This window comes from Anser cygnoides, chromosome 2 (assembly GCF_040182565.1).
Source record: "Anser cygnoides isolate HZ-2024a breed goose chromosome 2, Taihu_goose_T2T_genome, whole genome shotgun sequence".
In the NCBI taxonomy this organism is placed as follows: Eukaryota; Metazoa; Chordata; class Aves; order Anseriformes; family Anatidae; genus Anser; species Anser cygnoides.
Genome location: NC_089874.1, coordinates 85,232,988 through 85,521,345, shown reverse-complemented (window position 1 = coordinate 85,521,345; position 288,358 = coordinate 85,232,988). Strand labels below are relative to the sequence as shown.

General features: G+C 37.4%; 1 protein-coding gene and 2 long non-coding RNA genes across 11 annotated transcripts in view; all 3 read right to left on the bottom strand.

Moving 5' to 3' along the window:
• Window positions 1-8,933, bottom strand: part of LOC136790137 (uncharacterized) — a 26,644-nt gene extending 17,711 nt beyond the window's left edge. The window contains exon 1 of the long non-coding RNA XR_010829520.1: window positions 8,713-8,933. This is a non-coding gene — a long non-coding RNA (uncharacterized lncRNA). The remainder of the gene's footprint in view (window positions 1-8,712) is intronic.
• Window positions 8,934-33,289: 24,356 nt separating this feature from the next.
• Window positions 33,290-124,701, bottom strand: LOC125180378 (uncharacterized). 3 transcript variants are annotated; one of them, XR_010829518.1, is made up of 6 exons: window positions 121,764-124,701; window positions 107,858-107,934; window positions 97,825-97,879; window positions 49,403-49,500; window positions 34,437-34,501; window positions 33,290-34,001 (listed from the first exon to the last, which is right to left on the bottom strand). It is a non-coding gene; the product is annotated as an uncharacterized lncRNA (long non-coding RNA). The 3 variants fall into 3 exon arrangements; XR_010829519.1 differs by lacking the exon at window positions 107,858-107,934; XR_007158885.2 differs by lacking the exons at window positions 97,825-97,879; window positions 107,858-107,934; window positions 121,764-124,701 and adding an exon at window positions 49,661-49,934.
• A 16,234-nt stretch (window positions 124,702-140,935) lies between these two features.
• On the bottom strand, window positions 140,936-286,817 carry DNAH5 (dynein axonemal heavy chain 5). 7 transcript variants are annotated; one of them, XM_048050198.2, is made up of 79 exons: window positions 286,431-286,817; window positions 264,101-264,235; window positions 262,789-262,873; window positions 259,617-259,780; window positions 259,073-259,294; window positions 258,329-258,466; window positions 255,649-255,825; window positions 255,201-255,314; window positions 253,831-253,938; window positions 253,006-253,128; window positions 250,985-251,200; window positions 248,191-248,298; window positions 247,385-247,470; window positions 246,317-246,638; window positions 242,600-242,806; window positions 241,249-241,420; window positions 239,792-239,937; window positions 237,508-237,670; window positions 236,392-236,634; window positions 235,388-235,578; window positions 235,207-235,306; window positions 233,698-233,843; window positions 231,929-232,130; window positions 230,521-230,756; window positions 228,230-228,448; window positions 227,461-227,523; window positions 226,244-226,482; window positions 225,238-225,478; window positions 224,592-224,791; window positions 223,613-223,766; window positions 222,820-222,983; window positions 222,016-222,172; window positions 220,909-221,121; window positions 219,910-220,134; window positions 218,434-218,606; window positions 217,157-217,335; window positions 216,069-216,256; window positions 215,439-215,633; window positions 215,013-215,147; window positions 214,223-214,330; window positions 210,006-210,159; window positions 209,278-209,424; window positions 207,256-207,497; window positions 201,197-201,373; window positions 200,481-200,685; window positions 199,846-199,988; window positions 198,977-199,111; window positions 197,013-197,135; window positions 194,768-194,981; window positions 193,891-194,114; window positions 192,194-192,389; window positions 189,437-189,609; window positions 183,748-183,878; window positions 182,697-182,850; window positions 181,640-181,907; window positions 180,416-180,647; window positions 178,736-178,850; window positions 178,300-178,476; window positions 173,677-173,880; window positions 171,989-172,168; window positions 170,952-171,089; window positions 170,215-170,350; window positions 168,290-168,606; window positions 166,274-166,429; window positions 165,608-165,790; window positions 161,056-161,299; window positions 159,855-159,969; window positions 159,237-159,427; window positions 157,846-157,967; window positions 156,779-156,928; window positions 154,295-154,540; window positions 152,437-152,656; window positions 151,584-151,789; window positions 150,578-150,781; window positions 149,806-150,021; window positions 147,090-147,302; window positions 144,850-145,002; window positions 142,915-143,146; window positions 140,936-141,380 (listed from the first exon to the last, which is right to left on the bottom strand). In XM_048050198.2, exons 1-79 carry the CDS (start codon window positions 286,581-286,583, stop codon window positions 141,229-141,231), a joined length of 13,998 nt encoding a protein of 4,665 aa, XP_047906155.2. In that variant the 5' UTR covers window positions 286,584-286,817; the 3' UTR covers window positions 140,936-141,228. The 7 variants fall into 7 exon arrangements, 4 of the variants coding, with proteins under 4 accessions (XP_047906155.2, XP_047906156.2, XP_047906157.2 ...); XM_048050199.2 differs by having other exon boundaries at window positions 199,891-199,988; XM_048050200.2 differs by lacking the exon at window positions 215,439-215,633.
• Window positions 286,818-288,358: the final 1,541 nt, after the last annotated feature.

The window sequence follows — 288,358 nt, the reverse complement described above, 5'->3', positions numbered from 1 at the left end:
AATACTATTTAAATGCAGGGAAAGAATAAGTAACAATAAGACAAAGAACAAATTCTAGCATATATTTGTAAGTAACGATTTTTCTGTTTGTATCAATGACAGTCAGTCTTTTCGTATCTTGTACCTTACAGAATTTCCAGTAAAAATTTAAAATCAGAAGAAGAGGATCAGGGCTTAGCAACATTAGAAGGAAGAGAAATACTTTTTGTAATCTGCTTATTTACCAAGATTTTTGTGGTTTCCTTCCTGTGCTGGATTTGATAACGTCCTTCTCCATAATGGCCAGAGCATTTGCAGAAAGAAGAGTAACTAACTCCTCTTCATTAGTTCACCAGGATGTTGAACATCAGCTAGTAAAAGTGGAAGAGCTTTGTATCTTGGTACTCTATAACAGGACTTGAAGTCACGCATCATTTCATCAGTTTTTACTGTAATGGTGCTAGCATTTTCCAGCCAAAATGAGCTGGTTGAAATAAATACTTGAAAGGAGAAGACAGGAAATCTACAAAGTTGACCAAAGGAGGGCCACACAACCCTCACAAATTGCTTAGAAAATAAACAGAATGAAAGAACCTATCAACAACAGTCAAAACAGATATGGATGACTGTTGTGGTTTAACCCGGCTGGCAGCTAAACACCACACAGCCGTTCGCTCACCCTCCCCCCTCCCTCTCTGGGATGGGGGAGAGAAACGGGAAAGTGAAGCCTGTGAGTTGAGATAAAGACAGTTTATTAAGACAGGAATATAATAATATAAGGAATATAAGGAATATAATAATAACAATAATAATAATAGTGATAATGATAATAGTATTAATAATAATAATGTGTAAGAAAACAAGTGATGCACAATGCAATTGCTCACCACCCGCTGACCGATGCCCAGCCTATTCCCGAGCAGCCGGCCCCCCACCCCAGCCAGCCACCCCTATATATTGTTTAGCATGACGTCAGATGGTATGGAATACCCCTTTGGCCAGTTTGGGTCAGCTGTCCTGGGTCTGTCCCCTCCCAGCTCCTGCTGCACCCCTAGCCTGCTCGCTGGCAGGACAGAGCGAGAAGCCGAAAAGTCCTTGGCCTGGTGTAAACACTGCTCTGCAACAATTAAAACATCAGCATGTTATCAGCGCTCTTCTCATCCTAATCCAAAACATAGCACCCTACCAGCTACTATGAGCTACTTAACTCTGTCCTAACTGGAACCAGGACAATGACCCATCCTTTAATCACTGGAATTGAGGTAACATTAATTTTCACTGAAAATTAGGACATTTCTATGTCTCTCAAAGTAAGCATAGCATTCACTATTGTTTGGAGTATATATGAAAACTAGTCCTGCCCCTTCCCAGTGGGCATCAGTACTTTCTCCCTACACCCTGCTACCCCAGACTATCCAGAATTAGCTGAAGACAGAGGCTGAAAAGGTACTTAGTCCAACCTGTTTTAGGTGGCATGTTATTTAGTTTAGCTGATGTGTGCTCAGGGCAATGTCTGTGTTTCAGATATCTGGATATGCACATGAACTAATAAATTTTTATGTATGCCAAGTCTTGATCTACTGTTACAGTACATAATTTACACTGAATGTGAAAGGGAAATCTTATCAAGTGTATCCACCTGTTAAACATATACAGCCTTACTAGAGGTTTATTACCAGCTGCAAGGTATTGGCAATAATCTTGAACATTCATTAGATGTTCATGGATGATCATTAGATGTTCATGATTAAACAGTTTTAAGACATCACTTGATTGCTACCAATTTGCAAGTTTGCAAGGGTTATCATTAAAAAATGTTGAATCACAATATTAAACTACTTTGTGGGATTTATAATTAGTGAGGTAAAGTAAGCCTCCTAACTAAATGGTTTAGCATCGGATTTTATTTTATTAATTTGAACCCTAATAGTAAATTTACCACCACATTGAGAAATAATTAGGTGGAGTGTTCTGCTGTTCTGCAGTGTTGTCCTCATATGTACTAAATTTTATACTGAAGAAGGGGGGTGGTTTTCATGTGGTTTTTTTTTAATGCTTTTTTTGTTGTTGTTGTTTGTTTTTTCCTCTCATCATACTTGGAATGCATGCATGTGTTAAGGGAGCTTTATTTGTCTATTTATTGTTAGCCTTCAGAGTACAGACAAGTAGAATTCATAATCATTTCACACCCTGGGAACAAAGTGAAAAGTATTTTAGGCTACTGTTTGCAGAATGGGCTTCCCTCATGACTGGTTGCCAAGATGAACAATGAAGCTTTGGTTTTTGTTTTTTTTTTTACTTTTAGTTCATCTCATGCTCACTGGCTGTGGATTCAATAACAGTTAGGCTTTCAGTTTCAGCCACTTATGGCTGCATCTTATTCATATAATAAATCTGACCCAAACAGAACCACTACCTTCAGAAGAAGTAGGAATAAATTCGATTCTCCTGGATAGCCCACAGCCCCTTGAATAACATGACTGTGCTTTCTTTCTCTAAAATGCCTTGATTTACATGATATGCACCTGTCAGTTTCAGCAAAGAATGAAAGCAAAAGTCTTGCATATTATGCAGGCTCCTATTATCCTCAAAGCTGATCTAATTTATCCATTATAAATGAAGCAGAAGCCTGACAGAAAAACATGACATCTGATGGTCTAATTAATATAATCACTTCCTAATAACATGGTTTTGCGAGTTCAGAGTTTACTTTCATCATCCCTTGTGCAAATAAATTTGATAGATCAAATGTTGACACAAATGAAAAGCAATGGTGACCTAACCAAAGCATTTTTAGCAAGTCATGGATTTCCTGCTTGAAATCTAATCTTGGAGAAAAATCTGCATTTTTTCTATGTTTCAGGACGTGAGCTGGAAGTTAAATGAAGTGAACTTACATAGAACTATAGTCATCACTTTCAGCTGTCTTTTTTATTATTATTATTTAAGTTATTTGGTGCTCTTCATTAAGGGAAAAAACTACAGAATAGCCTCTCACAAAATAAATGAACCCTACTATAATTTATTTTAAATAGTCTTAAACAGAAAGAGCTGTACTAGAATTGCATTATTAGAATTGCAGTAGTGTAATGCTGCAGACAGCCTTTCAAATTGCATTTGCTTTATGGAGATATACAGATAATAAGGACATCAACTATATATATTAGATACACTTTGGATACCTACTCACTTTCTGAAAGCTAGCTACACTACTATTTTCAGCTCTGTCTAGGTTTAACCAAACAAAGTATTATGTAATATAAATAAATTTCAATAATTCTGATAAGAACACTTACTGTGTTATCCATGAATCCTTTTGGTTGTTCAAGCTCGTCTTTACTCAAGAAGATCTGCAGACTAACTCAAGCAGTAACAGTCCAGAAATTACAGTACAACCACACAAATATTATGTTTTTGATTCCAAGCGAAGAAATGTATTTATTCTATCTGCCCTTGCTGTTACTGATTATGCATTAATAAGATTTGTGGCCATGTGCCTTATAATTTTATAACACTTGCATAACAAGATTTGCATTTAGTGAACACAGCCTCCTCTCTTTGAACTGTTGTTATATTAAGACCCAAACCACCGTGCAATACACACTGCCAAAGAGAAGAAACTGGTCAGAACATATTTTGTGAATTATGCCTCTTATTATGAAAATCGCTGTCTTAATTTTTCACTTTTTTTCCTTCTCCAGCACTACAAATGGGTATAAAAAGGCATGTGTTTACAAATAGCTTGTTAATATATTTGTTATTAAAATTGGGTTAAGACTGAAGGAGTGAAACAAGACTTTCCACAGTACACTTCCTTTCTATGAAACATATCCTGGATCTTACTCTAGGTTACAGCTCTGTGTGCATTCTTGGGACACATTTATTTGGAGTATCCATTTTTCACTGTGCACCTGTGGTAGGCCACTAGTGTTTGTCATATTGACAATCAGATACACCATACTGTAGTCTAAAAATCTGTAAAGATAATTCCTCACCTGCATGAATGCATTTCTTAAATTTTGGTTTTGTGCTCGTTCTTTTTCCCCATTTTAAGTTTTCCATCCACTCTCTTTCCACAAGCAGTTAAATACAGATTCACTGGCCTTTCTCAACTGATTTTTTTTTTTTTGTATTTACAGTCCTTCTCAAATCTTAAGTTTGTATGTTTTATACAAAATATTTATGAAATTATAAATTATAATATATTTTTAGTGTCCAGAATAATGCCAGTTTCTACTAGAAGCTACACATACCGTTTTTGATTCCTCATATAATGCATATCATAGAACAAAGAATGAGTCACTTTGCTGAGACTGATTAAATTCAGATATGTCTTGGACATTGCTCCCCTTTTTAATTATTTTTATATCAAAATGCAGTACTCAGTGCTGACAGTCTTTACATTCATTCACAAGAGCAGATGTTTGCAAACAGTGTATGAATACTTTATTTGCATAAAGAAAGTAGGCTTTGTACAGCAATGCAAATATCTTGTTTCTTTTTACTTAACTTTAGACAGAAATACATGAACCTGTCTCCTGAGCACTAGCCTATGTTATTTTATACTAAGAACCTAGACGGTGTTAAAAAAGTATTCCCCCTAGATGTGTGTTGTTTGTCTGTGAATCTGATTGCCTTAGAGACAGCCCTGGAACCTGAAGGAAAATCAGAACTACCTCATTTCCTTATTGAAACAAAGAGCAGTTCACAACACAAATTTTTAATACAATGATGACATTATCTTCCTTTTTTAATGAAATTCTGATTAACTTCCATTTTTGTTTCTCAAATTGCTCTTATTTTTAACTTCAGCCACATACTGTGGATTTGATTTTGTCAAGCAGGTCTCATCTATACAAACTGCTTTTCTGAAATCACAACATGAAACTCTTCTCTTCATTCTGCTGGGTTTCAAAAGTTCAATTCAGACATTCCGCTGTTTAAAAAACTTTCATCTCTTCACTTCACCTGTTTTTTTTCTCAAGACAAGAGTCAGTAAAAAAAGAAAAAACATCTTTTTGCACCTTTCTATACTGCGATTCTATCCAGTAACATCACATGGCACTAACAATGTTGTTACTATGCGCTCAGTACTGATAGTATGTAAAACAGTGGCATTAATTTCTAGGGAAAAAAAAAAAAAAAAAGAACAGATTTATATTTGTCCAGTGTTTGACAACAAAAAACAGGAAAGAAACACAACAGTCCTAACAAGTAGGCCAGACTCAAAGTAATAGGAGAGAATGATGGTTAAATATATATATATTTTTTTTTTTTGAGGAAAAAAACTGAAGAAATCATAAGATAAAGGAGTAATCATCAAAGGTGCTGATATACAATCTGCCCTTTTCTTCAAACAGCTATTCTTGACTATGACTAGACAAGTATTAGCAGTCTACAATGTTGTCTTGCACAGAAAATATGCTCAGGGAGACAAGAAAGCAATTATTTTAGTTTTCAAGAAAGGCAAATAATTCTGTTATTTATACAACATCTGACATTTCTGCAAGATAGTTTGCTCTGAGAATCCAATAGACTAGTGAACAGAACAACGCCTGGGCACCTACAACTAAACAAGCTTAAAAAAAAAAATTTAAATGCTTTAAATGTTTTATTTCCTGTATTCTTTATTCCTATATATATAGAAAAAAAAAAAAAAAAAAAAAAAAAAACAGCATTATTTGTATTGCTTAAATTCTCTAGGTTTATAAACTAAGAAAAAGCCAACTTCCAGCTTTTCATGACAGAAACATTGATTCTCAAAACATTTCATAGAGTAACTTGGACTTAGACTTTGCTATGCAATGCATAATATTTAAAAGCAATAAAAAAATTACAGAAAAATATTACTTTGTGGATTTTCTGATTTACAGAAGTGATAAGTGAAAAAACTACTATTGTATGTGAGTCACTGGGTTTATGGCTAATATAAACAACACGAAGCAGAACTTTGACTTGCTTCAGAACAACACCACATACTGCATCAGGCACACACTAGATTTGTTAACCTACAATATGTAACCTGTGACCTGGATATATTTTAGAAATTGCGTCAGAAAACCCTACAGTTCTACCTCTCAGTTGCGAGATATAACCTCTCAAAAGGAGAAAGGAATATTTCCAATGTTATCATTTGCAACTGTTTATGATATTTTTCTAGACATAAGCCTAGAATTAGCTGCTACAGTATACGTATAAGGGGTTTGTCAGTAATTATTTTTTAGTCCCTTAGCACAGAAACTGACACCAAAGTGCTTTTAGCTTTTTTGAATGAGATTTTCTGTGGTACAAGTAGAATTGCTTCTCATACCTCTTGCATAAAATCACAAGGTCGTACTGTGAACTCAGGTCTGCATTTACGTGAAAATTTAAAAATATTTACTTTAACTAAGTTTTATCCCACTAGAATAGTTAATGAAAAGGAAATAATGGAGAAAACTCTATTGTAAGCAAGTTAAACAGTTGTTACTGGCAATGACAGTAACTGACAATAGACTGCAAGTAAGCAAGCTTGTTTTGTCAAGCTGGGAGAAAAAGAAATCACTTAATTATGAAGAACTTCTGTGTCTTCCAACCCCTACATAAGTAAAGCTCCTTAACACCCTATCTGGGTCAAGAATCAAGGTACTTTTCCTCTTTTTCCAAATTGAAGCACCACAACTTTCTGTAGCTAAATGATCTATGTTATATTTTTCCCCCCAGGTGTGCCAGTCAATTCATCTAGAAGATGCTTTCTGCCCCCACAGAAAGAAAGCACACTGCTCCAAGACCAAAATCTGCAGCTGCGAAGCTTGAATACATAGTAAGTGTCCAGGAGAAGAGAAGCTGAGTACTTAACTTGAGCATGCTGACTCATGGCATGAGAAACTACCAGTAAATACAGGATGAAGAAAATGCATGTCAACCATCAAACTATATTTTGGAAGTACAAATGAGAAGGTCAGGACTCTCTGAAGACTTGTATCACTAAAAGCAAAAGAAAACATACAAATTACTTGTTTTTAAAAGGAAAAGTATGACAACAAAAGTGACATGAAATGACACTTGATCATCAGGCAGCCTTTGCTTATTAACAGCAAATCTTGTGAATTCCTTGAATGTGCCTACTCTAAGCAACAGGGGGTGATCAGAGACGGAATAAATGTATCACATATTCCAGTCTATTTCTTTTCTCTCTTGTGGATTGTTACTATGCTTTTTTTTTTTTTTATGCCTGTAGTTGTGAGGGCAATCATATTTTAACTCCAGTGATAGTGATAGAGCTACCTGTTGATTGTATTGTAATAGCCTGTTACAACAGCAGTATTAGTAAGCTTGCCTTACATGCAAAGCCATTTGATACCTCCCTGAGTGGTTACCAATGATAATCCATCAACACTGAATTTTAGAACCATTTGTAATTCAGTCTATATTTCTAGGTTTTCCAGGAAGTCGTTTCTGGAAACCAGTAAGATTTCTTCTCTCCTTTGAAGCTGCATGTATGCTAAAGAGAAACTGAAGTTTGAGAAAATGGTAGTGATTGATCACAGACAGAAATGATGTGGAAAAGAGGGCTATGATGCATAGGTGACAATAAAGACTTTCCCCTGAGTAGATGCTCTCTAACATATAAGATTACACTCATTGGAAGTAAAGTCAGAAGGGAATTTGTGTCCTAAGTTACACAAATGGTGACTTTTTCTTTAGATTCATGTATTGTTGCAGTAGCACTTCATTAATCAGAAATGGTCTGACTGAGAATACTCCAGCTTTCATATTTGAGTGTGACTAACATGTTTAATTTATGAGCAGCTAAAGGAGAGCTTTTAGCTACTAACCCTGAAATCTCTGCTTACCGTCCTGTCTGCTTAGCTCCTTCTTTTACTTCCCCAGCTGAGCCCCACTAACTGAAACACGCATGCTACTTTGCTATCTAAAGTTTCCCAGCTATTGATTTCAGTCTCATGCTACTCAGCGCAATACTTCAGCCTCAGCGTGAGAAAAGCTGCTTCAGCATTCAGATCTCCTTCATTCCCAATACGTGCCCAGAGCAGCAAAACTATCCTGTGACTGTCAGGATTTCACCCCTAGGATCCTGCAGCACTCCAAAATGTTACTGTTACAGGTTTATACCTTGCCTCTTTACAGGTAGGATGCATGCAGTCTGAATTCAGCCTGAAGCCATACATATCACTTAACAGCAAAGACAAGGTTTGCACCTAAACAGAGAGCATGAGGTAACACTGAATCCAAATTTTGTCTGATCATTAATCAAAGAGACACTGGTTCTGAATTCGTCAATGCCTTACATGAGAGGGTATCCCTGAATGAGGTGCTGGCAAAATGGTTTAATCTGCAGATGCCTTTAACCCTCTGTGCTTCAGCTGCAATTATGGATCTATATACAACTTCCTTCACAAAGGACAGGGTATAAATTCGTGTTAACTGTCTCCTGGTTATGCCAATTTATTCACAATCAGCTGCATGTTTTGCTACTTCTGTGTCAAGGGCACAGTCATTAGAATGCATGATTACCTTAATGATTTTGTGGAGCTCTATAGTCCATTAGGATAATTGGAAGCACATCCATATTCTAGCATGCTTTCCCTTACTAGCCAATTTTCTTCAAAGTATTTAAGGAAAAAAAAAGAACAGAGTTGTACCCATCACACATCCTGATTCAATGACTGGAAGAGGATCAGACAAGACACTGTATGCTTTGACCTCAAATATCAGGGGATGAAACAGACTTACTTTATAAGTAAATCTTGCCGAGGCGATCGGCTCCGGGGCAGACGCATTCTGCAGCAGAGCGGGGGATCAGTACAGGCAGGGCTTTTTTTCCAACATCGAGGCCGCTCGAGGGAGCCGCCAGGACCCGGCAGGACCCGGCAGCCCCCGCGAGGGAGGCTGACGAGGCGTAGGCGGAGCCAGCAGCGCCCCCTCCCCGGCCGTTCAAAAGCTGCCCCTAGGGAGCGCGACGCATCAGAAGGGCGGGGCACGGCAGTTTGCGCAGCCGTGTGCGCAGGCAGGGTGGGCAGAGAGGGGCAGAGTTTCTCCCCCGCCCATAAGAACAACATCTTTAACGGCTGTCGACCACTAGCTAGGCTGCGATGGTCTTCACCAGGCAGAGCGCTCTCTAGAAAGTCTGTGGCCACCCAGACTGACTGCTTGCTCAACAATGCGGCAGTTCAGGTCTCTGGGTGCAGGGAGTGTCTGAGCCTGTTGCTGCCATCTGAGGGAGGCAGAGGCACTGTGTGTGTGAGGCGCGAGCAGGTGGATGACCTGGTCTGACTGGTGGCAGAACTCAAAGAGGAGGTGGAGAGGTTGAGGGCTATCAGGGAGTGTGAGCGGGAGATAGACTGGTGGAGTGACTCCCTGCAGGGCCTGAAGGAGAGGTACTAGGGTGAGACACCCCTAATGGGGATGGACCCCCTGCCCTGTTGCTGTTGGGCAGAGGGAGGCGACCTAGGAGTTGAGGAGGGATGGAGACAGGTCCCTGCTCGACCTTTCAGGCAACGCCCCCCCCTACCGGCCCCACCTTCCCAGGTGCCCTTACGTAACAGATTTGAGGCCCTGGAGCTTGAGAGACCGGTGGGTGAGGACGAGGTAGAAAGTCTACCCAGGAGGATGCCTAGGGTGAGGAAGCCGACTCCACGCCTCAAGACTGCCTCCACCAAGAAAGACAGAAGGGTGATCGTAGTAGGAGACTCCCTTCTCAGGGGAACAAAGGGCCCTATTTGTCGACCTGACCCTACCCGTAGGGAAGTCTGCTGCCTCCCTGGGGCCAGGGTCAGGGATGTTGCCAGGAAGCTTCCCAACCTGGTCCGTCCCTCTGACTACTACCCTCTTTTGATAGTCCAGGCTGGCAGTGATGATATTGATGAGAGAAGCCTGAAGGCTATCAAACAGGACTTTAGGGGACTGGGACGGTTAGTGGATGGAGCGGGAGTACAGGTGGTGTTTTCATCTATCCCTGCAGTGGCAGGGAGGGGTACCGAGAGGACACGGAAAGCCCACCTGATTAACACGTGGCTCAGAGGCTGGTGCCAACACAGAAATTTGGGTTTTTTTGACCATGGGGCGCTTTACTCGGCACCCGGCCTGGTGACCGCAGATGGGTCCCTATCTCTAAGGGGAAAACGTATCCTAGCCCAGGAGCTAGCAGGGCTTGTTGAGAGGGCTTTAAACTAGGAAAGAAGGGGGATGGGGCTGAAATTAGGCTTGTTGGAGCTGTGCCAGGGGGAACAATGGCAAAGCCGGGGAAGAAGGCAATGGCCCGACTGAAGTGCATCTACACTAATGCACACAGCATGGGTAACAAACAAGAGGAGCTGGAAGCCATCGTGCAGCGGGAAGGCTATGACTTCGTTGCCATCACGGAAACGTGGTGGGATCACTCTCATGACTGGAGTGCTGCAATGTCTTGCTATAGGCTCTTCAGAAGGGACAGGCAGCACAGAAGGGGTGGTGGTGTGGCTCTCTATATTAGAGAGTGTTTAGATGTTGAGGAACTTGAGGCTGGGAATGATAAGGTTGAGTCCCTATGGGTTAGGGGAAGGCCAACAAGGCAAGCATCCTGGTGGGGGTCTGTTATAGACCGCCGAACCAGGATGAGGAGACTGATGAGGAGTTCTACAGGCAGCCGGCAGAAGCCGCGAAATCGTCAGCGCTTGTTCTCGTGGGGGACTTCAACTTCCCAGACATATCCTGGAAGCACAACACAGCCCAGAGAAAGCAATCTAGGAGGTTTCTGGAGAGCGTGGAAGATAGCTTCCTGACGCAGCTGGTTAGTGAGCCTAGCAGGGGAGGTGCCCCGCTAGACCTTCTGTTCACAAACAGTGACGGACTGGTGGGAGATGTGGTGGTCGAGAGCTGTCTTGGGCAGAGTGACCACGAAATGGTTCAGTTCTCTATTCTTGGCGAAGTCAGGAAGTGGACCAGTAAAACCTCTGTCTTGGACTTCCAGAGGGCTGACTTTGAGCTGTTCAGGACACTGGTTGGCAGAGTCCCTTGGGAGGAGGTTCTGAAGGGCAGAGGAGTCCAGGAAGGCTGGGCACTCCTTAAGAAGGAAATCTTAATGGCTCAGGAGCGGTCTGTCCCCACGTGCCCAAAGACGAGCCGACGCGGAACTAGACCGGCCTGGCTGAGCAGAGAGTTGTGGCTCGAGCTTAGGAGAAAAAGGAGGGTATAATCTTTGGAAAAGAGGTCGGGCTAGTCAAGAGGACTATAAGGATGTTGTGAGGCTGTGCAGGGAGAAAATTAGAAAGGCCAAAGCTCACCTGGAGCTCAATCTGGCTACTGCTGTTAAAGATAACAAAAAACATTTTTACAAATACATCAACACAAAAAGGAGGACTAAGGAGAATCTCCATCCTTTACTGGATGCGGGGGGAAACTTAGTTACAAAAGATGAGGAAAAGGCTGAGGTGGTCAATGCTTTCTTTGCCTCAGTCTTTAGCGGCAGGACCGGTTGTTCTCTGGATACCTGGAACCGTGAGCTGCTGGAAGGGGATGGGGAGCAGGATGTGGCCCTCGCTATCCATGAGGAAATGGTTGGCGACCTGCTACAACACTTGGATGTACGCAAGTCGATGGGGCCGGATGGGATCCACCCGAGGGTACTGAGCGAACTGGCAGAGGAGCTGGCCAAGCCGCTTTCCATTATTTATCGGCAGTCCTGGCTATCGGGGGAGGTCCCAGTCGACTGGCGGCAAGCAAACGTGACGCCCATCTACAAGAAGGGCCGGAGGGTAGACCCGGGGAACTATAGTCCTATTAGTTTGACCTCAGTGCCAGGGAAGCTCATGGAGCAGATTATCTTGAGTGTCATCACGCGGCACTTGCAGGGCAAGCAGGCGATCAGGCCCAGTCAGCATGGGTTTATGAAAGGCAGGTCCTGCTTGACGAACCTGATCTCCTTCTATGACCAAGTGACGCGCTTGGTGGATGAGGGGAAGGCTGTGGATGTGATCTACCTTGACTTCAGTAAGGCTTTTGACACCATTTCCCACAACATTCTCCTCAAGAAACTGGCTGCTCTTGGCTTGGACTGGCGTACGCTTTGTTGGGTTAAAAACTGGCTGGATGGCCGGGCCCAGAGAGTTGTGGTGAATGGAGCCAAATCTGGTTGGAGGCCGGTCACTAGTGGAGTCCCCCAGGGCTCAGTGCTGGGGCCGGTCCTCTTTAATATCTTTATCGATGACCTGGATGAGGGCGTCCAGTGCACCCTCAGTAAGTTTGCAGATGACACCAAGTTAGGTGCGTGTGTTGATCTGCTCGAGGGAAGGAAGGCTCTGCAGGAGGATCTGGATAGGCTGGACAGATGGGCTGAGGTCAACTGCATGAAGTTCAACAAGGCCAAGTGCCAGGTCCTGCGTCTGGGGCGTAACAACCCCAAGCAGAGCTAGAGGCTGGGAGATGAGTGGTTGGAAACTGCCTGGCAGAGAAGGACCTGGGAGTACTGGTTGATAGGCAGCTGAATATGAGCCAGCAGTGTGCCCAGGTGGCCAAGAAGGCCAACAGCATCCTGGCCTGCATAAGAAGCAGTGTGGCCAGCAGGGCGAGGGAAGTGATTGTCCCCCTGTACTCGGCTCTGGTGAGGCTGCACCTCGAGTACTGTGTTCAGTTTTGGGCCCCTCGCTACAAGAAGGACATGGAGGTGCTTGAGAGAGTCCAGAGAAGGGCAACGAAGCTGGTGAGGGGTCTGGAGAACAAGTCTTACGAGGAGGGGCTGAGGGAGCTGGGGTTGTTTAGCCTGGAGAAGAGGAGGCTCAGGGGAGACCTCATCGCTCTCTATAGGTACCTTAAAGGAGGCTGTAGAGAGGTGGGGGTTGGTCTATTCTCCCACATGCCTGGTGACAGGACGAGGGGAAATGGGCTAAAGTTGCACCAGGGGAGGTTTAGGTTGGATGTTAGGAAGAACTTCTTTACTGAAAGGGTTGTTAGGCATTGGAATGGGCTGCCCAGGGAGGTGGTTGAGTCACCATCCCTGGAAGTCTTTAAAAGACGTTTAGATGTAGCCCTTAGTGATATGGTTTAGTGGAGGACTTGTTAGTGTTAGGACAGAGGTTGGACTAGATGATCTTGGAGGTCTCTTCCAACCTAGACAATTCTGTGATTCTGTAAATTTATCTTGTAGAACTAGAAAAAAAATGAAGAAAAACTATGCCATAAACTAATTAATTCCTATTCAAACCACCCCAGTACAGCTGCAAATTGAGAATCCTTATGCTGAAACAATGTATGGACAGCTATCAGAGTATTGCCAGGATCACACAGCTCTCTAAGTCCAGGCAGTACAGATGCCATATCGAATATAATCCTGGGATGAAAAAGCCAAAACAGCAGGATATAGAGGAAGGTGCTCCCAGCCCTGACAAGTGTGGTCAAGGATAAGGTAGTGCATTATATCCCCAGTTGTCTCTCTTAATCAAGCTAAAAATACTAATGACAATACTTTAAAAATGATACTATTCATCGTAAGTGTGTTCCTCAAGCACTTCGGGCTCTGTCGTTACTTTATTCCTTTCTGTTAGTGGTCTTCTGTGGTCTTCCCTCAGAACCCCTGGACTAGCTGGTCTTCAGGACGTAGTCTTTTCTAACCATTCCAGTGACTATTTCCCTAACAGAAACAAGAAACATAATAGCTTAGCTGGCTTCAGTTGATCACAAATGCTCTGTCCAGCACTTCAAGACCCCAGAAAGGGATATGGCTAGCTGTGGTTTCTCAATACTTCCTTAGTCCAGCACTATTAATAGTCAACATTAGCATGCACTTAACATAGAAACTAATAATCTTTATTGCAGTACAAGATCACTCCCTAATGCTCCTACATGTCTTGAGATAGCAAGATGACAAAACACTTAATTTCAGAACTGAATACTCTTCTGTCAATGGAGTCAGTATTAATGATGTCCCTTGACTAGGCATTCAGTCAAACTAAGAAGCTCCTCAAGCAGTAGTTTCCACTGACTTTTTATTACCTAAGCAACATAAATGGCCCACAGTGGTCCAGACAATCTGTTCACACATACTGCTTCCAATTCTACAACCTTTTCGTACCTACTACCTTGGCTGTTATGCTTAAAGACTTTTGACTACTTCTTTAGCTTTCACTCCAACATTAAAATTGCTTTTAATGATTTTCATAGCTTCAGAGAAATGCTACTGTATAGCTGAAATAAACCATCAAGGAATTAGTTTAATTCATTCCTTATAGTCTGACTAAACATTATATTTTCCCCATTTTTTTTTTGTTTTGTTTTAATTTGTGCCATAGCAGAAATCTCAATGTCACATAAGTTTTGCGAGCGCTACCCACGACCATTAGGATGCAAGAATTGTCTGTAAATATATCTAGAATTCAAGCTATTCAAAGGACAAAAAAAAACAGCCAAGAATTAATTTAGCACAGAAATTATCATACTGCTATCAGAGCACTCAGTTGCTAGAGCAGACTAGGGAAGCAGCAACAGTAAAATATATCATTGGTTTTAATGAAATTAATTTACACAAAGCATTATATAAAACACAGTGACTACATAATAAAGACTGGACTTGATGGATAGGTTTTACTTTTGAGGCCTACCTGACTAAATAATGAAGTGATATGTTTCTGAATTTTTGATGGTTGTACAGGGAGGCTAGTAATATTAAGAAAATGCTAGGCAGGAGGTAGAAGAATTGTCATCTAAACATTTATTCTGAGTGGCTTATATTGATCCTTGTATGCATTAGAATATATCTAACAGTCTAATTTTTCATTTTCTTTTTTTTTTTTTTAAATGTCTGAGAGATGTAGCTCAATGTGACAGCAACTTTGAATTATCCTTCACTTTAGAAGTATCAAAAAGACACATTACAACTCCACTACTGGGTTTAAAGTAGGACAGCATCTCCAAAAGAATGAAAATTTCAGGCCAGTTTCCTAACCTTTGCAATACATGATAACGTTCCTCCAAATCAACAATTGCTCAAATGAGATAATCAATATTCTTATCTATTTCCATAAATATATACATTTTCCAAAACCTATACAAATATCTCATTTCCATTTTGATAAGTCACCATGAACTAGTTACTTGTATTATCTACACATTTCTGTTCCTCCGCTGAACTTTCTGTTCCTCCTTCCAAAAATGAAGTTCAAAAATAATGCACCTAAGCAATACAGTATTTTTCTCCATAAGAAGCATGCAGGTTCCATGGTAGTTTATTAAGTTTCCAAACTCTTTAGTGTTTGAGTGCAGCTGGCAACAATTTTAAACATCAACAGTTTGTCAAAGTATTTTAGGTAGCTGTGGTGGTTTAACCTTCTGCTCCATGCCTGGAGCACCTCCTGCGCTCCTTCCACACTGACCTGGGTGTCTGCAGGGCTGGTTCTCTCACATTTTCTCACTCTTTTCTCTCTCCCAGTTGTTGCTGTGCAGAAGTTTTTTCCCTTTCTCAAATCTGCTCTCGCAGAGGCCCAACCAGCATTGCTCCCTGGCTCAGCTCTGGCCAGCAGTGGGTCCCTTTTGGAGCTGGCTCTGATCTGACATGGGGGAACTGCTGGGCTTGGCTCACAGAGGCCACCCCTGCAGCTCCTCCACTACCAAAACCGTGACATCTAAGCCCAACACAGTGGCTCTTAATTATAGGAAGTCTTGGAAATAGAGCAGCTATCAAAGAAACAAGAAGCAGTTAATTATTTCACCCAGAAGGCAGTAAAAATTTAGAACTTATAGAACTGAAACAGAAGGAGGTAACAATGTGGGCTGCTTATTGTTAAGGCATTGGATCATGATTTCAGATTTTCAATTTCTGATCTTTTACATCATGAAGTTAAAAACAGAAATATAAAATATGGAGAAGGCCCTTTGCTACACTGGTAATGGAACAGCAAAGCAATCAAAACCTACTTTTTAAAAAATAAAAATGTAACAAAATAAAATAAAATAAGCCAGAGCCTAAGTTCAAGGGGAAAAATAAATAAATAAATAAATAATAGTAATAATAATTGCAGTTTTAGGTTGGGAGGCAAGGGTTCTTGTTCACATTCCAAAAATTCTTGTCAAGCCCTTCTGAAAAAGCCACATATTTTTCAGATAAGTTCACCACTGCTCAACTAACATGAGGCTTATGGGAGCAATAGACTGCTGGAAGTTCATTACGTTGTTCGTGGCTAAATGCTAGCATCAGACAGCCATATGTTGCAATAAAAAGTCAGAGAGCCAACAAGTGCTGAACAAAACAGTGGGGACACAGAGTTATATCACAGCACACCTGTCACCAGATCTGAGACATCTCACACCTGCAATCTTGAAAAAACAGTACAGGACAAAATAATTACATCACTGAGCAAACCACACTACACCAGACAGATATAAAGGAACCCCTGCTCCCCTTCCTAAAATCTCTCCTCCCCCTCCTTTCCCATGAGCAAGTTTAGCATTATCTTTTGCATAAAACTCCAACTGTTTTATGCAATATACAGCAACAAAACAAGTTTATCCTCTCATCAGAATGTATGGGCCTCAGATAGCATCTAGCAAAAAGAAGATGAAAACTCCATTTCTAACAGAAGTATCTGCATTTACTAGAGCAGAACCAGCCACAAGGCAAAGTTTATAACTTACCCACAAAAAGAAAGCTGCTTTTATATCAAGCCCAGCTGCTCTCCGTTAGTGGTATTACCTCTATCCAGACTTAGTTTAATCACGGGGGTTCACAAAGTCATTCTTAAAAGAATCATTAACACTTGACACAAACTGCAAGGCGTATTTTTTTCAGAACATTTCCCAGAAGATATCAGGCAAAGTCTTATTCCTAATCTTCCTTTTAAATTGCAATGCCACTTCAGTCCATTCAGTAAATAATTAAGCCTAACACTTGATCAAAGTAAAAGAAACAATCTTGCTTCCATTAGCTAAACTATTACTGAGAAAGCATTCAAGTAAATAAACATGAATTTTAATTACTTACAAAACAAGGAGAAAGGGACAAAAATCTCTGTCGTGTAATATACTAGGAGTTGATATTTGAGGATTTTTAGGTTTTGTTATTTTTGGAGTAGCACATACCATTTTTGCTTGGTAATGTACAAGGTGTTACTAGGTAACAAGAAACCTAGATCTTTCCCGAATGGGGAAGATAGAATAATTGAAGTGATTGTTCAATAAAACATGAGATGTTGGATATTAATTAAACTTTAGCAAGTCTTTGTAATTAACTAATTAAAAAAAAAAATCATGTGTCTCTACTGAGGTTCTGGAAAGTTCTTGTCTTAAGAGAACGTAGAATTCGTTGATTTCTGACTTAGGATAAAACCTACATGTTTTCACTTAAGTAATCAGCGTAGTCATCAAGGTCTGGACAACTGCCCATGAGGTTTGATATAATGATATTCCCAGAACCTGTAACAACAGAGTTTTGGGAGAGTCCAGTTGAGAGTCCAATTCCATACTAAAAATATTTTTATTTATTTATTTATTTATTTTTGGAGCTCAACTATTAAGCCAGACCTTAACAACATAGTCAAAGCTGTACAAATACAGGAGATAATCACTGTTCTGAGACCAGTGACAAAAATAAGTAAATAAATAAATACAAAATAACATAGATGTTCTATAGAAGGAACGTTGGGACAGCAGCAGACAGAACAATACACTGTGATCTAATGTCAGCAGCATAATAGATGTGAATTTATATTCGTACACATGGCAGAAAAAACCATTACAGCTTCTAAACTTCTGCTTCATCTACTTTATGTTATCTATTGAGATAATGATTCAAGTTTCATCCCACAACAGATTTCAATGGGTGGCCACCAGGTAATTTCATTCTTTGTGAAGTACTGTGTTTGAATCTATTATCCTTTTCTGGAAATAAGATATATATATATATATGCACATATATATATATAACTTTCAGTCTCTAAATATGACTTATTAAAATTCATAATTTCTTTATATTATTACACTGCAGTTTCACTTTTGTTTTCCTCCCAGAATATTAACCTCATCAGTTTGAATTTCCTAGGTTGCAAACACAGATTTTACATGAAAAGTGATGCAGGCAAGATACAGTAACCACTACTGCTACTGTGTTTTTCAATTTAAAAAACAAGGCTCAAGTGATTTTGGCTTAGCAGGGTAAGCAATTCCATCTTTTAGTTTAAATGAAGTGGAATTACTACCACAATTACTACCACTATTCTGCTTAGTACTCAAATTTAGCTGCAGAAGATGTAACTTTTTAAATTTCACTGTTTAGGAAAGTTCTACATGCATCAACCCAGAGCACTGCACTGTTTGATCAATGTTAAATTAGCAACTTCTGAAGGCTGCAATACAAAAACATTAAGAAAAAATTAGCATGTATTTTGTGGATTAATCACAGGTAATTTATGCTATCAGTCATTGTACACAGTAGCTTTCCACCTGCTAGTAGAATCTATTACCTTCTTACGGAAATGCTGAAATAGGTCAACAAAAGCCAAGAGAAAAGCTCTGCACTGAGGTGCTGTTTCACAGTACTACTAAACTAATCTAACAGACATGCTACCCCCTCAATCTTGCATTCTGAAAATGGTCTTTGTAACTATTTGAGAAGATTGTTCCATGTGACCAAAAGCAGATTTCCGGACTGGTAACAAACTGAAGCTGACACTCATTGCTCTTATTAGTACAGAATTTCAAGATCTAGGGCAAAATACCATTAATTTATCTACAATATGAATAGCAGATAAACTACTGTCCTTTAAGGAATAAACAAGCCAAGAATAAATATTTTTATTGCTTTCAGGAAAGAACTGAGGCAATGGCAGAAACCAAGTTTTATACAGCAAGGTGTTTTTATTGGAAAATGATGGAGAAGTTCACTGAAAAAAAAAAAAAAAAGTGGAACTACAGTGAGGAACATTGTAGCCCTTGACCTTTTCTTGACATTCTGTTTGCTCTCAATCACCTGTAAGTTCACTTAATAAAAGAACTGTGTTTTCTTAAATATCATTGTGCATTAGTCTGGAAAAAGAAAATAATAAAATAAAAAGGAAGAAAGAAAAAAAATGTACCTTCTTAAGTGAACTCAAATAGGCACACTGGCATTTGTACAGAATGTCAGATATTTGGAGAAATCAAACACCACATTTCATCTCTACCTGTCAGTTTTGCAAAGTACAGTTGTCACTTCAAAGACATTTCTAGGAAGAATACAATTCAAAAAGAAAGGAAAGAATGAAATGATACTGAAATATGAGAAGACTGTAATAATTAGATATTGGTTGGGATTAATAGTGTTGCCTCTGACTTCATCATAGCATGTAAAAGTCATAGGGCATAAACTGACTGTTAGAGACACAGTTCTGCCTATTCAGGGTGCTAGGCAATACAGAAATCAGGCTTTGCTGAACTCACACCCATGCACAGCAGGAGCCTGGTGGAGATTCTTGTTTATCCTCATGTTTGTTGTACTTGAGCATTAGTTAGATCATTACACCGACTGGCTACATTTAAACTGCAGTGGTAGGGGAGGTTTCTGTTCATCTACTGCGACAGAATTGTAAATGAGCAAAGGAACAGAAACAATGAGCTGGCTTGAACCGATTATCACAGCCCAGGTAGCCTGTCAGACATTGGATAATTTGCCTTATTAAGTATTCATTAAAGCGTGCAGAGAGACCTCGTGGAAGGAAACAGCTTGACAGAAAATCTCTACACAGTACCTGAAAAAAATGCCACCTAATTTCCACATACAGCAGAGAACTTAAAATTGTCACTTATATGCACTTTCTTGTGTTAGTGACCTCCATGCCAGGCAGACCTCAGCCATTTGTACGTTTACAGAATAAAAGGTGATGTAGTATGTACTTCTGCACACTATAAACAATTGTGTACAATATTAAAGCAATAGAAGATAAAGGGGTAATTTAGGGGATAACTCTATTTTTTTTTCTTTCCTTCTTTAATCATGAGAATGATCAAATCAAACATCTCACCTATTTGAAGCTGCTAGTTAAATGTCTCTGCATTTAAGTAGTTAAAGAGTTTCTTCTATTATTCTTTCAGCAATTTTAGTTTTATATTGAACTCCAAAAAAAGGCTGCAAAAGAAAGGTTATAAAGCCAACTTTTATGGATGCATTAAGGCAAGTTAGGAGAATTTCTTAACTGTTACTGACACAAATGGCCAAAGGCAAGGAAGCCAACTTCTTTCTATTCATCCAATATTGTAACTTAAATATTCAGTATTGAATCTTGACTACCTTTCACAAGAAACAACTGTTATTCCTTTAAGCCTCCAGCTTAAAGTAGCTTTGCCTCAGAGCCCTACCAGACACCCCAGCTCTAGCTCCTGACTCCTCAAGGAATGATAATTTAATATAAATGAGTTGAGAAGCTGAAAAGAACACTTGAGAAATGTAGCACCCTTCCTCTTGCAGACCCCTACAGCTATTATTCCATATGGTTGCCTGTTAAGGAGTTTGAAATGCATTTTCTTTTACTATAGTCTGACGTGCATATACAAAAATAGTTATTGAAGCTGATCTTAGTTCCTCACCTAATTTTTTCTTTAAAATTTGCTGTTTAGTTCTGCCAACAGCTACTCTAAAAAAGCTATTTATATATTTATATATATACTTATGAAAACAAAGGAATCTTGAGCTATCTAAACAAAATTAACATTCAGTAACAGTAATTTGACTGTAAGACTTGGAATAGTTGCAGAAAATGATACCGTGCTATAAAGATATTTAATTGTATCTTCAAAACATCTATAATGCCATCTGTCTTATACATAAGGGGTTTCTCTTTTGTTTCTTCTATTTTTCCCAACCTTTATAATAGTGGAGAAGAGGAGCAGGATCTGGAACTGCTTTTTTGATTAATTTTGTATCAGTGTGTTTTAGGGCATCCCCTGACGTACTGAGTTACTTCCTTTTATTATTTTAGCTTTGCTCTTGCAAATCATTCAGACACTTTCCACCAGTAGAAGAATAACCTTTAGCTTTTATGGAGTAATGCTGCACAAAATCGAAGTGCAGGCAGCAGTCAAACACTGCACTGACATTTAGGAAGCAGATGATGCCACTGGGGAATGCAGGGCCTCACAGCAGGAGTCATGCTGCTGTAGTATCTCTGGAAAGTTACCTTCTAGATATTTTTAAATGAATGGCTAATCTTGCCCAGGGGTATGGTTACCTGGACTGTGGTTACAGCAAATCTAAGCTAAATAGTTATCACACTAGCTATCTCTCTACAGCACACTGGTGTTTGATGCACCATCACATCAGATTTACCATTCACTTGATAGAAGGTTCTGTTTTCTTTTCTGAAAATTAGTTTATTTCACAGAAATGAGACTGAGAACAGAAAAATGTGCAAGCCAGGTGGGGGAAAAAATAAAAATAAAAAAATATCATGTGCAGTGTATTGCAGAGAAAGATAGAAGACTGGAAATGAAAGAAACTAGGAACATAGATTATTTGAACCATGTCTGTCCTAGGCAGAATAATCCATTTAAGGAAGTGACCAAATAAGATTCAGTTCTACTCATGTGTGGTGTTTCCTAAACAATGAATATGACAGCTGTGCTAAATGGCAAAGCCACACCTTTTAAATAAAATGCTCTTTGAGATATGTGGCTCCAACACATAATTATCAGCACAAACAGTAAAATCCTACCTTCTCAGAGGTTTGGAGCAATCAAGAGCAAAGGCATTTGCACACAGCGGACTCTTCCAAATAAAGCATGAGGAGTCAAAGGATGTGATATGCTTGTTCCAACTCCCCACAGTGGGAAAAAACAAAAAAAAGAAACCTTGTAAATCTCCCCCATGCAATTTTGTTTACCGTTCCTCACATTTCAGGGAAACTGCAGAGTAATACATAGTACTTTACAATCTTCTAAAAAATTCCTGGCAAATGAAATTTAAATATTTTAACATTATTGACTGTGGATCATCTCTTTAGGTGGTTGAAAAACTAAATCACTATTACAGAACAACAATTTCCTGTGAAAGTACACCCTTCCACTGGAGTGGACATATCTGTCTCCATTCTATCAGCTGTATCTTTACATAACATTGGCTTTTGCAACAGCAAAAAAAAAGGAAATTTTTAGAATTCCAAAACATTAGTTGTCTGCTAAACTAACAGTGTAAATGTTACAATAGCTTTGCACAAGAGTCAAAAAAACACCAGAAAAACCATACTTATCAAAATATGTGAAAATAGCATCTATACAACCTGCTGGTATGAGTGCTTGGGAGCTGTTAGAATAAAATTAATGTGAAGACTAGTGGTCTACTACTTGGTCCTGGGCAGTTAAAGAACTCATATCAAAATTTGTGATCATTCAAAAGCTCAGTAGTTATGAAGTAGTCTGGAAATATTTCTGCATTGTTAGAAAAGTAAAATAAATAAATAAATAAATAAAACAGGTCTGGTAGAATAATAAATCACTTGCCTGTTAGTGAACAAAACCAAAACTTGAGAACGAATAAAGATCTTAAAGAAACATCTTTCCATCTTTCCATTATCTGCAAGTTTATGAGTTTACGTACATCACAGAATGGGCCGGGTTGGAAGGGACCTCTGAAGACCAGCTGGTCCAATGCCCCTGTCAAGCAGGATCACCTAAAGCACTTTACACAGGAGGTCATCCAGTGGGTTTTGAATATCTCTAGGAAAGGAGATTGCTTTCTCTGGGCAACCTGTTCCAGTGCTCTGTTACCCACACAGTAAAGAAGTGCCCCCCTCATATTGAGCTGGAACCTACTGTGCTTCAGTTTGTACCCGTTGCCTCTTGTCCTATCACTGGGCACAACTGAAGAGACTAGCTTCATCCTCTCGACACCCTCCCCTCAGATATTTATATACATTAACGAGGTCTCACCCCAGTCTCCTGTTTCCCAGGCTAAACAGGCCCAATTCGTTCAACCTGTCCTTATACAACAGGTGCTCCAGTCCTCTAATTATCTTAGTAGTGAAGCAAACCTAGGACAATTTGCAATTCTATTTGCAAATCAGTTGTCTAGTCCTTTTTTTTTTTTTTTTTTTTCTTAAGAGACTTTGGTGAAACGTGACAAAAGAGAAGACACAGGATAGTGACTGTTATTTAACAAGCACCAGTATGTTTTACTGCTTTATCTCAGAGTGAAGAATTTCACAGAAACCTCTCCCTGGCAAAAGTTTGTTTGACATCAAGTACTCCTAATGGAACCATCTCTAGTTAGATCCATGTAAAGCTTTTGAGTTTCAAAAATGACTAGAATTGTTAGAAATAAGGCAAATACTATTTCAAGAAAAGGAAAAAAAAAGAGGGGGGCAAAAGATACACTGGATACAGTGTGCAGTATGATTACACAGATATGTTATATTTTTCTGATGCCCCTACGAAATGCTTGGGAATCAAAAATCTCAAACGGGGCAGGTTTACTACTTATGTTTTAGGCAGTCCTGCCACCCACTTTTTGCAGGCTTTCGTCAGAGATTTCACTGTCAACAATAACAGGCCCCTCCCTACACAGACACAAAATCACCTTCCTAGAAGTCACGCACAGGAAGTTACAGACTGTATGCAACTCCAAATACAGAAAGTCTTCACCTATCAAGTAAAAATATCACCCAAATCACATTTAGAATAAAGCTAAAAAATTAGCCTCCACCACCTGGAAAGGAACATCCTAAACAGGTACTAGGTGGATCATTCGTGTGACAGCAAATTGAAGTTTTTATTCATTGCTTCCCAGCAAGACAAATGTTTCAGCTCTCAAGAAAGCTAAAACCATATACATACATGACCTACAAAGGGCATGATTTCTCAAGGACGGTGAGTGCCTAAACATCCACATGAAAGAGATTATTATTCCAAATTGTCTCATTAAAAAATAAATAAATAAATAAAATCATATCTCCTTCCAAGATATTCTGATCCTTTTGGTAGAAGGTAGGCAGAAAAGTTACCATATCACATATGACAGCTATGATTGTGCCTTGTGAAATAGAAAAGTGTCATTCAGCCTTCTCTATCTGTTGAGAGATTAAAAACACAGCATTTTACATCAAAATGGTTAATTTCAGTGACCTTTCTGTACTTAAAATGAAAAGTGAAAAAGCTTACGCATATTGCTCTTGCAAGCATCTGACAATACCAGGGTGCTCATTTTATGAAACTGTAGCGACTCTCTTAACATGTAATCCCATCAGTAGGGGGACAAATCTCAGGACATTTGCTGCAATCTCAAGAATGAAAGGACAGTAACTGTAGAGAGAATACCTGTTTCTATACCTTATTAAATTCCAAATCTGGAACTGACATACCTCAGTAAGCTCTTGACAAGAGACAAAATTACATGGCTGCGCTAGCCAAGGAGCCATACCTGTTTGCTTCATTTTCCTAGGGATAACTGCTGTCATGAGTAGATCACTTTGTTCTCCCATCAAACTGAGTGGCAGCGGGATGCCTTGTTCCATTTGTGGAAGACCTGCAGGCTGGGAATACCAGCAAGTCAAGCTGAGAAAATATTATCTGGTACAAATATGTAACAAGAAGTATTAAAAGGAAAAGCAAACAAACAAACAAAATGTTTTTACAGTGGTATTATAGTGTTAATAGCCACTGCGGTTGTCAGGACCCTGAAATTTAAAAGAGCAAGCTTCCAGCTGTTTAAAGAATTAGTAGGTGAGATCCCCTGGGACACTGTCCTTAGGAACAGAGGAACTGATCAGAGCTGGCAGTTCTTTTAGGACACTTTTCTTAGCGTGCAAGAGCTCTCCATCCCCCTGTGTAACAAATCGAGAAGGCAGGAAACGTAAATGGCTGAGCAATGACCTGTTGGTCAGACTGAGGTGTAGGAAGGAAATGCACAGGCAGTTGAAGAAGGGACATGTGGCCTGGGAAGAGTACAGGGATGCGGTCTGGATGTGCAGGGATGGGATCAGGAAAGCCAAGGGATGGATGGTACTGAGCTTGGCAAAGGAACTGGAGTTCACTCAAAGGAGTGGCCAACAGGTTGAGGGAGGTGATTGTCCTCCTCTGCCATGCCCTTGTGAGGCCCCACTTGGAGTACTGTGTCAAGGTCTGGGACCCCCATCACAAGAAATATGTGGACCTGTTGGAGCAGGTCCAGAAGAGGGTCATGAGGTTGATCATAGGGCTGAAGCATCTCTCCTGTGAAGACAGGTTGAGAGAGCTGGGGATGTTCAGCCTGGAGAAGAAAAGGCTCTGGTAAGACCTTGTTGTGGCCTTTCAGTACTTAAAGGGGGCTTATAAAAAAAAGGATGGAGAGTGACTTTTTACACAGACATATAGTGACAGGACAAGGGGGAATGGTTTTAAACTAAAAGAGGGGAGATTTAAATTAGATGTTAGGAGAAAATCCTTCACTCAGAGGCTAGTGAGGCACTGGAACAGGTTGCTTAGAGAAACTGTGGATGCTTCATCCCTGGAAGTGTTTAAGGCCAGGTTGGATGGGGCCTTGGCCAACCTGATCTAGTGGGTGGCATCCCAAGGTTTTTCAGAGGGTTTGGAACTAGATGATCTTTAAGGTCCTTTCTGACCAAAACCATTCTGTGATTCTGTGATTCTGTGATTAATGGCACAATTCCAAGTTCTTGCTGGACTGCATTATGAAACAAGTTGGGCAGGAGCGTTCATCTGCTGGAGGATAGGAAGGCTCTGCAGAGAGATCTGTATAGGCTAGACTGGTGGGCCATGTCCAATCTCATGCCATTCAACAAGACTAAATGCCAAGTGCTGCACCTGGGTCACAACAACCAGATGCAGTGGTATAGAAAAAGACCTGGGGGTTCTTTTCAACATACAGCTGAACATGAGCCAGCATGAACATGAGGTGGCCGAGAAGGCAAACAGCATCCTGGCCTGCATCAGAAGTGGTGTGGCCAGCAGGACTGGTGAAATGACTGTCCCCCTGTACTCAGCACTAGTTAGACCACACCTCAAGTACTGTGTTCAGTTTTGGGCCTCTCACTGCAAGAAAGACATCAAGGTGCTGGAGCATGTCCAGAGAAGAGCAACAAAGCTGATGAAGGAACCAGAAAACATGACATATGAGGAGCAGCTGAAAGAATTGGAGCTGTTTAGTCTGGAGAAATGGAGGCTGAGGGAAGACCTCATTGCTGTCTACAGCTACCTGGAAGAAGGTTGCAATGAGGAGGTTGTCAGTCTCTTTTCTCAGCTGGCAAGTGACAGGACACAAGGAAGCTGCCTCAAATTGCACCACAGGAGGTTTAGATTAGATGTCAGGAAGAATTTCTTCACAAAAGCAGTGGTTAGGCATTGGAACAAGCTGTCCAGGGAAATGGAGGAGTTGTCATCCCTGGAGGTATTTAAGAGTCTGTATTCAAGAGTCTTTTTCAACCTAAAAGATTCTATGATCCTGAGATGAACTCATTACTTAATTGCACACCTGGAAATAAATGTAATAGAACTTGAACAGATGATGTGGTCTGCTGCTTTATGAAAAAAAAAAAAGGCAGAAAAAAGAAAAAAAAAAACTTGGCATATCTCAGCCATGAGAGCATTTTAACAGTTATTAGGTGTAAAATGAACTACCAACAAAGCAACAAAAAGCCTGTGACTGGAAAATGTTTTAACACATCTGTATATATGATTTCTAATATACATACATAAGCACACTGTGTAACTTTGTTTTGACTCATGGTAAAAACAGTATCATTCATTACAGGACAGGAACTATCGTGAATGAGAGTCTCAGCACCTTAAATCAGATTAACGTTACACACCTTAAATCAGAGAGGGCTAGTTCAGTGCAAATTTCAGCTGTCATTGCTGCTAACCTGTGACAGTCCTCAGTTTCTCTGAGCTCCCAGAGAAAGACAATCATGTCTACAAACAGAACAACCACTATAGTAGAAACTTAGAAGTTATTCAGAAGAGAAAAAGAGATGTTTCCTACTGCCCAAGAGAAAAAAATCTTAATTCCAAGAGAACAAAAAGTGTATAACTCTTTCCATTTCCCCCTAGTAAAAAATATGTCCTTTCTGAACATGCCCTTAGTGAATTTCTATGTGAACATCTCTCTAAACATTTGTTTGCAACAGTAATAAAAAATAAATAAAAAAATCTTTTTTCTATATTGTCCTATGCATTTCCTTAGAAGATCCAAGATGAGCAATGACAAAGTTTAATTTGCATGCCCTGCTTCCCATGCTTCCCACAGACCAAGTATTTCTTTTTTTCTTTTTCTTTTTTCATTGACAGCAAAACAAGCACTGTAAAAGGCTTTTAAAATAAAATATTTAACTGGTGCTTTACTTTACTCCTTTTTCCTCTTGGATTTTTTTTTCCTCTCAGAAAGGAAACTTTCAGACATTGAAAGCTGACCTTTGCTGCTCCCCTCTCAAGTTAAGATGGACCAACTGCCATCTGGCTGCTTATTTTGATAGAACCAAATATTATAAAAAAATGCTGCATGTTTTGACTGTGGAAATATACAGGAAAGGCAAAGCAATACTCTCCCTCCTCAGTTCCATTCTGCTCACAAGGCAAATAATTATTCTACGGGTATTACAGGAACTAAGCAAAAAAAAAAAAAAAAACTATTCCACTAGCCAATCAAGCCGGCTGCTATTACTGACATGTTTTAATTAGATCGTTTTGGTCATAGGTGAAAATGTAATCACTTATCAAGTCTGTACATATCTCAGAAAGATGCTTCTATCCTGCATGTTCTGTATAAATGCTATCTCACTGCAAGAAATGTAGTCAGCATCATCCTTATGTTGCTGAAGTGAGTTATAGTGGGAAACACTTATCCAAAAAGCTAAAAAAAAGAAAGGTAAAAGTGACCTATTTACATCAGTTTTTAAGAAAAAATAAATAAAAAAATAAAGGTCAGAGGTAGGGAGAATCTTCAAAGAGACAATGCACAGATTAATTCTCATGTAAAACACTACTAAAGCTATAATCAATCACTAAACTCAGTTTTAATACAATTCTAATACTTCTATCATATGTACTGAATCTTTCATATGTATTAAATCACCTCTGTGATGTCCCCTTAAATGATGTGAGCTGTAATTAATTGTTCCTGCAGATTTTTAGCTGCTTAGCTTTGTTCTTGCATAGCTTCCATACCCCAATACAATTACTCATACAACTCAGACATTGCAGTTCCACATCTCCCTGACTAACTACACAGAGATAGGAAATATGTGACTTTTCTCATATCATTCAAGTCCTTTAAAAAAGATTGCCACAGCACTCCTGCACTTCCTTTTTGTGCAGCTGGTAGTTTCAGCTCCACATTAAGAGCTGTAGATAACAGAGGACAAGTGATATATACTCCTAAGGAAAAAAAAAAAATCTATCTTGGAGATAATCCAAATTTTCTTATAAATTATATTTCATGGTGTAGGTTTTGCTTTTGATTTAGTTTGGTTTGGGTTGGATTTCGTTGTCGTTGTTTTTAATTGAAAGTAGTTAATAAGAACAAGACAAGTTATATGAGCACATGTGGAAAACATTCTTCCATTCTCTCACTGAGCAAGCATATTAAATGTCAGACACAAAGTTGCCAGGGAAGACACATCCATGTGAGAAAGTTGTTTGAGAATAAGTTTATCCAATTCATTTTATTCAGTTTAGAAATATAATATAAAGAGGTCTACTCATGGCCTTTCCACCTTAGTTTCCTAAGTGGTATGATGAAGCTTTGAACAATTTAAGGATACTGAGGCATTTTAATATATAAACAGTGCATGTTAATATAAAAAACTAACTATTCTGAGGCTTTTTAAAGTAAATATTTTTATTTTGCCAGACAATTAATATAATGTATTATTCTGAAGAGATTAATTTCAAGAAACTGCTATAGCAACTGTAATTCTGGGTCTGTAGGCCCTAGAAGGAGTAGGATGTTTCTTTCACCATTCAGCCAGATCTGCTCACTTTACATAGAATTTGAATTTTACATTCTCCTGCTCACATAAGCAAGTCCACAGAGGATGTATTATTAGAAGTAACATTTTAGTATGCGGCCCAGACTTTGTAAATCAGTTATTCAGCTTCTTCCTTGGAATACCTGCTAGAGTTAATAAGTAATTTAAGGAAATGAAGAAGAGACCTGAAATTAGTTTGCCACTTTAGCCATTGTGATAAGTAAAAACTTCAAAATTGTCAAAGATAAATTAGCACAAAATTGTTCTCATCTTGATCTACCCTTCTAAATTCATGTGTTTTCAGGCTTAGAATCCCTCTGTATCCTGTGGAGGAAGAGGCACTTTGAGAGTGATTCATGCCATCCTAAAACAAGTGAAATGAAACTCTTTCCAGAGGTGTGTTTCTCTCTTTAGCAGGTAGCAGATTCTGAATGACTTTCTGACATTGGACAAAAAAATTTTACACACAAATTGTTTTGCTTCACAAACCCAGTCCTACAAGGTTGTATTAGCTGTTATAAAGACATGAATCTATGTGAAGTCAGGGCATCCTCACTTTTGCAAAGACAGAAAAAAATTCTCACTACTGTCCTCTTCATTTGTATAGTAGATATACACAACTGAAAAGTGGCAAGACACAATTGCAGCAGAAAATGAAAACTATCAAAATGTTTACTTCAGCTGTCTCATCCATTACTCAAATTTAAGAAACAAGACTAAGAAATGTTTCCATCTGCTCTTAGCCTTCTTTTTTCTCTAATGTCTTTTCAATACAGAAATAAAGCTTTAAGCCATTATGGCTGGGTAGCTTTGCTCACAACAGATTTTTAGAACCAAGAATTGTCAGTCTAGAACACCATGCTTAGACAACCAGTTTACTTCTCAGCTGGATAAAATGAAGTGGTAAATCTATATTCCAAACATTAATAAATACAAGCTCATAACATATTCCTCAAGAAACAAAACTGTGAAGGTTTCATAAATATTATTCCTAATTCAATAAACAATAGAATTAAATAAAATGAAACATACATAGATTTTCAAGTGTCCATAAGAAATCACATATTTAGAAACAGGCTGTGCATTATTACATATTTACACAGGCATTTAACATTTTGGTACTTGGAAGCAGTCTGTAGTTGAACTGGGAAAAGAGGGAAATCACTGAATTTTCCATCTAGAGTAAAATTTGAACCTGTAATTTGGTTGCATTCTAGCCTAAACCTGCTATTCTAAAAAATAAATAAATTATTAATAATAATAATAAATCTTATGCAAAAGGAATCACAAAGATTTAATATTGGAAATGCTGACACTCTACATCAGAAAGTTGGACAGAAATTTTTGTTTGTTTCCTAAAAACTTTTCTTCAAACTGGTACAATTTTTTACATTTCACATTCTCCATAATTCCAGTGATTAAATTATCAGTAACATTCAGTTACGAAACCTATGAACAAGACAAGAATATCATAAACTAGAACAGTCCTATAGCCCCCCGTTCTGTGAAATCCAGCCATAAAGCTCTTCTGAAGCTGAAGCCTCCTGGAAGTTTACAGCATATGAGTTTGATTACTGTAGGTAAACCAACCCTAACATAGTAAATGCGTCAGAGACCCATCAACATGGTTGGTCCTTGACCAATGTGTCAAGAAACTTGAGCCCTAGGAATCTTTCCCAGCACTTCTACCACTTTCTTGATTCCATTTTGTGAAGCTGGGTTAACATAATTGTTGCTTCTGTTCTATAATTCATCATCTGTCTTTTCTGACAACTGTGTTTTATCAGCAGATTCCCAACCAGGTCTACTGATGTTTAATACCATTCTTCTGAGGAAGTTACGGTTAGCACTAAAGTTTGTTTGCTATGTTGATACTTACCTTTGATTTATTTGCAGATAAGAAAAGAACTGTTTTGGGCAAAAAGCTATTAAATACAAAATAGCCTAGATGAACTTAGTGGTGACCTCTGCCCAAAAGAAGATAAGAATATTTAAAGTTCCTTAGTTAAGTTAAGATACATCCAAGACTTGCTGCCAGCTACTTGTCCTATGAGAAAACAACCTGCAAAGGCCTTGATATTGGGTAATTTTACTCCATGAAAAAGACATTATTTTTTATCACTTTCAGTGAAAGTGATTTCACTGAAGAACAAAACTATACATAAATAAAAATCATCATAGTTTATAAATGCCTTCCTCACAAAATCGCTGGAAAAACATCCTAAATTTTAGTGTAGAACACTGTAATCTGGCCAGCTTTGCCTGGGTTGGTACTTTCCAAGATATACAAGCTTAGGTTTTACATCTGCTACCAGAAAAGTAAAAACATCTTCCAGTTAGTGAGAGTGAGGAGGAAATTCCTACAGACAATACCTCAGTGGGATTGAAGGCCTGTAAAAATTTAAAGGGGAAAAAAAAAAAAAAAAAAAGGATACTCAGCTGGGCCAGACCATCTGCTGAATCTGAAATGCAGAGTATGGGTTCATTTAAACAGGGAAAAAAAATACTGTGTAGCATTACCCACAACATCTATTTCAAAAAAAAAAAAATCCCCAAATCCAAATGTACTGTTTATAGAGTCCTTCAAATTTTGACAGCTATCACAGAACAAACATTTTGTTTACTTTATTTCAATAAAGTCTGAGGTTTTTATCTTGTATTCATTCATGGTGCTTTTTAGCAGCTTTGTCCATTTCCTTCTGACTAAGAATCCATAAATGGAAAAGAAAATAGCACTATAATCCTATCATTGCAATACAACTCTCCTTCGCAATTCAGGCATAAGGCTGAATATGAGAAGTTAATGTACTTGTGCTTACTGAAGCACAGTCATTGCAACTACATATTTTCCTGATACTGACAACGTGAAGGTCAGCACATGATACTACTTTAATTTAGACTTCAGCAGTCAACATCCTACAGCATTCATAGACTGCAGTCTATGTTCAGGCACAGAAAAGTGCACCATCTTGCACTTGATATTAACAAATTATCAGGAGTAGATATTTGTCTTTTTGTTGTTTTTTTTTCTTTTTAAAGTTCAGTAATATAAAGGGATACTCTTTCCTATTTGCACCTGTAATAAACCTTTTATCCATCAATCCCCTAATCACTATGGTTTAATGTAGTACCAATAACAAGATAAAAGTTAAGTATCAAAACCTAAAACAAATCTAAAACAAAAAAGAAGACATTATCATCTATCAGCACGCTGGTTTTCTCACAGACATGAGAATGTCACTGTTTTTGGTAAGTAAGAAGTTTTTTTGTTGACTTTTTTCTTTTTAATAAGAAATACCATTTCCTTCTCTCCTGTTGTGCATACCCTGACTGACATCTGACTCTGGCCCCTTACCACATTTCAGAAGCTTTTCCAATCTGCAAAACAATGATAGTCCATGAGGAAGTAGCAAATGATGTTGTTGTGTAGATGTTTTATGTAGATGAAGAATTTTTCACTACCTATGATGTGCAAGATGAAAGTGCTTGGCTGCAATATGTATTTCAAAATGTTAACAGTTTTGTCACAGAACTGCTCCAACTGTTCCGTAGAATATATTTGAATCATCACTCCATTCATTTCTATGTTATGCCTTTCTAATATCTATGTCTGTTATTCTCTTAGAGAATAGGGGACTGAGCCCCTGGGATTTCCCCTGTCCCTGTAAGGCTGCAGCAGTTCTGCATCCCCATGCAGTAGTGAAGCCAAGTACATTCTGCCTATAGGTGCAAACACACAACACAAACATCATACCTATGACCAGCCACACAGATTGAGACAGTGCCTCTACCCACACAAATGCATACAGTATTCACGTAAACATGAATGACAGATGACTTAATTTTCCTCTTCCTCTCCACCCGAGGAAGATAGAAGTTCAGTAGATTGAACATGCAAATGTGCACACACGTTTCTCAAGGTAGGTTGTGCTTGACACAGTCAATCCAGCAGTAGGCACCCAGGCCCTGATCTCCTGCAGTTGTTGGTCCTTAGACCCTCAAATCCTTCAGCCTTATGGTCCAGCCCTGGTGGTTGTTACTCAGACCAGTTCAGATGGATATTTGATTGTGTTCACTACTACAATTAAGTACTTATACTAATTATAAATAGTTAAATACTACAATTTCAACCTTGCAGCTGGTGGAAGGTGCGTTTGGTCTAGGCTGCAGAGGCAGCTCCTCCTCCTTCATGTACAGGTGCACAAATTTAACCAATAGATTATTTCTTTCTAGGCTTAAACTTATTGATCAGATATCTGAAAAGAAAACCATGCCATAGGACTCTACTTACATAGGCTTCTTACCTCTGACATGTCTACCTGACTGTCCTGGTTCCAGTTAGGACAGAGTTAAGTAGCTCATATCAAACACTGAAAAGAAAACCATGCCATAGGACTCTACTTACATAGGCTTCTTACCTCTGACATGTCTACCTGACCCACCATAACATTTTAGCTACAAGTTTGGAAGGGGTTTATAATAGCTACCAATGCTGGCAGCAGCAATGCAGAACAGAATCAGAGCATTAAAATTCTGGAGTATTTTGGACTCTAAGTTTCAGAGTTTGACTGGCCATAATTATTTATATAAGATTAGAAATAAAATTTGTCCAACAAAAACTAATCCTAGCACTTCTATTTTTAATTTTGTCTTTTTTTTATTATTATAAAAGCAAGATCAAACAATAAAGTTCCGGTACCAGTTTTCCATTCTAATCAGAATCTTCCTCTTACAGTCTGTCTTTTACTCCTAATTTACTTTATTGATCAGGATAATTATTGCACTGCAGAGGAGTCTGACTCCTTGACAGAACATGTATCACCAAAGCTACACAAGTCTATGGTTTATGATCAACTAAGGGACTTTATTTAACTTATTCCAAGGTTGAAAAAGACATTGTGAGAAGGTCTTTTACATTTATTTTCATGAACACATTCTGGAATAAATTACTGCCATATCTATCTAATGCAGAAAGGGATTTTGGCTTGAAAACAGGTATTCAAAATTAATGTGAAGAAGCAAATTAACTACTTATTTTACATAATCTTTATTTCAGATTGGGTTTTAAAAAATCAGTGTTATAAAATGAGAATAAGCAGTGTTATAAGCTAGGGTTTCAATATTTACTGTCTTCACCTAAAAAAAAACAAACAAACAAAAAAATAAACTAAATAACCACACTTAAAAGAACATGACACTTATGATTCATTCAAGTGAAATACTATGTCTAACTCAGCCTACATGACATTGTGTATATATATATTGATCTTACAGCAAAAAAATCAAGTTGGTGCAAAGACCAGTATAATTACGTTTTGAGAGATTCAGTGCAATACGATATCCACAGTACTCCAAAAATCTTCAGACTAGTGCTGAGAGCAGTAGGTTTTGTTAAGAAAATATTAGAGAAATTAAGAAAATATTATGAAATATCAATTTAATAATAATTTTAAGTTATTAAAGTTACTGATTGTGTGAAAAAATACATAGAAACAGAAAACCTGAAAGACAGTACTGGGACAGTACAGTATCGGGGTCTAGTTTCATATTTCTGATTTGTAATATAAATACCTGTAACTCAAAAACTCCTTGTTCCATATGTACCAGGCATCCCATTTTGTTCACAATTATTTCACCTGTAAAAAATCAATGGTATAAATAGTCATTCTCATCAGCTGTGCATGGGAGAAATATTTGAGTTTTCATATACAGTTACACTTTTATAAAACAGTTTACTGAATTTGCATGTAATCAAAAATTACAAATTAATCTCTGTACTTGCTCTTTTCATGTGTTTCTTTTAGGGGTTCTTTCTTCTTCAGCATTTGTACTAGTTTGCATCACAAAGAAATGCATGTATGTAAAAAATACAGAGGTACCTTCCCCCCAGTTCTCCATTCCACTAGTGCTGTTGAAGACACATTTGCTAAATGGTAAATAATTTTATTCTTCCATATCAAATAGAAAAATAAAATAAAATAAAATAAAAATAAAAAAATCAAAATAAATATTTCATGTAGTATTTAAATAATCAACAGACTGACAGGAAAACTGAGTTATTAAGTGACCTCTTTCCCAAGGGATGTTTTTATCATAGCTGTTGCAATGTTTTAACTCCTAATTATGAAAAGAGAAAAACTTCTGAGAAGTGATTTGGCAAAGTGTCGGTCAAACTGCAGTTCTCACTGAAGAAATTTTGACCAAAACATTTGTACTCGGATGTTCATGGGTTTCAATCCCCTACTTGGGTAACTTGCCCATCTCACTATAAATAAATAAATAAAATATCAAAACAAAATATACTGATAACATTAAAATGTTCATGCAGACAGATTGTCTAACAAAGACTTGTGCTTCTAGCAGCAGGCACATGTACGCTATTTCATCCAGAGTGTGCCAATTATTTCATAACAATAAAATGAAACCTCCTAGGACTTGCAGACATCTATCAGGAGAGTGGCAGGTACAGTCAGTTGTGAAAATGTTTCCACTGGGGAATTCAGGTGCAGTATTCTGCCAACTTTCAAGATGTCCAAGAGCACTATGTAGAAAAAGAAACTCCATAAGAAGGCAGCTATGTGGTGGAAGGAAAGCTATAGTCATATGACAGTGTTCCTAAGCAAGCTGTCTGTGCTATCAGTATTGCTCAGCACTCAGCTGGCAATGGGAGCAGTGAGTTTGCTCATTAAGATTCCAATGCAGTGAGATATATTTCAGCTTTTTATGGCCAGCTAACAGCTGTTATGGTAGTGAGGTGTGAGTCATTTCTAGTTATACAAACACGGTATGTAAGATACAAAAATTCACCCAGCATAGCCTTCTGCAAAGAGCTCTCTGTTGAATTAGATAGGAGAACAAAAACTTCATGTGAAGACAACGCTCACACGGGCTTCCAGAAGGACAATTTAAGATGAAGTGGGTGATACCACCTGACAATGGTCAGACCAAGAAGCTGAGTGCCAGTTGCTTCTACAAATCCTCTGAGCAGCCATTATAACTTCCCCAGAGGCATATTTCAATGTGCTGTTGTTCCTGCTATCAGTTATGGGCAGAAGGTCATTTTGCACACCATGTTGCCACTTTGGTGAGTGAAACAGCCTCAAGGAAAGTTCTCCCATAGCAATCATTCAAAATTCATGAAAGCATTAAATATGGAATCAGACTAGCGCTAACTGAATCCACTAAAGCTTTCACTCAGGTTTGCCTATTTCCCTACTTATTGTCATATAGAGATTTTTTACACAGATGAGTTTCAGATCTTTCTTATTTCCCTATAAAAAGCTGGGGGGTGATGTGAGGGGTGGGGAAAGGGGAGGGGAGAAGGAGGGGGAGGGGGGGTCTGTTCTGCTTCTCTCCAGACAGCAACAACATTAGAACAAAATCTGTGGACACACAAATAAAAGAAACAGACAAAACTTCCATCTCTGAATATAAGTTTCCCTACAGAGATCCAATGAGAAAGAAGTCACTTTGTAACTCAGTACCTCAGTTTTCATGTCAGTATATTATTGTTTGCAATTTTCCTTAGAAATCACAAATAATACCTCACTGGACACCTACGAAGTCTCACTCTGAGCCACAGATTTGTTCAAACAACCTGTACCATGCTTTTGTACCATCAACAGGCCACCACAGCTTATACACTTTTTTAATCCTGCACAAACTGTGTAGCTAAAAAAGAAAAAAAAGAATAATAATAAAAAAAAAAAACAGTAACTTACATCTAATCCCTAGTTTTGCCTGGCTAGGATTTGACAGAAACAAACATGAAAAACTCAAAATTCAGTGAGCTCAGTAATGTGTTCCCCAAAAGAGCTCTGTCTTCAAAACATTTCTAAAGATATAGCTAGTTCACCCCACATTACAAGAGCCTGATCTCAGGTCAAGAGACACAGGAGTAACAGTTGTAAGACCATATTAATTAACTGCATTGCCATCACTGCCAGAAGTAATGTACAACATTGCAGTTATAAAACACTTTCCGTCTAGTAAGGGTACTTTCATTTTTGCATTCATTCCAGTACACTGCTTTCTTAACATTGCATTATCTTAGTTGGTACTTAGATGGTATTTCACATTCTTGACAGATACTTAAGCTCATCTATTAGAACACATTTCTGACTTGAATTTTATCCAATAATATTTCTATCCATCTAAGATTTTTGGATAAAGATTTTTGGATATGTTGCAATCATTCTAAATATATATATATATATATATAAAAGAATATCCAGGGCTCTCTAACTAACTTGAAGTGAAGATTTCTTCCTTGGAATTCTACTTAATGTAAATATAACCCTCAGGATTTCCTATTACCCAGATTAACTTTGAAGAATGTAATCAAGATATTGATTTATGAATCTCCTGCTAATGTAAGGCCAGCTGACAAAGTCCTATACAGACATATTTTTGAAGTGCTAAATGCCTGGACAGCTGTCCTCTATTGCCAGTTATCTTGCCAGGACACTTTTCCTATGGGGCAGACGTGAACAAACTGGTGAGAAAGGAGACATTATTCACTTCTGAGTTTATGAGTCTCAGTATATACACTTTTCATGTCATAAACCTCCAGAAGTACTTATAGAAACACATCAGTAATATGAAATTCAGCTAATTTCTAGTTTTATAGCGAGACTAAATATAATGTGATGCAAATGACATATTATATGGGTTGACTGAATCATGGAAACAGCTGCTCAAGACTCTCTAACTCATTGAAGAGCCATCTCTCTGGGAAATTGAGCACAGTGAAAAGAAGGCTGCCAAGAAATCAGGAACCAGGTCCCTGAATAGCGAGCTTCACAAAGAAACAGAGAGCCGTAGCAAGACTCTCCTGTCTCTTTGACAGCACCAGGCATCAGCATGCCATCAAAAGTGTGAAGCAAGCAGTGTCTCCCGAGAGCAGAGACACAAATCAGTATGTTCCCATCAAAACAAATTTCAGATTCAGAAAGTGTTTTATTTATGGAAGGTTTTCAATGGTTCTTCCTAAAGTACCAGACTATTAATAAATGTTCTAACTGTGCTTTCCGGGTTTTCAAAACAGCAACCCCCCCGGAAAGACTTTATTATTGTTATTTTCTTTTCTTCTGTTTTCATCCTGTCTTCCTGGATCTTGAAGGAACACCACTCTGTGTGAAATGATTCATAAATATTAATCAGATGAAATATATGGTGGAGGAGAGCACAGTTAATGATTGCTTAGAGAAGGATCTACTTTATGGGAAAAATAAACTATTTTATTATATTATTATTATAAGTTGTTAAAAGTATAATTAATTTTCATAAGTATTGTAGCAATAGTAAGTTAATGTCAAGATGTGCTGACTTCACAGATTTTTAATACAGAATAAAAAATAAATACTGGGAAAAACAGTATTCAATGTCAATATGTGTTTTTTGCTAAAAAAAAAAATTGTATATATATACAAATATATATATATAGTCTTATGAAAATACAATGATGACCCATAGTTAGGACAGCCCTGAAAGTATTCTTGGCTTTTTGCTGATGGAAGCATAGACATCTAACTAATTATATGACAAGTAATTTTCCCAGTTTGCTGCAAAACAAACAGTTAAATAGCTAGGCCCCCAAGAGTGCTTTATTACAGCACTCTGAGATATGAAAGTACTCCCATTAGGGACATAGAGTGCCTCCACAGTCTATGACTATCATATAGATATAATAATATTAATAATAAATTATTAAGACCCTTAGAGACTTGTTTCCTGTGTTATATAACTTAAGTTCCAAACATTGATGGCTAAGTTGAACAATCAAGGTGAGATAGCAGATACATTCCTTTGTCTCCATTTCAAATATGGGAGTAGAGAGAAATTAAGAGATTGGCCAATAGTTTCATCCCAACAGTTTAGAGTACAAGAGAAAAAGTTCAGTTTGAAGTTGTAATCTTGTTACTGACTGCAGGGACTATCACATAGTTCCACTACAAAGACAAGAATTAGATAGTTGATTACAGTCCTTTCTGGTGAAGAAAATCTTCACCAACATCCTGGAAAAGGCAAAACAGTATCTAAAAAAAGGAAGAGAACAGAACAGCAGAAGAAATATAAAATTATATTTTCAATTTACTTAGTAAGAGTGTGCTTTTGGAAATCTTGAGCAGTAGACAAAAAAAAAATGCTAAACAGCAGGAAATATTTTACCCAGTCTATGACTATTCTCACTCAAATTCTGGGCCATCAAGGCAGGTCACAGGTAAAATTAGAGAGCAAAGATTATCCACGTGCAGCTGCTGCAGCCCTGTGAAGGAGAAGCCTTTTTCGTTACTGTACATGGAAAACAATGCTTATTTACATTGCCACACACAATAACCCTGTTCCTACCGGGAAATTAAGCTGTAGAGAATATATACAATAGTGTACAGCTAGAAGAGAAAGAGCATGACACGTCAAACACCTAATTAGTAAGAGGTCTATTTCTAATGCTCCTCTCAGCAGTGAATAAAGATAAATGTGGGAAACATTTCTGTTTATAGATAGCATGGTAATCATTTCTAGACCAGAAATTAAGAAGCATTTCTGCAGCAATTTCTACCCAAAAATCATAATTTAAATGTTTCCTGACAGTAAATAGTGAAAGAAGGAAGAAGAGGGTACAATTTTAGGATATGTTTAAAGATTTAAAGTTTGACAGAAAGAGGAGAAAAGATGCAGAGGCAAAAGGAAAGAATGAAATGCATGGATGACTTTAAGGAAAAAATAACAAAACATTTGGCAGCTTGCTATGCTACTGTAAACAGATAAGTCCCAGGCATCCAGGCTGAAAATTCTGTTGCACTGCCACAGCACATGCTATCTACACTCATATTTTGATTTTCCACTGACACCAGACTCCATTTTTTTTTATTTCCCACAATTCATTTTAAAAGCCAAAATGTAATTCCTGTGCCATACACAATATTCTCAAAGTAAAGAGAGAATATTAGGGAAAGGTTCACAATTGATTTTTTTTTTTTTGCTTGTTTTCTAATTTAATGACTGTAAATCATGTTTTAGCAATTTCAGCATTGCAAAGTCATCTTATTAAACCTTCACTATCTGTGCTAAAATCTGATACATGATTAGACATGATGGGAGCACAAATTTAGCCAGTTCAAATAAGGTTAGCTCAGCTAAAATCAGTTAAATTCAAGTTCACAAGCTGTTCACCTGAACTTAGAATAGGATGACAGAATAGGGATAACTTTAGGATAGCATAGCATAGTATAAAAAAGAGTAGCATAGAATAAAGAAGAATAGCATAGAACAGAACAGAATAGAACAGAACAGTTGGAAGGGACCTGCAAAGATCATCTAGCCCAGCTGCTGACCGCTTCAGAGCTAACCAAAAGTTAAAGCATGTTACTGTGGGCATTCTCCAAATGTGTCTTGAACACTGACAGGCAGAGGGCATCAACCAGCTTGCTAGGAAGCCTGTACCAGTGTTTGACCACCCTCACGGTAAAGACATTTTCCTCATGTCCAGCCTGACCCTCCCCTGGCGCAGCTTTGTGCCGTTTCCATCCTGTCATTGGTGACCAGGAGCAGAGACTGGCACTCCCCCCCCAGGGAGCTGCAGAGAGCCAGAGAGCTACTTCCTTAGAATTTAGGAATTGAAAAAAAAAAATAGTTATATCTTACAGAAGCATGATTTTTTGCATTTTTTTTCCAGAAATTAAATACGGTGTGAAGCATTGAAACCGTTAGGCTATTTAGATCATCTCAATCTACAAGAATTTAAGGAGGTGAGCTCGTGATACCAAATTTATTCCACCAAACCTCACCAGAGTTGAATGCTTATCCATAAGCTGACCAGCAGCATTATTAACTAAACTGGATCTATAATATTTATTTATTCTTGGTATTTTGCCAAAAGAAATAAAAATGAATGGAAACAAACAAAAAAAAGGCACCTTTCCTTATTGAAACTTCCGAAGGAAATTGAATTAATAACAAGAGTTAAATCATCCCTGTGCAAAACAAGTACTTAAGAAAACACGTTGCAGAATTTCACAGTTCTGAAGAAATCTTTTATTTTTCCTAACACATTACAATATATTTATAAAACAAGTTATTTACAGAAGAAATCACCTCAAGCAAGAAAACTCCCACCATAATTTCAGGTTTAGCTTTAGATCTGCTCTTAACCAGTGACATATGGGAGCTCTGTGTACCATCTTTGAGTTCCAGTAGTACCAAAAAAAGATTCTATTTTTTGAGTTATTTTTCACTCAAATATGGCAATGCAAGACAGGAAAACCTATTATTAAATATGCACTTTTACTCTATGCACACGATATTTTGACACTGCAGCAAGGCAATGTCTTGCTATAGGGAAATGACAGTTGTCTTCCTCTGATGTGAATCAGCTCTATTTTGACCTTGCAGAATGATTTTTTTAAATTATTTATTTATTTTTTAACTAAGACCAAATGCCCTGAGGAAAATAAAGACATAGAAGTGTGTATGGACACAAGTCACACAAGTAGACTGCAATAGCTGCTCTGGCTTTTGTTTTCATGCTTCAGACCTTTACAAGGAGGAAAAAAAAAAAAAAAAAAGAAGAAGAAAGAAAAAAGAAAAAAGAAAAAAGCACTTTACAGAGTTAGTGTACCACATGAAGTCATTTCAGTTCATTGAATAATACCACTTTTTGCCTTTTTCTCAAAGTGATCTCTCATCACTCTGCATCATCCAGAGTACAATAAAGGTAAGATTATCCACATGAGTGGACTTCATTGTGTTCTAACCACACACATTTTAAAATCTCAACAACTTAGTTAACCATTTCATTGCAAAACCTGCAAGGGAAATAGTGTGTTCTTTGATCTATCTGGGTTAACACTGTACTCTCCCTAACCAAAGAATTTTCCTCCTTCAAACCAGGAGCTTGCAATGCAGTTTCCATAAAGAATGAAGCAATATAAGAAAGGGTTGCTGCATGACAGGGTGCCTTTAGAGTATGCCTTTATAATATGTTGACATTATCCTGTCTGACTCAGAAGTAAGCTCAATGTCCTACGGAACCCAGTCTACTAACACCCAAATGTACGTGTAGACATTCAGCAAAAGGATGCTCTACAACATTAAGAACAGCTAGCACTTTTATACTTTTTACACAGATTTTAGACCTTTGTAATTAATGAGCAAATAGAGCCAGCTTTTGTATCTTTTTTTGCTTATAATTAGATGACAAAGTAGTATTTATTACAGAGCCCCACTCAGAAAAACTTGTATTGATATAATCAAATTGAAATTAAGGTATCTACGACTGACTCAACTAATAATTGCCAGCACTGGAAGAATAGCAATCAAGGAAGCAGAAAAGAACAGGCCAGGAGGAAGTGTTCTCAGAAACCTGACCAGCTTGCTCGTTAGGTTTATAGTTCTTATTACCAACCATGTCAACACACAAGTTTGGCAGGGAAAGATAGGCGTGATGGTTAAGGATTTTAGCCATTTAATAGCAAGTTAGCATCTCAACACACTTGTCCTGCTGAAAGTGAGCAGAAGCTGACCTGTCATTCATTTGAAAGGCAAATTGCCTTTCAGTTACTGAACAGTGAAAACATTCACAAGGGCAGTGCTGCATAGTAGCTAAATGACAGAGCACAGTATTGATATCTTAGCTTGTTTCTAATTTTCACTTAAAGTTAAATTCATGAACTACTTTGTCCATTGTCTTTTTCACATGCATATATCCAGGAAGTGGTTCTTTCTTTCCCCAGGTTCCCCTGTAATTCATTTAAGCATTTTCTTACCCACAAGAGTGAGTAAGTAAGTAAGAGTATTGCTTAACTGAAACCATATAGTTTTCTCTATTTTTATTAAAATTCTCAGAAAATCATAAACAAACCTAGTTTAACATATAGCAGAATATGCATCCAAACACACCAAAGGCTGTCTTGCTTTTGCCAACATACTTTAGATTATGTGATTCCCTGTTTACCTGCTCTGATGGTGGCAAAGTATGTCTCCATACTCATTTCACTTCATCTTGATAAAATAACAAACTAATTCACAATATATTCTTTAGCTTTGTGTGATGGCCCTGTCAGTTCAAGGAGATCTGTCTGTTACATTTAACCAGATTTGCATGCAAAGAGGTGCTTTTAGACTCTGAAAGAGTTTTATGATCAGGTGACATGGTAATTCAAAGATGAACTAGGTTTTATATCTAGAACATCTAACAGTAATGGAAAGGAAGACAGGATCATACTCAAAAAGTGACTAGTACAAATTTGGTTAGATTCAAATAAACACATACTTATTTCCACTGTTATAAAACTGATCATTAAACATGTAGAAGTGGTGCCTAAATAATATACTATGTAATAATATGTAACATGTAGTATTTTTGTGTTATCTAATATTATGTTGTTAAATTCAAAAACACTAATATTTGTGTTGTTAATGTGCACTATATAATGTGTATGAAAAACATGAAAACATGTATATACATCAACATCTGAAAATAACTACTTTACAGACTGCTATTACAGTAAAAACTTTAAAAACTGCTAAAAAAAAACTCTTAAAACTACTATGAGTAAAGATTATCTCTAAAATGGTTGTGTATACAGTTTTCCTTTTGATGCCTGCAAACAAAATGTATAGCTTCAAAATCCAGCTGGGAAAACATTCAGATCACAGGGGAATATCTTCTTTCTGGAGTGACAACACTCTTTTGAAGTCATTCTGAGCAAAGAGCAATCAAATGTCATTGGGACAGAGAACAAGGACAGAGCCTGTGGACTGATGCTCAACAGGAGGTGTGATAGTAGAGGTTCCACTGAATGCTTCTCTGGAGAGTTCCATACTGTTTGTTAGATACTATTTTCTCAGAGAAAGTCTTGAGGTTTTTATTTTTTATTTAAAGCAAGCATCTTTTCTAAAATAAATACCAGAAGGAACATAGCGACCCTACTTTATTCCTGTGGCTAGTATGTATTAAATATATTTGAGACCTGAGGTTTGAACATCACGTAGGCTGCATTTATAAACTTTGCTTATTAGTAAAAATTAAAAATCACGTATAATTTTTATGTAGAAGGTAAATAATGTCTTTCAGGAGTAGAATAGCAGTGGTTACCTTATAATGGATTTTGGCCCCCAAAAAGTGATACAAATGACTATTTGCAGACCATCTGATCACCATGGTAAATTTTTCCATGCTTCCACAATATGGCAAGGTAAACCATCCTTATTTTAACCATAGTTTTTTCAAACTTACAAGACAAAACTTGTACTGAAAGCTTTCTACTGTCTGCTAGACCACAGACAGTCAATACATGATAGCCACCTCCTGCACAATATTCCCTCTTCAGGAACATCACATGGACTTCATAGAATCATAGAATGGCTTGGGTTGGAAGGGACCTTAAAGATCATCTAGGTCCAACCCTTCTACATAGGCAAGGATGGTACTGACTAGATCAGGTTACCCAGAGCCTCATCTAACTTGGCTTTAAACATCTCCAGAGATGGGGCATCCACAGCTTCCCAGGGCAACAAGTTCCGCTGCCTCACCACCCTCTGAGTGAAGAATTTCTTCCTAACCTCTAATCTAAATCTCCCCTCTTTTAGTTTAAAACCATTTCCCCATGTCCAATCACTATCTGCCCATGTAAAAAAGTTATTCTCTATCTTTTTTATAAGCCCCCTTTAAATACTGAAAGGCCGCATTGAGGTCACCCCAGAGCCTTCTCTTCTCCAAGCTGAACATCCTGAGCTTTCTCTGTCTTTCTTCATAGGAGAGGCATTCCAGTCCTCTGATAATTTTTGTAGCCTTCCTCAGTAGCATTCTACATATAAGAGAAGTCCTGACACCATTTCTTGAAAGATTCATTTCTGCAAAGAATAAGAGAGGACTCTGAGACAGACTGATAGCTGGTCTGTGCAATTCCACTGCAGACAGAAATTGTGTATATAGGCAGGGAATTAGGTGCACTTGTGCTTATAAATCTGTAGTGCTCAGAAAACAAAGTTTTTATTAAACCAGTACTCCCAAAAGGCATTTCCTCCTTCTTTTTGCAAACTCTCACTGCTCTGGTCTGTTATGTGAGAAAAATGAGGCAGTTCAAGCAAAACTTACATAGTGATTGAAAACAGAATGGCAAATATATACCTACAGATTGAAGAAGACTGTGCCAGACTCTGAGTTGGTAGTAACACCAGGCTCTTTAAAAAATGGAACTTTAGAAGGAAAAAAAAAAAAAATCCTATTAGTAAAGTGTTATTTACATAAAATAACTGTATCATGACCATTTTGAAAATTAGGAGAGTTAAGTAGATATAAGATTTGGTCCCAACAGAGCGTGGGTGAGGCTATTCACTATGTAGGATTTTCCAATTTACAGTTTGAAAAAAAAATAGAAAATTATCTCATGCATCTCCTCTTTTAGTGTCTTTCTGTATTCTGCTTTCATAGAAGATATCCCAGGTAGGCCACTTGACCTAGAGGGTGCAAACTCTGAAGACATCTATGCTGTAATGTATTAAAAATCCAGAACAAATTGATTTCTTCCTCATGCTAATGCCAATTGCATCTTTTCCATGTTCAGCCATAGATTTACTCAACAGTTTTGTAGAAAGGACAAGCTTCTCATTGCAGACGTATTTTTTTTACCTGGGGACCATTTTACTGGACACCAATTTCCAAATTCAAATGAACAAATTGCAGATCACCTGGTAGATTCATCATTCTTTCATTTCCTTCTGCACTAGTGTCTACTGATTTACTCAAGGTCTTTCTCTGTGCTAATAGCTGTGTCATGGTTATGTCTGTTCATAAAATTCAAATAATTTTATCCCACCTAAATGAGCTTTTAAACAATAATTAAATTTTGCTTTTTTCATTTCCTCCCAAACACCAGGAAACATAACAAAACATGACAAACACCACATATAGATCCACATGCTACCTTCTAATCCAGACTCTGAACTCCTGAATTATTTTGTTTTGATTCCCCCATTTTACTGTAACATTTAGGATTCACTTTACCAATGGTAGAACCAGGGTATCATCAGCTATCAGTAATTTCATCTAGTTTGTCACTGATTAATGATGATCTATCCAATAACCTCCAAATCCTATATCAGGAGCTAGCAGTACTTGAATTTGGAGTCCAGACCCTTAAAATTCTACAGTGTTCAGTCTTCTAATATAGATGACATATATATTCATATATATACATATATATTCATTTTGAAAACATGGAATTCACATCATGTTTTTGCAATGCCCATAGCAATTCTTTTTACCTAAGTAATAGTTTCTTTGCTGAGCTACCTGAACACTATTCAAACTCATGTTTCAAAATCTTTCACCTTTTAGTTATCTTCCTTCTTGCTGGCACCTGCTGGTTGCAAAGACGAAGTATTTAAACCCACTTCAGTTCTGATTCACACCTTAAGTGAATCACTGCTCCACTGGGATTTTTAATAGTTACATTATTCTGCTGAAGATATTTACCTCATTTATTTTACTAGTGACAACATACTTTGTTGAGAAATAATTTGGAGACAAGAAATCTGATGGATCTGCTTCATTGTCTGACTTTTTACTGGTCATTTTCAGGCTCCGCACAACAGAAGAGCTTTTAGATAGCTCCTACAAGCTGCTTTTAAAGATGCAAGGCCCAATGATTATGATTTTTTAAAAATGCTAAAAAAATAAGAGGTAGTAATGGTAAGGTCTTCTTTCCTTCTCAGATGAGTAAAAAGCAAACTTTTCTGTGTTTCACTGCCCAGAAGAAAATAATATGGACAGGGCTGTGGCTGATGTGGAAAGATTAGTAGAAATAGCCTATGTGGTGGCCATGCACAGTGGCTGCCATGTACAGAGTATGGAACAGCCCCTTTTGCTGAATCTGGAGAACTGCATTGACACAAATAGTGAAGCGGTGAGGCAGTCTGTCACATAAGTTGTCTCCAGAGAGAACAAGTACAGATTTTTATACCATGCCACTATCCACTTACATTTTAGAGAGACAATTTTGAAAATTATTTCCTTAGGCAATTCAAAAGAAAATTGTCTGATACCTTTGTCTGCAGATTGGCTTTTCTTAGTGACTTAAATCTAACTTTATGATCCTCAAAGGAAAAATACTAGTACATTAAAGTAAAAAAAAAAAGTACATAAAACACTAGTACATTAAAGAGAACCCTAAATATAGTCATAGTAGATGTTCTGTATATAGTAATACCAGAATTTAAGATGCAATTTCCTGTATACAATCGGAAGTTAAAATGGGTATTTTGAACTATTATAAAGAAATTCTCAAATTCTACCATAAATGACAGTCCCTTAGATAGTGTCCCCTTTGGTGAAGCATGATTCAGTAGCCTCCATTCTTATTCTGTACCACTGAGTAATTTGGGAAAATATACTACATTTGGAAAAGAAAAAAAAAAAAAAGTTTCTCCCGAAATAATTTTTTTATTGAGACATATCTATTTAGACATTCAGACTATACCTGAATTTACTCTAATTGAGACTACATTATAAGTGGAGCACAGGAAAATAGCAAAAGGACCAAAACATGTATATTACATAATTCTTAGGACTGTCACTTATCTATTAAAGACATACATACGCTGCAACAGAATGCATGACCTATTTTTGTAATATTATTTAAGAAACAGATGATAAAAGCTACTAGACATATATTACTATTTCTCTATCTTACTCTGTTCTTGGCTGCCACAAAATGAAATTTAGACAGCTTTGGAAAAAAGGGCTATGGTAAACATACACAGACTGGGAATGTAGTTTCCCTGGCAACAAAAAGCTCCGAGAATAACTCATTCCTTCAGGTTGCAATTCAGTTTATGAGCTTCCACATCTGCTTGCATAGGAATGAGACACCTGGGATTACATTTCTAGAGTGATGAGTGAGAAATTAAAGAACAATAGACATCACAAAGCTAATTTTGTGCTGTGATGAAAATGAGTCCTCTGATGTTCATTGTCATGGACCACCCAGAATATCTGAGGACACTAAGATTCATACCCTGATTAAGCATCCAGCATCTTACCTACTTACCTTGACAGAAGCCAAGAACTGTGAGAAAACCATAGAGGGTGAGAGGGTGCTCTCCTCCTTTGCACTAGCAAAGGTTAACGAAGTATTATTTTAAACAGAACATATGCTTTCCTTCCTGTTAAGGAAGGATACAAACCAGAGGAAGGAGGAAATATGGCAAGTCAGATGGTGATTAGGAGAGAGCAGGCACTTCTGTTTTCTATTTCTAAGAACAACAGGTGCAAAAAAGTTATTTGCTATGCAATTTTATTTAACTTTCAAAATGTGCAGAGTTACTTCTGTTCTGTAGGCTTGGACTGAGGGAATTTACAGTGGTAGGATAATTTTACTTCCTAATGTCTTCTCTGTAAATACTCAGTGTTTGCCTCCCTTTATATATGCAAATGACTTTGTATAGATGCCATCACTCCATATGGCCTATTTCATTCAGCCCAACATCTACAAAACTACAATTGCTAGGCTGCAATTAGTAGATCTGAGAAGTAAATGAGCTTTCAAGATTTGTATTCAACACCTTTTACTAAACAGTTAGATGATACTGCACTAGTTCAACTGCTGTTATTATTGCTGTTGTTATTATTAAGATTATTAATATTGATTAATTTTGTGGACAAAATAATGTAATTATTGTATAATAATCTAATATACAACATTTTTAAACAATTTATTTTTAAAGTGAGGATCCATAATATCCATGAAAGCACAGGAAATATTTTTTTACTATCGCCTCTAAAACTTCAGTGGCAAGTTTTCTAACAACTACAGCCCTCAACACACTATACCAAAGAGGAAGAAAAATATTGAAGTTTTACAATCTGATATAAGGTTATTCTGAATTTGATTCAAGTGATAGCATTCCATCAGTTACAGTTTTTCACCTATTGTATGCTCAGACCTAATGAAAATTTCACACTTTTCAAAGAATAGTAAATGCATTCAACATTTAACTATCATTTTTTAAGGTGAAGTTCTCTTAAACTTCTCACATGAGCACTTCATCTGTGACCCCCTCTTACCACTGTACATGATTGCACTTGTGGAAGTTTGATACTGAGCAAATGCAGGTGGAACATCCTACACAAAGCCTATCCACCTGAAGGTGTCTTTCTTCCTGAAGGTGTCTTCCACCTGAAGGGGTCTGTCTTTCCATGCTCATTAACACAAGTTAAATTTTTGCAACAAAAACTGTAGCTTCCTTATTATACAGACTGTTCATCCCAGTTAGTAAAACCAAGGAAAAAGTTATTTTTTCTACAACTTTGAAAAGTCAAGGAGTTCACTTTACACAGCAAACCTCTGAGTACCTTTTCAGGATTTGAATCTCATGTTTCACAGCACAATGTAACTCATGACAACATACGGGGAAAAGTGATAAATCCAAAAAGCTGCATTTAAACTGATTCTTGAGAAACATGTTTCAACAAAAGCAGCAACTTAACATGGAAATAATCCCCACATTTTGGTATGGTTTCATAAATTTCTTACCTTCCTGCGTTCATCTATCAGCAATTTCAAGTCCTTCCAGAATTTTTATCCACCCAGCAATTTAGAAGCAGGTCCTGGCTTCTCTTCATCATAACCACCTGTGGGAAAACCCTCCATCAGAAATCCTTTATTATCTTTCACACACATTCTTTACACTAAGTTTCTTTATATTGTGCAAAATAAATAACTAAATTGTAACCCTTGTAATTCATATAGCAGAACAAAGCTATAAATGTTCAGACTTTATTGCTAAAGTACCTTTCAATCCAGAACTGATGATTTTCTCAAGTCTGCAAAAAAGTCTGCAATCTCCCACACTGAGACCTCTTACTTGCCTGACACTTTGTTATTACTTTATAAGCTATAAATTTGAACAATAGCAAAATTTAACATCCCTATTCTTTATTTCCCATATTTGCAAATCCCACTTCTGAGCTATACTTTCTGCAAGCGTAGACAAACTTGAAAAGAGGAAAGTGATTCTTAATAGGACTCCACTTAAGGAACAGGAAGCCTGATACATTGTCTTAATATTACGTTCCACAAATGAAGGAACTTAAAAGGCAGAAAAGTTCACATAGCTTGGGCGGAGTAAGGGTGCACTAAAGATTACATCTAAATCTGGGTATGTGTATCAAAACACATGGAAAATGACAATCTTGTAAGACCAACTGAAACAAACTAACAAAAAACATGCTTTTCAATGCACAGACCTTTCACCAAGTCTGAAATAGAAATAGGGATGTAAAGCTAAATATAGATTGAGAAGAACTGCTCAGAGCTTAATTTGATTATATTAATTAATCTAAGAGAAAAGATTATTGGTACCAGCAGGAAAGAGAAGAAATATTAGTAAGGGCACAGATGGTAAGATTCGTAGCACATTAGACAGATGGGCACACAATTGCCTGGAGAACACTGAGGGCTAAGTTGAAGGTGGGAAAAATTACAAGGTATTAGAAAATCAATAGTGTTAGGATGGCAAGAAGTCCCCTCTAGGTTTTCCCTTGCCAGCAGTAGGGAAAGCATCCCAGGCCCTCCTGACCTTGAAAGTAAGTCATACATAAGAACTATTAGAACTGAAACAGATTTATAGTCCTGCTCAAAGCTGTATTTATCAAACAGAGGGCTGCTCATCAGGGACCCCTAAACAAACCTGATCAGAAAGGTTTGTTTAACTGTATAGTGCCATTCCTCCTGCCCCTCAAGTAATTTCCCTCTACTTCCTCTATCCCTTTCCAAATACAGTGCTCACCCGTTTATCCCTTCCCCATTGGCCCCAGTATTGTTGATTTTCTATCACAATCTATTATTTATGATATGGTTGCCCTGTTAATTTCTGTGTTGGCTATTAAGTCTGTTAAACTAGAACCCTGCATACACTTTGTTTTCTATAGTATCCTGCTATTTTCATCTCACTACTTTGTTTGTGATGGCATCGGTCACAGAGTACAATCTGCATATATATCACTGTCCCTTTGTAATCTGTAGAATCCTGAAATTCCTCATGTTGTTATTTTGTTAGTGGTGCCACAGGTTAAGGTTAGCCATCTGCATGCAAATCCTAATCCATAACTCAAGTGAGTTCCTGAATTTTAGAAGCCAATAAAGGCATGCATTTCAGTTTCAAGACTCATCTCTTCATATATGTCCCTTGAAAATTCGGACAAAAAGGTCAACAATAGAAGAGGTGTTTGTGAAAAAAAAAATCTAATTATGAATTAGCAGGTGTTTAGAACATCATCAATAGCCTTATGCAGATGATGTTGATGAATTTAGCACCTCACTGTTGCCACTCCAACTATTTTTTTTCTTCCAAGAGATTGAGCTTGTTTCATCTTGTTAAAAACTTTCCAGTTTCCTGCTTAAATGCAGTTTCCCTTACTTATAGACAGTATAAAGATCCATCTGACTCAAAGATCCATTCACATCCTTTTGAATGGAGAACGTGTTAAACATTGTTTTGCAAAGTTTGGATCTAAATTTTGTGGTGATTGCTAATATCTTGACGACTATAACATCATTTAACTGAGTTAGCTGCCTTAATATTGTTTGAATTCCATGTCAGTCAACTGCTGATAACGTTTATTATCACAAACTGAAAAAATATTATTCCGATTATTAAGAGGAGAGGGTTTAAATACAGTTTTGATTTTCATACACTCTTCGATCACCAGTTATTTTAATCAGCTGTTCCCACTCTCCATATGAACACAAGTCTCTTACTGGAATTAGAATTATCAACCTAAAAAACCTGATAATAAGCAAACGAATATAAAAACAATCAGTGAAAATCTTTTTTAAATTTCTCAGACTCATACTGAATATCAGAATAAAATCTATTTGGCAAACCCACCTCAACACCTGTTTAGATCTCTTTTCTCTGCCAATTCTCATCACCCTTTGTGCAAATAATGTTATAACTCCAAAGAGCATAAATATATTATCACTTCAATGTCTAAAAAATGAAAAAAAATGCAATTTAACCAAAAACTATGAGGCATAAGGAGTTGCTACCACATATTTTGTTTGTTGATTCTCTCCATTCTGAAAAGTACTGTTTGACTTGTTAGTAATGTGTTACATAGCCCTCCTTTTTTACATCTCTTGATGAAGTATTTTCCATTTGTTTACTAGCTGGAAGTTAATACGGAACAGGTTACTCAGGGAAATTGTGGATACACTATCCCTGGCCATGTTTCAGGCCAAGTTGGATGGGACTTTGAGCAACCTGGCCTGGTGGAAGGTGTCCCTGCCCATGGAATTGCTGGAGTAACCTTTTATATGTGAGTAGATTAATTTCTTCTTTCAAAGTATATCTTCAGTTCCTTCAATATCTATTTTACTTAAGTTTCAAGACCTGAGGCATGGGATAATATTAGGACCTCAACTTTCACAAATCTTTCCAGTCCTTGTTACTCAGGAAACATTAAGGTAAAGCAAGAAACTCTATCAAATAAAAGAGCCACAAAGAACTTTAGTGTTCTAAAACTCTCATCAGACAAAAATTTCTTGAACTCCCAAAGGAGCAGTATCTGACATAAGATCTTACTCTCCAAAAATGCCAAGTTGAGAATATTCTCAATGCTGAATACAATTTTCCAGAACACACATGGGGGCAAGAAAGGGGGGGAAAATCTTCATCTCGGAAGAGTACAGCTCAGGGTCTTAAATGACATTTTCTAATAGGATTTTTTTTGTTGTCGTTGGATATTATTTGTATAATATATTATTAGAAATTATATAACAATAGTTGTTAATAATAATATTATTATATATTAATGTATAATATATTATTAGATGCCTTCCCTCTACTCATTATTAATCTCTCCCAGACATTTCTTGTACTGTCTTCTGCTTACCTTAAGAAATTTTTTTTTCTTTTGCTAACATGATGAATGACAAACATTTTCTAGTGTACTCTAATACTGTTTCTTTTCTGTTGTTAAATAAGATTGTGGTTTGGCAGCTGGAGGGAAAATGTCTTTTAGCTTCACTTTAGCTGCTGCACTCTGGATTGGGCTGAAATCCCTGTAAAAGGAGGAGATGGCAACTTGCTTGAGATCAGCTGAGCATAGCTAACCAAAAGGTGTTCTGAGAGTACAGACTGAGGAAGCAGGGAGAGAGAAGAGAAGACAGTGTCAGCCCAGGTAAGAAGGCCATGTAGCACTAGCACAGGTTTATATTCTTTATATAGAGTTTCTCTTCAGTTGCTATAACATTTCCTCCAGTGCACCTGAACCTCCTAATTTCCTTCCAATTCCCACAGAAAGTGTTTCCAAAGATATTACAACAACTTAGCAGGCAACCAGTCCTTCATCTTTCCATTTTCAAGTCAAAAGACTTTTGAGCTAGCAGTAAGTTTGGCCCTTGAGAAAAGGTTAAACTGCTTTTGGAAGCTTATATCAAAGCTGATAAATACCAACAGACAACGATAAAAACAAGCCTACTTCATACTGCACACTCAGAGAATCATCTCTAGTGTCTGTAGAGTTGTCTCTTGTGACTACATTTAATATTTTTTTCCTTGAGCTCTACATGGATCAGCTTCTGTAAGTTTTCATTTTGGAAGCTTCCTTGATCTGGATAGAGTTTTGCTCCCAGCTTCAGAAAAGACTTTGAGCATGCCTAGTAAATACCAAAACTTCCTCTATTTTGGGGTAACGTTTTAACATTTTGGGGTACTTCCAGATAAAATGCATTGCCCGTTATTCAGTGATCCATAACTTCTGCAAGTATCTCTGAGTCAGAAATACTCACCATATAACACACAAAAAACCAGACTCTGACACTTCATTCAACTCTGAATGCTTTATCTGAAAACCAAAGAATAAATAAATTTTTCATTCTTTTACACCTGTTCCTATGCTGCCAGCACAGAAAAGAGTAATCAGATGTGTTCCCCAGCATTTCCTAAATCTTATACAATTAAAATAGTTCTATATTTTGGATTATGAATATATTTAAAAGCTTTTTTTTAACAGAAACTACACTCTTTTGTACTATAAATGCTAAGGACAGTTTTTGAGAACACAGATGGTAAATTTAAAAACTGCTCCATTATTACTAGTTTTAACTATCCAGCCAAATGGTCCCTGTCATGGCTATTAATCAAGGTATGAACAACTGTACTGTATAATTACACAAGGGTCAGTACAGGTGAAATTTTTGTTTTATTATTATTATTGCTTCAAATTCTGCAAGTGGCAACCACACAGCATTTATCACTGTCTAATTAAGCGATTTTAGGGGCTTGGGAGTATCCCAATCTTAGGGAAGGGAATTAAGATGACGAACTGATTTATTTTGTGATTCATTACTACACATACTGCTTTCAGTTCATCCCTAATAAAAATAAAAAAAAATAAAAATTATATATATATATGTATATAAAACACTACATTGTAATCCAAGACTGTATTTTAAATTGAAACAAAGGGAAGAGATATTTCATAGAGCTGTGGGCTGTGCGTGCCACCTGATGAAGCAAGAAAGGGACTAGAAGATTGTTCAATCTGGATGTTCCTGTGGCTGCATGCAATCCTAAAAAGAAAGACAATCACTGTATTAAGATTATGAGTTTGTTTTTTTTTTTTTCTCCATTTTAAAAAAGAGCTGCAACTGGACAAAAGATTCAGCAATTGTAGAATTCATTTCTAAACAGACAAGAACACTATATATACCAGCTAAAGAAAAACGTAAAATAACATTAAACCTCACTCAGGTATCTTATTCGAAGCAGCCTAATACAGGCAACCTCCTGAAAAGCAGATGACATAAAATTAGAAGGCAAAAAAATGAAAATATGTAAAAGAAAAAGCATACAAGTAAAAATGCAGCTATATTTTGCTAATTCCATAATAAAACCATGGTATAAAATATACTGCAGCGGTAAAGAAGAACTAGAAAGAAACAAGGAAAACACACTGATAAAGTAAATGTAGCAAGTTAATGGAGCAATTCAAGGATCTTCTGTTTCCATAATTCTGTGTATTCTATTCATGAAAAAGTTATCTGGTCCCTTGTTGATAATGTTAGTGATCTTTCTCCTCAAATGTGAAAGTCATCAAAAAATGTTTCCCATTTCCTTTGTGAAACACAAAACCTGCCCACTTACTGATTCTAATATAAATATGCATTTTTTGTTCCCAATCTCTACATACAGAGTAGTCTTAAAAAAAAAAAAAAAACAGAAGCAAAACATAAACAATATTCCAAATATGAATATGCTAGGTGAATTATTGACATGACTATGCAAAGCTCCTTATTAGCTAGGCAAAATACTTTTGTCTTGCTTTTAAAGGCATTAATGGCTGTTTTTTTTTCTTGTGTACAGAAATATTTTGCCTATTACAAATCTCTTTTTCATTCAGACATATTTCAATGAATACACAGTATATAAGTGCTTTCCAGGAATCAAATTACCTTCATTGTAAGTTCTCATACATAAACTATTGAGTTCTGCAGCAGTAATTATATATGTGTGTGTGTGTGTGTGTGTGTGTGTGTGTGTGTGTGTGTGTGTAATATACTTATCTATATCATGATAAAAATCCCCTCCCGGAAGAAAGGGATGTTATTTAAGAAAAAGATGACCAGGATTGTCAATGTCAGACTATGACACTTCAACTAGTTTATCTCAGGACAAATGAGCTAGAACTTCTCCCTTTTACAAGAATTTTCTTACAATAATATTAACAGCAATAGAATTTCTAAGAGTTTTCCTACAAATTTGATATTTCACTCTCATTGATATATGTAAGCAAATGTGGAATTTGGATATTAACTGAAATGACTACACATGTACTAATCTACTCACTTCTCAGAATACAGAAAAACTGACCGAAAATTCATTTATTTGTCTTATCCATAGCCTCTCTTCTAAACTATAAATGAAGCTATTGGGGACTTGATTTCACATCTGTATCAATGCCAGAAATTTTTATTGCAAATTTTAATTGTCATGACATCATTTTTGTAGCATTAAGATAAATGTTACACATTCAGCAATATTTTATGTGTTTTACAACACTTACAGATTTCTGATTTCTTATGTGATCTCCATATTTCCACAAAGCTTTTATTACGTACATCATAAGCACAAGAAATTTACAGTTCATTTGTTTCATTAGGGTCAGTAGCTAGTTCAGTGGCACTATTCCACTAAACGTGAGAATAGGATGTATCAATGTCAAATCATTAGGCTGGAAAAAAGCCTGAACACGCCTAGAGAGAATCTACTGCATGGCATCCAGATAATTGCTCTGTTGAGAAGAGTTTTTTGACAACTCTTTCATAGAATGGTTGTTGAAAACAGCTCAAAGTTATTAAGCAGAACAAACACCAGCCAGACCTCCATGGATTTTTTTTTTTTTTTATTGTTTTCACTTCCCAGGTGGAATAGATGGCATGTAAAAGAGAAAAGCTCTACCTAATATAGTGTCCTGGTCACAGGCATGGTTAATTTTACATGTAATAAGAACCAGTAGAAGAGAGGCAGAAAGGGCTCTGACCTGTTAATCCTGGCAAAGTTCTGTTTTATAGAAAGACAGATTTAGATTCACAAAGTGTACACATCAGAATTAAAACTCTGTGCAGCTAGCACATTTAACTTTCCTGAAAGAAGTGGATTTGTTTTAATTGTGCTTCAGCATTTTAGAAGGTAGGTTTGAGCTGAAGCAAAGATCAAATCCTTTCCTTTGTCATACTGATTTGAAAATAGTAATAAGCATTCAACATTTTTTTAAAGGAGGTAAAAGACTGATTTACATAACAGCACAGGGAAAAGAGATTCAGGTATCTCAGAACCCATCTTAGAGACTGCTCAGCCAAGTGAAGGATGAAAAGCTGACACCAGGTAGCTGACAATAAATAAGTAGTCTTGGAGCACATACGTGTCCCCCAGGCAGGACAGCTAAGCCTAAGAACGTGTTTTCATAACCAGCATAGCATAACAAGCAACAAGTCATCTTTAACCAGACTGAGTTGTCACAAAAATGGTGGTGGCTCCAGCAACTTGCTTCACTTGCAACAGTGAAGATAGAGCACTGGGACACTTCTGAGGAACCATTTTTAATAAAAGATGTTCTAAACAATTTTTGAACTCATGTGTTTCCAATCTCTCCAAGCTACTTACTTCAATGACAATGAAAGCACTTAAAGAGAAATTATTTTTTTTCCTCTGCTCCATGGTATGCAAATACCCTTTATGTAAGAGTCATACCTGAAGTCAATCAGAACACAGAAACAATAGACCAAATTCTCAAGGTCTCTTTGCAGATTTCACTTCCTACAAAAGGCTGAAGAAGGCTCAGCCTACTTTGTTTCAAAGATTTTAACAAATTAAGTTAATCAGAAAAAAAAAATATGCAAAATAAACCACAGTATTCATGAAGCATCTGGTCATATTCCAAATGAATATTTTTCCATGTTTTTGTAATAGTTTAATTTCAAGCCACTTGAAGGGTATCTTTATAAATACCCCAATGGCATTGCATAACTGAATGCAACTAACACCACAAAGAAGAATAGGTAAATAATTAAGCCACATGCTCTTCTATAAAGAAAAATATTTGGGTTACCTAGATTTTGAAGAAATGAATTTTACCTATTCCCTCCTCTCTCCATCAGCATGTGTAAACAACAGCATACAAAACATGACAAAACAAAGAGAATAATATATTGCTACCAAAATAATGAGTTCTAGAGATCTATGTTTAGTTGTGATAATGTATTTACAAGTGGAAAGAATGTTTCCACGTCGATGAAAACCACAATAGGTTATTAATTCTCTTTCTTGTAACGTAGATCATCTTCCATCTGTAAAAGCAAAATGTCTTTTACACAGTGGGTAATGAATGCAAAAATTAGAAGGCACCAACACTAAGCAATTTCAATAAGGTATTTTTAGGTTATTTTTAGGACAGCTGTGACAGAGCTGGATTCCTTGAGTCAGACCTAGGCTATAACTCCAAGTACCAGTGTATTCTAGCAAATGAACAGTAGGGATTGCCCTTTGTTAGGCAACAGATAAAGGAAAAAACATTGATAGAGTAGGAGATAGTATAATTAAATCTCAAAAGGTAAATAGGAAATGATAATAATTCAGTTCATCTGGTTCTGTGTATTATTAGTGACTGGAAAAAACTTGAAAGAGACATCTACCTTACTGTATACATCTACATTTTGTTTATGTGTCATTATCTGATCATATCTCAAGGTCTACTCCACAGCAATATATAATACTGTCCAAAATGCCGTTCCTCATTGTAACCTGTTATTCCTTGTAGAAATTAAATCTCAGTAATATATTCTGGCATGTCTCATGTCTTGTTAGCTGGAGATATTCTGCTATCACCACTTATTTTTTTCTGCACTCTGCTCATATCCATTCCAGAGGTTAAGATAGGAATGAACTGTTTCTGTTTGTCAAGCGTGAATAGAAAAGGATGTTTCCCAGAACTGAAGATGATGTCATAAGCATCATTATCTGAACTGTGGAAGCTACCAGAAAGTGTTTCATTCATAGCCAATATAACATTCATAGAAATCATAACAGATCTCATAACAGTGTTTTTTAATGACACCAGATTAGTAAATAGTGTGAGACAACAAACACAAAAGAGTAGAACCTTCTGAAACTCATTACTTTTCAATTGTTACATTGAGATTTTTAGGCTGTTTAAAAGAGTTTCATCTGCTTTCCAGTAGCTGGTCATACAAAGAAGGTGAATATGGCTCAGAAATAGGGTTCAAAAATATTCTGAAACTTGTTTATGATTGATTGCCATTAAACTGTGGCCGTTACATTGACTATCCGCAATGCATATTAATATTGTTTTGATGGAAGTCTGAATTGATTAATGCTGTTGCTCACTCATACTAATAATGTAATGATTCACATAAAGAGTAAAGGTGAAATAAGGGCTGATTTTCCAGCACACAGGCTTTCTAAGTTCTACTAGGCCACCAATACTACTTAGATGCATGCTCTGCACCTTACAGTAATTAGGTGAATGTCAAGTTCAAAAGATGCCACTCTGTTCTTCTAAAAGTTGTGACTGACCAGAAGTAGGTTTACTGAGAGATTGCCATATAAGAAAAATAGGCAGCACAGTGGCAACAGAATTTAGCAGCTATTTGGACAAGAAGAGGCCTCATTCTGTCTGACAAAAAATATCTTAAGAAAATGTTGGACTCCAGCTATAGTCTTACCTCATTAGAGTAAACCATACTGTTACAGAGACAGGCAATAGGTGTGCCGTACCCTAATCAGCAGCAGCAGAGATCAATGTAAGAAATTTCACATTGCCCTAGAATGTAACATTTGCCATCATATAGTTTTCCTTCATCTTTCTACTTCAAGGGCTGAAACTTGCTTAAAATAGTCTGCAGAATATATATAATATTTTTTTCTTTTTGAATTGGGTATGTAAAGAAAAACACCTGTATTTACATGGAGTGTATTAGTATTTTATCTCAGTCTTTCATAATTAATTCTCTGCATCAAGCCTTCAGTTAAAAACAAACAAAATCTTTTAGAAGTTTGATTTTACTTTTTTATGACATAATGAGCAACTCCTGCCAAAGATCTGTCTTTAGTAACTAATTTAGATTTAATGTGACCTTTCTACTTGACAAAGGTGGAAAGAGGGAGACTTAGCTGATTTCAGCTGCACAACTTTGTTCCATGTATTGACTTTAATATTAATTCTGGTTGGGAAATGTCTTTAAAACTATTACTAATTTAAGCAATCTCGAATCAGAACCATGGCCAGCTGTCAACAAAAAGGAAATTGTCTCTCATTTAATGATTCAACAGCACACTAAAGAACAATGAAAGCCTTGCCTAGCAAGACTGTACACAGAATTATCTGTTCATAAAATAAAAAACTTAAAAAAAATCTTTGTTATCAGGTGAAGTAGTAGTAATGGAAGTAAAATTTACAGAACCAGGAAAATATTTTTTGGAAGGCACCTCTAGTGTCTCTAGTTCTGCCTCCTGCTCAAAGTAGATCTATCCCCAACTGAGGTCAACTGGGGCTTTGTCTATCAGTCTTGAAAAGCTCTGAGATCAAGATACCACTACTTGTTCCACTGCAACACTACTACTCTAGTAGCGCAAATGTTCTTTCCTAATGCCCAACATGAACCTCTCAAAGTGCAATTTTGATGTGTCAGTTATTTCCTCTTATTTGCTGTCATACAGAGATTTGATATGAGTGCAGTCTGTCTCATGAACCAGGGCAGTGCTGAAGATACTACATAACTTGGGCCTCGGTATTGACTCCTGGAGCACTCTGCTTCTTACCAGCAATCAAATGGATGCTCATGTATTGATTACTACATTTTAAACATGAATATCCACTCAATGTTCAGTCCACTTAACTACCCATATTTCCAGTTCATAGTTTCTCAGCCTCGAAGAGAAAATGCTGTGACAGATGGTCTAGCTATAATTAAGGTATGTTGCATGTCCCAGTTTTTCTATTTCCCTTTCCTTATTTCATTGTAGAAAGCAATTATGTCAAGCGTGATTTACCCTTCATAAATCCATGCTGACTATCCCTGATGATCTGTTCACCCAGACAGCCAAAACTTAGATATTAAAAGGATGTGAAACTATTTCATGCAGGAGCTTACTAAAAGCAGGCTGAATTTGCCATTCATTGCTAAAGTGTGGACAATCCAGACAGGCTCTAAACACTGAGAACAGAAAACTAAACCATGAAATCTGTAATGGACTTGGGGGACGTGGCTATTAATACAAGATTGTTCAAATGTATATCACCTGAGAGAATACTTTAATGCTAATTAAGTTTTATAGTACACCATAATTCTAATGACTTATGGCTCAGTTACAAGGAAGAGCATTTGCTAACACAGGCACTTACTCATTCTAACTCCATTGCTCAGCTTAGAATCAGAAATCATTTATTACTACTATTAATTATAAGTTAAATTCTCTCTTTTCACCCTAAAAATCTCTTTTAAAACCCAGTTTCACACATATGGCTGTATGGAAGGAACATTTCTCCAGGCAAACACCTCTTGTTGCAATTCCCAGAGTTCCCAGATAAAATATTTTTTTCATACAATTACATACATTCTTCTGCTGAAAAAGCTATTTTTGTTTTAAACTAGAAGATCTTCTCTAGAAGGATACCACTTCTGTAACAGTGATGTTAACAAGCAACAATTAGAAAAAGTTTAAGTCCAACTTTTACTAAACTTCCTGACTTTTAAATCAAAACTTCCTAGCTTATGCAGCTCCATGGACTATTCTAGAGATTTCTGACTGATTTCACTGTGCAGGCCCTGGACCATTTTCATTTTCTGTTATGCTCCGTAGTGTAGACTGAATACACTCAGGATTACGCCATCAGACAAAGTGATCTCCCTGGTAACTTAAGATAATGAGTTCTTTTCAAAACAGATTAACTATTACTCTGATTGTGCACATACTCCTCTGCAGCCCATTGGTATAGCACTCTGGCAGCTCAGGGATGAGCTAACATTTTGCTGCTTGGCAGACTTCTGCAAAATCTGGGGGTGAACACTTCAAAATAAGAATGACAGCTTTCAGAACAGAAACCAAAAGCAAAGAAAGACAGAACAGAACAAAGGATTGCAGTTCAAGAGAACTACATTAATTCAAAAATAGTACACTTTTTCTAAGAGGAAATGAAGCATAATAAAAATATTAAAATGAAGAATCTATTTTTCTCATTATAGAATAGTAGTAGAGTTTCACTCTCCTGTGAGCAGATAAAGGAAAGGACAATCAAGTGTTAAACCTTCCACAGAGTCAAAATCTCTTAGTTTTCAGGTACGAGCAAAATGAGTTTAACTGACTACATGACAAGGCCAGCCAGGTCAGAATGCACATAACAGAAATAGCACCAGAACAACAACACACTGAGTTCCAGAATGAGAACTTGTAAGATGAAGAAACAAGGGAACTTACAGTGGAAGCTGTTTTTTTTTTTTTTTTTCATTTTTTTGCTTGAGTAATTTTAAGAATTTCAGATTTCTTTTTTCTTGATGAGAGAGGAAAGAAACCACAGCACTTTTGACCAGAAAAATTTCCAACACTAACAGAAAACTTTACAGAATGGATTCTGGGCACTTAGCAAAGCAGGAAAATGCATTTCAGAATCATCTGTATATTTGATCTTCTAGAAGAATCTATTCTAATCATCTAATCTTTTATTTTCATTTGTTAATGGGGAAAATTTTGCGTGTCAAAATGTGATAGATTCTTTTAAAAAATCCAGAAATTAGTTAATTTTTCTAATCATCCTTACTTAGAGTTTAAATATATAGTTTCAGCGAGCAAAACTTTGGCAATCAATTTGCAGTAATCTTACAAAATGCCCTTGTGAACAGGCTATAAGAAACAAAAAGGAAAGGAGGGATGAAGAGTAACAAATAAAACTCAAGTAAGAGTTGTGAGGAAAAGTTCTGAGACAGAAAATGGTCCAGAGTTGGAAAAGGCATTTCAAATACTTGTACTCTTTTCAAGGACAGGCAAATGACTAAGTGAAATGACTAAGTGAAAGAGCGGACAGGAAATAAGAAAGTTTCACAGATTTTAGTACAAATAGTCAGTCTCTAGCAAAGAGTTACATGCTGCAGTGTATTCTACAGAACAGCAACACATCAAATTATATATATTCTATTAAAGTAACTTTTAGTCAAGCACAAAACACATTATGTCAATTGTTAGTCTGACAATTGTTAGTTAGACACTTAGATTTAGATTTCTGTTACCTTCTCAGAGTCTCCTAATTACACTGGGAAATCAGAAAGATAACAGAAATTACCATTAAAAATTCAGCTGTGATGATAACAATGTTTACAGATTTAGACCATAATAACGCAATCAATTGTGTTAGTGATGCTAGAACACATATTTAATATAATTGGCACCATTTACATGACTCATCAGCATTAGTCTACTAAATTTTCTAACAATCAAGAAATAAAAAGACACTATGCAAATAAGTACTTTTGTTTCATATTTTCAAATGGAAAAGGACATGGAGAGCTACTCTGCACCAGCTACTCAAATTGAACATGTGATTTTGGACATTTTTCTCCCCAGTTGACTGAAATAATACTCCTCCTCCACAACTCAACTTTATTCTTCTCTCCCAGAACTCTCACAAAAAAAAGAAAAAAAAAGGGGGGGGGGGGGGGGGGAATTATCATAAAATTATATAATTTCCTTTGAGTTTCCTCTACACCTTTCAACAAAACAAAATATTCTGTTGTAAGAGACTTTAGAAAAAGGGACTTAGCCTCAGTTTTGCAGAAGAAATAAGACTGTTATTTCCTAGATGTCACCATGCCAATGTCTATTCCTTCCACAGTATTGTTCTACACAGCTCTCCCACAACTTGATATGTCTTTGTAACACCTCCCATTCAACTACATTCGAACAGTTTCCTACAGTAACGCCTTTCAAGTACACTTCTCAGCTGAAATACACCTAATTGACAGTTCACAAATTCACAAGAATTGTTGCCATTCCACAGATACTTCTTTACTGCAACTGCAAGCTGTACCTGCACAGGCCTATGGTTTTTATTTCAGAAAAATGTCCCCTAGTCGCACTAATCCTTTTCATAACTCACTGCCATCCATAAGACTTGCATATTCATTTGGAAAAAAAAAAAAACAGTTTTATAAATGTGTTTATTCCTTTATTCCACTAAAAAACACTATTATTCCTCAAGCTAGCAAAATTCATGTGCAGACTCTTTTAGATTATGGATTGGTCAGATGAGCCAGGAGAAAACATCCTTATTACTCACCAGAATTTCTTTTATTGCACATTAGTTTCTTTTTGTCGTTTTTACTTTTCTTTATTTTTACAAGCCATTTTTCCTAATTACAAAAAATGCTCAAAACACATAGAACAAGAACTTTTAAACTATTTTTTTTCCTTTTTTAACTCAGAAATGTCTGACTAATTTGTTAACAGATTTCTATTTACAACAAGATCACTAATAAAGATGGTTTTCTCACAAACAAATGTTTTCATCACTTACACATGAGGTTACACCATCTCTTCATTAAGAGAAAGTTACAGATAAACAGTGAATGCCTTCTACTAACATACAATCTTCCACGCTGCTTACAACTGGTAAGCTCTCAGCTAGAGTACCATGCCCAGTTCTGTGAATCACATGGAAGATAGAGGCATACAGGAAAGGATTCAAAATTTTTTAATTATTAGAAAAAGAGAAAACATAATATAAAGGAAATATTACTGTCTATACTTGACAAGACATGGGAGATTCAAAGTTATATATAATTAGATATTAGTTAATTAGGGGGTTGTATATACACATATATATACACACTAATAACTGTGAAGAATATGGAGTACTCGAATAAGTACCTGTGTATTAGACAGCAGTGTCTCTAAATACTAGAACTTTTTAAACATACTAGACAACCTCTGCCAAGGGTACTAAGGTAGTTGACATGTCTTTAATATCCCACTAGACAGATATTTTTTTTCCATCCATAATGTTTCAGTTCACCTCAGAGATTACCTCATGACTCCAAAGTCACCTAAATAAAAATAAAAAGTAACATTTTGTCCAATCAAAAAAGACCAGTTCTCCTAATTCTCTATCAATTTAAATCATTTGAACATAGTAAAGAGACTATCGTCAAATGCCACAAATGATCCCTTACTTAAAAGAGAAAAAAAAAAAAAAACACAAGATAGGTAAAGTCAAAATTTGGGCAGTCCTAATCCAAGGAAACCAGTATTATCTCATTATCTCCTATCTTGCTTCTCAGCCATTTTCCAATGTTAGTATTTTATCTTCTTTTAAAGAATTCATATGTTGTAACCAGAGTAAGTAAAGTAAAGTGCCTGCCTCACAACCTCCATATTTCATTTAAAAGCATCTCGGTCTCCACCCCTTCTTTTATCAAGAGTACTAATGCTGTTAAGTTCACTTAATTAAGTTCATTTAATTCCGTTATATCTGTTAATCCATATGTTTATTATATGGTATTTAAGACTCTGTGTAGCTGTGTTTACATTGTTTCATCAACTTCCATTAGCTTAAAGAAAGCAAAATTATCTTAACCCTTGTATGTTTAAGGCTTCTTTTAACCAAAACTGTAGGATTCATTTTAAAATAGAATCAAGAAGACAATGCAAGTGTAATGGATAGTTACAAGACCCTTCCTAAGTCCATCAAAAAAAAAAAAAAGAAAGAGATAGGTAGACAAATGTCCTGGTTCCAGTTAGGACAGAGTTAAGTAGCTCATAGTAGCTGGTAGGGTGCTATGTTTTGGATTAGGATGAGAAGAGCGCTGATAACATGCTGATGTTTTAATTGTTGCAGAGCAGTGTTTACACCAGGCCAAGGACTTTTCGGCTTCTTGCTCTGTCCTGCCAGCGAGCAGGCTGGGGGTGCAGCAGGAGCTGGGAGGGGACAGACCCAGGACAGCTGACCCAAACTGGCCAAAGGGGTATTCCATACCATCTGACGTCATGCTAAACAATATATAGGGGTGGCTGGCCGGGGTGGGGGGCCGGCTGCTCGGGAATAGGCTGGGCATCGGTCAGCGGGTGGTGAGCAATTGCATTGTGCATCACTTGTTTTCTTACACATTATTATTGTTAATACTATTACCATTATCACTATTATTATTATTATTGTTATTATTATTTTCCTGTCTTAATAAACTGTCTTTATCTCAACTCACAGGCTTCACTTTCCCGTTTCTCTCCCCCATCCCAGAGAGGGAGGGGGGAGGGTGAGCGAACGGCTGTGTGGTGTTTAGCTGCCAGCCGGGTTAAACCACAACAGTCTTTTTGGCGCCCAACGTGGGGCCCGAAGGGTTGAGATATCGACAAATCTGACCAGAGTGTGTTAAACTAAAATTGGTATAAGTATTGGACCTGCTTAATAGTTGCTAGTCACGATGTTGATTGCCTTAATCTCCAGTCTGCTGTACCTGTATTCCAAATTGAGTTTTATGGTGCGTTACTTTCTGTATGTGCTCCCTGTTGCACTGTTTATCCTTTCCGGGCCCTGGTTTAAGATTGTTATGGTACTGTGCGGTGTAGCAATGGCTTATGAAATGATGAGATATCTGGTCATGACTTTAACCTGGTATTTGTACTCAGCACTGACGTCGACTCTATACTTTGGAACCCATATCTCGGAAACTATTAGCAATTACACCTATTGCCTGTTTTCGTTAGGGAGCCAATCTGTGAAGGGGACAGGGGAAGACATGTTTCCCTACCTGTTCACTCTCCCTTTCTCCTTCACCACCACCCTCTTATCCCCCGAGTTAGTTACGGTGGTTCTCCGAGATGTTGAATATCCTTGGGATACTCAGACCAGCCTGCTCTTGTTGTTATGTCTCCTGAATGCGCTTCAGATTTTGTGGAGGGTTAAACAACTACTTAGGAATCTCATCCGGAGATCTGTCTTGAGGCGGGATAGTTGCGAGTGGCAGGGAGTGTGGGAGGATATGGGCAGGTTTCTAGAGCAGTGGTCACCTCCAGTGTTTTGGACATTCACCCCTGAACAACTGCAAAATCCTAAAAAGCTGGCAGAATGCTTGAAAAAAAGGTGTCATGACTCTGGCAGTTCCAAAGTGACACAAATCACTGTAGCGTGCTGGGGTCTGGCTTGTGCCTATCGAGCTGCAATTGATGCTACTAGCAACCTAGCTCCAGCTCCTGCAGCCGCTCCAGTTCCAGCTCCTGCAGCCACTCCAGCTCCTGCAGCCGCTCCAGTTCCAGCTCCTGCAGCTACTCCAGCTCCAGCTCCTGCAGCCGCTCCAGTTCCAGCTCCTGCAGCCACTCCAGCTCCAGCTCCTGCAGCCGCTCCAGCTCCTGCAGCCGTTCCAGTTCCAGCTCCTGCAGCTGCTCCAGCTCCTGCAGCCGTTCCGGCTCCAGCCCCTGCAGCCGCTCCAGCTCCAGCCCCTGCAGCCGCTCCAGCTCCAGCTCCTGCAGCCGTTCCGGCTCCTGCAGCCGCTCCAGCTCCTGCAGCTGCCCCAGCTCGTGCAGCTGCTCCCACTCCTGTGGCTGGGTCAGAGAAACGAGCTGTAGCAGTGCAAGTTGACCCCGCAGAGGGTATTCCAACCCCTGTGGCAGACCCTGTGGCTGGGTCAGAGAAACGAGCTGTAGCAGTGCAAGTTGCCCCTGTAGACAAGGTGAAAAAATGGTATAGAGGCTCAGGTCGTTTAAAACGCAGACAGTCTTCTGCTAAGTCTGGGCGTAGTGAAGACGAGGCTGGGCCATCAAAGGTGCAGGAGACTGAAGATGAGGATGAGGATGGCGAAAAATCAACAGTAACTACCCGGACTCCATACCAGCCATCAAAGGTGCAGGAGACTGAAGATGAGGATGAGGATGTCGGAAAATCAACAGTAACTACCCGGACTCTACACCGGCCATCAAAGGTGCAGAAGACTGAAGATGAGGATGAGGATGTCGAAAAATCAACAGTAATTACCCGGACTCTATACCAGCGTGAGCTACGAGATGTGCGAAAAGATTTTGGTCGCTGTATAGGCGAGCAGCTTGTCACCTGGCTGCTCCGGTGCTGGGACACGGGAGCCAATTATGTGGAATTGGAGGGCAAGGAAGCCAGGCGGCTGGGATCCCTTGCTAGGGACGCATGCATTGACAAAGCAATTGGAGATGGAGCACAATCTCGCAGCCTCTGGAGGCGTCTCCTGTCAGCTGTGAAGGAAAGGTATCTCTTCAAGGAAGAACTTGTATGTTTACCAAGCAAATGGACCACCATGGAGAAGGGAATTCAGTACCTGAGGGAATTGGCCGTACGGGAAGTAATTTATAAGGACCTAGACGACGCACAAACATCCGCAGATCCAGATGCAGTCCGGTGTACACTACCCATGTGGCGGAAGTTTGTACAGAGTGCCCCATCATCATATGCCAGCTCATTGGCAATGCTAGCCTGGAAAACGGAGGAGAATCCCACAGTGAATGAAGTGACTAAAATACTCCGGCAGTACGAAGGAAATCTCTCCTCTTCCCTAAAGGCCTGTGTCTCAGCTGTGGAGAAACTCTCTGAAGAGGTCCACCAACTTAAAGAGAATTTATCTTCCCCTCCACCTGAACGAACCAGTGTCCACCAGCTAAAAGAGAATGCTTTGGAGAAACTTTCTGAAAAGATCCACCAACTTGAAGAAAGATTATCTTCCCCTTCACCTGAACGAACCAGTGTCCACCAGCTAAAAGAGAATGCTTTGGAGAAACTTTCTGAAAAGATCCACCAACTTGAAGAAAGATTATCTTCCCCTTCACCTGAACGAACTAGTATCCACCAGCTAAAAGAGAATACCTTGGAGAAACTTTCTGAAGAGATCCACCAACTTAAAGAGAGTTTATTTTCCTCCCCACCTGTACAAACCAGTGTCTCAGCTATTAGGGGTAAACGTTCATCTATGCAAGGAAGACAATATGGTGGGCACACACACCGCGCCACCCTGTGGTTTTACCTACGTGACCATGGAGAGGACATGAGAAAATGGGATGGAAAATCTACTGCGACCCTAGAGGCACGGGTACGTGAATTGCAAAGGAAAACAATTGGGAAAAAGGAGTTCTCTGAAAGGTTTGCTGCTCCAACTTCCAGCAGGCAGTCCTTTAAACACAGAAATGAAGATTCTGACCAGGACTAGAGGGGCCCTGCCTCCAGCCAGGGGGAGGAAAGGGACAATCGAGTTTATTGGACTGTGTGGATTCGATGGCCTGGCACGTCAGACGCACAGAAGTATAAGGCTTTGGTAGACACCGGTGCACAATGTACTCTAATGCCATCAAGCTATAAAGGGCCAGAGCCCATCTGTATTTATGGTGTGACGGGGGGATCCCAGCAGTTAACTGTATTGGAGGCTGAAGTGAGTCTAACCGGTAATGAGTGGCAAAAGCACCGTATTGTGACTGGCCCAGATGCTCCGTGCATCCTTGGCATAGACTATCTTAGAAGAGGATATTTCAAGGACCCAAAAGGGTTCCGCTGGGCTTTTGGCATAGCTGCTTTGGAGACAGAGGACATTAAACAGTTGTCTACCTTGCCTGGTCTCTCAGAGGACCCTTCTGTTGTGGGGTTGCTGAGGGTTGAAGAACAGCAAGTGCCGATCGCTACCACAACTGTGCACCGGCGGCAATATCGCACCAACCGAGACTCCCTGAGTCCCATCCATAAGCTAATTCGTCAACTGGAGAGCCAAGGAGTGATCAGCAAGACTCATTCACCTTTTAATAGTCCCATATGGCCAGTGCGAAAGTCTAATGGTGAGTGGAGACTAACAGTGGACTATCGTGGCCTGAACGAAGTCACGCCACCACTGAGTGCTGCAGTGCCGGACATGCTAGAACTCCAGTATGAACTGGAATCAAAGGCAGCCAAGTGGTATGCCACAATTGATATCGCTAATGCATTTTTCTCCATCCCTCTAGCAGCACAGTGCAGGCCACAGTTTGCTTTCACTTGGAGGGGAGTCCAATATACTTGGAATCGGCTGCCCCAGGGGTGGAAACACAGCCCTACCATTTGCCATGGACTGATCCAGTCTGCGCTGGAGCAGGGGGAAGCTCCTGAACACCTGCAGTACATCGATGACATCATTGTGTGGGGTGACACTGCAGAAGAAGTTTTCGAGAAAGGGAAGAAAATAGTCCAAATCCTTCTGAAGGCTGGTTTTGCCATAAAACAGAATAAAGTTAAAGGACCTGCACGAGAGATCCAGTTTTTAGGAATAAAATGGCAAGATGGACGCCGTCAAATCCCAATGGATGTGATCAACAAAATAACAGCTATGTCTCCACCAACTAGCAAAAAAGAAACACAAACTTTCCTAGGTGTCGTGGGGTTTTGGAGAATGCATATTCCAAATTACAGTCTGATTGTAAACCCGCTCTACCAAGTAACCCGTAAGAAGAATGCTTTTGAATGGGGCCCTGAGCAACGACAAGCCTTTGAACAAATTAAGCAGGAAATAGTTCATGCAGTAGCCCTCGGGCCAGTCCGAACAGGACCAGATGTAAAGAATGTGCTCTACACCGCAGCCGGAGAGAATGGTCCCACCTGGAGCCTCTGGCAGAAAGAACCTGGGGAAACTCGAGGTCGACCCCTGGGGTTTTGGAGTCGGGGATACAGAGGATCTGAAGCCCGCTATACTCCAACTGAAAAGGAGATATTGGCAGCATATGAAGGAGTTCGATCTGCTTCGGAAGTGGTCGGTACTGAAGCGCAGCTCCTCCTGGCACCCCGACTGCCGGTACTAGGCTGGATGTTCAAAGGAAGGGTCCCCTCTACGCATCATGCAACTGATGCTACATGGAGCAAGTGGGTTGCACTGATTACTCAGCGGGCTCGAATAGGAAACCCCAGTCGCCCAGGAATCTTGGAGGTGATTATGGACTGGCCAGAAGGCAAATACTTTGGGATATCACCAGAGGAGGAGGTGGTTCGTGCTGAAGAAGCCCCCCTGTACAACAAGCTACCAGAAAATGAGAAGAAATATGCCTTGTTCACTGACGGGTCCTGTCGTATTGTGGGAAAGCATCGGAGATGGAAAGCTGCTGTATGGAGTCCTACACGACGAGTTGCAGAAGCTGCTGAGGGAGAAGGTGAATCGAGTCAGTTTGCAGAAGTAAAAGCCATTCAGCTGGCTTTAGATATTGCTGAACGAGAAAAGTGGCCAGTTCTCTATCTCTATACTGATTCATGGATGGTAGCAAATGCCCTGTGGGGGTGGTTACAGCAATGGAAGCAGAACAACTGGCAGCGCAGGGGCAAGCCCATCTGGGCTGCGGCATTGTGGCAAGATATTGCTGCCCGGGTAGAAAACCTGGTTGTAAAGGTACGCCATGTAGATGCTCATGTGCCCAAGAATCGGGCTACTGAAGAACACCAAAACAACCAGCAGGTGGATCAGGCTGCTAAGATTGAAGTGGCTCAGGTGGACCTGGACTGGCAACATAAAGGTGAATTATTTATAGCCCGATGGGCCCATGACACCTCAGGCCATCAAGGTAGAGATGCAACCTACAGATGGGCTCGTGATCGAGGGGTGGACCTGACCATGGACACTATAGCACAGGTTATTCATGACTGTGAAACATGTGCTGCAATCAAGCAAGCCAAACGGTCAAAACCTCTTTGGTATGGAGGACGATGGCTGAAATATAAATATGGAGAGGCCTGGCAGATTGATTACATCACACTCCCTCAAACCCGCAACGGCAAGCGCCACGTACTTACAATGGTGGAAGCAACCACCGGATGGCTGGAAACATATCCTGTGCCCCATGCCACCGCCCGGAACACTATCCTGGGCCTTGAAAAGCAAGTCTTATGGCGACATGGCACCCCAGAGAGAATTGAGTCAGACAACGGGACTCATTTCCGAAACAACCTTATAGACACTTGGGCCAAAGAACATGGTATTGAGTGGGTGTATCACATCCCCTATCATGCACCAGCCTCTGGAAAAGTTGAACGATACAATGGACTGTTGAAGACTACACTGAAAGCAATGGGTGCTGGGACATTCAAAAATTGGGATACACATTTGGCAAAGGCCACCTGGTTAGTCAATACCAGGGGATCTGCCAACCGAGCTGGACCTGCCCAATCAAACCTGTTACGCACTGTAGAAGGGGATAAAGTTCCTGTAGTGCACGTAAGAAACATGCTGGGTAAAACAGTCTGGGCTACTCCTGCCTCAGGAAAAGGCAAACCCATTCGTGGAATTGCTTTTGCTCAGGGACCTGGATGCACTTGGTGGGTAATGCAAAAGAATGGGGAGGTCCGGTGTGTACCTCAAGGGGATTTGATACTGGGTGAGAATAGCCCATGAGTTGAATTGTAGTATGTTAATTATTATATAATAATGTATGTCATCACTACCATGATTGCTATATATCATAGATGAAAATGGTGATTAATTAGAATGTATTGGACAGAGTGTAACCTGAGCATGACATAAATGGTATGGAATAAGGGGTGGATATCTGTCCTGGTTCCAGTTAGGACAGAGTTAAGTAGCTCATAGTAGCTGGTAGGGTGCTATGTTTTGGATTAGGATGAGAAGAGCGCTGATAACATGCTGATGTTTTAATTGTTGCAGAGCAGTGTTTACACCAGGCCAAGGACTTTTCGGCTTCTTGCTCTGTCCTGCCAGCGAGCAGGCTGGGGGTGCAGCAGGAGCTGGGAGGGGACAGACCCAGGACAGCTGACCCAAACTGGCCAAAGGGGTATTCCATACCATCTGACGTCATGCTAAACAATATATAGGGGTGGCTGGCCGGGGTGGGGGGCCGGCTGCTCGGGAATAGGCTGGGCATCGGTCAGCGGGTGGTGAGCAATTGCATTGTGCATCACTTGTTTTCTTACACATTATTATTGTTAATACTATTACCATTATCACTATTATTATTATTATTGTTATTATTATTTTCCTGTCTTAATAAACTGTCTTTATCTCAACTCACAGGCTTCACTTTCCCGTTTCTCTCCCCCATCCCAGAGAGGGAGGGGGGAGGGTGAGCGAACGGCTGTGTGGTGTTTAGCTGCCAGCCGGGTTAAACCACAACAACAAACAAGAAAGAAGAAGTTGTACAAGCAGACACAATTGATTAGTAATAGAGCAGAAGGGAATGCTTATCCAACCCCATAATCTTCTGTGATGTAACAAATGATTTGATGGATGAGGGGAGAGCAGTGGATGTTATCTCAACTTCAGCAAGGTATTCAGTGGTCTCCCATAATGTCTTCACTGAAAAACTGAAGTACAAACTAGAGAAGAGACTGGTGAGATGAAATGAAAACCGACTGAACTGCCAGGCCCAGAGTGTTATGATCAGGAACACAAAGTCCACCTGGAAGCTAGTCACTAGGAATGTACCCCAGGGATCAATGATGGGACCAATACTGTTTTGCTTCTTTATTAACAATCTGGATGATGGGAGAGAGTGCACCCTCAGCAAATCTGCAGATGACACAAAACTGGGAGGAGCTGCCAATAAACCAGGTGGTTTTGCAACCATTCAGGGGAACTCAACAGGCTGGAGAAATAAGTCAACAAGAATTGCTTGAACAATTTGCTTTGCAAAGGAAATACAGTGCTCTGCAGCTAGGTGGGAATAACCTCATACACCATTACAGGACTGTGGCCAACTGGCTGGAAAAGTGCTTTGCAGAGAGAACCTGGGGTCCTGGCAAACAACAAGCTGGACATAAGCCAGCAAGGCACCCATGTGGCAAAGAGTGCCAAGGGCATCCTGGGCTGCATTAGGAGGTGGAAGGAGATGATTCTGTCCCTCTATGTGGCACTGATGATGCCACATCTGGAGTACTGTGTCCAGTTACGTGCTCTTCAGTACGAGACAGGTATGGACATGCTAGAATAACTCCAGTAAAAACCCAAGGGTGATTAAGGGGCTTGAGTATCTGACACAGGTGAAGAAGATGAAAGAGATGGGACTGTTTACCCTGGAAGAGACAAGGCTCAGGAAGGATCTTATCAGTGTGTATGAATATCTGAAGATCGTATGTGAAGGAGATGAAGCCAGGCTCTTCTCAGTGGTATGCAGTGACAGGACAAAAGGCAACGGGCACAAAGAGAAAAGTACTTGAAATTCACATCTGAATTTTTTACTGTGAGGGTGTTCAAACACTTGAGCAGTTGTCCAGAGAGGTCATGAAGTCTCCCTCCATGGAGATATTCAAAACCCAACTGAACATGGTGCTGAGCAGCCTGATTTAATTGGCTCTGCTCTGAGCAGGTTGGTTGGACTAGACTATCTCTAGAGGTCCTTTCCAACCTCATATATTCTGTGATTGTACCATTCAGTGCAGATAATTCCTACCTGCAACATATACATGTGTGTTTTGTATATATAGATATATATATGTTATTTTTAACGTGAATACATTAAAAACATTATAAGCCCCAACAAAGTTCTAAAATGTTGGGTTTTTTACTTTGTGAGTCATTCAATAAGGGAAAAAGAAAAAAAAAAGAAAAAAAATTATCTAACATTTCCATTAAGCTTTATGCAGTCTTTCACATTATTTCCCATCTTCAATATGACAAAGCATATGCAGTGAGTTAATATATAAAATGCGTATGTTCCAAATGGCAACATTTATTAACAAATACCAATAAGAAGTTCAAAACCATTTTAGCTGCTGTTCCGTTACCTAACAAGATGTAACAAAAATTATTTTATCTATTCTACCTTCAGAAACACCTTACCATATTGCTGGAAGGTAAACATCAAAACTCACTGGGAGGTGTATTAATATCTTCAGAATGATTGTTTGGCAGCACAAACAGTCTTATAAAATAAAAATAAATTACAAAAAAAAAAGAATCCTTCAGTTAGTAACTGCAAAGTTTAACAAAATAAGGCATTCATTATATGATCTAAAGTCTTCACAGTTATAAAGACTGAAAAATAAAAGCTGAGATAGACACAAAAATTCTCGTGGATACAAAAAGTTGAGAACCAGTGAAAAAAAATAGTAAGGATTTACTTTTTGAGGTAAGAAGCACTTCTGTTGCAGCCTCATGAAAACCCAGCCAGACATAACACACACTGATGAAAAAGATCACTTTCACTGAGTACCATTCTAACTAGAATATTGATGTTCACATGCAGAAGTATTTAGCTAGTTTTTTCTAGTAGTTAATAACTAGTATAGACCTCTACCATCCACTTTTGCTAAACCAGAAAAATGAAGTAACAATGTCAAGTGTGTTACTCAGAAGCAGTAGATAGTAACAGGATCAACTGCCTGCCTGTCTGTTTCCTTATTGCCTCCAAAGCACTGCTTCCCATAAAGTGATACCCAATTGGGATTTGACATGTGCCTGAAACTGCAGCTCACAAAGTATCAAATATTTGGGAGCTGGGCTAAATATATAGAACATATGCAGAAAAAGCCTGATTTTAAAACCACAAAATATACAATACAGTTGGAATGTCTGAACCTCTTTTTTAAAACCTAGACAATATTACTTACAAAGCACGTGGTTCTTTGATTTGATAAAGAAGAACCAGTGATTTCATCTTAACATCATTCAGTATTCCTAGCAAAAACGTGTTTGGCCGTACATGTAAAAATGTTCAATAAAAAAAAAAAAGGCAAATTCATCTTCAACCTCAGAGAGGTTAAGCTGCCCTCACTAATGCTTACATTTTCTGAAGTATAAAGCATATATAGCTTCCTGAAATTTAAACAACACTCTTAGTAAATAAATAAATAAATAAATAATGGACAGATGACAAAGATAGCCTTTTAGCATAAGTCCCTAGATAACATCAAACAACTTTAGTAATCATTTGCCTAGAACACTTCTGTCAGTTCTAATGAAATCGTCAATCATGCCATGAAAATTGTAAGAAGAAAATTCAATTTGTTACTACAGCATGATCCAGCAAATCTTGTGACTCTGATTTCAACTACATGATCATTCCTAGGACTGTATATAATTCATATATCGCTATGATGGCTTGATCTTTGCTGGCTGCCAGAATCCTAACCAGTTGCTTTCTCACTTCCCACCCTCAGCAGTACAGGGGCTGAAAATAAGATGAAAAAGCTTCTGGGCCAAGGTAAAGATGGGGAGATCACTTATCCGTTACCATCACAGGCAAAACAGACAATCTGGGGAAAAAAATCATCTCATTTATTGTCATTTTAAATAGATTTGGACAGTGTGAAACAAAGACAAAAAATAAAACACCCTTCCCACACAATCTTTTTCCTAGGCTCAACTTCACTCTTTTATTTCTCACTCCTTCCCCAGCCCAAGCAGTACATGGTGGATGGGGGCATGGGGACTTGGGGTCAGTCCATAACACTTCCTCTCTGCTGCTCCTTCCTCCTCACGCTTTTTCTCTGTTCCAAAATGGGTCTTTCAATGGGCTGAAGTCCTTCAGGATAAACCTGCTCTGTTCCTTGGTCCTCCGTGGGCTGCAGAGTGGATATCTACTTCACCGTGTTCCTCTCCATGGGCCACAGAGGAATCTCTTCCCTGACACCTCCTCCACCTCCTCTCATGCCTTGGTGCTTGTAGGGCTGTTTCTCACACTGTTTGCCTCATTCTTCGCTGTCAGGAAGCATTTTGCCCTTTCTTAAATACACCTTCCGAGAGGCCCATGACTGTCGGTGCCCACAGACACCCAATACAGTGGCACAAGAACTGTTTGATACCTATTACTTCTTTATGGAAAACCCTAGAAAACAGCAGCCCATGTGCTAACTTGCAACAAAAACCTCAACATTCCTGACATTTAGACATGGAACAGATAATTTTAGAACAAGATATTGTCAAGAACAGTCTTTATAAACTTTATTTTAAAAGAAGTCATCTGCTGTCTCACAAAACATGCCATAGAATCATTTAGTCAGTTTTTCTAATGAATAACATAGCACTTAATTAGCATAGTGATTACTTTCTAAGTAATGTGTTATATTTCGTAATGGTAAATTAGAATTCCAAGACACCTTGGTCACGGAATAAAACTTACTCCTTTCCATCCATAAATACTTGAACCTTCCTTTCAGTGGAGGGGAGGTTGAAACAAAATACTGGATTGTTACCATTTGAGTACTACAGATACTTACATAAGATCCCTAAAAGGAAACAAAGGATGAGAACCATTGTAGTAGTCTTTCTAGTGCCTCATAGCCCACCCGTGTTTTCTCCTCTCTTTCCACGTGACATCATGGTTACCTAGCCTCTGTCCGACTTTTTTTTTTTTTAAATAGTGTCCAGAGGAGGGCGACGAAGATGGTGAAGGGCCTAGAGGGGAAGACATATGAGGAGCGGCTGAGGTCACTTGGCCTGTTCAGCCTGGAGAAGAGGAGGCTGAGGGGGGACTTCATCGCAGTCTACAACTTCCTCGCGAGGGGGAGTGGAGAGGCAGGTGACCTATTCTCCGTTATCACCAGTAACAGGACCCGCGGGAATGGTGTTAAGCTGAGGCAGGGGAAGTTTAGGCTGGACATCAGGAAGAGGTTCTTCACTGAAAGGGTGGTTGCACGCTGGAACAGGCTCCCCAGGGATGTAGTCACTGCACCAAGCCTGTCTGAATTTAAGAAGAGATTGGACTGTGCACTCAGTCACATGGTCTAAACTTTTGGGCAGACCTGTGCGGTGCCAGGAGTTGGACTTGATGATCCTTATGGGTCCCTTCCAACTCGGGATATTCTATGATTCTATATGATCCTTGTCAACGTAACACATACAGCTTCACAGATATTCTTTTTTGAAATCTGCATAAAGTGTATTCTGCTTCAAACGTCTAAGGTAAATTCATATACTTTCAATTTCTGCTCTCTTTCCTTAACAGGTAGTACAAATTCAAATTACCTAAAAGATAAAAATAAATTATATCTAAATCCTATATGTGTGTTTCACACATATAACGAAAATAAATGTGCTTTGAATATGCATGATGTTAAGGAAAGCATCTAGGCCTATTATACTTAAGAGGAGAAGTATCAGCTGTTATTTATCCTCCAATTTTAAATTCAATATAAAAGTGCAGTCAAATATTTACACATAATTGAAAAGGGACTGCTTCAATGCAGTAGTAAAAAACATAATGCAGGGGAGATGGTATATTTTTTCTAAAGCAGACTAAAAGCATGCATACAAAAACATTTTGAAGTACTAACCTAATGTTTAACTGTATCCATATTAACAAAACAGGGCAGCTGAGGCTCTTGTGTCAACTCCCTCACTCAAGGGCATCATACTTATTTCATTAAAAACAAACCAAAACAAATGAAAGCTATAACTGAAATTCAAACATATTGACTAGGTAGGTGACTAACAAGTGATCTTCAGTATATTTGCATTTGGGAATCTAGATGTACAAATCTGATGTTTAATTACCACAGTTTATTTTTATCATCTTATGTAAAACACAAATAGCCATAATTTTTACTAACATACAATTTTATATGGTCATGTTTGTTCATACCCATACATGCACACATAAAATTAAGCAACAAATATCCTCAGCTATTCTAGAAAATCAGCTGGAGTGTACATGCATATTTCAGGAAAATAAACATTTAAGCTCCCCCAGTGATGAGGTTCCACATTTTTTCACTCTTAGATAGCTGGTTAGTGAAAGCGTATTTGAGGCCAACAGCTAACCAGTTGACTCACTCCAAAATCAGAATAAATATTGTATAGAAACTCATTGCTGGAAAAAGAAAGGAAAATTAGTGTATATCCTTACTAAAAATGTGGGCTGAAATTGAATGAGGCCCACACAATCTTTGTTCTGTCATTTTGTCATCAGTATGAAAGTTTGGGGTTGAAATCAACTGCAATTTCTTAGTTAGTACTTGTGTTTTGGCAATTCCTAAATAAGAGAATTTTTTTCTGCCATTTTCATTTAATCAGACCTTTTAAATCTAATGTAATCTCTAGGTATATAATTTTTTTTATATTTTCTATATTGTCCACATTACAAAATAAAATAAACAGTTTGTTTCCTGGATCTTATACTGTGCAACAAGAATTGAAGCAATCAAGTCAAATCTAAAGGGAATTACTGAAGAAGGACACATATAATGTGTGAAATCTCATAACCTTTAATGGCTATCATAAAGCTTTGTATGTGCGCACCTTCTTTCTCTTTACATACGCTTGTAAATAGGTATACCACGGTGTTCTAACTGTTTAACAGCAACATAAGGTAATCCATTATTCCTTTAGGCCCCTAGAAATCAAATTATGATTACCATCATTTCCAGTAACTTTCCTAGTTTTGCTTACTTGATGGGTCCATAAAACACATCAACTCCATATTTAAATGAAAATAAAAACACTAAGTAATACAAAATCACTTTTGCTGTCCAGAAAAGGGTAGGGGAAGTCCAGAAAGGTAAATTTAAGAACAAGGCCTCTTCAGAGGCATATAGCTACAGTTGGTCCACAGGCTGCTTCATTTCCTATCAGTAAATTAACATAAGCCACTTAACAAATGACTTGGTTTTTCTCCCAGCCCTTACTACACCAGAATAGAGCCTCAAGAGTAGATGCCAAGACCTTTGTACTCTCTCCAAGAAAGATCAGAAAGAGTGGAAAGTCAAGGTCTTCTGAAATATCTGGTCTTTGCAAGTGTACTTTTAAGGAACACACAGCCAAGTGGTGAAAACAGATGTTTTTTAGTTCAAATTCCAAGGTCAGCACAAAAATTAAACACAGATGGACCACCACATTAGAGACAAGTAGGTGGGTGACAAATTCAGTAACTTGCCAGGAGGATGGAAGCAGACAGTTTCCAAGAACAGTCATTTACATGACCACAACTACAATGAAGCACTGTGTGTGTGTCAACTCCTCTTGCTGTTGTTATGGGCTAGTCCATGTAATTTACTTCATAGAATCATTAAGGTTGGAAAAGTCCTCCAAGATCATCTGGTCCAACCACCCCCTACCACCAATATCACCCACTAAACCTAAGCACCACATCCAACCTTTCCTAGAACACCCCCAGGAATGGTAACTCCACCACCGTCCTGTACAACCCATGCTTATATTTGGCCATACCAAGTTAATATAACAATTTGCATTTTGTGGCTAGCTGCCTTCCCTTTTCGTTTGAGTTACCATACTGTTCTATATGAACATCCTGACTTACCACAAATGCAGCATTTCTGATATCGTATGCAAATATTTTATGCTTGCCTGACAATGGTCTATTAATCCTCCATTTTATCCATATGCAAAAAGCACTGTCAACTCTTACTTGCTAAGTAACACCTAACCAGTCTTAGGCTGTCCCCCATTCAAGAAAGTTAGTACCAACTAGCAGGATTTTAATCCATCACTGGCTTCCTGGTGCTTTCTGAGAGGCCCACTACTTAGTATGGTGCCATAAGACTCTTTGGCCTTGCTGGTCAATCCAATTAGCACTTTATACTAATATACTAATACATAATATATATAGCTCAAAATTTTGTACCATTTACTTTACAACTTTGAACAAAAGATTTTGAAAATAGGGAAAAGAATTTTAATTCCAGGTAAGAATTTACCCTGGTCCATAGATTACTCAAGTGGACAGGAAGAATTTAATGCAGTCCAAAAGCATTTTTTCCATGTTTAAATTAAAGGTATTAATATTTTTTTTTATTATTTCACATAGAGTCTAAATAGGCATCCATGTCTGCAGTACAAACTGACACAGTAGAAAGATCAGATAGGGACACAAAATTTTGCAAGTTGTGGGCTTTCTTTCTGAATTCTATACGAAAAGAAGAAAAAAAAATGTATTTCCAGTAGCAGCAATCAAGGTAGAAATTTACCATATAACATTAGAATAAAATAAATCCTCAGTTTAAAAAAAAAAAAAAAAAAAAAAAAAAAAAGAAAATCTGGCAGCTGGTAGTTATGTTTTTCTTGAAAATTGTAATCCAACTAAGGCAATGTTAAAACCACCAGAGACAATGTTTCTGTGTTTCCTACATGGGAAAAATCTAACAGCACTCAAGATGTTATTCACCCTCAAATGAGAGAAAAATATGGTTTCATTGATTTCAGGATAAAGGAATGCAGTTCATGAATGAAAATGACTGCACCGGAAATTTGAACCTAAATATAGGCATGTGAAGCAATAGCATTGGCCCGTGTCAAAAAAGAATATCAGCCCTTTGGCAGTCCAGGTGAGGGAACAGAGAACACTGACTGAATATACTGGGGAACTAAAAGGGACAGGTTTGTGAAGGCAGCAAAGGCACCCACAAGATTTTGAGTGAGAACATGGAGGGCTAGGAGATCAACAAGACCAAAGAGACAGATCCAACATGTCAGATTCAACAATGAGAAATTGAAACCTGTGAAAAACTTCTGTTTTTTTCATTTAGCTCCCAGGAGCCAAGAGAGCACTCTACAGTGAATACTACCACAGGTTCCTAACAGCTTAATTTTTCTTGAATGTCAAATTCTTACAAATACAGATATTGAGAACTGAGATCTCATCACCTAAAGAAAGCAAAAATACTTCAGATTATCTACTCTCAATTTAAAAATAGTTGTTTTGCAGTTTAACTGCAAAAAGAGCTACATCTACCTGATGTTTCATTCCATGAAAAAAAAAAAAAGTGAGCAGCCAAGTCGATTCAAACAAAACAAGTGATTTTCCCAGAGAAATAAGAAAATTTTTTGAATTATTAGTAATTGAAGCCATGCTCTAGCCTTTGTAAATTTTGTTGTGCTGATAATGCTATCATAAGGTTGCCTTAGGATATAACCATTCCTTTATTTTTCTCCTCTAATCATTTGTTGCAAGCCCTGATGAGGAAAAGTTGTCAGATTCTAAAGGTGTTCCCAGATAAATTTTTAAAGGCTCTTTCCAAAGAAGAATGAACAGTGAATGCGGCAAAGTTAAGTGTAATACGATATATCTAGTGAATGCATGAGAACACAAACTTAAAGAAAGAGGTTAGCATTTTAGAAGAAAACACAATTTGGCAGCAGGAATTACAGCAGTTCACACTTTTTCTATTAATTGCATTAGAATATGTAATATGTTTTAAATGATTTAGAGGGACCACAACATTCTGAGCAATACTGAATGATTTCAAGAGGTGCTATAGTACATCATTACTTATACAACTATATTTCTCCTACTTCAAAGCTTAAAGAATCCATCAAGACTAGAATAGCAACCAAATACCTAAACAGAAATAAAATCTGCTGAGTGAAAATTCAGGTACAGATCTGGAAATCTGCTACATTTGATGACAACAATAAACTTGCAGATTATAACAAAGTTTTATAAAGTAACTGAATAGGTGGAAAAATAATATTTTTGAGTACTTTTTAAATAATTTTGTCTTCCAGTGATAAGTGTCAATAGCAGGAAAACAAGTAATGTCTTTCAAAAAAAGCCATTAACAAATCATTAGTCTACATACAGTTCACAATTTCTTCTTCCAACATCAAAAAAAAAAAAAAGCTGATAAGGAAATGGCACTGGCTGATGCTCATTAACAGATTTTATTTTTTTTCTCACAAGGTACAACTTCAACAAGAATACAACACACATATTCAAAGTCTGAAACACACACTCATAAACTAGTGAATTTATAATAAATTTTAAAAGAGGAGGAAAAAATAAAAGAAAAAGAAGCCTTGAAAAGCTAAAGGTGTTAAACAAGAATAAGGAATAGTGAATGGTTTAAATTTCTATTTCTTTCATAGTTTAGCCCAGAACATGTCATCTTATCTCAGGGCAACTGAAATATGCCCCATCAGAGAAGAGTACTCTTGGTCAGGAAGAGCCTCATCTAGTTTTCACTAGTTTTAAACAAAGAGAAAGTTCCAAAACTTTGAAGCAATCAATGGAAGAAATAAAGGAAACATTTATCATCCATTTAGATCAGGCCACAAAGCTGGTGGATGAAATAAACGAGTTTCTCCACAGTGATAAACATATGTGAACTCAGCCAAAAATAATTTCAAGGTTCTTTTGCGGTAAATTTCATCAAGTCTTTCTAGCTGTTTTTTTCTATTGCTTTTGTTGAATATATAATTTACAGACAACTACACTACAAAGAAGAGTGCTGCAAATACCACTTTACCAAATAATGTCCCAAAAACATACTAAATATTAATGATTGTCCCATTCAAATATCTAGGTGTAAGGGGAAAGGTGAAAGTTTAAAGTGAATCACTATCCAAAGTTTAAGGGGACAGTAAGGATAGTTTAGGCCAAAAAGTATGAAAATACTGCATTTCTTCTGAAGAGTGGAAAAAGTACTGAAAACAGCACGTAACATCTTTTGCTAGGAATACCATTTGACCTATTGAACTACTTGTTGTCTTCCTACCCTGCCTGAATCCAGCTGTCCCACCCTGCCAGAAGGAAGCCTTCCCATGTTTACCAGAGATTGAAAGCAAACCAAGAGAGCTCTCATGAATCATGGTATTTATTCAGTGGCATGTTACCATGCCCAAGACTTGTGTGTTTTTCTCTGCTATTCATTTCACTTTTTGCCATGCTATTGGCTAGTTATTTTTTACCTTTTTAGATCTTTTCCCTCTTTGTTCATTTCCCTTTCTTTTTCCACCTTCTCTTTTCATCTTTTCTTCATCTTCTTAACGTTCTCTTCCCTTGTTCTCTCTTCTCTTCCTCTAGGAAAGCAGGTGTGCATGATTCTCTCCCCGATTGCTTCATTGTAATTGGTACTGCAGGTCAGACTATGCTAGGATAGAAGTCATAGTTTTGAAGCCGGGAAAATTAGGTGGAAATCAACACCAGAAGTAACTTCCAACACCTTACTCTGCAAGACTTAAAGGGATCTTCAAATTTCAGAAAATTAAAACTAGCTGTGAGCCAAACAGCAATTTTCTTGAAACATGTTCAGGCTTATGCTTATTCCTTAGCTTCCCACTTCATCTTGAGTAGCGACTGCTTCCCCACCTTCAAGGAAAGAACAGTTTGCAAGGACTTAGGGAAGAATTCTTCTTTCTAGCCTTTGTCCTGGAAGTCTCAGGTTCCCTACTGCAATCTTTTACTGCAAAGTCCTCCATCCTGTGATTCACAGTCGGAGAGTCACATGTGGATGCTGCAGAGTACATATCTGCTCTTGACAGAGATCTAAAAACAAGACCCATGGCATGCACATTTTGATGCTTTCTTCTTTGCCTCAGAACCTCTTCTTAGCCCCCGGAAGCAAGATCTTTGCCACAGACAAAGCAAGGGAGAGGCACCACTGAGAGATCTTCATCTTTTCCATCTGGAAGGCTTCATTCAGCTGTGCTTGAAGAAGCTTTTCTTCACACACACAGACACAGGCACTCCCATATATTACAAGAGTATTTCTACCTCAGCACCTGTTATATGCTGGGGCTTCACATACCACCTCCTGAAAAACTTATGTGATCCTCTGTAGGGAGAACTGTAGTACCATGATCCAGAAGCAGAGATAGCAGAAAGGAACGTCACCATGACTTCCTAAGATGACAGTAGTACTATCCAATGACAAAAAAAATGCTTTAGTGTCAATCTTCTGCAGCAGGTACCAGTGTGATACCCACACCTTTGTAAGACAGAAGGAAAGCACAGCATTTGCCCACATCTTGATGATGCAGAGGCTTAAGGGATACCTTTCAAGCCATTGATATACGGACAGCATGCAGACAGTATTGCAAACTAAAGTATCAATGCACAGTAATACTTAGTGGGAAATAAGCAGTTAGCCAATGATTTTTTTTTCAGCCCAGCAATTCACTTCACAAATAAAATTAAATGTGCAAGTCAGATATGCCCAAGAATGTTTATCAATGCACAGTAATACTTAGTGGAAAATAAGCAGTTAGCCAATGATTTTTTTTTCAGCCCAGCAATTCACTTCAAAAATAAAATTAAATGTGCAAGTCAGATATGCCCAAGAATGTTAGAGTTGCTGCAAAAATAGTGAACAGGCCTGAAAAACATCTTCATTTAGATCCTGAAAGAGGTATTAATTTGTGAACAAGCAGCATATGTGACAGAGTGAGATATGCCTGTGCTGAGTTACAGTTTCTATTTGCATTCTGCTGAATACTAGTCTGACCTTGTCTAAAGAATCTACTGTACTGCACTGCAGTCACCCTGCCTGGAAATTCATTGAAGGATTATAACTAAGAGGCTTTTGGGGCCATCAGCTTTACTACTGGCTCATCTCCAATAAACAAATTATTTTATCATCTGGATGAGTCAGTAGGTTAAAGAAAAAATAAAATAAATTTAACCTTAGTGGAGCTGTTGTTTCTTAAGTCTCAGCATGCAACACCAAGAGGACATCCTGTCTAACAGTGTAGTTCTTCTGCAACAGTAGCAGCCATTGCTACAAGTAAAAAATACCAACTTGAAAGAAAGAGGACAGAGGAACTAGCTCAAAGCTCGTACTCATCAAAGCAAGTCATGCTAAAAAGCAGCATCCCCTGGGATTTTAATAGGTTTCAAGTGTACACTTGAACATTCAAGTTCAGTTAGATATCACAATAAGTAGGAAAATTCTAAGTTTTAAATTCCACCAATCCTGTCATACTTTTCCAAAATAGATTGTAATAGAAATTCAGAGTATCAACAGCCTGAATGAAACATCTTTAGGCAATATAAAGACTGAGGAGTTTGCAACCCCTAGATTCAGGTGATGTTGGTGTCAACATTCCAGAGGCAGATCAGCCAAAAAAGCCAAACTGGGGAATGTGACACAGTGTCCCAAAGCTATCCACAGTGATTGCACTTTGCTGAAAAGGTGAGAAAAGTTGACAGATTGTCCAAACAGAAAAACAAAAGGTAGAAAATATACCTGAAATCAAGTAACTGAAACATCCAAGAATGCATTTTCCAATGCATTAAGGGAGGAAAAGGAAGTACTATAGGAATATGATATAATTGACAGCCCGAGTTTTTACAACATTGAATTTGTTGAAGTAGTTGGGCTGGCAGAGGTGGGACTGAATTATGGAAGTTTAAATGAATAGAGATGAAAATGTAGGTTTGGGAAGCCATGCTACAGAAAATCAGGAACACAAAGGTACTTGCTTGCACCTCTCATCAGTCTGGATTTCATCATATCACACAATTTCTGAGATCCAGAAACCTTTTTTGACTGGCTTTAATCTCCATGTCTAACTTCAAGAAACAGTCACTTCCATAATTCCCTGGCTATCAGACCCTCTAACGCCTGATTGCAAGCTCAGGTAGGTTCATAATTCTGCATCTCACAAGTATGCTGTTGTTAGTTAAGCCTATAAGATTAGGGGAACTATAGGCCTGTCAGTTTGACCTCAGTGCCAGGAAAGCTCATGGAGCAGATTATCTTGAGTGTCATCACGCAGCACTTGCAGGGCAAGCAGGCGATCAGGCCCAGTCAGCATCGGTTTATGAAAGGCAGGTCCTGCTTGACGAATCTGATCTCCTTCTATGACCAAGTGACGCGCTTGGTGGATGAGGGAAAGGCTGTGGATGTGATCTACCTTGACCTCAGTAAGGCTTTTGACACCATTTCCCACAACATTCTCCTCAAGAAACTGGCTGCTCGGGGCTTGGACTGGCGTACGCTTCGCTGGGTTAGAAACTGGCTGGATAGCCGGACCCAGAGAGTTGTGGTGAATGGAGTCAAATCTGGTTGGAGGCCGGTCACTAGTGGAGTCCCCCAGGGCTCGGTACTGCGGCCGGTCCTCTTTAATATCTTTATCGATGATCTGGATGAGGGCGTCCAGTGCACCCTCAGTAAGTTTGCAGATGACACCAAGCTAAGTGCGTGTGTGGATCTGCTCGAGGGCAGGAAGGCTCTGCAGGAGGATCTGGATAGGCTGGAGCGATGGGCTGAGGTCAACTGTATGAAGTTCAACAAGGCCAAGTGCCGGGTCCTGCACCTGGGGCGCAACAACCCCAAGCAGAGCTACAGGCTGGGAGATGAGTGGCTGGAAAGCTGCCTGGCCGAGAGGGACCTGGGAGTATTGGTTGATAGGCAGCTGAATATGAGCCAGCAGTGTGCTCAGGTGGCCAAGAAGGCCAACAGCATCCTGGCCTGTATAAGAAGCAGGGTGGCCAGCAGGTCTAGGGAAGTGATTGTGCCCCTGTACTCGGCTCTGGTGAGGCCTCACCTTGAGTACTGTGTTCAGCTTTGGGCCCCTCGCTACAGGAAGGACATGGACGTGCTTGAGCGAGTCCAGAGAAGGGCGACCAAGCTGGTGAGGGGTCTGGAGAACAAGTCTTACGAGGAGCGGCTGAGGGAGCTGGGCTTGTTCAGCCTGGAGAAGAGGAGGCTCAGGGGCGACCTTATCGCTCTCTACAGTTACCTTAAAGGAGGCTGTAAAGAGGTGGGGGTTGGTCTGTTCTCCCACGTGCATGGTGACAGGACGAGGGGGAATGGGCGAAAGTTGCGACAGGGGAGTTTTAGGTTGGATGTTAGGAAGTACTTCTTTACCGAAAGGGTTATTAAGCATCGGAACAGGGCTGCCCAGGGAGGTGGTTGAGTCACCATCCCTGGAGGTCTTTAAAAGACGTTTAGATGTAGAGCTTAGCGATATGGTTTAGTGGAGTACTTAGTGTTAGGTCGGAGGTTGGACTCGATGATCTTGAGGTCTCTTCCAATCTAGAAATCTGTGATACTGTGTGATACTGTGATAATTCTGCATCTCACAAGTATGCTGCTGTTAGTTAAGCCTATAAGATTTAAACAGTTTTCCTTTATGGCACTTACACTAGAATCATGCAAAATAAAAGTCTGACTGAGAGCTCAGCTACTTTGCTGAGAGGATAATATACATGCATGACAAGGTTTTTGATTAATAGTTCAATAACATTTAACTCTTTCCTTCACACATAACGTTATCACAAGCTGCTGTATACCATTATATAGGAATATCAGTAAGATCTTTCCAAAACATAGTAGAAAGGGGGAAAAAAAATCCCAAAGGTGTAGACAGTAATTTATGGAGGACCGAATGCACAATGTACGTTTTACAAAACATCAAACCTGTTTGAAGGCAACTAATGGCATAAATGAAGTATGTGGTCTGTGCTGCAACAGAGATTCCATGAATAAGGAAAAGCAGTAAAAGAAGGAGTTCTGTCCCTGTTTCCATGCAAGGAAACCTCGAATTTGCAGACTTTCAGCCATACAAGAAATTTCAGAATTACAAGGTCTTTCATTAGATTTAAAAATAAATAAATAAATCCATAACCTAAAGAAAATAGTCACTTCATTAAATTATGAGACCTTTTTTCACTTAATATACAGAATAAAATAAAGACAAAAAGAGAATCCCATTGAAATCTCTCCTTAGCTGGTCAAAGAAACTATAACTGACTAATAATAATTTCCTCTACTGCAGCAATCTGCAGTTTGATATATTTCCTCCACCAAGATCCAGAACAAGTTTTATAGAAAGGCTTGAATATTGCAGTGAGATATATCACACATATGGACCCTTCTTTTTGTCATGAGGCACACTGTACCAACAATTCTTCATTATATGATAGAATAGTACTGTAGGTGCCTCTTCCAAAACAAATTTAATAGTAGATGTCAAGGTAAGTCTACTCTACATTTATGCTGGAGGTTATGTGCTTCTTTTAATACCTGTTTTTAGGATGTATTTCTACAAGAAGTTGTAATAAAATTTAAGTGTTTTCAAAAGTTATTGTCACCACCTTCTTGCAATTTGAGTGCTGGCAGGCTTAATGTATACCAAAATAAGTTTTCTTTAAAAAGCATTGGTTACACAGAGAAAATGCTATATTTTATTTTGAAGATTAATGACTTTTTATTCTCCGTTGCACTAGTTGCCATTTGCATGACAATTCAAAAAAGCAGAGGTCTGAAGAGATGTTAATCAGAAATTTAAGGATTAATATACTGCTACTCCTGTATGTTGCTGGTATTTCAACTTGTCTCTCCTCTTTTTTGACATAACAAGATTATGTTTGTCATACTTCACTATTACTAAATCAACCAATGTGTCCACGTAACAGCAGAAGAAAATAACTTATTATAAAGCAGAGTTTACATTCTTAAGTTAGAGTCCTTTTCTGCATGAGCTTTCATTCTGAGTTCTTTTCTAGATCTGCTTTCTATACAGGAAGGCATAAATAGATGATTATGCTACTTTTTGTTTCCATTGTTCTCTGGAAATTGCCATGAGAAAGTATTTTTTAACACTGCACTCCTAACTCTTTATACCTCATTAATTTGGAGAGCCATATAAGTAGGAATAGGGTTACTACAATATCTGGCATCATTTTGGCTCTCCATTTGTCTTAGAAGTCATATTAATTGTGAGTCGATAGTACTATTTCCCTTTTGTGTTATCAGTCAACTCAGATATCAATACAGTCTGTTTAAGCATATTTTAAATATAATGATTAACTTCATGGCTTCTGCAGAAGGCAAATCCAACTTCTCCCTCATTTTTCTTTATGGTCAAGAGCCATAAAAGTTTTCTCATTCTGTTTCACCAACAAACCCCAGGATCCTGTCAGTGTCATTTGATAATAGTCTAATTTATTTCTCTTTGTATGTGTGTTATTTCATGTATGTTAAATAATTTGATTTCATATCCTCATGCTTTAATCATCTATAATATTGCCAAATTTCAGCATGATATTTAAAAATAAAAATAAAAAAAAGGAAAAGAAAAATAGAAAGAAAAAGAAAAACTCTTCAAAAGGCAAAAGTTCTCCCAAGGAAGATGAAGAGAAAATAAAAATACAAGCAGTTCATACAGCATCTGAAATACTTGAAATGTTTGATATTTGTGCAGTATCACAGCTGTTCCCATACAGGGCAATGTATAATTTTTCTGGAGGAGGATTGTCAAGGCTGACTGCATTAACCTTGAAGTATTGTTCCCTTAGGTTATAAATTTCTGCAAATCCAAAGCATGAAACTGTTGGAAGAAAGGAGAAAACTCAGAACTTGAAGCTGTATTAGTAGTCAAGGAGACCGTTGCCTGATACTAGCCTTGAATGAGCAGTACAGAGAGAAATGCAGCCTAGAATTAAATTGCTCCATTACAATCTTGACAGTTCTGAAGCTGTACACTTCATATTATTGATGTCCAAGTATTAATGCCAATGTCAATTAATGCTACCTTTATGAGGCAGGGTCTTGAAAGGAAATCAAAAAATAGTAAAAATGATTTTTTTTTTTCTCTAAAAATTGGAAGTCAGAGATGTTTGAAAAAAAGATCTGTATTTAAAGAGAACTTAGCAATCAAGCAAGATATGAGGACACTGAAGCAAAGACAGCCCATATGTAGCCCCTTCTCAGATTCCCCGTAGCATCATGGGGGTACAGAAGCAGCCTTGGAAAGTATGACATATCAGAGGTCTTTCTTTTTATTTCAAGATAAATACAAATGGATCTGTTCAGTTTCTCTTAAGTCACTTACAGCTGTTAATCTGTTTATTAGTAGGTTTGCTGAGTAAGCTACAGCAGACCTAACTTCCAGAAGACTCCACTTATCAAAATCAGGATGCTTTGGTTAGTCAGCTGATTGGACTTTGGGAAAAAGAAGATACTGTGGAGTATTAAGGAATACTGCTGTTCAAAAGCTCTCCCTCCTAGAGACTAAAAGAAGCCTTCTCTCTGCTAGGCCAGATACTTCTAGCAAGTACACTTATACACTGTTCTTTCTTCATTTATTCCAACTACACAGTATTATCCTTTTCCACCTTCATTTTTCAGATCCAAAGAATAAGGCAAAAATGTTTGCATACCCAAATGAATGCTCAGAGTATTTAATCTCCTCTTGTCATCATATTAGTGAAGGTTTGTCAACATCTCTATCAGAACGGTCTACTGGTCTCTCTTTGGAGAACTTCATGTGTTTGGGATTTTCTGTTGAAATTTTTCATGTTTATTCTCCCCTGTGTGTCAACCAGTATTACTGGTAACACCTATTAACTAGAGTTTTAGACCACAGTTTATTGCAGTGTACCAGAATGACACTTTTGAGAATGCCAGAAGTGAAGGTGGCATTTTAAATAACTGAAGTCGAGTTTTACATGCAGTATTACAAACCTAAAAATTGGTATTTGGCAAGGGAGCATAACAACAATTGCCCTTGGGAAATAGTTTTTCTTAGAACAGCTCCCTCTTATTCTAAATTTGTTCATTTATTCTTATTCTAAATTTTGTTCATAGAATGGCTCGGCTTGGAAGGGATGTTAGAGATCACCTAACTCCAACTCCCCTGCCATAGACAGGGATGCCACCCACCAGATCAGGTTGGGCAAGGCCCCATCCAGTCTGGCCTTGAGTAGATTAACTTATTTCACAGAAATGGGCATAGCTTAACAAGGATGCTACAATAAGGTGGGCAGAGAAGAATCTTGAAAAAGGAATAGAGAAAGTAAGGGACCAGAATTGGAAATGGTCCAAAAGCAAAGAAAAAGATGACATCATTATTTTTTTTTTCCACAGAACAAGACTAAATACAGCTGGAAATAAAAACTTGAAGTCGAGGAGGAACATTACTGTTTTGGTTAAGAGACTAGCCACTGTGACTCCATGGAGAAGTGACTTGTTCCAAAGTGAGGATTCAGAACAAGAGCTGCAAACAAGAAGACGGAGGAGGCAGACATTGGACAGTGAATAGCTAAGGTGCTTACTTCTTAACAAAGCCCTATTTCCTCAGCTGCAGAGGGATTGTGCAGCCATCCTGAGAGTGAGGCAGGCTTGAGGAATAAAGCAACTTCTGACTCTGAACTGTGCAGTCAGGATTTGGCTATTTCAGCTTTTGCCATCAAGACCTTAATTAAATTTTCCTCAGATGATCAGCAGCTCTTCTGGGTGCTTGCTTGAGAGCTCTAGTATGCAGAAGGGTATTTGATATACTTTCAATGCAAAATGTTACAGAACACTAAATACCTTCCCAGAGCAGGTTCTGGTCTCTTCTATAAGGCACTCAAATAAATTTGAATATTTTTAACTCAGTAAATTGGGAAGGGCAAAAATTGAGATTTCAGACACCTCAAAAAACTGGGGTGTTTCAAATATAAATTTGTTGGTATTTCTGAAACATTTGCTGAAAGAGAGAGACAGAGAGAGAGAGAGACAGAGAGAGAGAGAGACAGAGAGAGAGAGAGACAGAGAGAGAGAGAGACAGAGAGAGAGAGAGACAGAGAGAGAGAGAGACAGAGAGAGAGAGAGACAGAGAGAGAGAGAGACAGAGAAAAAAAGGTGCCATAGAAAAGTCTATAAAAATCAGTCTTTAAAGTAGAATCTATAAATATTGTACTGCAGACAAACTTAAAAATGAAACCAACAAAATCCTCTATACAGACTACTTGGTATACTGTGTTCATGAAGAGGAAGAACAGTAACTCTCTAACAGTAGAGAGTTAGTCTTCAACAATTTCTTCAACATATTTAGACTTCAGGACTGAAGTCCAGTTGCACAGATCCTAAAGTAAAAGACATTTCTCATCTCACCTTGACGTGAATCCTGAAGTTGTTCTAAAGGTGCATTCAGTTATATCTTTCCATCAAATTCTCTTGGAAAAAAAAAAAATCTAAGTGCATCCCTACAGTCCCTTTGATGAATGTATCCTTTCTTGTTCTTTTCTTCATTAGATATCACATTTAACGCCCTTTCTTTCTCCCTCAGCAATCACAATTGTATATTAGAAGTACAATTATTCCAAAAGCTCACATGCTGTGGCACTTAGGGAAAAAAAAAAAAAAGAGATTTGCCATTGCTATTTAAAAGTTTGAAACAGCTACCAAATATAAAGGGTAAAATCCAACTGTCATTCTTGTTCTAAGTTGTTATTATACCCAGCACATAAATGGCCAATAGTTGTAGCTGTAGGACAGCCCATTAATGTCACTCAGGGATTTTTTTTCTACCTGGTAATAATCAGTACTGCCTCAATTCTCAGAGGTGACAAGAACTAAGGCACATCATCACCGGAGCTTGCTTCTGCTGACTTGACATGACCTGCAAGCCTCTATTAATTATTGAATGATGCAATACCTTCTATGTATCACTAAGCCACCACATTTCTGCTCCTCAGTAAAATTCTGTTTTACCCACTAAATTATTTACCAACCTTGGGAAGGGATGGAGTGCAAAAAAAGCAGCAATTTAACCAAAAGCGTCTGTATTTTTAAGGCATCTACTGAGACTCTTTTCTCTACTATCAGTTGTTACAACTTTGTGTGCAATCTTACCTTGGTTATATCTACCACCAAGAACAAATTACAATAATTTGCCCTATATACATGAACTGCCTTCCCTGATATTGTGATCTAAACCTAAAAGAAGAAAGTAATTTCTTTACATTTTTCACTTAAGGGGAGAACCACTTTCATCATCAGCTGATGATTAGATGGCTTAAACTTTTGGCAGATATTGCACAGACATTTGAAATTGATTTAGTGCATTCCCTAATGCATCAAATGAAAACGTAATAAGGTATAACATTTAATGTTCAAAGTGGGAAACGCTGGTCAGGGAGAGATGAGTAACTGATCATGGAAAAGTTTAACAAGTAATGTGAAAGAACGGACCTTGTATTAAGCTTTCTCTTAAAAAAAAATCTCAAGAAAGTGTATCCTAAATGTCACACTTGCAGTAAATCCTTTGAAAGAATTATTTCTCCTCTAAAAATTAGGTGTCTATACCATTTAGAAGCTGTTAAAAACACACTTTCCTAACTTTAACCCCTACATGTAATGCTGAAAATTCTGCCTGAGCTCCTACAACCCACATTACATGGGAGCTCAAACTAAGGGATCAGAAACAGACACAAAGACATCTGTAAATAGTTAGGGTGCATCAAACCCTGAAGACCAGTAGATGTGAGGCTGCCACAGCCCTGCGTGCTCAGACAGAGATGGTGACTTGGCTGAGCATGCATTACTGGTACTGGGGCACTGCATCGCTGCTATGCAGGGTGATGCCGGGGCTGCCCCATGCCAGCCCCAGCTGGCTCCAACAGCCCCACCACAGAGCACGGCTGGGCCCAGCAGCCAAGATGGCGGCGCCTCACCTCAGGGACAGCCTGGGGAAGAGAAGGAAAAACACAAGAAGAAGAAACAGTCCTGCAGAGAACTCACACCAGAAAAGGATGTGAAGGAGGAGGAGGAGAGAGGAACCACCATGACCTGACCATAGCACCATCCTGCACTGCTCTCTGCCTTGCTGAGGGTCTGAGTGAGACCTGTGGCAATAACAAAGAGTTTCCATCCTTAAAAACTTACTTTAAATATTCCAGCTCACATCCATTAAGCTTGATGTCTCTGAGTAGTATTTATTTTTTGTCATTAAGGGTGTCCCTCATAACTCCTTTATGTATCCTCCATATGAGGGGTGCCTTATAAATCAGGATCTCTCTCACAACTGCCTGATAAACTGAAGGCATAAATACATTATTAATATCACACAGAGCCTCCTTGCCTGAGGAAAAGGATATTGCAGAATTGTACAATATAGACAGAAATATACCAAATTGATTAAAGATATGGAAAAGTTAGGAGAGTAGGCCTCTTCAGCATGGAAGAGTGGTGAGTAAGGTGAAGATATTTTAAAATCATGATGGCATAAACAGGATAAATAAGGACTGATATTTGCTGACTGTTCCCTTATGAAAATTAAGTGATATAAACTGTAGTCTAAGTGTATTAGTATAGTTAAAAATCAACAAAAAGTTTCCCAGAACTTGTAATTACATTGAGGTGTCAATTAACATGAGAGGTTGTATATGTTAGGAGTTCGCATGAGTTCAAGGGTAAAGGGGACAAGCTCAAGAAAGAGAAATGCTACTGTATACAGAGACATCACACCTCTGGTACAGATATCCTCTAAGCCACAGTTCTCTCAAGGCAGAGAGAATACTCTGGTATCATTTTTCTGCTGCCAACTTGTTATTCTTCCTTATTGCAACTTGGGTTGGGTTACAGGGACATTATTTTTTCCTGATCTATTAGGCTTATTGCACTTTTCTCTTCTTAAAGTTCCTATTTCTTCATAAATCTTGGTTTGGGGCATCAGGTAAAGAACCTTGATAATAAAGTTAAAAAAAAAAAAGTTATTTTTGTTTGTTTGTTTTTACAAGTTCTAGTTTTTTAAGTGATATCTTTCATTCCAGTAATGACTGCTTCATGTTTTGTCTAGTATGACAGGTGGAAAAAGTACTTCATTTTATAACTTTCAAATCTTCATACTAGATGATATTTCCCAACTTCAGGATCCTACCACTACATGAACTGTGTAGTTCTAGACAAGGATTGAAAATATTAAAAATAGCCCAATCAACTGATAATTTCCCTTCTCCAGTTAGAGACATAACCCTCCTGATAACATAGAGAAAAAAAGCAGTTAAATAATCAAATTAAAAATTAACAATTAAATTAAAAATTAAAAGCTAGTTTATACAAAAACATACCACTGTTCTTCATTGCAACTAAGTAATGCACCTATGCCTATTTTTCACAAAAAAAAAGAAAATAGATGCAACCAATCACATCTTAAGTAGAACACAGATGATCACATATGTTTTCTGTACTTCATGTTGCGCAGATATACTTACGGTGTAGGTACATTTTTAATGTTTCCAAATTTATAGGATCAATACTTTTAAGCCTGCAGAAACTATTTATTTGGCATAAAACTGAACTGGATTATACATTTATTGAACAAATACTAAATTTTACAAGGTAGCAGTCTTCTATTTTTCCATATTACTCTATTCAATAGCAATAGCAATCCAAAGTTGGACCTGTTGTTCAGACAAGCCTCTTTCTATTTTCAAAAGATCATAAAATGCTATTATTAAGCAAATGTGGAGAACCAAAAATCTTTTGCCTCAGGGATCCTTGTCTTCTTTTTGATCAGTAAAATTAGTTTATCTTTTATTTTTCTTCTCTTTATTTATGTTGAAAATAATTTGAATAAAATCATGTACGTCTGCTGGTGATTAAAGAACTATCTGTTGATGTATATAGTGCCTGGCATCTTGCAAGTGAACACCTGGAATATGTTCCTCAGCAATGATAAAATGATATTTTTAAGATCTAAAATAAAGTGAAAAAAATTAGTGGATAATAAAGGATAATAATAGGAAGCTGTGCTCTCTATCTCACCAGGCCCAGTCAGTAACGATCACTAATAAGTCCCTTTCACTCTCAATGCTTGTTAAAAGCCTGTTTCATCATTTCCATTTTGCAAAACAATTACCTTTTTTTCCCTCCACTGTTTGAAATGTAGTTCAGGAAAACCATCCCTAGGAATCTAATTAACAAAGTGCTTAAAATAATCATCTAAGATCAAATACTGTTTTCTTTCTCGGTTGAGAAAGCTTTTTGAAAGCCAGAAAAATAAGTTTCTTTTATAGTTTCCCTTTCAAACTGAGGCTTACATAGAAGGGGAAAAAATAATAATAATTAAAAAAAAAGCTATATTAATGTATGTCACAAAAAAAAAAAAAAAAAAAGGAAAAAAGATACCAAATAAAGAGTGGTCCTGAAGTTTTAAAATGAAACTAGTTTCAGCAGCTGCTATGTCATTTGGAATGAAATCACATTAGCTTGTGGTAAAGGATACTCATGAAGAAGAGAACAAATTCACCTGAAATGCACTTAAGCTGTCCTCACAGAGGTACCATCAAATAAATGCAATTACAAAAAATAAATGAACAAATAAATAAATAAAAAAGGACCAGTGTAAGAATTTGTTAACTCTTTCTGATAAGGTTTAATTTTCAAGACAACTGTAAACTTTCAAATCCATTCACAATGCATATCATCAAATAATCTTTTGACTTTTGCTAAAATACTTCACACACCAATTCAAGTCAGTTATCATTGTAACATTAGCTGAAACCCAAATAATTACAGCAACAAAAAGGTAAAGTTTTTTGAGATGTTAAAATCAGGAAATGGGAAAGTGACATTACTTTTTCAGCTAACAGACACAGAGCAGCTAAATAGATTTTGCACAGAAACTGCCCAAATAAATGGGTACAGTACCAGAATCAAAAATAATTATTCCTTCTTTCAAAGAACCTCTATATCGCTGGGTTTCCAGAGCAATGTAGAAAACACCTCCACCTCTGATTTCCAGAGGATTGTGCTGAAGAACAAAAGCATTTAGGAAGCAAATATTATAAAGCCACCTAGGAGCTTCCTGCATCACAGACATTTCCAGAACCAAATTTCTGTCTGAATTATTAGTAATGAACACAGTGTTACAATGCAGTCTTAAGGTTAACATGTTAATAAATCTCAGAAAAGGAAAGTTAATTCTTCTCTAGTAAGCCCCAGGCTAGTCTATGTTTTACCTCTCTTTAATTCTTTCAAGGTCAAAATTAAATTTCATGTGGAAAAATATCCACGTCTCATTTTTTAAGAAGATCTTCATCACAAGAAAGATCAGCCCTTCAATATTCTTTGGCTAAAATTCTGTTTGTGACTACAGTTTGGGAGAGAAAAACTGAAAGGTCAAAATATTTATAAGCAAGGAAGTTACTATTTTCAGTTAACTCCTCGTGACAGACTGTGTGACCTTTACTAACAAAAAAAATACTGTTAGTTTTATGTCATTGTAGGCAACTGATTTAATAAGTTATGTACTTGGTCACTTACATGTCTCAGCTGAAGAAAAAAGTGCTGCAGATGGTGAAGCTAAAACCAGTAGCAATATCCAACCCACGTAAAACAGAAATACCTAACCACAATGCATTTACTCTCAGATCTCTTCGTTATATATCTGTTAGCTCATTGATCTCATCTTCAGTGACCAAGACTGATATATTTATGAAAATACCCAGCATCTCTTCCTGAGATCTCTGTGGATCTCCTCCAGCATCCCCCAAAGAAGTTTTGTTCTCAGAAAAAAATAAAGCCATTAAAAAAGCATTTGGGAATAAATTAGAGATGCCAGTTGATAATCTTTAGCTATACAGTGAACTAATTTTTACATGGATTACATCTGAAATAGTCTTAGCATTTCCAGAGTGCACAATCTCATAATTATTGTTTCAATCACAATTGGAATATGTTATTATTAAGACTGGCAGTAGTCTTCACTTGATTGCAAATTTATCAAACTTGCAGATCCTGATGACCTTTAAAACACCCTTTCCAAAATTTATGTCTGTATGTTTTAGCAGGTTACCTGTCCCTCTCAGTGATGCACTGAGGAAACCAAAATAATGCAAATTATGCTTCAAAATGAAGGAGAGTGCTAAACCTCTCTGAAAAGGTTAGTGGGGCTAGCAAGGATAAACACACCAGAGGAACACCCATGAGTCTAGAGGTGAGGAGGAAGAGGGAAAATGGGTTTCACAGAGTGACTTAAGCCAACTCTAATGGGACAAGAAGATAGATGAGAGGGAAGACACAACTTACCTTGTGAAGAAACAAAGTATAGATAGAAATGCAGATATTGCAAGATGCCTGAAATCTGGAAATAAGAAGAGGCAAAAGTTGAACCTATTGAAAGCAATGGAACAGAAAAGGTCAGACAAAAGGAGAAACACGTCAAAAAACATGCATGCAACAGTCCAGTGCCTCTGGAGTCAGGGTCTCCCCTTCAAATAGTCTCAGCACTTTGCTAATGCTGGCAATCATCAATGAAACCTACCAGCTGTGTCACTGTGGAAACTTTGATATCACTTACATTTATTAAAACTTTTCTGAAAATATATTTGGTTGTATTATGGAGGGGAAAAAAAAAAAAAAGAAAAACCTAACTCATTTCTTCTCCAAATAAAAGACACTGCGTGGGAGGAAATGAAAAATGACACTATTGGACTCGAGAGTTTGTATGGCTTCTAGACAAAACATCCTACATGTCTGACAAAAATATGTTCTGCCATTGTATACTGTGGCTGGTAAGAGAGGAAAATTCACTATGATTTTTTGAATTAAACTGTTATGCCTACAATTCTTTTCACAGTTCAAATGAAAAAAACATTTTTTTTTAATTATCATAGAATTGTACTACAGTTCTAACTGTAATATAATTAGAATTCTATGATAGAAACTGACAAGATTAATAAAAATATCAAAGACGTTATGGCTATATCAGTATCCTTACTCTGGCTGCTCAGGTTTCTTTGGAGTTTTTTTCTGTATGCATGTGTGTTTTGCTTTTCTTTCAGTATTAAATTCTCAGAAGATGCACTGTATCCCTTGTCATGGAAAACAACTGTTTTCAGCACTTTATTTACCTACCCACCCCTTTTATTAATTTAATTCTAACTAAATTTGCCTTCAATCTCATATATCTTAAGTAGTGTAGAATCTAGCTAATACTGTTGACCATCTCTTTATCCTCAAATGTAGATGAAGTTGAGAATTTCTTGAATGAGACCAAATCATCAGAGTTGATTAACTGAGGATAAAGCTAGCATAATCATTTAGATGACTGATAGGTTCTGTATAGATCTTTTTCAACTAAGTCAGGAACGAGTGAGAATCAAAACTTAAAAGCTGGGTGAGAAAAATAGGCAACTATATATAGTTTTACAACTGTAGGACCTTGTGTTTCCTGATTTTTCTTCTTTTATTATACAACAGCACATTCTGTCTCACAGAATTAGTTCAATAACATTTTAGGTTTGTTTCTGTTGTTAATAAACCATAATCACTTAGTCGTGTGAAGTTCAAGGATTATTTTGTGTTTAGTTATCATCTTGGCCTAAGTCTGTAATGGTTATAAAATCACTATAAAAAGCATTCCACTAGAAACTCTATATTCTACTGCAATATTTCAAAGCTAAACTTTGAAATTGCCATGCCAAGTAAACCTTCGTTTCTAAAGTGCATCTGACAAGATTAGCATAGTATCTTTGCATCTTGTGTACGGTGTAAGAGTTGGCTAACCACAGAGGCAGACAGTATCTTTATCACCTCTTTCCAGTGATTTAACTATTAGGGGCTTACCTACAGCCAAACTACTATTCTATAAACCACAAACAAAGGAATGAGAACTACCTTCTGGTCCAGTAAGTACAATTTTCTGTTGTCAAGGCAAAAAATGAGAATCTTTTTCATTAACTGTTTCTGCATTTGCCTCTTCTACTATCACCAGAAAGAATTTCATGAATCCACATACTCCATTGTCAGTTACCAGACTAAAATTATTCATAGTCACAAAGATCAGAGGGGTCTGTAAAACTGAATAACTGAATTAGCACCTGGGTCATTTCCTTTTCCTGAACTCTGAGATGCTTCTATGACACTTCCAACATTATTAGGATTTGCAAGAACTAGCATATACCTACCAAAGACACATTCACAACTGACTGAAGTATAACCATATCTTCAGGTTTGTCATCCTTCCAAACCTTTCCGACGCCTGTTCTAATCTTAATTCATTCCAGTGCCTTACAGAATGTCATTAATACTTTTCCATTTCACCTGGAAACACCTTTCTTGATACATCTTAAGTTCACAATTACATTTTGCAAAAACAGATGACATGGACAATTCAAACTCAATAGGTAATTCAATAACAGCATTGAGATTTTTATACCTTGAGTTATTTCCAAATCAGAAGGTTTCTGCTTCTAGTAAAAATTCTTCTTGTTACCACATGAATGACCTTGGATTTCATACTACTCAATTTAACATAATTTCTAATATCCTGCTCTTTAAAATGACTCAATCCATCATGTTTAAATTTCAGGCATTTTCTTTATGCATGAGCTTTCTAACTTTATTGAATCAACAAGTTTGATTAACCTATTTCTAATTATCTTTTTCTCCCCTGCAGGTGTGGTCAACTTGCAGTTCTTAACGAATTCTGCTTGTAAATCATGCTCAAATCTGCCACATTCTCTCTTCAGCAGGTGTGTCTTGTCACTGGCACCCAGTAAAACAAGTTTTCTAATAGTCTTCATTTCATCCAATTTGAACTAACATTTTCATGTTGTGATAACATATGAGATGAGTTAGTGAAATTTCAGTGATTCAGATCTTCCACATTTCTTTCCTCCAGATAATCAGTTATATTTCAACAGATGACAGATTAGGCTGATACAGTCTACAGTTATGTGTATTTAATGTTTGCTACTGTTTCTCTTTTTCCTAGTTCTTTCATCTTACATTATACTGAATTGCTCCAGTTCCTTACTCTTCACTGTTCCTGCTTATATATAGTTACTATATCTGTTATTTTCCATTCAACACCACATATGAAAGGATCTAAATGTAGCAACTGTAAGAACTGCAATTTCACATGCTCGTAAATAATACATTTGCTCAAATCACAATTTATTAGCTAATAACAAAAATTTAAATGTCTGGCAAAAGCATTTAAAAGCGATTTGCTGCTGGATACTGACATTTTAATACTTGAAATTAAAGGTTGGGGTTTTGACTAGGAATCACTGGAATAAACTGAAATTGTTAAGAATTTTAAGGAAACAGATTCTCATCTTGTTTTCCAAGCTGATGAAAACAAATTATATTTTATAAGCATTGAGCCTTGGTGCCTTTAGCATATGCTGAAGTTTCACAAAGGTTTCATAACACGCACATATATTCATGCCACACACAGGAATAGTAAAAATTTTTTTCATACATACCTACCTTAAGGATCAAAATCTGATTATTGCATTTCATATCCAAGAACCCAAAGCCCTGCCTGTAGCACCAGTCACAGAGCCAATCATTTATGGACTGGATCCTTCTATTCTGCCCCACGTCACCACCCCATAACAGAAGGAAGGAAGAGAAAATGATTTGTGCCCCAGACTCTTTCACCAACTGTCCCAAGGCCTTGAGATCTTTCTTCAATTCCCTCAGACTATGGGATGCCGCTTCCTCCCCACCTATCTGGAAGATCAGTAGTGATCAGCAGACAGCATCCCATGGGAGGGACCCCATGTGGAGCAGGAACGTGTTCCAGGGCACTAGAAAGAGGCAAGCATTGGGACCACCTTCAAGACAGGCAAATCAGAGGATCCAAGAAGCAACCAGCTGACCAGCCGCCCCTCCTTATCTGGGAAGCCTAGGGGCTACACCTGCCTGAAGATCCCTGAGCGGCACACCAAGGACAAGGAGATCTCTGGGAACATCCAACCTTGTCAAGTTCAGGTGTCCCTCAGGACAGAGATTGTGTTGCCTCTCTGGACACCTCTTCTGTCTGAGCGCCCTTGTGAGAACAAACTTTTCCTTTTATCCATGGGGATGTCTCCATCTGCAAGCGTGGCCTTGGGGGTGCTTGCCTTTCCACTGAGAAGTCTCAGGCTTCATCTTCTCTACACTCTCCCAGTAAACAGCTATAGGCAGCAGTCGGGTCCACCCCTGCGCCTTCTCTCCCTAATTCTGACGCAAGGAGTTCCTTCAGCTTGCCCTTGTATGCCGTATGCCCTAGGCCCATGCTGTCCTGAATGCCCTGGGCTGGGCACACTACACTACACACACTACACGCACATCAGAATCTTTCTTGTACTGGGAACACCAGAAGGGGATGTGGGAGTCCAGACGCAGACACTAAATTGTCCCCAAATAAGACAGGAAATTGTTTTTTTTTATTATTATTACTATTTTTTTATTGTTATTTATTGTCTGGTCTTGGAAGAGCTCTTAATGAAGCTCTTATTCATTCATTCTTCTCTGAATGAACAGTAACGCTGCACTCCACCTGAAGTCTTCTGCTTCTTCAGAGGAGCAGCCGTCTCCCTAACAGCTTTGACTGATCCACTGCTCTTCTTTGTGCAGCTCACGGAAGGTGCGGCTTCCCCTTCAAGCAGCCATGGCGCAGCCTTCTCGTCCTCAGACGGAGACATCGCCGGGCTCCAGGGCCCAAGGCCCACCGTGGCTCTCTGAAGGGTTCCTTCTGCCGCCCTGGTGCAGCATCCCAGAGGAAACCAAGTCCCCTCTTGCCCACTCCTCAGGACTCCGTGCAGAAGAGATGACACCTCTGGACGAGGTGGGGGTGGGGGATGGAGAATGGGGGACAGGAAAGAAGGCCACCCTGCAGGCGAGCCAGCAGGATGGCTGTGTTATTTTGAGGCACAGAGGCCGGGGCGTGCATATGAAGCAGGTCAGGTGCTCCTGCGATGCCACCGATGGGTCTTGACGGCAGGGAGCCCTGGCACGTCGACCTCCATTGGCTCATCTGGAGGTGGATCCACCTCCATTGGATCTTCATCTGGAGGTGGATCCACCTCCATGGGCTCCACAGCATTAGCTGCAGTGCAGGGCACTGCTCTTTTACCACGGGCGCCGGACCTCTTCCACTTCCTTATAATAGGCAGTGGCCTCCTGCTCTTTGCATTGAGGAATGAATCCTCTCCGGACCCACGCAAGGGTGGGCAGCCTCTGCTCCAGGTCCTCGTCCTCCCATCCATGATGGCTGTCGTCAGAGGGCCTGGAAGCTCAGCGAGTGGTGGGCCCTGCGCAGGGGCATTTTATAGGGCCCGGAACAATACGGGGGGCAGATGCCACTGTGACATCAGGAAGCCTCTGTGATGGTGGCCAACGCATGGCCAAATGTGGCTGTGTTGGGAGAGGTGCCTGTGGCCTGAAAGACGCCTTCATCAGGAAGGAGGAGGAGGGTCGAGGGGCAGAGGGCCCCTTTCCTGGGGATGGCTCTCCCTGGCCATTTTGACTGCCAGAGAGACAGGCTGCCCCTCGGGCACAGGGCCTGCCCTCCAGCTCCCCTCCTGTGCCCTGGCCTCCAGCCCCCTCCTCATCCTGTGCCTGGGCTCCCTGTGCCACAAGATGGTGGCAGCAGTGTTTCCGGAGGGGCAGGGCCTCCACTACCCCCATGCCACCGACCAGGCTCCCTGCAAGTGGTGCAGCCCCCCATGCTGACAGCAGCTGAGAGGGGGCAAAGCACCCAGACATCCTGCAGATGGGCAAGAGAGGCACGGCCAGGCGGCACCAGGTCTCCTAGCAGTCAATAAAAGCTCTGCTGACGATCAAGTGCTGCAGGAGCTCTTCTCAGGGGCCATCTCCTACACCTACCCCTGCCCCCACAGCGTGAAGAGGTGCCATCGCTTGTGCCTTGAGGCATGGGGGAGGAGAGGGCCTGGTCTCTGTGCTGCTGGGCTGCCACAACATGGGCAGTCTGTGGGAGGGCTGCTGAGGTCCTGGGGGCCTGGAGGTGGAGAGGTGGTAGGGGTCAGTCTGAAGTTCACCCTTGCTCTCTTCTCTAGTGTTAAGGAGAAACCTTCTCAACATTTTTGTGTCTTCTCTGCTTCCACGTTCAGAGGAAGAGTTCTCCTGTCTGGTTGGAAGAATCACCAGTAGCTCCTGAATGGGAGCCTTCAGGCACATTTCCAAGGGGAAGCTCCTGCCTGCCTAAGACACCTAGCGCACCCCTCCCTGCTCAAGCAGGGTCACTTACTGCACCTAGCCCAGGACCACGTCCAGGCAGGTTTTGAGTATCTCCAGGGAAGGAGACTCCACAACCTTTCTGGGCAACTTATTCCAGTGCTCTGTCCCCCTCACAGTAAAGCTTTTCCTCATATTCAGAGGGAACTTCCCTTGTTTCGCTTCATGCCCGCTGCTTCTCATCCTGTATCTGGGCTCCACTGAAAAGAGTCTGGACCCCATGCTCTTGACACCCTCTCCTAACATATCTATATACACTGATAAGATCCCCTCTCAGTCTTCTCCAGGCTCTACAGGCCTAGCCTGTTATGCCTAGGCACCTTTGCAAAACTTTACTGAGAAATTAATTAAATTCCATTCTTATTTGTAAACCTCTGCAGGATGATGTTTTCTAAGGGCATCATTTGCTATAGTTTTCTCTTTAGCGTTGAAGCATCACCCATTAAAAGGACAGTTATGTTGTGACCCAACATGTTGTTGTTCTCATGTAGCTGCAAGGGTCTGCAGGGTGTTCAGAGGCAAAGTCCTTGGCCTGTATCTGAATTAGGTTTATGTGTCAAGGGTTTGGTAGTGGGGGGCTGCAGGGGTGGCCTCTGTGAGCAGAGCCCAGCAGCTGCCCCATGTCAGATCAGAGCCAGCTCCTGCCGGCTCCAAAAGGGACCTGCTGCTGGCCAGAGCCGAGACAGGCAGCGATGCTGGTTGGGCCTCTGGGAGAGCAGATTTAAGAAAGGGGAAAAAAAATCTGCTGTGCTACAGCAGGTGGGTGACAGGAGTGAGAAGCAGCCCTGCAGCCCCCAAGGTCAGTGCAGAAGGAGGGCAGGAGGTGCTCCAGGCACGCAGCAGCAGTTCCCCTGCGGCCTGTGGAGAGGCCCCTGGTGGAGCAGGCTGTCCCCTGCAGCCCATGGGTCCCACACGGAGCAGATCTCCACGCTGCAGCCCGTGGAGGAGCCCCCGGTGGAGCAGGTGGATGTGGCCTGGAGAAGGCTGCAGCACCTGGAGAGCCCCCGCAGAAGCAGGCCCCGGGCCAGAGCTGCAGCCCGTGGAGAGGAGCCCACGCCGGAGCAGGGGAGCTGGGGGGAACTGCTGCCCATGGAGGACCCGTGCTGGAGCAGTTTGCTCCTGACAGATGGACCCCATGGTACGGAGCCGTGTGGGAGCAGTTCTTGAAGAGCTGCTGCCTGTGGAAAGCCCACACAGGATCAGTTCGGGAAGGACGGCATCACAGAATGTGAGGGATTGGAAGGGACCTTGAAAGATCATCTAGTCCAATCTCCCTACCGGAGCAGGAACGCCTAAATCATGTCATGCAGGACACAATATTCTAGATGTGGTCTCACCAGGGCAGAGCAGAGCGGGAGGAGAACCTCTCTCAGCCTACTAAGCACACCCCTTTTGATACACCCCAGCGTGCCATTGGCCTTCTTGGCCACAAGGGCACCCTGCTCGCTCATGGACATCCAGCTGTCCACCAGGACCCCCAGGGTCCCTCTCCCCTTCACTGCTCTCCAGCAGGGCAGTCCCCAACTTATACTGGTGTCCGGGGTTGTTCTTGCCCAGATGCAGGACTCTACACTTGCCCTCATTATATTTCATTAAGTTTCTCCCCACCCAATTCTCCAACCTGTCGAGGTCCCGCTGGATGGCAGCACAGCCTTCAGGCATGTCAGCCACTCCTCCCAGTTTAGTGTCATCAGCAAACTTGCTGATGGTGCCCTCCATTCCCTCATCCAAGTCATCCATGAATATAGTGAACAACACTGGTCCCAGTACCAACCCTTGAGTAACCCCACTAAATACAGGACTCCAACTCCACTCCGTTCCATTAACCACAACCCTCTGGCTTCTTCCCTTCAGCCAGTTTATAGTCCATCTCACTATCTGATTGTCCAGACCACACTGCCCCAGTTTAGCTGTGAGGATGCTGTGGGAGACGGTGTCAAAGGCTTTACTGAAATCAAGATACACCACATCCACTGCCTTTGCATCATCTATCCACCCGGTTATATCCTCATGAGAGGCTATCAGCTTGGTCAAGCACGACTTCCCCTTGGTGAAGCCATGTTGACCGCCCCTTATGACCCTCTCATCCTTGATATGACTAGACACAACACCAAGGAGGAGTTGTTCCGTCACCTTACCAGGGATGAAGGTGAGGCTGACCAGTCTATAGTTAACCAGGTCCTCCTTCTTGCCCTTTTTGAAGACCGAAGTGACATTTGCTTTCCTCCAGTCCTCAAGCACCTCTCCCAGTCCCCATGACCTACCAAAGGTGATGGAGAGTGGCCTAGCAGTGTATATCCCTTTGGCCAGCCTGGGTCACCTGTCCGGGCTCTGTCCCCTCCCAGCTCCTGCTGCACCCCCAGCCTCCTCGCTGGCAACTCTAAATATCACATGTAAAGTTATGCAACTCTAAATATCACATGTAAAAACTAGCAAGAACAAAAATTTCTAAATCTGGATCATTGAGAACTGCATGCACCCAGATTATGCAAGTGGATCACTTCATCTCATATTCATATTCATATATATAAGCTTTTCAGTGCTATTTAGGCCTAAGGACAAGCAGCAGTTAAAAGGTCAAGTCTGGTGCTTCGTGTGGTACATCAGCAGGAGCAGGATTAAAAACATACAAACAAAAAGTATAATAAACTTAACCATGATGTGTAGCTCTTAAGTGTCTCACACTCACTGATATCTGAAGAAGGTTTTAATTGCACTTGTAGTTAACTTCTTGCAGTTAAGCCATAGAGCAATGGTCTGGTTGTGATCAAGAGCAACACAGGTAGCTTAACCCAGACTTAATACACAAAATGTCTGTGGTTTGACCAGAGGAGCTTCTTAGAAGATAGAGGTGAGAGTCTTCTCTTCCTCCCAGGACTTCTGGTAAGTGAAAGCTCTTTGTGGAAACTCTCTGCCAGGTCAGTCTAGACAATGGCATTGTATAAATATTTGGTGTGTACCACAACGTCCATATATGTAGTCAAGTACACGACTCAAACATACACCGGTTGAGACACACAAACTGAACAGCCTGAAGTAAAGGAATGTCAAAGTATTACTAAACTTATAATTTTGAATCTCAATTGTCAAGACCAATTTGTATGCCTCTCCTTTTCTTCTCTCCTCTCTTGCCCTTTTCCATACTTTAAATGTAAGCAAAAGCTATAAAGTTTCATACTTTTAATTATTTTTTTTCTCACCAAAAGCAAAAATACCTCTGCTTCAGCTTCCCTCTGAGAATGCTGAAATGATGGCAAAGAGAAATACATCTCCCCAGATACAAAAAGCTGTGTGACATGAGTGAGTTTACCTCTTTGACACACCATAAAAAAAAAAAAAAAGTCTTTAGAAGCAGTTCACGTAACTTCAGGGCTTATGTTTCAAGTTTTTATACCTTTACTCAAATACCAAGGTCAGCATTGCATTTTTCATTCCACAGATTCCATTCCCAGCTTGAATGAACACTGAAAGATTTTATATCCTGCAGTATCATCATGACTTATCCTTCAGGGACTTTTCTCTCTTATCAAGGCTCAACCTGGCAACATGACTAAGCACTGTCTCTATTAATTTGCATAAATATGCAAGATTTTCTGTCTCTGTGGTTTGCACTGAGGGCCAATGAAGGCACTGGGACTCTTGACAGCTGACTGATGATTTAGTCAATTTTGAAGTAACTATCCCCATCCTAGAGAATGATGATGCACAGCAGAATTCCATATGCTGCTGGCTTGTCTGCTGCCATTCTGGTGTTGATGATCAGTTTGTATTTTTATATTAGAAAAGATTTTAAACACAGTATCATAGGTCTAGTATACTATGAATCATGAATGTTTGTAGAAATCATACCTGTCTAAATTATGGCATGACCAAAGGCAAAAGTGAAATTGATTGTGTCTATTTTTCATACAAGTTTGGAACATGCAGATTTGAATTTACATCAAAATGGCTAAAACTAGTTTGCTGTAGTAAGATTCATCCAGCAAACTTCATCTTTGACTTCTTTTGTGCAGTAAGACTAGCACTAATGGTGGGTACAGACATTACATTACCTAAAGAATTTTATCTCCCTATCCAGAGTTGTACTTACCACTCAACAGCACTGCTTGCTTGTGACTGCAAATGCATCAATTTATGTTCCGTTAAATGAAGGTCCTGTATAACAAGCTAAGAAGAGAAGGAGGAATGGGTGGAAGAAGAAGAAGAAAAACACTGGGTTGGAAGGCAGTGAGTAATGATTAAGATGAGTACCATATACAGTAACAGATGTGCAAACATACTAAGTAATATGGATGCCAGAAAAGACAAAGTCGATGGAAATGTCATAGCCAGTAGGATAAAGTCCAGGCACCTTTTTATGTATCAGCCAGCACATCAATTTTTAGTGAGTTTGACATTGCATTGTTTGAATAGGCTCTTATGTCACAGATAAATATTCAATGTTTGTAATATAAGGCAGCCTATAGAGAGAGATTTATTTCCTCTTTCAGTGAAAAATGGCCAACTAAAGCTCATCATTCACCATTTAAATGGCCACCAGCCACCGACTAACAGCTAGCCCATTTGATCAGAGAGTTGTAGCTTACTGATATGCAGTCATATTTCATGGCAGCTGCTGACTGATAAATAGAAAGAAAACACAGGGCTCACAAGAGGGCTTTTGACAGTTGCTGCCATGAAATGTTTTCATTTGTCACTGTGACAGTGAACAACAAGACACTGACTGAAAAAGAGGGCATGAGAACACAGCTGGCTTCAGCTAACTTTCACTGAACCCTGATATGGAAACAAATAAACACTGTAGGTTACCTGCAGACATGCATAACAATGGATACAGTCCCAGTTTCATTAAAATCCATCTAAATCTAAAGGATTTTTTTTAAAATCACAAAATTTCTTATGATTTTTGCTTTAATTATTTCCCAAGTACATTTTCCATATTCTTTCCTTGCTTTTGTCTATTCCATGACATCTAAACATATTTATTTTTTGAAAACAAATTCATTTTGCATTTCTAAGAAAAACCTTTCCCATTCCAGTTTAACAATGCTTTTTTTTTCTTACTCCTGAAATCATTTCTAATGTAATTTATTCTCCAGATAATGCTTAAATCAATGAAAGCAATAACTTTAACCAGATATAAAACTACGACTTAAACATGAATAAAGCAACCTTATTATCTTAGAGTATTGTTAGCAACATGCCAACTGCAGTATAATATTTAGACGCATTTCTTCCATGTTCTTTCCATTACACTTTCCTTAGAAAAAACATTATTGTAGCCCTTACATTTTCAGTGATAATATGTTGGTGAAAAAATAGGTCAAGATGAAAATATTCAAGTCTTAAATCAGAAAAAAAAATATAGTGATTAATAAGCCATCCTTTAGGATAGGATGGGATGGGATGGGATAGGATAGTTCAGTTGGAAGTGACCTTCAAAGATAACAGAGTCACAGAATGGCTTGGGTTGGAAGGGACCTTAAAGATAATCTAATTCCAACCCCCTGCCATGGGCAGGGATGCCACCCACTAAATCAAGTTGCTCAAAGCCACATCCAGCCAGGCCTTAAACACTCTAGGGATGGAGCATCCACTGCATCTCCAGTCAACCTGCTCCAGTGCCTCACCACCCTCTGACTGAAGAATTTCCTTCTAACATCTAATCTAAATCTCCTCTCTTTTAGTTTAAAACCATCCCCCTTTGTTCTGTCATTATCTGTCTCATTAAAATTCGCTCCCCTTCTTTTTCATAAGCTCCCTTTAAGTACTGTAAGGCTGCAATAAGGTCTCCTCAGAGCCTTCTCTTCTCCAGGCTGAACATCCCCAGCTCTCTCAGCCTTTCTTCATAGGAGAGGTGCTCCAGACCTCTGATCATCTTTGTGGCCCTCCTCTGGAGATTGTCCAAACATCTCTTGAACACTGACAGGCATGAGGTATCAACCACCTCATTAGGAAACCTGTGCCAGTGTATGACCACCCTGACGGTAAAGACATTTTCCTCATGTCGAGCCTGACTCTCCTCCCTTGGCACAGTTTTGCGCCGTTCCCATCCTGCTATTGGTGACCAGGAGCAGAGACGAGCACCTCCCTCTGGTCTTCCCCCCTCAGGGAGTTGCAGAGAGCCACAAGATCATCTCTCTTCCTTCTCTTCTCCAGATGAGAAAACCAAGTGTCCTCAGACTCTCCTCACAGGACATGCCTTCCAGCCCTTTTACCAGCTTTGTCGCCTTCCTCTGGATGTTTTCAAGGACCTTAAGGTAGTATCTGTATTGCCTTTTGGCAAAAAGGTAATAAAAAGAAACTGCCTGAGATTATTATGCTCCTGACCCTACAGCTCTGTCTTTCTTGAAGCACTCCATACACTGAAAATCATGATTTGCCACAGGCCAGAAATACAGTGGATAGGAAAAACTTGAGCAGCAGTTCCAACAAACATTGCTCACCTAGTCATGGCCCTGAACTTCAAGCTAAAAAAGTCATGAAATCTCAGAATTGGTTAAGATTAAGCTTTGGTTTTAGTAAAGATGACAATATCTGGAAACACGACAGATCATATTAATAATACTTTGCTGTTTATAAGTTCTCAGGAACTCCCTCAGCTGTCTTCAAGTCTCACTCCCTCTACAATTAAGCTTCTCAAGAAGTGGAGGAACCAGATACGCTCTCCAAGGAGTTGATCCACAGAAAGGGCAACATACAAGTGTCTAAAGCATTGCATGTCACTGGCCTAAGCAACTTTTCAAATTATCATCATTATTCCGTCAATGAAAAATGTGTCCATTTTATTTCTTCATATACTTGCACCTCATGTTCCCATTTCCTCAAATGATTCTACTTTCCATCTCCTGTACCTGTATCTCCCACACGTTCATCAAAAACTGTTTTGCTCTGCACTCTTCATTTCCTTGGGTCATTCACTGTATTAGAGCCGCTTTCCATTCCAAATGGGGAGAAAATGGGGAATAATTTCTCCATTTCAATAAACACTTCAGAGAAAGCCATTTTAGAATATCAAATTGCTCCCAGGAGCACAGACCACTTTTCCATCAAATAAAATCTGATTTAGTAAAGGAACTGGAATTATCTTTAATAGCTTTATTTAGTAGCTGATATATAGCAAAAAGGAAAAAAAATAGAGGGAGAGAAAGAAAAAAAAGCTATGTGATCAACTTCTGAATGCATCTGTATCTTGATTTTCACTTATCTCACTTCCATAAAGAAACTGGGCTTGGAGCCAACTTTACTATGTGAAATGACTTTTCTTCACATTCAGCAAAAGCTGTCTTGATAGAGAGTCTCAGAAGATTATAATATGAATTCAGCCTTCCTCAGACATGTTACTCATAACCTGGGGGCATTTTCTTTTAAATAGTGTCAAAATCCAATAACTCTAATAAAAGGTGTAAATTCCCAGTACAAATTAATGTGAAGTTTAAAACCCACACACACAAAAAGCAGCCAACAATACTATATTGCAAGTTACGATCCATTGCCCAGAGTCTGTGATTAGTCAACATCTCAGTGTGACTATGATGCTTTTCTCAGTTGTGGTTACACGATCAAAAGTACAGATAATTCTTCAAGATTTCTCATCCTTGGATTAAATGCAAGTAGATCTCAAGAGAGAATTGTGACCTGGCTTACTGAATTATCAGTGAAAATAAAAGGCAAATTCAAAACAGTCAGAGAGCTTCATGCTCCCAAAGCAATTGAACATAGCCAGTTAATTGCTCCACAGAGCAGCTAATGGCCTAGTTCAGAACCTGCCTTCCCAGCGAGCAGCTTGAATTGCAACCCCTTGCATTGCTGGTGGAGGATCTGCCTCCACCAGCAAAGACCGATTCTATATTTCCCAACGCCAGGGCACTGTAGGAGCCGGTGGATCCCTGGGGCCAGGAGCATGGGGTCTCCCCTGAGAGGGCCAGGCACAGTCTGGCAGCCAGGGTCTGTCCCACTGCCCCAGCCAGGGGCAGGGCAGCTCCTGCCTGGGCAGCTCCCCAGGGAAAGGGACAGGCCGAGTGTCTACCTATAGGTGAGTTTGGGCCTGGATCAGTAAACATCCTACCGTTACCTACTCGAGTAAAGAGTCCTTCTCCATCATTTTTGTAAGATCCCTTTAACTATTGAAAGGCTGCGATGATGTCACCCCCCAGTCTTCTCTTCTGTAGGCTGAACGGCCCCAGCTCTCTCAGCCTTTTTTCATAGGAGAGGTGCTACAGCCCCTTGATCATCTTTGTGGACCTCCTTTGGACCTGCTCTAAGAGGTCCACATTCTTCTTGGACACAGTACTCCAAGTGGAGCCTCACCAGGGCTGAGTAGAGTAGGAGATATGTTTGCTTGCTATTTCAGCAGTTTGCCTTATTGTTGGTGCCACTGGCAGTCTTGCTCAAAAAATTTCAAGTACTTCATTCTCAGAAATGAACTATATAGATGTAAGCAATGGGCATCCAGCAGACAGCAAATTGAAATTGCTTCACTAGACTTAGTGACTTAGCTCTGCAACATAATATTTATCCAATCAACATTTTTGTGTTGTTTTTTTTTTTTACTCTGTTATGTTTCCACTTTAAAATATATCTGCCTCATTTCTGCAGTTACATGAGAATTGCAAAGTCTCTATATGTTATTTTTAAAAAGATCTAGCTAAATGTATACTCTGTTCCTTTGGAGAATGAAAGATTTTTGCTTAAGCCTCAGCTAAAGCTACTTTTCTTCTACATTAGTCTCTAACATTGATACAAGGGGATAATCTGCAGCAGAGTCAAAAGCATGACGCATAATAATGGCAGAAGTGTTTTTCTTTAGCTTCAACAACAAAAACAAGCAATAGAGACAGCATTTCTTAACTTCTGATTCAAAGATAAAATATTCAAAGCAGCCAGCCTGGGTGTTACAGTTGTGAACATGCACCTATGTTATCAGCAGAAATGTTAAACCAGGAGCTTAATGCTTATAAAGGGATTTCACTCACTTTGGTTAGCTTGTTGAAACAGAGCTCCACATGACTTGGTAGACAATACTGTACCTGTTAAAACTGCATAAGCAGTTCCTTCAATATATAATATTTTTCCATTTAGTATGTTTTATTACTAGTGAATGAAGACATTCATTCTTTTCTCTTGGTTGCTCTTCCCAGTTGTAACTGATTATCCATCTGAAGTGATGGTGCAGCTCCTAGAGCCACATGAGTTTCTGTATTTTGGATCTAAATCTTCATAGCCATCTTCTCCTCTTCTGAGGTGGCAATAGCAGCCACCAGTGGAACACTTAACACCTTCATACTCTTGCATACTCTGAACCTATTCATACTCTTGCTTCTCTCCTTCAGAGTCTCTACAATTTGATTACATCTGTCCTAGAAGATCAGAATGTGCCAACTGCTTTTACCGTAGTGATGCTGGTTCCTTCATATTTTGCTGATGCTCAGAAGTGAAAATATGAAACCTTGAAAAAGACAAGTAAATATAGGCCAGCTTCAATGAAATAAAAACATCAGTATATGGGGAAGATCATTAGTCTACTGAAGAGTAAAGTCATCTTATGGAAACTGTTTCCTCCCACTCTGCCTTGATTTAAAATGCATATATTCTCACTTTTTGCTACATTAGAGTAATGTAAGCAAGGTTAAGCTATTTCTCTGCTGCTACTCCAATGAAGGTTTTTCAATGATTAGACAATAAGACAGGCTGCATGCTTTTCACCAACTTTGAACTAAAGAAAGAATCAATACAGCTACTTCACATCTTTTCAATATAAGTATTCACATGGCCATTCACATACATGACACTCAATCAACCACTTCATTTGATACTCAACCACAGCACTAATCACCAGCTTTTTTAATCCCTATTCCCAATTTCATAATTAGTGATGCTTAGGAGCATCACATAACTTAATACATATGTTGTAAAGAGCTGGTAATGTAACTATCACAGACCTTCCCTTCCGTCTTGTGTCAGTTGAGGCCAGCATGACACATAAGCACTCAGCATATGTATCATTGTTCAGTGACACAAATAGCAAGAGGCATATGTCAGCAGCATCTGATTTTCATTATTGCACACACCATTACTCGCTTAGTTTGTTGCACTAGCATCTAAGCCCTTAAATTTGCAAACTTGCTCTCTCCACTGTACATTCATTGCCTTTTGCTGTCAGTTCAGCTTTGTTTGGTAATCCTCAGCACTAGCTAATTGCTTAGTCTCTTCACTATCTCTTCATTCAATGAGTTAAACTAAATCGAAACTGCCACCTTTAAATTATTGTTCAGCCTTCACACTTAGTTATCAGCAATACATTAAAATGCTATCTCCAATCTATTCTATAAAGTTTATTGTTTTAATTAAAATGTTCTTTTTTTTCTCTAAAGGAGATGATTGTTTTCCCCTTGCTGCTCACTTAAAAAAAAGTTTCTAATTATCTATTATGAATTTTTGGAACAAATTCACTTCAGTTGACTTACTCCATCCTAGGGTCATTTCTGTGTATGTACAGCTAGATATGCTTTATCAGTGAATTAGACTTTTCTCCAGTGACAACTCTCGGACATCATTCTCAAGAAGGACTGATCTCATAGTTAAGGTAAAAAACATGAACTATCACAAATAATTTAGCATGGATATAAGAAAGGAAGGCATTACAATACATATATGGATAAACAATGCTTTCATATTATGAAAAAAACAATAGCGATGATAATGTCAGTCATACTTGTAAGGACTTCTTTATAATCATGGAAACTTCATAAAGAAATGGCCACTCACTTTTACGGCAAGCTAGTGCGTATATTAAAAGGAAGGAAAGGAAAACATGCAAAGTTAGCTGAATCTTCTTAGATTAAAAAAGTTACATGTCATATTACACTCATATCAAATGCAGCAACTTTGAAATTAGGACTAATGCTTACTTTGTTCCCAGAAAAATCCACATAGGTCTATCCTATCAATAACATAGGAAGTATTTTGTAGTCTTCCTTCTGCTCAGCAAAACCAGAAAAAAATAATTACTATATTTCTTATTTAAGCTGACATTTTGTTCAGTGGAATATACCATAAATTACATTTCCAGATGACACATCAACAGAATGTGTCACCAGATGCGCTGGCATGTAAGTGACTCTGATGATTTCTCTCACTGTCTTTTGTCTGGTGCTAGCTTTTGACTAGTTCTTCCTGACCCTCAATTGTTGACCAAGCTGAATGAAGAAAAAAGGTGTGATTGGATTTGAAAAGGAATGTTAGTGGCAATCAGGATTGTTTAGTTCCTGAATACGAACTAATCATAGAATCATAGAATATCCCGAGTTGGAAGGGACCCATAAGGATCATCAAGTCCAACTCCTGGCACCGCACAGGTCTGCCCAAAAGTTTAGACCATGTGACTAAGTGCACAGTCCAATCTCTTCTTAAATTCAGACAGGCTTGGTGCAGTGACTACTTCCCTGGGGAGCCTGTTCCAGTGTGCAACCACCCTTTCGGTGAAGAACCTCTTCCTGATGTCTAGCCTAAACTTCCCCTGCCTCAGCTTGACACCGTTCCCACGGGTCCTGTCACTGGTGATAACGGAGAATAGGTCACCTGCCTCTCCACTCCCCCTCGCAAGGAAGTTGTAGACTGCGATGAGGTCCCCCCTCAGCCTCCTCTTCTCCAGGCTGAACAGGCCAAGTGACCTCAGCCGCTCCTCATATGTCTTCCCCTCTAGGCCCTTCACCATCTTCGTCGCCCTCCTCTGGACACTCTCCAACAGTTTAATGTGCTTTTTGTACTGTGGTGCCCAGAACTGCACACAGTACTCGAGGTGAGGCCGCACCAGCGCAGAGTAGAGCGGGACAATCACTTCCCTCGACCGACTAGCGATGCCGTGCTTGATGCACCCCAGGATATGGTTGGCCCTCCTGGCTGCCAGGGCACACTGCTGGCTCATATTCAACTTGCTGTCAACCACAACCCCCAGATCCCTCTCTGCGGGGCTGCTCTCCAGCATCTCGTCGCCCAGTCTGTACGTATAGCCAGGGTTGCCCCGTCCCAGGTGCAGGACCCGGCACTTGCTTTTGTTAAACTTCATGTGGTTGGTGACCGCCCAGCTCTCCAGTCTGTCCAGGTCTCTCTGCAAGGCCTTTCCACACTCAGCCGAGTCCACAACTCCTCCAAGTTTGGTGTCGCCGGCAAATTTGCTCAAAACACCTTCTAGTCCTACATCCAAATCATTTATAAAAACATTGAAGAGGACTGGCCCTGAAATGGAGCCTTGAGGGACCCCACTAGTGACCGTCCGCCAGCCAGATGTGGCCCCATTTACTGCAACCCTTTGAGCCCTGCCCGTCAGCCAATTGCTCACCCATCGCATGATGTTTTTGTTTAGCTGTATGCTGGACATTTTGTCCAGTAGGATCCTATGGGAAACCCTGTCAAAAGCTTTGCTGAAGTCCAAAAAGATCACATCAGCTGGTTTCCCTTGATTGACTAGATGGGTGATCTTGTCATAAAAAGAAATCAAACTTGTTAGGCAGGACCTACCCCTCATGAACCCATGTTGGCTGGGACCAATGACTGCATTGTCCCCCAGGTGCGCTTCAGTAACTTCAAGGATCAGCCTCTCCATAATTTTACCAGGCACTGATGTGAGACTGACAGGCCTGTAATTGCTAGGGTCTTCTTTCTTACCCCTCTTGAAAATTGGCACAACATTTGCCAGCTTCCAGTCCAATGGGACCTCTCCAGATTCCCAAGATCATTGAAAAATAATTGAGAGAGGTCCCGCAATGATGTCAGCCAGCTCTTTAAGCACCCTGGGATGAATCCCATCCGGACCCATGGACTTGCATGGATCCAGGTGGAGCAGCAAATCCCGCACACGTTCAGGGTCGGTTGGGAGTTCGTCATTCCCACTGTCATGGTCCTCCAGCTCAGGGCACCCTGGGTCCTGAAGCCCATCATCAGTGTTGAAGACAGAGGTGAAGAAGGCGTTAAACGTCTCTGCTTTGCCTATGTCATTGTCTGTGAGGAGACCCTCCCCATCTAGTAGCGGACCTATGTTTTCTTTGGTTCTCCTTTTTCGTTCACATATCTGAAAAAAACTTTTTTATTGTCTCCCACAGACATGGCCAGCTTCAACTCTAGCTGGGCTTTGGCCACACGAATTTTCTCCCTACAAACACGAACAACGTCTCTGTATTCCTTCCTCGTCGCCTGACCCTCCTTCCAGCAGCTGTACACTTCCTTTTTTCGCCTAAGCTCCAGTAGAAGTTCCCTGGTCAGCCAGGCCGGCCTTCTGCCCCGCTTGCCTGACTTCTGATATTTTGGAATCGCCTGATCTTGTGCTTTTAGGAGGCAGTGCTTAAAGATTGACCAGCACTGATGGACGCCAATGCCTTCAAAAGCAGTTTCCCAGGGGACCTTGCTGACTAGTTCCCTGAGCAGCCTGAAGTCTGCTTTCCCCATATCCAGGGCTGAAGTCTGGGTGACAGTTTTCCTTCTGTCACCGTAAATCCTAAACTCAACCACTTCATGGTCACTATGACCGAGACGGCCGCTAATTGCCACGTCTCCCACAAGACCCTCTCTGTTCTCCAGCAACAGATCTAGGAGGGCACCTTTCCTAGTTGGCTCTCTTAGCACCTGCACCAAGAAGTTATCATCCAGGTGCTTTATGAACCTCTTGGACTTCCTCGTGTCAGCTGTGTGGTGATCCCAGTTGATGTCTGGCAAGTTGAAATCCCTAAGTACCAGACTAAGAACTAAGTACCAGAATGCCTGATAAAAAATCTGTGTAGGATGGAAACACCTTTAAACACTGAAGACTCGTATCTCAATTTCCAAAATGACAGATCCAAACCAGCCAGTTGTTCACACAGATGCTTGACTATGCAGTCTTAAAAAGGGGGGGCATTACACATTTATAGTAAATTAAGAGTCCTTCTGTAACAAAGAGTCCATCAGGATTAACCACATATGCTAACTGCCAGCTGCTGCTGTTTACCATAGAATTTTAAATCTTATCATGTATGTAATCTGAAATTAAAAATCTGAATTTAAAAATCTCAGATCTCCTTCTGGAGGAAAAAATAAAAATTAAAAAAAAAAATCCACTTTTCAGTTCTTCCCCTGTATTTAATAACACTGGTAGAAACTCAGGAACATTATGAAACACCATCTCACAAAGAGTGAGGCTACTGCTGCACAGACACCAGACATTGTTTCTACAATACTTGGAAGTAAGGAGCAGTCAGAAACTGCTGCCTTTTAAAATTGCTTCTATCAAGACATTTTTGCTCCCTTAACAGCACTTAACAGTGCTGAGAAGGGATTCCAGCCCTACAGAGCAACAAAAGTGAAGTTTAACACTTATCTTTACAGAGAAAGTCGTAGGTGGAAAAGCAGTCAGTGATGTCATTGAACAATTTACAATACAAGAGATGACAATACCAAAATTAAGAGCAAAAGGAATTTTAACCCCATATCCAGAATACTGCTCAAATCAAAGTCTTTTTTGAGGAATAGAGTTGATTCTTTCCTCATGTTAGTTTTTTCCTCCAGCAGTCTGAGGTACGAAATCAGACTTGTACTTAACCACTGCTGACATGAATTGACAGTGCAATGCAATACTACATTATCTCAGCTTCAGAAATCATTTGATTGAGATTGTTATACAGACACTTTCTAATTTCTGCCATTTTTTATGGTGTAATGCTCACCCTTCCCTTACTTCTCTGGCTCCTAAATGTGGACACTTCAGCCTGATGGGGGTTAGTGCATACTTTGCTGGTAGTAATATCATTTTGTTGACCTATAGAAAGATGGTGAATTTTTACTCAGCTAGAATCCACTTTGAGTCATTTCTATGTTGTTGGTTGTTTTAAGACTCAGGTTGCAATTTACTACTACAGTCTCTGTGAAATTATGGTTGTACCATACAAAGATCAGAAAAGTAAAATAACTGGACATAGTTACCCATGAAGTGAGAAGAGAAATTATTACACCTAAATCAAGTAAAACACAAAGCTCCAGAGAAGTCAAGTCAAGCTCAAACAGAACAAGCCTGGCAAATTCAGAGAGAGCAAGCCTCATATCTGAGAGCTGGCAAATTTAATAATGAGCCTACATGCTAGCAAAGGCATTGACTGAGCTATGGGATCACAGTATGTATGGTCAATGTATGTATGCGCTTTCTGTGCAATATTGTCATCTAATATCTCTGAACAGGCCAGATTTCTAGAGTGGTGTTCACCTTCTCCTGCATCCATGCCAAGGTTGCACAAGCCATATTATGTTGTAAAAAATAAATAAATAAATAAATAAATAAAAATAAAAATAACAATAAAAAATAAAAAATAAAAAATAAAAAATAAAAAATAAAAAATAAAAGGAAGTTAAATTTATATTTCAGTTTTGGAGTAGATCTCCAAAAAATAAGGTCAAAAGAATACAGTCAAGATGGAGAACCATATGAACAGTTTATATTGTGCATGTGGATAGTAGTAGAAAGATCTGGAGACAGGAACGAGTGCTTATGTAGGTGAAGCTTTTAAATCCAGCCCCTTCAGAGCAATAATCCCTATCTTCAATCTCCTATTTTTATTCCCCAAGGTTACAGCTGTGACACCAAGTACGAGCAAAGTTTTGAACTCCCTTGGCCTGATGAACTAAAGCATCCTGCTGTTATGGCTCTATAAGGAACCACTTTTATTATGTAACATGCAATCAAAACTAAATCATCACAGCACACTAAGTTTAAACCCTTTCTAGATATTATCATCATCACAGTGCTGATTAAAATCTTGTGGTTTGAAATGACTGAAAAATTAAATAAATAGGGCTGTATTCTGTTAGCATTCAGTTCTTAAACCAGGAGTCCTCAAGTGTGAGGAATTACTTATTTGCAGAAGAACTAAATAATGCACCAGTAGGATCCAAACTTGTTATTACCTAATCAATCTGGATAAAATTAGGTGATGAATTAATATGGCAACTTCATGTTTTTCAAGGACAAGTGGAAATGAAGCAAAAAAATCAGCATTTGCTTGGAATTTATCCATTTAGAGAACTATTAGGCAAACTGCTTGCACATTCATCAAATATTTTAATCCTCACTACCACTGCTGAAATACATCTTTTTCAAGTACAATTAGATTTAGCCATTGTTTTGATCATGGAAATATTTTTAAATAAAAGGGAAATAATGAATTCCTTCTCTAGAAAACATCACTCTAAATTGATTTATGAAGCTTCCTATCAGTGCTAAATAAACAACAGGAGTTTTTTTCTCCTCAGATGATTAAGCATTTTGTTTGAATAAATGAAACATTATATTAAGGTTCTAGAACAGTTTCCTAACTTTAGGCTTGACATTGACATTCTACTTAATTGCCATCAAGAATGATGTTCTCTGAATAATTAGTTCAAATATAATTAAAGAGCAGTCAAAACTCCTTAAAGATGACATTTTCTAAAGTCTTTAAAAAAACAAACAAACAAACAAAAAAACCTGCTCCATTCCTTCTTCACCCCTTCTGCAGTCCCTCATTGCAGCAGGTGAGAGACAGTCACAGACATCACTGAAGTTTTCTTTTGCTTTGCAGTCTCTGCAGGTTCTTTAGCTTGTATAGCACTCAAACATGTTTTAATCTTTCCCATCTCTTTCATAAATGGTTTTCTTTTGGAATATAAAACACTCCTGATTGTCTACTTGATTAAACAGATATCATGATTTGGCTGTTATTCACATCCCAGTAATTGAAATCTTGTCGTTTCCATCATTTTCCCTTCCAGAGTCTAAAATACACCTGATTGTAAACCTATCGTATAGCCTATACTTCCTCTTCCCTGCTCACTTAGGGTCTTTAGTTGGTTAGGTAACTCTTTGGTTGGTTAGCATTTGGATTTGATTTTTTCTCTAGCCCAACTTATCTCAAGATATGCAGTGAAGAAGGTTTAGTTCTTGTAGCCAAACTTCACCCCCACTACTTACTACAGTTGTTATTATTAGTGTGCCAATACATATTAATTAATAGGATGCCTCTTCTCTACCTTTCATTTTATTTCTGAAAGAGAACATACAACGAAGAAAAATTTGTTTTCTTAGCTACTTATCTGCACAAGAAATCAACTATATGCTCTTTAAAATGACAAGTTTTACTTAATTCATGCTCTGGTCCACTTCACTCCTTGCTGATTTTTTTCTGTCTAACATTAGAACAGAGGAGCTTTCTCATTAGTCTGACTCAGACTGTTGAAACTTTTGCTTAACATACCTAGTATTACTCAGCACACCCAAATTAACTCGTAAAATCTTGTGACCAGTAATGTATCAGACATTAAAAGAACATCATGATGTTATGTTTCCACTTTCAAATAAATATCAATTCCTACAAATATGGTTGTAGGCTTCTGAATTAGTGGTGCTGCAGTGAAGATTAATCACATAAAATTAATGTGCAAAGAGCAGGTATCTTACCTATTTCTAATTTCATTTTCTATCAGGTGTCCCAGGAGTTATTCAAGTTTTTGAGACTCAAAGAAACTAAAGGTGGAAAGACAGACAAAGACAGGCATCTTTGTGTTTTAGGTACACTAGTGATTATGGATTTTTTTTGAAATGAGCAGTGGTATAATACCATACCTTGCAAAACTGTAGCCATGAATTTGCTCAACAGTCTAGATATACTGGATGATAATTCAGAAGATCTGGGTTCATATGTCAGCTTAAGCATGCTTTTACTGCAAAGACATGGGTAATTCATCTTCAATGTTCCTCACAGTTTTTCTTACTGTATTCCACACTAATATTTTATTATTTCACATCAGTTTGAAAGATAAAGACAATGACCAGCAAGACACTTGCACTGTGGAAAGAAGCAGCCTTAAATACATAACATGCTTTTTATACACTCTAACACAGATATAAGGATGAAATATCTACTTCCTAAAATGCTGGTCTTTTTCCTATTGCCATATTATTTATGCATGCACACAATTTAACATTATCAGAAACTTACAGGAGAGAGGAACTGCAAGATCTTAGAAGGCTCAAGGAGTGCTATTTCTAGACTCATGGCCTCACACATTCAACCTTATTATATAATGTTATGTTCTTTCGTCACAGGGTCTGTGTGTCTGTCAGTAAAGGATTAGGGCTTGGAAGCCTACAGAGTGCTGCTTTGGAAAATGAGCAAATGGAGTAGCAGAGCTCTGTGTTCTCTTGCTGCTGGATCAGTGAGTTCAAAAGATGTACGTGGCATTCTTTTTCCAGTGAGCTCCTCAGACATTGGTTCAACATGTTTAACCTGTGTTTATCAGCAAAGCAACTCCTTGAAGCAGTTAAATACATAGTAAACTGAAGCAGGGGTTCTAAAAAAAAAAAAAAAAACCTATGAGGCTTGTTTTTCAATTAAGAAAAAAAAATGTACATATTAAATAACTGCAAATAAAGAAGTTATAGAAATTTAAATATATTGAGTCCCTAGTAATGCAGTAACAGATTTTTCATCTTGGATGAGGTCATAAACAAAGCTTTTTAGTCTAATGCATAACCAGCACATCCTAACTTGATCTGAATTTATGATACCAGTTCACTTTTTAGCAGCACAATTTTAAAAATACTACATGATATCACCACCAACAGCCCTCACACAAGAGAAGGACAACTTTGTCAGATACTGGGTCCCTACTCACGTCCCCCGTCCACTCCAAAATGCACAGTTCTGGTTCATTGTTGAGGCATATTGGCAGATCACATCAGCCTGGACACCACCATTTTGAACACAGCATTTGTTCTCTGACTAAGAAACATTCACATACAAGCTTCTACCAGTCTGGCACCTAGAAAGGGAATGTATTCAGTGAATTCAGAAAGTAAATATACACATTTATCAGGATCTATGCTCTTTCCATACAATCCTGGGAAACCCAACCCATCAGCTAATTTTAAATGTCATAGTCTGAGAAATATATCATTCAGTATGAAGCACTAGTTATACATAATAATAGTCTAAGAATAGCATAATCAGGACCATTCAGGCAGTTATTTCTGTAGATTGTGTCTACTATACCAATTCCAAAAAAATAATTTTACAGAGATTCTACTATTGGAAATTTAGAACGAAAGTTGCACAAATTTAGAATAAGAAATGTGGTATTACTGAAACATTATTACAATTATTTTATACAGATGGCTTTTCTAATGATGGATCTATGATAGACAGTGATTAACACAAAGCCATAAATTGATTGTCCTTCAATTGCACTATTTCAGATCAAGCAAAAAAAAAAAAATGTTAGTCAAAAAATTAAATTGCTAAGTTTATCTTCTTTAGAAAAGAGATGTAATATTACAATTAACTATAAAAGCAAACCCCAATGCACCAATTTTTTAAAAAAGACCTAGAGTTTAAACTTACAGTCATATCTGTTGCTGTACATTTTTCTTTACGCGTTCAGATGCTGCCTGAAAAACAACAATAATTTACCTCAGGGATATATGGATTATTCTGTATGATTCCTCTTGGCCAGATTTTGTTTCTCTTAGAACCAAGCAAAACAAACAAAAATTTGGCAGAATACAATCCTATAACTCATATTTCAAGGTATTTACAGAAAATATACTGGGAAGTATTAAGACTACATTATTTGTTTTTGTTTTGTTTTGTTTTTTAAAAAAAAGAAGTCTTTTAAGGTAATCAGTAAATTTACATAGATTAAAGATCTATATCTTCAGTAGAAAACACAGGTTCTCTTGTTTTTGTTAAATGAAACATACTCAAGTGGAATAGCTGTTGAGCTGTTGACCTTATCTTTCCTCTTCATCTCCCTGTTTCATTTTATATGTTGTCCATAAATCCTCATTGCACAGTCAATACAGAAACACCTAAAGAATGAGTAAATCTCTAACCAGATAAGAGGGGGAGAGGTGGAAGCACTGGAGTGATGAATAATGTGGCTGCTATGATTGTACCAGAAGTGAAGCACAGTTCAGGACTATCCCATATCACTTTAATCAGCCCCTTCAAAAAAGAAGGAAAAGTAGTCTATTAACTGTTGGTTCTGGTGTTACACATTACGGCAATGTAATCAGCATTTCTGTCTACCACTGATATACTAGGGTAACTGGGGGAAATCTCTTCTTCCTATTGTAAAAGCTGAGTAAGATCCCAAGTAAAATGTATGGAAAGAAACCTCCGTTGTCGCAAAGGGAAGCTTCCTAATGTTTCAATTTCCACTATCACACTGCAGGACAATGGGACACCTTACAAAAGCAGAACGTGTAAGTCACCAGGAGATTTCAAATGGCTCCACAATTGCTAGTAAAATAAAACATAAAAAATCTTACTCCCTCTCTCTGAGAAAATACTCCGTCGTAGTATTCTGAAAGCCTTTGCATGGAACATTGATCCCATAAAACTGCAGCCCTTCTGGATATCAGTGCAATCATCACACAATACATTTTAACAGCCAAATTATTTTTATCCATCTTCTGGATGGATGGCAAAGGGAAGCAGTGCCACAAAGGGAGGTCGCCCTTAACTGCAAAGCAATATTATGGAAAGGATAGGTGGATAGGAAACAGATATTTTCATGCCTGTTCAAAGTTGAAGTTTCAGAATGTTACTAACACCTTATCTCCAGTTCTTGTTAAACAGCTCTATATTACATGACATCGAAAAAACTCATTCCTCTTTGCAAAAGACTGCAATGCCTTTTTCACAGAACAGCTTCCCAAAAACAGGCATGTCCACAGAAGAATCACCAGCTGTATTGCTCAAATACGACAACAGAATTGAAAGGGGTTAGGAAGGAACACCATACACAGCTTCACCTTATAATGGTAAAGTGCAGAATTACAGCACTACCTCAACATGCATCTTTCCCCTACACTTCACTCCCTGTGACATTTTAAGACATAAAGAAAAAAAAATGTACACACATCATCTTTGTCAAAAAGACTAACTGTACAACTCTTCCTTTCAAACTGTACAAAAGCTTTACAGTGAAATGTTTTAGGGCATATGAAATGACCAGCAGTGTACTTCTGTTTCTTCAGGCACAGATCCTTTCTAGAAAGTCTTCTGAAAACAGAGAAAAATTTTATGTTACACCAGACTATGTAGTTCTGGTAGCAAACCCACAGTATATACCTCTTTGCAACATCACATACCGTACATCTCTTTGTAATATCAGAATATTGCAAAAAATAAAGAGAACATCCATAAAATTACAAAGTAACTTGAACAGAAAACCTCATTTTCTTACATCCCTAGCACCTAGTTTACTTCCAGCCATCAGGAATAAGCACAGCTCAGCTCAAATTAGCAGATGCAGTAGTCCCACCTCCATCCAAAAACTGACTTTGTTATATGATTTCCCCTCTTGCTGTCACTTCTATCTTAGTCATAGCCCTACTTCTGCAGTACCAGTCTTGTCCAAATATACCTTCACTATGCTTCTGTTGCTAAGGGCCTTGCAACAGAATTTATTTGGCTTATTCTGACCCTGAACAGAGAAAAAGATTTTTGAGGGGTGAAAAGATTGTATTGTCTTCATCTTCAGCTATCCTAATTTCAGCTCTGTAAAAGCCAAGCAAAGGGAGCGTCAAATGATGTTAATTTTGACAAACATGTCCTATCAACCATTGAATGTACCATCTTTTTTTTTTTTTTTTCAATTGGGATTTCAAGTTTTAAGCTCAATTAAATTAAGCAGTTTCTTCATAGATTTTCCAACTTTCTGAAGAACTATCTGCCACCTCTTTGTTTACAGGAGCTGTGTGTATTTACTGGGTCCATAAAACAGCACATTTTTAAACCTGCCTCTGGCAACCCATTTGTTCACATGGATCATGATAACAGGCTCATCCAAGGTTTCTTCCAAGCTTAGTTCTCATTTGAGAAAAACTGTCAAAATATTGAAGTTATGTACCAAATTATATCTCTCAAAAATCCAAAGGTCACATTGTACCATTTTAATGAACTTCTAAGCCCAAAGCAAAGAGGAAACAATAAGCAGTGGATATGGAGTAATCACAGTTTAATAATGATTCTCAGATGACCATGATCTCAGTACAATGTGATCACTGTATCACCAGTTCATTATAGGTTTGGCGCAGGACAGCATGCTGGCACAGCTGACACTGAGAATTTGATTCAGCGCCTTTACTGATACTCCATTAGTTGATCTTACACTGACATTTCTATCATAAAATTTTGACATTGTGCAAACAGTTGAGTTTTCATCCTGCTGTATAACTAAAACAGTCTGCGCTGTGAACATCGTCCTCCATGACATGCTTACCCATTCTGGCTCCACTTCCCATTCTGAGGTGCTACACTTTTATTTTACATCCTCTCTTCAGAAAGACAGGTCTTTAGTAATTCAGAGGTAAATCTGCATTTGCAGAAGCCTTCACTAAAATGAATGCTGCAAATGTGTTTTTCTTTTTTCTGCCGATAGGAAGTTCTTGGACTCTCTGAACTTCACTGGGCTGAATCCACCTCTGCTGAATCTGTCCCTGTGCAGGGGCCAGAATTCATACACAGCAGCACGTGACAGTGCAAATCAGCACCTCTCACCTCTGAGCTGCTTCATCTCTATACCACATTCTGCCTTGGCTCCAGGAATTTTCTTAAGACACTTTCTCCGTCAGCATGATATTCAAGATGACAAAATTCATCGAGTTTCGTGTTCAAGTGCATTCTGAGCTGCAAAAGCTGTGGGATCTGACTGACTGAGAAATTCAGCAGTCTGTGAAGAGAACTTGTGGGGAAAAGAAAAAGGAAAAAAAAAAGCACAATATTTATTTTTTCTCATTTATAAGTTATGTTAGACATTTCTCAGAATAAGAGGCAACCCAACCAAAAGTCAGTGGATGCAACATGCCAGCTTTTACTAGTGATGTGTTCTTCATTTCTCTTCCACTGACATCTGTGAGACACAACCCATTAGCTCTTAAAAGTTACACGGCTCAAAACATTTCCCAAAAGCTTGCTGTTGGGCATCTGCACGTCCTTTAGGTGAAAGAGCACCCATCTGAGTGCACCCGTGAGAACACAGACTGAGAAGGGTTCTTTTAAGTTTAGTCTAGTCAGCCATGGTAGGTTACTACTTAACCTGTCTGGCTGCATAGTATTGATTAGAATGATTGAAGGATCACTGCTTCATTGCTCTGGACATTTTAGATTGATACGCATAAGTGCACACTAAGTAGCAGCAAAGCTCAGGACACTGCAATATTGAATATTGCTCAGATTTACCTCCTCTCCCGGCTTTTTTTCCAATATACCTCATCGCAATTAAATGTGCCTTGTTTGGTTAATTACTCATGATTATGCCATTGCTAGAAAAATTTAAACATCATAGGGATTTTTCTAATGCAGAAAGCTGTTTCTAAAATACCTCTTCTAATCAAGCAGCAATTATGTTATTCCCTACTAACACCATGAGCATGTTGACCCAGCTAGTCATGTTCTGACAAGCACAAAGAGAAAAAATACATAGCAACAGTGACTACTCCATAGAAACAACAGCTGTAGAACAAAAGGAAAATCCACAGAAAGATTTTAAATGCTCACACTTGGTCATTTCACTGCTTTTGCTTCTATCATTTCAGCAAAAGGATTCTAGGAAAAAAAATGGTTTTGAAACAATAAATGCACTGTTTGTATCAAAAATATTTACAACAAAAGAGAAAAAGCTTCAAACTGTAAGTCCAGATGACAATCAACCGGAAAACTGGCCAAGGACAGGTTGTCTAAAAGAAACAAAGAAATACAGAGCTCATTACTCGTTTTGAATTGAGACTGCAAAATAGCAGCCAACACTTCAGGGTGACTAACTACCCAGAAATTAATGAATTTTGAATTAATGCCAATATATGGGGGAGTACCTTTATATACTACTAAGTCTGACTTTCACTTTTCTGCCAATAAATTAATATCCACACACAAGAATCACTGGTGCAAAGCCATGCATTGCAATAGAACCCTATAGCTATTGCTGTAGTGTCTTCACGCTTCTAGGCTCCTACGCTGATTTTTTTTTTTCGCCTAATTTCTGCACTTGTTTTTCTCTCTGTTAGTTATCTTATTCCCTGTTCCCATATCTTAAGCCTCTAAGTCCCCAGTGTGCTCATGTCCCTTCCTTCTTCCCCTCCTTCCACCTGCTTTTAACTGTACTCTGGATCTTCTTTATGCTGCCTCTTCCATATGCCAATGATGGCTTTACTCCCATACCTTTATTCTTCTCTTTATCAACATTCCCCAGCTGGTAGCTTTGTCCTCCTGCTTGTAGCCTGGGTACCCTGCAAGGATTCAGGACCCCAGGGAGATTTGCTTACCATCTGCTCTGAAGACTATTGTCCCAGAGGCCTCAAGGAATCAGAAGAAATCACTGTGGACAAAGTGTCTCCAGCCAGCACATCAGAGAAGTCAGAGGAAAGCTAAAGACCAAATCATCCATACATACTAAGAACAGCCTTGACAACTTTCTGCACTGCACAGGTAAACCATAGTTTCATACTCAACTGTAAAAAATTGGCCAAGATACCAGCAACTGCAAAAACAATATCCTGCATGAAGGATCAAATAAATTTTGCTATCAGCTGCTTTATGGCTTATGCACCTCTTGTAAGTGGCTTCAGCTGGAAAGAAATGTGTCTAATTGCTAAACTGCATTCTCAAACAAGGATGTTCAGAGAATTTCTGTGAAGCTTAAGACTCGCTATGTAACCTGCATTTGGACAAATACCTAGTTTCTACTCAAACATTCCCTGTCTTCTGTGGTCAACTGCCCTCACTAGCTGTACTTCCTAAAAATCACATGCAGTGCTTCTGAAGAAATTTCTGTCTTCTTTTAAGAACATACAACCTTCCTACTGTTAATAGTGGGATTTAGTGTATAGCATTCAAGACACCACATGGCTTAAACCAACAGCTATTTGCTTCTAGTTAGTGTCTGTTCCAAATGCAAACATTTTCAGAAGCACTGCACTAACTTGGGCTTCAAATTTCTTAATGCTGCTTTTAATTTTCATTAGAAATAATTAAAGAATAATTCTATCTTGCAGGTTTTTCTATAGTTGAATTGCCAATGTCTTCAAAATTTCTTGTCAAGCTTCCTGTTTGCTATGCCCCTCAAAGATAAGCTGTAACTCAGCTGTATTACATGGATCATATGTTGTGTTTTTACTGATCTAAATGCATATTGCTTGGTTGAAATTTTTTTTTTTTTAATATCTCCAGAAAATGTAAGATGCATGTTTGCATACAACCTTACTGTACATATTACCTGTTTTCAAACATATTATGATTAAGAACTTTCATTTTTAATATACACTCCACCATATGCCTTTCAAGCACTCATTCAGCATGAGTGAATAACCCTTGATTATATCAAGGGTTCTGTCTTTTCTTTTCTCTAACATAGCAGCATTAAGTCATGCAGAATCCTCTAAGTCTTTTTTTTAAGCTGTTACTTTATTTCCTTTAGCATTCTCATATCATAATGTCAATAAAGAAAGGGGAATGACAGGAACATGGAACTCTGACATTTTGCTTTCAAAATAAGATTTCATACTAACCACACTGTATACAAAATAACAATATTACCTAGTGGTTTAAAAGAACAATAACTTCAAGGAATCCTCTCAGGTATTTTTTCTGCTTCCATATTTTTCTCATGAAAATTTTGTTCTTGTATTCAAAGAAATCCATTATATTTTTAATTTCTTACTTCATTTGTTTGGAATGGTGGTTCTATAAAAATTAAGTTAATAAAATTTTATTACACCAAGAAAGCAACCTGCAATTAATATACAGTTCTGCCCTAACAAACTAGCATCACAAACATCTTCTACAGATAATTCAAAGAAATAACAGCAGAGACCTGAATAATGCTCTTAATTCACCTCAATAAATGGTCTTATGAGCAGAGGTACACTTGGAACACAAAACCCAAGATTTTATTCTACTATTATTTTCCATTATTACTGTTAAACTAAAATGGTACAATAAATTTGGAGAGTTCAGGAAGTCAGAACACGCAGCATTTAAGACAAATTTTTGAACAAATAGTGCTAAAAGAATTAAAGAAATCAAAGTTATTAAAAGCCAGTCAAGGCTTTACAGCTTATAAATGCCACCAGTTTATCTGCAGTGAGCTTTTTCCTTCTTTTACCCTTTCCCCAAAGCCTACTTCTACAAAGTTACACACTAGAGACCAAGCCAGGGTGCCTCTGACAGCACAAAAACCCTGGGAGAAAATGTAAAGCTGCTCACCTCCAAAAATAAAACACATTTTGTATGGGATATCCCTCTTCATCACGTTCCTGAAACTAAGGACTAAACTGCTTCACAGAATGCATGCTGGCACAACCTGAATGTGTGAGTCCCTTATTGACTCTGTCTCTGGGAAACATCAGTAGCTTGGGTGCCTGGCTTAAGTGAGAACCATTCTCTTGCTTGGGGACTCTTCCACTTTCTCTATAATTAATGATACTACCTCTGACACCAAAGTGTTTCTATGCATCAAAAGCTGAACGGACATCATGTAGCAATCACACTACACTTGCAGTCTGTTGTTCCTCTTTTCCATTTGCCAGCAAAATCGATTTCTGACCTTTACAATAACTCCTAGAACATTTCTTACAATATTAGAAATGATTTCATACGATGTTCCAAAGTTAACTATGGAAAGATAAAGCAACTGCACCATCACTACTACTACCCAGGGCACTTGCATCGATGTTAGATTTTCAAAAAAACCCTTACTGTTTTCTGAATGGCGCCAACAAATCCCCACCTCCGGTCACAAGAGATGATGTGCTGCACAGTATTTGAGAGAGATGCAAACACAATTGTTAATGATTTTTATCATTAGCACACCTCCTTTAAATCTTATGGAGATTGACATGAAGGGGCCTGAAAATGGGTACATTTGACTTATACAAAATGAAGGAGCTGCTCCTCGCAATGCAGTATATTACATATAACCACTTGATCACAAATTTGTTATGTTTAAAACAGAAAGTGTCCATACACGAATAAGTCTGAGAATTATTTTTTGTCAAAAGCTAAGATAACATGAAAATGTGCCTCTTGATAGCATGTTTCCAAACAAGCAAGCATGCAGTTAGTTGGGGTGGATTTCAGGATATTTAGAAGTTATTTTTGTATCCTGGTTTTGGCTCAGATAGAGTTAATTTTTTTCATAGTGGCTGGTAAGTGCTATATTTTGGATTTAGGATGAAAATAATGCTGCTGACACGCTGATGTTTTAGTTGTTGCAGAGCAGTGCTTACACAGAGCCAAGGCCTTTTCTGCTTCTTGTGCTGCCCTGCCAGCAAGGAGGCTGGGTGGTAGGCAATTGCACTGTTCATTACTTGTTTTATATATATACTTGTTTGTTGTTGTTATAATTTCCTTTTTTTTTTCTGTCCTATTGTTTTTATCTCAACCTATGAGTTTTACGCATGTTTTGTTTTTTAATTCTGCCCCCCAACCCACTGGGGCAGGGAGAGTGAGTGAGTTGTCTGTGTGGTGCTTAGCTGCCTACAGGATTAAACCACAACATTTTGGAAAATGATACAGATATTTAATTTTGTATCTGTATTTCTATGCATACGTAAATCCATTCATTTATAGGAATTCCTGCTGTTTTTGTGAGCTACAATTATCTATGTATTCAGTCACAGTTTGAGACTTAGAAGACTTCTCTTTCGTATTATTGACATAGAGGCTCACACTATTTCTCAACTCATATGACACCAACTTTTTAATATATAGTTGTTTATTTTTATGCATATATATTATTTTGTCAAAAATAAATAATATACTCCTTTTCCTATATTAAAAAAAAAAAAGTTTAAACTATGCTAGCCTTATGAAAAGAGAAAGCCCATATGTTTCTTTACTGGATTATCTCAAAGCAATTATTGCATCCTGATCTTTCTCAGTCCAAATGTTCCAGATAAGGGAATAGCAAAAGACAAAATTTATTCTTTGTTCTGTGTAAATTAGATCACTAAAAATGAAGCTTACATACTTGATACCTTTTAAAATAAGTCTGTTCCTTTTAACGCAGCAGAAGTTAAACACTGCTGTACTCTGTAAAGCACCATCTTCAAAACTGTCTCTTCAAAAATAAATTTAAAGCTTTAAATGCCAGGAATTACGTGCAGGTAATAGTACTTAAATTCGGTGTTTCACTTCTTTAGAGAATGCATCCTCATGAATATTTGCAGTAGCTTAACATTAAACAGCAGTTTCACAGACCATATTTAATACTGCATAGCCTTAGATTTGGCCAGCTAATTTTTACTGGGACTCTTTCTTGAGCCTCAGAGATCATTACTTCATGCCTTATAGCATCACACATCTCTAACTCAACATATTTCGTCAGACACAGAGGATGAACTTTTCAGCCTCCTCAATAAGCCAATATATATGCTTTTCCACTTAGACAGAGGCTGAATCCATTCCATAAATAAATACAGCAATAAGCTCCACTTTCCACAGACAATTCCCTAAACTGCTTAGCAATTGCTTCTACATGGATACCAAGAGTCTGGTTTAAAAAAATAAGGAAGAAAAAAAAAAAGAAAAAAAGAAAGTGCTATTTGAGAGAATGCCATCTACCAAGTATTTCAAAATCTTTTAAAAACATAAAATTCATATGCATAGTAATTTATATATATTGAAATGTATGCAACTATGCACCCTACATGTGGATTGTATTAGTTACATTTTGTTGCATATTATGAAGTCCAAACTTCTTGTTCTCTGGGTGCAAGCTATGTCTGGTGCTATGGTAGATCCAAGTAAAGCTGATTTTGTGAAGATTATAGAAAGGCTTTTCTGAACCATTTGGTTCTACTGAGTGGCAAGGCAAGCCTTTGCAAACACCCCTAAGCATAGACCAAAATGTTAAAAAGGCATTGGAAAAGAAAGGCAAAGTTCTGAGGGAGAGGACAATCTATCAGATAACATTTGTCAAGGCATAAAAGAAAAACCCACTGTTGAGCCCAGTGTTAGCCAGAATGAAGCGTACTCGTAGAAGATGACATCTGAATGGCTGGCAAGCACAATTGCCTTGAGTGCAGAGGCAGATACTAACATCTGTGGCAGAAGCTAGCTGAAAGCCAGAGAAAATACATCAAGTTTTTAATCAACTAGTGGAATCCAAATCCATGCCTTCAGAAGAAACTACAGAACCTGGTAACAGAGTAGAAATGGAAAAGGAATTTATTTGTGGGAGTGCAAACCTCTACACTCAGCAACTAGGACATTTTAGAAAGTTCACACTTTGATAAAGAGATCACTTTTCTACCAACTGCTTTTCTCATTTGCTGTGTTAAATGCACCACTTAGTCACTCTTCCCTAGACACACAGATGATACATAAAGAAAGCTGTTTGACTATGAAATAAAACTGAGCTAATGGCATAGAAAGCACAATAACACTGGTTTTCTAGGTTAGGTTAACTTGAACTAAAGCAACTACCTCATATGCTTTAAAATTTCTGCTACATACATGAAGTTCTAACTTTCACACCCTTATTTCAATCTCTGGGAAAAAGCTTTTTTCTGGACAACTTTGCTGACACCTAGTGAGCCACAGCTCCAACAGCTTCAGGCACGTGAGCCCCTGGAAAAAGAGAGGTGGTAACAGAGCAGCTGCTCTTTTCATGCCACTTGCAATAAAATATATTTAAATGGCCAAGTCTGTGATTCAGCAGCAGCTTGAGTCATACATCAACTCACAGAAGACTGTAATGCTCATGAGGAGATGTGAAAATATGGAAAGATGGTAAAGAGGAGAAAGGGAAAAGAAGCGTGCTGAAAACAAAGTCTTCCCCTCCAGGCCTCAATACTTTTTACAAGGGTGAAAGACTCAAAGAAACCTGTCACTTGTTGGGACTTTAATCTTCTTTTTCTGCCTCACTTATTTAACTGGGATATCAGTGCCCATAACTTCTAGTTAATGGCTCCTTTGTTGTTTATTTCTAATGCAAAATATGAACTACAACCGCTTATTAGTGTTTCAAACTTAATTCCAATCTAATCCTATCATTACAATTGTATAAACATGACATTTGATCCTTGGCTTAGCCTGCGAGAATGGCAATTTTGCATGAGATTCTTCGCTTCAAAGTGGCTTAACATTGCCTAGGAAACAGCACCAGCTAGATGACATTTTCTGGTGTTGAGGAATTCTGCAACTTATGGCAGATGCAAAAACTAACATTCTAAAAAATCACTCTCTCTTTTAAACAGAAATTGAACAACGGAATCAAAGTGCTGACAATCTGTGATAACAATGATGAGTAAGACAGCATTTTTCTTTTCTGAAAACGGCCCAAAGAGGTCATGATCATTAGTCTCGCATAAAAAATGGGAGAACAGATAGTGCTACCTACTGCCAGATGAGACGCTCTTTTGAGAGCTGCTGGTCAGGAATTTTTAGGTTTCCCTAAAAGTACTTACTAACTGGCTTTCTGAAATCCATTGTTTAACTAGCTAAAATATTATAAAATGCACACATTTCTGGGTACTTAAAAACATCTGTGCAGAGAGAGTTGTGCTACTCTAAGCTTTCAAGTATACCAGGTTAGGGTAATTGAATTTAACCTCACTGATATAAGTCACCAAAACAAACATTACATCCTTCATAGTTTCATAAACAGCAGGGATGCTGAGGATTTCATAGGCTGAGTATGAGCACTAAACAGTAGAGAACACAATTCTGTTAGGAAATGTGCCTACAGAGAGCACTTTTCTTACAACACTCACAGCAGTAGATGTGCTTCTCTTCTCAGACACAGCTGAAGCTGTCCACAGCGGCACCAAGACAGTCCCTGCTACCTTCCTTCCACATTAGCCTTTTATCTCAGATATGGTACTTCAGCCAGTCAGAACTGGATCCTGCATGCAAATGGGATGCACAGTCACTTCCTCGCTTTCTCCAAGGCACAATACTCAAAGTAGGTATCTCCAGACAGAGAAGAGACTGCATTTTAAAAATGCTCTGGGATTATCACCTTAATTCTGCTGTTCTGGCTGCTGAACCTCTGAGAGTAGAAAGCAGATTAGGTCTAAAATACTTATAATCATGTCTGAAATTGGTATTTTATGCATGCAAACTTACCAGTTGTCAATGACAGATAAAACTATTCAGATGAAACTTTTTTTTTTGTCATTTTGTAGTTCGTTCGTTTGTTTTTACATAATCTTGCCTTGCAGCTATATTAGGAATAATATATTTGACCATTTAGACCAAGATCTTAAAGCCACAATGCTTAAACTGTTTTCTGAAATTTGCAATTAATTGTCTATAATTGTAATATGCACTTTATTGCTTGCCTACATTTAATTGCGATTTATTGAACCTTTTGACTTATTGGTCAGACACTTACATATTTCACCTTTACTTGTGAGAACTTTCAGACTCCAATTCCATTACACAACTCAATAAAATCTCTGTCATCTAAAGTCAATTTAAAACATTTATTTTGTGCACACATATATTTTTCTTTTAATTAAAAGTATTCTTTTACTTAGAAATTTGTTATGGAAAACAAACTTTCCTTAGCTTATTTTGTATGTGAGTGTTTTTAATTCGATAGGATATTTTCTACTTAGAGCAGTCACACGTGATCTTCTGTAATTAAGAAAATTGGAAAAGATCTCTTTGCCTTTTTTCTATCATGCATAAGACAGCACTTTAGGTAAATTCATTCTCAGCACTTTTCCTGTAATAAACACATTTCTCTTTAATAGTTTTCTCCTTCCAGCAATCACCATGAAAACAGTGTCTGTAGATGATTACAAAGACAAATAGCTTTTAATTTCTATTAAAGGAAACTCATTCGGATTTGTATTAATCTAACATAAATTAAAAACATAAAATATCTTAATGTCATTTTATAACTATATATATTAAATAATGTTGGTTAATGCCAAGATTGAGCACATAGAAGCATCAAATCAGATGAACGCCTCAATTAGACAAGCTGTACCATACCTAGAATTTTATTCTTTTTTACACGTTTAGTATTTTTCATACGTCATTTCCACAGCCTGAGCCACAAAAGATTATTGAAAAAAAGAGAACCATTTAATACGTCATTCACTGAACTGTGTATTAACTGTAATCAATCTATCTAAAATTATTAGACACTTCTACTTGTACCCTTTATAACAATAATTATGGGGTTTAAATACTATAATCAAGGAAATAAAATATTCCCACTGAAAATAAATAAATAAAGGAAGTCAGAAGAGAAAGAGGGCAAGCAAGATTATTTTATCAAATAAGTTCAGGAACAGAGCTGCTTTTATTTCAAAAGCTTCCACCCCTGAGCCTTAACCTTATTTAGATGAATGGCAGAAACTGCTCTGTTCTCAGTACCCATTTCAATTGTCTTGATCCCTCCTCAGATCTCTCTTATCTCCACTTAATGCAAGGAACAATCTCTTCTTAAGAAAAAGTACAAAGACGTTTTTTTATTGACTGTCCCAGTGCCACAGTGTGCCTTGTAAAACCTACAAGATGCAAGATACAGTAACATAGACCAAAGCTCTGAACTGTCTAATTATAAAGACGTTTGTACTGTTCCTATGCTTTTCACTGTCAGCGCATTTTGCAAATACCAATACCAAAAATTTAATCTCTGGAACATATCTGATTTCCATACTCCCAATGCAAAGGTGCTAGAAAAAGAAACAAAACCAGTGTGATTAAATAGTGAGAACCGCATCCGGAGTCCAGATGTTCCCTGTTCCACAACATAAGCTGTGAAATCCTGCCACTTTCTTTATACCCATAGGCACTGTGAATCTACAACACAATCAAGTCATCGTGATAATTTAGAATGGTAACAGTGTTCTCAAAGGTTTGATAAAATATCTGAAAAGACAATGTCTGAAACTTACTTATATAGTGTGTGAGAAAAAGAGAAGTACGCTATACATGTCTAATACTCAACATCTGCATACATGTGATACCACAGCTAACATCCATAGTTACAAGTAATAGATCTAGAGAACATTTACCCTAAAATAAAATTAATTTAATAAATAGAACGTACAATAAAATATTGAGGTGATTCTGGTCTCCTCTACTTTCAAACATGACACTCCCTTGACTTCTTCTGAGCCTTTTTTTTTTTCTTTTCAAAGACAAGAACTCATTCAACACAAGGTAAAAGAGCAACCTGCTCATGAAGTACTATTCTGAGAACATCTCTGGTTGTACTCAACTGCGTACATCAAACATAAAACATCAAACATTGTTGGATGATATTTCCAGGGTCTGGTTTTCCATCTGGTCATTTTAGTATTATAGAGACCAGAAACCACTGTATATCCAGTGCAAACAACTAGCTCTTGGAGGAATATTATTTTCTTCTTTTTTTTTTTTTTTTTTAATTGAATTAAAGGAGAAAAGATTCACTCAAACCTGCTTAAAAACTCAACTCATGATGCAATTTCTCATTCATTGTGTAGGGATCAAGCACAATTTTTATTATGCCGGTACAACAGTGTAACACCAAAATCAGTTGATCAAATTTTTGCAATTCAAAGACAGTATTTTTCTTCATAAAGATTTCATTTCCATGTTTTGTTGTACATCCTCCTTTTGTGAAATTTCTCCTATTATGCATAAATGTATTTCTTAATTTGCTTCTCACTTTATCCAAGTAGCAAACATACTGAACTTCAAATATTATTCACTTGAGACCTCTTGCTTTGAAAGAATAAAGAATAGTTTTATTTGTCCTCTGTAAGTAAGGATTACTATACAGAATTTGGTGACCAAAATAGGAAAACATCAAGTGTTAAGTGATTTTTTATTCTTCAGCAAGAATTACTTCTTTCTTGGCTCACTTTTTCTATCACTAAAAATGATAGAATATCTTCAAAATACTTAAAATGAAAACTCAACATGTCACTACATACTCTAGTATATATTTTTGAGCTTGATTATTCCACAACACAGTGTCAAGAAGAAATGTGAAGCAACTTATTTTGTGCATGAAATGAACATTTTTCTTTGAAGGCACAGTCATTTCAATTTTGACTCCAATAATTTATTTATTGTCTGTATATTTTCTTCAAAACATCTCAATTGAAACAATATTGATTTATGTAAGTTAGTACAAAGGAACTGATTTTTGCAAATAATAGCTAAAAAAAGGGAGATGTATTGAACACATTTTATTTCACACAGAACTTCTAGGCCAGGTTTGCACACCCACTCTTGCCACAATCACATACAGAGCCAGCAGGCTTCACCATCATTCAGCATTTATTTTCTAAGTATGTATTGATCAGATTAGCAAGGAAAAAGAAAGATTACTTATAGTACCCTTCCCAAACTAATCTACTGTTACTATGCTGGAATCACAGATCACTTGGAGCAAGCAAGATAGATATGAGCTGTTTCAGCCTAAATACAGGGAAGCATACTGTGACATATGATTTAGTAAGGCTAATTGAAAAGATATTCTAGCTTACTTTCTTTTCAAGGAAAAAAAAAAAAAGTCATTTTATATTCAAGTTATGGAAGTTGGGCAGGACGGCAGTGCTCTGAGTGAACAGCTACATATACTGACTGCAGTTCTTGCAGTAGAAACTAGAGAAACAGAAAAACTGTTTCTAGAGAAACAGAGAAACTGCAAACAAAGTTATTTGCAGAAAATGCATGCAAAAGCACTGTCTTACAAGTTACAGTACCTTCTGTTAGACCATGTTAAGTGCTTTTCTTTCAGGTAGTTTCCTGGTTCTTCTTTTTTGCCCAAATTTTCTTGACCTAAGATAACATCTTTGGAAAAAAAAGGTTTATAAAACACCAGTCAAACATCTGCTGTTTTTCTTGCCAAGGTAGAATATCTCATACCCTCCAACAGCAAAAACTGAAATAGCTACTACAGTTCTCAGAGTGATTACAGCATAAATAATGGCTTCACTAAAAAGTTAAGAGGCAGTATCCACTTCAAATAATAAATATTTAAAACATAAAATAAAAATATTTAATATATTTCTCACTCTTCTCTATCTTCTCACTCTTCTGCCAGCTTTCTCAGTGTTGGTTCTTCTTGTTATTATTCTCTGTTTTGGATACTTCCTTAAAAGATATGATATGCACATAAATACAAAGAAATTTCTGTTCCTACCTATGTGCAGACTTCACAGGCAAATTCAGATTGGCAACTTGTATTCGCTGGTTAGTTTAAAAGCCCAGATTTTCATTTTCCTTTTATTATATTCATACACAAACACGTATACACTGTCACTCATGCTGGATATTTTAAATTTAAGCTTTTATAAGAACAAAAAGTAAAGAAAAAAGTTGTATAGCAGTTGGAAAATTTTAAGGAAAAGCTGCATATTATAGTTTGAAAGAAGATGCCAGATGCTCCAGTAAACTGTAAATCAAGTACATCTTAAGATCCATAAAGAACTATGTCATTTTTCTTCATCTATTTAATAGATCTTTTATTTTACACAGCTGATGAGCTATGTCTCATATGAATCTAACTCAGCAGCATTTTTTCCTAAGCCTTGTATATGTTCCAGAATCCTTCAGATATTTGTACACATATATCATGCTTATCGTGCAAACACGATGTTAAAACATGATTGATAAAAATAAGAATGTTGTATATGAGCACTAGTCAAGCTCCATTTCAAGATTCATTAAGAAGCCACATTGTATGTTCAGCTCCAGCTAGTTAGAACAGGATAATTGTCCAAGCAAGGGAAGGAAGAAAAAAAAAAAAGCATAATATATAGGAAAAAAAATCTTTCTTCAATATTAATTTTAAAATCAAAAGAATTTAATGAATGACAATTCAGAATGAGATACTTTCTCTGCAATCCAGTTAGTACATAGAATTTAATAATGTACTTTAAAAAAAAAATCTTTGTAATGATGACTACACTTTTAAGATGGAACTGTATTGCCCACTGTGATAAAAACTTCCTTTTTCTTTCTTCCTTATAATCTCTGAAAGTGGAACCCTTCAAATTCCATGTGTGGATTTGACATAGAATTGAAAATAGCTTCTCTGTTGCAGCATTTATGTATGACAGACGCACCAGCAATACTTTCTCTTTCTGCTTCCTCTTAGAATCATACAATCACAGAATGGTTTGGGTTGGAAGGGACTTTAAAGATCATCCAGTTCCAACCCCCCTGCCATAGACAGGGACACCTCCCACCAGACCAGGTTGCCCAAGGCCCCATCAAACCTAGCCTTAAACACTTCCAGGGATGGGGCATCCACAACTTCTCTGGGCAACCTGTTCCAGTGCCTCACCACCCTCTGTATAAAGAATTTCCTCCTAACATCTATAACATCTAAACTAAATCTCCCTTCTTTTAGCTTAATAGAATCTTCTACAGTACTTTTTAGCTTGAATGACTAGTGGATCACTCTAAGGTACATGACCTATTGGACTCAAAAAGAAAAAAAAAAAAGACTTTTTGATGACTACAAAAGTGTAGTTGATTTGCAAAGCCAACAGTGTTCAACTAAGTAGAGGTATTAACGTTTCTCTCTGAAGATAGACTCCCACGTGAACTTAAGCTAGCTGAGATGCAAAAAGACTTCAGCACATAAGTAGAAAAGGTTAAAGAAAACGGACAATATATAAAATCACAACATTGTAAAAATATAGCAGGAACGAAGCTAAAGCTGCTGTCATACAACTAATAACCTTGATGAAGGTTGACTCACATCTGGTGTACCAGCACATGGGAAAAAAAAAAAAAAAGAAAAAAAAAGAAGAAGCAACTTCATTTTTATGGAACGATTTTCTTTCTCTCCATTACTTATTTACAGGTCATGAATCAGGTAATAAGGAATTCTGGCAGTTGTCAAATGCTTGCTTTCCTGTGTAACACAATGAAATTGTTTTCCAAGTGATGGAACAGGTACAACATTGTTCCAGGCTTACCTTCCTTATTTAGAGAGCAAGCCACCTAGAAACTATCAGCCAGAAGATAATCTTGGAACACCATCATGAAGTATATTAACTAATATGAATAATCAATTCATCTTAGCTTTCCATAGGTGAAAAAAAAAGAAAAAAAAAGAATAAAAAATAAAGATACGTATTTAGCTGCTTGAAGCCCTGACACAACCATAATTAACCACTGAAAAGTAACAATGTTCAAATCAATCTTTATTCAAAATAAAATAGACATTAGTGAGATAGGAACTCTAAATATTTATCATGAAAACCAAAATATCAAAGGTAGTGCTTGAATCTATTTACCAAACTTACTATTACTCTAAGATTTAGCCTTTATAAGCCTAATGTACAGGTTTATTGAGAAAAAAAATACTAAAATGGCCATAATGGCATCTATGACTTAGAAAATACATTTTTATAAAACAATCTATCATATAGCTAACTACATCAATGCTAATATTTCAAATCAGAAAAGAATTAGTAACCCTTTTTTAACATTATTTGACATCACACAGAAGTGCTACCCCACGCAGTACCCAGTGCTCTGGAGGCTGAAGGGTTCTAAGATCCATGGCAGCAATGTAATTCAGATCTGTTCGAACAGTCTTTTTGTAGACTGGACACGAATATAAGCGTGGATCCTTTGAAGCTGAGAAGACAGAAAAGACATTAAAAAAAAAAATGAAACTGGGGGTATGAAAACAGGGCCTTAAGGGACTGGGCACAAGGCAAACATAGAACTGAATCAAAGTTCAATAGCACACATTTCTCCATCACCACCAAAAAAAAATCATACTTGATTCTCACACTGTTCATCATTGTGCTATTGCCAGATGAAGGTAATAATGCAATCCTTGAAATTTCTGGAGGCTTAGGATTTAATGTCTGCCCCCAGGAACTGGATGTAGCAAGAAATGTAAATGGAAGCTCTAGCTTGATTAGCATAATTATTAGTTCAATCTGTCCATTGAAGAGTGGCTTAAAAATATATTATTAATATGTCAAAATAACAATATGTCCTACTCATGGAAAAACAGTGAAAAATACATTTTGAAATGTAGTTAGTCTTTCAGAATATAAATCAACTTTTTCACTGAAGAATCAGAAAAATAGTCTAGTCTTAATATTTCAGTGTTCATTATTTGGCATATTGGCTACTTTCACAGTCATTATGTCTCTTATAAAAGATTAGCTACAGAAAACCCTGGAAAAATATCACATAACCAGACTTTGCTTCTGGAGGTGGAACACTTTAAACGGAAACTTCCTGTTTTACATTCAACATTGGATATTCCTATCCTGTCACACATTCCTATTCAATGTCATGCCTCTGTTAACTCAAGCATAGCCCTGTCCAGGAAAAAAGGAGTGTATTTTTATGTATATACAGCACATATATAACATATATGTTACATGAATACCATAAATACCTTATATGTGTGATATACATGTTATATATATGTGTTGTATATATATGTATACATAAATTTATAGATATAAAAACTTGTATGTTACAGTGAATTTTGGTGTGGGGGTTTAGGTTTCAAAGCTTGTATATTGTTGTAAATTTTGATTCAACCATCTCATCAGTTTAGGAGTGGCATTCTGCAAAAATCCAGGTTTATGATATATAAACTTCTGTTATATAAGCTATCATATCAAATGTATACCTAGCACTTCAAAATACCAATGAGAAAATAGACTAAGTGCCACACACTACCCATATACTTTGTGAGAAAACTAAGCAACAGTATTTTCAGAGTTGTGTATTAAGAACATTACTAGCATCTATGTTAGTGTTAAAACATAGTATGTATTTGCACCAGAAATTATGACTTCTAATTGCAGCAAAAGACTGAATGAGAGCACGTTTGTCACAAGGCAGAGAACAGCTCTTCTGTAATTGGTTTTAAAAAGTTATTAACACCATTAAGAACAGAAGGTAGAGACCTATCTAAATATTAGGGGAAGAAGTGCCCATTATCAATTATCAAGGAAAGCCACTAGCACATTTTACATAGAAGACTGAGAAGCCTCTCCTCTTGAAAAAGATGCTGTATGTATACATGAATAAAGACAGGCTGATGAAATCCCTGAAGCTCAAGAGCCTTTCATGCAGCTGAAAAAAAAAAAGTTACACTGAAGTCTATCAAATTAATGTCCTTTACAATTCAGTTACGTACTGTTGTTCTCTGCATATATCCTTATAACCGGCATCATCTCGAAGAGCACCTTGGGTTTAGATTCAGTCAGTCTCATGTTTCTTCTGTCCCAGCTAGCTCCTTCCAAATACAGACCATACACATAGACACCTTCCAAAGGAGGGCTTGTGATATCATCTTTCATCCATTTAGTGACTTCATTGCACAGCACTACACTGTCCAGAGCCCATCCTTTGTTAGCCCTTGTTATTTCCTGCCCAAAACAGATGAAGATCTGGAAGTTACATTTTTACATATGCAGAGAACCATATTTTTACAAGCATTTATTAGAAACATATTTGTATGGTCACAATTTACCCTCTCAAATTTAACTTTTTATACTATACATGTCTACAGCATTAGCCTTCTCTCTAAGCCAGCAATGGGATGGTACTACTAGGCTTCCAGTACTTATCTGCTGTATTTGATTTTCAATCTTTTTACTATGTACAGTATCTTACAACTATACAGTAACACAACCAATGAATGCCAATAAAAGTTGGCTCTTGTGAACATGAAAATTTCACAGCTTTCATGAAATAAGAAACCACTGTGATGAGTAAAACAGTTCCAGTGAAAAAAAGCAAAATGCATGTTTTGCCGCACGTTTTCTGGGATTAGCTACCTTTTCTTGTAACTATGGTATTCATTAACTGTGTTCTTAATAGTGAGAGGGAGCTCACTCAGCTCTAAAACTACTTAAAGTGACTGTCAAAAAAAAAAAAAAAAGACAACACTTGGAGATGGATGTGTTCAAGAGTCAACACATTTTAAATTTAGTCAGTTAATTACTGCACTGGTCAACACTTGCTCAACTATCTTGCCCAATCCCTTATTATTTCTTACTATTAAGTTATGTCACACCTAAGTTTTATCCCAGTTTATTAAATTTTTTCAAGATCTTTGTTTGAAGTAACTGGAATTCATTTTGAAGTTAATGTTTACCCCATACTGCATTTATTCAGCTGCTTTAAAAGAGCAGAAGAGTTAAAGTTCAATTATCATTCTAGCTCTTCATCTTTCTCATTTCTATTTACTTCATGGTAGAGCTCAAGAGCAGAGCCCAGACAGACACTTTGTTGTTCACCTGTGACCTTTAGGTTGTTATGTACCTCTCGTTCTCTACTAGGGAACCAGAAAAGTTCAGAAGATCGATCCTACTAATAAATCCTTTCCACAGGTTTGGGTGCAAGATAAAATCCCAACTTAGGACTGTTTATTCAAAAAAAAGTATTTTGCTACATAATTCCAAGGTTATATGGCTGTGCTATTAGTAGATCACCCACTGAAACTTCAGTTACATATCCAAAGATTACACTACCCAGATTTGAGAGAGAGAGACGAGGTATTTCCTTTTCTGTAAGCCTTCGTTCTGTCTCCTCCAAAAGTTAGCTTTTGTCTGAGCTCCCACTGCATTCCTACCTGAGTATTCTTTCCCAATATGACAGAATTATCATCTCCAATCTATGTCCCAGTATGCTGACCAGCATAGGTATTTATTGTCTCCTTTTAAAGGAAAAAGTACCTCTGGGCAAGAACTGAACACAGAACAACAGGAAGGGAAAAAAAAAAAGAAAAAAAAAAAAGAAGTTCATGGGTGTAACACCTCTTTTCAGGAATGTCTGAATAGTAACATGAGACATTACTTCTCCACTCTACCTTAATAATCTTGTAAGGTAGCCCTCATAGGCCTAGGATCGAAGTAGTGAAAAAAAAATAACATACTAGTGCTTGATAATGAAAAAGTACATGTGGTGGAAGACCACTTCACTCAGTAAGTCATAATCAGTTATGCAGTCATATATCTTCACTGTTGATAAGACGGAGCCATGTGCATAACTCAACATCCATCACACCAATATACGTTTCAAAAGTATATCTAAGAATAGGCAGACTGAGACTCTGAATACTATTTACCTGTCTCATCGCAGTTAAAAATCCTTGAGGATTAAAAAACCCTGTCATCCAGAAGCAGTTTGGTCGTCTTTCAAATATCCAACTGTAAAATTGGTGGTTTCTTTCTAGAAGTTCAGTAAACCAGAAACCAAGCGTACTCGAAGCCCAAGATGCCTAAAAATAATAAACTGTGTGTTCATTTTTTAATCTTGTTCAACAGTTTTAAAACATCACATTCATGTCAATTAAAAGTAATTCCTCAGAAGGTAGTAAACAAGGTAATATTAGTAAAGCAAGTTTAAAGCTCATTTTGTATACATTAGCTTTTAGCCTGACAGTTGCCTCACACTGAAACCTGAAGCAAATTCTTGTTCTGTTCAAATTCATTGCTACCATTCCATTCAGATATGCTTAATGTTCCCTCTGGTAATTGTCTATTTTATGATGTTTTCACAGAATTAGATAGCTGTTTGAACTAGGAAGAAATATTGTCTACATGTCTTTCTAAAGTCAGGGTCATTGCTTCAAGATAATAGGATTTCTGCCAAAACTATTCATCTTTTTCTGAAAAAAAAAAAAAAAAACAAAAAAAATGTTAAGGAAAATTGAACTTATACTATGGAATGATTTATGATGATTTTTTTTCTTTGAATAGTCGTATCATACTTGTTCTGTGAAGCATCCATTATGGTCTATTTTGTACCATGAAAATACTTTGTTAATAAAAACAAAACAAAACAAACCTCTCTATATTTATTTTCATCAGCTGCCATCAACAGCTCTCATTCTCCCTGAAAACAATTTCTATTTCTGATTTGTAAGTGAAAGAGTGGAATAATTGGATTACTTTCTTTAAATCAAAGAGAGTTGTCAGATTTCAACCCATGGATTCAGTACAAATGTAATAAAATGAAATCTTTTAAATTAAAAAAGTTAATTGCCTTCAAAAGAATTAGCTGGGTGACTGGTTTATGTTTTTAAATATAATCAAGTATCCCATTAAAATACATAAGAGAAAGAGTTCTTCGGTTACCCCAATAGCTGAATAATTCAAAGGAAGAGCAATTCTATCTGAAGTTGGGGGGGTACCTACATTACACTGAGCACATCTATGTGCTTTTAACATCTCTATTAGAGCTGTCCAGTGAGTAGGAATGTCTCAATATACTAAAAGAAATTAAAAAAAAAAATCCTAAGCAGCTTAATAGCTTAATAAAACCCAATGCCATATCTATCCATTAGACAGTTTCCCACTCTTTCCTCTGAGACACATATTTTATTTTACTCTGTATAGTTATTACTGAAATATTTAATTTTATCCCTATTTGGAAATAACATCACCAGGAAAGCTAGCCTAGCACAATGCTAGAATATGAAAATATTTAGACTTTGATGAGACTGTTGTAGTTATCATCACATTGCTATCAACCATACCATGACCCAAAAAAAAATGATGTAATCAATACTTTGCAAGTCTTCAGAAGTGCCATGAAGATGGTTAAGGGATGGGAGCATCTATCATATGCATACTGGCTGAGAGAGCTGGGATTGGTTAACATGCAGAAGGGAAGGCTCAGGGCAGATATTATCAATGCTTATACCATGCGTGGGGAGAAATGAAGATGATGGATCCAGACCCTTCATAGTGAAAGGACAAGAGGCACAAGATGAAACATGGGAAATTCTATTTAAACTTAAGAAATCACTTCTTTTTATTTTTTTTCTTCTTTACAGTGAGGATGGTTGAATACCAGAACACAGGTTTCCTAGAGAGGTTTTAGGCTTTAGTCTTGGAAAGTCCTGTGACACCCGCTTTAGTTGACCTCACTTTAAGTGGGGTTGGACTAGACTATCTCCAGAGGTCCCTTCCATCTTCTACTATTCTGTGATTCTGTGACTACAAATCCTAGTTTCAAAGAATAGCAACAGAGTGATCCACTAGTGTGGGTGCTGTTTTTGAAAATCTATCATTGCATTTAAAGTTATTTTCTTCTTTCTAGCCTTCTAACCTGCCAATATACATAGTCTATTAAAATGGGAAATATCTGCATCTGCCACACTCATTTCTGTTTTTATAAATGAAAGACGACTTGTTTTGACTGTTCTTATTTTAGCCCAAATTAGCCCAGCAGTCGCACTGTGTCATGGTTAACATGGACACTTATATTTAAAAAAGTATTTACTGTCTGGCTAGAAGCTTAACTCTACAAAAATTAAATAAACACTTATTTTTTCTAACAAAACAAGGGATGCACACCTACTTTTGTCCAGCTAGCAGGAATTCTTCCATTATACATGCAGTCTAAAGCATCCCTCAGATTTTCGCTCATAACAATTGTTCCATCAATGGCAAGTTTTAGGTCAGTCAGAGTGCTTCTCACTAATGAAATAACTCTCTGTATTTGTTCAATCTCCTGTCGTAAAAATATGTTCATAGGCTGAAAAGGTCCCATGTTCTTTAGTTTCTCTTTTACCTGTAAGTAGAAAACCAAAGACCCTTCAACAGAAATAAAAGCTGGATTTATGTCAAGATTAGGCACCAATACAATTTTTACGATACACTACTTTAACTAAGGAAGTTAAGTGGTCAGTTTGGCATAATCCTCAAGTTCTCTGCAACAGAAACATAGGATTTTGTTCCAAGTGAATTCTACAATGCTGAGACTGGCTGTATTTTTAGCCTAAATCATGATTTAGTATATATATAATTCTACGAGCTAAAGTCATTTAAAAAGCCATTTAAAAGTGTAAAGTTAACAATCTAACAACAACTGTAGGGACATAACTAGAAATTCTGTAATCTATATGGCCATATTTATGCCAAAGATTAAAAACTTATAAATCATATCTTATATCAGTATATCATACATACTGAATTCTATATATAGTATCAACCCTCTTAGAAATACACGTAACATTTCCAAGTTTATCAGGATTTTGCTACACATTTACTCTAAAACAACAACCAAAAAGAGGACTTTAAATAATTTTCAACAAGTGAAAAATATTAGTGCTACTCATTCACTTTTATTGATACAAACTAAATTTGAATTTGTCATTTCCCCTCTAATTTAAGACAGATCAGGATCAAATCTGATCCTCCCAAATAGATCTCTTGCAACCTTTGATAGAGATAAATGTACCTATACAACAACAGTATGCAATATATGCCTTTATTAATCCACATATTTATTCCTGAAGATGCTAGGTAAAAGTTGAAGAGAGATGGACTAACAATGACCAGGAGATTTAGCCCATCACTAAAGCAATACCCTTCTGAGAAGCTGAACAAATTGCAATTCTTTGCAGATCTCAGACTTCTGGTTCAGCACCTATGGTCTTTTGGAAAGCCATAAAACAGGCTTCTAGGACGACTCTAGGTAAGAAATTTCAGCAAGTAGAAAGCTTTGGAAGACTGCTGGATAGTTGTTATTCAAAATTCAGATACATAACTATCTGTTCAGATAAACAACATTATCATAATTATGCCATTTTTGGGGAAAGAAGACTATGAAACTCAAAATGGGCTTCAGAAAACACAAAGCAACAGACATAAGATGGGTACCTGAAAAGAGTCTATACTCAAAAGTTATTACTGTGGAAAAACAGAAAGAAGGCTGTCAGACTGTACAAATTTCCTTGCTCCTTTCTCACAGCTCAGCATCCTATCAGGACAATTTAGGGGTTCATAAGCTACTTAGCCCTCTATTAGGTCTTCATGCTAACTTCCATTAAAGAGTAATTCAAACACCAGATGACTAAGGATAGGAAGACAGATCTTCCTCAAGGAGGAGATAGCAGGATCTAATTAATAAAACATCTTACTGCCTAAATGAGCAGGTGGAAAGTTTGGGAATCTGTTAAGGCTAGCCCTTGCACAACACACGAGCATGATTTTTTTTCTGATGATATATTGCGATGATTCATATTTCATATTCAGATTCATTTCATTTCATTTTCATATTCTATTTCATAACAAAAGTATTGCAAATACTTTACTAGTGTCATAACTAAACCTTCTTGCTTTCATGCTTTTGCAGATAAACAAACACAAAAGTTCAGCATCCTCTGATATGGGAAATATTGAAAACATAGCTATTTTACAAGCACTTTCCTGTCATTTTTTTGATGTTCGTAACCAGCCTTATCTGGTAAGAAATATGTCAGTATCCTAAAATTCTGGGGGACTAAAGTACAACTTAGACCCAGAAAAAACACTTTTTCAAATACTCAGCTAAATTTAGTCTTGAGGATGGGCACAGAGTGCAGCCAATTTGTGTGCCCATGTATTTTGTCATCAGTAAATGTTTCTAACTTTCTAAGAAATCTCTCATCTCTAGAAACATCCCATCTTCCACATAAAAAGAAATTAGTATTTCAGAAAAGAAATGACTGTGAGGCATCAAGTGGCCATTACAAACAACATTACATGGACTACTATGTGTTAATATCAGTCTTGAGATAGCAACACTAGGTTTCAGACAATGAAAGCTATCACTTGTCAAGCTTTTCAGCATTCATTTCACTGAAGAAAATCATTCCCTACCACTGGAAATTAAAACAACCTAAAAATTTGTTCAGGTTGTAAGCTGAATCCCATGGTAATACGCATATTAAAGCAGTAATACATTTAGAAGTATAAATACATTTGTAACACTACCTCAGTTTTCTACTACAATGTCAACAAGCTTGTCTGAAAAACTGATGACCTTCCCTGCCCTCCGTAGTGCAAATGAAAACTTAAGCATTAAGTAGTTTAATATTTTGAAAAAGCTCTTATATAAGCCCTTCAGGATATACTTAGTGACTTCATTATAGATGTTAAGAGTCTGGTCAGGCCACTTTATGTTTTTAAAGTATTTTCTGTATAAATTAATTCAGATACGCTTTAAAAAAATAATAATACCTTTTTTTTTTTTTTAAATCCACACAAAGCAAGAAATAGCAAATGTCTTTGACAGAATTACAATAACTCACTTCAAATGGTACATAATCATCAGGAAGCTTTTCCAGCATATCATCAGCCAGTCTGGCTACAACTGCCTCCCTGGTTTCACCTCCTCCACCCGAGCTGTCTTTAGGCTGAATACAGAGGATAATATCCAATACGTCTTTGGAAAGCTTACTTTGGTAAGTGATATCAGCATTGGGGTGCAAACCAAACACCTCTGGTGTGTCATAAGCTGGAAGACTCTACATAGTGAAACATAAAAAGAGCACAATTTGAGATAGATTTATATGCTAATTATTTTTAAAAATAACAAACAAAAAATCTTACATGGTTAAGTAAGAAGCTGGATCTCTTCACACAGTCTTACTGCAAATAACTTTCTGCGAATTATTTGTCATGTCACGGCACAAGTCACACCAAAGTTAACAATAAATGTAGTTTTTACCTTCATACACTATTTCAATAGTCAGCTTGTTCTTCCATATCTCTACAGTCTTTGTTTCTGTGAGGTTGTACCCAATAGCTGGACTCCATTCTGTACACTCTAATAACTGTATCTCTTCAGCTACATCCCTCAAGTAAATCACATGAAAAAGAAAAGGGTACTGACGTGATAATAATGATAACTAGTACTGTCACTAAAAAATACACAGACTGTTAAAAAGCAATAAAGAATCTGTGAAGAAGAGACAAAATACATACTCAGAAGAAAAGACAAAATTCAGGAACAAAGAAACTTGTGAGAAACTTAAGTGAATTGTGTTTTTTTCCTCTGTTGAGAAGCTTTCATCTACCAACCTGTATGTACTGAAGATATTGATCCACCATAGTACATCTGGGTATGCTGTATCCTTTGTAGAAGCAGAATTCTTGACTGAATGTATTTTCACTAAACCAAACCTTTACAAAGGTGTTCATCAGCCTTTTGTCATAGTCATCTGTCACACGGCCACCATACTGAATCTCACCTATCATGTAACAAACAGTACTCCAGGAGATACCCTGAAACCAAACAGAAAAAAAGTGACTTCAGCTAATCCTCTTCTCACTTATATATATCTTCCTTAGTAAGAACATCTGATACACAAAGTCCTGTATCCCTGTCCCTCTTGAAAGCAAGTTACTTTCTTACCACTGTTGTGTTAATATAACACTGTATTCGCAAAACAACTTCAAGGATTTCTCAAAATATAAGTCATTGACAACTAAGTGAAGAGGCTTATTCCGGCATCTGAGCAAGAGTGATACAGCTACATTCCAATCACACTTTCAACTTCACTTCAAATGTTAATTGCAAAGTGATCTGCCACATATCTCTCTCTGTACAACAACTGTCCAAATGAAAGTGAGGAATGTAAGAAATCCTACACAGTCAGTAAAGGCAACTGTCCATGTCTTTATGCAGCCAAGATAGCTTGGAGCATACTGATTTAAACAAAAGAGTATTTAAAAAAAACAGTGGTCCATTTTTAACTATCTGACATAATTAGCTTTGAAATGAAGGTCTATACTTCTAAGGTTTATACTTCAGAAGTTTTAGGGTGAGAAGGCCTGGAGCATTGGTTTTGGTTTTGTTTTGTTTTAACATATGGGTTAATACAGAAATTCTGCATGTACAAGATTAAAAGTGTAATTTAAACATGCTGGTCTACAGACATGTATACTTGGAATACTGAATGTTTGTGGAAAATAAATAATAATTGAAAATCATATTTGTGTTTCAAGTATTGGGAACTATGTATATATATTCTGCTACTGGAAAGTTTTATAAATGTAATCCACCTTCCCCAGAAATGTTAATTACCTTCTTGGCATCCACGCCATCTAAATGGTTTTGAATGAATTGCACAGTGGCATTGAAATCGGCTTGGTTAAACTCATAGGGTATATTCCAACCCAGAGATCCAAACTTCCGTCTTTCTTGAATAGTGGAGTGTAGAAAAGCTACAGCATACAACATTGGTTTCCATTGTACCATGTCACTGACATCTAGTAAATCCTGGCTGACACCTATTGATTATAAGTGGGCTTTATAAGAAACACAGTAGCAGTATTTTCAAAAGTACTTCAAATCAGTACTAAAACATCAGTCCTAGAGACATTTATCTGACTACCTACCTCTGCCTAGAGGCAATTACTGTCCTACAAAATGTTCTGTGCTGGAGACAGTTCATAGCAGTAGCCCAAATTAAGAGAGTAAACTTCAGAAAATGAAGAAACAACTTGCTAATAGTTCACTTCGCATTGGGTTGCTTTTTTTCTAAAGACTCTTTGACTACAGACCTTTATTGAATGCAGTGTAAAGGACATTTAATAGCCAACAAAGATTAATATGTTGCTTTTCTGTCAAATGCATGAGGAGTTTAACAATTTAAATATTTAGAACTGAGCTAGTAGAAGACAATATTTGAGAAAAGAAAAAGCATTTCCAGGTTCTGCTGTCTAATTAGTTCTGGAATCAGAACTTCAGCAGATCTCTTCCTTCTAACTTTCACAACTTCTAGCTCAAACAAAGAATTAAGATGTGTCCTTGCATTGTCATGATCAGTTCCTCATAGTTGCTTCCACCCATTACCAGTGGCTACTGAGCAACTACACAATAACTACAAAGACTCCAAAAACAAACAAAATTTAATTTTGAATTATCATCACTCTACCACTATATGTTCTCTTTAGTCCAGCTCTGAGCCCTTGTGGTGGTTCATTGGTAAACTTAATACACATTTGAAGAAGCGTGATGGGGAACTGTTTGTGAATTTCAGTTGTCATCCACAGTCGAAAGCCTTCATGGACTGTCTCTGTCTCTATTACGGTGTCCATCAACTCATCCAAAAAGTCAAGTCCAAGGTGGCAGTTTTGCAGAAGTGCCCAACCTCCCTAGTTTAAAACAACAGAATATAATGTTATCGATAGTGTTTGCATACTGCAAGCACTAAAATCAATCTTTGTTTATGATGTAGGTAAAGAACACAACCAATGTACCTAAACTATAGCAAAAGCTAGTATAAACAGGGTTAAGTGCTTATGAGAATTGTTAAAAGGAAGAAATCCTCCACAGTTTTGCACCACAAGCCCATCAAATCAAAACCAAGGCCTTAACCACTTGTTTTCATGTACACTTCATGTACAAATGGAGACCAGTATCCAAAGCAATGGTAGATACGCAACTAACAAAGTACTTTTTCTCCAAGAGAAGTCTCATGTGAGCTAAGCTGTGGGAAGCTCATTCTGGAGTTGTTATCTTGTGTGGTTTTATCATTTAAACGAGAGGTTCCTATTTGTCCAATCTGGTCTTCTCACGTAGTCCCTACTATTTCAGTACATTCAAAAAATATCTGGGAATGACTATAGCACTGAGAAGTATCAGAAATCTTGACTTTCTAGATGAACCCATGATTTCATTGATCATGAGTAAAGAAACTTGGAGGTATAAAGTAACTCAGAAGCTCCATAGACAGAACAAACTGCTCTTTACCAGCTTGCTAAACCTGGTTCCTCAAAAGGGTCATAGGTTTCGGAAAAACAAATATACATATATTATCTTAATAAATTGGTATCAAATAACTGATATCAAAACATTCCCATATGAATTACTGTACCTCATATAGATGTCTCACATACCCATTCATTAAGAGGGTATGTTAGACAGTGAGGGAAAGTAACTACATTTCTTTTAACTAAACAAAAGGAGCTCTTTATCTTTTGAACATTTCCTCCCATCTGATCTGCTAATTAGTTTTTAATGCGAAGTTGTCAAATGCGAATTGGAGGCAAAAGTCAGAGGAAAACTGGTTATACAGACTGGGAAGGAGCATGTATCTCAGGAGCACAAGAAACTTAATCTGTTCATGTTAGCTGTACTATCATCTAATGGGCAAACTTGTTAGCATTTGTTAGCATTTGTTTCTGACATAGGTGATTTTATTCTTTAATTCGACCATTTTTCACTTGTAAAAAAGCCTGTCCTATCAGATTGCCCATCCCTGTTCAAAATGTAGGTTACAGCAATACAAGCTATTTTGCTATACAGCCTTGCTTTTCCCAAGGTTATGTAATTATCAATTACACTTGAATATATTATATTTATATACTTTATTATATTACACTTCCAATTATACTTGGAATTCATCTTCATTTAACAAAACATGTTTGTATTGCTAAAACTACAAGAAACTGAAAAAAAATGTTGAGATGTTTGCTGAAGAACTTTTAAAATTCATGCAATACAAATATTTGAGCAATTCAGATATGTTTATCAGTCAACAACCTACAGCAAAAACTCTATTTCCTCTGAAAAAGAGTCATGTCTGCACAACGTCAAAAAGTTTATTATATTCAATTTAATAAATGTGAAAAGACAGTTCTATTGCTTAGGACATGTATTTATGCAAATAAAGATAGGTTCTTCCATCAGCATTAACTACCCAACAATTCATATTTCATAATCATCACTATTTCATAACAGAGTTTCAATTTATAAATGTTCAAAAAAATAAAATAAAATGTGTCTCTTACATGAGCCATTGTCTGATGTAGAAGTTTACGAGCATGGACTTCTTGCCCCTGGCCCATGGAAACATAACGTGTCTCCATCTTCAGCCTTTTTCCCAAAGCAATGATTAAGTCTGTAGGATCAGAACCCATGGAAAGAAAGCATATGAGAGGAGTACGTGGATCTGACTCTTCCCATGTCTTCTCCAAGTCCAAGATGACTCCTTCTGCATATTTCTCCCCCATAGTGTCAACGATGTATTTTCTTGCCTGTATTAAAAAAAAAAAAAGTAAATCTTACCATACCATACTGTATAATTACTTAATATCATTTTCTGCCCAGTGTAAATACAGCCAATATGTAAGCTGAAGAGCAAAGGCTGCTAAAATTTATATTAGCCTTTGCCTATATAAAATTTATAAAATATTAAATGTTACGTTATATAAATTTAATGGCCGAAATAAAAACATACAACAAATTTATTTTTATATGTTAACATACTACACTGCCTTTGAAGGTGTTACTGCTTACAGCTTTACAAGATCAGTCAAAACTTATAATTATTCTAGTACATATGGCTGCATGCATTGTTGCAAATATTATATATATTACATATAACACCTACATATATTATAGGATAATAAAAACAATAATCCTGCTAAATAGAAAGGTTTTAATGATTTGAAAATATTATCTTAGGGGGAAAAAAGAAGGAAAGGATATATGTTTCAAAGTCATTAGGTCTTTACCACCTTTATGCTTAAACCAATAATGAGTCAATATTAATAGTGATGAAAAAAAAAACTGTCACTAAATAGAAGACCCAGAGGAGCAGATGAAGACCATCTCTGTTATGCTGTGGAGTACAGCTCCCCCAAGCAACAACAATGCATTTTTCATTATGTCTTAACCTTGCACCTTGAAAGAAAACCAACACAAGGGAGTGGGCCTCATGTAGGCAGTGCCTGCACCTGAAATAAGGGGGGTGAAGGGGGTAGAAGACCACCATGAACCCAGAGAACTACCCCAGACTCATTTCTCTATCATTCCCCAATATGAAACATGCATACCCAGGAAAGGGTGGTGGCAGAACTCCTGAACCTGCACAGAAGCAAGGACTAAGCTTTAAAAACCCCGACTCTAAAGCATCTGGGTGTGCACCCACCATCTGAGAACCTCAAGAGGACAAGTCAATGCAGGACCCATGGGTGGTGATGTATCTCTCTATCTCTCTCTCCCTATATTTCTGTTTGTTTATTTGGAATGCATATGCTTTTGCCAAGCCTCTAATAATTTCTCAGCAAATTATCAGTAGAAGTTTAACCTTGCTAAAACCCTGAAAGACTCATGTGGTCTTGCCCTCCGACCCAGAGATTCAAACAGATCTCCTCCCCAGCTGAGCAGGATGAGACATATGCCTTATTTATATACTGCAAAAATTATTAGATTATTGTTCCTTATTACTAAGAAATTTAAAAGGATCTTTCAAACAGCCTGAGATAATCTTTTGTATATTCTTAACCAATAGATTGCTTCTCTCATAGAGTAATCTCCCAATTGATACCTTTGGGATACTTCTCAGAAAAAGATATTCAGCATTTAGCATTTGATTAACTATCAGTTATCATAAAACATCATAAGATTAAAGGTTATCTTGCCCCCATTAACAAAACTGAGGATCTAATTTTGCTTGATCAGTTTCATATACATTTCACACATCTGAGATATTCATTACATAGTACCATTTAACCTTTTACTGACTGCAGTTATGCCAATAAATGTCGAGACCTTCTCTGAATCCAGTCACAATGTCTAAAGTTTTTCATCCATAACATGAAAACCACACTATTAGTGATGTATTCTGACTTCAGTAAATTGCCAGATATCATACTGAAATTGCATAAATTTATTCTTTTGCACTGGAGAAACACAAAGACTAAAAATAGGCTCCTACAATTTCATGTTTTCTTAAAAATAAGTCTTATCATTTTATTAAGATTTAATGTCATACTCCTCTCTTTCTAAATAGATGGTTTGATATTAAAAATTTTGAACAGACATGATTATAGGTTTTTCTAAGGTTGGTCTTAAAATTATTCCATTGAAGAAATGGTTCCACAATTAAATTCTTTTCATGTTTTGTTTTTCCTCAACCAACCAAGTAATGAAAAGACTTTACTGCAGTCTAATATGAGGATTAATATGATTGCAAGAACAGTCAAAAATACCATCTGAACTAATAAGGCAGAACTGGATAAACACATAAGTTTCCAGACGAAATCCCATCTTCATAATAATATCTGTGACTAATACTCATTCAATATATTGGAATCATTTTGCTAACACACGTAAAATATGATAGACTATCTGAGAAGAACTTCAGAAAATTCACTGAAAAGGTCCATAAGAAAAATGCTTTTATCATTAAATTAAAATGTACTAAACTGCAATCCTTTGATTATTATCCTATCAACACCTGGATAAACTATGTGATGACATAAATGTACCTGAGCTATGGTCCTGTCAGGGCACCAAGATCTGATAAGAAGAAGATGTCTGAAGCAGTCCAGGGATTGATCATAGCCACTAGGAACTGGTTCTTCTTCGGGATTCTCATTATCAAACCAGACTTTCCATTCTTTCTCTGCTCTGGAAATCTGCAGTTATACCATTAAAGGAGTAAATCTTAATAAACAGACAAGTCACATTTCAACTGCAACAAGCTCAGAAAATATTAATGAGTGTCAGAGACACTTAATCCATTCACAAGCATTTGTTTATCAGTGTTACTACACAGGTTAGCAAGGGTATTAAGAAAAGAGATAATAAGCCTTCAGATTTTAAGCACAAAATTGTACAATGCAACAATGCCCTCAAGTACTCCTATTCAGAAAAGATGGACTACTACTAATTATTCTCCATTACTAATATAATAGCATAGCAAGGTCAGAACACACATAGCTAGGCTGTTAGCTTTTGGAACACTATGTACATATCTGCTCCTCACAGTACAGATGGTACTCTTCACATATACCAAATGCAATTTATTTACTCCATTTTACCATACACTTAAGTGTTCATTAAGGTTATTCATACAAGTGTTGAATTTACTGAGCACTCATTTCCTCATTCTTACTGCATATAATCAGTGAAATACTGGAACAAACATGATAAAACATGAGTAAGAAAGCACAACAGGGATGCAAGAAAGTCTAACAACCTTAAGGGGATAATAAGTTGTATCCCAGTATGAAAGCAATATAATTGTAGTGTGTGAAAGTTTCTACTTTCTTCTCATTTTACTGTGTTGTTTTCGTTGGTGGTGGTTGTTTTGTTGTTGTTGTTGTTGTTGTTGCTGCTGTTTGTTTTGTTTTGTTTTGTTGTTTTTTGTTTTTAAGTCTTTTTATACAGATTGCTAAGCAGTCAGGGCCAAAACTGACTATTTCGGGGCTACCATTTCCATTCTGTTCATAAATAAACCAGTTTCTCGCTCCATGTCTTGATCTTGATCCTTGTCATTATCAAATATTCACCCTCAAAGAAAAGAGATTCCTTTTAAAAAGCTGTTGCTTACTTGGTCAAGAATATCTGAAAATTGGCTAAGTTTACTGAGCTCCACCAAGTTCAGCCAAGTCATATCCAGGATCCATTTCGCTGGCTTGGGAGGACAAGCTTTAAGGTCCAGAGAAGCACCACCTGAAAGAAAATGGGAATTAGCTATAATCAGAATTCTCAGAGACACACACACAACCCCAAAAGAAAAAAAAAAAAAAAAAGAAAATGTAAGCTAGATACCACATGACCAGAAAGTCTTCCCAGTCTGGAGAAACACATTATCATATAGGATGGTCATAAAGAAATTTCTGAGTAGGTAACATGCAAAATTTATTTTCAAATCTTATTTTTCATCCCACTTTAAAGCATAACATTTTAAAATTCATATCATCTTCCCTCCACAAGCTAAGCCTATATTTAATGTAAAAGAATAAGCTTGAGTTTATGAAGAAAAAAGTTATGAAGCCGAATTTCATTTTTTTCTTCAAATTTTTGTTGTTGTAGATAATGTAATAATCTATTCAGTATGTGCATTTGCCTTCCTTGGAATTCCACTTAAACTAAAAGAAAGCAAAAACAAAATAAAAATAAAACACAAGCTACAAGAATCAAGATTTTTAACCACCTGTAAGTTAAGACATCTTTGATGAAGTACAGTTTGCAGTTTGGTTTATTTACATTAAATTTGTTCATGTACCTTCACCTTAATCTTTGTTCTTTTTTGAGGATTTACGTAACTGTTTCTTTGTGCAATATGCCTGAAAATAAATGCTTCTTGAGAAATGCACATTTTAGAAATGATTTTCTGAAGATTCAGCTTGGAAAAATTAACAGTTATAATCCATAAGTAAATGTTGCCTAGAAAATTAAGCATATTTTGGAGGATCTTGGACCACCAATATAAAGCAACTCCAAGCTATTCAGTGCAGATACAGAGTTCGCGTGCAGAGAAGATTAATGCCATAAGCTTGTCATGTTCGGCTAAAAGTCTGATATTCTTCTAAACTGTTAGCATCGTTTTCTTTTCCTTTCCACTCTCTTGTCTGCCTTCAATTACCAAATAAAATAAAGGCTGTAAAAGTGTAAAAAATGTTTATAGTCAAACCACATACATGGTGGTATTTGAACAGTAGACATAAATATCAACTGAAAGGATATTTAGCAATTTTCCTTTTAAATTGCCACAATTCTCGAAGCTGAACTTATTAAAATTCAATGTACTCCTATAAATTAGAACTACCATATGATGTTGTCTGTCACCAGAACAGAATAATAAGCATGCATTCTTTCACTTGACTGACTTCTCATGTTCAAAAGGAAGCAATAGCTTGGCTAGGAGACACAACCACAGCTCACAAATTTTTTGCAATAATGTATGTGCTCTATTTAAAACCATTCTGTAGTTCAAACCTTTTATAAGGGTCAGAAATTCTTCATGCTTCACTCTGTTTCTTTGTATATCAATCTTCAAAGTAAGTAATAACGTGAAAAGAAATTTGTGCTCCTCATAAAGTCCTCGGGCTGCATATTTGAACACTTCATATGTCATATGTTCAATAATATTAGTAATCCTCTTGCTAGTTATGGGGCTCTTGGTAGACCTGTTGGAAGAAAGGTAGGTAGTTGAATGTCAATTTGGATAGACCTTATTAACGAGAATGCTATGTAAAAGACAAAAAGCCAGAGCTCAGAATTCTGAAATATCAGAGAGCAAGCTAGCAACAACTTTCAGACTGAAAGAGAAAAAAAAAAAATCCTTTTCTATTCCACATAGCTGAAAATCAACACAGTATAATGCTTTTTAATTATCTAGTACCCAATTTTTAAGGATTGTAAGTACAATTGAAGGTTCATTGCCTTGGTTACTAACAGACAAAGGCCTACGGGTTTTTAAACTGACAATTCCTGTCAAGATTGTAACTGGCAACACTCTTCTTTCTGGTATTAGATTACAACAAATCTTTACTGTACTACAACCACCTCCAGGATTGGATATGTATAAATGATACTTCTGCTTAGCCAAATTACCTGGATAGGGAGTGGTCAAAAAGCCCCAAAAACTGCCGAAGTGAAGTCTGATACATCACATTGACCATGCTCATCTCAGTAATAAGGAAGTATAAGATGCTACCTCGAGTTGCAACTGAAGGACATAAAACAAGACTGTGTTCAAAGCAGAAATGTAAAGCAGAAAACTTTAAATCTTTACAGCAAACACATTGAGTTTTAGAATATATACTAATCAAAGGTCTTTGAGTTGCTCTATTCTTTACTGGCCAAAAAATAATTAAAATGTTAATTTAATCTTCATTTATGCATTAGCAAAAAAAAGAATAAATAAATCTTTTTGCAATTCTGAGTATATTTGGAAAGGAACTAGATGGTATATTGAAATATTCAGTTCATTAGTAGACCATGTAAGAAGTATGACAGTTTGAAGTAGTTCGAGTATCCAAACAAATTTCTCTTACCGACTTTTACAAGAGTCGTATAAAAGCCAAATAGATTGTATTTATTTAACTCACCCAGCACTGATTTAACTTACTTTTAGCAGCCATCCAATTTTAAATACAAACATTTTATAAAATCTGCAGTGCTTTCTGCTACATTAACTGTACCATTTCCTAAAATGCAGGTATAACACAATTCCAGAGAGCACCTTCTTTCACTTTTTTCATATGGTTTCACTTGTCAGTTAAAAGCCAAAAGACAGATGAAACATGTTGACTATAACTTAAGGATCTGTGACAGGATAAGTAAAACATTCCCCAAAACAGATTCAAAGCATTTACCATTATACTGCTCCCTAAAATAGAGCCATTTTGAACCCAATCGTACAGTTACCTAAATACCCTAAAGACTAGTCTCATTGAGAGCCCATAAAAACTGTCAACATTTTAACAGCTGAGAAGTAGCAACCAAACCTTCTCAAGCTTCTTTCTCCAGTAGACTATATAGACACTTACCCTCCTGCATGGAGCAGTGGGAAGTCTGGGGAGAAAATAGATCATTCCATTTTAGAGATTTCACATGAAATACAACATTGATTATTTTGTCCACCACAGCTCAACATGCCATTTCCTAGATACATTTTACTTACAGGAAAACACAGATGCTTCCAACCCACTACAGCCCTCCTGATTTCATCCTATCATTTCTCTTACTCTAGATATTGTTCTTTTAACTGTATTCTCCAGTCATGTGCCTTTCATCACTATCTCACACTCACCAGGTCTGTATTCTTCACGGGCTGAGTTGATCTGTACCTCTGTTTCAGCAGAAGTTTGCAGTTTCTGTGTTACCTCCTCAGCAGTCTTTTTAGTCTTACTCAGTACAATTATTAAACTCTCATCATCTGCCAGAGAACCCTTAGTGCTTGTAAGTCGGAACAAAAGGTTATCTTCCAGCTCTTTCATCGTCCTTTTGTTTAAAGTCACATCTTCCATAAGATCTGTTCTTTCTTTCTCTAATTCCTGTTGAGATACATGGTAATATTTGGAAAACAGAAGAGCAATCAAAAACAAGATATAACAAGGTATTTAGTTTTAAAAGTACTTATCCTACTGAAACAGCGTAGGTCAAGAGTAACGGCACTAATTTGCAGAAAGAATTCCAGTGGTATTTCTGACAGTAGGTCTATTGTCAGGTTTCCAAACCTGCTATGTAAGTACATGTTAACAAATTGTTTCAGCAAATACTATAGAGAATGCTGATATCATGTCCTAATAGAACTAGAAGTCCAAAAAATTAATTGCTTTTCTTCTCTGTTTCAGACAAAGACAGGGGCAAACACCTTTCCAATGACAGGTTTAGCTTTAACTTAACTAATGCTTTCTTCATTTATGCCCTGTTTTCCAATCACCATATTGAAAACATATTCTGTTTAACAACAAGCATCCTTAGTCAACTAATCAAGCATCAAAGCTTTCAAGAAGCAGTTCTAAAATATTCCTCCATCGGACAGGGCTATCACCAAAATGTTTCATTGCTTAAGAAAAGAAAGCATGTAGAACTCAAATTAAGTTCTTTAGCTACAGGTATTTAGTTGATTATTTTTAGTAATACAAGCTATGTGGTTTATATAATTACTTTGTTTCCCAGAAGTCATGTATAAAAGATAGATATATGCTGATTAACAGCTTTACATAAAAATGAAAAGAATTGCTGCTTAAAATACTCAGAAAAATAAGTTGTTCAGAGATACAATGTCTTTCCGTTTATTCTTCTACTTCTCCTAAATTCAAAAAAAATTTAAAACATTACAAATCCCTCAGAAAGAAAAATACTGTACTGAAACTATATATGTTTCTATATATATGAAACTATACATGTTTCTATATATATGAAACTATATATGAAACTATATATATTTCAATACAGTGAGCAAAAAGGATGAAAAAAGTGAAAGGAAGGGTTAACAGTCTTTCAGAAGATAGGGATAATATGAATCTTTTCCTGGTTATCAATAATAAGTGAGATGGATGATAGATATATTAGCTATGTCTACACAAGTACTCCTGCACCATTTACAAAGGTCTGGTGGATAGTTTTAAGAATGTGTTTCCAAAGCTGAAAATTGTGTTCACTCCACCTTTTCCAAGTCCACGTCAGCACTGTATTTAGGCTGCTACTTCTTCCAAAGAAATGGACAACACTGGGAAATACATGCTTTCTCATAAAGTGATAGAGGCATCATGAACCTAAGACCTTAGCAACATTTACAGAAAGTTTTTACTCCACCATTTCAGTTATACAGACTTGTCACACATTTTTTTTTCACATTCTAAACTTGTGGTCTTCTTACTCCTACATTCTGCTTAACACTCGTAACTATTTCAAGACTTGTTCTTGGAAAGAAAGTACTTTAACCTTAAAAATGATTTTTAAAAAATCATCTTCATCTCATTATCAGATTTAAATCCTTTTCTTCTTACTGTACAAAAGGCATAATAAATCATCATCACCAGTTAGAAGAGATTTATTGGGACTGTTGTCAAAGTGTAATGTAAATATCATATTGCATAGAAGATATGAGAACAAATTCAAAAGATTCTGACAAGCGCTGATCAAATAAAATATAAGAAAATTAACTCCATTTTAATCAACTGATGCCTACTGGAACTAAAGAAAAAAATGGGTAGCTATTACAAAGCAAGAAAAGCATTATTTAGGTTTGATGAAGTAGAAACAAATTTTTAAAGTATAGCATTAAAAGAATGCTAGCATCCAATTAAATAATAATTATATAATAATAATAATATATGGAATATGGAATATAGATATTCCATACAATATGATGTCGCACTCAGCGATAAAACATGGGAAAGGAGGGGAGGGGGTTCTTGTTATGAAGGTGTCTGTCCTCCCAAACAACCGCTACACGTACTGAGGCCCTGCTTCCCAGGATGTGGCTGAACATTACTTGTTGATGAGAAGTAGAGATTTTTTTTTTCTCTTTCTCTGTGCTTCTGCGTGGCCTTTGCTTGTTTTCTTCCCTCTTTCCCTCTTCCTTTTCCTTTAATTAAATTATCCTTAACTTCCTTAACTCAATCCACGAGCCTTTTTTTTTTTTTTTTTCTTTTTCCTTCCTTTCCAGCATACTTTCTTCTCCCCATCTTCTGAGGAAGAAGGGAAGTGAGAGAGCAGTTCTGGTGAAGTTCAGCTGCCCAGCAAAGTAAAACCACCACAAAGGGACCTCCAGAAATTATCTACTCCAACCCCCTGCTCAAAGAATGTCTAAATAGGTCAGTTTCTCAGGGCCATAACTTTTTCCAGGTACTGAAGTGAGGCTGGCCAGCCTGTAGTTATCAGGATCTTCCCTTTTGCCTTTCTTGCAGACAGGTTCCAGTCATTAAGAATTTCCCTTTACTATCACAACCTTTCAAAGATGACAGAGAACAGACTACCATGGCATTAGCCAGATCTGTCAGCACCATCAGAAACATCGCATCTGGTCCCACAGGCTTGTGTATATCTAATTAGCTTAAGCGATCCTTAAATCTTTCTTCTATAGTGGGTACTGCTCAACTCCCACAGACTCTTCTAATAGATTCAGGGTTCTAGGAAGCCTGAGGGCAATTCTTACCTGTCAAGTTCCTCATCATTTTCCATATCCCTTGGAACTTGGTTCCCTGCCCCAGAGAGCAATGGCACCAAATTTCCTTAGCGTTCCTTTTGCTGTCAAAATACTTACAAAGACCTTTCTTCTTGGCCTTCACCTCTCTCATTGGTTTCAGCTACCACTGAGCTTTGGCTTTCTTAACTCCATTCCTACTTGTACAGGCAATATCTGTTTATACCTTCTAAGTAGCCTGTCCCTGCTTCCACCTTCAGTGTACCTCCTTTTTGCATCTGAACTTAGTCAAGAGTCCCATGTTCAACTGTACTGCCTTCATGTTTGCTTATCTGGGCTGGAGAAGAACAAGCAGAATTTAACAAGGAATTATTCAACATTCAGGTTGTTAAATGAAGCACCGTGAAAACAACATGGAGAAAACAAACATGCCAACACAACTTGAGTCCTAGCACAACAGTCTAGCACAACAGTCCTGACAGTACAGGCAGTGACCCCTAACTGCTCTGCAAGAACATAGATATTTTCCCTTCAGAGATGTCAGTTAGTAGAGCTGACCACTAGAATGGGCTCTCTGATCCATTTTCAATGATTATTTTTATTGGTAGAAGAACATGAAAAAGCACATGCCTTCTGATAATGTATTTGCCTGCATAATCAAAAGGAAATTGTGATGAAGGAATTTGATGATAAAACAACTGTCATCCTGAGGAATATATTGAGTTGCAGGGACAAGAAGTAAAGTTTAACATGAGGCTTTGTGAATGTACACATCATGGTATGTTTCAGACAGACAGTGATCATTCCATTACGTGAGTTGACAAGCTGTCACTGGTTGAAGTTAAGCTGATAGCGCAATGAAGCTGTCTGATAGAATATAAGTCTTCATAGAATGAGTATGGTTTCCCTCATGAGTTCCATGGACTGATCAGAGAAATGCAACTACTTAACATTAACAAGATTACTTCAGCCATTACACTGGAAAGTCTTACATGGAAGGGGAAGAAAAAAATAAAATAAAATAGCTCAATAGCTGCCACAATAAGGGAACAAACACATTCCTCTCCAGTGAAGGTAAACTGGAATTGTTGCCAAATTTTAGCAAATACAGTCATAGATGCATAGTATCACAGATTCATAGTTTGGTTTTTAACCTCAACAGTGGTCCACCTTATATTTAAGGAATATAGTATCCAATAGTTCTAAAGATCCAGAACTGCTGGTGGCATGCTTACTGGCATTGTCATCCTGAACTTGGACTTGCTTAATTAATGAATCTGCAGTGTCAGATTAGTTAGGCAGACCATTTCCCCTTGCAACAAGGAAGTAACTAAGTCCTTTGCACCAGGTTACATTGCCACGAGTTCCACAGTGTCTAGGCAGAAGAATATCAGTTTCTATTCCAGACCATTTTCCTTTTCACAGACAATGTTCATGACGTTATACCTCAGTGAGGCAGGAAAAATAGAGTATGGTATGGTTGCAAGAGAAAAGACAGACAGAAACTTCTGGTTGACTGAGTCATTTTTCTTCTGTTCCAGCTTTTAAAACATCTTAAACAGGTTATAGTAAGAACAGTCACAACAGAGAGACAGAAAATTACTCTGCAATATGGGAAGTAAGAGTAATAAATTGAAATGAAAGTGAAATCATCTACAGGTAAATATAAGACACATAGTCAGGAGAAAAACATAATTATTTCTTTTACCTGTTTCTCTGTGAGAATGACTCTTCCTAGGAGCTGATTTTCAAGACCTTTCATGGTCACGGTAAAGTCAATGATGGAGGTTCGAGCATTAATTTCAGGAGAGTAACCTGGATTTGGCAGTTTTGTGGTAATGTAAAGCCTGAAGCCATTCATCACATCTACTTCTTTATCACCAACCTTCACCTTAAGAAAAGTAAGAAAAAGACATCAAGTGACAGTGCACACTCTTGGAGGTACTACATGTAGAAACAAAGTTTACATCTTTCTGTTCAAAAGCATAAACATCCAGCTTAAAATTACATGTCTGATGCAAAGAACTTGTTGAAAATATCCATAGAATAGTTTAACTGATGTGTTCACAGATTCTTTCAATTCCAGTTACTTTTCATCATTGCATCCCTTAAATGAAGAACATTACACCAGGCAAACAGAGATCTTGGTACCTTCTTCACTTAGAATTGTCATAAACAAAGGGATAAGAAACACTATAGGTTAAATATATTAACTATTTGTGAGTTTAAATTTAAAACCTTTTTTATTTTGTATTAGCATTGATCAAATTTAAAACATTTTAACCTTTTGGAGGCATATATTTAATAAAAGATTTTCTGTTGAGGACAGGTAGGAGGCAGTTTCCGCTTGTTTGTTCATTTGCTTTGATTTTACCTTATTGGTGGAACCTGTTTTAATGAAATTTCTTTCCAAAATATTATCTAGTGCTGGGTCAAGCTCTTCTCCAACATCTTCTATCAAAAGAGGTCTTCCCAGAGAAAGGCTGTCTTCTAAGTGATTTCTGAAATACTTGTGATTCAAAGAAGTGATCTAAAAATACAATCATGGACCTATATGTTATGTTTCGCCCAGTAACCAAACGTAATGCTTGTCTTATATTCAAAGATTAATTCATTTTATTCAGATAAATTACCGACAAGAACAATGGTCCTATAGCTAAATTATGGCAAAGATTGTGACTACAAGAGATAAGCATCAGTGTACTGTATTCTCAGATGTCACTGAATGCAAACTGCTAGTTTTCGACTACAAGAGTAGGAGTAAGACAACACTGAGCACGAAAAGTTTTGATAACTTATGAGTGCAACTAGACAACAAATTCACAGGAACCTTTTATCAACGTCAGTTTTATCCTGGATAACTTACCCAAGTCAAATCACAGCAAGGCAAATCCCAAGATTAGGGCTTTTTCCTCAAAAATTAGTGTTTTATATATTGAATAAGCCATTAAATAGTCTTTGCTTTACGAAGTTATTCTTAGCACAATTGTGATTAACTTTTCAACACATACACAAAGCACATTCAACTTAGTTTGTTTATAACTCTAAAATTAAAGTCTAATCATCATCTTTTTTCTTTTTTCTTTTTTTTTTTTTTAAATATGACTAGGGTTCCACGCTGACAGAGGAATCAATATGAAGGACATGTATTTCCTATTAATAGTCTAAGAGCCAATTTATTATTGTCCTTCAAACTCCTCTACCCTTTTTAGGGTGTCCTGGTTCCAGTCAGGACAGAGTTAATTTTTCTCCTAGCAGCTAGTAGGGTGCTATGTTTTGGATTAGGATGAGAAGAGCGCTGATAACATGCTGATGTTTTAATTGTTGCAGAGCAGTGCTTACACCAAGCCAAAGACTTTTCAGCTTCTCGCTCTGTCCTGCCAGCGAGCAGGCTAGGGGTGCAGCAGGAGCTGGGAGGGGACAGACCCAGGACAGCTGACCCAAACTGGCCAAAGGGGTATTCCATACCATCTGACGTCATGCTAAACAATATATAGGGGTGGCTGGCCGGGGTGGGGGGGCTGGCTGCTCGGGGATAGGCTGGGCATCGGTCAACAGGTGGTGAGCAATTGCATTGTGCATCACTTGTTTCATACACATTATTATTATTAATACTATTATCATTATCACTATTATTATTATTGTTATTATTATTTTCCTGTCTTAATAAACTGTCTTTATCTCAACTCACAGGCTTCACTTTCCCGTTTCTCTCCCCCATCCCAGAGAGGGAGGGGGGAGGGTGAGCAAACGGCTGTGTGGTGTTTAGCTGCCAGCCGGGTTAAACCACAACATAGGGATACCTTAAAAAATATGTTTTGTTGGTGGAATTATTATTGCAGCAAACAAAGACTTTCTTCCTTGTACTTTCCTGTTTGAATTGATTTGGTGTATCTTGCCTCAAACAATATGTTGGAGCAATTCTGTATTCACTACACATTTGCAGAATATTTAGCAACTGACATCCATACTAAGACAACACAAATTATTAATAATTTCTGATTATGAGAAAATAACAATATCGTGCCATGCATCCTTTTTTAAACATGTATATGAACTTTTACTAATCATTTGTTTTTTCTAATGTTTATAGTATTCTGCAAATATGTTTCAGCCTGTATCAGACATTACACATTCAGGTTGGTCTCCAGTAGTTTATGTTTCTTTCAAACAAATTCCTTTAAAAAAATGAGCTACTGGTATTAATAAGCTTCAAATGTACATTTTTCATATCTAGTCAAATCTCCAATCTACCTATATACATATATATATATATATTATTTTTTTTTTAATAAAAACTGTTTGCTAATTGTTATCTGAATCACAGATTTGACATGTTTTGTCAGCTAAGAGTTTCTAGGGACTCTGAAAGCACCACATTTCCTGTTACCTGGAGTTCATTTCTGACTTCCTTATTCTTAAGCCAAATTTTACCCTGTGCCTGTGGATCAATTAATAAAGGATAACGAGATGCTTTAGTGGCAATGATTCCATTCTGTATGGATAAGTCATCATTTGGTAATCCTTGCAGGTTCCATTCACTGATAGTAGGAGCATCAGTCAACATTTCTATGAGGTTCAGGTCGGTACTAAAGGGGATTTTCCGGGCTTTCATTTCCTTTTGCCAGTCATTTAATAGCAGACTGCGGAACTCTTCGTTGAAAGGACCAGAGTAGGACAGAAAAGCTGTAGCCAACAGTACATCACCTTAAAAAGAAAAAGAAAGAAAACAAAACATTATGACTTCGCAAATTTTATTCATGATGGAGACACTTCCTTCTTGATTTGTTATGTTTTTGATGGTAACTGTAGGAATGCACTTTGGCTGATAAAGAAGATAAATGAGCTTTTTTTTAGTGATACGGTTTAGTGGAGGACTTGTTAGTGTTAGGACAGAGGTTGGACTAGATGATCTTGGAGGTCTCTTCCAACCTAGACGATTCTGTGATTCTGTGATTCTGTGATTTTTCTCCAAATTCATCGCATAGTAAAGCAATGCTACATTTCACTAGATGCCATGTTTACCTTACCCTTACAGAGCAACTCTAGGAATCAAGAGGAGAAAAAATTAAAGTAACACACTGAGTTAGGTTTACATTGCAAGGTGTTGGTAGCAGGGGTGGCCTCTTAAAAGAGGCCAGGGGCTACTCCATGCCAGAAACAGACAATTCCAGCGTATTCCAACAGCCCCTCTGCAGGGCACAGCCAAGCCACACAGCCAAGCTGGTGGTGCCTCTGGGAAACAGCAAAAGGAAGGGCAAAATGCTGTGCTAATACTAATGCTAATGTTTAATTAGGTAATGCCAATGCTTAATTTGGAGTGCCAATTAAGATCAACTGCAATTATTACTACTAACAAGGAAATGTAGTAACAGACGTCACTACGGAAACATTGTGTGACACAAGTTTTAATCTTCTGGTCAGCCTCAAAATTTCCTCCTCTCAGCCTAAGTCTCATGACACTAGTAAATTTTTTGTACTTCAGAAGTAAAGGATTCCAATCTGGAGAAGATATTGTGCTTTTATACTGAGTACTAATATTTTTTTATACTTTTCCAAGTTATCTATTTAAAAACATGATGAGTGTGTGGGGAAGGTATCCTGTATTTTTAGTAAGTTAATAATAAACACACACACAAGACACACACACACACACACTGTGCCAGCAAATAATACACAACCACACTACCTGCTTTTTGCAACATTTCAAGGCAAAGGTCAGAGAAACAACTTCAGGCCATATAAAAGGACAAGATAAATTTCATTTACTTGGTATAACTAATCAATAAATCCTTAAAATAAAGTACTTTCATTTCCAAGTGTTTATTTACACAACAAAAAATTACTTCTAAGAAACAAAAGTTTCACGAACATCGGTAAATGCATTTAAAATTCTTGACTTCTATACTTAGAAGTCAATATGACCGAATATCAGTCTTTCTCTCCTCCACGTGTATTCCGTTATAAACATTTTACTGGTTCTTTCTTACACGTCAACACATCACTCTTTGGACTACTGCCTACCAAGTTAAAATATCAGTGTCCCAAGCATTCAATGCATCTTATGTTAAGGTACATCTTCACCACAGCATACACAGAGTATTCTAGGGTTTTTTAAATATAAACCTCAGTCTCATTGCATATTTCACCTAGCTGTGCTTCAGCAAGAGAATTAACAATTACCTCAATTTTAGCAATGGTAAATCTGAGCTGCAAAGGAAACATTTGAAATTCCAAATGTTTTTAATTTCATTATCCATTACAATTCAAGCAGCTAATTTACTTCTAAGTTCAAAGGTGTGGACAAATGCTTACCCACTAGCCTCTTGGTCTGAATGGCAAATTCTTTACTCTGTTTAGTCCACCTCTCTTTTTCACCAGCTAGACCACTTATAAGACTTGAAGCAGTTTGCATTTTATGCCGGCAACGTTCAGCATCTTCAAGCAAAGTCTAGATAAAACCATACACCAAAATATATGGTTTACAGCCATGTATCTGATAGGACAGAAAAATCTCTATGCCTACTTAAACCAGTAGAACAAGAGTTCAAAAATATATTTTCAGTAACATATCATATTGCTGTATGGAGAAGGAGGGAAAATGGGAGGGAAGAAGGATATCACGACAAACTATCAACATCTGCCATAAATATGATTCAACCTTTTAATATTCCTGCTCTTAATTTTCATGTTGACACATACGTTAAAGGATGCATGAGATGCCTGGTACTTACTAATTCTGGGAAATTCTGCCCAGAATTTCAAATGCATTATGCACTGATAACATATATTGACAAAATTTGATGTTACAGTACTAGGCACTAAAGAAATAACTCAATTAAAATATTTTTTGAGGCAGTGGGAAGGAGGAGGAGGAGGAGAAGAAAGGTGAGATCCAGAAAGGGAATATCCAAAACATCATCTCTTTTTCTCAGTCCATCAATGTTTTTTCCAAGGAATAACAAAGAATTATGAGAGGATGCATTAAGTTGTGCTCAAAGGATGGGTGGCAACCTTCTCTAACAGTCTCTTTTCAGCAAAGATACATTCACCTGTTTTTCTCTCATGGCTTTTTCATACTCTGCCTGCACAATATCTAACTCTTCTTGCTTGGCACCCAGTTCTTCCTGAGCTCTCTGCAGATCCAGCATAGCAGTGGTTAGGCGATTCTCCTGGATTGCTAAATTAGCCTGTGAAGCATACAAATAAAAAAATGTATTTCCACACACATTTCTTATAATGTATGTCAAATAGAGTTTCATTGCACTGTATCACAAAATCAAAATGTTCAGTAGAGATTTCATCATTCATTAAAAACTTTTATTTCAATTTTACAACAAACTTTTTCTTGCAGGTAGTTAATTAGCTGGTCTTATATAAATTTGAAAAAAAATAGAAAAACTTCTGGGCACCTTAGCCCTTTTCAGCTGGCACAAAATTAGTCTGAAATGGCCTTTAGAAAGACTGGTGCCATGAAAAGCCTGTTTTGCTTTGTTGTTTTTGTTGTGTTTTTTTTTTTCCCACCACCTATTTTGCTTTGTTTAATGAAAGATACTACCTGTAATCACAAATCTTCCTTCGCTCTAGATTATTCCCATAACAAATATAGAGCTATTCTTTGTTAAAATCATGCTTGACCATGTTTTTCCTGACTTTCAGTCTTGCCCTTCAACAACTATTTAGGCCTGTTTTTCTCTAAATAACACTGATGAGCAGAGTCTCTGTATAGTCTTATGAACTGATATCCTGAATATTAAATGAATCAGATCTCAAGCATTTTCTTTTTTAAGGTAAAGCAATTGCGACTGTGAATTAAACTAGATGTCTGCTTCAACCCCATTCAAAAGGGGCCCAGAGGCATTAAACTGCATAATCTTTTTAATGATCTTGACAGCCTAGAAGTGGTAGTACATTTGAAGCATATTTCATTGTAGTTATTATTTTCAACATAGTAAATTCCTACCAAGGCAGGCACCAGTTACAATAAGGCAGCTGACGTTTCCAGCAGATGAAATCCTCAATTGCACATGGGCAGGGAGGAGAAGGAGTGAAAGGTGTTTGTGTGCCTCGCATTGATTAATAGACTTACCTTTAAGGGTAATACTTCTTTGTTGATAGAAAAAAATACAGCCATGGCTTTGGTCCACGAGCAAAGCCCAGCAACATTCCCACATACTCTCTTGGCTGTCTCAATGTTGTAATCCACCATTTCAAAATAAGGGCTCAAAAGCTCTACCACTTCTTCATTAATTGTATCCTTTGGAAATTGCTAAAAAAAATAAAAAATAAATAATAAAAAAAAGTATGTACTATGTATGTACATAAACTATACATATATATACTTTAGCACACACAGAACACTACCAGGATCACAAATGTCATTTAAAAACAGCTAGTATTAAGTTATCTGTCTCATGTATATTTGGGATTTTGCCAAAGTCATTTTACTCTATTCTATTTTCATACAAAATGTAAAAACGTTTGCCTTCATTTATGATCTTCTCTACCCTATCTTATCTACTAACGTTACATAACTGGCAGTCAAGTATAAAATATCACTGAGATTCAGTTTGAAATTCCATTTACCTTAATACTGAATAAATAACAATATTCTTTAAAAAAGAGAGGGAAAAAGATCTGGTTAATGGACACACATTCTACAAGACAGTATTTTCAAAGGGTAGCCAGCTATCTTCCCTTTAAACTACCTTTAATCATTAATGCAACATGTTTCAATTTTAACAATTTGTTTTGTGCCTCTCTTTTCTTTAAACAATGCCTTTTCCATTTTCATCCCAAAAGCTCTGAAATTTCTCCCTTAATGTTTTTGTCTCCCTTAAATGTTTTTTGATGGCCAAATATTCTGTATAAGTTTAGTTACCTTCAAAGGTTTATTTACAAGGTATATCATTGATGAACTTGAAAAATAGCTGTTTCCAGAAGCACAAATAGGTTTATTTATGCACAAGCAATAAAATGTTGAAGTCCTTCAGTAAATTCATGGTACTACCAGCCATACAAAGTTGGTCAAGCTTATTATCTGTTATTTCCCACTGGACCAGAGACAGATGAAGTAAATTCAATGTGATTATAAATGCAGAAAATTATTGCTATCTAATAGGGAAGCTTTAACCAAAGTATAAACTTTAAGAGTTGTTTATATTCTTTGGTTTAGGAGAACAATATTCCTCTAAATGAAGAAATCAGATTATTAAGTCCAGTGGTACAGGACAACATATAAACTATTCTCTAAGTAGATTAATCATAACATTACTAGCTTAAACTATGAGCTAACAGATTTATTCACTGTATACTCTTTCCATTTCTACAGACATATAGAGCCAAAACTCCCAAATTTCAAAAAATTCTGACTTTATACATCCTAACAATAACCCATTCTTTTGTAAGCCACTACAAAAGTTACAATGCTCAAAATTAAAGAAAAGTTAGAAAACATTTTGTTTCTCTTTCTTATCAGCTCTAAGCAAACAGATAAGTAATGGCTATTCAAATGCTGAAAGCTCTAAATCATTTGTCACTGAAGGTAATTTCATTGCCATACTTAGGAGAAGCTGTAACTGATTTATGACCTGACTTTGCCAGATGGATTCAAATTTATTTTATTACAACATACTTATTTTTTAAGCCCTTAACATTTCAGATCTATTGTGTGCTTGATTTGCCTTGCACATTTGTTCTCCTATGAACACCAAAGGAAAGACTTTCCCCAATTTTCTTAAATTTAAAACAGTAATGAGCAGAAGGTTATACAAGTACCTGTAGGTTCTGTAAGAAGTTTCCTGCTGTCATCAGTTTCAAAGATTCTTGCCATGATGGGGTGGTACAACATTTTTCCTGATCAATTTTTACATTGTTCAGTTTTCTCTGGAAGAGCAGTAATACACAGTCCATGATACGCATAATAAGGTGAGGAGGTCGACCAAGTGTTCGGACAGTGGCAATATCTGCAGGTTTTATTGTCTACAAAATTGAAACAAACGATAAAACAATTAAACAATTATTGTTATTATTTATTAAATAAGACATAGAACACAAGGTCAGTGACAGCATTAATCCACTGGAGAATAAAAAAATTATTTTTCATGTTATTTCTGATTGAAAATAATTTTATAATCCAAAAGCATGAAGCTAGAAGGACCCTTCAGCCATATTTTGACTACAACTTTCTCACAACTGCTACAACCACTTTTGACAAAACAAAGACTAAGATAGCAATATCTTAAAATTTTACCTAAATTTTGATTATAAAGCAAACCTATTGAACAGAAACACAATCTGGAATGGGAAATGCATTCTGTTGATACATGGTAACTGAAGGTGAATTAAGAGAACCAGTGAGAAGGCCTGATAGGTATATAGATATGCGCCTTCTATTTTATCATGCTGGAAATGTTCCTGGTGTAGAAGCAAGCCTGGGAGAATATATATATATTATAATAATGTATGAAAAACTGGGCCCTATTAAGTATGGCAAATTCTAGGGTGCAAATGTAATGCTATAACTTGTAAGACTAGTGTACATCACGAATTTAAAAGGACCATCAGAAAAGACTACTGAAGATATCTCCTTAGAAATGCACCAACCCGAGCAGTTAGTGCACTGAACCACATACAGAGAAAAAAAAAAAAAGCCACTCAAAAATGGTCCCTTCCAATGGGCAAGGCCACTACTACAACAGTCATAGATTCAACAGAAACTAATAGGTTATTGCAGGAGTGATATGTGAATGAGTGAATGATACTTTGCATCTAACCTAGCAAATGCCTCTCTTGGAATTGCTAAAGGAAGTTTTTAATTACTTGTGTTTATACTTTAACAATGGGATTGAAAATTATTGTAGGTTATTCTGATCACCTTCCTTTTGCTTCCCTTCAAAACAGTGCTGTTTGTTGCACTCAGTGTGCACCTGAAAATTTAGCAGAGTTTTTCTAGATATACAACTGGAAACTTTAATCTGTGCTTATTAGTGACCATCAAGACATTTACCCCCAGCCATTTTTGCTACCATCCAAATTGTGACAAGAGTTGCATTCTATTCTATTCTACTTTTCACTTCTAGTTGTGCATTTAACATGTCCTTTTCATTTCAAATGCAACTAAGTTTTAATGAACTTTGACAATTTTTACCCAAACTTTGAAAAAAAAATAAATTTAATCTTCATATATCATAGAATACCTTGGGTTGGAAAGGACATTTAAAGATCATCTAGTCCAATGCCCCTGCCATGAGCAAGTACATCTTTCACTAGATCAAGTTGATGAAAGCCCGGTCCAACCTGACTTTGAACATTTCAAATGATGGGGGATACATAACTTCTCTGGGCAACATGTCCCAGTGTTCACTGGTTTGGACTGGGATAGAGTAATTTTTCATAGTAGCTCGTATGGTGCTATGTTGATTTGTGATGAAAAATTATGTTGATAACACAACCAAAGTTTTAGATGTAGTTGAGCTGTGCTTACACAGAGTCAAGGTCTTGTCTGCTTCAGCCCTGCCAGCAAGGAGGCTGGGGGCACACAAGAAGCTGGGAGAGGACACAGCTGAAACAGCTGGTCCCAACTGACCAGAAGATTATTCCATACCATATGGCATCATGCTCAGCAGTAAAAGCTAAGGAAAAGGGGGTCATTTGGAGTTTGTCTTCCCAAGTAATCATTGCTTGTGATGGAGCCCACCCTTCCTGGAAATGGCTAAATATCTGCCCGCCAGAAGCAAGTGAACAAATTCCTTATTTTGCTTTGCTTGTGTGTACAGCTTTTGCTTTATCTATTAAACTGTCTATCTCAATCCACAAGTTTTGTCACTTTTACTGTTCCACTTCTCTTCCGATCTCACAGGGGAAGTGATGAGCACTTGTATGGTGCTTAGTTGCCTAGAAGGGTTAAACCACAATACAATTACCCTCATCATGAAGAATTTCTTTCTTATATGCAGTCTAAATCTACCCTCTTTCAGTTTAAAACCAATGCCCCTTGCCCTGTCACTACAGGCCCTGGTAAAAAGTCCTCCATCTTTCTTTTAAGACCTCTATATACTGAAAGGCCGAAATAAGGTCTGCCCTGGAGACTTCCCTTTTCCAGGCTTAACAAGCCCAATTCTCTCAACTTTTCTTCGCAGTAGTGGGCTCCAGTCTTCTGATCATTTTCATGGCCCTCCTCTGAACCCACTTGATCAGCTCAGTATCTTTTTTGTACTGGCAACCCCAGAGCTAGATACAGCACTCCAGGTGGGGTCTCATGAGGGCAGAGTAGATGGGGAGAACCACCTCCCTTGACCTCTTGGCCATGATTCTTTTTATGCAGCCCAGGATATAACAGGTTTTCTGGGCTGCAAGTGCACATAGCCGACTCGTGTCCAATTCTTCATCCGCCAGCAGCCCCAAGTCCTTCTTTGTAGGGCTGCTCTCAACCAATTCAGCATCCAATCTGTACTGATATAGGAGCTTGTCCTGACCCTGTCAAGGTCTCTCTAGATTGCATCCCCTCACATTAGTGTATCAACTGCACCACTCAGCTTGCTGTCATCGGAAATCTTGCTGAGGATGCGCTCAAACCCACTATCTACATCATTAATGAAAACATGAAACAGCACTGATATATGTTTAAAAAAAGGTTATAAACTGTTCTGTACCTAACAGTTTCTCAGTGTAGCATTGACAGTCCTAAAATATGTAAAAATTGAATGGAATAACCAACTATGGATTCACCATCTGGGAAATGGCCTTTATATTTAATTGTATATTTTAGTGGACATTTTTCTACTTTGCAAACAGAATTCCATTAAAGGAATCCCTCGTGGGAAGTTTATAAATCCATAATCATTGTGAATTCATTCCATGAAAGATGCAGCCCTATACAGACTTGTACAAAGAATTTGCTTAAATGAGTTTCTGAATGAATGAATGCATTCAGAGAATACAGATATGTACGCTAAACAGCTGAATTTTATGAGAGTTTTCCTTCCTCTCTTAGGCACGCGTAAAGCAGTTTATTATAGCAAATGCAAAATGAAAGAAAATCTGGAGATAGAGTAAGCCCAGTTAGCTTTCTCCTTTGTGAAGTCTCAAAATAGTGATAGTACAGCTTTTCCTTAAAAACAGATTTTCATTTATTAGAATACAAGATTTCAAGAACAACAGTATTGTTTTGGTTTGGTATCTTTGGCCAAAATCAGAATGTAAGCTGCAATAAGACACAGGATAGAAGACAGGTCACCAGTGCTCTTTTCATACCTCAGATACTGCCCAGTTAGCACTGTTTGCTTATACACTTGTCAAAATAGTCACACACCTCTACATTTTTGCTGTTTCCTTTTTTGTTTGTTTGTATGTTGTTCATTTGTTGGTGGTGTTTTTTTTTTTTTTTTTTTACCTTCTCCTGTAGCTGAGTATCAGAATCTTATGATTTTTATTCCTTATTCCACTCTCGTCAGCTGTCATATCATCAACTTTCATTTAGACATTTCAATTCTGCCTTTTCAGAATCAAGGCAGTCAGGAAGTGTTAAGCATCTCCCCCTCAAAGTGAAGTTCTACATTCATAACATCCTTGAAAACTTATGCATACTACATTTTCAAGACTTTTTGATTTGCAGATCAAGATTTAGCCATCCTTCATGGTTTTTGTTCATTTTTTTCTATTTCTTGAGACACCAACACCTCACCAACCCAGATCCCACTATTGCTATTCACAACATAAATGCCTTAAGGGACATTCTCGTACACATTCAGATGAAAAGATATTAAAAATACCATGTGAGATCAACAAAAAATAGTATTTGTTTCATCACTAATGATGAAACATAAGCAGAGCATTATAATTCTATTAAAAAAGCTTCACAAAGAGTGGGTTGAAAGACTTGAAGTCCCATGGTGATTACTAGAAATCTCAGTGATTTAACATCTCAAAGGACAGAAGAAACTTTTTTGACGAAGGCAGAAAGGAGAGAATCACCAAACTCATTCAACATGAATTCATTGGCAAAAACTTAAAAACAAAACATGAGGTTTAGATTTGAATGTAATTATAACTGTTTTTACAGGAAAGGCACTCACTTCTTTGCTCATTGCACACTAGCTGTTTTATAACAGTAGCAACACTCAGTTACCAGTGTAATATCAACCTGCAGCAAAACATAGATAAACTACAGTTTCGAGTGAAAGTTAAAATTTGCCCTTTGCTGAAAAACTGCCCGTTTTAGATTTGATATTCAGGTGGAAAAAGACAAACAAAACAAAATCTAAACCTCAAAATATGTATATCTATCTGTACTCATCTTCTGCCACTTACATGGCGCATCTGCAATCTTACACGTGTTTTCAGAGAAGCACATCTTAGGGGAAAAAAATGTTATACTTGGTCCAACGTTTTAGCACTAACCTGTAAGGCTGCTTCTGCCTCCTCCAAAGCAGGTTTAGCAGCTTCCAACTTTTCTTCAGCAATGGCTTTGTCAACTGAGATGCTGTCTACAATAGCTTGGGCTTTATCTTTCACTTTCTGAACTTCACCCTTCACCTTCTCAGCAGCCTGTGCTTTTACAGTAACTTCCTTCAATACCTAGAATGAAAACCCACACGCTAAATATTCAAGAAAATATCTAGCTGGAAGAATTTATATTTCTGTTGTAAAATTTTATCTGTTGAATTCAAGTTCCCAAAACCAGAATGTTCAAACAAAATTACTTTGTTGTTACTGTTATGTTTCCAAGATCCTTTTTTCCTTTTTTCAACACTAAACTTCCTATTACTCAATTCATCTTTTCAAAATTTAAGAAAAAAAAAATCTAAGCACTATACACTTCAAAGTTTGTACATACCATGTCAGCTTTTTCATTGGCAATTTGAAGTTCCTTTTCTTTTATCTCCAGCTCTTTGCTTAGAGCAGCCACTGACTCAGAGGCTTCTTTCAATTTTTCCAGTCCGGTATTCATTCTGGAGTTAAAAAGCAAAAAAAATAGGAAGTATGTAATTTCTCAATTTCCAAAATTCTCAATTCTCAACTTTCCAAATTATTCCATCAGTAGAATGAATCTAATACCTAAGGATGTTTTACACACAAAATAAAACTTCTTCAGAAACTTCCACATATGCATCTGATGTCTTCACAATCAAGAAAGTGAACCATAAATACTTGCCTAAAGAGAGCATATGACTTGAAATGTTCCACACTTTTAAATCAAAGAGTATGCCTTTATTATTGCATTAAAATTGTATATGTTAGTTCCACATATGTCACTGTCCCCATTGAGGACTGAGCTCTACGCAGCAGAAAGCATTTTCTGATTACTAAAATCCTAAGAAATATCTCAAATCACTATTTCTTGTTTGAAGAGGATGTTGAGGAGGTTAATAAAATCAAAATATCAAAATCAAGAACAACCAAGAGAGATTAACAGGAAAACAGCACTGAGATAATACTTTTATGATTGAGCATTAAATTGGCCCTTTGACAGCACTTTTTTGTTTATCAAAATGTAATTCCTCATAACAAGGACTTAAGTTTAAGTGAGCTGTAGACTAGGAAAATATATGTTTGGCATAGGAGGGACAGAAAGAACTACAGAGGCTGCAACTGCAAAGGCTAAGCAGGACTGGAAGAGGTAAATCAAAATACAGAACAGATAAAGAGCAACATCTGCTAAAGTTCTTGAGATTCTGCAATTAAGGTGAAATAGAACAAATTTCTATTCATGTATTCATCTGGTACATTTGAAGCTCAGAAAGTACAACACTGGACCATCTCCCTGTTTTACAAGTCTTCACGCACACCATAACAACATATTTCTAATTCAGTTTGGCTTTCAAGTTAAAGAATGTTTCAAAGTGAAATAAATTAGTTTGAGACTTTCTTAAAGGCTTCCAGCTCTCTGTGTCAGTTTTTCAAAATCAAGGAAATAAGTTTTCTTAAGGGTGATGGCAACTGATACACTAAATGCTAATTTTACATTCTAGTTGACTATTATTTCTGACGTGAAGTTAAAATCTGCAAACAGACTGCACTAGTTTAATAAAGTATCTGAAAAGAGGAATATACAAAAACACTTAATAAGCCAGAAGTAAAAGGTTCAACAGCCTAAAGTATACCATGTAATGACAAACCAAAAATACCAATGATCTTTTTTACATGTTCATATCAGATCAATACAATTGTTTAGCAAGAAAACAAAAGCTGCTCTTGGGTAAATCAAATGTTATTTTGAATATATTGTTAAATAGCATGTAGCTGTTTTCCTTTATTCATTAGAATTGCATGGTAATGGTTTATATTAATTTATTTCCACCACCTTGCTCTTTCATACATCACTACCTTTTAGTCTTTAACTTACATGTGAAAAGCAAATCTAACATTTATTCAATTACACCTTTACCAATTTTAGGAAACCCCAAAGAAAACTTCTGCTATGCAGAGATAAGCCATACATTGGAATAAGTAGAACAGAAAATACCTAACAGAGAAAGAAAACTACAAAAAGACAATAGTAAACTGAGCACTATACCTGTTTGCTAATGTCTGCACTTCTGCATGCTTTTCTTTGTATGTAGTTTTATATCCCTGAATAAAAGAGAGGTAGGATTTGGGAGTCACATGTGTAGGACGTCTGTATCTTTGAAAGTAATCAGAACACTTCTCTGCCACTCCATCCTGGAATGAGCCCATACACTGCACAATTTCCCTCTTTGTCTCAGCAGTGCAGTCCATAGCATATGAGGACAGGAAATGTTCAGATACTTAAGAAAACAAGAACAACATTCAAATAAGTAAGTGTTCAGGAAAGACTCTTAGCTTATAAACAAATCAACGTGCATCATCATTATGTATACATGGCTATGTATACATGTATATATATATGACTGTCTCATGACAAAGAGAAGTATTTCACCTAATTTATATCATCTGCTAAGAGCAATTGATCTTTGCACCACTTACTCATATATATTTGGCTCAGTATGTGTCTAAACTTTAAATTGCATTATATATCTAACAGTTCACAAAGCAGTATTCTGTCTTTTAAAGGATGGTATAGATTACACCAGGCAATAGCTGCAGAAAGGAGAACACCTCTGGAAGAAAACTCTTTATGCAAATGTTATTGGCAATCTGAGATTCATCCTATCATTGTCTTCTATAAATTTAGAATGTAAAGACTAATTATCAACTTACTGACAGCTGTGACATGGGAGATGCTTTCACATTGCATCAACAAGATACTGTGTCAGATCTCACCCAGCTTCTGAAACCCTGGTCTTCATTCTGCACTAGCAGATTCTTAAATTATTCCATACTCTCAGTAAAAAAATTATAGCCAACAATCTGGTATCTTTTCTCCTCCCAAGTGTGCAACTACTTTTTCTCCCTGAACCTGTCCAACTGCTAGATATCAAGGATTACATAACCACAGACTCCCCCTCTACACCTGATCATAAGCATAGTTACTAAGTCACTTTCTTTAGTGGTATCTTGCTTTCTTTATTAACGCTTTAAGCCTTCTTTAAGAGAAACTTTTCTTCTAATGGTATTCAAAGCCCTTCCTTTGTTAAAAACATTTCAACAGCAAGGAGAAAACATGTCCATCAAATTTTTGAACCAAGCAAGTTTCTTCTGCCAGTGTGCTGGCAAAACAAGCTTTGCTTGCATTCAAAGCTATTAAAACAATTTCACGATCACCAGTCATGAAATAAGTCATGAATTAAGTATCTCTGAAGACAAAACCTACACCTACCTGCCACTAAAGCATCTTTAGGCCAGCGGCTGAACCAATCTATAGTGCATCCAGAAATGAGAGCAGGGAACTTCAGGGCCCTGTTTCGAAACTTTTCACCTACTGGTGAAAAGCAAAGAACCACATGGAGGTTCTGACGGACTCTGGTCATGAAGTAATCATACAGAACTTCACTGGTTGGAGGTCTACGTGGATGTTCCTTTTTCAAGGCAGGTATGAGGTCACTAATGATCTCATCTATTTCATCACGTGCAAATAAGTTTGACACCTTTGAGAAAAAAAGAAGTTGGTGGGGTTTTTTTCCATGTTTTAGGAAATGATCCCATATAGAATATATAAACAAGACTGATTTAATGCATAGTTTTTCAGGAAAGAATACCCATTTCAGATACAGAAGTTTTTAGGACCCAAACCACTCCTTTAAACCAGAACTTTTTCTGAAGAGACTCCATTATACACACTGAAATCTAACTTGCAGTAAAAGTAAAATCCATTCTCCCATGTGAAAAACAGAGCATTCTTGTCCAATGACATTTGCTTACTTCTCTTAATATTCTACTAAGTAGTAGAGATGACATGAAAAAGACACACATCTTCAAAAAAAAAAAAAGAAAATTTTAAAAAATCAAAAAAGATGAAAAACAAAAGCTATCCCATCCATTCTGAACACAATTTTACCATACAAAATCTAATGTATATTTTTAATCTAACATATAATTTTGTTAAACTTCAGTGATATTCCTTAAGTCTCATTTTTTTTCCAAGCTATTATCATGTTCCTGACAGATTATCAATACACTTAGAAGGAACTGACTTAGACAATTTCTCTGTATGGAAAGATGATGCTCATTCTAAATTTTACCATAGTTTTGTCTCACTCTGTAACCTAATACAAAGGTTTATTTCAATTTTGATAATATTGTAATGATAATAAGCACTCGAGTGTTATTTTGTGAAAGTGTGCCCCAGACATATAAAAGAATATTAAAATAAATTCAGTTATTACTTCAGATATTTTTTTAAAGCAAAAAAAAAATATCATCAGAAAGCATCCTACCTCCCCTGATGATAAAACATTGTTCAGGTATTCCAAGAAAGACTCATCTTTGACCTCATTGTCTGTAAAAAGAAAACATACACCTTTCCCTTGCAGTCCTGATGTTCTGTACAAGAGTTTCAGATCTTCCATCAAGTTTGAAGTGTTGTACGACCTACAGGGAAACAGTCCTATTAATGTTTAATCCTTTTTAAAAGGGCATCTAGTTAAAAAAAAAAAAAAAACTAGCAAACTTGAGTAAGAAATAATGTCTTGGAACTTCGGGCAAAAATGTGCCAACTGTCCAAGAATTTTTATTTAGATTAGCTGGAAATACATCGCTCATTTCAAATTTTCCCATTAAATAGCTAATCCATTCTTCTCTTTCCTGACCTCTTTTTCACACAGCAGCAAAGAAATTCAAAACATTTACCTTCTCTACAATGAGATCATCTTATTTGAGTGCTGAAAATATTCCCTGATCATTGAGATGTCCTGTAGACACTTTGGGAGGCACTCATATTCTCATAGAAAGATTTATAATTATTTTTAATTTATTTTGTGAGTTATTCCAAAAAAAAAATGGACTGAATACTATAAAATAAGGTAATATATACCTGGAAAAAACTGTCGAAATACTGGCATATATCAAACATCGTATTTAACAAATTAACAGGCAGTGGGTAAGTATTCCATCTCCTTACACAAGGCATTACGTCAAATATTGCAAGATAAACTCAGAAAGCATTATGGATAGATACCACCTACAAATATGTTTAGTTCAACGCAGTGTACTGTATAAAGACAAAGGGTAATAATAACTTTATACTGCCAATATTCCTTCCCACTCAGTGAAACATATGAAAAAAATTACTATTTCAAAGAAGATAAAAGTTTAGACTCACTGTATAAAATCAAGTAAATTTAGACGGTGTGAAAGGATTTTTCATGTTTTTATACTCGAGGCAACAGTGCTCAGTCTACATTGCACTTGTTCTTTCTCTCACTGGGAGCCTAATTTATTTAAAGGAAGACAAAGTATTTATTTTCTTAAATTTTATTTTACACTCACCGTGTTAACGTGATCTGCAATGTATCATAGCCAGCTATGAACGATGCCAGTCTTGTCAAGCTCTGCTTTCCTGAGCCACCAACTCCAACTAAAAGAGCATTTCCACGAGGAGTACGAATCACCCGAGAAATCTGTAGATTAAAGCCATCTATTTCTAAAATGTGTAACAGTTACATAACAAAAAAAAATCCAGTGCTACTGCAGTAATAAAATTATGTTAGAAATGCAGAACAAACTGAAATTTTAAGTTTTAATTCAAGGATTTAATTCAAGGATTTAATTCAAGGATTCTATATTATTATTAATTATATCCTATGGGCATTTGTACTTTGCAGTATTTTCTGTAAACCTTCCAATAGCAACCACTTGATCCCACCACTACAAACTTTCAATTATCAATAGAACTGCATCTCATACTTCCACAAAGCATAAGCAAATCTCAGTAGTGATATGCTCTCATAGCATTTAAGATTATTTAAATTGGGAAAGAAATTATAATTTCCACAGTACTATAGTCTCTGGACAACTTTAGCAAGACTCATCTCTCTAGGTACCTTCATTGTGACCAGAAAGACAAGTTGTCCCAAGACAACTATTAAATTCAGGAAGAACAGTCCCCCACAGTAGGTAAAAATTGTATATTTATAATCAAACTTCTTAAGCTTCTAGTTTACTTGATTATACAAATGCACAATACCAGTATGAATATTTGTTCTCTGTGAAACATCGCCCATATAGGTCCCCCTCTCTTTCCCGTTTGTTATTTCTCTTTCAATTGAAAGGTAGTAGTTACTTACTACTCCCCACTTCAATTCATCACAGTGCACTGTAAACAAACAGACCCTTTGGAATTCAAAGCAAGCACATTTTCAGCACTGTGAACTCCATGCAGAACTTGTTCCACTGTCCACTGCCAAAAAAAACAGTACCAGGAAATCTGGAAACAGGTAGACCATAGAATCATAGAATATCCTGAGTTGGAAGGGACCCATAAGGATCATCAAGTCCAACTCCTGGCACCGCACAGGTCTGCCCAAAAGTTTAGACCATGTGACTAAGCGCACAGTCCAATCTCTTCTTAAATTCAGACAGGCTTGGTGCAGTGACTACTTCCCTGGGGAGCCTGTTCCAGCGTGCAACCACCCTTTCAGTGAAGAACCTCTTCCTGATGTCTACCCTAAACTTCCCGTGCCTCAGCTTGACACCGTTCCCATGGGTCCTGTCACTGGTGATAACGGAGAAGTGGTCCCCTGCCTCTCCATTCCCCCTCGCAAGGAAGTTGTAGACTGCGATGAGGTCCCCCCTCAGCCTCCTCTTCTCCAGGCTGAACAGGCCAAGTGACCTCAGCCGCTCCTCACATGTCTTACCCTCTAGGCCCTTCACCATCTTCGTCGCCCTCCTCTGGACACTCTCCAACAGTTTAATGTCCTTTTTGTACTGTGGTGCCCAGAACTGCACACAGTACTCGAGGTGAGGCCGCACCAGCGCAGAGTAGAGCGGGACAATCACTTCCCTCGACCGACTAGCGATGCCGTGCTTGATGCACCCCAGGATACGGTTGGCCCTCCTGGCTGCCAGGGCACACTGCTGGCTCATATTCAACTTGCTGTCAACCACAACCCCCAGATCCCTCTCTGCGGGGCTGCTCTCCAGCATCTCGTCGCCCAGTCTGTACGTATAGCCAGGGTTGCCCCGTCCCAGGTGCAGGACCCGGCACTTGCTTTTGTTAAACTTCATGTGGTTGGTGACCGCCCAGCTCTCCAGTCTGTCCAGGTCTCTCTGCAAGGCCTTTCCACACTCAGCCGAGTCCACAACTCCTCCAAGTTTGGTGTCGCCGGCAAATTTGCTCAAAACACCTTCTAGTCCTACATCCAAATCATTTATAAAAACATTGAAGAGGACTGGCCCTGAAATGGAGCCTTGAGGGACCCCACTAGTGACCGTCCGCCAGCCAGATGTGGCCCCATTTACCACAACCCTTTGAGCCCTGCCCGTCAGCCAATTGCTCACCCATCGCATGATGTTTTTGTTTAGCTGTATGCTGGACATTTTGTCCAGTAGGATCCTATGGGAAACCGTGTCAAAAGCTTTGCTGAAGTCCAAAAAGATCACATCAGCTGGTTTCCCTTGATTGACTAGATGGGTGATCTTGTCATAAAAAGAAATCAAACTTGTTAGGCAGGACCTACCCCTCACGAACCCATGTTGGCTGGGACCAATGACTGCATTGTCCCCCAGGTGCGCTTCAGTAACTTCAAGGATCAGCCTCTCCATAATTTTACCAGGCACTGATGTGAGACTGACAGGCCTGTAATTGCTAGGGTCTTCTTTCTTACCCCTCTAGAAAATTGGCACAACATTTGCCAGCTTCCAGTCCAATGGGACCTCTCCAGATTCCCAAGATCATTGAAAAGTAATTGAGAGAGGTCCCACAATGATGTCAGCCAGCTCTTTAAGCACCCTGGGATGAATCCCATCCGGACCCATGGACTTGCATGGATCCAGGTGGAGCAGCAAATCCCGCACACGTTCAGGGTCGGTTGGGAGTTTGTCATTCCCACTGTCATGGTCCTCCAGCTCAGGGTACCCTGGGTCCTGAAGCCCATCATCAGTGTTGAAGACAGAGGCGAAGAAGGCGTTAAACATCTCTGCTTTGCCTATGTCATTGTCTGTGAGGAGACCCTCCCCATCTAGTAGCGGACCTATGTTTTTTTTGGTTCTCCTTTTTCTGTTCACATATCTGAAAAAAAAACTTTTTTATTGTCTCCCACAGACATGGCCAGCTTCAACTCTAGGTGGGCTTTGGCCACTTGAATTTTCTCCCTACAAACACGAACAATGTCTCTGTATTCCTTCCTCGTCGCCTGACCCTCCTTCCAGCAGCTGTACACTTCCTTTTTTCGCCTAAGCTCCAGTAGAAGTTCCCTGGTCAGCCAGGCCGGCCTTCTGCCCCGCTTGCCTGACTTCCGATATTTTGGAATCGCCTGATCTTGTGCTTTTAGGAGGCAGTGCTTAAAGATTGACCAGCACTGATGGACGTCCATGCCTTCAAAAGCAGTTTCCCAGGGGACCTTGCTGACTAGTTCCCTGAGCAGCCTGAAGTCTGCTTTCCCCATATCCGGGGCTGAAGTTTGGGTGACAGTTTTCCTTCTGTCACCATAAATCCTAAACTCAACCACTTCATGGTCACTATGACCGAGACGGCCGCTAATTGCCACGTCTCCCACAAGACCCTCTCTGTTCTCCAGCAACAGGTCTAGGAGGGCACCTTTGCTAGTTGGCTCTCTTAGCACCTGCACCAAGAAGTTATCATCTAGGTGCTTTATGATCCTCCTGGACTTGCTCGTGTCAGCCGTGTGGTGATCCCAGTTGACATCTGGCAAGTTGAAATCCCCCATTAGAACAAGGAGAGTTGATCTCGAGGCACCTCTTAGTTCTGCAAAGAATAATTCATTGGCGTTGTCGTCTTGGCCAGGTGGTCTGTAATAGACTCCCACACAACGACATCCCTTTTATTTGTTCGTCCCTTAATCCTTACACAGAGGCTCTCAACTTTGCCATCGCCAACTTGAAGTTCCACACAGTCCAGCCCATGCTTCACATACATTGCCACCCCGCCACCTCGCCTACTCTGCCTGTCCCTCTTGAAGAGCCTGTAACCATTTATTGCAACGCACCAGCCACAGGACTCATCCCACCAGGTTTCTCTTATGCAGATGATGTTGTAGCTGCACGACTGAGCCAAGACTTCTAGCTCATGCATTTTATTCCTCATACTGCGTGCGTTTGTGTAGAAGCACTTCAAATGCGCCTCCCTACACGCAGCACCTTGTGTGGCTGACCGAAGGGCCTCACTAGCACACAGTCCTTCTGATTCTAGCACACCATCCCTTAGCTCATCACCAGCATGCCTGGTTTTATCCCCTGTTGTTGTCGTATGCTGAGAAAATATGCCTTTAAGCATAGGAGAGGAACTTACTCCACACCCCACCAATTGCACAGGAACAGATACTTGCAGCACACAGAGCAGCCTGTATTCGTTTCTGGAACAGCATGGAACCACTTGCCCAACCAGCTGGTGAGCAGCCAGTCTCCTCTGCACAAGCAATGACACGCAGCATTGGTTCCTGTTCTCTTCATTATCCTCAATATTTCTCTGATGCCTCTAGAATTCCATCATGCCATTAAGCAGTCTGAGTCTGAAATGCAAGTCTATTTACTTGCAATTCCTGTAGCAGACTTTTTCACAAGTTATTAAAAATCAGCACGTCTGCTTCTTGCACTTTTAAAATTATATATGTCATATATTGAACACAGTGTAATTGCTATTTTTCATAGGTTAATGTTTACAAGCAAAGATAAAATCAAGTATGAAGGCTTATTCTAACCATACTTAATATTTAACCTGAGAAATAAAAATACATTTGCACACCACCCCTGGAATATTACTGATCACTTCAATTATGTCTACTATTTTTTCCCTGGCAGAGGCACACAAGCTGTATGCTCAGAAGCTTTGTTCTAGGGTTCAGATATTCGTCAAATTTTAACTCATTCAAGTGATGCCACATCAGCTCAGATTAGGCATCACCTTAACTGTGCTCACCTAGCTTTCTCCTAGAGCCTGCCTCAACTCTAGCTAAGGTATAAAGCTCAGACCTGCAGAGCTGTAATTGCTGGTTTCAAGAATATGGGATCAGACAAGCACTGTCTATTCATTTTATCCAAGAGAATACCAAGATAATGTTTCAAGTATTTATCAGCTAGCTAACCAGAGAGAGCAAGAGATTTTGGCCAGATCCTGAATTTATATAGAACTTTTTACTAGGAGTAAACCAGAAATTTTGTAGCAATTGTGATGACAATTTAAAAATTTTCAAAAAGAATTCCCCAGCAGAATAGCGTCTATTTTACAGACAAGACCTTAAAAGAAAGAATTCAATTTTATGAATTGATGTGAATCCACTCTAAATTTTTGAAAATTGCAGATGCAAAGTGTTTGCATAATTCAATTTAAATTATTTTTATATTTAGTTTATCATTTCTTAGGATAGTGCAACCCGATATTCAGTTCTTAATAATTTTTATAAGAAATACTGATAACCTCATTGCACCACTGAGAAATAATAGTTTTTCTTAAGTTACAAAAAAAAAAAAACTCCTTTGTATGAAACCTATTATATAGGAACAACCCTATCAAATTATGGTTAGGTCTAATCCATAGTCAAAGAAATTTTAAAAGAAGTGAGCATACTGTGGATCTTCAAAGAAAGTTCAGACTAGATTTATTCCTGTTCTGCTGTACATACTTCTTTATCAGCAGCCAATTATGTCCTAACCTGAATTTTATTTCACTCATTCTAAAGAGAGGAAGGGCTCTTAGAAGAATTAATAAGAAGAAATGTTGAAAAAGAGTTAGATACTTAGGAACATGATCTCACTAGATATAAAAGATAGATATAAAAGAATAGTTCCATCTGGTGTATTTTCAGAAGAGTGGAGTTTTAACACTTGGTCAAAGGGTGAAAGAAACTTTTATAGCAAAAAATGGCTTGTTTCAATTTTAGAAGTATTTTACCTTGATTTGTACATACCTTCACTGATTTTCAAACACAACCAAGTTCATATGTGTAAGGACATGTGGAAAAGAGCAACAGCGATAAAAAATGTCAATACAATAAGACTGTACCTTTACTAAATGAATCATAGCATCCTCAAAGAAAACCATGTCCATTCCAGTACCACGGACATTCTCATTGTATGTTTGTAAAAACTTATTTAAACAATTCCGTAGCTGATGAAAGCAGTAAATTGGTTCATAGATTTTCGGGATATCTAAATTAACTTCCTCTAATTTTTCACCTAGAACAGAATACAAGTAACAAATCCTTAATAGTTTAAATGACTGAAGAAGGCAAAATGTAAGGATGAGTAAGTGAAGGTAATTAAAAGTCCCTAAGCAACCAAAGCAAGATTTATTATACATAATATTGCATATTAGATATACATATAAGAAAGCTACTTATACTCTTTCTACAAGGAACAATAAAGTTCAGTTACTTAATTTTTAAAGGCAAAACCAGGAAAAACTAAGAAGCCTTCTTTCTCTACCTCTGAAACGTGAATAGTGAAAACTTGAAATTAACTGAGATGCTAGAAGCAACAGTAGCAACAGAAAATAAATAAATGTAGTCAAAAATTGCAAGTTGATTAAATCTCTGCACTAGTGAAAAATACTACTAAAATTAATAATTTATACACACACACAAGAAATGTATATTCACTGTAAAAAGATAAATATTTGTTTCAGCAGGGATCTGAAAACCACAAGAAATTGTCAACTCCTTATCCAAAGAAAAGGAGGAAATTGTGCTACCGTCTCAAATTGCCATTCATAGGCATTAATCATGCTTACAGCGGTCATGAGCTCCACTAGTAAAAAATGTTACAGCAAATAGAATCAAAGCATGGCTGAGGTTGGAAGAGACCTCTGGAGGTCATCTGGTCCAACTCCCCTGCTCAAACAGGGCCACCTAGAACCCAGGACCATGTCTAGGTGGCTTTTCAATACCTGAATAATTGAATATTCCAGCTGCAAATAAGGTTTGTAAAAGTTGAATGAGACATTTAAGCAACTAAGTCTTACTCAGCTACAGATAAGGACCTAATAAGAAATACAGCAAGGAGTTAAACTGTAGTGATGTTTTTACATTTCTGAACCATTTAGGAGAATTATGTCAGCTTTCTCTTGTTCCTGCAGTTTTATTATTAATGACAAAAGACATCATGATCAAGTACCAGACCTAAGAAAGGGCAGACATTTAAATTATTTACAGAGGCAGCAGGTATAATGTACTAAACTTTTCCCTAGCCCCAAGATTCAGAATCACAAGTACTAAATAGCAATGTCATAGCTAATTGATAAAAAATACCTTCGAACAGTTTGAAGGTCTGCAGAACACAAGCATTACTAATGATTTTTTTGTGAAGCTAAGGTCTGAAAGTTGAGTTAAGTCAAAGTTTTTTGAGCTACTTCATCTCATCTCTGCATATTTATCTCAGGGACAAATATATTGCAATAGTACAAACCAAAGAGATACACAGCATATATGTCAGCTTAACATTAGCCTGAGCATAGCATTATTTGAAATTATGTCAGATGTCTTTTTCAAGTATTTAAGAGCTCAGAAACACAGCTGCTGCTGTTACACTCCATCATAATGCTCAATACTAAATTCTGTTACAGGGACAATTAAAACAAAATTACAGTTTTTATGCTTTTCACTTAATGCCACAACAGGAAGGGGTTCCCAAGACTGACACACATATCGAGGATGAAACAAACCCTTTCTAAATTCAGGCCTCTGACTTTGTATTGAGACGAAGTTTCATGTCAAAAGGCGTATTACTGAGGCACGCATAGTTAAATAGTCATGATGATGAAAGTTATTTTGAGAAATACATGCTTCTTTTCACATTTATTTTTTGATAATGTGGATTCAAATTTTCTCATTAAAAGTCACTTCTCGCTCTCTCTGTATGCATTCTGACTTACATTTCAGTCCTCTCTATATTGACATAGTTCACAAGTTATTTAAGGACATATTTGGCTGCTTTCTCACATCAGTTTGCTTTCTACATGTATTTCATTACTTTAACTCAAACATTTCCTACCCTTTACTCTCCTGTTGTCACTTCTTTCTGACTACTTAAATTATCCAAGAGATTTAAGTTGCATTTAACTACTTGTGCCAACTTTTTGTTGCTTCCACTACACACCAATACAATGATATGAACAGATAATTGAATCACTCAGTGGTTTAATAATGACGTTCCCAAACCAAAAACAATTATTCCTTGTTCTTATATATCTACTAACAAATATTGCCAGGTTATGTAGTTATCTGGGTCTGCAACGCACTGTTTTTATTTAAAATACACAAAGACATTGTTACAAGCTACATGAAAAATTCAAAAGGTTTTACTAGTTTTCCAGAGATTTTGAAATAACTCCCATCTGTTATAAAAGCATGTATCATGTATGTCCTAGAAGTTACTGAGTAAGCCCGGAGACATTCGTATACCAGGTTTCTATGGGATGGTGCTTTTATCTAGTACTGCAATCCAACTAAAATCATTTATACCATATTTCTTTCATCACTTTAAAATAAGGGACTCATGCTCACTCTTTGTCAGTTTTGTCAACCTACTATGTTCATGGCTGTTCTATACAGATGACCAGAATAAATATACAGACTTATCCCATAAACATAATCATGTGCCACAGATGGTAACATAGACTACACTGGACAGTCACTGGACAGGACAGGCACCTTTGATGCATAACCTTACTATGCATGTTGAGACATATTTACATTAGCATCTATTTCATCATACCCCCTTCCCTATTCTTGCCATATCCATGGTTATCAGAGCCCATCCTTACCAGTTCTTTCAGGTCCCTCCCTTAAGAAGTCAACAAAGAATGCATCAATTTCAGGATTCAGCAAAGCTTTTTTTTCTTCAAATTCCTCCTCAATGAGTTTTACCACAACTGTGTTAAACCACTTTACATCTTCTGAGGTTGTGAAACGATCAGCAATAACACACTTACATTCATGCTTCCACAGTTTTATCAGTACCTATTTAAACAAAAGACAAGGCTTGCAATAGAATACATATGTCATATTTTTAAATCATATTAAAACTGGAAAATAAACAGTGGTATGTTTGGCTACAGTCAGCAAAGAGACCTTGGGCTTCTCATTTTACCAAATAACCCTTTAATTTTATATTAACTGTGCCAGAAGCCTTTATCTAGCATTCCAAACTGGAGCATATTTAGCTAATGAAGCTTTTATTTCTGTAGCCTTAGGACTAGATCCATACATGGTAACACATGTTTATACACTCATAAATAACTTCTGTAAGCAGTTACATTTTAGATGGAAGTTGGGTGGAAATAACAGCATCACAGCATGAGCGATTTCATGCCAAACATAAATGTCACTCCCAACAACAAACTCAAAGTAGTTAGAGAAAAAAAATGTATAGGTGTTTATATTATTCCTTGTCCAAATTCAATTTACCTTTAAAGTCCTTCTGTTTGGTCAGAGGATGGAGTAAGAAAACCTAAAGGTTTTTAATTCTGGCAGCAGTATTTTTAATCCTATCAAATTACTACATAGTAGCAGAAAAAATTCCAAGTACTCCTTGAAGAACTCATTTGAGCCTACAGCACTTTGCATAACTGATGCATACTATGTCAGGTCTCAGAACTAATATGTAAATTCATACAATCAGATTTTGAGCAATATTTATATGTAAAATCACCTTAGTGCTGTATATTTTTAGTTTTGAAAATTAAAACCAATACTAAAATTTAAATTTCAGATATAGTAGAATGCAGGAGCTTATTCAACAACCAGGGAAGTACACTAAACATGAAGTGATTATGTAACCCAAATGTACAACAATTTTTTACCATAACCATTGCTTTTCCAGCACTTCATGTTTCACTGCTCAAAACACTAAATGGCTTTTCCTTAAAGTACCTGAAGGAAAACTGATGCATAAAGTTGTTTTGTGTTTTTGTTTTTGTTTTTTTTTTTTTTTGTTTTCCTGGAAGAAAGGTGGATTATGGAAAAAAAAATCACATTGACTTGTTATTTTCTCTTCCTTTTAAGTTGTTAGCCAGAAATCAATTTTTAGACAGATATTAGGCAGTGACTGAAAGTCTCAAGACACTAGCTGGGAGAGGAGAAATGTTCATCTAGTTTAACCAAGATAGATGAACTTCTATCTATTTAAAATAAAGTTCATTGTTTCTCATAACTTCCTTCGCTCCCTGCTTTTAAATAAACTAGCATTTGTCAGTAACAGTATAAAAGCTAGCCTTCTTCTCTCATTTAAAAAAAAAAAGTTTGAGTTATAGTCAAGTTCTTAATTCAGGTGGGACTGTAAAAGCTGAACAAAAATGTTGCGCTTGCCTCAGAAAAAGCTGAAAAATGTTTTTCAATCAAAAAGGATTTGTTTCTAACACAAATTCAAATGCCAAGAAGTTAGACTCTTCATCTTTTTTTTTTTTCCACTAATTGTATACTAATTGACTATATGACAAAAACACTAACGTGATGCACTTACCTTTGGTTCATTGATGACTTCTGATGTAGTATTCAGCATTCCTTGCCAAATTCTTGAGAGATCTCTAAGGTTGAAGATATAATGGAACTTGGCTGGTGTGGGCAACATTTTTAGCTTGGTAATCTGCCACAGCCTGCGTGTCAGTGGCACTAGCTTGGCTACAGTTTCTTTCACGTCTTCTGAAAATCCCCTCTCACTACAATAATGCCCTTCTCCAATTACACCTTTGAAAATGAAAATTGCCAAATGAAAGATTTTCTAAGAGGCATTAGCACAACAACAAGAGTTATGATCTTTTCAAGTGTGTTTTTGTTGTGTTTTTTTTTTTTAATCCCCAAAACCTTAAAAAAAAAAAAAAAACTTGTTGAAAGGGCTTCCCAGTCTTCCTTATTCAAATCTTCATTCTCTTGGTGTTACAGCATATCGTGCCACAAACACACTGGACATTTAGGTCTTAGTTAACCAGCCTCTGAAAGTCTACTTTAGTCTACCAACGCAGTTCACAAACCCTTCATATAGTCAATCACTTCTCTGAGAACAGTGTGTTCCTGTCTTTTGCAAAAGCCTACCTATTAATCGCTCATTCTTAGCACCAGTAGCACCTTAACAACTCTCCAGCATTGCCACCAAAATAAGAAATGGCCTTCATGCCTAACCCTTGGCATACCAATAGATCCTGAGATATGACTGGGCCCAAAAAATTGCAGATTACTGAAGTTGCAGGTGGGGAGCAAGTGCTGTAGGAAAACACATTGGTAAGCAAATTAGAATGGTATTAAGCCTAAATGTTAATCATAATATTTAGAGAGAGAGGGATAAAGAAAAAACAACTACCATTTTCAGAAATTGGATGGATACAAAGCTAATTTTTCTTTACCAAAAATTTTGTCAATAGAAGAATTAGATGGCAGAGTACAGTTGAACACAGAAAATTGTCTCTTGAGTCTCTGTGGAATGTCATTGCGGCCTCCCCCAGGATGGATCATGGCAGCCAAAAACTGAATATCCACAATGTTGGTAAATTCGCCTGGCTTTTCCAGATTATACATTCCATTCTGTTCCATAAGCTGCCTTACTATCTCATTAGTAACCTGCAAAATAGCCAGGTAGTACATAACAGAATATTATACACACAACTAAATGAAATAAAAAACATACTAATGTACTTGAAAGTCCAATAAAGAATATAACATTATTTTCTCCCTGAAGTCCTTGCTTTTCATTTGTTTGTTTGTTTCTGAAGAAAAAATGTACTGCTAGGCATAAGCATACTTAGATTGTCCTTTCCATTTGTAATATCTATGGACAAGAATCCTGGTGGGAGTAGAATTCCTATCTTAGAATTAAATCCTCATTCCCAAATTCAGTCTTGCTTGATTGCTGCATGATTTCCAATACTTCTGTATTGGAAACACTTCTGTCATGTATCTGTACTGGAAACACAAGCTGATGTATCTTCGTATGTTGCATCTGCTACCAAATATTTTGATGAAATTTCCATGTGTAATAATCAGAAATGAGAAATGTTTTTTCAAGCTGCAAACACAGGATTACTTCCATTAAAAAAAAAAAAAAAAAAGCAAGGTTCCTTTATTTAGCCATGAATGGAACCCCTTGCTTTCTTGTTTGACCAACCCATTGACAGTACACTGTAAAAGTATACTTCTCTAGAAATTCTAACATTTAATTAGTTTCCAATGCAGTATAGTTCAGACCTATCTTGCCAATGCAGATAATGATTACTTCAATTAGTTACCAAAAGCAGAAGTCAGTTCTTACCTGTCAAGTTCATAAATTTTAATTATTGTCTACAAAGCCAGTTTGCTATCACAATTTGTGTGCCAAGAGGTTTATTCTAACCAACATTTATTAATTGTTTTGAGTAAAAAATGATTATTAAAAAACAGTGTTAAAATTATATAGCCATGTTTTAACTGGCTAACTGAGAATCTCCAAGGCTCAGTTCTAGGGCTAGTCCTATTTAACATTTTTATCAGTGATCTAGATGCAGGAGAGTAGAGCATCCTCAGCAAGTTTGCCGATTATGCTAGAATCATAGGGAAGTGCTGTTGACTGTCTGGAGGGATGAGAGGCTTTGCAGACGCATCCAGTTAGATTGGAGCACTGGGTGATTAGCAACAGCATGCAGTTCAACAAAGGAAAATGCCAGGTTCTGCACCTGGGACACATACTGCGAGTACTGCTGGACACGTACAGACTGGGAGATGAGTGGCTGGGGAGCAGCTCAGCAGAAAGGGACCTGGGGGGTGCTGGTCAACAGCAGGCTCAACGTGAGGCAGTTTTGTGCCCCGGCAGGCAAGGGGCAAAACACATTCTGGAGTGCATTAAATACAGCACAGCCAGCCAGTCAAAAGAGGTGATTCTCCCGTTGTATTTAGCATTGGTGTGGTCTCACCTTGAGTGTTGTGTGCAATTTGGGGCTCCACAATAGACATGTCCAGATGAGGGCAACAAAGTTCATACAAGGGCTGGAAGACATGTCCTGTGAGGAGAGGCTGAGGACATTTGGGTTATTTTGTCTGGAAAAAACGAGGCTGAGAGGTGATCCCATGGCTCTCTGCAACTCCCAGAGGAGGGAAAGTGCGGAGAGAGGCACCGGTCTCTGCTCCCTGGTCACTGATGGCGGGATGGAAACAGCACAAAGCTGCGCCAGGGGTGGGTCAGGCTGGAAGTGAGGAAAATGTCTTTACCATGAGGGTGGTCATACACTGGAACAGGCTTCCTAGAGAGGTGGTTGATGCCCCACGCCTGTCAGTGTTCAAGAAACATTTGGATAATGCCCTCATTAATACGCTTTAACTTTCAGTTAGCCCTGAAGAGGTCAGGCAGTTGGGCTAGATGATGTTTGAAGGTCCCTTCTAACTGAACTGCTCTATTCTAGTCTATTCTAAACTGCTTGTTTAGTCAGTACACTTATTTTAATTAAGTTCATGATAATATAAAGCTGGACGGGTTCTTAAAAAAAAATACTTTAAAAACTAAGTGTAGATACCTTGTTTATCCTTTTATTGCCTGTCTGAAAAGAGAAGCCATTTTACAGTGTAACAAGGATACAAAGAAAATATTCTCTGCCCGCTTCTTTCCTTTTTTACAAAACTAACCTGATCTCCCCATTCATTTATTATGGGCATATTCACATCGTCAATGAAGACTGTCATCTTTTTGCCTGCAGGCGGACCATACGTTGTTCCCATGCGCTTGTCCACATAACTTTCTATCGTGCGCTGTTAAAAAGCAATTATTAATAAAATTAGCCCTTCTTTTTCATACATGATTCATTCATTAACCATATTATGGATAGGTATATAGTAAGTTTCTGTTACATAGATTTTTACAAATTCTGATTTAGAAGATTTAGACAACGCATTCTAGAGGTCATTGCAGTAATCCAACTAGACTGTCTGAAATCTCGTGCTCTACAGCATTAGGTTGGCATCAGATATATGAAATATACAGTGTAGACAACCATGCATTAGTTTCATAATTTTGAAGCCATCTCAAACTTTTCTTTTTCAGTTTCCAAAATCAAATAAGAAAAAATGATTACCAGCAGTAAGAGATAAAAATGTGACTAATAAATTTTGTCTGTTTGCTGATCTTCTCAATTTTAGGATACCATTTTAACATACTATTAAGATGCTTGTTTGACATTATTGCAAGAAATTAAGAAATCACCAGGCTTATTTTTGTACATACAAACACTAAAATGTATTGAGACAACATTTCAGTTTTTGTGATGTTAATGAGAATTGTAAAACGTATGCATCATCTTCATCTACATTTGTATTCTGCTAACGTAATTTATAGTCCATGTAGCTGAGGAGGACATTAAATAATCATTGCATCCACATGTGAGGTTAAAGGGAGGAGTATTCATCTTGAGAGGGAGCAGAGAGGAAATGGATAGGGGAAAACAGTCACGCTCATCTGTTTAATGCTAAAGCTTCCAGTCCTGAAATTCAGTTTTGTTAATTACTAGTCAGACACTGAGACCTTCAGCTAAGACAAGCTAAAACAATCTTTTGTCCTATTTCATAGAATAATGCAAAAATATCATAAAACTTCTAATGAATTTTAAGAATCTTTTATTGTGATACATATTTCTTTTGTCTGTCTTCTGCCAGTTCAACTACCTGCTAGCGTCTGTAACACTTTGACAAATTAAACATCTATTAATATTGCAAGATTAATATTGCAATAATCTGTCAGAAGTGATTCTTGATGACTTTTCCAGCAGACAACAAAATACTTCATAAAATCATAAAGTGATAATTCACACACACAAACTGAAGAGACTTAATGAAATATCTTCGTTTAGAAGCATGCTTACCACCACTTTTTTCCTTTCATCTTCTCACTATATATAAGCAAGCTATGTATATACTATATTATATAAGCTATATCTTATAGATGACACATTAAGTTTATAGACAGCACTTCTGCTTACAGCACAGACAGTGCTTAGGCTTGGCATATGAAACCACACTAAAAATATTTCCCGTATATTTATTGCCAGCAGGTTAAAGAATCTTGAGATAATTCAAAGTAGCTCAGCAGAAATTTAGACAGGCAGTACAATGCAGGATTTAAGGATTCATAGTTCTGTTTAGAGCAGCTGCACTGCATGTGTTACTTTTTAATGAGTAATATAATTTACTCAAAATGAAATTGCAGACAGCACACATTATGACAGATTGTTGTGGGTAGCACTTACTTTACACATGGATTTTAGTGAAATCTGAGTGAAGTTGCCGACAGCTCTACCCAATTAGTGAGAACTGATATATTTGACATAAAAATATTAAGTACGATCAAGGAAATAATAAGCATGGTATTGTAAAAGTCTAAGAATAGCTCAGTAATTATTGAAGAAGTTAAAGGACACATGGTTTACAGAAGTCTTTTTAAATCATGTGCTTCGTCCATTTCAGCAGGTTCTTTTTTGTTTCTGCACTCATCTGTAATTAAATAAACCACTTTCAGCAGTATCTTCCCAAGAAATTCTCAGTACATCCATTAGTCTCTGAATCCAGTCATGTTATTAGAAAGTGAATGACTACTATACCTGGAAAATTAATGGTGTAGTTGCAGATGAAAAATTCAAACTCTTAGCTATGTGGCTTTCAGGGTTGTATTTTGACATAAAACCTTTGATGATAACAGTCTTTGCAGTTCCTTGCTCACCAATTAGTAGGACAGCCTAGACAAAGACAACACAGAAATAAGATGACACACAAGAGCCATGTATTTTGGCAACACCTCACCAATCCCGTGTATCTTTTAAGCAGAGATTAAATTAGAAAAACTTTTAACAAGGGATATATAGAAGCAAAATAGTTGATGTCTTTGCAGGCCTCACTAGTTAAACATGTGCAGCTAATGGTCTTGTCAGTTAGCACAATTTAATGAGCAAAGGAGTGGATTATTCAAACAACAACAGAAAAAAGGAAGTACTGCCTAGAGCCTCATCATCTGAAGGATTTCAGTCACTGCTGTTATTTTCTATATACTGCTTATTTGACATAGTTTTGTTGAAGAAGGGGTTGCATACCCTAAATAAAGGTGTATGAATCCTGTAACTGCTTCATCTGGCAGAATTCCTATCAGCAGAGTCTGGCACTCCACTGCTCTTTGTTCTCCCCTGCAACTGCAGGAAAGAATCTCTTCTGCTCTGACCTGACTACACTGCATTCCCATTATTTCTGCAACTGGAGCGATGGGTGGTGGATAAACAGAAAATGCTGGAAGCATTAATATTCTACAACTCAAGTAATATTCACATGAACATAGCCCCTGGAATCACTATTATTGTTTTATATCATTAAAAAAAAATGAAATTCTTCCTCTAAAATAATATCCAGTTTCACTTCTAATTCAAAAACGTCATCATGCATACTATTATCATAATTTAGATGTGAAATACTGACAAAGTACCTTGCCCTGTTTTGCAATAGTTTCAATAAGGAAATCCATTCTCACATTGTCAACATTTGGCACAAGAATGGAGCTGTACTCTGGAGTGCTGCTACTAGGATATACATACTCTTCAACACGTGTATTCCAGTGCATCCAATTACCTAATAGAAAAGAAATGAACTTGATGTTTTATAAATACAAGGCATTGTCACTTATTTTACTTTCCATCAAGTTGACTTATCTGTCAGTTCCTTTAATGCATGCTATTCTCTGTAAATTCAGACCAAAATTATCTAAGAGTCTTACTTCTCTTAAACCCCTGAGAAGAGCAACATGGTCCACTGTTCCAGCTGTTTCCTAAAATTATGACAAGAACACAATTTTCCAGCTTGTCTATTTTTGTTCACTTGATAACTCATTAGCACAAAATCCATGTAGATTTCTGTAGCAATGTATCCACATTCTGAATTCTCAAAGGCAACAGGAAAAAGCTTTATACAACATTACCAGTAAAGTGCAGTTGTAAAACTAAACACAAGTTAAGCTTAAAAAAAAAAAAAAAAAAAAAAAAACTACATTAATTCTTGAAAAGAAGCACAATTTTAAAATAACTTTTAAGTTCTACCCCCAAAGCACTCAACAGGGTAACTAACCGTCGGATGCCACATAATAATCAAACATGGTATCTTCACTGCCTTCAGGAATACAGGGAAGATCAAGCTTTATTGTTGCATGATTTCGAAGCCAGTGCTCCATTTTGCATCTGTCTTCCAGTTCTAGTAATGCTCCAACACACCACATAAGAGAGAAGATGTACAACCTTTCCAAGTGTTTTGGAGTCAGTTCCCCTCCTTGCTCCTAAAGAATTAAGTTAAACTTTTTGTTTTGTTCCATTTTGTTTTCAATAGCCTGAATATTCTACTTGATATCGCTAGTAACATCAGTTTAAAAGCCTTCAGTTACGCTTAAATTTACTGATGTTTTTGTCAACTTATAGATTGAAACAGTACCTAGTGGACCACAAAAAAAACAGAAAACCACCCAGCAAATACCACTTTTAATCACCCATTACAGCATTTGATCTGTTTAATTTTTAGTTTATAATCTGGTAACAATCCATAAAATTAAAAAATTAAAAAAAAAACACCCTGAAGAAAAGCTGCTGATGCATGTTCTGTGTGTATTAACACCAAATCCGAAAGTGAAAAGAGCACAGAGCCTAGGTACTGTTTTCAAAAGAAAATATATTCCTCACCATCCTGCATCTTCATTTATACTCCAAGACATTAAAAAATCTCTCTACATAACTGCATGACTTAAAATTATCTCCATTAGATAAATAAACATAAAAAAACCTACACTACTTTACCTTAGGTGGGATAAGACCTTGCAGCATATTAATGCTCTGCATAATCACAAAGGCTTCCAGCATCTCAGTCTTGCTCTGCAGAGACTGAATACTGAAGCGGTGTAAGTCTGGGAACGATGAAGAGTACAGCTGACGTAGAATTTCAGCTTCTTGGAAGGAAAGCCTTTTCAAAAATCCCTGTTACAGAGTATAGTGAGAAAATAAATTTAATTCCCGATGCAAGTCAATCAGTTCGGCTCTGCTAATTCAAAAGATACTGTAAGCATGGAAAGTTGATTTTTCTTGAGAGGGGTGGGGGACTCAGTTCACTGGTTTTGGGGCACAGTTTGGCTAGCAGAAGGTCCAACTGTTTACTCAGGGATGGATAACTCCACTGGAGGTTCAGCACGGATACTGAAAAATAAAAGCACTCAAAGTTTTTAACAGCACAAAAAGCATTCTTTCAAGTATTTTTTAATCACAATTGCTGTGATTAAACTCTGCAAAGAAAGAATATGTATTTAACACAAGTTTGATTTGTTCTTCACAACGTTAGCTTTTAGCAGTGATACACGGTACCCCTGAAACAACCGGCAATTGCAGAGAAAAAGTATTTCAGGGAGGATGACTACTGAGTGTCCATGAACTTATGCTGCGTGCCTGATTAATAGTAGTATTTTTGTTGGGAATCTCTGTATCTGTAATGTTGGATAAACAAAACCTAATTAAAACTGTTTTATAAGATCATAGAACAGTATTTGTTCTTTGATGCCTGTAGCTTAAAGCGGTAACCTGCTTCTTAGATTTACTCAGAAGTCTTCCATTATTTCTGTGGTGGAATGCTTCTTATCTATTTCTCATGAATTTATTTCCCACATAAAATATACTCATCAGCAAAAACACTTGCAGATTCTTGACCAAAATTCAAACTAATATTTGGAACAAATTGAAATACAGTAAATACAATCTAAACATAACTTTTTTCTCTTTTTTATTGTAAGGGTGGTTTAATACTGAAACAGATTTCTCAGAGAGTCTTCTGGTGTCTATGTTGAATGTTGGAACTATGGAGATACCCAAAACCCACCTGGACACAGTCCTACACAACCTGCACCAGCTGTCCTGTTTTGAGTGAGGTGGGTTCAACTACGTGGTCTCCAGTGACCCTTTCCAGCCTCAACTGTTCTGTGCTTCCATGATTGCTTTCCATACATCTAGCTACATAATCTTCTGAAACTTTCTTTTCTGGTCCAAAGCAAATAACTAATTACAAATAGGTAGATGTATGAAAAAGCTTTCTAGAGACAAGTACATGGAAAACAATGAGCAAAAGATTAAATGGCAGAACTACTTAAAATACATATCTGGAACTTAACCAGCTGTTCAGAAAATATTAGGGTAGATTAGAAAAGGTGGTAAAATATTGTTGCTTTTGAAGGCATTGATGAGTAATGGAACAAATACCTTTGATCACTTTGCAATATCTGCTTAAGAAGCATGTTAGACAAGACTACCAATATGGCAAGTTTCAGATCTCTTTCAGTTAATTTGGAAATTGCTTATGCCTTGATATATGATATCCCAATAGGTTGCTACATTTAGGTATTCATAAATTATAATCACAGGAAATCTAAATATATGCAATGTTCTCTTAAGCTATCTGTATTTTATTATTTTTCAAAACGCTTTTGAAATATCAAACAAATCTATGTTCACTTCAGCATCTCAGAATTAGGAACTAAAGAAAAAAACTTCATTTAATTCTGTTAGTAAAATAAGTAAACAATGCAAGATTAACAACTACACTGCCTGCTGGAATACATACTATATATCACGACAAAATAGATTCAAAGGAAGATGGACTGGAAAAGTCATCAAGATGTTTTGTTTTTGAAGTAAAAACAAAACAAAAACATAAACATGCTATTGGCTCAAATGATAAATAACTACACGTTGCAATTTCACAGTCAATTTCTTTTTTTTTTTTTTTATGTAGGGAGGGTGGGGGGAGAGAAAGGGAGGTTGGAAAGGTTTTTTCATGTTTTCTTTTTAACTGTTGCTACCACCAAAATAAAAGCATAAGATCATTATGGAATAAGTGAAACTACTTCTGTGCAACACTTACATCAAAACAACTAAATTTAGTCTCTGTATCACTTTGAAATAAGGAGGTAAATCAGGTCTGATAAAGCAAAATTAAATGCCTATTTTCTTTGGTTTTGCTGTCTTTTCAGCCGAACCTATAGCTCGATTTAAACTGAAACATTCAACAGGCTGTTGTCTGCAAATAAACAAGGAGGGAATACCAATACAAGGAGGCAGATCTGTGAAAACCTAACATCAGTAGGCTGTAGGCAGTGATGTAAGTATGGAAAGGAACAACACAAGTGGAATCTCATGGAATTCACTGTCCTAGATGCATATTTTTTCATTTACATTTTTCCAAGTATATGTACTGATTAAAAAAAAAAAAAAAAAAAAGCCTTGCAGAAATATACATAAGGCACGTGTATTGACTGCATTTATTTGCCTGGGTAAAAATTTGTTAATGGCCAAATTATTAGGAAACTTACTAAAAAGTTATTTTCTTCCAATAAGAATGCACACATTTTGAGCTTGGCAAAGAAACATATCAAATGAATTAGTGATGATTCTCAAGTGCTGGTGTGATTAAACAGCTCCATATGACTTCATATCATTGTAAAAGGGAAAGGCTGTAGGCAGTACTAAAGAAATATGGTAACACTTTAGCAGTGAAGTAACATAAATATGGGGAATTATATTAATATTCCCATAACTAGAAAGGAAGATAATGCATGGAAGATAATGCATCCAGACGCATGGACAGTTCTGGAACAAAACACTGGGAATTTGCGGTTAATAAAAGAGCAAAAAGTAATGTGAAAATTTGTCTCATTTACTAAACCACAATTCATCTGTCATTAGAAAACTTCAGTAAGGAATCACGTGTTTTGGAGTTCAGTGGATTATCTCTCAAGCAAAACTGGCTTGGAATATTTGCAAATTGGCTCTTGCTGCATTTAAAACAGCTAAGCATCCACTATTTGAAAAAAAGAAAAAACATATATACCAGCAAAAATAATTACATTAATAATTGTGAGAAAAGCCCTATGGAAAACTCATGTAAAAGATTTTGTGTGTTAAAAGATACTGAAAAAGAAAAGATCGAGAACAGAAAATAACAAGGAGGATCATTATTAAAAGCATAGGCAGAGTACATGAGAAAGCATGTCTTTCTAAGAGTTACATTGCCATCTTCTTTAAGAAATAGAACATATCAAGTCTTATGGCCTAAACTGTTAATATTTGTCTCCAAAGATATCAACATTTTCATACCAAGAAAGGCTTCCCTTTGTTCCTTCAGGTGTGAAGGACCAGAATGAAAATAGTTACTAAGCATTATCACTACAGAGTCCAAGCATAAACACCTCACTTCTTTTGTTTTACTTCCTAAATGAGTTGGAGGTAAACTCTCTTAAATGCAACAGCAGCCAGAGCACTAGTAGAATGTTTGTGTCTCCTGGGGGATTTCTGACAGAGATGCAGTTTATCAGATAATAAATTGAGATCATGCTGGAGATTTTATAAAGGTTGGAGAGCAGAAAAAAATGAATATTCCCTGCTATCCCCAACCTTCACAATAAAACAAATTAAATATTTCTAAAACTATGGTGAAAATTTTGCAGAAATCTTTCCTCTTGCCTTAATTTTGCTGTTCTTCCAAAACACTTCCTCCTGTCTTTATTTTCGTTTTGTTGTGAATGAAAATATCAATATCCCAAAATACAAGATTCAGAATGCTAGGGGCGCTCAGGTAGAAAAAATAAGATTAGGTACCAGAATAATTAGGAAAAAATATTTGACTCAGGTGCACTAACATCACTAATCAGACTGAGGAAAAATTAAAGCAAAAGGTGCAGAGATTCTTTCTTGTGCTTTTGGATGAATTTCAGTAGGGAACTGGGTTATAATTGAGACATCTTGCTACAATGTTAGTTTGTGCAGTTCCTAACTAGAGGTTGTGTTACAGGTTGGTATGGACCTTATTGAATTATCAATAAATAAAAATAAAAAATCAGGAAGAAAACAGCATGTGTGTTATTCTTTCAGTAAGAAGAAAAATACATCTTCCAGCATTCATTAAAAGATAAAAAATTGAGAAAATGAGAAGCAGCATAGGGGTTTTATGATTTTTTGAGAAATCTGTTTTCTGTACGGAGAAGCTTTTGTAACAACAGCAGAATGCAAAAGTAATTGAGTTCCAGTAACTGCATCATATCTGCCTCCTTAGACCTGCTGGCCACGCTTCTTAGTAGATGTACAGTGCAGGATGCAGTTGGTCTTCTTTGCTACAAAGGCACACAGTTCATCTACCAGTACCCTTCAGCTCCTTTTCTGAAGACCTACTTCCTAACCAGTCAGCCTGCAGCCTGTGTTGCTTCATGGGCTTATTCCATATATCTTGCATTTTCTTTCATTGAACATCACAAGCCAGTACCCGTCAGCCAGTTTCTCTGGTCTGTTCAGGTCCCTCTGAAGAAGCAGTCTGCAAACGTGTTGAGTATCTACTTCATCCCCTCATCAGTGTTGCCTAACTTGATGAGAAGAATTTTGTCCCTGTTCAGCAGTCTTTGTTCCTCAAAGTCCCCTGGTCATAGAAATCGAGCCTCTGCCTGTGACACTTGACACACACTTAGGTATTGACCTGTTGGATGCGTACACTTCTACCTGAGCCTTTCATGCGAATAGTGGGATCAATAACATCACCTGGGTCCCCTTGCCCTTCGTCGTCATCCCCAACAGCTCTGCAGTCACTTTTGACAACCTCAGCATTGTCCCTATAAGTTTCATTGCACCCTTGTGGATGAGCAACAAGGGTAAGGAGTCTGAGGACATGAAAGCCTTAGCAGTCTGTCTGCTACAAAACTTAGTCCCTCACAAGCACCAAACCTCCATTGCTGAGTCACAACAGAAGGGCATCTCCAACACAGAGGGGAGTCTCTGATGACAATCACACTCATTTTCCTCTTCATTGGTTAAAGCTAAACCAGTTCTGATGCCTCCCCACATGGGTCTTGTTTCTCCTCACCTGTTCTCAAGGCATTATGCCTCTTCTACCATTTTAGATCTGCAGGTAGAAAAGCAGCCTCCCTTCTGTTGCCAGTCGCAAGTTTCCAGGCTTCCTTATCTTGGGAGTTTGTGTTCACCAAACCTTTGAATTCAGTCTCTTACAGACTCTCTTTCTTTCCGTTAAATGATGCTGCAGTATCTCCGCAAAGACCCTGCTGATCTCCGATTTGTCTTCCCTGAGGGCACACGAGTCTTCTCACCTCTTCCCCCAACTCCTTCACCTGCTAGTTCCATGCCCAGGACACACCTCCCCCGGGGGCTCCACTGACTCCAGGCACTGTCTTCTGCTCAGGATTTGGACAGGTGCATACTGTCTCTCTCTTGATTTCTGTCTCTACTGAAATCACTCATACACTAACAGCTGATCCAGTCAGTACCAGAGACCATGTCCTGAGGCATATCAACTTTTCCTTGATTGCCAGACAAATCAGAAATTTATGGACAAGGAATCCAGTTAAAGCAAGCAAATAAGACTTACAAGCATAAGAGGCTTTATGAGTTAAAAAGATAAGAAATTTGAGGATTTCTTGAGGATTGATAGATTTCCGAATCAGCCTGTTTGCTCCTTCTTCTTCGTTGCTCTGAAGCTGCAGCAGAAACTGCTAAAAAGTCAGTGTTTTGACAACTGAGCTGTTCTTCAGTTGCATAAATTACCTTGAATTACAGATTTATCCAATTATGTGAAATATATGAGGGTTGCTATTTTTTTTTAAGTGTAGTATGTTTACTATGTTCCTGAAAAAACATACTTTGTGCAATCTACCATAAACTCTGCCGTATTAAATACTCACCTATATATTTATACAGTATAAAGGCTATTTCATAACTAGAGTCACAAAATTAGGTCCTAAAGTAGCAATAGTAAAGTGCTGAATACAACCAATAGAACTTTCAATATATAAACAAATATAATCACTTAGCTACTGTACCTCCAGGATAGGACTCCAGTTGAGAACTGAAGAGCTCATGAATACCATCCCATTCCTTGAAACTGTTGCCGGAGAAGCATTATCAATATTATGAGGCTCAAAGACTATTTTACAATTTGGTGCCATAGGTATACGATCTCCATTTGCAAGTGTTAGAGTTCTGTTATCATCCAGGACAGAATTAAGGTTCTCAATCCAAATAGCATCAACTGGACCATCAAGAACTATCCAGATGTGGTCACCTACAGTCCAAAATAAAAGACAAAAATGCCTATGAAAGAAGTTTTAGTTTCTTTCAAGGACCAGTTTCTTCTCTCTTCAAACATATTTTCAACTAATTCTGAATTCATGCACACAGCTACAATCTCAGCTTTAAATACAATTACCATTTCCATTACTCACTTTCAATTAAGTACTTCAGTTTGTCACCTTATCATAATAATTATCCGTTACTCAGTATATAAAGTGTCATAAGCATATGTCATCAGTTTGTAATAGTCTGAAACACAGTTTTACGATTCCAGTTTTCAATTCAATAATAAATTAGGTTTACTTCAACTTACATAAAGCAACATAAAGATAGAAACTGCAGAACTATTTAAAACCACCATTCATCCGTTTCCAAAATGTTAGTGTAAATGTAGCGAGATTAAATGAAAGGAACACTTGAAAAACCACTTTCTCAAATAGCATGCTCACTTTCATACATAAAAAAGGACCATTAAGAAAAGATTCTTGTTTTTGATTCCCCTGCTTATAAACTTGATCCAGCTCCTTTGGAAGCTTTTACAGCTCTTTCCACTTAGTACCACAAATGTATATTAATGCATGCTTGGGTTTCCTGGGAGGGTCTAGGTCTGTGCTGCTCGCCTCAGTTAAGTACTGGGCAACCAGCCCCAGCTGGCAAGGCCCTTGCCCTGGCAGTCCCCTTGGCTTCCAGCTCCCCATCCCTTAGGATGCTAGCCCTGCTGTGCACTGCCAGAGAGATCTGTAGTCAGAAAGAGTCCCACTCTCATCTGCCTTCAGAGAGAGTCTTTACTATCTAGGTGCTGTGTTGCTAGGCATGAACCAAGAAGGTTCAGGATAAGAAAACTCACTTCTTAGCCAAACACCTTTATATTTAGAGGTTTTTCATAGCTACAGTACAGGCTTCTCAGGCATGAGATGGTCTTCATAAAGAGTCATTACAGGAGCATTGCAAATGGTGAATCTGACTGAGAAAGTCATGTGAGTATGCTAACTTAATATTTCATGCTGAGGGAAAAAACAGAACCAACAATTAATGAAATGCTACATTCCCCAGGGTACTACATTTCCAAATTTGAAACAAATCCAATAAAATTAAATCCAAAAATTATTTTTCCTATTTTAATGAATCTGTATCCTTAAAGACTAATGCTTTTTTTTTTTAATTGAACAACAAATGTTTGCATTTTCTCTTTACACCTTTTTTTTCCTTTTTAGTCCAAATGGCCTAATTATAAGGTCATATACTAACATTCAGACAAAACAAGGAAGAATCTATCTAGCACCAAACCACCAAGGCCCCTCCTTTAATCAATATAGCAGACTAAGAATATGCCAGAATTATTCTGTATATGTCAGGCAGAAATTGGTTGCCTATATGTTATTATCTAGCACCATTTCAGATGGACTGTGGCATATGCAGGGCTGGCAGATATGATACAACTTAAGGAGATTCACACCCTCCTATTACCGCAGTTTGAGACCTGGTAGAAATCCTGACAGCACCAAAATTTTATATTATAGCAGTGCTGTAGAAAAAGATTCTGACTTTCCGCTTTCTTTCATGCAAAAGCCTATCATTTCAAAGAGAGGGATAAGCAAAACAGTATTTGCTACACTACACAGTTTCAACACAAAGCATTTAGACCAGAGACATTTTAAATACAATTAACAGAAGTTCTTACAGCTATATTCAAGAAAAAAAAAATCAGCTACTGTGCTTTAGAGAGACCTGCAGCTTGTTTTGTTTTGGAGGAAGGGTTTTCTTTGGTATACCTTTCTTGGCTCTTAAAGTTTTTCTCCAGAGCGTTGAAAATATTCCATCTGTCCAATCATTGGTTGCCACATCAAGACGTCCAAACATCTGTGGTGCAGTTATAGCTTTAGGATTCATTCTCATTTCACGATGTGGCTGTCCACAATCTATGCAGGCAGATCATCAGTTAGTTTTGGTATTTCTTTTCAAAAGTCAGAGAACTTCAACAAATTCAACATCATTACACCCATGTGGATGGTTTAATACACATTCACCACTATAGTGAGACTGTGTGCTTACTTGGAAAATTTCCTAGCAGCACAAAATGATAGAGGTAGTAATTATATGCTGCAGATAAAGACCCTGTCTTGTGAATTGTGTTCAGAAAGGAAAAGGCCTAACTACTTATGGTAAGGGAAAGCTGTGAGCATTACCTCAGCTGAACAAGTAAGATGCTTTAAACACTTTTTCCAGCTGCCTACCCTGACAGTACTCCTCTTTCTCCTCTTTCTCAATGTTTCTAGAATAAAAATTTCTGATATATGGAAAACAGGATGTATATATTATATGAATTTGAATGTCAGGTATTTTTAAGTTTATAAAAGATGTTACCATGATAATTTTTAGTATCACAACACACTGAAACTGATTTTTCCAGTAAGTTATCCTCACAGTGAAGTAACTGAGTCTTCCTTTGAAGAAACAAAGCAGAATTTTGTAACATTTTATAATATAAATGCTCACATACCTGTCATGGCTTTCATCAAAGTGTGGATGCAAGTAGTTTTTCCTGCACCACTAGGCCCTAATGTCATTAATCCATGTCTTACTCTCTGAGTTTCAAAAAGCTGGATAACTTTCAGCTTCCAAGGAGGATGACAAACAAGTCCAGCATTCTCTACCTATAGATAGCAACAGAAATCCAGATTACCACCATTTTAGTGCACATGATACTTTGGTATTTTAAAAATCTTTATTCAATAGAAGACTACAATCTTTTTAAAGGTTTTGTGTATATGACAAACTATTTGGAAAAAGCAGAGTTTTTTGGTGTTCCAATATGTCTTCAGAGCAATAAGCTAAGATAAACCATTTTTTCTAACTCTTTTTTAGGGTTAATGTATCATTTTAACAAAAAGACAAGAATTTTAGAAACACTCTTCCTAGCAATGTCTTTCATAGCTACGAAATGTCTCACTTGCCAGTCAGAAAGATTTTATTATTGTTATTATTATGGCATGTTTCTAATTATAAAGTTCCTTAAATGCCTACAATAGCCTCAAGTTCTTCTGCAAATCATTTTGTAAAATATTCATCAGTGTGCAGAGATCTTGGAGTAACTTCTTCATGTTACCCTTCTGAGAAAAGACATGCTGTTTCAAAATCAAATATCATATGATTCTTTTATACCAGTAAGTTCACTAAGGCTTTCAGGCTAACGTTCCTGCCATCATGACCCCATGAAATCTCCTGTCAGAAATCAACTAAGCTCTGAAACCAGAGGACTGCCACAGTACATATGTGTCCATGTGTGTATTTATGTGTATATATATTTTTGAGACAGTGCTTTTCTCATCATATATTAAATCACATCACTTTAAAACTGCCAGTGCTTAGGCTAGCACTAATACATGCTGTATTACTCATGCCAGCTCAACTTATTTACCCCACTCTGCAAGGAAGCCAAGAAAAGAAGGCTGCACAGGATGCATTCATGAACTGCAACCATGAAGTATAAGCTGCCACCAACTCTTCAGCACCATCAAGAACACAACTGCTGAAGCAATGGAGTTTGCAAAGCACAGTGAAGACATCACATGCACCATTTTCATGGAAACACGACAAAATTCTGCTATCATTTACATCTTAACAGCTCTTGAAGCTAACAACAAACCTATCAAGCTGCCTTTAAGGTACTGAATACAGCTTTTTAGCTTCTTTCCAGAGTCCACATGTATCCAGTAAAATATCCACAAGGTAATGATGCACCCAGAGAACATATCTGAACTGATTTCCATCTTCACATAAAACAAGAAGGTCACTTCAGTTATTCCTTCAGCCTAATCAAGTCCTAATGGGCACTGGTATTTTCTTAATGATTTCTAATACACGTGGTTTCTGCAATAGTCTTATAGACTAGATATCCCTCATATTAAGGAGAAGCATGTTCACAAACAGACTCTATATGTTCTGAAAAGAACCTCTGTTAACAGCTGTTACACATACTGGATCTGGTTGGGATGGAGTTAATTTGCTTCGTAGCAGAACATATGTTGCTGTGGTTTAGATTTATGACCAAAACACACCAGTGTTTTGGCTATTACTGAACAGCACTTGCACTGCAACAAGGCCTTCTCCATTTCTCACAATGCCGTGCCAGCGCATAGGCAGAGAGTGGGCAAGAGGCTGGGAGCGGACACAGCTGTGACAGCTGACCCCAACAGAGCAAAGGGATATTTGTTACCATACGACATTATGCTCAGCAATAAAACTTGGAGGGAAGTTTCTCTGAAGTAGCTTTGCTTAGAGACCGGCTGGGCATTGGTCTGCTGGTGGTAAGTGACTGCTCTTGCATCACTTCTTTCTTCTTTTTTTTTTTTTCTTCACTTACAAAATGACTTTATCTCAACCCACGAGCTTATTTTTCCTCATTTTTGTCCATACAAATCCCTCCCCCATACCACTAGGGGAAAGCGTGCAAGCGACTGTGTAGGGGCATAGCTGCCAGCCAGGGTCAACCCACCACAACACATAAACACAGGAAAACACTTTCATTCAGGTAATGATGGTTTCTTCTTGATGATCTTTTCACAACAGCTTCTGCCTCCCTTTCCTAATAAAGACAGTCCTCTTAAATTTGACTCTGTCCTAACATAGCTGTTTTCATTGTACTGAATCATTATAGCTTTGAAAACGCAACTAAGAGCTCCATTCAATAAATGGATTGATCCTCATCCAAGACAAACAAAATTTGGCTGACCACTTTGGGTTTCTCTAGATATTAAGTTTTAGTAGAATGAGAAATACAGACGCACAACATTAAGCAAATGCCCAAAATAAACTACCGAAAATTTCAACACTGTCACTAAATTGTCATTCAACACTGTCACTAAATTGCATTGGGAGATCCCCAGATCTGATTTTTAATTACTTTTGCTCTACATAAGTTGATCACAGCTCTTCAAGTTTCCACCGCTGCTTAAGTATGGGCTGACAATATAGCATATCTGCAAGCAAGTGGTAGGAGTCTTAATGGTTTGTGTGGTGGTTTTACCCTGCTATGCAGCTGAACTCCACCACAACTGCTCTCTCACTCCCACTCCTCAAAAAAAAAAAAAAAAGAAAAAAAAACAGGAGGAGAAAATACGATGGAAAGGGCTCAAGGGCCAAGATAAGGACAGGGAGATCACCCACCAATTATCATGGGCAAAACAGACTCAGCATAGGGAAATTAATATAATTTATTGCCTATCACTAGTGGACTAGAACATCAAAAAACTAAAAAGCAAGCTAAAAACACCTTCCCCCCCATCCACCCTCTCCTAGCTACTTTCCCCAAGCAGCACAGGGGAACGGGGATTGGGGGCTGTAGCCAGTCCCTGGCACTTTGTCTCCACCACTCCTTCACAGTCACTCTCTGCCCCTGCTCCACGTGGGGTCCCTCCCACAGGATGCCGTCCTTCCCGAACTGATCCTGTGTCGGCTGCCCACAGGCAGCAGCTCTTCAAGAACTGCTCCAACATGGGTGTGTACCTCCTTCTGCACTGACCTTGGGGTCTGCAGGACTGGTTGTCCCTCCTTTCTCCCAGCTGCTGCTGTACAGCAGTGGTGTTTGTTTGTTTTTAGTTTGTTTGTTTGTTTTCCATTTTTTCAATCTGCTCTCCCAGAGGTCCAACCACCATCACTCCCTGTCTCGGCTCTGGCCAGCAGCAGGTCCCTTTTGGAGCCGGCAGGAGCCGGCTCTGATCTGACATGGGGCAGCTGCTGGGCTCTGCTCACAGAGGCCACACCTGCAGCCCACCTGCTACCATGTAAACGCAATTGCCACGTAAACCCAATACAGTTTGTTGTTAAATGGAGTTGATACTTTCTATGTCTGGCCTCATAGTTTACCAACAGTAGAGCTATGAAGACCATGTTATTATCACCTCTTTTTAATTTACTAGGAAATGCCAGTTTAAAGCATAAGATTCAGGTTTCATATAGTTTCTCCTAATGGAAACTATTTAAGAGTCCTTTTTTTAAAATCAACTGTATAAACTACAGAAAGTAAAACAGTTTTATAGACATTAGCTGATGATTCAACTCTTCCTTGCTAAGAAACCCATAAACAGACCTATTTATTTATAACTAATCATATTAAATATAAGTAAATGAGAAGTCATTTACTCAAATTCTTCAGAAATGTGTTTTTTCATGCTGTTTTTTCTTCTTGAGTGGTTTTTTTTTTTTTTTGAGCTTTTTATTTCTCTGTTTAACTATTAGATAATTATTTGAGGAATTATTGAAATTCTGGAGGAAAGTTTAATAAAACTGATCATTTAAGTGTTCATACTTCATTAACTTTGTAAATCCCACTGATGTTCTTAAGTCAGCCCTATCACAGTGTTCCAAAAGATCTAATGGAAACTGAAATAGAGGAAATGTCATTTTAGCAAAATCTTTCCTCAAGCACATGTTCTGTTGATTAGACTTTATACAACTATTAAATCCTAATTCACATAAGGCAAATGTACATACATATGCTTTTCAAACCGATCACCACAAATGATTCACAAGAATACCACAGGACACCACAACAATTCAGTGACATCCCTAATGATAAGACTAATATTAATATGCCAATGATAAAGATTTATGGAAAAGCTTAATCTTACCAGCTGGGTAGATTCAGCACCAGTAATTTCTACAGACACCTCATCATACTAGTTATGCCACAACAGCACATATCAAGAGAAACGTTACCTGTTTGTCAATAGCAGCTTCCAATTCAGGATACTGTACTTTATCAAGGTGTATATCTGGAAACAGATCTTCAATTAGACTTAGGAATAAGGGTTCATCTTCATCAATCTAGGGAAAATCAGGAGAGAAAAAAATATCTTTTTTATTTCCATTTATTCTAGCATCTCAGAAGACAACCTTTAATTATCATGGGCTAAAGAAATATTTAAAAACCTAAGGAACAATCCATGGTAACCCTTTAAGTGCTAAACACACTAGCAGGACAGAGCAGAAGGAGATCATGTTATGCTTCCAATAATGAAGTTATTGAAAATAAACCACTAATATACCAGTTGAATTTAATAAAGTAGATTTTAGTAATACCATTTATACAGATAGATTTTTTTTTGTCTAAGGTCTATAAAAGATAATAAAGGAGATGAAGTATCACATCAGAAGAGGTTTTGTTAACTATTTAAGTCTGTTGAGGTAGTACTCATTAGTATAAGTAACTTTTTAAAACAGTGACTAAATACAATAAGCAGAAAGCTTTAGGCCCAAAATTCCAAATAGGCTATTACACAGAGTTCTATTTGGTCATTTCTTTCTGTAGGTAGCAGTGGAAATAAGTTAAAAACAAAAATCTGAACAAATCAAGTCATCCAGTGAATGCAAGATTTCCAAGCTAGAATTAGAGGTAAAGGCCACATCCAGTCTGCTAGTGATCACCTTAACAGATTTAAACTGTGAGCCCAAAAACAGTTGGCTCCAAAGTATAGTTTAATTAATTTACTAGGTCCTCAGATCTTACCAGTTTAGACAGGTTCATGTCTCTCAGCACACGCATGACTATGGTAGACTCAGTATCTGTGGGATTTGCTCTTTTTGCTGCTCCCAATGTGCGTAGAACCGACAATATATTCCGCAAGCCAAAATCATAATGCACCTAAAATATATACAAAGTTTGGGAAAAAATTTCCCTAGTTTATGGGGATGAAACAATTCAAATTTATCATTCAAGGTATGAGAAGTGGTACATGTGGTACAAATGTCTCCTAACATCTGTTGTGGTTCCCCCTGAGAACCACACAGACATTCATTCACTCCCACGGTAGGAAGGGGAAGAGAACTGAAATAATATGATATAATAGGAAAATGTACAAATTAATACTAATAATTTGTGTCACCATTTATAGTCTTTCCTTAAGATAATTTTTCCACAAATGAAAATTATCACCTGTTTTGAAAGTTGTTCTTCACACAGCTTGTACAGTGTAAAGAACTTCCTTGCCAATACAACATTAGCAATAAAACCACAGCTAGCCAACTTGACACGAATTATAATTTGACGATCAGGAACCATCATGGCCACTGAACGGAAGTTGATCTTCAAGTTTTCAGGAAGTTCTTGCCGTCCAGCATATCCTGGATTCTGGAGAGAACAAGTTCTGATGTTGACCACCTTGCAGAAACCAAAGAATCAGCAAAGGAACATATAGTCTAATTTGACAAAAGTAGCTTTTTGGCTTTAAATCCCACGTAAAAAATGAATTATCAGCTAAATTTATCACCATATCTTTATAGCATTTTAGCCTCTCATATATGAGGTATGAAAGATGTGACACCTGAACTCTTCAAATCTATATTTCATTTGTCTTACAGGTCCAGTTTTGACTGGTTACTTCTAACTAACGTCAATGAAAAAGACCCAGTAAACTGTCTTTGTTAGCAATGCTCACATCTCAAATTGTCAGTGAATTCAAAGAACTGAGTGACATCAGAGTTAGCAAATACATTTAACATATCAGGTTAGAAGCGATTATCGTACAATCATCACAGGCACATCAGAAACCTACTGAATACCCACCATAGTAAGAAAGATGCCAAATTCAGGGTTCATTTCCACATTATCTCCATCAGTAAAAATAAAGCTTTTTTTATGTTCCTTCTTACATGTCAACACAATTGCAATTTGCTGTGCAGCTACTGATAGTACTGGTAAATCAATACGATTGAATTCATCAAAGCAGCCCCAGGAGCCAGACTGAGCAAGACCTTCAAAGAGAAGAGCAACTAAACATCTCACCATTATGTTGTTAATCCTTTTTTGGTATAATTCATAAGACAAAAAAATCAGATTCATCTGCCTTAGGAAAAAAAAAAAAGTCCTTTGGAGGGCTTAGTAAGGAACAAGGATAATAGTTTGATTCTTTTTAAGTCAAGAATGTACAAAGTTTCTGAAGTCTTCAAGCCTTTCTATGTTCTCTGACACAACAACATTAGATTTCTGCTCCTTTTATCAGTATCTTCAACATTTTTCCTGTTCCTCCCTACCTCCAAGAAAATCCCTGCAATAAGTCTATGAAAATATGATGTCATGTCAGTAGCTTATTTCACATAATAAAATGAACAGTAAAAGACAATTTCACTCAGAAGGAAGCTAGAGGTCACTCTGTGCCACAATTCCATTCTTCCACAGCTATTTGGGGGTGGGGGTGGGAATCACCGTCACCACAGTTGGTATCAATTTCTGATGCTTAAAATAATGTTGTTTGTATCTACCTTCAGTGAGCTGCGCCAATTGTTTTAAACGTATCTACTGCTATTCATGTATTTCTTTCAACTGATAAGAACTTTGACATTTGTAATGACAAAATACTGAAATCTAAATCCAACACATTCCAAGAGTCCAGTAATAAATTTCACGCACACATACACTGGCAGTCCTCCTTGATTATTTTAAGGGTATTTATATACCCTTTCATAAACTGTCTAATCTTATTAGACACTTCTATTTCTTGGAGAGAGTGTTGCAATGGTATTTTACATTCATATCAAGATATTAATTACTTGTGTTTGTTAAAAGACAGAGAACCAGCTGCTGATTACGTGTTAATCTTGACATACAAAGGTGTTCTCTAAGCATTTGTAACTTTCATATAGTCCACATCTTACCTTTGAATATCCTCCCAAGTCCTCGGAAATCCATCTGGTCTGAACAGTTGAAGACCACTACATATTTACCAAGACACCGTCCCATATCTTTGATGGTTTCAGTTTTTCCAGTTCCTGCAGGTCCCACAGGTGCTCCACCCATATTCATGCCTAAAGCTTGAGCCAAAGTGATATAACATCTAAAAGACAACAAGTTATCATCACTTAACAGGCAAAGTACACAGTTTTCTATGTTGTGCCAGAGGCTCTTACTCAAGCGTGTCACATGAGGAAGAACATATTTAAGAAGACAAGAAAAATACTGAAATGACATGCCTCTAATTACAATTTAAATCAGCCAGAAGAAAAACCCTTCACTCAGCCTCTCATGCGAGTAATACTATCGTTAGTCTCTTCATACATAAAAAGTGGAAGAACAGATAATCTTCAATAACCAGCAACCTGAAAGATCACAAGGGAAGAAAAAAGTTACAGCTACTCTGCCTAACCAGTTTGGTTAGCTTAGTTCCTAAATTGCTTTAGCTAAAGTAGCTCTGAACTACACCATACTGTGGAGTACAAGAATAAAGAACAGATATCTCTGACATATTATCCACCTTTAAAACTTGATCAGTGTATCTCATTTTCATAAATGAGATTGGTGTGTGATGCTGTAGAACACCATCTGTCAATTGTATCTAAAGAGAAGCTGCAGAATTTGCTGTATGAAATAGTTTTAAAAATCTATTTTTTCAAATCCCTTATTTTGTCACTTATTTAGTCATTTCATTTATAAAACTTTTTGTGTGTTATTACAGTTAGGTAGGTAGACATACCAGTTTATTGCAACTGAATAAAATTGATTTCCCTGTTTATTCTTCCTTAGCTGTTACCATTACTTGCCTGTAAACATGTATTTTTGTCCTCTCTCTCTCTCTCTGCATACTGTTATCTGTTGGATGTACCTGATCCTCGAGTATATTAGCATCGTATGCACACGGATCATAATCCCATGCTTTCCATACATAAGGAACATAAAAAAGCATAAAAGCACCACATAAAAGCATGTGGCAGAAATAAAGCCGGTTGGAAGTTATTCCATATTGTATGGAACAGAAACAAAAATATTAACGTATTTCATGTAAATGTATTGACTTTGATAATGACTGTGAAGGACAAACTCTGCAGAGATCTATTTTGCATCTAATAAGAATGACTAAATTGCTCTTGTAAATGCCTAGATTTGGGGTGAAAGAATAAACAAGAAAGAATAAACAAATAAAATCAGTCTTTGTCACCTGTCTGTAAGAGGAGTTATGACAAGCCTGTCAGTACAGCCCAAGAATTCATTCTGGTATGTGAAACCCACATCAGTGATATTAATCATCATTTTATCAGAGTCTTCATTAAAATAAAATCTACACTGTTTCAGCCACTCGAAGTCTGTAGGGCTCTTGATATGCTTGCAACACTAAGAAAAGAGGAAAAAGACAAAGAGTGTGGCATTCATGGTTAACATTTATTTCTGCGTTTATATTAACTCATCTAAGCGGTACTGTAAAGGCAGCACTGCAAACACAATGAAAGGCACAGTGTAAGCCAGTAGCACAAGAACAGTGGAGACCTTACTTTGGTTTCTACCACAAAAAAATCCTTAAGTGTTGCTGCTGTCCCTGGAACCACACTAAGGGAAAGGAAATTCTAAGTACAAATGTACAGTCCATGGCCTTACACAAAAGTCGTTAAATCTGGTTAACATTAAAATTCCTATTTCTACTATTCAACTCTATCATTTTATTTTCACATCTGAACAGAAGGAACGTAACTAATATCTGCACACTGTGACACTGTCTTGAAATACCTTTTTTTCTGATTTATATAGTGTCACGAAACTCATGATTTTTTTGTTTGTTTTTAATAAAGTATATCATGTTAAGAAATACAACAGAGCTGGGAGAATTCAAAGTTGACCAACTGAATATTAAAACACCTATCAGAAAAGAGGCCCCATTTAATTGTATCTAGAAATGATACTTCACATAGGATTGCTAGGATGATTTTAAGTAGAAACAACTGGTCCTACACTGGTGCCTGCCTATCCGCAATGGGTTAAAACTCAGTAATCCTTTCCCCAGACAGCATAATTAGAGTTAAGTCCAGATCTTCCTGAAGGTAAAAGGCATGCTAGCTTTTAATTTCAATTGTTTAAGGAGTAAATGCTTTCACTTTCCTAACTTCGGTATCCTGTGGCTGCATAAGAAGGTGTGAAGTGAATAAACAAACCTCTAAGTAATAATTAGGTATGCTATTGAAACTAGAACAGCAATGATGGCAGCTTCGAGAAACGTCAGGCTTTCTCCTGTACTATAACACTATATATTCATTTTATTTATTCTTCAAGACTCCCAAAGTAGTCTATAGAAAGGATGATTACTTGCCACATGTAGTAGATGAGGAAAAAGAAGTCCCTAACTGATCACACAGCAGACACGTCTGATTTAAATGGGCGAACACAAAGCACTATAAAATTCTTCTATGGCTGTGGGGGAGAGGGGGAAGCCGACAAACAACACAATTACTTAAAGAGAAGCTATGACACGTATTGAAGCAACACCAGCATTTCTGTAATATTCAAAGTCACACAGTCATTACAATCCTGAAATTAATTGTTTGGCTTAAGATGCAGGCATTCATACATCATAGCTACACTGTCTTCTTTCACATTGTTTTACATGACTACTGCCTCATATCTCAATAAATTTTTCAATACTTACCAGACCATCAAAGATGTCCCTCTGATGCACGTGAACAGTGATTAATGTCTCATATTTAATTCGCTCGACTGGGTTAAGGTCTTTTGTTGTCATATCTATTAGCATGTTTAGAAGATCCAGGAAAAACTGGTTTGTCTTTCGCATAATTTTTTTATCATACCTGGCATTAGTCAAAGCTTCTTCTGAGTCTCGTGTCCAAATCATTTGGATCCCCAACAACCCAACCTTATGAAACACGAAAGAGTATGCTTCATCATCTTTTCTATTTCACCTTAAACATACATTCACAGAAACAAATAAATAAATGATTCTGCCTACTTGTATAAAATTATTTATTCATGCTTCCATATAGAGGTCATTCAACCTGTGCATTTATTTTGTGTCCTAAATCCATTCATAAGCATCTAGTAAAGTCCACATTTCAGTCTCATAGATAGCACCTATGATGCACTGCTGACACAACCATTCAATATAATTTACATGAGATATAATAAATAACAAATCGGTTATCAGAATAATTAATGCTTCAATTTAATATATTCCTTCAGTAATTCATGAACTTTTTATTTCCTTTCCAAGAACATTCCTGATCACAAGTGAAGAAGCTCATACAGAGAAAATAATTTTCCCCCAGTGTCACCCACAGCTCCAAGCCTTTGACAACATGCAGTGTTTTCCTGAATGTATAAACAAACATACAATTTTACTACTTTTCTTTCAGTAGTTAGGTATTAAGTGTGTAAAGAAATAGTGTTAACTCTATTGCATTAATTTATTGTATTCAGCATCTTTTTGAACAAGAGCTTCAGGCTAAGTTTTGATCTTTTGGTTTCAGATATGTAAATTGGAATTTAAAAGACTGAAGTGATTAAGATAAATTTAAATGTCAGTTTTGCATTTGTAATACTGGCTGCAATCTTAATTGCAAAGACAAGAAAATCCCACCAATGTGCTAACCTATCTGTGAGCAATTTTTCATTAATTTAACAATGATTTTACCTGGGCTGGGTAAGTAGAAAGAAATTCAGTCAGCTGGAAACCAGTTTCCTGGATATGCATAGCTGCCTGGCGAATAACATGATGCAGTGACAGCTGGGATTCCTTCAACAGAGAATTCAGCCAAACTTCCACATTACCTTCAGCCATTACAGGTCTACTCAGCTCAATAGTCTCACCCTCTCGTGAGCTAATTGACAATATACGATCATATACCTAATAAAAGCAAGGCAAGAACAATTTATGATTTACAGATTTATCATCAATTTTCTGATCAATTTATGATCAGTAACTGCCTGATTTTCCTGCCAGCATTTCATTAAACCTTTTAAGGTCACTAAAATTTATATCAATCCATTAAGCAAATGTGAAAACAATAAAACCATTGCTTTCAGTATGAAGAAAGGCTTTAAACAAAACATTGCCACCTGAACATGAAGGCAAACCCCAATACACTGTCAACTCTTGAATTTTACTTCAATTTCAATGACAGCATACGCTTTCCAGTCACAATAAAGGAAACCTTCACTCATTAGTGGTGTATTAATATCGTAACATAAGTTGTCTTCTTAAAATAAAAAATAATGGAAACACTGAAGTTAAGAAACATGGTCATTGAAAGGAATTTCATGCATGTGGAGGAAGCAAATGTCTAAGGACATGCATACATATACAGAGGAAAAAAATATCTGTGTCACGATATATTTTTTTCATAAAGGGTGTAAGAAACTTGTTCTTCAAATAACATGTTTTCAAGCAATCTAGACATACAAATGTGCTCAAAAAGAATCTGAAGCTCATCTGAGAAGAAGCTAGCCTGTATTAAGCCACAGAAGACAGTTCAGTACCTAGGTGTGTTTTGTCTGAAACCTAAGCACTGGTGACAATTTTTGGTTTGTTTTGCTATTCTATATAAAGTTTTCCTATTAAGCAAATGAAGATATGAAACTAAATCTTATATTAGGAGAGCCTATGCAGCATTATAGTAAGTGATGAGCTTGGTAAAACAGCCAAATGCCCTATGCACCCAGCTTGCTTGCTATTTAACAAGTATCACAAATTGTTTAACAATTTGAAAGAATATAACTCTGAGATTTGGGCAACACATACCTTTTCATGGAACTTGACAGTTTTAATGTTGTCAAAGACATTCAGCAGATGTGCCTGTATAGTGTGAGAGTCTGATGCCTGGCCAAGAATTTCTAAGAGGGCAGGATCTGACACAAAGAAGAATCGTGGAAATAGGAGGCGTTTTTTTTCCAGATACCTGTATTTATAAATATTTTGGGGAGGAAGTAGACAGAAAGTGAATTAGGTTACTTTATACATCCTTTCCTCTTTAAAGGTGATATTTCTCACAACACCATTGTGAGAAAAAAATAGCAAAAATTGCAATTTATGTCATTGGTACCTCCAATAATTCTTATTCATTGTACCTTCATGTAAAGTACCTGCTTTAAGACTACTCTTTCAGCATCAAAAATCATTTAATTGAAAGCTTTTATTGTTAGCTATGATGTAAATACTACTAAAATGAAATTAAAGTGAAGTGTTTTTTTATTAGGTCAGTTACTTGCTGCTTAGGTACCTCATGCTGAATTTCTCCCACACATGTGAAGGATCTGAAAAGAATATATAGACCTAGACTCCCTGCTGTATTGAAAACAGGCAGAAACAGCTCCAGTATCAGCAGAGATAGTGACAGCTTAGTCACAAATCAAATACTTACCAGTTTGGTACTAGCAATTTCTTTGGAGGTGTTGCACTATCCTGATACCTTGTTTGCTCAGTTCAACTGAATTCATAGAGAAATAAACACACAATCTTTGCAAAGTCCATGGGACAGTACTTCCTTTTTAGCTAGTTAAGCAATTCACAACTATCTGCCCGAGACTGGTCTTGTGGTAATCTTACCCTGTGAGTGATTTCTGACAGATTTCAAGCTGTTCTAGTAAATGTGGTAGTAGCTGTCCCATGATTTCATCTCCAACGCAGCACTGAACAACATTAGGGGTTTCATGAGCTCGGGTCATGATCCTCACCCAGGATTTATCAATGTTAGAGAAACGCTTTGCTTCCTGTCAAAACATGGGGGTAAAGATGGAGAGGAAGGGATGGGGGAAGGAAGAGAGAAGAGGCAAAAGGAACTTGCTAGCAGAATTGGCACCAGTAATCTTCTCACAAGTAATTACCAGAGTCCAACCCCAAAGATTTTTCAGTTTAGAAAAACACAAATCTTTCTGCTCACATAATACAGCTTATTTTATACTTCACTGCCAAGCCTGCTATCAACTTTTTCTTCCAATCATTCTTAGAGTAAAACACAGAAAACGCCTTATGCTTGAATTGCATGATCCAAATTTGAAGAGTTTTTCTAAAAATTGAATTACTTCTAATTCCAAAAGCAATATAGAAAAATTTAAGACAAGTATTCCTAGCAAAACTGCGGGTGCTACTAGGCTACTGGTAAGTACTACAAGGCTAACTTAACAAGGCTAGGCTACCACTACGCAAAACACTTACACAAATATTGGTTAATAATTTAACAATCTAGAAATAAAATGATAACTAGATAAATATGTCTTAGCAAGTCTAATTTTGTTAAGCACCAAAACAATGAAGCTTATGTTACTGCACCAGTTACATCACAATTAATTTTTTTTCTTAAAATTTAGAAAACCAAACTGAAAAAGGCAGGTCTGAAAACCTTTGGAAGCTGCTTTGCTATGTCACCACCAACGAACACAGCTTCTAAGTAAATCCACAAGTTCTGCACAGTCATCCAGTTCTCAATGATATCTGTTGTGTTGGAAAGATAGTGCACCCATTTTTGAATCTGTGTCTTGAATGGTGTGTTGTATCTAAAATTAAAAAAGATACTTGCTTTACTTCAGGCAGGAAAAAAGTTTCTTGAAAGCCAGCTCAGTCTTCTAACATAAGGAGGAATAATTTTGCCACTTGCATGTTTGTCAAGTTAAAGTATACTAACCCATACCTTACTCAATTCAGTTAGTTAGGGGCTAAAAAGAAATCAGCTCCAACTTGCGCCTTTGTGCACATGGTATGTAGCACAGCTCTGAATAAGCAGGAGATGAATGGGAGTAAGATTTAAATCATTCTAAGGTAAAGGGGTTTCAAAAAGGGACTACGTAATCTCTTCAAAGCTGCAAAACTCATAGTGACCAGGTCCTTATCAACCAAACATTTGCTTCTGGACATCTTCCTGATGATCAGGTTCTGTGTTCCTTATTTTATCCAGGAGCTTTGACATGTAAAACCACACAAACCAGAGTTCATCTTAAGTTGGATTTTCAGTACCTTCAGCAAAAGTCTGCAAAAGAGGTAGTGGTCTACCACGAGGGCAGAGTAGCAGTGCCTATAATACCAGTAGGACCCCTGCCACAACCAGGCAGTGTTCCCTTTTATGTTTATCACCACTGTCTTGCATCCATGGAAACTATCCAGCTGATTAATCAGAAGTCTGAACACATTATTTCAAAATAACTTAATGCAGGAAAACAGACAATGAGAACTAGCCCATGAACAGCTCAAGGACAAGTAAGCTTTTAGTTTTTATCTAGATGTTTACTTTCCTTCTCCTTTGTGAAAGATAAATTTCTTCAATAAAACAAAGCCTCTTGCTGATATTTATAACTCACACAAATACGCAGTGCCTTTCTTGTTACCTGTTACTCATGAGAGAACCAAGAATCATCAAGCTGTCCTCCATGGTAGCAATTGTTTCTGATGTGCTGTCTCCTCTTAAAAGAAGTTCCCCACGGGTTTTAAAGTTTGCAAAGATAAACGTTTTGTTGTCCCATTCAGCTATCACTTGTTTTAACTTCTGCTCAATGTCTTTCTCCTTCACAGCACTTATGCAGATATCCTTTTAAATAAATAAGATGTCAAAACAAGTTATCAACTGTTCAGGTCTTTGGTGTCCAAATCGAACTGGCATTTCCTTTAACTCTATTTAGTTTGATGAGCAATTATTTATCAACTGGAAAGATTTACAAACATAAAAACACCATAGCTAATAATCCATGTACCACATCACAATATGGTCAAGTTTGTGGAGACTACAAGAATAATACAGTGATTATTTTCATAACTTTAATATTGCAAAGCATCCTCATAAATTAACTCGTGAGCCACATGGCATGGTTTATTAAAGTTGACACCACAATACATGCATCATTATTTTACACAGAAAACTGAAGTGACAGACTATTTCTCTGTTCTTTCTTTGGAAATACTGTTTTCCTTCTTACTACTGTTACTCAGATATTATCTGAGCAGATTGCTTACTTTCACGCATCCATTTCACAATACCTCTATTTCCTCTTTATATCTGAGTAGTGGAGCTTCCATAATATTCCTCAGTTTGAATGTTTCACTTTCCACATCAAAGCTGTGCTCAGTGAGATCTGTAATCCGCTTCCAGTGCCGAGGCATCATTGCTTTATTTGACATATGCTCAAGCAATGGACAACATTCACAGAAGTCCTCAATAGTCTTCTTTAGGTCAAAAAAGGCCTGCCATTGCTTTACACCACGAGGAAGCTTATGGCATCTACATAAAAATAATCCAAGTTTTCTCACACAGTTTCAAATATTCTTTCTGTTACCCATTTAACCACCATATATAGTTTTAACATTAAACTACATACCCTCCAATTCAGGTTCCCTGTATTTTGAAGATTCTGTATATGACTAAATATTTCCAGTCTATTTCACTGACTGGTAGGTGGTCACCTGCAGGCTCACCCTAAGAAGTGTAGCTGCATAATTCCAATATACTTTGTCCAAGTGACCTTCAAAGACAATTGAATCACTTTATTCTTGATTTCATCTTTTGGTGAGGCTTATGAGATGAACTGCTCTATTCTCTAGCAAAACCACTGTTTCTCAGAACAGGCAGATTTAATTCTTTAAATCATTTGATTCCTGATTTCATTAAAAGTTCATAGTCTATGCATGCAATATATCCTATTTTGTAGCAAAAATATTCAGCAATTCACTAACCTGCCTTTGATATATAGGGCGAATCTCTCTCATGACTAATAATATTAAAACAAACAAGTTAAATTTGAATCATGAAGAAAATAAATAGCAATTTTAATGTACGGAAAGAAAGGAAGGAAGGAAGGAAGGAAGCTACCCAAACTCTCTAAGCAGCAATAATCCTCAACATTTAGAGTCTAAACTGGCTCCCTTAAATTATGTATTGGTAATGGACATATTTTTCAATTAAAATTAATGATGCTAACCAATTATAATCATATTTAAGAAGTAACAAAAGTATTTTAGGCTTCTTTTCACAGAAAGAGTTTCTCACCTGTTCTGAAACTCCAGAAGTTCACTATTAATTTTTCCAGTGTCTAATTCTGACCAAAGAATATCATAGTAGCCACTGACTGTGTCAAGGACATTGTTATATAGATTATAGAGTTTCTGTAACAGAGTCAGTTCCTTCTTTATTTCAAGTAGCTGAGGATACTGTGTAACAGGCAAACCAAAAAGATCTTCCCCACCAGTATAAGCAATATATTTCCGAAAAAGATTATCAAATCGATTCTAGAGAGAAAGCAAGCAATTACATGTAATACATTTAAATACATCTGGCATTATGCTTACAGCTGCATTAGTGGTTAAAATCTAGTAAATGCTAAAAGGATGTACAGGAGATACTAACACCTTACTGTCAACAGGTTTTGATTGAAATTTTCATGTGAAAAAACTTTTTAGGAGTTTGGAATTTGGAGGCACATCTTTAGAAGTTGACAGGGAGGTCATTTATTCCACGTAGCACAGTGACAGAATAAACAGTACATGGTAAGCTTGCATTTGAAAGAGGTTGAGCATGATGTGGAAAGCAAAGAGAGGTGGATGCTGCAAATTTTAACTCCTCAAGTAAGCTGTGCAACTCTCTTAATGAAGGGTCAAAGTAAGGATTATTCCTGTTTGAGCAGCAGAAAGAACAACAAATTTACTTGACAGCTGCTATATAACTGAGGAAACATATAAGAAAACCAAACAAATAACACAATGGGAAAAGGAAAACAATTAGAAGACAGCGTTACAGGAGAAGAAATTAACCACTGCACAAAGAAACATTTCAACAGTAGAAATAGTCAGTTTGTACGGAAACTTTTAAAACTTTTTTTTTTTTAAGTAAGAAAAGGAGAACAAAAAGAATTGGGCAAAATTGCAGTCATGCAAAAGCCACGCTGATGAACACAAGAACAGCCTATCGCCAAATACACTCAACTTGAGAGTAGGTTCTGATCCAGACACCTGAATCTACTTATTACTCATTACCTATGCAGCCTCTCTTATGCAGCTCCTAAAATTACCATTTTAATCAACATTCCTTGAAAATGTTGGAAAAAATACCATCTTATCTTTCATCATTAAGTTAAAATAGACTTTGCCCAACCAGTAACCCTATATATCAATGAAAATTAGTTCAGCTATCCTAGATTCATTCTCAAAGCCTTCAGTTGTTAGTTTATTTGCAACAAGCATTAAGAAATATTTTAGAATGAATAGTACCTGAAACATAGTAAGCCTGTCACTGGCTTCATGAGGCTCTAAGCCAACCACCATTGGCCCATTCTGGAAAAAAAAAAAAAAAAAAGAGTTTAGAGTGAGTGAGTTCAGAGAACACAAATAACCACAAATTATTTCTAAGCAGCATTTTCCAAAAAAAGTGATTAGAAACGCAAACATTTTTGTGGTTGCAGGATTCCGTCCTTACATCAGGTTGCAGTTGAACTGAGAGACTACAAAATTACCTACTAAAACAAAAAAATACTTTCAAAAGAGAACAACGACAAGCCATTTTCTTTTTAATACAGAAGTTTTGTTAATATTGGAAAAGGTAGGCAAGAGTTGCACATTTATCAATAAAAAATAAGTATTAGTTAAAAGACTAGTTCAGCTTGACTCATATTCTACTGAGAAGGCATATAAGAGCTGAAGTCATTTCTACTTACATTCAAGATCCGAAAACTCTTATATTCTAACATAATTCCTCTTTAACCTCAACCTTCATGTTTGCACGTGCTAACAAGCTCTGTATCATGAACTCTGTGTGTCTCCAGCCTTTCTTTAAGAGCTGGTTACCAGATTAAACTTCAGTCACACACAAAGAAAGAACCAAAGCCTGTCCTGCATTGAAACTCAAATATCACATTAACAAGAATAAACATACTCTTCAGATAGTAGAGAAACATTCCACTATTTAGTCAACTCCACTGTCTTTCCATGCTTCCACAGCTCCTCAAAAACTCCTCTAACACAATATAACATAAACTCCTACCTGATCATAATCTGAATAGAACTGAGCACAGTCTTCAGTAAAAGTCTTCACAGTGCTAATGAGTTCTCCTCTGAACTTTGGCTGCAAAGCAATGAGCTCATTCTGCACTTCATTTGCTCGGAGTAGCAATTTTTCCCAAGTGTAATGCAAAGTATCCACCTTCTCTGACTCTTCCTTGGCCACAAGTAGATCATATTTGTTTAACATAGCATAGGATTCCTGTCAGAAGGTTGGATCAAGATAAACAAAAGATGTTAAGAGATGTTAATTTTAGACATATATGTATATTAACATTTTAAATGTTTAAGAATGAGAATGACTTGCTAGAAATAACAGAAAATTTGTTCTTTTTACATAGCAATTGGCACAATCCGGCAAGCCAATGCCAAACCAGAAGAAATATCAAAAGGAAAAATAGCTTGCTCTCCTTTACTCCTAACCTTTCACATAGCATTCTGCTTTCTGACAGATTATTTGCTCTATTGCCATCTGTATCCCTAAAAACTATTTCCAGCAAAAGTACTGCTAAAGTCTACAGGTTCTAGTTTCATTTTAATAAGAATATTATTCAGATCCAGTATGACCCAAGCTGAATATTACAGGAGGTGAGCCATAAGAAAGTAACTAACCAGAGGTCTCCAAGTTAGCAAAGCAAGCAAACATCTGTTCAATACAGACACTGAAACCTCACTTCATGTCTTCAACAACAAAGCATTAAGAAACCATTTCAAAAGTTACAACTAATACGCAGAAGCTGTTTCAAAAGTTAAAACTATTCTACAATAGAATCACAGAACGGTCAGGGGGGACCATTAAAGATTAACTAGTTCCAACTCCCATGCCATAGGTAAGGACAACTTTCAGTAGATCAGGTTGCTCAAAGCCCTGTCCAATCCAACCTTGAACACTTCAAATGATGTGGCATCCATGATTCCACCAGACAACTTGTTCCATCACCTCACTGCCCTCATCATGACTTTTTTTTTTCCTTATACCCACTCTAAATGTACGGTCTTTCAATTTAAAACCTTTTGCCTTGTCCTGGGGCAGTTCCTACTCTAAACCACCTTTTGCCTCAACAAGTTTACTACAGGCCCTGGTAAAAAGTCTCTCTCTGTTATGACTTCTCATGACTATAAATATACTTAATGGTCCTTTGTTTTCCAGGAACAATGATCTCCATTTGTACCACCCCTGTGTTGTTAACACTACACATTCTAAAATCCTTAGCCAAGTCTCACAAAAACACAAATAAAATTAACTTACTGTATTTCAACCTAAATAGTAGGTGAAATTCACTTACTGTGAACTAGCATAGGGTAAGGTAGCAATAAATTTTTGTGGCCTAACAGTTTAATCTGTCAATTTTTTCAGAAAGTAGAATTATTTCCATTTTCTGGTTTGATCACCTTGCAAATTATCGAAATGGAAACATAACTATCTGCCTGCCACCCTACTGTGAGGAAAATTCATCAACCTGTTTCAAAAATCTGAAGCATGACTCCTTGTGCCTATGGACTCCACGCTCCTGCTTTTATAATCGGAGTTTTAGGAATACTTGGCTACCAAGGCTCATATGCCTAGGCTCCACATCATAGAGCAAACCAGGCCAGGTCTTACCACAAACTTCTAAAATGTCAGCTCCTAAGAGACTCCAGTACCTATAAAAATGTCACAGATGTTTCCAGCTGTGGATGTGCTTTGCTTTTCACCATAAACTACTAGTACTAGTTTGCTCCTTCACAGAACTAGGGAGACCCTCACAGCTTCTAAGGCTGAGTGTTTTGTTCCTTCTTAGATTTCTTCTGTGAAATACAGAAGGGCTCTGGGCTGATTTCCATTATTTGCACATACTGCATTTCATAAATTACCTCAGCTCAGCTCAAACTAGGTGAGAAAAGACAGGTGTGAGATATTTGTCTGACAGCAAATACACTTTTGGCATTTTCAAAATAGAAAAATAGATCTGTTGATATTTTTTAGATATGAATTCTGTGTTAACTTTCAATATTAAAAAAAAATAATAATAAAATAAGACAACCCTGACAATAAAAGTATGGGTAATTGGGAATCATGAACGTGTCTTACAAAACAAATTCTTCTGAACATCTAGACAATTGCGCATTTTGCAAAACTACGGTATTATTAAAAAAAAGGTTTACAGGAACAACAACAGGTCTGCCACCCAACATTTACTACATATGAAATCAAAGTGCACTGTTAAATTCTAACCCAGAAAATAATTGCTCTGTAGAAACGTTACCCATACATGCAACATTCCTGTTAACTACCTCAATAGGCCCGACTTTAGAGTCTATGGAGATCTGTAGTTCTCTGATCTCTTTTAATGCAGACATGGCTGTTCTTATATCATCCAGATCCTCAATGCGGCGATTTAACTTCTTGTCAGTTTCCTCTATAAAAGTGAAAATTGTCTCCATCTCTGTTCTGTACTTCTTATTACAATGATAACCTAGGAGAGTCATCCAGGCTTTGGTTTCTGCTCTCAGTGCTAGCTTCAGATCACCTAAAAACATTGAACACACAATAGAAATGTAGATATTTTAGATATATTAAGATGTACTTTTAATCTTGTTTGAATATGTATTCTCTTCACTCCCAGTTCTGTTTTTTTTTTTCAGTCTAAACATGCATGTGCAGAAAAAATGAAACCATTTTGACACCATCAAGTGGTTTATAGGGTTACTTGCAATTCAAGATTTTCCTCCTAACCTTCCCAAAATACCTTTCAGATTGGAAAGATAAGGCTGAACTGCACACTTTTTTCATCGCATTTATACATCATTACACACATTTCTTTCCTACAAATCAATAATAAATTAATATTCTCCTCTATGTCTAAAGCTTTCCCCCCCCAAAAAAAAATCACATGGGCGGAGGAAATGTAAAAGTCTCATATGTAAGCTGAAAAAATAGAAAGTTAGATCTGACATTTAATGAAACCAAATTCTCCATCAGTCATTTAATTGTTAAGAGTTTTATCTATACCATCAGTGGAACCAAGTGACAAATACTTAGAGAGAAACTTGAAGTCTGGCTGAGTTCCTGCCCAATTTTGCAGCAATTCAGTCCATTTCCCTAAAGCTCTGGCATTCAGTTCAAATTTGTTCTTCACTGTTCTCAACAGAGAAGTCAAAAATCAATACTACTACAAGCACTACATAAAATTTTAGCTGGATATAATTTCAACCCTGTTACTACCACATGTTCATTCCTGTGCATATTTCACTTCTGTTTCTTCCTTTTTATATAGAGTCTCTTTCCATGCTTAGCTCTCACACACAATGGTCTTTTCAATTTATTAAATATCAGACCTACCCCATCTAAATCACGTTTCAATAGCCAAGCTTTGCTATATAATAAAAGACATTTGTTTCATACTCTTTCCTAATGAAGAAACAAAACATTTTGCTTTCTCAGATTTCACTTATGCAGACAGGGGAAGAAACATCAGATAAGCCTCATAGATACCCTTATTAGTGGGACTTTTTGCATGCGTTTTACAGCCAAAATAACAAACAGCCATTCCGTGTTTCTGCTTTACATCTTTAACACAGTTCACTCACCCAAAACTAAACATTTCTCCTTCCTACAGGAGTCAGAAAGCATGTGCCTCTGGAGAGAAGTGGAGAACTGTGAGAAGTGGAAAACTGTGAGAAATGGAAAGTTGAACTTTACCAGTGTACAGTGCAATAGCTCCCACACAGATGTATTCAGGCTCAGAATTGATTTTCAGATCCAAGTCTCTGAAATGCAGAATTTGAGATTCAAATTCAGAGAGTAATGGGTTTCCCATCATGAATTTATCAATGGTTTCCTCCTTGTCTCTCTGCCATATATGGTGGTAGCAACTGAAGCTCTCCAAAGCTGTAAGAACCTCCTGAAATGCAATACAAGTTCACAGAAAGATTCTCAGCAAACCATAGTGTACACATAATTTCTTAGCTTCTGCTATTTTGAACACATTAAGTACTCAATAGTGGAGCAGGCTGCCTCATCTCAGTAAAACAGAAGGCTGCTGGTAAATTTATGCTAAAGCAAGCTCATTAGCAATCAAGAGCCTTGCCAGACACTGTATGCTAATCACATTCAGTTTGTCAAATCAGTTACAGTATTTTCCAATGAAGTGATTCTTCAGTCAATAAAATACTAAGAATCAGTGGGAAATAAAATACTCCTTCAAGTCTAAGACACAGTGCACTTATCTAATAGCAAAAACTCATGTAAAGATGCCTTCTTCTTCAATTTCCTCCAGTATCCTTCTCTACAACTCACCGGACTAGCAACTGAAACCTGACCTCCAGGGCCCAACATAACAGGAACAGCAGTTACTCAATATGTTCTTGAATAATGAAATTATGAGAGTGTTTTTTTTAAACACCTATCACATTTGCAATGTTAACAATAAATTATATAGTCAATTAGGTATCTCTGATTTGAAAATCATTTAAGGAGTGTGCAATACAATTATTTTTCTGATTCTCACGAATTTATAAAAATGTTAAGGATAAATTGTCATCACTTCAGCTTATTAAAAATGTACATGAGAGGTGACTATCATGAGAGATAATACTCATGACAACTTACAATAAACATACTGTTTGAAGGATTTAGCCTGGCAAAATGATAGCAGCTTCCAACTACAACATATTGGGTATCAAAATATCAGGATAACTACCCACCATTGCCAACCACACCTTGGTGTCTTCAGCACAAACCTGTATGTCATTGCGCTAGTTATAGTTTAATACTACTGATGTTACAATGCATTGAGTCAAAAATTTCCATATGTCAAGGCTCCATTGTAAGGTTGGACTGGCCCCAGGAGGAACTGATGCAGAGTTCCCCAAAGAAATACCATTTCTAGACCTACAGTTTACTAGAGAGTGCAGGAAATAAGAAAAGGGCAAAGAAATCACGCATACTCCTTAAGCTGTCTCCTAGCCTCCAGTATCAAATCCTACGCAGCCCTCTACAAACACCAAGCTGACAGCTAGCTTTCTTCCAAAAAGCTTCACAAACACTTCACATTGGGCCAGAACTCATGCTGGCTTCACTATAATTTCTACGTGAATAAAACCGTATTTTACACACTCGTACAATTACTACTGGTTCTGTACTAAATATGCAGACTCAATTATACTTAAGATTTTTTAAATAATGTTTTACTAACTGGAGATACATTTTTAATCATACTTAAGCTTTACTTTATATAATACTCAAAGTCTCATAAGCCTTTGAACATTGACTACGCTTTAACCTATGTTACACTTTCAAAACATAAATGTAAAATTGCAGCCACATGTTTTTCATCCGCTATCCTACACTTTCTCATTCATATGTTTAACTGTGCTTTCAATGACTACCTTTATTGTCCAAGGATATTAAAAGTCATACATTTATATTTTTTGAATAGTAATATAAAATTAACATCCCTATTGTCTTACCTTTTTTGTAGAATTAATGGCAGTGGTGAGTAAAGATACCAATTTAATAATTTCTTTGTTCTCTGAAACACTCTTGAAGTAGTTCTTGTTTTGAACTGAATCAGACAAATTGAGTGATGCTGCATCTGATGTACTATCTACAAAGGCTGAATCAAATACAAAAGCAGTTTTAGGACAAACATATTGCTTACGCCCAGCAAATTCCTATCAACAAAAACTAATGACCTGTTTTTCAATAAGCATGCATTTTGAAATTATGTGTTATTATTAATCAAAAAGGCAGCTAGAAATCTAAGTAGCCAATATAGTTACCACATATTCATAAACTTCTCTGTAGTTGGGAAACTTGCTTCATCTGGGTTCTCTGTCAAATCTGGAACAAGTTTCTCTCTAATTTTTCAAGTATAACCTTCCCCTTTCCCTCCCCAACCTTTTTTTTTTCTCCTGTACACTCTACCTAAGTGATTTACTGATAAGTCAGCACTGACAGAATGTTTATATACTTTTATTTTCTGAAATACCCGGGACAGGCTACAGTTACAATTTGAAATCAAAGTAAACATTAAATCCTAGAGGATTATCACAGCCAGGCCTCAAAAGAAAAGAATGATAAAAAGAATGTCCATTAGTTAGGAAATACCCATAGGATTGAGTTTATCATCATTGCTTTATTCCATCTCAAGCAAGAGAAACTCTTGGTTTTGAAAGAACAATTTAATTTCTTAAGCAGTCCAAATATTACTTCCCTATTTTTTAGGTGTGTAAGAGGAACCTACCCTAGAAACATTCAATATATTTTGAAGCACCTGAAGTACAAAGTAGAGTAATTAATTTGGCTTGATTTTGAAAATTTTCAGATAAGAAAAACCCAGCAACCAATTTCTTAAATTTCCTTCCATGAATATCTTCAATAACTTAATTTCATGCCTGATCACAAAACACATTAAGTCCTTTTAACAGTTTCAGTCTATTCAATCCTACACAAAAATCTCTCCACCAGTATTGAGATTTTATATAGGTATTTCTATTCAGTAACAGTCTTTGTTTAGGATCAACTTACCTTTCCCAAAGGAATGTCAACACAAGCTTTAAGACCATTTCAAGATGTGAAGTTACAAACCATGCTGGCAAATCACAAAAGCTCGTTCGTGCAGTGGTAGTGACTATAATTGTTTTCCAAATTCACTCAAAATATCTGCTATGTTGCCCAAGCTGGCTCCCTAACAGCTTCTCACACATTGCAAGTAGAACCCAAAGCAGTATAACTGTACGAGGCACACACAAAATTCCCTTACTCAAATTCTCACAAGGACAAGTATCTTCAGGCCAGCCTGGTTTTTAATCACAAAGAAAAGCTCTGGCATTGTTACATCCTATTTCTACTCTGAGGTGGTTTAAAATGTATAAAGTCTTTATTCTCTTCCTTCTGATGCATTTTATATTTGATATCTTTTTCTATATACTGTATAGATCACATTTACCTAGAATTAAAATTGAGTTTATCATTACCATGCATGTTTTTCATTCCAATCTCTTTCATTCCATCATCAGAATCGCTGTCTCCACTCTCACACTGCAACACAGCCACTTTTCTCTCTAACATTTTCTTCTGTGGAAAAAAAAAAAAAATCATTTTCTATTTGCAGCAGTTTTGAGACATTAGTTTTAAGTATAGCTATTAAAGACAAACCTTGGATATTCTCTCCTTACTCCACTGTCCAACTCCTTTCATTACTTTCACAATGCTGTCTACAGCTTTATTAAGCATTTGCTGTACCTCATCCAAAGAGGGAGTCATGATGATTTTAGGGATACATAGGTTAATGCTAGTCCTAATAATAGGATGAGCACTTGTTTTCTTCTTAGAGGCACTGTGATTTTCTAAATGAAAAACAATAACAGCAACAAAAAAGTTCACAACTCTTTTCAAGACCTCATTCTAGGATTTATAATGATGTAAACCAATATATACAGCACAATATTGAGTACTGAGTGTTATTTCTTAAGGAAAAAAGACTCCTGGGTAATTTACAAGACATATTGTTAAAGTCCATAGTAGCATCAACAATATCTATGTGCCATGTTATTTCTCTCCTCATCGAATTGTTCTGCACAGCTAAGCTCTGTTTAACAGAAATTTATCTGGCTTGTACTCACAGTCAGCATATTAAATTGGGCACAAAAACTTATCATAATCTCTTCATATTGGATGCCTTATATGCTAGAGAGGCCAAAACCAAATGCTTTTTTTTTTTGCTTCTTAAAAATAAGTAACAAGAAAACACTTCAAAAAAAGTGTTAGAGCATAACATATAGAAAGATCTTAAGACAATTAGTAAGAGAAAGATAATACAGCTCTTTCTCTACTGTTTTTTCACACATTTTTATATAAAAGCCAAAGTCACACAGCAACCACTTATCAAGCTCCAAATATATTATCCACCTCCAGAACAGTAGTGTCTGTCCTAAGAGAAACAGTATCACTATGATACATACCTACTCTTAAAGGAAAGAAAAATTCCTCTGGAAAAATACCATGTTATCAACTGTGATTTATCAAGATAGTTTACTCAACTTCCCATGTTTTCTCCTCTTTTACATATCTGGCTCTTTTTGATATAGTTTTGGTATATTACATCTACATATTTCTTTTCATAGGCTAACTAAGCAAGGAAAGTACTAAAATATGGGCACCTAAGAAGCTGATCATGGAACATGCATGGATGCGCTTGCGTATGGTCTCCAGAGTGTGTCGAGTGACTTTCAAAAGAGTGTCAATATTACAACCATTGAAGTAGGAAAGCAGTTCATTGGCTTCTTCCTCTAACACTTCTAAATCCGTTTTCTTCCTCTTTGCTGGAGGGGATAGTCCGGCCCATATCTCACTGGAATTGTGGGAGGAAATCAGGCTTTTTGATCTTCTTTCCTCCTCTGTTGCTAAAACATCAAAAATCTAGCTAGTTAAACTGATTTAGGAGACTTGAAAACACAATAAACCAAAACACCCACAAGTGCCTGAACTAATAGCTAAATTTCACCGAAGTGTAAATACTCATCTGTACCTCATTGTACTTGTCATTTTATCCCTATCCACCTTGTCTACTCAGTTCAAATTGGCATAATTATCACAAACACAAAAAAAAAAAAAAAAAAAAAAGGTATTTCATAGAGAAAGGATCTAAGAATCTCAAGGCTTTATCAGCCTGGAGAAGAGAAGGCTCCAGGGAGACCTTACAGCAGCCTTCCAGTACCTAAAGGGAGCCTACAGGAAAGCTGGAGAGGGACTCTATGTCAGGGAGTGTAGTGACAGAACAAGGGGGAATGGCTTTAAACTAAAAGAGGGTAGGTTTAGATAAGATACTAGGAAGACATTCTTTACTGTGAGGGTGGTGAGGCACTGGAACAAGTTGCCCAGAGAAATTGTGATGTCCCTTGAAGTACTCCCTGGAAGTGGATAGTCTTTGAGCAACCTGGTCTAGTGGAAGGTGCCATGGGCAGAGGGCTTGGAATTAAATGATCTTTAAGATTCCTTCCAACCCAAACCATTCTATGTTTCTCTAAGTCCAGCACTTAACCAAGGCCTATAAGTAGTTGTTTCTAATATATATTTGAACATGCAAGTTAGACTATTAACATTGATGTATTTTGCAGATGATTGTTAGATAATCTATCATTATCCAGACAAATTCAAGCAAAACTCTTTAAACATTAGATACCGACTGATACTTCAGTCAGCTGAGCTACAGTATCCTCTCAATGGTATCAAGCATGCAAAAGAAACATAAGCATAAAGGTACAATATAATCTTACCCGTATTTTTTTCCCTTATTTCACAAGTGAGATCAACTGACTTCTCGTCTTCTTTTTTGATCTGTACTTCATTGTCTAGTAACATGTTAATCAGCTCATTAGCTGCTGCTTCTACCAGTGAGCTTTTCAAATGTAAAGTCTGGGAACCTTTTACACAGAGCTCCTATTATCAAACCAAAACAAACATATGTTCTTATGGTTCCTGGTACTTATGTCTATTTCATGGTCACAGCAGCCTTTATTAACACAGTATTCCAGGCCCCGTATTTGTGAAAAAACATGATCAATGCACAGCATTATTTTTAAATTGGTTTGTTCCAAATTATTTAGTTTTGGGTTTTTTGTTCTGACAAATAAGACATCATAAGCATCTTTCAAAATTGCTGTGACTTCTTTCCTAAAATACACAACTTACCCAGATTTAATATTATGAAATAATGTTTATACTGCATAGCTATGTTAAAGAGCTCCCAAAAGCAAGTATTTCTTAATTTTCTTATTTTTTCAGTGTAGGTATGGGAGACATTAACCTTTCATTTAATCATTTCCACTTTATATTACTTGATTGTGCCATAAGGAGTATTAGCTAATTGCATTTTCCTTTTATAGTCAGATAGGAGATAAAATCCATCAAAAGTTGTATTTATTATTAGAATAAACAAGAAAATTATTAACTGGGGGGAGAAGAAAACAAATAATGAGATTTAATAAAATTCAGAAATATTTTAAAGTATTGTGCAGGTTTTCTTTAATATTTAAGGTTAAATAATCACATATTTTTAGTGAAGTATAATTTTTATAATTGCCTTTTTTTTCTCTCTCTCTATTATCTCCTATTTCTTTAAGCTTACTCAAACCTGGCTACCTCTGTTTAATTGAAATCAGTAACTGGAAGAATTCAGACATTAGCAAGATGCAGTCATTTCCAAATTTTAAGACAATACTTGATCTTCCTAATGATTCATTCTATTTGAGAGATCTGTTCTGTAGTATCAGAGAAAATATTTAAACAAGCTACTTTGGTGGTTTGGTTTGGTTTTTCTTTCCATAGTATAGCACTTTTTGTTGTAGCAGCTTCTTAGGAAACTTAAAGATATCTGATACATGATAGAATTTATTTCTAGTATTTTCTAATAGGAAACTGAAATAAGCTTACTAATCTTATTATTTCCATTGTACCCATAACTGGGGTTAGTATACAATTTACTCTGTTAATTCAAAACGATCAGCTGTTGTGGTGCTGTAATTGCTAGGCAGAAGTTCAAGCTTTCTTTTGTGCTCACTCTCACCTATTTTTACTTTAGTGATTGTATCTTTTAGTACTAGCCCTATCAGGAGAAAAAGTAGCAGCAGAATCAACTACAACAAACTATGGATTTTGAGGTTTACAAAATACCATTCATTCCATAAAAAAATATTCTAAGTTTTTCTTTCTAATTAACAATAAGGAGAGTTTTTACATGGGACAAAAGAGGAAAGACCAAAAGGCAAGTATGCTAAGAGAAACAAAACTCACTGTAGTGTTTATTACTACAGGAGACCAGGCATAGGGATTTATTTATATGAACTACAATCTTTTCAAAAGCAAAGTTTATTTCAGGAGAAAACACAAGTTAGACATTATACCCTAAAAGGCCAGAATATCTCACTACGGTCTGATAAAAATAACATTCAATTTTATTACTAGTTTAATTATCTTTCACTTGCTAGCAACTTAAATGTTTACGGTTAATCCCCCTGAACATGTAAGTATTTTGATGGAGTAAATGAAGGGGTTCTTCCCAGAATACCTTCACTCAGGCACTTCTGAGTATATTTTGCACATATCAACTCAAGACAGCTCAAGATTTTGAAAGATACTATGGAAATGATCATGTACTGAGTATTTACTCTCCCAGGCAACCAAGTGCACTTGTTATGGATGCTATTCACAGGCATCAGCTGGGCAATTCCCAATGCCGGTAAAGGCACTAAACAAGCAACAGTAAAAAAAAAAAAAAAAAACTATCACAGAGGAAAAACACTTGAGTGGTATCAAAGCATAAAGGAAATATCACACAGCAGTCGCCTTGGCATTAGTAAAAGAATGTATCAGCTCAGACATCATTGCATTTCGTATTTTTGTTCCTTTTTAATGTTCTAGCCAAAAAACAACTGGGGATTTCCTTACTTCGCTTTCCAACACATTCTTCATTAATTCTGCAGTGGTTTTATCTCATAAAAAAATGAACAGACTTTAATTCAAAATATTAAATATATCTTTATGAAAATTTCATGTAATAACCTTAGTCTTATGGAGAAATTCCTCACAGTCCAGTGGTTCATCTTCTGGCAACTTACAGAGTGGCACACTACTCATTTCCTGAAGGACAGCATCAATACGAAATTCAATCAAGTCATTCACTCGATCAAGCAATAACTCCAGGTCAGCTTTTAAGGCAAACAGAAGATTCAAAACAAGCTTAAAAGTTTGAAATAATAGTTTTTGCAGAGCCCTGCTAATTTTTTTCCTTCAATAAACTAACATATTCAATTTTATATGAATTCTGCACCTTAACCAGTTTATTTCAAACATCTAAACTTGTATGACAAAGTTCACCACTGGACTCATAATTGATGCTTTGCATAACATACGCTCATCTACTACATGCTGTACATATCCTAAAATATAATAAGTGAAATACCATAAAAATACACAAGAAATGCTTTAAGTATATGTGTTTCAAAAATAAATGCAAAAATATAAAGACATTACAATTCAGTTGAGGTGTTCAAGGAATACTTCCCCTTCTCCTATAGCTTGAATCAGTTACCACTTGGCAAACCCACTAGCAACAGAAATTTTTGACAAATCCTTCAAAAAATGTTAGAAGCCAAGTAATAGTTATCAGACACCGATCACTAGAATTTTCACAGTTATATAGCAATTCATTTTTAATGCTGAAAGTGAAATAAAAGCAAAGTGCCTGTTCCAGACTCAAACTATTTGTGATTTTCAAAATTATATTGACTGTAATGCCAGGCTAGCATCCAACATGTTTTTTAATTTTCCATTTCAACTAAAGAAAATTTCCACTATAGCGACATACTTAATTCCAAAAATCAGAATCTGTATTTGATATAATATTAGACATGAAACAAAAGGAATTTGGTATCTTCAGAAACATTATGCATCTCAGTGCAGTCTTGTGATAATATTTTGAATAAAATAAAAGTTCATCTGTTTTCTAAAGCTGTTGCCCAAAGAGCTGTGTGTGCATTTGTGTTAAAGATATTTTTTTTTTTTTTTAATAAGTGTAATAGGAAAAGCTATTAGGTACTGACAATGCTAATTCAGTGAAGATATTCCCTAAGAACTTGTTTTGTGCATGTAGAAACAAAAGGCAAGACTAGGAAAGGTCTGAAACCTAGATATTCTTTAGGGAAAAAAATAGCTAAAATAGCTATCTTTCTCTGATTTCAAAATACACAGGACCTTTTACATACTACTTATGCTTGCTTAAACCTTATTGCATTCCCATTCATTTAAGTAAAAATTTGACAAAGATGTTAGGAGAAAAAAAAATATATGTTTTTTAAAGCAGACGTTTCATGAAGTACAGGATGGGCGAAAATTCTAATTTCTGCAACGTATGAGTCAATTAATCACAAATCATAACAAGGACAGCAAGCTTAATAATGTAACTTGCATTTGTATAGAAACAAACAAGCAGAAGTCAGGGTAAGAGGCAAGTGACTTACCTAATTTGTCAAAAACTGTATTAACATATTTCTCAATATTCAGTGATGTCCAGGTCAGTAATATCAGACCTGGCTGGATAGCATCATCTACGTTTGCTAACCAAGGGATCATCAATTGTTCAATAGGATGTTGTATTTTCAGTTTAATTCTTTTATATTCTGCCAGAATCATCTGAAACAAACAGGGAATTAAAGCATTTTAATATACACTGGTCCCAACCTCTTCACATACACTCATCATGACTTAAATTAAGACAATTCCTCTGTATTTACATTACTGAAATTCTTAAGAAGCACTAACAAATTTTTTGGGAGGTTTTTTTATTATTTTTGGCAAAAAGTTCACTGTTTGCTACTTTTCATAATAGTACAAGTACTAATTCACAGGGAATCACTTTCAGATATATTAAAAGGGTGATTTTTTGTTTGTTTCTTTGTTTTTTGAAGTAGCTTGCATATTTTAGTCCCTAAATGGATGCTCCAGGAGAAAAAAAAAAAAAAAAAAAAAAGCCCAAGAAAAAAAATCATCATCTAAGTTAACTTTTCAGCAGTTTTATTAGAACAGCCTTACCAGAGCTTTAATATGGTATTTGGTTTTAAACGCATCTTTAACCCACTGATCTATTTTCATATTTTGCAAGAAACTATCCTTGTAATAACTTTATGATGTAACATGACATTTTTTCTCATTGAGAATCAAGTAGCCCTGTGAAGTTATAGTTTTCCAGACACCTGCTATCTTAGAATCTTTGTCTTCTTAGTTATCTAGAACCTTGTCTGTTCAAGGGTAGACAAAATAATCCAAAGGATTTAAAAGACAAGAGAAGGGGAAGCTTATGCTTCTCTTTTTTAAACTGTTCTATAGGCATCTGTGTCAAAACAGTGGTGCAGAAACTATTCTGCTATATGCTATTTACTGGATGTTTTACACTTTTTAAAGGCATACCATCTGTTCCTCCCTCCTAATTATCCTCTCAAAACAAAGTGTATCAAATGTTAACTCCATTGTTGGACAAGAGATGAACTACTTATCATTTAGAAAGCTGGCAGTGGAGTGAGGAATCTTGTACGTCTCCTTTTCTCCCTATCCTTATCTCTTTCCCAAAGTCTGCAGTGCTTCCCTAAACCTGTGCAACTTGGAAGCAACTTCACAGAAGACACAAAGCTAGGAAATTCTTTTTTAAACATCTCAAGACAAAGTTATAAAGATTCAAAACAATAAAATAAAAAGATTTACTAATGTTGTCTTAATGCATAATGGTTGATCATCATTTTTAACTTTCCCATGACTATAAAGCCTAGTCATTTTAACATACGCTACACATGTATAAAACAACTAAAATTAACCCACCTGCAAATTGTGGACAATCTTCTTATACCAGTCTCTCTTCTGTTGAAGAGCAATTGCAAATGGTGGGATTTCAAGGCACATGTGAGCCATGCAATCTGTTTCTCTAATTAAAGTTAATATTTGAGGGTCAAAATTCACAAATAATTCTCCTGTTTCTGGAGCTTTTACCAATAGAGTTGCCTGAAGTCCTGTTTTAGTTAATTCAATCTGCAGGAAAGAAAGTCATCACTCCTGATCAGACAAGCCAGTACAACAAAATACTTAGTTTTGGCTGTAAATATCAGTTTGGTATGAAGAGATACTAAAATCAGATATTGCAATGAAGATTGATATGGTATGAATCAAAAATAGAACTTTATTGATGCGATCTGTATGTACCCAAATACTGAACAGTCAAATTAACAATATCCGACAGATATTTTTCCGTTGGTTCCTGGATATCCTAGGCCCCATTCCACAGTCAAACATTGAAGGCAAAGCCATAGATTTTTTTTTTAATTCTGTCCTCTGAAATCTCATTTCGTTAAAACTTACCACACATTCTGAAGGCTGCATAACCTCTTGGATGAACTGCATTTAATCTTGGATAATTTCTTCAGACATCTTTTGTAATTGATTCCTAGCTTCTCCTTTCGCTTGTTTTCCACTAACAAACAGCTATATCACACTGCAGTCTTAATGGCTCTGTAACTCCCAATTACATCCAACCTCCAGGACAATTTTTTTAAAAGATTAAATTAATATTTATTAAAATTATTTTGTTCTTAAAAGGGAAGCCTAATCACACTAGTGATTTAACTGCCTCATTTGAGTATTTCAATATCATTTGTTTTCCGTTTGACTATAAGGAAGAAGATTCCTAAGAATCTAAGAAGATCACTCATGGATACCAGTCACGTCTTGCTGCTATTTCTGTTTTCCTGTTGTCCTTTCTCTGACATAACTTTATTTTTCATTATTCGCTTCTTAAGTTTCATGTATCACTTTACTTTGAGATGGAGCTTGTCTCTAAGCAATAGCTTTAGAACCCAATGATTTTCCATGCATTTCTTCCTTTTTTTATGTAATACACAAACCTTGCTTCCTCTTTCAATGACTAATATATGCTTGACTATACTGCTTCCTTCAACAGTTTCATATATTATAATGACATTACAGACAATTTTCAAGTAAACATTAGTCAACTTTTGTCAGTGAAGTTGTTGTGCTTTATCCACTAGCAATGAAGTCGCTTACTCTGTACAACTGCCTTAAAGAGCCACTGAACTTTTTCCTCCAAAATTCACCAGCAAATCTTAGTGTACTCTTCTTTGGGCTTCAGAGACTCGTTATTTCTACTTTCACTTTCTTCCTCTCCCATTTATGTTTTTTTTTCAAGCAGTTTTGATTACTAAGGTAGCACACATTGTTAACAGAAATAAGGGGTATGCTGAAGGCACGAATGTTACACTGACATAGAACTGCACTTTCACACTTCCCAGTATTTAATTATTTCAGTATGTCCAAGTTGAATTGGGCATAGCATGAAAATTATGGCTTTACATTTTATGCTATTAAAAGAAGCAGATAAACAAAGTGGTTGACATTCAGGAACAAACAGACAAAAGGGAAAAAAAGTATTCTTAAATATCAGAAAAAGACACTAAACTTAACTACTTCCATTGTATAGTACGATAAAAGGTAGCATGCCAGAGCCCTAGTTCTGTTGCATTTGTATTCTGCACAGGACACTCGCCCCTCTCACTTCTTCCTTTTATTCAGGAATAGAGCATGAGCTCCACCTTGTGTTCTCTGATATTCATGTCTACACCAGCTTGTGCCTTTGATGCCTCAAGAAGTGAGAAGAGACTACTGAACAGTAATCACATTATTTTTAATAATCTAGTAGAAGAGTACATTGATGTGAATAAATATGCTTTTCATACATTTTCAAGGCATGTCTTTTTGTTTCAAAAACTTGAAATTGTGTTCAAATCCACCCCTCTTTGCTCCCAAATTATTGAAGCAGGTTCAGTGAGTATATGGCTGCCTAGTGGGACATGGCTGTGCTACCAGAGAAGCCAGACTCTTACTTTCAGCACAATTCAGAATAGGGACTAGGACCTCATAAAGCCAGTCACCAGTTCAGGTGAGAGCCTCATGCCTTGGACATTTTAGCCATTTTGTGAAAGCCGAAAGGAGAATGTAGTGAACTGCTCTGTAAAGGCATGCTACATGTCAGAAAATCTGATCGATAGATCATCTAGCCAAAGACAACACATGCAGCCCCACAAGAAGCACACATCCTCTTTAGTCTTTACAGCTGGGATAGGGAACCCATCTTAAAAGTGTTCAGGCAGGGACTTATCTCAGGCATAGTTCAGTGAAATCTATCACCAGTATACTTGGAACCGTGCAGATATCCAGCACGATACTGGAATCAGATCTGAAACCAAGTTCAGGATAGAAATACCAAACGAATGCCAAAGGCTTTCTGAAGCACCACAATTTCTTTTCTGAAAAAGAATGATACACATACCTCCAGGTTATACTCTTCAGGTTCCTTGATTCCCAGTGACCACCAGTGACCACACCAAATTGACACAAATTCTCCAACTTACAGAACTGGACAATCAAATTTAGTGATCCCTTAAGCCTTAATGGCAATTGCAAATGTGAAAGGGAAAGGAAGAGTATATTTAGATTGGGCAAGAGACAGCAGGAGCCTCTAGTCTCAGATCTTGTCTAAGACTAGCTTTGAGAAGACTGATATTTATCTGCCTCAGTGTTTTTCATATTATACAAAAGTTAGCATTGAGCTCCAAGAACAAGAGGCAGCTGCATTGCTAACTATGCCAACAACTTCAAAAGAGTTATCTGTAGATTGTGATCCCTTTCTTTTGAGATTTCAGAGGCTGAGGCCAATTTTTCTAAAGCATGCTCTTTGCCAAAGCAACAGAGAAACTAGAGGTGGAAAATATGCCAATAGGATGGTAGAAACTTTCAGAGATTTCATAACTAGAAAATAGACCTTACAGACACCATTTGATAATATGAAGGCATTCAGAGGTTCTGTGTACAAAAAACAAGAGAATAATAAAATCAGTCAAATGAGATTTAGAACTTATGGTAAACCATGATTTCTGAAGAATATTCGACTACAAAGTATTCTGCCTTACCAGATACTTGATAGGAAGTGAAATAGTGCAAGATACAGTTGTGCGATGTACTTTATTAATTCTGTAAGATGCTCTATCAGTTCAAATTAGATTCTTTTTATACATACACTCACTCTGAGGGTACACGTGGATTATTGCTTTAAAAAAGAGGATCATATTATTCAGAACAGAGGAAACTTGTGTCTGCTTTTATCTTAAGACAATCAGCTGATAAAACTCCTCTCCCCATGTGACCTTCTTGCACCAGTCGGTAGGATATGACAAAGACTGAGGGGCAGCTAAGGCTACCACTGGATTTCCATTATGTATTTCCATAACAAATATTTTTTCATTATAATTAACATGATTTTTCAAGTGCTCCTAAATACAGCTAAACCTAAAGCATAGCATACCTGACTATTAACCAGAAATTCTTTCACACTGCTGTAACCCAGTGTTTCAGTGGTGCCTGGCACAACAGGAATCCAGTCTGGTCTGCAAAGCTAGAAACAGTCTACCACCAACAAAAATCCACCATGTTTTTTTAAAAGAAATATGTAACCAAAATCCACTGTTTTACCTGCTGAAGCCATCCCCTGTGATAGATCACTTCAAACTCCATAAGAACTTTTGCTACTTTGTTGTAGTTGCGGATTACTCGCTTGCCATCCGGTGTCTGCAGTACAGATGGGTGCTGCTGGAAAGACTCCATGGGCTCCTGGATTCTCTGGAACAGGTGGCGTGCCCACAGGATCCTACCAGCTATTGGAGGCAGATTACGAGCCAATGGAGGGTCTTGCTTCTGCTTAGTATAGAGCTTACAGATTGCTTCTATGTCATGTCCATAGTTCTGAAGGATTTTCTGATACTTTTCATCAATGCCAAGATTTGGGATTTGTAATCTGTTTCAAAAAATAACCATTAGAAAAATTTCTTCAAGAATCCTGAAATTCTTCTGATGCACTGTTGAAAAAATTTTCCCAGACACCCTTGCATTCCTTAGAAAATAACTACTCCAGCAGAAGGTTTTTCACTAGAGCTTGAACAAATACTGTCACATCCTGATTCCAAACAACCGAGATTTAGGCCAGATGATAAAAGTTTCCAAGTAGGCCTACACATTTTCTGTTTTGTCACTGTTTTCAGATACCGAGCTAAAATTATGTGCAAACTGTGACTGATATGCCACTATCGGTCTATTCTACTACGCAGAATATTGTAAGAAAACTGACACAACAAAGACTGAGGCTGCTTTGCAACAATCTGAATTTATCAAGACAGATTTCACTATTTCCTACTCAAGCATTCTAACTTTACTGTGTGAACAAATTAATTTCATTGTTTAAGGACAAAACTAAAGCAAAGATGCCAACAACCAGAACAGTTTTCCTGTACATATACTAATTTTGAAAGATGAAGTCCATTCATATTTTATATTTTTGGATACATAAAAATATGTATTTTTTATTCATCCACATAGCTGAGGAGACATCTCTTACCAGAGCTGAGCAGCTGAGGGAAAGGAGATTAAGTTGGATTTTGTTTGTATTTAAGGAGATACCTACTCTACTCTCCCCTTTCTCACCACCCTCAAAGCATTATTTCCATTGTCTGTCAGAATTCCAGCAGGCTAGATAGCACACAGTACCTTTCAAATTTCTTCAACGTGGACAGTGCCCTTTCAGTGTCCACAATATTTTCAAAGGTGTTGTCCATAAAAGTCTTTAACTGATCCTGAAGTAGAACAAATAATTCTACTGTGAAGAACTACATAAGGTACACATCTCAAATACACCAGATGTTATTTTGCAGGATTTATAATGCATTACATTAGAACAAAGTTTATATGAGAGCAACCTCAGTAAGTATCAATTTGACCTCTCTTCCATCCATTTTAAGCAAAATAGAGCCAACTTTCAAGGCATTTCCTTCCCCCTGTTCCCTCTGTACCTGTGCAACCCGAAAAAGCTTTTGAACCCTCCAAAGTTCCACCATACTGAGAGCCTAAAAGAATGCTCAAATCTTTGGCAACCAAAGCAAGACAAGTATTTATTTTAAATTTGAACTTCAACATCTGTCCACTCCTTCCACCAATTTGTGATTTTAGAACTACAGGAAAGTTAACTATCTAATTTATTTGTGCTATGTTCCCACTCACCCAACAAAATTGACCATTTTTATGTTATTCTTGCTAGCATCACTTTTAAATAGAGTAATGAGAAATCCTGTTGTCGGAGTGCCTAAAGGCCCTTTCTGGTCTATTTCGTGGAAGTGGTTTAGATGTTAAGTAATAAATCCTAGCTTTAAAGTAGAGGCACATTACAGTCATTTCTCCGTTTTAGAATATAGATTGAGATTTCCATAATTTGTTTGGTGGTAACTCAGATAGATGTACTTTTGTTTTCATGAGGAATCATTACTACATTTAATACTTATTTGATTCATAAAACCTACGTGAAGATCATTTATCTCTTTGCAAAACTCTTCATAGTCTTGGTCAAAGTCAGCCTTCCGTTGATCCAAGAAATTGTAATGCTTTTTCTTCATGATGTCAACAATACTCTACACAGTTTCATAGAAAAAAAAAATTATCACCAAAAATGGTCTTAGCAAAAACTTAACACATCAAAATATTTAGCGCAATGGGTTGTGCACATTCACATTTTGACTTTGCCATTAGTTGCCATTATTTGCTCACTTAAATGAGATCACAGGTCACTTAAATGATGTATTTGCAGGAAACAAGTTTGTGCAATGGCCATATGACTTGCAGTTATATTACTTACTTCCACTTTAAGTCAGTTAGAACTGACAGAATAATCAGACTCTTACTTTTCATAAAAAGCATTTGTTACTCATTGTTACCCATGAAACATTTTCTCATGTAGAGGTTCATTAGTTCTATTTAAAAGTTAACGAAGTTCAATATAGGAAATTATTTTCACAGTAGTATTTTCCATGTCTTTAACTCATGTCATAAAAAAATAGACTATTCAAAAGCCACAGTAAGATGCAGTATGTCACCAGCCTAGGACTTATTATTCCTTCTTTTATGTAGCTGCTGTCCATTTTAAGGAAAGTACACCTGAATCAGAATCTCCCATGAGGTGTACCCACAGTTAAAGATTTCTGATGATAGATCACTGTTCAACATGCTAGTAATTTACCACAATACAACTATAAAGCTTAAAATATTTTCAGCACAGCAGACTTCTGCCATTTGATTATAAGCCAACTGAACTTCACTTTTGTTCCTTGCCTGTAAAGAAAAATCCTATGCTTTCATCTACAAACATGCAAATCCTAGATAGCAACTATGTGGTAAAGCATGAAGAACTGCAACATAGCAATTTCTGACTATACATTTTTTTCCAAGTTACTTAATCAGTCACTTAACTACAGCTAAAATCCACGTAAAATACTTCAGTACCTCAATTTTGCCACCATTAAAATAGTACAATCACTTTCTATCCTTTACGTGTACTATCCACAACCTTCCATGTACTATCTTCTACATAAACATGCTTAATCTTCTCCTTATACACCCCCCCCCAAAAAAAAAGAAATTCACAAAAAGCTCTTACTTTAGGACCTGAGTGCTGCAATGGGTGATGTGGTGTACCTGTGTAGAGTTTGCAGACTGCACCACAGTGGGCTAACAGTCACACGTAGCTTCTCAACTGAAAAAGCCCCAAATAAATGAGATGCCTGTGTTCCAACCTACCAAAATAGTATCTTCATAGCGTGATCTGATAATTCTCAGCAACCAGAGTCGGAGAGAAGTCTCTTGGCCCAGCTTTAGAGAGCAGCTCTCAATGAAGGGAACACTCTTTAGAGCAGTCCACATTCATCCTACCTATTTGGAACAGTCCTTGGGCCAAGCTCTCCTTCCAGTTGCACCCAGGTTTCTTCTCAGATGACTATAAAAGAACCAAAACCCTGGACTACAGCATGGATTGAATCAAATCAGGATGCACAATGGAATGCTCACATTTTACCCTATGGTTATTTAACTACATCAGCAAAGTAATTTATTTGTGGCCATAAAAAAGGAAGAGGACAGGGTTAAGCAAATTAGAATGCCACATTTTTCTGCCACTGTATGGTGTGTTCTCTAAAAGCAGTCTACAAACTCAATACATTGAACACTTCTGACTTATTATGACACTGCACTAAGGTATAAAATAATGTAAGTTAAGTCAGGCTCAGAAAAAGCAGGGAAGACTGTACTTGCCACTAAAAAAAAAAAAAAATCATCATAATCTCATCAGAAATGGAAGAAGAAAAGAACATAAATTTAGCATGTTGAAATTCTTAGAAGAGCTCTTTGTTGTTCACGTCCCACTCCTACTAAATAAAATGGCCATGAAAGAAACCAAAAGTAGTAATAAAACAAGCAAGAGATTAAACTGTTACAGAAGAAAAAGCTTGGAGAGCTTTCCAGAGCAAACCTGCTAACTCATTTCTTTCTATCCTTCACCCCAAAAACAGACATTTGTGAGTTGACTCTTTTTCCTCCCTTGAAATGCGAAGTTATCAATAGTATAATTTTGCATTTTGAAATGCAGCGTATTGATAGATGAGTACAGATTTTAAGTAAATCTATTAATCTGCCTTGCTGGAATAAAGCTATTTCCCTAATGTAATGATGTAAATCTGAGAGCATAAGGTGTTTTTTTTTTTTTTTCTCTTTGCTGAAAATAACTTATTTGAAGAAACTAAACTTGTATTTGTTTCCTTTTATACATTACAGAAATGGCAATGGGGTTTGTTTTCACTCCAAGCTGCAAGGAAAATCTGGCTGCAGCATCAACCAGCAGAGCAATGGAACTGCCCTCTGTGACAGGCCCTGACCAGATGCCCCCTTGAACAGGAGGCAAGAGATCAAGCAGTCACAGTACACTTTCATAACTCACAAAACATTTTTAAAGAGAAAAATTTTGGACTTCTCACTTTTTCTACTGATCATAATGCAAAACTCTGACACCTGTTACAAAGTCTTCACATTTAGTTCATTTTTCAATCAACTTTGATTTTAACACAGCTCCTTCACATGGCCACCTGCTCCTTTTCATCGTCTGCTCTCTCCCCCAGTGGTCACGCACTTGCAACATTAGCTATTTCCCAGTCATTTTAGCACAGCTTGCAGAGCTATTTTTTCTCTTGATAAATGCTTTCTAGTTTTCCTAATTATTTAACGTTTCATTTTCAAGTCAGACTCAAAGGATATCCAAAAGTTACTGTGTACCTCATATTTTGTGATCATTCCTTCCAAACCCTCTATCTTAGACTCCTGTAGAACCGAGTAGGTTTTCATAGTATTGAAAATGTCTATTATCTTTACCAGACGTCGATGAAAGCTTTCAAATTTTCCAAAGATATACATCTCACTAAAATCAAACTGTCTTTCTGCTGGATTTTGCTCCAGTTTTTCTTTCACATTGTGATAGCAATTTTGATACTCCTAAAAATAAAGAAGAATTTCAAAGAAGAATGTCAAGCATGTAATAAAAAACATTGCCATAAGATATAACAAAAGTTGTGCAGACAGATATAATCCCCTCTAACTCAGTAGCAAGTAGAATTTTGATCAATAAACAGTCATGAACAATATCATTATGGGGTCACACATTTCATCAAATGAATAAATTGCACATATATGCACAAATATGTGTACATTTCATCCTTAGCTAGTGTGAAATTTTCTTCCCTTTATTTTATAGCAGGGCTTGAAAAATGGGTCCACTGAACACCTAAGATGACAACCCAGATTTCAGGTTTCAGAAACCGGAAATAATGTTTGTGCACTTAGCACTTTTATTGGGTAAACATATTTCAGATTATCTAAAACCACTTTTCAAAATAAAACCCTTCTAAAGTTAAAATGCTGCTCCATTGCAACTTCCATTTTTCTTTCTGCTTTGTTAACTGGGCACAAACCGTACTCCAAACATGTTCAAATTAAATTCTTCTCAAAGTCATTTTACATAGGCAACAGATTTCCTTGGGATGTTTTTTTCAGTAATTCACCTCAAAATACAAACTTCATTATTTTCTATCACATATACGTATCAATAACCATATGTATAGGTATTAATACAAAGGGCCCAGAGTTTCCTAAATTGATTTTATGAAAGCTTTTAGACTTGGTAAGACTCAAATAAAAGCCTAATCCTTCAACATATTTTAATGCTGCAGCTGAAAATTTTGTTATACCTTTATAGAAATATACAAGTTTACTGATTGTTCCTGATGGTAAGAAGCTGTTATATAAATCCACACTAATTCGTGTAGTAACTCTGAAAGATTTGTTTCTTCAGAAGGTGTCAGGATAAAGTTTCGTTCTTTTAGGCACACATTACTATTAAGAAATGAAGAAGTAATAACAGAGAAAACCTAAAATGAGCCTTATACCTGCAGGCAGGCTATCAAAAAGACAAAAAAGCAAAGGTAGGCTCTTCACAGTAGTGCATGGACAGTGGCCAAGAAATAGTGCAAGTAAACTAAAACAGAAGCTGTTCTGACTGAATGGTAAGGAGAAAATCCTTCACCCTAAGGACAGTCAAGCAGCAGAAGGTGTGCGGTCTCCATCCTTGGAAAATTTCAAGACAGAACTGGATAAAGCCCTGAGCAACCAGGTTTGAACTCACAGCTGCCTCTGCTTTAGCTTTGAGTAAGAGATTGGACAAGATAACTCCTGAGGACCCTTTCAATGTAAATTATTCTATGATCCTATGTTCTAAAAATTATCCTATGATCCTGTGTGGGGAAAAATAAGTCACAAAATGATCATGGAATTGTATACACACAAAAAAAAAAAAAATCCTAACAAGCCTAGACAATGTGAACAGCCAAATTCTTCTCAGTTATTCTCAGTTTAGAAACTGTCTTTTCTAAAGATATAGGTTGTCCAGATATCTTCAGAATATACTTGGCTCAGCGAGACTCTCTGTTTTCATTTCTATCATACATACACAAGAAGAAACTTTCTAGAGAAACTCAGACATGAAAATACAAGTAATTGTCATATAAGAAGCTTAGTTAAGTTAGGGTAAGGATGGAAATACTGTTTTCAGAAGTTCATCAGACACTGGACTAAATTCTTCATTAGCTCTAATAAAAAAAAAAAGCGTCAAAGGGTATTTTTCAGTTGCTTCATTATCCTTCATTATAACATTCCTTCCTTGTATAAAATACATACTCCACTGTTTATCATGCCCACTGAAATCTCACCTTATATTCTGTTTTTCAGATGTCCTTTGCACATACCTGTTTAAGCCGAATGGCTGCAAAAAGCTTGTCCATAACTGTCTCCTGAGGTTGACTCCAGATGGTGGCAGTATCATTATTTGTGATATAAGATTTACATGCGGTGATCATCTGATTAGTCACCTATAAGCAATTTTAACCTTGTGAAAAAAAAACTGCTGCAAGACAAAGCACATCTTACCCTTCTTTTGATCTCATTCCATACCTCTGATTCCACTGGCCTAAGACCTCCAAAATAGCAATACCAAATACCAGACACATAGACCACGTTCCTTGCAGTATATGGCCTGCAGACTATTACACTGCCAAAGCGTTGTTGATTAACTGCACTAATCCTAAGCCTAAACACCTTTTATCAACCTTGAAATGACACAGACTACAGTCATAAAACTTTGGACCTTCTGAAAGAAAAGGAAAAAACAAGGGCCCATGAGACCATAATAATAAAAGAACAAGTTGTCCTTCCAACTTCAGTTCCTTCTTTATGAAATCTTAAAAAGATTTAAGGGCTCTATTAATATAACTGCTTTTGCAAAGCATAGTTCACTGTAGGCAAAAATCATTCTAATAAAAAAGCTCCTCAGATCTGTGCATGTCATGGTTGAAATTAACCATGATCTTCAAGAAGTCTGAAAAAGTCTTACAATTCCTAGTTATTTCTAGTAAAATAATTTCTAACTTTGGAGAAGCTTTGTCACTATTTCCAATTCTTTATCCATTCAAAGAACAGCATAAAACTGACCAAAACGATGGCTCTTAAATTGCTTATTCCCTTTGCACATTCTGTCTCGCTCAGCCAACAACAAAACGTTACTTTGCACCTACCTTTACAAACAGCGAGGATATCTTTTCAGAGGTGTTGTAATACTGAGAGATACTCTGAATCATTTTAATTGCATTTATAAGCCCTGGAATAGCATCCACCATGGACACCTGTAAAGGAACACACAGTCTCAAACTTATCTCAATACATTTATTATCTTACTTTAGCTCGACACCTGCTTAGAGAATCCAGGTGCGTTACTAACACAATATTTCTAACATTTCTGCCTCTGTTTCCCTGGGCCTGTCCTGTAAAACACCCAGTCATACTTCAACATCCAAGCTCTACAGCCCAATTTTGGGAAAACAATTTTGCTAGAGGCTTGGCTTGAAAGAACTCTGGTCAGTGAGATAAATCTGATAGAGACAAAGGCCTCTTCCAAATTACTGTTACTTTCACTAAAAGTATGTTTTTACACCCCAGCACCATGCCCTAGCCTCTGCGCTGCTCAAGGAGGTAGAGGAGTGCAGAATGGAGGGGTGAGGTTGAGCATGGGAAGAACAGGTGTGAGGGATGGGAAGGTAGTTTTATTTTTTTTGTTTCTCACTACCCAAATCTTTATCATACTAACGTTTCCTAAGTGAGACTGAAACATCGGACTGGGAAACAGTAAAAGAAAACACAGTTTTATCCCTGTCCAGTAGAGGGAAACAGACTGCATCATGAACCATACCAGGGTTGCCCAGAGAACTGTTTCGAAGCAATTTCACTTTGGGAAAAAGTAAAGAGAAAGAGGAAGACGGACAGTCAAAGCTTTGAGTTTTCAGGACTATTCATCATATTTCTCCGGCTAGCAAAACACACAGCCAGTTACAAACACAGTTTTAGTAAAAGCAACCATTTGCCATCTACTTTAGCAGTTAATGGGATAAGAGAATCCTTCCTACTCCATATTACTCATTACTCCATATTTACTACATTACACTTGCATCACTCTGTTACTAAAGCATGGGAAGGTGATTTATATTTACACATTGATGTTTAACCATATTTGTATTTCCTAAGCCAAGAAGCTGTAAATTGCCTTATAAATGTTAGTCTAAGCATGACCTGGCCACCACCACAAAGAGAAAAGCCCATCATTTGTCTTCAACATATCACCATGTTCACTTTTTCTTTTTTTTTTTTTAATTTTCAAATTTTTCACTTCCTCCCATAGCACAGAATCCAGTTTCATCATTAGACTGAAAATCTTTTATAGCCAGAAATTCCCATTAAACCACTTTTAGCATGACTGAACAGTCCCAAACTGCAGATAGATACCTAAACTGCTATCTATGTCGTTTCCAGACTAACATGCTATAAACTACAAACTACATTCATTTCAGTTGTCTCAGGAGATTTACGTTAAGATTTGAGAAGTTTTGCTTACAGGGTCAGTATTGTATAATGGGTCACAACATTTTTCCAAACAGTAGAGGTATTTCACATTATCTTTAGCTTCATTTACTGCATTTGTGATGCGAATATCCAACACTCGCCAATTCTAAGAATAGAAAATTGAAAATAATAATAATAAAAAACACATTTCAGAAATACTCTTTTGACTAAGCAGTTTTGAGATCACCCTTTTTTGTCATTAACCTTTTAACTACTTTGAAAGCATACATCTTGTACTTTGGACAAAGGGGATTCCCAAAAAAATGAACTAGATTTAAAATTTACCTACTCAGACTGGGGAATGTGGAAGGCAGAAGAAAACAGAAGTCAAAGATACTTAAATATTTTGCCCACCAGCAATGTTATAAACATTACCAAAATGAAGTAGGCTACACAGAGAATTTATAGTCTTTACATCTGTCATAATTCAAAATAGAAACCTTCAGCAGTTTGGATTTAGCAGCAGTGAGTACTCCAAGCACTGCCTTCATGTCTGGGTTCTTCAGCTGATCCATAAGGTAACTGAATTTAGAAAGTCTTCTCTTCCAGTAATCAAGCTCTGCTCGTGGTCCAAGGTCATCAGCCTCCCTTCTCAACTGGTCATTTTCTGCAAGAATCTTTTACCATATAGTAATATTAGTGACTGATGGTAATATTTTTTATCTGCATGGATAGCATGGATTAATTCATAATTTAACTGTCAGTGTTAACTCCTGTGATAAACTATGTAACTCAGCCACCATCTCACATGATCCATCTTTAATTTTGCTTGGTCTTTTTTGGTTTGAGTCTAAGAGGGAATATCTCAGGAATGCTGTTATAGACATTTTCTGCAAATAAGCTGTAAATCATGTTTTGAAGTATGATTTTGACCACTAAGAATAGCAATCACCATATTGAAGTGTTCCTTTTGCTTTCATTACATCCACTAGGAATCACTGTTTTCTACTTTTTTTCTTGAATAAAGTGAATCTTTTCTAGCAGCCTATTTATTCCAGGAGTAGATTATGAGGTAGAGATACTCACCTCAGTGACCATAATATAACCATAGCCAAAATATTTTCCTGTACACAATATGAACAGATGGAACTCACAGTATGTGCAGAAGTATGAATAGGAAGGAGCATAATCACTGCGATCTTTCTCCAGTGGGCATCCAACTACAAGTAACCAGCTACATTAGAATATACTGAAGTCAAGACTGTTCTAGTTTGCTTCTCAACATTTTTTGATAAGCATATTTTTTGTAAGATTTTTGATTCAGTGAAAAATTTTACTAGCTGATTCTACCTAATATTTTACAACACTTGAGTCACAACAAACAGAATAACGCACTACAAATCTGTAACAATGCTGAATGTGAAAACTTTAATCGTGAATGTAATGAATGAATATTGAAAACAACTTTGAAATGGTAATGGTAAAACAACTCCTTTTACTATTTCGAAACGTATCCCTCAAGATTTTGAGGATTAAGATACATTCAGGTACATTTCAAACTACTTTGGAGGCTTCTTTATCCCGCTCATCATCTCAGTGGGAACAGCTTTTCCCTCTCAGCTGTATAACATGGGTTGAAATAATTTGTGGCTGCATCGTTATGTTTCCTGTACAAGCTGTAGGGAAGACTGCACAAGTTCATGTGGAAAAGAAAACCACAGAAGGTTACTGAAATAAAATAAAATAAAAAAATAAAATAAAATAGCTCATAAAATCTCTGAATTATAAATCATTAGAGGCTGGAAGAAAACTGATGGGAAGTACTGCCTCACTCTGCTTTTCTAGTCTTCACCAGTATCACTTTTGCCCATTATCAAAGAGATGGCATTGGTTTAAAAGAACCCTTAGTTCAACTCAATCATGACGATTCTCACAATAATTTGTTTATAAAGGATGAAGCCATGCTCCAGAGAGGAAGTGCAGATTCAAGTCCCTTGGAGAAGCAGACAATGTGGGGAAAAATTAGCCTGTACTAACAACATATTATCAGCTTAAATATAGATAGTGATCTGCTTGGGATTGCCTCAACCCAGGTGCATCACCTGGCACTTGGCCTTGTTGAACCTCATGAGGTTCGCACAGGCCCACCTCTCAAACCTTTCCAGGTCCCTCTGGATGGCAACCCTTCCCTCCAGCATGTTGACTGTACCACACAGCTTGGTGTCACTGGAAAACTTGCTGAGGGTGTGCTCGATCCCACTGTCCATGTCACTGACAAAGAGGTACTGGTCCCATTACTGACCACTCAGAAACACCGCTTATCGTTGATCTGTATTCGGACACTGAGCTGTTGACCACAACTCTTTTGGTATAAGTGCAGTTCACTGTGATACATTCTACCCACCAGTTTCAGCATATAAATTCAAGAGATTTGGGTTGGTTTTTTTTCTTAAATTCCTCCCTTTTAAGAGGCATAGACCTTAATAAATACAGAAATGTCCTCCATGGAGCTGATTTCCTAATTTGAAAATAAACATACTTCTCTGATAAAATCTTGGCAATAATTTCTACATGCAGAACAGAGAATAAGGTAGCAACTAAGTTTCCATTTTCCAAATTTAGAAGTTAATCATGCTGTCCTCTTCCTTAATGTCTGCCTTTATAAACATTACAGAACATGTTTCCCTCAGCTTCTATATTTTACCTTGAATATATTGCAAATGAATCTCAATTGATAGTTTCATTTTTTTTTGGTGAAAAGAACTTTAAGAGCCATGCTATATAGTCTATAGAGGACCTGCTTCTGAGGTAAAAAATTGCAGTTACAAATCTGATCTGTACTTTTTAATTTTATTTGTACTTAAAACAAGTACACCGACCTTACAACCTTACAGTATTTCTAACCACGTTAAGATGCTCCATCAGTGTGTGGATGAGGCAATTAAGCAGTAACAGGGAACTAAGCTTCCAAATACACGTGTACACTCCATTTAAAAGTAGATGGAAAAAGCTGTCTGTAATCTTCTAATTTAGAAGTAAAAGCACATAAAACATGCTAACAGTAACTTAAGACGTAGGGATCAATCACATCTATCTTTATAGGAAGGTAGCACCAGGATTAAATTCAACCTGCCAATATGCAAATGTGTTTATATTTCATACTTCTGCAGTGTATATCACCTGTTCAAGCTCTTTGATCCATCCTTTCATGCAGACTTCTATTCTCTCAAGACTGCCTATGTTGTTAGCAACCATCAGGTAATCTGAAGGTCCTTTTAGATTTTTCAGATCATATGTTTCACATTTCTTCAGATTAACCTACAACACAAGTTTAAAAAAAAAAAAAAAATGAAGTGCTGAAATTTTTGTGACAAATAAACCAAGAAATTTACATAGTGACTGATTTCCCTACTTGGGGTATCTGACTCCATATTCCCACTTCAATTTAGATTTGTTTAAATTCTGGTTTGAGCCCAGAACTGGACTTCAGAATCTGAAGAACTCTTCAACCTAGCAGCTGTGCTCTCATGTCATTTTCTTAATAAAGAAAGAATAGAAATCAACAGTTGAAGTAACTGTTTGTTGTACATTAATCATTCTTGGTTTTCTTTAAGAAAGGCCACAAATACCAGAGCCAAGAAGTGAACAGCTCAAAAGAACTAGCACCAAAACAAACAATAACAGAAGCAGCTGCAGAATTGTTAAAACCATAAACTTTCACAGATATTAAAGCCACAGATCAATGTATAACAAGTTACTGATGACAACAAACAGTATTTAGAAGCATTATTTTTTCTCCAGCTTAACAAAAGCAATTTGTATTCTACAAGCAAAAGTATTCTACAAAACAGTAAATTCAAAAAGTTCAGGCAAAGAGACATTCCACAGCTAGCTGGATTGCTAGCTGCTACGTGAACATATTACCTTTTCTAGCAGACTTTGCCGAGTTCCTGAGAGCACAGTAACAAATGCTTCAAGGGAAGCAAGAAACTCCTGCTTAATACTGGAAGCTTGTTGAGGTTCGCCAAGTTCAAGCCAGCCATAGTCCGTATTCCGTAAGGCTGGAATGAAGATTTCTGATAGCAACTGCTCAACACTTTCCAGTAGGCCATCTCGACCTACATCCATCATACTAAAATTTACTTCCTGTAAAAGACATGCAATAAACATTTAAATGGAAAAGAAAATTTTGCCATCATGTATTTATACTTGATACTTAGGTGTTGACTAACTACTTTTTGTCATCATTGCTTCACAATGATATACTTAGAGTTGCTGTCTCTGGACAGTGTCACTTTTTCTATTTTCCTTCTTTTTTTGTCCTGCATTTCATTTAGCCAAACTCCATCCTTTTGCTCGTTTCACCATGTCAAAGGCTGTCAAGTTATGTACTGATAGTAAATACTCTGAGATTAAAATGAATTTTCAACAAGATTATGCATACCAAACAGCAGTCACTGACTCTTACCTGATAGATATTCTCAGTTGTAATGGCTTTCAAAAGACTAGATCTAATGAAGAAAACACATACACCAGTTAAAGCAACTTCTTTTCCCTCTGTCACAAACACTTTAGGTTTCTTCTTCTTTGTCAAATTAGAGTTGATTCCTACTCCTGGAAAGCTAAAATGTTCTGTAGGTTAAAATAAAATAAATATTTAAAAAACACTGATGATTTATTCAAAGAAAAGCTTCCTAAACAAACAGTTCAGTCACCATTTGTGTATCCATGAGTCCCAGTCCCCTAGAGCTTCCCTGTGTGACTTCTCAAGGAAGGTACACAGCACCCACAGTCCTAACAGCACCATAAGAATTATTTCATCTAATTTTACCATTCTCATATCAAAAGCCTTTTCTATTCATTTATTCGTTTTCTGTTCCTTCTAAAAAATGTTCAGGGTCAAGGTCCTCTTACATGTCAATCCAGCCCTATTATGTAGTTGCAGGTAATGCTCTATTGCTTAAAAAAAACCTGCAAATGTAGTTTACCTCAAAGGAGCCATTATCAACTAACTGTCTTTCCTTAAGAACATGAACACCTAAGTCTGATATGCAGTAAAACAGAAGCAGAGTGTTTCAGGAAACAAGGAGAGACAGGCCATAGCGGATTCTTTCGGGAAACACAAAGACGATGAGGCTACAAAAGGCTTTCCTTCCCTTTCTTCTTCCCCAAATATGAATATGCTGCTCACAGGTTTATGCTATTGATAACATTTGTAAAGAGTCACCAAGAAGTAGCAATATCTTTGGTTGCAAAATCACTCTCTTAAATTGTGTATTATTTTTGTTTTTGCTACATTCATTTTCCATTAATGGTTTTAATGCAAAAATGAAAATTTTCTCAGAGAAAAATGAATGCATGCACATGCATGCACACACACTTACTTCTCAGTGAACCACTGCAACAATAAAAAGATAAAAAAACAAGTTGTTTGTATCAGTAAATAAAGAACAACATCCAACCAAGCCAAAAAGTGACAGCGCTATTTACCCCTTTTTTGTTCAGTCACATGCCCATCAGCCCCAGTAGAGTGGGTTTATGTGGCAAGGTTTTGGTAGCAGGGGGCCACAGAGGTTGCTTCTGCAAGAAGTATCCAGAAGCATGTTAGATAAGGGCCCTGCCGCTGGCCAGAGCCAGGCCAATAAATGAGGTTGGTTGTGCCTCTGTGAGAGCATGTTTAAGAAAAGGGGAAAAAAAAACTGCTGGGGAATACCAGCTGGGAGAGAGAAAAGAGTGAGAAACAGCTTGCAGGCACCAAGGTCAGTGAAGAAAGACAGGGAGAGGTGCTCCAGGCACTGGAGCAGAAGTCCCCTGGGGCCTGTGGAGAGGCCCCTGGTGGAGCAGGCTGTCCCCCTGCAGCCCATGGGTCCCACACGGAGCAGATCTCCACGCTGCAGCCCGTGGAGGAGCCCCCGGTGGAGCAGGTGGAGGTGGCCTGGAGGAGGCTGCGGCCCATGGAGAGCCCCCGCAGGAGCAGGCCCCGGGCCGGAGCTGCAGCCCGTGGAGAGGAGCCCACGCAGCAGCAGGGGGGCTGGGGGGAGCTGCCGCCCGTGGGGGACCCGTGCTGGAGCAGTTTGCTCCTGGGGGATGGACCCTGTGATACGGAGCCATGTGGGAGCAGTTCCTGAAGAGCTGCTGCCTGTGGGAAGCCCATGTGGGATCAGTTCAGGAAGGACGGCATCCCGTGGGAGGGACCCCGCGTGGAGCAGGGGCAGAGAGTGACCGTAAAGGAGCTGACTGACAGCAGCCCCCATTCCCTGTTCCCCTGCGCCGCTCAGCGGGAGGTGGAAGAGGATGGTTGTGGGGAAGACGTTTTGGGTTTCTTTCCTTTGTTTCTCACTTCTCTAGCTTGTTAGTAATAGGCAATAAATTTTACTGTCTCCCTACTCTGAGTCTGTTTTGCCCATCACAACAATTGTTGAGCAATCTCCCCATCCTTATCTCAACCCTTGAGCCCTTTCCATCATATTCTCTCCCCCTTTCCTTTTGAGGAGGGGAAGTGAGAGAGTGGCTGTGGTGGAGCTCGGCTGCCCACCTGAGTAAAACCACCACACAAAGAGATCCCCATTTTGGATCACATGGCCACCCATGTGTCTCCTCCCCTCCCTTTTGTTAGCATCACCTTCCTCCTTCCCATCTCCTGAAGAAGTCTCGTTTTTTGTTTTCCTCAAGTACATCAAGGACTCTGTCACCAGCAAAACAGCATTGACTCAGAGACTTTTATTAATTTGATTTATTGCCAATGAACACAAACTTGCACAATAATCTTAAGTTAGTAATTACAGAGGCCAGACCAAAAACAGTCATCTGTTTTCAGGGCATTCCTATGATGTATTGAGCTAGAGTAGACTCTGCTATCTCTTTAGGAAAGATGTGCTGTTACTGAAAAGGATTCTAGAAGCTGTTAAGCTGTGCATTAAAAGTTACACTCAAAATTTTGCAAAAATGTGATCAGATATTTTGCAGGCTGTCATGGACATAATGGGAACACCAGCAGAAGACCCCTGGCTGGTGCCAGTGGGAGCAACACGAGACTCTGGGACAGAAGCTATGGAGAAATGATGTCCTCAACACAGGAGTCACAAGTTGCTTCCACAGAAGGTGAGAAGGATGCTTCCCCCAGAAGTGTGCTAAAATGGAGAGCCCTGGGGAAGGGAAAGGGATATGAAGAGAAGTGAAGGAGAGGACTTCTGGGGTAATGGCCTTGTGGCCCCAAACAGGGGCCTCCTGGAGCTGGTTTGTCATGTCACAGGACTACCGGAGCGGATGGTCATGTGCCAAGAAATGGGGAGGGCTTCCAGGGCGAATTGATGGTGTGACTGGAAGGGAGGGGGCAGAGCACCTGTTACTGTTCGCCTTGTGTGAAAGTTGTCCTTTAACTACCAAAAACCATTTTTCAACCCCCCAGGCAAGAGCTGCTGGATTTGCAAGGAAGTACCTTGCTGTTGAATATTAACAATATGCAAAAGTGCACTAACAAGCTTCAGTAATTTCATCAATCCTCACTTCTTGAGCAAAGATGACCTAACCTGCCTTGCCTTAAGCCCCAGTTAATAAAATAAACTTGACCATATGTTTTTTCTTTGCACATTTACTCAGCAGAACTACAGTATGTTGCAGGAAACCCAAAGTTGCTTTACCTGCATCATTTGCCTCCACATCTTGATAGTAGAACATCAAATGGCGCAGACCTCCAGGTGCCAAGAATTTGTCAATGCGCTCTATCTGTTTGAGATCATGTTGAATTGTTTATGCCTGTCATACACACTATGAAAAGTTTAACATGCTCAGATTTTTGACAAAAAGTGCTGATAAATACACATCACATTATCGTTGTTCAGTACTAAAATTACACCAGGACCTGTTACTGCCTTCCAAAAGAAAAAGAAAAAAAAAGTTTGTTTTTTTTTTTCCCCTTTAGTAGCACATACTACTTAATTTAAACATTTGATTTTTTCCATGCTGAACAGAACTGAATATAGCCAGGCCATGTTCCAATTTACTGAAACCACTTACTGCACATCATCTCTCAATCTGAGGGCACAGTGCATTTCTTCATTTACTGAAGTGCAGCAGCACCTCAGTGAAGGCTGAAACAAGCTCTGTGTTTTAACCTGTGTGACAGCGTTCTGCACAGCTCGTATTCCTGTTTCATACAGAATCACAGATATGTTGGAAGGGGCCTCTGGGAGATCACTGGGCTAACCTCCTCTTTTGTCAACAGTAGCTCAGCTCATCCTCTTGAGTAACGTACTACCCATGCTGCTTTACCCTTCTGGTAAAGAAGGGTCTCTTAATGTGTAATCTGTGAGTTGTGGCTATTGCCCCTTGTTATGTCACCTGCCACTGCTAAGAATGGTTCAGCTGTCATCTTCGCAACTACTCTTTAAGCAACTGCAGGCTATTACCTGACTGCCCCTCACTTATTCTCCCTCTTATACTTAACATGCCCTTTGCTCCTGACCATCGTGGTAGTCTTCCACTGGACTTTCTCCAGTTTCTCAATATATTAGCACTGAAATGAGAATGCCTCAGTTTTAAAACTTAAGTTTTAAAAAATAGTGATTTATTTTCAAATCACAAAATGCATCTCCATTGCATATAATACTTACCATCATTTTGTGTTGTATCCTTTCCTCAAAATATTTATTTCTAAGTGCTTACATAGTAACAACACTAAGCCCCATGTACTTGGTGGGATCACTAGCCACTCTATTTTGTCAAGTAGTTTCTAGCTGATTTAATTTCCTAATCTCACAATATAGTCTCACAAATGCAGGTGACAACCTAATGGAAACAGCAGCATTCAGTGGAGTGTGGATGAGGATGACTCTTCTGAGCCTGCGAAAACACAAAGTCTGACAACTATCTTAACTATCTCAATAAGTATTTGATGGTAACATCAGTTCTAAAGCAACTTATAAGTTTCATTTACCAAATTAATCAGATTACCTGGTTACCATCAAGAATAGCATCTTCTACTTCTGCTTTGTCCAGATTCACACAAGTGGCAACAGTCTCCAGTAAGTAATCATGTCTGTCATCCAGCCGAGCACGTTTAGCCTCCCTTTCCTCCTTTAACTTTTGCTATTATAAAACACAAAGTGAACAACAAAAAAATAAAAAAAAAATCAATTTTGAAGACAAATAAAAAGCAAATTTTTGAATTCTTTTTTTTTTTAAATGAAGGCTATTGCAGTCTTCTATATTTGTGGTTTACATTTTTAAGGCATAAAATTTCCAACACCCGCTTTTTGTATGGTGTTATTCGTTTGCTGGAAGTCTATCTAGTAAAAAAAAAGGCTTTATATATACAGCTCCATCATCGTGCAAGTCATCTTCAACAACCAAAGTTATTAGTTCTGGCTTTTCAGTCTATTCACATTTGACCATCAAATCAACACAGGACTTTGAGTCAATCTTTGTTATTTGTGGAAGATATTGTAAGCATTCTCCAACACAGACAAATGCTGCTGGAAGAAGCTAAGATTTCATACATTATCTCTTTAATATAATGAGAAGTAAATCAAGCCTCAAGGTACTCAAGTGTTTATAAATGTGCTTAACTATTGCTATTATACTATTCTTCAAGCAGTATGCCTACTCTTCTAATGAAATTGAATTCCCATATGTAATACACCTCATTACATTACAGACAAAATAGCCTTCTGGAGTAGTTACTGCTTCTATTGTGCTTGCGGATTACAAGATTTAATATCATTTCATTTTCAAAAGAAATTTAGAATTATATTTCACTGGTGGTAAATTCAATCTTTATTTCCCCTGTGACTACAAAAAATCTAGTAACTCTATAAAGTATGCACAAATGATTTATCTACAAGCTTCTGCAGAGCCAATAGGACCTGCATAATATACTTTATACCCTTATGTAAATTTCTTTGCTTCTTCCTGAAGGAATTTTCAAATATTTGGTAAACTCATAATTACCAGCATGTCTGCATAAATGCTGATTGTACTGGAAATGTTTTTCCATTTTAAAGACAAACACCCAAATTGCATTCTTTATGCAGATATGCCTGAAGAATGCAGTAGCAGATTAATTTGTATATATATACTTCATGCTATTTTAGCTCTGCCATTCTCTAACATTGTCTCCACTTTTCCAGAAGTGGAATGTCATCACGTTACTGGCCTGTCCTACACCTTCTCAGAACAGGGTAGAAATTTTTCTACTAATTAGATATACAAAAAGCAACCTTTTTTGGCTGAATCAGCCTCACACTAGAAGGTAGTGCCATAATCGTTAAAACTGATGAGCTTTGTTGTTTCAACAATTTGAGCACGACTGGCAATGGATCTTTAGCATGGAAAAATATAGCCACTATGCCAATTAGATAGTTTCTATGTAATTCAGAAATAAATAAATAAATGTGGTTTTATTTTGCTTAAACTACAGTGAAACTACTTTTTGTACTTTGCTAAGATTCTAGCACAGAGCTCTAGATATATTGCAGCACAAAGTATTGATCTTACACAGATTATTAGTTCCCTCCTACATACAGGTGGCATAGCCACCATTTCTCCTACAAGTGGCTGTTTATACAGGCTGAAAGTATAAGAAACCTCACAACTAGGCAATCATGTCCTCATATTTGCTTCAGTTCCTTTAATATTTTCTAATCCTTTAGTTGCAATCTCTAAAGTCCTATATCATGTCTGCTAACTGTTGTGTATAGCCGTTCACCTAGAATTACGCAATATCTGATGTCTATGCAACCACAAAACTTTAAAAGTCCAATTACCTTAAAAAAAAAACAAATCCATCCCTAGAGAAAACAGGCAATTATTAACAGAATAGTAAATCTATAGTTCTCTGCAAACTGAGACATTCACTTGCATTCATCATTTGTCACTTTGGGAAGGCTCTTGCATTGTTGTTGGATATATCTCTAGTTAATACGAGTTGCGTACATTTTTTCCTGACAGTCTTACAACGCAAATCAAGAACAACCCGCCTGTCATGCTTCCATATCTTGATGATCTGCTATCATAGAATCAGAATGTCTCAGGTTGGAAAGGACCTCAAAGATCATCCAGTTCCAACCCCCCTGCAGTAGGTAGGGATGCCACCCACTAGATAGGTTGCTCAAGGCCTCCTCCAACCTGGCCTTGAACACTTCCAGGTATGGGGCATCCACAGCTTCTCTGGGCAGCCTGTGCCAGTGCCTCACCACCCCCTGAGTGAACAATTTCTTCCTAAACTCTAATCTAAGTCTCTCCACTTTTAGTTTAAAACCATTACTCCTTGTCCTATCATCACCTGCCCAAGCAAAGAGTTGCTCTCCACCTATAAGCTCCCTTTAAGTATTGAAAGGCCACAATGAGGTCACCCCGGAGCCTTCTGTTCTCCAAGTTGAACAGCCCCATCTCTTTCAGCCTTTCTTCATAGGTGCTCCAGAAGTGCTCTAGCCCTCTGAGCATCTTCATGGCCCTCCTCTGGACCCGCTCTAACAGGTCCACATCCTTCTTGTGCTGGGGGCCCCAGACCTGGATGCAGTACTCCAAGTGTGGCCTATTTCTAAGAATGTTTTCTCCTCACCAGAGTAAGCGTTCTCCAGTCAGAAATTCTCACTTCTCAGTTGCTGCAGCCATCAGAAGAAACTTCTACCTCATTTTTAGGATTTGTCTGCCCCAGGAAAAGTACAGGAAATTTAATTTCAGTGCTTTCAATAGCAAGTCATTAATTTAAATATATAAAAGCACTCAGAAAACAGACTGAAAACTGATGAAAATACCAATTTTGATTTGCATATTATTTATAGCATATTTTAAAGATATTATTTACTTAGGATGAGGAATCTCAGAGAATGAAGGGTAAGCAAATATTGAGCTTTTTCCCCCCATTTTCATTTTTTTCATCCCATCTTTAAGGATCAGACATCAGAGAGCAAAATGATATGGAAGAGAAGTAAATTTCTACTACCCCAGATTTGTTTCCTTCCCTATTTTTGCATGGGAGTGCATTTCAGGCCCTGAAGCACTCAGCCCTATTGTATCGACCATAACTTCAGTGAGTGAATTCAGTAATCTGTTCTCAAAATTCTTTGAACTTTAAGGTGCTGACTTTGACTCCCCCCGCATCTTGCTTCTAACAACAGTATGGTCATGCCCTAGGAGTTCTTGTACAATGGTGTTTAGGGATACATACTTTTGTAGTGAATTCCGCAGGACATAAAATACAGACAATCTCTAACAACCAGGTTTATGTAATTCAAATAAATGTCATCTAAGAGAACACTGAAGGAGCAAGGTTTAAAGATGAAAGCACTGCTCACCCACGTAAGCTACTGCTTGTGTATTTAAGTGAGAAGCGGCTGGTACGTGCAGTAGCCCTTATCTGCAAACCCTGAATAGGCTCAGCTAGCAACTCTGATCAAGGTCATACAGCAAAGCCTCTTCATAAAGTTTAGTGGCATAGGGGAATCCAGATGGATTGGCATTCTCAAGACTAATGTCATTCTCATGCATTCTCACTTAGCTATCTGGAAGGAAGGATTGTCCAAGTTTTTATATGGTACAGCTTAACTTTAGCTCTTCATTTAAAGAACAGCCGCACAGCCACTTTTAGTTTGTTAGGTCTTTTCCCCACTCCATCCCCTGTCCCTTACCTAAAAAGATAAAAAACAATCCATGACAGTCTCAAAACAGATGCAAAAACAAAGTTAAAACAATTACCTGAGAAGTCCTTTCTGATGATTAGTCTAGTTATAACAAGTAACTTGCTTTATTTTATACAAACCCCTAAAATTCCTAATATCTAAATCCCAAAAGTTTAGCACAAGAAACATACTTCAGCAGATATCTGCTCGTTAAGCAGAATAAAGGGGATATTCTTAAGTCCATTTTAACACTTACCTAAACCCAGAAACATCACACCACCAATGTGAAGCAACAAATAGGAAGTAAAAAAAAAATAAAAAATAAATAAAAGTCTTCTAACTATGATAGTATATAACCATATATATTTAAGCAGAAGATAACAAAAAATCAGAAGTCAGAGATGCCTTGGGTCTTTGAAGCAATAGACTCAGAAAAAACATTTTGACTATTGCCAACTTCTCCACTACAGAGTGAGTGCAGTTACTGATGTGTCTGCAGACTCTAAACAGCATGAATGTTATTTAGTATGCCAGCCGTACTTGCTCAAGTTAAAACTTGTTCCTGAACACAGTTTATCCAGCAAGTAATGTATTTGGTTGTCAGAACATTGTGCATCACTGAGTTTCAACACACACTGATGAAAGTCTTATGGGTGAGCGAAACATGAAATTTACTGAGAAGTTCAACAGTAAAAGAGTCAAAAAGAATGAGAGTCTATTGTCAATTTACTGTCTTATCTGAAATGTATTTAACCAACACAATAGTCCCCCATCTCTCCTGTAACACACTAAGATGCTTTATATTGTTCACAGACTTCACTTGAAAAATGAACTGCAAAGCATTTTCTTACGCTTTCCAAGCAACTTGAGTTTTCAACAAGCAGACACCTTCTCATTCTCTCCTCTCCAAAAAGCACACACCCTACAGAATTAGGGCAGTCACCTCAACTGACTCTTAAATGTCAAATATCAGGCAGAGCTTTCCAATGTTCGTTATAACATCATGTTAACAAAAGAAGAGTTTGTTCAAACAACCAGCTTTTATGATTAGTCTAGGGGTCTTAAAGACCACTATATTTTATTATTGTTTTTCAGTACTATGCATGTGCATTCAAAATTCAATTCCCTTTTTACAGGTACAAGAGTTAAGTTAAATTTCAGTTTTCCTTGGTGGCAGAGCCCACCCTTGTTTTGTTGGCAGATCCAGCAGCAAGCTGTTCATTGTACCACTGTAACATTTGTGAAATTATACCATTGCCAGACCACTGTAACAATCTGGACAAGATATAAGTACCAGTACTAAAGGCATAAATATGTCTGAGTGCAAACTTGCCTTTCACAATGAATCGTGCACCTAAGCCTTGGCTGATACCCTACCAATTAACTGTAAGACCAGCTGCACAAAAAAAAAAAAAAAAAAAAAAGCTATTTCATCTGATAAATACCTATCCCAAATGCTTTTTTGCTTTAAAAGACATAGTTTATACATTTTTTTTTATAATTAGAATATTTTATGAAATGAACATCATCCACTTATGTCATTTTAAAATATATATTTGCCACCCACCCACCTTCAATTCAGGCATTTTTTTCAAGCTGTATGGTTACTAGTCTGGACCTAATACAAAGTTCAGTTTTCCTTACCTTTATAACTCTGCCAATGCTCTGTTTCCAAAGTTGCTTTCTTCCAGCTCTAAACATTGTACTATTTGATATAAACATCAAGTACTATTTTTCAACACTAAGCCTTAAACTGTGGTGCAAGCTTCTTCATTCATCATTTTGCTCTCTCCCCCCAACCTTTTGTTCATCTTTGTTTCATTCCTTTTCTTTAGGAACACCAAAAAAGACCTAGAAAATACAGTGAAGACCTAAAAAGCTAGCAACTATTAAGCTTAGCTCTGCATCTATTTTTTCCTTAATTCAGCTGCAATGTGCATTTAAATTACTTCAAGACTAAATTGGACAACTTGAGAAACTAGAGGGCTCTAACCACCAGAATTTACTGCCTACAGATTAGGAGTTGAAAATCATTGCTACCAACCTCAGTGTTGTTAAGGTGATATTGTTTATATACAAACACCACTCGACACAATCCATCATGCTCAAGGGCAACATAACCATTTGCAAAAGTCAGTTTAATAGCTGCTTATTTGATTTGTGTTTAGCCTTCTTAAGTAACGCTCATGTCAACAGACACCTTTGTTTCCTTGTCGCAGGTGACTGGTTAAATATATAGCAACAGCTGTCAAGCAGCTTTCAAATAGCTATTACCTACCAACTACTGAACTACCCAGGTTTCTATTCATATATTTTATACAAGCACATTCACTCTCGGTTATTTTTCAGTTGTGCGATAGTTGCTTAATAGAGCAATTTTTCTTCAACAATGAACAGTTTTTTTCTTTTTGAAATAACCTTAATTTTTTCAACTTCAGTGACAGAATCCAATCCGATGTCCCCTTGAAAATGCCAAGAGAAACAAGCTAATGATCCAATATTAGGAACAGGAAAAACAACACACTTTTTACAGCTATTTCACTTTTACAGCTATTTCAGGCTTAGAATGCTCCTAAATATTTTTGCCTCCATTGATATCAACATGAATTGTATCTCCAATCACTTGACAACCTCAGTGTTGATAAAAATCTCATGAGTAAAAGACATTTTCCCCACGTTATCTGATTTTTCATACAATTTTCCCCACCTACTACTATCAAATCTGATTATATATATATGTGTGTGTGTTTGAAAAACTGAAAAGAATTGCATTTACAGCCTCTCTTAAAAATTAAACATACTAGTGAATATTACACAATGAGTTAATTCTGGATATATTTCAGAACACTAAAGAGTGTTTTTAATTTGTAAAAATTTAGATTTTTTTTTCAGTATTTAATAAACCTTTTATATATATATATATATTATTAGCAATCCCCAACCAGGCCTTTAATTTAAAAAATGCATTTTCCCCCTAGATGTTTTAGGAGGTAAGATCCATGGTGAAGCCACATTGGTTTTTTAGTAATGTAATATATACATTAAGGTGGATATACAATCTTGTATTGTAACTCAACATTCTCAGAATAATTTTAATATGCCACGTATCTCTGGATAGCCATGACTACGTTCAACACTCTACAAAATGTCTGTTTGGGGTAAATCAACACTATACAGGTCAGTAAAACCAGGAAGTGAAGAATCAATTGAATTAGTAAAAAAAGTTTTCAGATGAAAACATTTAGTTGTCATATTATTTGATAATTTATGCAAGTTCATTTCACTATGTCAAGAATTTTTGGATGGTGCCGTACTGCGGAGCTCCAAGGAGTTTCTTTCCTTATGGGTAATTACAGGTAGTGGTTAGCTGCCATCTAGTGGTTGAAAGCCTTGCGTACATTGCTTTTATGCTGTTCTTTCACAAGACCACAGATACGGCCACGATAACAGTATTTGGCGATTGAAATACAAACGGAGTTGCCCCTTACAAATCAGAGATGAAAATCTACCCTGAATGAAAGAGGAACTTAAAGAAAAGCTCATCATCCTCTGATGAATTATTTTAATATAACTACAATGAAAACAATCAAAAGTAAAGGTGAACTTTCTTATGGTACCTGAACTGCTTTCGAAAATCAAATAACACTGAGGTTTTAATAACTTTAACTGAGGCAGGGATTTTTTTTTAACTGCTTTGCTTTCAGCCTATCATAGCTGAAAGATACAATTTCTCCTAAGTTAGAAATCCCTTGAACCTTCTTGTTTGATGAGGAAAAAGATATGACTAAGGTTTTAAGCTGTAAATAATGTCATCTTGCTGCCCAACAGGCCTTTTATGGTGAAAGATGGCACTGCTTAAAGAATTTAACTACCATGTAGCACATCCTAGTGTAATTCTCTGCTCTGCTTTATGCAAAACATTAGTTCTCCAGTTCTCTGCTTGCCTATTTCATGCTCTGCTAGGAAAATAAAAATAAAAATTAAAAATAAAAAAAAAAGATAGCACAAATACTGAATATATAAATAGACAGATATCAATATGCAAAATAAATTAATTAACCTTCTGTTTACCAAGATAGACAGGATGTTTGGGTCTTATTTATTAATTAATTATATTGTTTTTATTATATTAGATATATTATATATAATATATATTATATTGTATATACTATTATATAAATATATTAAATGATTAATTAAAAATATAAAAGTAAAAAAATAATTTTAAAAGTTACAAATTAAGAGACAGCATTCTGGGGACAGAAAATTTTAGTTCAAATAACCATGCAAGTAATTTATTTTCCATTTTAATGAGCTACAGAATCTGACACCTTCTCTGCCCTTTTCTATTACCAGTTATTTGGACATTGTGCCCATTATTTTCAGTCAGAGTAAGGTATGGATCAAAGGCAAAAATACTCTGCCTCATGTTCTTCAAGTGTCCCCAGCATTGCTCAGATGCTCACAGTATCCCATGCAGTGCAGACTAGAGAGAGTGATAAATTCTCAACATGTAAGTTAAGACTGGGAGAGAAACAAAGTCCAGATTCATTGGAAGATGGGGAAACAGCTGAAACGAAGGGAGTGCTTGTTGAAGAAACAAGTTAAGGAAAATCTATAGCTCTTACCCTTGAAAAAGAAGATCTGGGGTTGTTTTTAAACCCAGCCTGAGGAAAAGCTAGCAGGCATTAAAGAGCACATGGTTTCAAACACATCTGCTTGAATTAAGTGCCAGAAACCCTACATCTTCAAGGCACATGATAGAGCAGAGGCTGCCACCTGTCACATTGGAAATCATAGCAAAAGGCTGGAAAAGGTATTGTCCTTTTGAACAGGTGGAAGGAAATAGAAAACCAAACAGGAAACCAAAACAAGTGCATACCTGTTTACACCTAAGCTCAAGAAGTCCTATAAAAATGCTGGGGAAAACTGGAATGTGGTCTCTGAATGGAGACATCGCTAGAATAGCACTAGAAACTCGGTATAAGGAAGGTATCACTGGCACATTGCACCATACATCTAGCTATTTATGATACAGGAAAGATGAAAAAGCCTACACCAGTGTAAAAGAGCTCAGTGTTCAAACAGTTTAACAAGGCAACCAACCAGAGCCTAACAGAGTGAAGTTTCAGTAGTCACAAATAAAATAGACATAGCGTAGGATGTTGGTGACAGGTTGATTAGGAAGGAATTATTGACTGTGACATGCTAGTAGTGATCACAGACAAGCCTGTGGCAGGGAACAGTATCAGCAAGAAACCTCAGGGGGTCTCCATATACACTAGGGAAATACCATCATGCTACTTCAAAATGAGGAACCGCTGAAAAAAAAAGAAGGTAAAGAGAAGCAGTCAAAAGAATAAAATGTTTGTAGACAGACGGCAAACTATTTAAGAACACTGGAAATGCAGAGCAACTGCACAGCTTCTACCAGAAACACTTGAGGAACCACTAGCAAGCCAACACAGATAAATGATAAAGTAAAAGCACGAAGGCATCCTCCAAAAAGCTGGAGTAACACTGATATAAAGAAAATCCAGGTGAATTAAAGTCTGGAAACTTAAAGGAAAATGCAATGAGGCAAGGTGAAGCAATGTGATATGCAACGAATACAACAGCTAATAATAGATACAGAAACCTGAACTTTGACTTGGATCCTGACTTAATTCTTCAAATTTGCTTCAACAGGAGTGGATAAAAAATAAATACAAAGTATTGCCGGAAGGCAATATAAGATTACTAGGTTTATATACATTTTTGATGCAGAAGAGTTCAATATTTCCTTCATAGGAACCACCCACACTCCCACTTAAATAGTAACACTTTGTGGCTAGACAATGATATAAGCTGATAAAGAAAGAAAGAGACAAAGAAAGAAAGAAAATGAAAAAAATCAATGGTAAGTAATGATTTAGATATTTAGTCACCCAAAAATTCTAAAGGAAAGCAAATCCGAAAGAGCAGAACTACTTAAAGTGACATGCAATTTGCATCAATATCAAGAGGACTAGACACTGGCTTATAAAATGTACATGTTCAGGGTCGCAAAGCTGAATGAGAAAAAAAAAAGATGAGAAAGACAGACGAGGTAAAATGGCAGAAATTATAATGAAGAAGAGAATTAAGGACCAGGTAATTAAATTAATTTCCCAAGAAATTTTCCCAAGGAAAAGTCAACAAGGTTTTTGTAAAAGAGAGAAACACTCATCAGGATCTGCTGAGGTTCACTGAAGGGGTTAATAAGAATTTGTGTAAAGAAGATTGATCTAAATGACCTGGATTTGCAAAAAGCTTTCAGAAAGATCCATTGTCAAATGCTTTTAAGAAAAGCATAAGGGAAATGACCCTTCAGCAAAAAAAAAGAACTCAACTAAATAGTGGGAAGGAAAGGACAGGAATAAAATGAACACTGAGTCATTACAGAAACAGCAGGTCACCAGTGGAGCTCTCCAGGCATCTGCGCTGTTCAACATATTCGGGTGGAAAAGGCAAAAGCTGTGACAGTGACAAAGCCTCATGATGAAACCAAGTTATTCAAGGTAATAAGGATGACCACAAGAATTACAGAACCTTCCAAGACTGAACAACTATTTGTGAAAGTGGCAGATGAAAATTCGTTGTAGATAAACACAAAAAGAATAATCCTGATTTCATATGTAAAGTGAATGTCTCTGGTCATCACTACCATGAAGTCTGTTTCTACCTTTCTAAATAACAGGCTAAGATAGAGAAAGTACTTAATAATACTTAAAGTACTGTAAGATTTTAATTTAAAAATAAAATTTTAAAATTTAAAAATACTTAAGTACTTTATTTTAAGTAAAGCACTTAAAGTACTTTACTTTACTTAAGTAAAGTACTCCTTACTTAAAGAAAGTAATTATCATCCTAGATAAGGGCTCAGTTACAGGTATGACATCACATGAATGGAAAACCAGACCCCATCTGTCAACTCAGGATTAAGGTTGTACTTTACTCTTTGTCTTTCCAGTTCTAGCTTTGTTCAACTGTGCCAAAAAGGAAGCTGTGAATACTCACTGCTTACTAGATACCAAAGAAAAGAACTTTGAGTTTTGAGTTGGTTTGGGTTTGGACAGGGTTTTTTCCTGCTCAGTTTCACAAGGTGGGTGGAGCTGCAGTTTGAAAGAGTTTAGCTTTGATAAATTCTCCCCAGTAGTTTAAATACAGAAAAAAATGAAAGTTTCTTTTAGTAAGCCAGCACTATTTTTACCCTAGTAGTCTCCGTATTTTCCTTTTTAAACACTAAGCAGCACCTTGTGCATTTGAGATGCAGAAACTTAGATCAACAGCAAGTACAATTTTCAGTAATTCAAGCACTCAAAACCCGACTGCTACTGCCAGAAGAATCATTTGATGAGATCCTACCCCAAGACAGCTGAAACTGAAAAGTTGACTACATTTAATCATTTATGGATCCATCTCACTGCATGCGATGCTGTAGTGGAGTTATTTTAGCTATTTGTTTTTCTGAGAAGATGACAAGTTATGAAACAGGGGATATTAGGATAGTAGGGTCCAGAATGATTAGTCTAGCATAGCTGAACATATATTCTTCTTTTCACAGAAGGCTGAAATCTTATGTGGTTTGAGAATATCCTATATGTGCTGTAGCACTGAGATGAATGTTAGGCCATCTTCAAGGTGAAACCTTGCTTGTCCAAGAAAATAAAGCATAAGGGTATTCCTGTGTCTTGTGCCATCTGCATATATCCGCTTCTGTTCAGAAACAAGTTTTACAGCAATGACCACAGAATTTGTTACAGGACTGCCAACAGTCACCTGTGTCTCAAGGAAAGAACGATTTAAGCTGCCATGTCTTAGACACAAGCATATCAAATAAAAGTATGACAAATTAAGCTGCCTGAGCAACCATTACCTTGCATTGTATTACTGATCATTAGATTTGGTTTCCAGTTCCACACCAGACCTAACTATTGCTTTCCTGTTACCTCTAGCTCCAGAATAAAATGGTTTTCAGTGAAGGATAGAACAAAATAGATTTAGATAAGATTTAGAAGAGACTTGCTCACTCTTCAATATAAACAGCTCCTGCAATAGAAGAGCTACACAATATCCCATAAATAATGTACACGAAAAGCAGCAGTGGCAGAGAGAGATTCTATTGATAGCAAAAGGCAAACACTGGACAACATTTCCACCAAAATCATCATGGGGCTAGAAAAGTCATGAAATCAAGACAGTCTCAGTCTCAGTGTAAAACTTCATACTGAAGTTCTCCAGCCTGCCTAGCTTGTCTGGATTTCCTTTCCTTGTGAGCACCAGTTAAGCGTGCATTCAACAGAGGTCCAGAACTCACCCCAAATTTTGCATCTCTTCCTTACGTTTGTATGGATGGAGCAGCCTATCACATAAGGTTCGCTGCTTGTTTAGCATTTCATGAGAAGGCATTTCTTTCTCTTCTCTTCTTCACGCTACTTCCTCAGGCGAAAAAGAGCTCTGGGGTCCTCATTCTCTCATTCCCACATTTCTGAAGTGGAAATGCAGGCCTCCAGCATAAAATGGGCAGCCAAATCCACAGTCTCTTTTATGGAAGAAGATCCAAAACTTTTACTTGGCTTTTTTAGAAGAGTTCTTAAGGATTACTTCCCTTGAAGGTAACATCTATCAATTAACAATTCAGTCCCAAAGACCTTTCAAGCTACCATAGATCACCTTTCAAATATAAATGCAGTGGTATCTACTTTCCTCTTATAAGCACGCACCATTTCACCTCAATCACAGCAAAAGTTCTTAGGAGTCTATGTCAAAAAAGAAAAAAAAAAGGAGATTCAGGAAGATTTTGGTCAAAGTCAGAAGAATCTCTAACAAACAGAAGTTGTCTATGTGTGTGTATACACATATTTACACACTTATATACACCTATATCTATTAAATATATACATATATTTATATGTATAAATAGCTCACAGCTTCCTATACAGAGACAACACTGTGATACCATCTGCAGTGAAAGTAAAAATGATAGTATTCAGTAGCTGTTGCTTAGCATTAAACAATTAAAAGATTCACTTTTCAAGCTGTTGCATGGCAAATAAATCATCACTGTAATAACAGTTAATGGACTAATTAACTTGTTGCTCACTTAACCTTTGAAATAAAGTTGTTTTTCTTCCCTGCAGGCCCCAACAGGAAGCTAAGGTAGGGTGTTCTTACTCATTAACTTGGCAGCATGTTTTGAATTGAGCATTTTTATAATTAAATCAGAACTGCTATAGTATTAAGTCATGCATTTGAAAAGTAAATTCTAAACTCAAGAGATTCACGCTCATGCAACTCCGTATTTCATTAATTGGTGATAATATATACCTCAGAAGTTCAAAGACCAGTTCTTAGAAGATTTCACTGGTGTATTAGGCATAGTTCAGCTTAGAACCACTGCCAGCAGGGCAGGCTAAATGTCTTTTTTTTCCTTCCATACTACCAAAAGGGAATCTCTCCTGGGGTCAGACTGCACCGATTAACCCACACTGAGTAAATCCTGAAGTTTAGCCTGATTTTTAGCTCTAGTTGCATACAGAATCTTGCTTTTGCTTAGTATTATTACCACTTCCTTTATAATGTAATGACCAAGCCACCTGTGGGCATATAATAGAGACATATTGATAGAGAAATATTAGTTATAACATAAATTGATTTGAATACTGTCAAATCCCTGTGAGATCTAAGTTATAATAATACTTAATGTTTGACCTCCTTTCCAGTTGCCTATAGAATGTTTTGGAGTTTTTATCAAACTGCAGTTAGGTCCCCTTTCCAAGGGGAAAAATTCTAACTCTTACAGTTTTAATATGCTGTACTGCAGATATTCTACCCAGAACTTCAAAGGTTCTCCCACCAGCCTGAATTCACACTGAGCAAATCTACAATTCCTACAGATCACTATGCATACTTTGCAGGAAAAATGCAGTCAGCGTTCTTGTTGACTCCTAAGAAAGGGATTCCCTTTTCTGTTTCTCAAAAGGCCTAAAATTATGTATGTTTTTCATACAAGCAATTACGCCTACACAGATGAATAACTAGCATTACCAAAACACCAGATTCAAAGAGCAACACTGGAAGTGTGTCAGACAGCCATCAAATGTGTGGTTTTTATAACAGGTTTGGGTTGTTTTTCCTTTCCACAACTGGGATTAAATAGTCTGTTCAACCCATACAGGATTCCAAGTCCTTCACATGTTATTTTACTACATCACTGAGTCACCTTGTTATTTTAGCAGTAACTATCTCCAGAGGAGGAAAAAAAGAAAACATTATTGAAACAACAAAGCACCTGACTCTGCCTTACTGTTTGCTATCTATACAGCTACTAGAAGCTGCTAAATCAAAATTCTGCAACATGGCAATACCCAAGATAGATCACTATTTCTTTGAAACTTGTCAGCAGTCACAACAAAGGTCACGAGCCCTGGAACAGATAATACGGGGAGTGTGGAGAATACAATTCCTGTCTTCATTGTCCTGCAAGGTTTCTCCTTTGTAGACAAAGGGAAGATGCATCCATTCATCTGGATTTCAAAGTCAACAGAATAGCACTTTTAATAAATTAATCTCTGGTAATTTGCTAGCTTTAAAAAGTCTGCATTTTCAGATATACATTCTATAGCATCTTGAGTGTTTTTATTTGCTACTCGAGTCCCCAGACTTTGGCCATTTGCATTAGATACAGAGCTTTCACAAATACTTTACTGCAGCTTGCTTATCTCTCTTGATGGAGCAAGGAGCAATCTGCCTACATAGCTCACTACAGACACACCAGTAGTAAGCGTGATATATCATCTCTCATCAGACTGCATGTTCCGCATTACAGCCATCCATTCATTCAGCATTTTTATATTGAAAATATATCTTTACTATTAAAACAGCAAAGCCTCCAAAAGTCAAGGCAAGTATTTCCAAGTCAGGAGGAATTTAAGATAGTTTTTAATTGGTTATAAAGATTCTCTTTGTTCTATGTTCACGAGTCTACATGTAACATTAATATGCAAACTTATGACTATCCAACATGTCTAAGGGGGAACAACAGAGTTGAAACCCAAACACTGAATTCCTGTGTTCATCAAGAGGTCTCAGTAGAGTCACCATAGCCTTCACATCAAGCTCTAAGGGTATGCAACTACCCTACAGTCCTTGAGGATTCCTTGAAGAAGGTATGAAAGTTAGGTTTATTTTAACTACTGTAATAAGAGTTCCGCAACAAGAACAACACTTTAATGCTGAATGAACCTATCAGTAATCTATACAGCAGCAAATACTACACTAGTTGGTCCATGATGACAAAATTTATGTTGGGAACTACTGTACTAGAATGATGGTCACCGACAGCTAAAACTAAACTTGAGTTTTAAGTTTCCAAAAAAAAGTTCCTAATAGACATGCTCACTATCTTCCAAGTTGAATACTAAGCAAGTATCTTAGGTTCTTCACCGAGATGATTGTCGTGCACTGGAACAGGCTCCCCAGGGATGTAGTCATGGCACCAAGCCTGTCGGAGTTTAAGAAGCATTTGGACTGTGCTCTTAGTCATATGGTCTGAATTTCTGGGTAGACCTGTGTGGTGCCAGGAGTTGGACTCAATGATCCTTGTGGGTCCCTTCCAACTCGGGATATTCTATGACTCCATGATTCTATCAGCATCAGCCAAAACTGTATTATCAAAATTCCTTTAGGCTGATGTTGCTTTTCATAGTTCTTGAGTTATACTATTGACTTGCAAGCATTCAATTCTTTTAAAAGCTTTTCCTTCAGGTCTTGTTTCCTGTATGTCATGGCTATCTAGATTTATGCAGATTAGAACTGTACTCCATCAAGAACTCTGCTCCACGTACATTTGTTAATGCTAGCTTCTTCATCCTTCTCCCTGACAGTAACGCATTTACCAGGTTGACAGTGGGAAGGAAGGATTGCTACATTATACAGCGGCTGAAATATGTCTCTATTCCTAATCCAATTTAAGCATGTTTTCATTCTGCAGGAACCTCCTTTAGATGTGCTGTTTATCACCATTTCTCTGTAAGAATTGACTTTCTCACTGTATGATATGCAAGTTATCCTGCAGACAGTTAGTACGGTATCATAAAGTACTAAGTACATTCTTATCCTTTCTAGAGTTAAAACCTCAGCTTCTCAATCAGCACAACACCAGAAGATGTAATACTTTATTTCCAAAGAATGTTTTGTCTCATGCCATGTGGGGTCAACAATTCAATGCTAACAGATGCTGTTGGTGTATATTTTCTAGAAAGCCATAAAACATTCCCTTTCCGCCACCTGCAGAGTTTCGGTATATTAAAAGAAGTATTTAGTTTCAAGAAAAGAAAATACTCATGATTTTTATTGCAAAGAATTGCTAATTTTCTGTGTAGCACGTAGCATTAAGTCAAGTGGCGTTTCTATCCTATTTGCTTCATATTTGGAGATAACATTCCCTCAGGCAGGCTGTAAACAGGCCAGATCAGCCTGAACAATTGTGCCTTACAGAAATGTTGCTTTTACTTTTTCATTTTCAAGACCTATCCACAGAAATCACACGTCATCTCTACAGCCAAGAGCTCAACAACGTCTTTGTTTTGGATCACATCTCTGCTCAACAACTTTATAAACATCTTACAGTCTAAAACAGCCACCTTTTGTAGCACTGAGAGTGTGAGAAAGGGTCTCCAGGACTTAACCACTGGATCACTTGTAATCATTTCTCTCTTTCATTAAGGCAGCACCAAGTCTAACAAACATTTGGGGATTCCTGGAGACAAGCTTCTGAAGCTAAAACATCTCCATTTTAGGTAAATTAAACAAGGAAATACAGATTTGGTAAAAAAATAAAACTTTTTTGCTAGTTATGACTATAAATATATTTTTTTATTTGAACAGATTAGCAATATACACATGATAAATAGAACTAACTTTCAGATTGTTGCCTTTAAATCTGGGAGGATAATACCCTCCTTTACTGATGCAGCCTATCAAGACATAATTGATGCACATTTGCCAGATTAGTGTGGAAAGCTGGACAAATTTACCATGGGTGATTTATCTCTATGTGTGGTAATATATACTTTCACAGGTGTTAATTGCTTTCTACAAGCTGCTTTGATACCCTTTTAAATGAAGACAGTGACATAGTGGTTCATATTTTGTTCTACTGCTTTTCATTAATTTTACCTGGAAGGGAATTCAGCAGCAGAAGCCTTAAAGATTCATGTCTGATTTTTTGCTAATATGCAAATCGTGTAAGATAATAAATCAATAAATAAAGCTTAATTATACTAACTTGGGATGCTTGTGAGTAGTTTAGTATTAATAACAAACTATTGAATAGCTTGTTTTCATGGAATTACCAGCCTTGTCACTAAAAATCTCACCTCTTTGTCTGGTTATCAGTGACAATCAGACTACTCGGTTCTGGCCCAGCAAGTTGCTCCGTGGCATAAGTCAATGTTAGACTTAGTTGCCAGCACTAGAAGCTCACCTGGATGCGCACAGAAGCAAGTAAATGAATTCCAGCAATGGAATTTTTACATCCCTTTTAATAAGCAATATTAACATTTTGATGTTTTTGATTACTTGTGCTGAATTCAGGCTTTTTCACCACGCAGGGTTAGCACTTCTGTACTGCAATCAAAGGCTATTACAGTTGTTCAGACACAGCTAAACTAAATTGATCTAAATCTTTTTAAAACTCCACTCACAGCTGTGCTGAGCTCACAAGAGTAACTCATGTGACCTATGGGTCACAGGAAATTCACATCTTATGCTGGAGATGTAGATGCTAGCTAAGCAGCAATCAGGACACAAATAACCTGTTCACAACATACCCATACCATTACAGATCTCAAGAAAAAGGTATTTCCATTATATCAGAAAAGGAAAGCGATTACTGTATTAGAAGCAACACATTCATGAAAACAGCCCCGTAGCTATGCTAAGCTTGGTGCTTCTTTCCAGTCCCTGGGAGGTTATTTAAACCTCCAGCTGCCCTGTGGGTCATTCACAGTATCCGAGTTTGGGACAGGTCTACCAGTCCACCTCTGGAAAGGTGGACATCAGCTAAAAAGAGAAGCTTCACAACTTTTCCACAGTAGCTCGGCAAGAGCTGTTTGTTCAGATGTATGAGCAACTCATATAAGAGCTCTGCTTGGTTTGAAAGCATTACAAGTAAAATGTCTTCCTTGTTTCCCCTCCCTTCCTTTAGTTTACTAAATACGTGTACAATTAAGAGACATTAAGTCCTTCGATATATACATTTCCAAATGTGGAAGGTGGGGGGAAAAATAAAAGTTTTTTTTATTATTATTATTTATTTAATAAGTTTATCACTTCCTTAATTAACATTTAGTTCTAAGTACACTAAGAAAGTCTTACTCATTTTGCAATCTGTACATTTGGAGTTCTCCGTTTACCACCAAATGAGATTCCATTTAATGCAACTTTTACCTATTAATTTCCCTACAACTTAAGTTTGGTAAGAATTCACTGAAATAGAATTGAAACAATTAAGGATATTTAATCAAATCTACTCAGATATTTGACTAATAACTAAAAAATATCCTCTTGATAAGTTTTAGTAATAGCAGTTATGGCACAAAAAACATACCATCCAGCCAACACAGAAGTTTTATTCATACCTGTTTTATCGCTGTTGTTCATTTGTTTCATACCTGTTTTGTTGGTTGGTTTTTTTTTATTATTATTATTATTATTTGTTGGGAGGGGAGGTTGGCTTTTTCCTCTCCAGAGAAAGAGAAAAAGAGGTAATAATCATAGCTGGGACCCATCGCTGCTCCACCTGGGTGCCCTGGGCAAAGTTTTCCCTTTTCTCTCTCTCCTTCGATTGTTTGTTTTTTACCACCACCCCCCCCCAAAAAAAAAAAAAATAATAACAAAATAAAAATTTTTTACCACTAAAATCAATATATGCCATCATCTAAAAATCATGCTAATAAATTTTTGTGGGTCTGAACTTCTTCTCTGTCTTTTGTCCCTCACCCTAAAAATTTATAGAAAACTAAGTGTGATGATTCAGTGCAGAGTTCTGTGCTTTTTGACCTGTTTTTTATTAACACACAGTTCATCACACATAAAACACATTTTTTAAAGGATACAGAAATCTGGTGAACAGAACATAATTTCTTTTTCAAACTCGTGATCTTCAGAAACATACATACGAAATCTTGGATTTCCATGCTTTTCATTTTCCTGTCTTAAAATGTGCCAAATTAACTTCATAAAAGGCAGAATGGGTGTCATCTCCCCCAAGCTGCAGGTTTACAATGTCTTTCGTATGTAAGTTATCAAACAGTGACAAAACAGAAACTGCATCCTACCCCCTCCAGCTTCCGGCACCTGGTTGCACACCAGGCTATGCTCTCATAATACCTTAACATCTGTAGCTTCCATCCTCTACCCAGCATTATCTGTTAATAAAAAACTTTTTCCTGTAGTCAAAATTTGATCATTCTTTAAATTTGCTGTGCTCACACGTGCTACGGAAAAACTCAGTATATTTTCTTTTATAAACAAGTATCCAACATGCAGAGTCTCAAGTCACGTACTTCAGTCGTAAAATACCAGCTTCTCCACTGTTCTAAGAAAAGTAAAATCATTTAAGGTACTCTAAAATCGTAAGTTAGAATATTTTTCAACCTGCCTTAACACCACTGTCAGGTTTATGGGTGCAAGGCACCAGGAGAGCATGGGAGCAGCAGGATAAAAACTGCTGCAGTATAGAGTAGAAGATACAAAACAACATGCAACATCCACAGAGGATTTATTCATTCAGGAACCTGAAGTTTCTAATAATTTTTATACTACATACTAATATACTATTTCTATGACAATACTTTAGCAATATCTTCAGCTTTTCTAGGAGTCCTGAATGCCTCTGATGTCTTTACAGAGAGCGTTTCCCTCTTTCTTCAGCCAAGTAGGAAAGACAGCTCCAGCTATCAACCAAATCTGAGTATGAATTGAGTATAAAATTGATGGCAAGCCTGTCCTCAAAAGATTTTTAGTACAATGAGTAGAGATTTGCAGACATTAAGAGGTGGGTTTTTTTATCTTGAATTTGTGATGGAGTCCCTAAGAACTCTTCTGTAATTTGGCCTGACCTTCTTTACCCTGGAAGACATGAGCAATGATAAATGCTACTGTCTGTATTTAACCTTTTGGTTCACCGTTAATCTGCTGCTCATAGCGTGCTACAATCCTCAGCCTAGGATATCTATCGTTAAACCACTGTCAAGATTACTTCACCCATCTTATTCTAATATAACAGCTTTTGCATACTGTTGCATGCTTTGATATTCAGTAATTATATCCAGTGGTTTACTGCCACCAATTAGCAAGTAGATACTTTTTATCTGATCAAAGACATCCAATCATTGCTGGGAAAACACAGAGATAAGCGAAGAAGTCAGTAATTAGTCTTTTCCTCACATCCTTCCATACAGTTTTTCTTCCCAGTTTCCACATCTAAAACCATCTCTCCTTGTGTCTCTGCATAATTCCTCAGAAAGATACAAATTATGCAGCTTTCTACCCCTGTTCATTTTGATGTACACCGATGAATATGGGATTTTTCCCATGGAACGACGTGCTAGCTAATAACCGCTGCAAGATGTGTACCTGCATTCAGTGACTTAGCAGAAGCTGAATCCACAGCACCTTCTGCATTTTGTTTGTTTCTAGGCAGAAACACTAATAAAGATTAAGGTTAGTTTCCCATCTGGGCAACCCAACACCCTCAATGGGCTTAAACATTCACCCTTATTTTCTCCTTTATTTCATTTTATTTCATCAAATCCTTTTTCCCTGTTTACACGATTTCACACCTGGTATTTAGAAATTCTTAGTGTTGTAATTTTGTTTTCCTGGAAAAGTAGAGATACTGGAGAGACATTACATACCCCCAGTTTTTATTTTACATATGTACATCACACTGGGGAAGCAGTGGGAAAAGCCCACATGGAAAGAAAGATTCTGAACATCTGAAAATTTAGGGTAGATATAAAAAGATAAGTAACAATTACGTTGGTCTATCTAATAAAATATCCCATTGAGGTCACCCTGAGGAAAATAATAACCCAATTGCTTTCTTGTCCTCGCTTGTTAAACTGCATTGCTGAAACGTTGAGGGAATCCTCCTTTATTGTGACCTTTCTTCACTCCATCCACCAAAAAACATGGGCTGCTAAATTATCAAAAATATCCTACAATTAAGAAGTTACATCACCTAGTCAATTTTTAAAGAGAGAAAGAGAGAGAGAGAGAGAGGAGAGAAACAAGACACACATACTTGCTAATAAGAGCTGATTTTCAAGCTGCACAAGAGCAAAAGTCTCCAGCCTACCAGCCCATGGAGACATTAAGTGTTAAATATAATCCAACAATATACTAAAAAAAGTAAAAACTAAAGAACGACTATTTAATCTCTTAGCCATGTATCCATGAGAACAAAAGGAAAAAGAAGCAGGCTATGATAAAATTTAATTTTTTAATAGCTCAGCTTGTTATATTTGTAGTTGTACAGAAATTTCAACTGACTTTTGGATGTGTCCTGGAAGCTACTCCAAGAAAGTATATTTATTTAACATTAAGTGAATCTAATATTTAAAATATATTCCCTTTAACATTAAGGGAATCTAATGAAATCCAACCATCCCTGGGATCTATTTGCTATACACCCTGTCTAGGAAAAGGTAATCTGGTTAACTTCCATGAATAACGAAAGACTACAATCTTTCTTGCTTTTATGTCGATTCAGAGCCCAGCCAAAACAAAGGCAAAACACACAGTTTACAAAAAAAAAAAAAAAAAAAAAAAAAAAAAGCAGCTTTGTTCAACATTAACACGTGAAAAAAGGTTTGTATAGGTAACCATGTGCTTTGACTCAACCAAGGCAGCAATGAAGCAGTTATCAGAGCAGAGCTGAGAGCAGCAGACCTGCTCAGCACACACCGCGTTACCCTTTCCATGGCAGTCCTCAAGGGCAGCCCCGGCTGCTCGGACTGCGAGGAGTACTGGAAGGAGCACCCGGGGATTTCCCTACCTCGAGTCGCATCATGACCTATTGGAATCAGCTGCCCCCGTAACTAAAACGGAAAACAATATAACTATATGTCTTCTGTTTATAAACAGAAAGGGTTTGTGAAGTTCATCGCAGAGAAAAATTGCTTCCCGTAAAAGCAACAGGCGATGATGTTACCTCCCATTACCTCCCATAATCAAAGCATACAGCTACCTCGGGAAACATAAGCAGACGGATAGTGACTGCTGAGCTGTAGGGAATGAATACGTACGTGCAGAGGAGCTCTTTATGCAGCCATAGAATCATTAGAGTTGGGAGACCTCCGAGATCCTCTGGTCCAACCATCCCCCTACCACCACCATCACCCGCTAAACCATGTCCCTAAGCACCGCGTCCAACGTCTTGCCCCACAGAAACCTTACAGGGAAAGAAGGAAAAAGAAAACCTGGCACCACAGAAGAGTCGGCCTAAAACTACCCTTCCCACAAAGCCTCCAGCCGCCACCAAGCCCCCCTCCCCACCTCGGCCTCTCGGAGGCCGCCGCCAGCGGGGCCGGGTTCCCCCCGGGTTGCTTTCGCCCCTCGGAGCCTTCCCCCACCTGGGTCTCCCTGCAGCTCTCCCCGGGGCCCACGGCCCGGCCGGGAGCCCCGCGGCGGAGCCCGGGCCCTGAGGGGGGCTGCGGGCCGGGGTCTCTCCGGGAGGCAGCGGGTGAAGCCCCCGGGCCCTGCCGCGGGCCCTGCGGCGCCGCCATCAGCGGGCGCCGCCGTCCCGACCCGCCGCCGTTGCCATGGCGAGGAGAGGGCCCTGCAAAGGCGACGGGGGCAGCCGTGGTGGCGGGGGGGTCGCTGAAGGATCCTGGTCTTCTCGCAGCTTGTCTTCGGGGACTCCCGAAAGTTGGGTGTTTCTGCAGCCCTCCCTTGCTGAGGGAGGCAGGAGGCTGAGGAAAGGAAGGAGAACTCGACAGATAAAAGCTTCAGAGGCTGCCGTGGCAAAATGGCAATGAAATTTAAGACGTTTGGATGCTGCCGGTGAACATAATACTGCCTTCTGCCAACTGGATAACGCAGTGCGGGGCGCCCTCTTAAATGAGCAGAGAATCTTGTTAGCAGCGCTCCTTGCTCCCAGAACCTGACAGAGGAAACGAAGCTCTGTCTGACACCCTGTTACACATCCAGCAATCACTGATCCGCAAACCAAACCCCAAATGTATTCATAAACAAGATGTCACCAAGGAGATCTCCATCTCTTAACCTCTTGACAGGAGAAAGAAGTGAGGGTGATACTCACACTGTAGAAAACGGTTACAGGACATACACAAAAGTACCAAAAGCTCTCTAAGATTAAATATGCATGAAGGGCAGACTAAATATGTGTGACTTGGCACTGAGGCGTCAGCAGCTTTTGCTCACCTGGAATCTACGTCAATACATTCACAAGAACATGAACGATAAAAACTAGGAGTAAGGCACAGATTCTGGATTTAAAATAATAATGATAATAAATTCTTTGTGGAATTAGCTCCTGATAAGCTTTCAGTGGAAACGTGCATAACACAGGGCTGCAGCAAACCTGCAGAAACTCCAGGTCTTGGCCCAACAATTCCTAAACATTTCCTAACATCAGTGTCCCAACAATTCTTAAACATTCCCTAACAGGACATTTCGGCCTGCTCTTAAAAACCTCAAGAAGTCAGGGACTACACCCCCACACACCCCCCACACCCTCCAGGGAGCATAGCCTGTTTCTCATTTTATCTGTTTCAATATTTTTTTAAAATAATATAAATTACTCCTTTGTAGTAAGTGGACTTTTAGTCACCTTTCCTTTGGTGGTTTGGCAGAAAATACAACCTTCCTAATCATAATATTTAGTGTATTTGTTGTGAGTTAGCCCTGGTAGACAGCTAAACCCCACACAGCTGTCCCCTCACTTCCTCCCAGTGGGAAATGTTGTTTTCTCCTTCAATTTTTTCTCCTAGAAAGAAGCTAATTGCTAATTGTTTCAGCCAAGAGCTAATTATTTCAGCATCTCTTTGGAATTTATAAATTCTATTCTTCATGATTTTCCAGTTTGTCAGTATTGTTGCCGAAATGTGACATGTGAAGAGTGTCCTTAGAAGCCACGGAGAAGTAAGAAAAGCTTTCTACTAACAGTTTAAATATAACCTTTTAAAACACTGCCACACAGTATCTATTCTTTTAACTTTGCATTGTTTCCATATTCACATTGACAGCTGCAAGATCTCACGTCATTTTCTGATACACTTTTGTGTATCCACATTTTTTCCATTTTATGCTTACTGATTTTTACTTTTTTTTTCCTTTCTAGAGTACTTCAGATTACTTTACTGAATTTCAGAGATTTTCTTTCATGCTCTGTTTCTTTTCTTTCATGCTCTGCTTCTTTAACAAAAACTATTTTGAGTTTCATTCCCATCCTCTGATCCACATCTGGATTAGCTCTCCCAGTTTGGTACTGCATGCGAACATACATTCTCCATTCCCTTATGAGCTATGTCCTAGAAAG

What these genes read in the sequence shown, in the direction of transcription:
- DNAH5 (XM_048050198.2), bottom strand. Translation starts at nt 286,583, where the DNA reads ATGGCGGCGCCGCAGGGCCCGCGGCAGGGCCCGGGGGCTTCACCCGCT. An exon ending in CTGTCAAGTTCCATGAAAAG is followed by an intron (nt 221,122 to 222,015) that starts GTATGTGTTGCC and finishes TGCTTTTATTAG; the next exon opens with GTATATGATCGTATATTGTC. An exon ending in ATGATTATGTACCATTTGAA is followed by an intron (nt 147,303 to 149,805) that starts GTGAGTTATTGT and finishes TTCTACTTACAG; the next exon opens with GTAAAAGAGAAACTAAAGAA.